At 38.5% G+C, this 247291-nt stretch overlaps 2 protein-coding genes across 4 annotated transcripts; one reads left to right on the top strand and one right to left on the bottom strand.

Moving 5' to 3' along the window:
* Positions 1–4567: 4567 nt before the first annotated feature.
* Positions 4568–53442, top strand: POLQ (DNA polymerase theta). The gene is made up of 29 exons (XM_059493923.1): positions 4568–4610; positions 5341–5471; positions 6863–7019; positions 10937–11045; positions 13706–13925; positions 15725–15869; positions 15971–16117; positions 17881–18093; positions 21828–21970; positions 23228–23432; positions 23984–24126; positions 26493–26686; positions 27007–27131; positions 28624–28867; positions 29652–32707; positions 33674–33817; positions 34422–34618; positions 36063–36303; positions 37411–37604; positions 39307–39444; positions 40760–40934; positions 41376–41511; positions 43933–44048; positions 44635–44819; positions 45166–45277; positions 46807–46931; positions 48406–48559; positions 50371–50486; positions 53286–53442. Exons 1-29 carry the CDS (start codon positions 4568–4570, stop codon positions 53397–53399), a joined length of 7422 nt encoding a protein of 2473 aa, XP_059349906.1. The 3' UTR covers positions 53400–53442.
* Positions 53443–58033: 4591 nt separating this feature from the next.
* On the bottom strand, positions 58034–242579 carry STXBP5L (syntaxin binding protein 5L). 3 transcript variants are annotated; one of them, XM_059493339.1, is made up of 28 exons: positions 241352–242579; positions 225368–225465; positions 174851–174932; positions 172745–172845; positions 152495–152629; positions 142195–142258; positions 135221–135304; positions 130384–130507; positions 128785–128863; positions 128457–128611; positions 126798–126870; positions 125409–125556; positions 123777–123844; positions 122565–122605; positions 119068–119285; positions 115686–115858; positions 111203–111328; positions 107238–107389; positions 105483–105554; positions 98809–98874; positions 91258–91308; positions 80057–80227; positions 68442–68681; positions 67185–67545; positions 66085–66250; positions 64180–64291; positions 63581–63801; positions 58034–62577 (listed from the first exon to the last, which is right to left on the bottom strand). In XM_059493339.1, the coding sequence occupies exons 1-28, from the start codon at positions 241538–241540 to the stop codon at positions 62536–62538; spliced, it is 3612 nt and encodes a 1203-aa protein (XP_059349322.1). In that variant the 5' UTR covers positions 241541–242579; the 3' UTR covers positions 58034–62535. The 3 variants fall into 3 exon arrangements, with proteins under 3 accessions (XP_059349322.1, XP_059349323.1, XP_059349324.1); XM_059493340.1 differs by lacking the exon at positions 91258–91308 and having other exon boundaries at positions 241352–242578; XM_059493341.1 differs by lacking the exons at positions 91258–91308; positions 105483–105554 and having other exon boundaries at positions 241352–242576.
* Between the last annotated feature and the right edge of the window lie 4712 nt (positions 242580–247291).

The raw sequence follows: 247291 nt of genomic DNA, 5'->3' as shown, positions 1-247291 counted from the left end.
AGCCTCCTAAGCGGTGGTCCATTTCTCTGAAGAGAGATACAGAACATGAAGAGCTTTTCTGAGTGGAGTGTGGGTGTGGGTGTATGTGTGTGTTACCCGAAACAAAGCAGCAGTGTCCGGAAGGAAATTACTGTGTGTGTTCATATTCCTGCTTTCAGTGTTCACCCTTTGCTGTCCTTATTTTTAGAAAGATCAGTATGCTTTCCTCAGTTGAAATGAAAAGCAACTTAGGAAAACCTTGGTTTGATACAATGCTTCTTAACACTTCTGTGGGTGATGGACAAAGACATGCATTCTTTGGGTACTGCAGAGTTTTCGTAGAACTGCTCCTCAGATTCACGTTGCTGAGGAGAGGTAAAACCAGTCCTACTCTTTTAGAATCTGAAACAGCTATTTTGGCGTCAGAGACATTAGAAACAGCAAACGAGGCTGTTTGTCCTTTGGACCCTCTCCTGCAAGGTAAGCCTTGTTTGGTTGAAGCAGACCCTTCATTGAATTATCTCAGCCTTTCACCGGTACAGCGCGCGTTACCGCACGCTCGGAGCGCTGCCTCGGCAGACGCCGGTGTTTTTACACAGGCCGCCCCTACTCTGCGGGGGCCGCACGCCTCGGGCCTGCCGGGCCGCTCGGTTCCCTGCTCCGTCCGTTCCCGGTTCCCGAGGCCGCCCTCCCGCCGGCCGGGGCGGGGCCGGGTTTGAATGGCGCGGCGGGAAGATGGCGGCGGCACCGTTATCCTCCCTCCGAGCGGTGCCGCCGCAGCCTCGGCCGCGGCGCTCGGCGGCCGCAGCTCCCGCACACCGGGGCGGGCCGTGCCGCCCGGCCCCGCCGCTCCCCGCCGCGCTGTGCTGAGCCCCCCGCCCGGCCTCGACCTCTCCCTGCGCCGCAGCGGCTCGGCAGGTACCGGCGCGGAGAGCGCTGCCCTTCTCTCCCCTTGCCCTTCTTTCCCTCGCCGCCTCCCCTCGGTCGTGCAGCGCGGCGAGTCGGGCCGTGCTGGGCAAGGCGAGCGGGGCTGCCCGGGGCTGCGGGGCGCTGCTGGAAGCGGCCCGGGACCCTCCGAGCCTCTCCGGGGCGGGCGCGGGCCCCCGGCCCTGAGGGCGGCGCTGCTCGGGCCGCGCTTCGGCCCTTGCTTTCCTCATGGAGGGCAGCGGCTCAGCCGAGGGACCGGCTTGTGTTAGCGGGGTGGTGGTGGAAGCGTCTCCTACACCCCTCGCGGTGCAGTCGAGGAAGAAAATAAGAAAATGTGTGTCCTGTGCACAGGTCTGAGATGGGGGCATGCTGTGTGTGGTGTAACAGTGCGCCTTATTCTGGGCTTGGCCTCTAGGTGCTGCCATAATACAGCAATCGGTATCGTCCCTTCTCCTTGGTATACCAGGCTAGGTTTGTTTACCTACGTTGAGAAATCGATCAAAGAACACATAGAGAATACAGAAGAAGTATATTTCTGTATGCAATATACAAGATTTTGTATAAACATCTTGTGGCAAGGTGTCGTATCAAGTGCTCCTGCTGCCAGCCAGAGCCGCTTAAAGTGATGCTTCTAGATGCCATACATACATTTTACCAGCTTATTGTGCTCTTGAATCAAGAGAGAAATCAAGATGTATACAGCATCGAGATTGTATACAACATCTTAAATCAAGATATTTATAAAGCGTCTTGCAGTTTCATCTCTTTTGTGATTTTTCTGTAACTTTTTAAAGCATTTACATATCTCGGTCTCTTCTCCAGTCATGTCACATCTTCTCACTGATTATACTCTGAAATATACAATTTTGTCGATTTCTGCAAATGGAACAGAGCAAGGAAATTTACACATTTCCACAGTCAGCTCCCCAAAGACAATTCAGTAAGCAGCACTCTTGTGTTTAACTGGCCCCACACTCTGGAATGATTTTCCTTCTGAGAAATCTAATACCTCATGCTTTTAACCAACAATTTGTATCTTCCTAATTTGATTGTTTCTTAGCATTGTTTTAATAAATAAAAAAAAAAGTTAATTTCACAGGTTTACTTCTGTACATAGATCGCTAAGCCACAAGTTTCCAAACACATCTTCTGTTCTAATCTAAAGATATTCTCCAAACAGCCGAATCACCTGATCCATTACTCATTCCATCTTTTACATAAAATTTGTTGGTTTGAACACTAGGGAAAAAGCTTGAGGTCCCATCACATGGGGTTTTTTATGTTTCTGAATCTTAACTCTTGCCTTATTAGTCACTGTATTTGATTTGCATAGCTTTCTGTGAGAAGCCACCAGAAATTTCCCCTATGCTGGACAGAGCCAATGCTGCCACTGGCCAAGGCCATCAGCAATGGCAGTAGCCTCTCTAGGATAATGTATTTAAGAAGAGGGAAAAAAGCCTGTGCAATGGCACCTTCAGCTGGAGGAGTGAGAATATGGGGTGGAAGCAGCCTGCAGACACCAAGGTCAGTGAGGACAGAGTGGGAGGAGGTCCTTCAGGTGCCAGAGCAGACATTTGCCTGCAGCCTGTGGTGAAGACCATGGTGAGGCAGGCTGTCACCCACCTGCAGCCCATGGTGGAGCAGAGATCCACCTGCAGCTCGTGGAGAACCCTGTGCTGGAGTGAGTGGATGCCCAAAGGAGGCTGTGGCCCTGTGGGAAGCCCACATTGAAGCAGGCTCCTGGCAGGACCTGTGGAGAGAGGAGCCCACGCTGGAGCAGGTTTGCTGGCAGGACTTGTGACCCCATGGGGGACATGAACTGGAGCAGTTCATGAAGAACTGTGGGAAGGACTCATGTTGGAGAAGTTAATGGAGACTGTCTCCTGTGGGAGGGAGCCCACACTGGAGCAGGAGTGTGGAGGAGTGTGAGGAGCTCCTCTTTGAGGAGGAAGGAGCAGCAGAGCCAATGTGTGATGAACTGACTGCAACTCCCATTCCCTGTCCCCTTGTGCTGCTGTGGGAAAGGAAGTAGAAAAAATTGTGAGTACAGCTGAGCCTGAAAAGAAGGGAGGAGTAGGGGGTAGGTGGTTTTAAGATTTTGCTTTATTTTTCATTATCCTACTCTGGTTTGATTAGTAATAAATTAATTCTCCCCGAGTCAAGTGTTTTGCCTGTGGTGGTAGTTGATGGGTGGTCTTTCCCTGTCCTTTTCTTCACTCATGAACCTTTCACTGTATTTTGTCTCTCCTGTCCTGTTGAGGAGGGGAATGACTTTGGGTAGCTTTGGGTAGCACCTGGTGTCCCGCCAGGGTCAACCCACCACAGTCACAGTTTAGGATGGACAATTCTGGTCTCCTCTGAATTCCCCTTGGGAAGTCTGCCCTGCTTTGTAGCATATTCTCTCACGATGGCGCATAAATTTTTGTTTAGAATTTTACGGTACTTTGATTACACAAAGTGAAGCAAAGCTGTGTAGAGGACACTGATCACGCAGCAGTGACAGCCTAGATTAGGGTTAACCTCAAGGCAGCAGTTGAAGTTTTTAGTGTGATGAGAGAAGAAATGCTGGCTGCTTATGCAGGCTGGTATTATTCATCTAGCCTGCCCTTATGCTGTCAACAATGGTGGGAAGTTTCTTTTAGAATTTTTTGAATGTACCAGTAGAAGAACGGGTGCAGTAGAGGCAGTACACACAATTACTTGGTTTTCATCTCAATTTGACAAGGTCTTTCACAAAATGCTTTTGCTGGAACTATATACATTTATGGGTGATAGGGGAGGCATTCCTGTGCCTCAGAAACCTGGATGGGACAAAAAGCTTGAGTTTTCTTAATGGCTTGGAAAAACAGAGGAGAAGGAGAGGGAGGAGGCAGTGTCTGTAGTCAGCACAAAATTGTTTAGGGTTACTAAGACAAGAAATAATCAGCAAGGAACTTAATTAAGCCAGAGGAACTGGCAGTATTGTGAAGATGCTATCAGTGTTAATAAACTGAAATATGACACACTGTACAGAGAATCTTGGGCTGCTTGTTTGCTTTAGGTTGTGGTTTTCATTCATCTGTAAAACAAAAAACCCTGGGCAGTTCTGTAATCAGTGAGAATTAATGAAATTTCAGTAGCAGTAACCTCTTGAAAAGGGAATGGTGTGGGTAAAGACAAGATGGCAAATACATTGCAGTGCCATTACATCAATCAGTGCTGAAACTCTCCCTGACTATGTATTTGGTAATGGCTGCTCTGTCTCAAAAGCAAATACCAGGGCAAGAGTTTGGTGAAGAAATTAATTGAATGTGGAAAATCTTACAGGGGGAAAAATTGAAAAAAAGATGTCAGAAGATAAGAAAAATGGTGAACCATCCACACCAAATATTGAAAAGTATAGGGCAGATAGTTTATTGCCTTTTATTGTAATACAGGAGTTTGTAGAGAAGTTTGACATTTGGGTGTATAACCTAAATGACCTCAGATGCAAAGATGATACTTGACTTTTTAAATTTTATTTTTATTTTCTCCTTCCAAAGGGCAATATCAGCAGGTAAATGTTCCTGAAGACCAAGCAGACAAGCTGCTCCTTGCAAGCTGGGATCTTCCCAAAGCAGTTCTGGAGAAATACCACAGCCTGGGAGTAGTGCAGATGTTTGAGTGGCAAGCAGAATGCCTGATGCTTGGACAAGTTCTGGAGGGAAAGAACCTCGTTTACTCAGGTATGCAAACACCTGACAAAACCAGTGCCCCCCTAACTTTTCCACTGCCATTTACAAGGACTTACTGGTGCTGGGACATTTGGATCTGACAGGTAGAAAGGTCAAGATTATCTTCTGGAGACATCTTAAGATCTGTCCCATTTCTGTACCTCAAACTTGACTTAATGATCTCCTTTCCAGATGTGAAGAGAGACTTTTTGCCTCATTTTCTCTTAAAGTTCCTTTAGAAATTGATAATTAGGAGTCAGCTAATGGTGACTCTTTTATTACAGACTGTCAGCTAGGAACTGAATGATACCAACAATTGAAGATATACATACTTCTGAGAATGTTATTTGCTATTAGCTTTTTTTCAGTCCATTTGTCATTTTTCATCACATATTGTGTGTGGGGTGTGTGTGCAGGAGGGGAAGTAATGCAAAAGGAGAAGGAGGAATGGTGGACTAGAAATCTGTAGGAAATGGCAGTTGGTTGTCCACCTTTCATGGGAAAAAGGTTCTAGAGCAGCACTGAGAGGATGAAGAACTTGGAGGAGAGGTGGGTGATTTTAGTCTTCCTGACTCTTTATAGGGATGACTGCAAATGTGGTTGTGGGTGAGAGACATCAACTGAAGAGTCCCACCCAAAGTTCTCCAGTAACTGCTTTCTATGCTAGATGTGTGATGCTTTTGGATTTACTTTTTAAACTTTAAAAATGAATTAATCCCCCCCCCCCCCTTTTCTTTTCAAGCTCCTACCAGTGCTGGAAAGACTCTGGTCGCAGAATTGCTGATTTTGAAGCGAGTCCTGGAGACTCGTAAGAAAGCTCTTCTCATCCTTCCCTTTGTCTCTGTGGCCAAGGAGAAGAAATGTTACCTGCAGGTAAGTAGCATTCAAGGAGGGTGAATTTATGGGTAGTAGTTGTTGGGTCACGTTTTTTAAACAGAAATGCAAAAGCATGGATTTTGGGGGGGAAAAAATTACTGAGTTTTTTCAAAAAGAAGTTGTAGATAATTTAAAATTTGCTGGAGATAAAAAAAGGAAATCTTTAGCCAAAAAGATAAACTTAGAAAAATTTTACGGGGTCAATTCAAACATTTTATTTCAGCTTTGACTTTTAAAACATTACTTGCATTTATTCAACAATTTGATAATAAACAAAATTTAAATGAAGTCTCTGATGAAAGATCATGTTAGGAAAAGTACAAAGGGAAGGTGTAAATGCTATCTTAGGGATAAAAGTATATTTTAGCTTTCCTTGGGATATTTCACCATAATTTTGTGCATTTGATTTCACTTTGACTTTGCTTTTTTTTTTTTTCTGCCAGAATATGGTTATGTCTTGGCTTCCTCATCCCAGCTATTTAACGAATGAAATTACAGTGGGAACACTCTTCAAGACATAAATATTTTTTCTTGAAAGATTTCCATATCAAACATTGTTGTCATTAGCTAATGACAATGACTAAAACCAAATCCAAACCCAGCAGACATTTTTGCATTTTTGTTATAGTTTCTAGCAGTTAAGACAGTTTGGTTGTTCATTAACTGAGATGGTATCTTAACTTTACAAATTGCTAGGAAATCCTACAAACAAAGTGCAAAAGCTACTTTGAAGTGCTTGATAATGGAGACACATTTTTGCTTTAATCTTGTAAAACTGGAAGACTATCAGTGCTCTGTTCTGCTACTCCTGGCATGAGGTTTGGCCACAGCTGCACGTGCTTGAACTCAAAGGGTGACCTACTTGTGAGGTGCAAATATTTGTTATCTTTTGTTAGTGCCATGTGGGATATGTCAAAGCTTTGGCACTGCAGTAAGGAGACCTGGAAGAGCAGAATTTACTGTTTCTTGGCTTTCAGTGTGAGATGTGTCATCACTGTGTTTGGAGTTCCATTTTGGCTTTTGCCCAGGATTTCTCAAGAGGAAGGTGTCTTTTTATATAAGCCACTGATATCATAAACTGTTGCACTGTGTATTCCCTAACATTTTTGATATTAGATCTTCTTATACATAGCAGGGGTCCTCATCTTTTACTCAGTTATGTACACTGTCTTGCAACGTGTGCTCTGTGGCTTCTGCTTTGGAAATAAAAAATGACAGTGGGGAGAAGTGTCACTAACTGGCTGGGATATGGCTTTAATCCAATTAGTTGGCATTAAAAGTACCAGAAATTGTAGCTGTAGAGTGCAGGCTTTTATGTGATTCCAGCAGGCAATGGTCAGAAGTTCAGAGTTGTAACCTTGGCATGATGTTCTTTCCTTGGAAAACAGGCCCTGTTTCAGGAGGTGGATGTGAGAGTTGAAGGCTACATGGGAAGCATGGCTCCTGCTGGACGTTTCTCTGCTCTGGATGTTGCTGTCTGCACCATTGAGAAAGCCAATGGACTAATCAATAGGCTCATAGAAGAAAACAAAATGGACTCACTGGGTAAAATACTACAGCTTGGCCATTGTGGGGTTTACATATTCTGAGTGCATGTGAAATCATGGGATGCTTCAAATTTTCTGAGTTCTGTAGGTGACAGACATACCATATAGGAATATGCAGTGATTTTCTTCTTCCAGAGAACCTTTTATTTGGATTTAGGAGGACAGGCAGCATTGTTCCATGTAGCTCAGCAGCTGGGATGAGTAGGTAGAAGCTGCAGGCTTTAGCTTGTCTCAAATGGATGGCAAGCTGCATTTAACAATGATTCCCATTGCTGGGAACTGTTCTCTAATTAATAAAACTGAATCAAAGTTCTGAGATATGTTTGAGTTCAGGAATATGTTATGTTCATTTGTTTTAGACAGAGATTGTGGAATCTAAGATCTGTCTTCATTTAGCTTGAGGAAGAGAAGGAATTACATTCTGTGCTCATCTGGATCCAGATAAGCAGAATGAATACACAGTGCTCTTCTGGGTAGGCATTTTAACTGTGGGAGGGCTGTGCCATTCATTTCTGTCTTGTTTGCTCCAAACCTCTCTGTCCTTGTAACATTGGCTCCTGGGTCTCTGTGGCCCTGATGGCCACTAGATAATGAAAGTATTCATTAAGTATTGGGGATAAGACAAAAGCTGAAGAAGCCCAGTGTTTCCATGTACACTCAAGAGAAATGTACTTTCCTGTTCTAATCAGAAGTTTGTTATTCTCATTTTTTCTCTGCTCCAGAAAGCTGTACCCAGTTATGTTTTACACAGTAATCCTTCCTTCACTCAGTCCTGTAACATAGCTGGGTGATATTTTAAGAATATAAAAATAGATGAGGATCAAACTGCTCTGAGACCTCCACCTTTGAAACTGCTGTTCTGTGTGCATCTGGTATCATCATATTCTGCTGCATTGTGTACCAGAAAAGCTTTTTAGAGAGAAAATGGGAAATAAAACCTTGTAGGTTTTTTCAGAGTGTGAGATCATGGGATAACACATTCACACCTGGATCTATAGGGGCTGAATCACCATGAATGCTTTAGAGACTGCCAGTGGGCTGGAAGATGAGTGCGTGACTGTTATGCAGCATTTTAAACTCATTCAAATGAAGGTTCCTGCAGTCCAGCTCAATTCTTGAATGTATATCTTCATCTCTTCACTTGGAAGAAAACCTGTTATTTATTTTAATATATGGCTACTTGGTTTAAGGTTTTTTGCTTGTTTAAGCTAGGGTTAGTGTGATCCTATGTCACCACACTGTGCAAGCTGTACTGCCACCACAAGGCAGACAGTGGGGTCAGGATAAGCAGCTTTCTGTTGGCTTGTGTGCCTTGGAAGCATACTCAGAATATTAAAATATATTGTTTAATGATATCATCTTTCAGAAGCTAGAAATACACCAAATCCCTCTGGTTGGAACCTCCATTTCATCCCTACATGTTGTTGCACTTTAAAAGATTAATGTGCTTGAAAAGACTAATTTAAATGTAAGCAGCCAAGTGACTACAAGATTTGAGTTTGAAGATGTGTTCTCAATACCAATTCCTCCTTAAAGCACCATGTTTTTCTTTCACCATTTGAAAATATCTCTGCTGCAAACCTCCATTTCCCTTATGCCCCATTATGGCCATGTAATACAAGTAAAGGTAAAACACTTATTTTTTCTTTATATACTTCTCTGACATTAATTTAAAAATTAAATTTGATTTTTAAAAGTTATCATTATGTAGGAAATGGACAAGTTTTCTGTTTGGAGGCAAATTTTCATAGAAGCTGTAAAATATGGGTATGAACTGAAAATGCCAGTTTAGCTGTCACCCAAAGGAAGCTTGTCTGAAACTGCAAGATTGTACCTTGTCTTCTAATTAATTCTAAATTTAGACCAGTTTGTAACAAGGGTGTTTTATCTTTTAAGATGAGTTATTGGGAGATGACTGCAATCCTGGCTGGATTCCATCTCAAGCTCGAGCTGTTCCTTTTACTGATGTCAACCCCATGCTGATAGCTCACGTTGCCTTTGGAAATTGTTGAGAGAAACTCAAATCCTCTGCCTGCCAGAGCTCTCTTTGCTGTATGAAGCAGTTAAAAGCAATGTTGTATTGCTAATTATTATATAAGGTGTCACTTTAGAACATCCCGGTACATGGGAGATGATATTCCTCTTGTTCAGCCTCTTGACACTGATGCTTAAGGAATTTTTAGGAAAATGATTAGAGAAGAATCTGCTGCTTTCTCAGTGTGTAATCTGGGAATGGATTTGTAATGTGCTGTTATGATATTTGTTTCTTAATTTAAACTTGAAATTAAAATGTTACTAGTTGAATTACATTTAAAAAAAATCAAGTCCTTCCTGCTTTTCATTCAAAACTTTTTAGTTTTATACAGGATGGGGAATTAAAACAACCTAGTTATTCTACAGTAAACATGTCCGGTAGCTCTCAGGTACTTTTTAGTAGGTTTTTTTCAGCTGTCTTCTAGGGATACATCTAATTTGCAGACAGAAATAGCAGACTGAGTGTAGCCTCATTTCAGTACCTCTATGGTATGATGATGGTTTGAAGTGACTTGCATGGATTTTACTTTGGTAGGTATCTGATTAAACTGTCCTGTCTCAGCTCTGGGAGAGTTCAGGTAGATTGTTGTATGGGGAAACAGGAAGAAGCCTTTTCTGGTAGCTGAACAAACATGAATTTGGTGACCAATGAATTGCCAATGAATTATTTACAAGCAAGCACAGAATAAAGGAAGTAGAGGAAGACAGTGGAGCTGGATGGGTGGGAGTTTGTAAAAGAGGCTGATGAAGCAGTGCAGCACTCTTTTTCTAACTTAAGTGGCTTGAAAGAGAAGGAGGGAGAAAACAGACGGAGAGAGAAGGAACATATGTAGGAAGGAGAGAAAAAAAAGAGAAGGAAAAATAGCATTGAGACAGATAATGTAAGGTCACATTTGCCCTTAAGCTCCTGCTATTTTAGCCGTACCAGAAAGATTACATAGCTGCACCAGGGAGGAAAAAAATTCCACAGCAGCAGAGCTAATGAAGTGTGCTGTCCTCTGTGCCCTGCTTTTTTTTGCTTTAACCTTCCTTTATCCTACTCCATCTCCCTGGGACCCTGTCAGCTGGCCAGAAAAGGTACATGCTGCTGCTGGGATGTGTGCAGGAGGTGCTCTGGGTGCCTGAGTGGTTGTGGCTCTGTGTTTTCTCCTCAGGGAACACTCTAGTCTGGTCTGTTGTCTCCAGCTGCTGACATTCAGAAGCCTTTTTAGACATTAGTGTTTTAGATATTTCTACACACCTTAAAAATTTGATGGAGGTGGTTAATAGATTAAAATGTCATTTGAAGGAGGTAGGAGGACAACAAAGCTGTCACATAGGATTTTTTTTCATTAGAAAGCCAAAGCTAAGTAGAAGAGCTCGTTCAGATTTGGTTAATGAAGAGCAATTTAATAGGAAGCAAACTCTGCCAGTGTAACTACATCTGCTCTTGTTTTTTTTTCTGACACAACTGCATTAGTAAAAAATGATGTTTTTAACTAAGACAGTGATGTCAACAAAATTTTTTGCTAACTCTTTTGAGTGCTGGAATTTTCCTTTCCAGATACTCTGAAGCCTGAGGGTTTTTGCTTGCAAGGAAGGTACAGTATAGATGCTGCAATACTGTTTTGTGTGGTGTCTAGACTAACAACTCAACCAATTTACTTTTATTTTTTAAAAGCTGATTGTGTCTATGTGTGGTTGTGGTGGGTATAAAACCTCATGGCATCAGTCATGATTTGTCTCTCTCAGTGGCAGAAGGAAGCCATCGTGGTGTTGGTAAGCATAGATGGATTTGTGAATTTAAATTTCTGTTCATCATGTGGAATGGGAAAGGATTGAGGCTATTTGCTCTTAGTTTGGAGGTTTTTCAGATATGACCTGAGTGCTCCTCTTTATCAGGAGTGGTTGTTGTGGACGAGTTGCACATGCTGGGAGACTCTCATCGAGGATATCTGCTGGAACTCCTCCTGACCAAAGTGAGATATGTTACAGAGAGGGTAGCAAAAAGGTGAGTAGACTGAGATATTTGTCTTTTATTGCTAAATAATTGATGACTCTTATTCTCTGTGTGAATGGAAACTTGGGTTAGCTGCAACGTTTTTATGAGAGCGATGACCTAGACTATTTTGTTTATTAAGATCTCATCACAGCACTTTTCAGGAACCTGCCATTGTAGTTAAACCCTCTTTTCCACATGGTTTTCAATTTGTGTGCTACCATGGGATTTATCCTCTCAAGAAAAGAAGTAAGGCTGAAGCTTTCATTTACTTCTTTAGCCTTTTTTTTTTTTAACTTTGGATTTTTTAAAAACAGTTTTGCTAGCAGATTTGCCCTGCCTAATTTTTCAGTGCTTCGTGGAGTGGTGTAATTATCCTACTGGAATGCTCTGGTGTGATGGAAGAGTGGGCAGGCTGTTAACTTGTGCATGGTGAATTGATCAGAAGGCTTAGAGGAAATGTCAGCAGTCTGCTTGGTTAGCACTGCTCAGGGTGAGCTCTGCTTTTGCTTATAACATGTGATAGCCTAGTGGTTGCATGTTTTCCTGCCTTTAGCAGAATTGATTTCACTCTTTAGGGGAATAGATAAGATGTTTGAGAAGACCTCTAGAAACTTTTAAGAATTCAGTATCTAGATCCTCAGCACCAAGCTGTCCAGCTGCTCCGTATTGCCCAAACACAGAAAAAAGGAAATGGAAGAGGTAGTGTAACCTTCTTAATCTTTATTGGTGGTGCTGAGAGAAGAGTCAAAATCAACTGTTTCTTTAGCACAAAAGGTCAAATTTTGTCAGTTTTCTCTGCTGCTTCTTGTTTTGTGTGTTGTACCAGTGCTGGCTAAGCAGAGACCATCTGTTTAGTGCTGGGGAGCTGCCATTTCTACACTGTCTCTCCACTGGACATTGCACCCAGTATTGCCCATCATGATTTCCAGGAGCCAGCAGTGTTCTTGGTCTAATCACACCTGACTTCTCACATTCTTCCCATAAGTCCTGGAAGTTATTAGACTTTGGAGCAGTATTAGTGACTTTGCCACTCTTTTTTTCTTGGTTTATCAAGTAGCTGCAGCACAGGTGCAGGCTCACCCTCTGCTTTACTCCCTTGCATTGAGGAAGCAGGAAGGAGAAAACACTGGCCAGGAGGAAAAAAGTACAGGTGCATCAAGGAATATTCCTGGGAAGACACTTTTTCATCCTTCACCATGCAGGCATGTTGGGACCCAGGTTCTCTGTCTCTCTGTCAGGATCAAGGTGACAGTGGTACCCTGTACCACTTCCTGACATGAAGGAAGTGGCAGCTAATTTTATTTTGGAATCCACTGGATTCCTGCAGCTGAAGACCACATTTTCTCTCAAAAGTCCTTCTAAGTCTGTGTTTTGGTTTGTTTTTTTTTCTCTGTTATTTAATGAGCTTATATAAAGTCTTTAAACACTGTCCAGTCTGGTCAGTTATCAGAATGATCAGTGCCTATCCCATTGAAGTACAAGTTGTGTCTTCACAGCAAGAAAATGTTCTCAGATGGCCACTGCCTGTGTGGGTGTCCATGCTTCTCCACAAGGCTTTTTGGCTGAGCAGACTCAGCCAAAGTTCTGCTGCAGATTTTTCTCCCCCTTAGTCACATAATATGCTGTAGAGCTAGAACTTTTTTAATCCTTGGAGGTCAATAGTTACCTTAGGGAGGAAAAGGTCCAGAGTTCCTGTAGGGACAAAAGTATGTAACCTTGATGGTGAAGCTGTACCAGCAAATGCTTAAAGATCTTGGATAACAGAGAGTCTGCCTCTCTTCAAATTCCTTATTTCTGTCTCATCAGTGACTGGCCTTTTATACTCAGCTTCTGGATAATCTTGTTTTCTTTGTCTTGTCTTTGCCAGGATTACCAGGGTCTTCTAAGAAGATTCAGGTTATTTCTGAGCTCAAAGTGATTTGTCAGATCTTTTTTATTTTTTAGAGTCTCGATTTGTGGCTCGGTGCAATGCAAATGAGTACTTTTAAAACACAAGCTTAGAAGCATAAAAAACCCTATTGTGTAGATGTAAAAGCCTGAATTAGAATCTAAATTTGGGTATCTAAATTAACAGTTTGTGTTGTCAGGTTTGTTCGGAGTCCATTACTTCTCACTGTCTTTAGTGAAAACTGCTGTTCAGCATTTTAGGAACAGAAGCTACTTGCTTCTTTGCTGTTCTCAGAGCTTTGGTTCCCATATCTAGGAAGACATTAGTCTAATATTATTTGTCCTGAAATGGAAGCAAATAGAAGTGTTTTAATTAAGGTATTTAAGCTTAGAAAGATTGCGGTGGAGATTGAGCCATTCCTTTATTTCCATGTTTTCCATGTTTATTTCCATGTTTTTGTTAGTGGCAAGGAACTAGTTGATCTTTGTATTTGTTTTCAGTCTCTCCAAATATGCAGTCAATTCATAGCTGTTGGCTACCTAAAGAAGGTAAAGGTTTAGGTTCAAATTGATTAAAAGCTGAATTATCTTGTAATCAGTGCATAACCTGACCTGTTTTCTAAGAGTAGCGTATGGCTTCTTTCTTTGTCAAGAAGTTGAAAAATTAGTTTTGCACTTGAGAGGCTGGAAGGAATTAGATTGAACTGTTTTTTCTGAATTCCATTTTCCAGAGCAGTAACCTGTGTTGTCACTAACTTCTATTTTCTTTTAACCACTTCCAGACACACAAAGAGCACCAGTCCTGGTTTTGGTGGGATACAGATAGTAGGCATGAGTGCTACGCTCCCTAACCTGGGGCTCCTGGCCTCGTGGTTAGATGCAGAGCTCTACTGTACAGATTTCCGCCCTGTGCCCCTCAAGGAGTGGGTGAAAATTGGCAGCAACATATATGACTCCTCCATGAATTTAGTGCGAGAATTCCAGCCCAAGCTGCAACTGAAGGTAACAAAACCTTGAGAAAGTGCCTTTGGTGGTGCTAAAGTTAAAGAGACAGCTCCTGGTATATTTTTTATTTATTTTTAAATAGATGACATTCACAACTTTGTTGTTTACTTCATGCTCAAACTGAGAATAAAATTGGTATTTTTGTCTTCTCCTGCCTTAAACAAAAAAACCCCAAAATACAGACTCATGAAGGTATTGAAGATTTTTGAATCTGACGTGAAGACAAATGCAGTTTGTCTTGTTATGTTGTTTCTGAGTACATAACAGATATAAAGAGCTTGAGTCTCCCTTTACCCACCGCTGTATCTTGTGTCTGGAAATCTACTTCCCTTTCATAAATGCAAGTAAATATTTCTTGCTTAGGCCAAGGAATTTGCACTCATAATTGGGAGAAAATATTTGTATTAAAATCTGGTATTGAACCTGCTTGTGTTAAACTGCTAAATGATCTAATTTTGACACTGATTAGAAGGCAGATGTCTATTCCAATTCTTCTGAATTTGTTTTCAGTAGTCAGTCCTTTTGCACACTTGAAAAGGATATGGAAAGTTAGGGGTAACCTACTATGATGATTTCAAAGAACCAGATGGATACAAGTGGGAAATTTGAGCTCTCTACTTGTAGGTCCTTTCCTGTGGAGTCTTTGAAGGGTAAATTCTCTCTCCAGTTGGTTTAACTGCTCTGTATAATACTAGTGTAGTAGTTGGGCAGTACGGGCTGAATGGCAGCAATATTTTGGAAAGTTTTGCATTCCATTCTTGCACAGACATTCTCTTGTCAGTAGCATGGTGGTACAGCAAAGAAAAATTATCCTGGAAACAAAAGGAAATGTTTTTCACTAGACCATTTGGAAGTTAGTTTTTATGCGGTCATATTGAGAAGGTGATGTTGCTTTTGGATATTTTTGAGGCAGTTGCTTTGGATAGATACTAAATTAAGCAAGAGAAAGAACTAAACTAGACTTATGACTCAATGGTTTAAAGGAGTTGGCTTATTTTATAAGACTGGGGGATCTTGGGCTTGAAATCTATCACTGGACCTTCCGACTTCTGTGCCTCAAACTGAACCAATAAAAGGGAACTTGATAACTTCACTTGCTCCCCTGTTTTCATTTGCATATTAGTGCTTTTTATTTCTTGCTCTACGCCTACATTTTTCTCTTCCTCCTTTGGCCTGCTTGCTACAAGAGAATCTGGCAGAGCCAAGGAAACCAGATCAATTGCAGGGACTCTCTTAAGATCTTAAAACCAAAAAAGCAAGCTGTAAACAGCATTTTTTTGCATGAACATCTATAGAAGTATCCCTAAAAGGCTTCCACTGTGCTCTGAACACCTGCAGTCTTTGGTCAGCAGGGCTTGCTGAGTGCCTCTTACTGGGGATGCTTAGACTGCTGCATGCCAGGCTTTTAGTTCAGACATCCAAGTTAACAAATGTTCCCTAGTTTAAGTAGAGGGGTTTTCCTTTGGGGCTCTTCCCCACTGCTGTTAGCCATGATGTGGAGGTTGCAGTGATTTATTTGTGCACTGTGTGGCCTTCATTCAGAAAATGATTTCTGAAAGCAAGATGTAAAGCATTACATGTATTCATGGGTAGGTCTAGAACTGCCCTCAACAACGTGATCATACTAGTGCTTGGACTTCATAAAGCAAGGCAGAAACTGAGATAACAGTCCTCCATGTTCTGATTACTTCTCTTTCTGCCTGGAAGTAGAAAATTCCTGCTGGGATACAGAAGGACAGCATTTACAGAACTCATTCAATCTGAGAGTGCACTGAAAATATTTTATCTCAATTCAGGGAGATGAAGACCATATTGTGAGCCTGTGTTATGAGACTGTTTGTGGTGGCCATTCAGTCCTGCTCTTCTGTCCCTCCAAGAACTGGTGTGAGAAGCTGGCAGACATCATTGCCAAGGAGTTCTACGGTTTGCAACAAACTGAGAGTAAGAGAAAAGTACTTAATAGAAGACTACAGTATGTGTGCACAGTGCCTTTAATGAAAATTAATTTTAGTAGGAACTATAAAAATACTTTCTTTCTCAAGGTTCTGCAAAAAACTCAGGCCTTGCCCCAGTTGTTGTGAACAGGGAAGGGATTGATGAGGTCCTGGATCAATTAAAGCGTTCGATTTCAGGCCTGGACTCTGTGCTCCAGCGTACTTTGCCATGGGGAGTGGCATTTCATCATGCAGGTATTCCTGAATATCTTGGTCTTGAATTAGTAATGGTTAAGTCATATGAGTTCTTTTTCTTGCAGGTATCAGCAATTTACCAGTTGCTTTTTAAAGCATTTTGTAGATTATGATTAAATAAGCTTTAAGAATCCCACAGTTACAGGCAAATTTGAAATTCATTTTTTATGGCTGAAGACTTTAATTCACAAATTGTTTTGCTGCATCTTTTCTGTGTTGTGTTGGTGTCTTAGGATGATGTTATGATGCTTGTATCCCCAGTCCTCTGTTCTATTTATGCTGGATGTTATATTCTGTGCCTTCAAGACTGGCTCTGAAAAGCGAAGTTTTGTTTTGTTTTCAGCCTGCTCACTCCCCCACAGTTGACAGGATGCAGACAGGGAAGTCCATAGTGCAGCTTTCACTTTTTGCTCTTGCTTTCACTTCTTGCTTTTGCTTTGGCTTTTTGCTCTTGCTTTCACTTTTTGCTCTTGCTTTCGCTTTTGCTCTTGCTCCTGCTTTGCTTTTGCTTTTGCTTTTGCTTGTTAGTTAGTTTAGCTAGGCAGTCTGAATTTTTCCCTGGACTGTCTTTCTTTCCCTTTTCTTGGAACTAGTCGAGCCTGCTCCGGACTGGGACCTGGGAAACATTGAGAATTTTCACTTTGTGGCCTGCAGCAGCCATTCCCAGCACCGGAGGGCTGATAACAGGAGAGACTTTCTGAATTTGTCATCTTTTTCAGAGCGGTAAAAGAGTTTCGTCATCTGGTATGGTTCATTTTGTGTGCTGGGGGGGTGCTGTGCCTGTTAAACAAACAGGTTCTTTCCACTTTTCTCTGAGGAGTCCTTCCCAAACCAGTTGGGGGGAGGGGCCGTGTGGGTTTGCTTTCTGGAGGGGCTGCCTTTTGGAGGTTTTCTCCCAAATTTGCCATAAACCAGGACAGTTGGACAACAGCAACTTCTGGAGTACAACTTGCCTGGTCCTTTCTTTGTGAAATGGCTGAAAACTTAACTGATTTGCAGCTCCAGGATTTTCAGGTTTTTCCTAAAGCTGCCAGAGTATTTCAGAGCAATTTTCCTCAGCTTAATATTGAAATATATGAGTGAATAGAGGCAGTATAACAATAAAAAAAAAATGAAAGGAGCATGTGTTGTGAACACTTTTGCTTGAATTTTTTAGTTCTTACTTAGGTAGGTAATAGAGCATGTCACCTGTTGATTCACTGAGAGAAAAGAGAGAAAACAGTAGCTATGGCATTGATTATGTAGGAGGAATAATTCCAAATGCTTGTAGAATCTGTATTTCTTATAAAATTGACCTGAAGCCCTGAAGGCAATGTAGAAAGGTACATACTAGATGTGTAATGGAAATAATGACGACTGAATCCAGGGTCAGGATGGCAGATGAGTAAATCCAATTTCCCTACTGTTTTCTCATTTTTTAATTTTATTTCTTTATATATTTACTTGCAGTGCTTGTAAATATAGTAAGTAGTAAGTAAGTACTACTAAGGAGTAAGTAGTTAATCTTGCCACCTTAGAAAAGCTAGTATATCACTGTCAGTTTCACCATCACTGTTTTTATTATTGAATAATAAAAATGTAATGGTGAAATTTCGCTTCACTTACTGGTCAGAAGTTAACTGAAGTAGTACTGCAAGTCTGGTTCCTAATGCTGCCTGGTGAACGTTCATTAAGTCTGCTCTTCCCTTGCTGGACAGCAATATTTTCAGCTCTTCCATCCAGCCTCACCATCACAAGGGTCACTAAAAGCCCTGTCTCCCCAGGGCTGACTTTTGACGAGCGGGACATCATTGAGGGAGCGTTCCGGCAGGGCCTGGTCCGGGTGCTGGCCGCCACGTCCACGCTGTCGTCGGGAGTGAACCTGCCCGCGCGCCGCGTCATCATCCGCACGCCCACCTTCGGGGGCAGGCTGCTGGACATCCTCACCTACAAACAGATGGCTGGAAGGGCTGGCAGGAAAGGGGTGGACACAGAGGGTGAGCAGAGCCTTTATTGGCATTCTGTCGGAGCGGTGTTAACCTGATTAAATCCAGGGCGGTGCTACGCAATTAGGGACTAATCATGATGAATTCCTTCGGTGTGCTGTATGATTAGGTTAATCAAGATGAGTTTGTTTGGTATTAATTTGTTTGGTATTAATGGAGTAAAAGTTGTAATTCCCAGGGGATTGTTTTCACTGCGTGAGACTGACTTTGGTATTTATATGTCAGTTACTTCAGGAGAGGGCTATTTTTGCCTTTGAATTTTTGTTAGCTTCTAAGGCTATGTTGTTCATTTGCCTTAATTCTGTGATCCATGGTCAGTTGACTAAAGTGTTTAGAGTTTTAGTGAGAAAATTTGCAGTAAGCTCTCATTGGATGGGCCTAAAATGTAAGAAATGCATGTCTACAAAGTCAAGTCTACAACCCTAATTTGACAAACTTCTGTTGTCTGAAATTATGATTTAGATTTAGTAAACTTAACCATCAATTTTATGGATTTTGAAAGTAGTAATGAGACAGACAAGGAAATATGATCAGTAGTTCACAGGTAATATGGCACCTTCTTGCATACAGTGGCACTGATTGATGTTCAACAAAAAAATCCTGCCTGTTATTTTAATTTGCAAAGAAAATTTATCTTTGTGGATGATTGCAAAAAGCCACATTATGCACGTATAAACACAGTAGAAAAGAAGAAGTTCAACAGATGCGGGAAGTGGGATTCGCCCTCCTGATTGTTTGATTGGTGCTTGCTGGAGCCCTATGTAAGCAGACTGTTCTTACATTTAGCTTTCTATTTTTGCCTGAGTAGCATAGCAACAGAGCATTTTGCGACCTATATCTCTGCGAGCTCTCCCTGTGCGTTCAAGGAAAGGGCAGCTGCAGGCTGGATTTTGAAATTTTCCAGACTTTCTCATTTGACTGCAGCAGGCAGGTGTAAAATTACATTATTCCTTGAAGTTTCTTCTTTTTCTCCTTCAAGTTACAATAATTAGTACCCTTTTTGACAGTTCTGATGTGTAAGCAGTTGATTTTATGCTGATGAGCTTCATGAATGTACCATTTTTTTCCACTCCACAGAGTCTTTTGGATGAGAACATAAAGCTATGTTGCCAGCTGCTACTCTGTCACGGAGTAGGGAGACTGGAGGACAGCAACTTCAGCTGGAAAAAGTGCCTTATGTGGATATGAAATTTAGCTGACAGACAAAAGATAAATGCTGTTGGGTTGAATTCCTCCTCCTCTCCCAACATTATAGTTTTGGATTGTCTTACATTTTGGTTTTTAAATTTATTTTTCTTGATTTGATAGAAACTTAAAAATATAATTTTGGAGAGTGAAATGTGTTTCTTTTAGTATCCATCAAAACTATGGTTTTACCAAGAGAAATAGGTAAAGCTGAACAAAATCTAGAATTTAGTAAGGCCTTTGTAGGTTTTAATGGAGTTTTATGCCTGGATATCCAGAGTTTGTCTAGTCTGATGCTAACCTGGACTTCCCCTAGTACTTGAAATGTTCAATAATGGATATTGGAACAGTTCAGTTCCTTTTTTAAAAAATTTATTGTTTACTAGATTGCAGTTAGTAGCTTTGAATTATCAGTGGCATCTTGGGAAAGAATATCCCCCAAGTCTTGCAAAACTGTCAGATACTGTAGAGCTAAGTGGATACCCATCTTCTGTTAGATTTTCTTTTAGGTACATCACTCTGAAAGAGTCAAAGGGAAGTTTTCAGAGGAAATTTCAGGTCACATCAGAACCCAAATAGAAAATGAATAGATGTTCTTTATTGCTAAAATAAAAATAAGCTTTTCTTTCACCAAACAATGCTTTACAGGCAGTTTATCTTACCTACTCTCCAGTTCTGTCAAAAGTACATGATCAACTGATATCAACATTTTCACCTGGCAGGATTAAAAAAATCAAAGACACATCCTCTGAACATCATTTCATTCTGTAGTTAATTTATGTAATTATGTTTAAGCTGTATTTCGTTACTTGCCTACACTGCATTTATTTATTCTGTTCATTAAATTTAAGTGCAGCTGTGTTTTCATTACCTCTGGATTTGCTAATTACTGTAGCATTTCCACAGCTACAGTTTTATCTTAAGTTAACATTCCTAGGGTCATACTCAGATACTCACTACCAAAATTACCTTGTGTCCAGACTACATGCCTTTAAATCTTAACAAGTTATCATAAATCTGCCATGATATTTAATGTACAGCTAATCCAAAACTAATGTTCTTCTCTTAGTCAAAGGCAAATGTGCCTGACCCATAATTCATTTATCCTGTACCAGTTGACAAAGCTTGCAACTACCTAAGGTCTTCAGTGATCCAGTTTCTCCCCAGTTGCTTTGTGGAAAAAATATCCTTTATGTGACCACTGTGTTTTCCATAGTTAAGCTGTACTGATACATGGAAAAACTCTACAACCTGTAAAAGTTGTGAAGTAGGTGTGTATTTATTCAGCAGGGATAACTCCTCCAAAGATGTGCGTGCTTTCTGAAGAACTTCACCCTCTTTTTATTCCCTGAGAGGTTCCATGTGCATCAGGTTTTGCAGTTCACCATGCATATTCATTTCCTAGCCCTGCCCAGCCCTGCTTGGCATTATGATTAATAATAAGTGCAGTGCTCTGGTGGTCATCTGGTGGTTGCATGGGAGGAAGCAAACAAGCTTTCCAATGTCTTCCTCAGGGTGGACTTGTCACCTTGTCTCCTTGTGCATGCTCCCCGCTCTCTTGGTGGCAGTTCAAACCACAAGGCTGGTCTAGGCTTTTCTGGGGGTCCGAGGAGCCTTGCTTATCTCAACAGCCTTGCAAGTCTGGTACTCTTTCCCTCCTGCTTTGGGAAGCAGTTCCTTATCAAAATATCTGTGCATTTTCTCATTTTGTCTTTGCAAGCACAGCAAAAGTTAAAAAATACACATGATTAAACAGCTGTCCTTAATCAATCACCTTTTAGTTTCTAACCCCCTTGCCTCATTATTATGATCTCATTAAAGGAATTTACCCATTATTTTAATTTTTCTTTTGTGGCTCTGGGATGGTTTTTGACTCCCACAGAGTTTCAGTAGTTGGAGATTAACTGAACAATGTCTGACAGAGAATTTTAAGGTAGGATATATTGAGATGTACTTTCAGTGGAAACCATGCAGGTTACTTATGTGTATGTGTATATAAAAGCATATATGAAAGTTTAGAGGATGCATAGTTACTTAGATTGGTAATTTTGGATTTCTGAATTAGTTATTTCTGGAATGAAAGCTGGTTGACTTAATACAAACTGTCAAAATACTGCACAGCTTTTATGTTTTCTTATTACTTTTGAAAATTTTTTCAGTTTATTAATGTAATGAAAAAGTCAAATTAATGCCACTTTATATTATAGTTCCAGTCAACTCCAGAACAAGAAGCAAGAGTGATTCAACAGCAAAGCAGATGCACAGAGAGGCTTTGGATAACTTGGCAAGACCTAAACTAGCCTAATGTAACTTTGAAGCTGGCTCTGCCTTAGTTCTGATGTACTAGCTGTTCTTACATAGCAATGCATATGCATTGTGCACATTTTTTCTCTTCTTTTGTTACTCAACTTTTTTGAAAATACTTACAGTTTTCCATTCCAATAATATGTCCTTGGTGAGCTGTGTGCAGCTGTTATAGTGCTAAGATGCAGTACTAAAGTAATTGGTTTTGTATTTGTTTTGTTTTTCTTCTCCAATAGGTGAGAGCATTTTAGTCTGCAAGCCCTCAGAGAGATCAAAAGGTGCTGCTCTACTTCAGGGATCTCTCAAGCCTGTTTGCAGCTGTTTGCTTAGAAGAGAAGGGGAAGGTGTTGCTTCTAGCATGAAAAGAGCAATACTTGAGGTATGGGACACAGGGATTAGAATTGTGCTTGGACCCTTGCAGGGTGGCTTCTTCTGTGACACCACCAAATTTTTTTTGTGCACTTCTTTTTCATGTGTTTCCTCCTTTGTCAGGCCAATCATTTATTTGGCTCTGCCAGCTTGCTTCAGTATTCAGCATTTTGTCTAGGATGTTTCTCTGCTTGCTGCAGATTGGGACACTCAAAGAAGCTTTGCTGTTGTGTCTAGATGTACTTGGGCAGGCAGAACTAAGTGTGATTCTTAAACTTTAGGTGCGACCTGACACTGTTAACTGGAGGATGTTTGTAAATTACTGATCCTAGAGGCTTTGTAGACTGAATTGGGCCATAATGACATTTGTGGAACCTTATAGGGTGTCTTATTTACCCCCTCAATTTACCTACCTCTTCTGCACAGGAATGATTGAAATTTTGGGAATACATTTTGGGTGAGCAAACATGGATGGTACCCAATTTGCTCCCTCCTCTGTAGGGTTCCTATAGGAGTAAAAAGGACTAAAAGGGTTTCATTTCATGTAGGTGAGCTTATGTCCTTTTCCAAAGCTGCTTTTGGGTTTGAACTTGGATTAGATACAAGATTCTTTAAATAGAATCTGTTTGCTATACTTTTACTGTCTTTTGAAAGCTTTTGTGAGGCTTAGAACTGAGTTGTACTTCCATAGATTTTGAATTTTAGCAGACCAATGGAATTTCCAAATGTATTTTTCTGCATAAGAGCTATCTAAAAGAAGGGGGTTCCTTTAAGGCAAAACCAAAATCCAAGGTGAACAAAATCACTCTCAATCAGGAAAACAATGGTGGTGTATAGCATTCATATTTATTAAGAGAAACCTTCAGTATGCTGAATAGCCTTACAAGAACTTCACTTTCATGGTTGGCTTTTTGTATTCACAAAATTGCAGTTTGTATTCTAACATACTTTAATATTTCACAGTGTTGGCTAAGAAAAATGCCTCAGGCTAGTCTGAAATCTGAATTGCTGCTATGTCTACGTTCACTTTCAAAATAAGATTTTGTTAATCATTCTTTTCCATAGCTTAGTCCTCTTACTTCTGCCCAAGATGACTGACTTCTTGCCAAGAACATCTTTAAAAGTTACCTGTTGCTTTGCCTCATATTCCTGTCTCTAGGAAAACGGTTCTTTAAAATTGAGATGATGGATCACTCTTTGATTCTCTGATCTGATGTTCTGTCCTGCTGCATCTCTGGCAATATGAAGAGGTATTTTTCTTCAACAGATCATAGTGGGGGGAGTAGCCAACACTCCAGAGGATGTGCAGACCTATGCCTCTTGCACTCTGCTTGCATCCAGCTTGAAGGAAAGAGAGTGGGAAAATGGGAAAGAGCAAGACAAAGCACATGCTGGACCTATCGAGGCTTGTGTGACATGGCTGCTGGAAAATGAATTCATTCAGATTGTGGACTCTGGCAATGATGTGAAAGGTAAAGCTAGTGTTCCTCCCAGTGATTGCAGTTTTGATTTGCTAACTGAGTAGATGTTCAATGTAAATTAACAGTAAGGACTTCTCTGCATTTTTATTGTATTTTAAAGAATTGTTTATCAAGAATTTTCTGTCTTTCTGGAAGGTATCTTTACACCTCTTTTATCATATTTTGCATGTACATGTTCTTGGAAGGCACATCACATCACCTACATATCACTTGCACATCAACTCTAAGACTGATGCATCTTAGTCTAAAAATTCCCAAAATATTTAAAGAAAGCAAACTTTTACCACAGGATTGGTGCATATTAGCTGCAGACTGCGATTATTGTCTTTCTAAAGAGAAAAAGGCTAGTTTAGACATAGGCAAGGCTAAACCTGTTATTGTTTCCATTTTTCTGTCTTCAGAATGGAGACATACACTATTTCTTATTGAAAAAGCAGCTGTGAAAAGTTAAAAATCTCTCAAATGCAGCACAACCTGAAAATTATTATAAACTTGCACCTAAATGTTTCTCTATGTAATATATATATTTTTTTTTTTAACAGCAAAGGTTTATCACCCAACACATCTTGGTTCAGCTACTCTTTCCTCTTCTCTTTCACCAATTGAAGCCATGGAAATCTTTGCTGACCTGCAGCGAGCTATGAAGAGCTTTGTTCTGGAGAATGATCTGCATATTGTCTATTTGGTAGGTTCCTATTCTGTGTCTTGTATTTTCCACTACCAAAACTAAGGGGAGACAGCACAGTGCGAAGCTCTTGGCAGCTCCATGAACACAGGTTTGGGTTTTTCTGTGCTTTGCTTAGCTTATCCTTCATGAAGAAAAGTTTCTAAATGGAAGGTTCTTCAGAATGAGTGTGTTACCATAGTGTGTATTGTGCAGACAGGTGCTGGGTGCCATTTAACCCCTTCTTGTCACCCTTGACTTCCTAAGATTTCAGAACTTAAAAACTTTTGAGCATAAAATAATTGTAGATTTTCTGAGGCACTTGAAATTGATGAAACAAATTGTTTTTTTGTTTATGTATGTTTTGGATCAGCAGGCTTAATTTCATATTACTTTTGGAGGCACAGAAAAATGTTGGGCTTTTAGTATCCACTTTGCTTCCAAAAAGCCTCAGAGAGCCAGACCACTTCCTTTCTATGGGTGGGCCTTTCTTTGATTCAGTTACAGTGAAATTCATCCCTGATTTAGTTTACTTGCCTGGTGATGCTGCCAGAGCTGAAGGAAGGAGTGTGATAAATCTTATAAGGGAAAAGTGTCCCAGAGTGTGTCAAGATTTATGAACACATAGACCTGAAAAGCTAAGCACTGCTATTTAAGACTCTGGGAGAGGAAGCCATGAACTTGTGAAGATTACTGAAGAAACCAGATGGATTTGCACTGAGCTGCTTGGGATTCATGGCTGCCAGAGGCCCATCATGCAGTCATCAGCTGAAGTCTGTCAGTCAGCTTTAGCCTTTTTTAGGAGTAAGGTTTATTCTCTTTACCTGGATGATAAATCAAAGGCAGAGCTTGGGAGTCTTGTCTGGTAAGAAAGTTCACTTCAAGAGGAATGTGCTTGTAGTTACAAAGCTTGTTGGGCTGGGAGGCAGGGGCAGGCAGGAATCTGAGGGTACCTGTACCTGCTTGGTGAATTCAATAACCCACTAATGGGCTAAAACAGATTTTTTTTTGCATCTACTGCTGTCCCATATGTACTCATATCTCTGTTTTAGGGGACCGCATTATATTTTGTTCTATTTCTGCCAGATAAAATGAACTCCTTTGTGTTATGCACCAGTGAATTTTTTCCCTGTTTGCATGTCCAAAGCAGAAAAAAAAGGGTGAAATTTGTTCCTGTTCTGGGGTAGAGGCAGCAATGGCATAATGTTTTTATGCTGTACTTTTTAATTGCAGCAGCTTGTCTAAGGTTATTTTAAATCATACACTGTTGAACAAAATGTTCTTGAGATTCTCTTTTGTTAAGCTACTCTAAAACACTTTCTTGAAAGTCTGTTCATTTTCAAGGCCAAAGGTTTATTTCATTTTGTTGCTTTTTTAGTTTTTTTAGGTATTGTTCTTCATGTGTTCCTTATGAGCTACAGGGAGTTTATCTGCTAAAATACTGTTTAATTCTTTTATGCTTGCATCTTTTACATGTACAAATATGAGACTGAATTCCAAGCCCTTGTATTTTAGGAAAGTTGATTAAAACAAATAAGGATTTGCTAGACAGGAAAATAGTTTTTTTTAAAGACAAAAAACAAATCACAACAGAATTCCAATAAACAACAAAAGATAAACCCCCATCTTAATAACTTTTGTTCTTCTCAGCAGATGAAGAAGCATGGATGATTTACAACCACATAGGCATCTAGTATTCTGTGCCATTTAACATTTGTGCCAAGCAACTCTTAGTTCTTTCAAAATAATTAATCTTGCTTTATATCGATAAAGGTATGAAGACATTTTGTCTCCTCATAGAGGAACTGACTCTGTGCTGACTAAACATTAACAGAATTGGTTTTATGTCTAAAAAACATTAAAAAAAAGTTCTGGAGGGCTTTTTGTTAGTGTTAATAAAAGTGGAGATTTTTTTGTACTCCAGGTAAATGAAAGCTTCAGCAAGTTCTGGCAAGTTCTGTGTTGTTCCTGCTTTATCAGAGGCTGTGGGAGTGGTTAGTGTGATTAGTCGTGGTTTAAAAAAGTTGATAGATGTCTGTAAATTATGTTAAAAAAAGAATAAAATTTTGTTTTCTTAAAGGACATTGAAGACACAGCTTAAAAATAGTTTAGTGGCTTGGATTTAAAGAATAATCTGACAAAGATTTTAAATTGTTTAATCATTGGAGGACCCATATGAGTCAGATCTCATCAGTACAAGTATTACAGAAACTGGATTAGAAGAGCTTTTACTTTCTTCATGGTCCGCGCCTGTGACTCAGTGCCTTTACGTCGTGCGTAGGATGCTCTAACCACATTCCCTAGGCTGTAGTTTTGTTTACCCAAAACTCTGTTTAGTTCTGTTTATTTCTCTGAAACAGTTTTTTGCATTGTGTTATTTTCTTTAGGTCACCCCAGTGTATGAGGAGTGGACCACCATTGATTGGTACCAGTTCTTCTGCCTATGGGAGAAGCTGCCTGCCTCAATGAAACGTGTGGCTGAGCTGGTGGGGATTGAAGAAGGCTTTCTAGCTCGCTCTGTTAAGGGCAAAATCACTGCTAAAACAGAGAAACAGCACAGACAAATGGCCATCCACAAAAGGTAGCCACAGAATGTGTGTGTGAAAGTGCAGAGATCAGGGGCTATAATATTTGTAATGCTCAGGCTCTGTGACTGTTTTCAGGAACTTGCTCTTTTTCTGAGTGAGCTGATAGGTCAGAGAACCTGGACCTGGTCTGCTGTGGTCTGAGAACACTGGTGGCACAAAATGTTTGTGCTGATGTGTTTGGAAGCCATCCTCTCTGTTTCTTTTGTGTGCTGTACTGTAGTACTGTTCTGTACTATGTATCACAGCACATTTTGGCATGTACAGTAATGTGCCCCAGATGACAATTTCATTTCTTCTTTTACTTTGTCAACAGGTTTTTCACCAGCCTTGCCCTTCTGGATTTAATCAGCGAGGTTCCTTTACAAGATATGACCAAGAAATATGGCTGTAGTCGTGGTCAGCTTCAATCCTTGCAGCAATCTGCTGCCACTTATGCAGGCAAGTTGTCTGAGCAAAATACCCCAGTCTGCTATTAGACTAGTCTTAGGCTAGTCTGGTTTTTTTTTTGTCCTTCCAGATTTGGGGCAAAGATAGCCACAGTGTGGTACTGACAGCAAACAGCCTTATGAAACCACTTATGGATTTATAGCTTAACCAGTGTTTTCCCCTGCTGTGGAACCACAGTGTGCAGTGGGAAAGGGGCCAGCTGAGGGGAATCAAGCAGTGTGCAGCATGCTGAGCTCTGTGGAAATCAGCTGTGTGCTGTGCAGGAATGTAGCTGGTTCAATACTAAGTATGGAAATTAGTGCAAGTCCCTTCTAAAGCTTTGCTCTATGAGGAAAGAATACCTTTCAGCATTGAGTAAAGTTTGGAGCCTCTAAGATGGGACATGGCTTTCTTCTGAATGCAAAATTAATTGGCCAGGAGGTATAAGGTTACAGTTGTCAGAACAGAGTGAGTGGCTTCTGGGTCATTTATCAGCAGATCACAGGAGGTCAAACAGCTGCTACCTTTAACTTCCCTAAGAAAGCTGTGTGGGTGTGGAAGTAACAGCCCACCAGTGACCAAGATATTTTTTTTCTGTTGCCTAAATATTTCATTACTCCATAAGTGGGTTTTCAGTTTTTAGGACAGTTTTAGCTCAACTTGCGAAACCCTCTGTGTGGGCTGCAGCATGAGTCAAAGCCCCAAAATGAAAAGGTCACGCCAACTGATGCAGAGTAGTTTAATTTAATTCTGGTAGTATAAATAACTTATTTTTTTTTAACTTTTTAGTATAAATAACTTTGTAGCAGTTTCATGATTCTGTATTTCCAGTGTTAATAGTTTTCACAGTAGTAATCTGGGAAGTAAAATGAACTATCGATATGACATAGAGTTAAGAGACATGATAAAAATTGTATTCTATAATCACTGCAAAATTAGTGAGGAATGCCATGTCTTTCAGTGGTTTTCATTGTCTGTAGATGCAATCTGTGAATAAGAAACTGTTTTTTCTGTGCTCTTTTCCTTCTCCCATGCACTGGAGACTGCAGTTGTAACCTGTATCATGGGATTTGCTACCTCCTATGATGCTCTCAGTAACTGAAATCCTGCAGATCAAGGTCTACTTTTATGGATGTCAGTGCTGGGTTTCTTCAAAGATTCCCTTAATGACTCTCATCACTACTTTTTCCTTTGCCTTTTTTTCCCAGTGATTCTTTCATAGGACTCCTGTTTCAGGATATGCATGTGCTTCAAATATTAGCATCTTTGAAAAAAACAGTGTCATTCAGAATTTCTGCCTCACTGATTAACTACTTAATTGCAGATTGTGTTCTGCAAGACTAGCTCTTACTCATAGCTGTGATAAACACGAGTTAGTTTTTGTAAATAATGGAAGGTGAGAAATGTAAAGTGAGTGCTGAATCAGATTGGGAGGTGGAGTGTGAATCCAGCTTAGAAGAACTGGAGCTGGAGTTCAGACATTAATGTCACTTTTGTGTTCCAGGAATGATAACAGTTTTCTGTAATCGATTGGGCTGGCACAACATGGAGATGTTGCTGTCTCAGTTCCAGAGCAGGCTCACTTTTGGGGTGCAGAGGGAGCTGTGTGACCTGGTGCGGGTGTCTCTGCTCAATGCCCAGCGTGCCAGGGCACTTTACAGCGCTGGCTTTGTCACCGTGGCTGACCTCGCTAAAGCCAGTCCTGATGAGGTGGCAGCTGCTCTGAAGAGCTCAGTACCATTTAAAAGGTGAGAAATCACTAAGTCTGAAGTCAAGTAAAGGACTTTGTAAGGTGAAGGGTTACAAGATGAAACCTGCAATAAAATGTGGCAACCCTTTGGAACTTTGTGTCAAATATTAAGTTAGAAATAACTTGTAGGTCTCTCCAACTGATCACAGTCGTTACATGATTTTTCTGAAATTAATAGAAGAACCTTGTATTTACAGGATAAGTTTTTGTCACTGAAATTTTCTTCTTATTCTTCTTTTCAATGCACTGTTTAGTCCTGGGTAAATTGTCAGTGCTTTCTGGGGAGTTTTTGCTGCCTCTAAAAGGCAGCTTCACCATATGTTCAACGATTTATTACTGATTATCTTTTGGGATTCTCTTGTGATTTATATGTTAGTGCAGTAACAAGTTTCCTTGATCAAGTACTTGTTGGACTGTGCCATGATACTTGTCGGGTTCATGCTTTTGAAGTTTTCTTAATTTAGAAAACAGTACATAGAGGGTGATTCATTGAGACCTGCCCTGGCAGGGAATTGGGACTTGTCTGGGGTATGTTAGAACACAGAAATCTGGAAATGCTTTTGGGGTATGCAGCCAGCAATATCTTTCATCAACATCTATTCATATTTAAAAATAGTTATTTCCAATTGAATTATTTCCCATCAAGTGCGTTATATTTTAGATAGAGTGCTTCTGTAAAGGAAGCTGTGAAGAGAGTTGACATGGGAGCAGAAGAGTTCCAGCTCCTTGTGTTTGTTGCATTCTGCATGGATGTTTACATGTGCCTGTTACCTTCCCCACAGTGTTCGCAGGGCTGTGGATGAGGATGAAGAGGCAGCAGAGGAGCGCCGGGCTGTGCGCAGCATCTGGATGGCTGGAATGAAGGGCTTCACTGAAAGAGAAGCAGCCTCTGTCATTGTGGAGGAAGCCAGGAGACTTCTGCAGCAGGATTTGGCACTGCTGGGGGTGCAGTGGAACCCAGAGTCTTCTCTCAAGACTGATACATCCTCTGTGATCAGCAGTGAGTCAGAACTGGAGGACAGACTGCATAGATCAGATGGAGAGGAGTCTGCTGAGTCTTCAAGGGTGTTAAACAAAAAAGGCTGCAGAGTTCAACACTGTAATGGCCTTGGTTCTCAGAGTGGAAACTTATCAAATATTAAAAAGGGATGTAAAAGGCACCTGAGCAGTAGCACAGAAAGCTCTGTATTTGAGAGTGAAGTCCTGGGCAGGAAACAGGCTCGAGCAGGGGAAGGCAAGGGTGATCTTGTGTACAGTGCTAGAAAACGGCCAAATGTGTGCAGAGGAAATGAAAACATAGAAGATATTTCTCTGGTCAAAACCAAGATTAATTCCAGAACAGCAGTCCCAGAGCACCTTACTGAACACGGAAAAATGCCAACATTGAGACAAGATTCTTCAGCTTCTAGATTGATTAAAAGCACAGATACACGTTTAAATTGGACTAGGAAAAAAAATACCTCTTCAAAACTGCAGAGGTCACTTCTTGAAGATTCAAATAAGCTTAGCATAGATATACAAAAGCTGCCTGTTTCCCACACCACCATCTCTACAGATAATTCTGTTTCAAACCAAAATAATAAGGAATTTATGGAAGCAGATTCTGTAACTCATGAAGTCTCAAGTTCTGTACAGATGGGGAGTGTTAATATTGGGAAGAAAGATAAAATGGAAGGATTATTTACAGAGCCTAACACCACTAATGAAGGCATGCCTAAGGGGAGAGCAGGTTTTCAGGTACCCGTTATGCTGAAGGGTACTCCACACACCAGTGTGGAGACGCACAGTATTGTAGGAAGTAGAGGGATGCCTGGTAGTGCTAGGACACAGAGAACTGACAAAACTGATGTTAAGCAGAATAAAAGGAATAAAACTCAAACAGATGGGAGCTGTGCTGAGGCAAGGATTGATAAGAATTTTTGTCCTGGTGAAGAGAAAACCTGCAATATTCACATTCAGAATGCTGGCAAAAATGGGAATGAAAGGCCCAGTGGAATATTGTTGCAAGCTGGAGCCATGCAGAATGGCGACAGTCATCCTAAAGATTTTCTGAAAGGGTCTTTAGTAAAATCCAGAGGTGTTTGCAATGCAGATGGTGTTCAGAATGATCCAGCCTCTCATCTGTTTTCTGACTCCAGAGACTTTGAAGACAGCATCCAGTTGGATACTCAAACTGAGATGATAATAAAACAGGAGGGAGCAGCTGGAATCACAGGACAGCAGGGGATACAAGGTTCAGACCTGGCAACAATACCACAGCCGGAAATATCAGAAAAACGAAGCAGTTTATGGACTGAGAATGATACTGATAAAAGGCTGGCTGCAACAGTTAGGACACTGAGCTTCCCAAGTCTTATCACAACAAATGACATTACAAAAAACACAACTCAGCGCTGTAGTAATAAAGTTTTGGAATCTGGAGGCCTTAATTTACAGCCTGTAGTGAAGAACATAGAACCTGCACCTTGCCTTAAAGAGAGCGATTTCTCAATGACTGACTCACAGCTACACAGTTTTCTACAAGATTACCAGACCCAAAATTCAGTGGAAGGGGAGAGTGTGTCTAAAGACCTGAATAAAGCAGGCTCCCATTTTGGTAGGGAACACATTGTACAAGTAGAATGCCATCCTGTCCCTGAAACAAGCCTAAATATCAGCGATAACTTGCTGTTTGATGAGAGCTTCAGTAATGTCAGTGACCTTTCAGCTGTTCACATCATGGAAGCTGATGGAAAGGACCCTGTGGCTTTGCTTCCTCCAGATGGTGTTTTGCAGAATCCAGGGCCTGTTGAGAATAAATTTGACGTCGGTGACAATCAGAAAGAACATGAGAATCCTGCACAGTGTAACAATGTGTCTCTAGCTTCCTCAGATGTAATAGCAGAAGTTTTAGACCATGGAAATTCCCCGTCTTTTCTGAAAGACATTCCTTCTACTTTTCAAGGTCAGTCAGGATTAAGAAACTCGGCCATTTGTAACAGTGACCCCAGACCAAAGGATTTACTAGGAGATCAAGGTGAAAAGCTCCAGAGAAGCCACCAAGCTTTTGAGAAGAACCCCCATCCAGTGGTGTGGACTGAATGCTCGTTTGAACTAAGCCCAGGATTGCAGGATGTGTTGGACAAATGGCCTAGCCTCTCAGGCATTGAAACAGCTTCAGCAAGTTCCAGTATGAAAGGAGAGTTAGTTGCTCCTATTGTTAGTCAAGAGCCAGATCCAGTTTTTCAATCTGACTGTTCTGAGCAAAAGCCTTTGCCCACTTGTCACAATTTAAAAAGCTCTTTCAAGGTTAAAGAAAACAAAATGGAAAACTTGGATCTTCAGGAAACACATGGCATAACACTTCAGCTTGAGGGAAGCAAGAGAACATCCTGTCCTGCAGCAGATAGTAATAATGGGTTTATTCCTCCAACACCTCCCAAAGAGCCATTTCCAAAATGTTCTGTTTCTCTCCCATCTGCAAGAAAGGGCCAAGTCACCTGCAAGAAGGAAGGGCGGACAATTCAGCTACAGCAGAATAGTGAGGGCAATGCAGAGCAGCAGGTAAAAACATTCCAGGACAATCTTGAGTGTCTAGACCCAGCTGAGGCAGATGAGATAAAAGATAATTCCATTGTAGACCAAGGCTTTTCACTGCAGCTATCTCAGGATGTTTTTCCATTTGTTCCCTTAAGTGCTGAAAGTTTCACTATTATTGATGTAGCAAGCGACAGAGCGCTTTTCCAGACTTTTGTTGCAGAATGGAAGGAGAAAAGCAGATTCTCCATCTCAGTGGCATGTGAAAGAGCAAAGTGCTTTTTGTCTCCCAAATCAACGATTGGTGGCAAATTCAAAAAAGGTCAGTTTCCTGTTCCAGTGCATTATTTTGTGAACAGCATGTGATATCTTCAGCTTAAAGAAGCCTAGGGAAGGAAAGGATATGCAAAAAAGGAGGAGAATCACTGATATAACAGAATCATGGAGTGTTTGGGGTTGGAAGGGTGCTCGGGAGATTATCCAGTCCAACCCCCCTGCTATAGCTGGATCACGTAGAGCAGGGTGCACCGGATCATGCGCAGGCAGCTTTTGAATATCTCTAGGGAAGGAGATTCCACAACCTCTCTGGCCAATCTGCTCCAGTGTTCTGTCACCCTCAAAGTAAATAAGGTTTTCCTCCTGTTCAGATTAAGCCACCCATAAAGCATCCCTTCCAAATTCTGGCATTTTCTAGCAACCTCTTCAAGAGTTGAGATAGAAGTGTGTTCCTTCCTTCCACTCTAAAAAGCATTTCATATTTGCCTGTCAGAAATCTATTTTGATAGTTAAGAAATGTTGCTGTTGTTGTTATGGTGATGTGACAGCAAAGAATCTAACTGCTTAGTCTTGTCATTTTAAAGGAAGAATATGTTTTAAAAGCAGCAGCAAACTGCAGCATATGAGTACTTCTGCGGGGGAAAAAAAGAAGCAAAATTGCAACAACCCAGAGACTGATCTGAATTTCGCACGTGCTTATATTGAACCAAGTTTACATTTTGAAAATATTTGAAAATATGTAACCTTGGTTCAGAGGCAGTCACAGAAGAATATTCAGATGCTCTCACATACCAACTAGCTGCTAACACTTCATTACTATCACCAGAGGCCTATCAAGGAAATGCTTGACACTAACTCTCCATCCTCCACTAACATGCTGCTCCTTTGCTTTACTAAGACATGATAATATTCAATCTTAGGCTCAACTGTACATATTTGCATTTTCAGGATCCCAAATCCTCTGTATTTATGGATGCCATTTTATAATAGTAACTTCAAATTATTTCTTTAGTGAGTTCTCCTCAGCGGACACAAGTTAAAGATGAAGGATTTCCTGTCCAGGGATGCGAAGACATCTTGGTAGTTGGACTGGCAGTGTGTTGGGGTGGAAAAGATGCTTATTATATCTCTTTGCAGCAGATCCAAGACCAGAGTGGTAAGTGAGCAGACTGGCTCTGCTGGGTTATTTGACACTGCATCTGAAGAAAGTTCCTTCAGCAGAGAGGGTTCTTGGAAGTGCTGATTGTCCCGACCCCAGCTCACTTGTGTGGTGGAGTAGTTGAGCAGTCTTGGGCGGTAAACACCCTTGGACAGGTTGCTGTGGATACATCTCTAGCACTGTGTAACAAGGGCAGCTAATTGGCTTGGACACTGGAGTGTGAGCATGCATATGGCTAAAATATTTGCTCAGTCCCAAGTTCTCTTTATCTGACTTGCTTTTTCCTTTAAATCTCTTCCAATTTTTGCTCTCCAGAATATATCTAGCACTCATATGATGAAGAAAGCCCAATCTGTGCTAAGTGACCTTGTGACTAGGGTTTGATTCCTGGCTATCCTTTGTTTGTTAGTACAGACACAGCATATTGCTTTTGGGAGCCTAGTCTGGTTTGATAAAACATGTAATAGTGCTACAGATGTATTGTTCGTTCACTTCAACTGAAGCTTTTGTGCTCTAGGTGGTTGCATTCAAAATTTTTCTCTTGCTGTTTTTATCATGTAATAGGATAAAAGATGATTTTTGCTTGTATTTCCTGCCTTAGAAATCAGTCTGAGTTTGGCACCCCCACCTTTGGATCAAAGCCTACCTGTGACAGAGAGACTGAACCATCTGCAGCTGTACCTGCAGAAGAAGACCAAGAAGGAGCGCTCACTTATCATGTATGACTTCATCCAGCACTACAAAACTCTGCTGATGGCTTGTGGCATCTCCTTGGAAGGAACTTTTGAGGACCCAAAGGTTTGCAGGATTAAGAAATTTCTCTTGCATGAAACTACTAGTTTAAAAACAACAGTGGAAAGACAGGAGTGCCTTCTGGTACTTCTGTTAATTCAGTATGAATCTGTCAGGAAGTTTAGTGAAATTTTTTTTCAGTGGGCAATCTAGAAGAATATTTTGAGGACATTTGCTTTGCTATGGTTGTTCTTGGTGCCTGCAAGAGAAACAAAGAGTTTCAGAGGTTAGGACATTATTATTTCATGCCTTACTTGGCAGGGGAAATGAAGATAAATCTCTCCCCAGTCCCAGTGGACAGGACTTAACTTCTGTTTTTGCAGTAAGAAGCCTGGGACTGTAATGTCACAGGTGCTTCTGGTCAGGTTATTCCTTCTGAGAGTAGAAGACTCTATAAGCAAAAGATTTACCCACTATGAATACAGACCACTTTGCTACCCCTGTTTTCTCAAAACAAAACAAAGTTTACATGGAATTTCAAAAGGTTTGAATACCAGTTGCAACTCAAATGAAACTTTAGCTTGAGGTAAAAGCACCTTGTTGCTCATGTTACAAAAAGCTCTGGGTGCACAGAAAATGCTGTTGTTTTTTAAAGCTGGTTTTGCATATGGGCTGAACAGCTTCATTGCAATACTCAGCTCTGCAGGAAAGTAGCTAAGGTGTTCAACACAAGGACAAACACAGATTTTTTCATACCAAGACATAGTTTTAGGATGAAATTGAAGAGCAGTAAAAGCATCTTTCCCTTCACTGTTCCATGTAATAGTCATACACTCATGTTGGTTCATTTTAGTGACACAATGAATATATACATACCTCCCCAACCCCATGTATATACATATGATTTTTTACTTCTGCTTGCATGGCAGAAGCAATGTAGAAATCTGTGCTTCATCCTGTTTTGACACAAGAAATTGAAATGTACATATAAATTAATTTGCTTTGAAGACAGGGGTTTAAGCTCTACGAGGAGTAAAATATCCCATGCAGAATTCTTGGCATTAGTCCTGTTCTGCAAAAGATAGGAGAGCTCAGCTTGGCTAATATTCCAGATCAATAGCAAGTTCTGATCTCCAGAAAGTAATTTTTCAGATTAAACATGTTTTGATCCTGATTTCTGTGTTTATTCCCTTTGAGTCAAATTTTAATAAGTGAAAAGACATTTCAAGATGTGTTTATTTGACAGAGGATATAGTTTTCAAAAGTACAGAAATAACTTTTCTTTTAGAAAGAAATAGCTTTTCATTCTCACTCAAGAATTAAGCTCTTCAGTGACTTAGGCCCTCCTGAAGGATTTTACTGAAATGACCCAACAAATTATTGCAGTTTACCTGCCAAATGAAGAAAGAAAACATCCACTATAATATTGAATTAACTCCTGGCTAAATATTTGCATTTTATTATCACTAAAAGGTAAAAAAAATGTCTCATGGAGGCCTCCCTTTTTAAGGTTGCATGTTGGCTGCTGGATTCTGGCTCCAAGGAGCACAACCTTCACAGCATGGTGACCAACTTTCTCCCCAGTGAGCTGCCCCTCCTGGAAGGAGTGGGCACGGGCCAAGGGGTGCAGAGCCTGGGGTTGAGTGCCAGCACTGACCAGTCTGGGCGGTACAGAGCAGCCATAGAGTCTGTGCTTGTCTTCAATGTCATGGACCAGCTCCACAAGGAGCTCCACAAGGAAAATCTGACAGGTAGGGAGACATCCTCCACTTGGGGGCAAAGATGGAGGGTAAATACAGCTGTGCTGCCAACAGGCTGAATGATGCGTGCAGAAGAGAGGTGCTTTGGAAGATCTTATTTAAATGTGTTCTGTCAAAATGCTTCATTTGTTAAATGCTTTAATTTGTTAAAAGAAAAGAAGGAAATTCCCTTGGAAGCATTTTTATTCTGAAAGAAAAATTAAAATATAATTCTTATATCCTCAATCTCCACCAGTTCCAGTGGTTAAGGCTGTAGCAGAGTCTATTCTAAGTCTCTAAATCAAGCAGATTTGTACCTCCCAGGTGAGTGCCTTGGCCATTCTGAGGGACTTGTGGGTCTGTCTATGATTCCTCATGAAGATTTTCAAAAGTTTTGGGGTTTTCTTGTAAGAAGTAATTCCTAAAATCCTCAAATGTTTTCTGAAGGAATTCCTTGCTCTTTGGCCTGCCCATACAGCATGATTTGTCATGTATGCATTGTGTCCATGAAACTCTTGTGGTTCCATAGTGAATGATCCCGTGCGTTTGCACTGATAATTGCTGAGTGCTTGTGCTGTTTTAAAGCAAGCCATCCAAAAAAAACCCCCAACACTATACTATTGGTGGTCATTATAATAGCTTCCCCTAAATTATATCCAGGGCTGACGATTGTGGTATAATCCTGCTGAAGCATTTTATTGCAAGTTTACCACATCATTTATGATTGTTACAGTTGAACCTTAGAACATTTTAAAAAGATGTGGGTGGTGGAATTAATGTGTATCAAGTTAGAAAGCCTTACATTAAGTAAGGCTTAAATGTCTGCAGTTTATAAAATGTTGATATATGGAGAGATGTATTTTTTAGAAAAAAAATTGACAGAAGCTGTTTTCTTTAATACCTTTGTGATAGGATGGTCTGGAACACTGCACATTATGAAATATTTCTTATTCTAGAAACAAAAGTATTTAAATGAAATCTACAGTAAAAGATTTCAGTGTGTCAGAACATTTCAGTATTTTCAAAATTGAGGATTCTTTTTTTATTTTTTAAATGAATGTGTTTATCTGCAGTTGATCTGTTTTATAAAAGATTTTCTTTGGTTTGTACTTACTACAGATGTATTTTCTAAAGTGGAGATGCCCACCCACTATTGCTTGGCTCTGCTGGAGCTGAATGGCATTGGTTTCAGCACAACAGCCTACGAAACGCAGAAACAGGTCATGCAGGCTAAACTGAGCCAGATTGAGACCAAGGCATATCAGCTGGCAGGGCACAGCTTCTCCTTGACCAGCCCTGATGACATTGCAGAGGTACATGAGGGTTGGGGTGGGAGGGGGAGAACTTCCCCAGAAGTTATCATCAAGAGCCTTTGGCTAAAATAAGAAAAAAAAATTCTTAATGGGAAAACAGCGTGAAGACAATCCAAGGTGCAAACCCAGCTCTGCTGAGAGTTCATTTATCCTTACACTCATTATGAGTTTGCTGCCTGCAAGAGGCTGGGTGTCTCCTGCTTGTTACTGATCATTCTGGCTTCTGCCAACTTTAGCAGAGATAAAGAAGGTAGAAGTGGAAATATGTATGATGGAAATAAAAAGCAAGTGAAAATAAGGATGTGGTTTGTATAGGACCGTGGCCTCTCAGGGTGCATGAGAAGGTCTGCCAGTTAATCAGCTTTTAGAGTATTCTGGATGAGTGGTACAGGACTGGAGAAGCTGTTTTGCAATGCCAGTGTCCCACACACGAGATGTGGTTTGGTGTCATGTAGTCTTGGATCTAAGAAGAATTGTACTGAAAAAGTTGCATTGCTACCCTTGCCCCTGTACAGGCATGAAGGAGGAGGAAAAACTGCTTTAAAAGTTTTCTGCTTTTAAGAACCTTTTAAGAACCGATATATTTTAAAGTCTAAGAAACAAATTTCTATGTAAAATAGCAAAGCTTTCATTCCTGAAGAATTTCACTTTTATTTTTTAATGCACATTACATGGAATAATTGAAATCTATTAAAATTGCTGTGCATGTTTTTCTCCTCCTCTTTTTTTTTTCTCCATATACTATTTTCTCGCTGAGGGGCTGTACTTTATATGAAAGTAGTCAAAATCTGCAAGCAGCTATCAGTAAAAGAAATTCCATTGAAATACTCCTTCTTTGTTGCAAATGTAGAAGTCTTGCTCAGTAACAGTAGTCTAAGTTAGAACTCCTGAAATAATGCTTGACTTCAGTTTCACTCTGCTTCATGGAAAAGGGAAGTAAAGTTTTGTCTGAAATGCTGTTTTCTGAACTACAGAAGCTTGTTCCTCGTGTGGAAATTCATTGCCAGTCATGCAAAGTACCTTGTATAAGTTAATGGAACTTTACCCTTCTAGTTTTGTGTCAGTAAAACTTCTGTGCCATAAATGGGCAGGAGAAAAGCTTTCTGTTCCCTTCTGCCAGCTGTGAAATCAAAGACAATAGCTGCTAAGTACTGTATCATGCTGCATGGAAACATAAAGTGAAAAATTAGGAGCTGTATTCTGTCTGTCACCAAATGAGCATATACTTAATTTTCTGCTTTTTGGCAGTTTGTTTGAAAAACTAATATTCTGGCTATTCTCTAAAAGTATTTGTAACCACCTCTTTCTGTGCCATTCATATTGTTCTGAAGCCTGCTCCCTGCTAACACTTCTGTTTTTCACCAATGTTCTTCCCACTTTCAGTCATCTGAACATTACATTTTATTACAGCTGAATGTCAGTAATAATCTCACTTATTGGATGGAGTTAATTACCTTTTCTAAAAACATACCTCTGAACTTAAACTTAGAGTGTTCAGAAAATGAGATTTTAAATTGCATTTCGTAGTTAATTAAAATGAGGAGGAATGACTTTGATAGCTGGGATCTTTAATCAGCTTTTTAATTACCTGAAGCATTTGTACTATCCTTTGGCTGGAACAAGCTGTTTAAGTGCGCAGTTGCTTTTGTTTTCTCCTGGGAGCAGCATGCAGAAACAGATTTGAAATGCTGGCCTCTTTCAGGTGTTATTCCTGGAGCTGAAGTTGCCACAAAATGGAGATGTGAAAGTCCAAGGGAACAAGAAAACCCTGGGTTACACCAGAAGAGCAACTGCTAAAGGAAACAGGGTCAGGCTAAGCAAGCAGTTCAGTACAACCAAGGTACAGTAAAATCTGTTTCTAGTCTGAAAGGAAGTTTTAATTGCCATTTGCTCCTTCAGTTACCAGTGCAAATTCAAACTGGGTTCTACTTTCTCTGTTAGCAGAATTAGTGACTCCTACTCTCCTAAAGCTTGAGTGCAGTGAGGACATGCCTGTAAATAGCAGGCTTCAGTAAGAGTCAATCAGGCAGAATCTGATTTCCCAAATCACGTGTAAGACCAAAATAGCACAATAATTTTGTAAAGCCAATAGCAGAAGAATTTTTCCACATCAGCTTGAAAGATACTTAAATACCATGTCGACTAAATACAATATTTTCTCTTCCTGCTACAATCAAATCTGTATTTTTTGCTTCAGAGAATTTGTCTTCAGAATGGCTAATCTGATGGCTTATCAAATTTAGTATATCAGAAGCTTGTATAATGTGAAGGCTATTGACATTCTTGCCAGTTGATAAATATTGTGGACCTGCATTAATACCAGCTGCTGCAGGCTAATGGGTGCTCTTGCCAGACAAGTGGAATTAGCAGATACATATGTTCCTGTTTTCAGGACTCATTAATCTGTGTTGTTTTCTTAGTTTCCCCTTGTTCAGTGTAGTCTGTACTCAGAAGACAAGTATTGATTTCTGGAACTCAAGTGGCAGTGAAGACTTTGGGTGCAGTGGTGGTGGCAGAGCAGGGAGCAAGAAGCAAAGGGAGGATTTCCTCCTTTTGTGATGTGGAGGGATGAGGCTGCAGCTGTCTGCAGCACACACAAAAAAAAGTTATTTTGAGAAATGTTTGCATGCCACTGTCTTTTGAAATTCTTGTTAGTCCCTTCACATTTCTGATTAAACTGAAAGGATTTGATTGCTAGTGACCAGCTTTGTCTACCAGGAGCGTGGTCAAGGGCTTCACTTGGTGTTCCTAGTGTACAGATAGGAGAGAGCAGGGAGAAAAATATGCAAGAAGATGGAGGAGAAGCATTAACGCTGGACAAGAGGAGACAACGTAGGGGACCTATGGCAAGTGATGCTTTATTTCATTTCAGGTGGTTTATTGGTTGGTGCAGATTAAGAGTGATGATGAGGGTGCAGAAGTCCAGAGAGAAGTGATTGTCTTCTCGTGGGTAATAAAACTGCAGCTGTGTCAGGTGGTGCTTTGATTACCCAGGTGTAGGTGGTGTAAATGGAGAGGATATGGATTTAATTTTAAGGCAGTGACACTGGAACCCACTGTGGGTGAAGGAGTCACTTTTTCCTGCAGAGCAGCAAAAACTTTATTTATAAAGTTTTAAAGGCCATTGATTAGTTGTGTCCTTTTCTTCCCACAAGGATGTTTTGGAGAAATTAAAGACACTTCACCCATTGCCAGGGCTGATACTAGAATGGAGGAGGATCAACAATGCCATTACTAAAGTGGTGTTTCCACTGCAGAGGGAGAAACGATTGAATTCTGCACTGGGAATGGAAAGGATATATCCAATTTCACAGACTCACACAGCTACAGGTGAACAAATGTGTGCAAGTACCTCAGTTCTTACTGGCTTTTTGTCTTTTTGTATTGTGTGCAGCTTTTCTAAGAGGAAAAGATAGGAAATCAAGCCTGTGCTCTGCTTCAACCAAGCAGAGATACTGGTACATCTATTTGACATATGTCTGCCTTAAAAACCCAGATGTATTTAAAATAGCTTTTGTGTTCACTGAGCAGTATTATTCATTTCTTACACATATTACCATGTGTCCAGAACAGGTTATTAGTGATACAGAAATGGGGAACCATCACAAGCCCATTAAACACAAATTACTTTTCCTTTTTTAAACTTTTTTTCAGTGGTTGTGCCCTCTCACTCTCCTGGCCATTGTATTTTGGAGATGCAGTGTGTGCAGCTGTACTGAGTTAGAGACTCCAGTTGGACCCTTCCTTAGTTGTGCCCTATCTTCCTTTCAGGTCGAGTGAGCTTCACAGAGCCAAATATCCAGAATGTGCCAAGAGATTTTGAGATTGAAATGCCAACTGTGGTTGAAGAAAGCCCCCCCTCCCAAGCCCATGGAAATGTTAATTCTCATGCTGCACTGGGGGGCAGGTAGGAGGATCTTGACAAAGCTTCTGTCTAAATGTGGTCGGGTTGTCAAATTTCTTTTTTCTGCCTTCACCTGTGGCTGCTGTCGTGTCAGTGTGACTTGTTCTTCAGTGTCTCTCTTACAGGGAAATAAATACCTAAAAATCAGTGATACATGAAAGACATAATGATACTAACAGCATGTGGTTTCATGTAGCTATTTGCTTTCTTTTTGACGGTCTTTATGAAACCCTTCAGTGAGATTAGCATTACGTTCCCAGCTGTTGGATGGAAAGCCTGAGGCTGAAAATAACCAAACTGAAGTTAGGATCTGGTTTGACTTGCTAAGAACTACTCTGAAAGAGCATTGAATATTGTGGAAGAAGCAGAAGAAAATTCATTTGTTTTATGCTGTTCCTTTTTAAGGCAACTGGGGTGAACATATTTTTCATTCTTTGTTAATAATTTCATTTGTGATAGTGACCTGCAGTAACTACCAGATAGCAGAGGAAGATTTCTAAATTTGATTTCTCTTAACCAAATACCCTGTTTTCTATGATTCTACAGTTCTACTTTGATAGCATTACATGCCAATGCCTTAACAGTTGTATGGAAGTCTAGTGAAACACCAATCTTTTAGCATCTACCTTGTGAGCTTTGAGGCTTCCTACTTGGTGGTGCTTTTCTGCCCTTTCAATTTCTCTTTCCATTCAGGTTCTTGTCCCAGTTGTGTCACTTGAGTGACTTTTCTAAACTTTTTTCCCCACAGCAAGATGTGAGAAATTTGAGAAGGTTTTTGCTTCTTCTGTCTGGTGCCTCCTACCACAATGCATTTAACTTCCTTGGGAAAGTAGTGAGAAAAGAACCCAGGAGTAGAAGGATCTTGTTCATCTCAGCAGAACCAGGCATAGCCATGGAGGCAGGAATGTCATTCTGAGATGAAGCTGTGGCAGTGCTCAGGCTTGCAGCAGCTTTTCAGGATGGCTGGGGAGTGTGCTGGTTTCTTGAGAGTCTTCCCTGTAGAGAAGAGCCCATCAAAGAACTGGAGTGCCTGCCAGACTCTGAGAGGTCTCTCAGACTGACTTTCCCTACACTTTCCTACATTCCTTAGTTAAGCAGCCACTGTGTTAGGAAGATGGGCCATCCTAAAGGCACAGAAATGACTGCTGGCACAAAAGAAATTGCCATCCAGCCAAGTCTGATCAGCCTTCCAGACTTTGGTCTAAACTGTCTATTATCTTCCTAACCACTATTGCTACTCTTTCCTCCTGTTGTAAGAAGCTTCTGACCAAAGGAGTGTAGCTAAATTAGGTCATGGCATAAAGCCCTTACACTAAACTGAGAACCTATGCTGAACAGTGTGATTTTCTGCAGTAGCCAGACATGCAATTGTTCCTCACCTTTATCTCTCTTGAACATTTATTTCTGTGATTTTTCTGCATTCATCTCATTGATCCCTACCATGCCTGAAAAGCCAATATTTAAGAAGAAAAGGAAGTGCACAAGGGAGAGAGAGCATGATGGTTTTTTTTCTGCGCTCTGCTGAAACTAGTCTTGATCTCAGAGACAGCTTTTCATTTTGATAAAGAATTTCCTCAGATCCCTGATCCAGACATCAAGGATTTAAAAAGGCTTTTTGCCTTCCAGTGAAGAGCCCATTGGACTGTCTGGTAGACTGGTGCTGATGGGAGGCTGTGATATGAATGGTGCCAGAGCTGTGCACTGTTCAGTGGATGTGCTCATGGATACAATTCCATCTGCACCTACAAATGGCTTGGTGGGACAGGAGACCTGAGCAGCCCTGAGAGGGTGCAGAGCATGTGGGTGACACTGTAAACTTTTGGCCTCTCAGAAAAGAAAATTGAGCGGCTTTGGGGCACTCTTTCTCTCAGTCTTTAGGGAGGAAACCTGCAGTGTGTTATGAGCACCTTTTCTGCAACTTCTGCTCTGTTTTTACAGGCTTACTTGTGAATGTGTGTGCATGTGCAGTAATGAGGGTGATGTTGAGGGGGGATTTTTCTGCCTCTGTGCTGGTGTATGCATTCTGCAGAGGAGAATGATGTTGAGAGACTTGGCACACAAGGTGAAGTGTTGAATTTTTAGGATTTCTGTGACTCCATTGCCTTTCTGGAGTAAGCTCATCACAGATCTAGGGCCATTCATCTTACCTGTTTTAGAACAGAATGATCCAATTTCTGAACTGAATCCTGAATGTACTAGGAAGATTTATCCCAAAGTATTTTTGGAATCTATAAATCCCTTTCAGATGTTTATGTGGTCTCTGTCCAGTTCCTCCATGGTCAAATTTGGTTATGGATTGTCCAGAAAAATGGAATAGATGCCAGTGTCTCACTTGTTTTCAGTGATCCTTTGTGGTAAAAATGATTATGCATCTCTTAGTATTTTAGAAATTGGTGAAGGGGCAGTAATTTTTTTTCTCCACAGATGCAGAAAGCGTTATATTTTGCCTAATGGGCTAAAGGTTCAAGCTGCAAACAGATCAGAAGAAAGAGGATTACCATTTTCAGTTAGCATGAGGCATGCTTTTGTTCCTTTCCCAGGTAATGCCCAGATCCTGCTCTGTAATTGTAAAATATATGGTTAGCAAAAAATACTAGATATAATGAAGGTTTAAGGATTGACAACAGTATATATGGTCTGAGCAGCCTACTTGGAAAACTAGTGCAGTAGTTAGTGTGCCTTCAAAATTATTCACAGGACTATAAAAGAGAGAGTTTCATTTGGGCAAAGTATTAAAATTGTACCATTCACATGTTCACACTTTCATTTCTTCTTAAAGAATACCTGTTTTTTAAAGAGGTAGCTAAGGCAGCTCTTAATACACAAAGTGCACTCTACCTAGTGTTCTTTCTATCCAAATGTCTGTTCTCACATTGCCTGCTCTGTCTTAGACACCTGGACAGACACTTGTTCATATGGTTTTGATGGATTCTAAATGTGACTAGATGTGAAGCATGCAGGCCCGAGCATTGGGGAAACAGGCAAGAATTTGTCTTGGTAGAAATTGCTGTGAAAAACTCCCAGAGCAGGAGATAAAGGACGGGTTCAGTCCTTCTTGCTGGCAAGTTGGATGGAATATTGGAGTAATTTATGAAATAATGCTTTCTGATAACTTCTGGACTTCAGGTGGTGTAATCTTGGCTGCTGATTACTCTCAGCTGGAGCTGAGGATCCTGGCTCACTTGTCTGGCGACTGCCGCCTCATTCAAGCCCTGAATGGCGGTACCGACGTCTTTAAGAGCATCGCAGCAGAATGGAAAATGATCGACCCCGAAGCTGTGGGGGACAGGACCAGGCAACAAGCAAAGCAGGTAATTTTAGGAAAAAAATTCAACAGTAGCTTTCTGGGCAGGAAGGTTCAGTGTTCCACACATTGTAGATGTTTTTCTGTTTGAGTTTGGCCATGATTGTTCAGCAGTTGCTTTGTCCGTCCTCCCACTCTCAGTACATTGTAAGTGGAGCTGTCGGGGTTTTTTTGGGGGATGAGGGTGGAGAAAAGCAGCATGAATGGCTTGGACTCAGAAGGGGTCTCTCTTCTTGAATACTTGCCCTTGTTTTCATACCCTTGCCTTCCAGTGGATCACATTTTGTTTTGGCTCTGCTTTCTCTGCGTGGCTGACCAAACGCTTGTTGATTCTTCACCCTTTCCTCTGGCAGATCTGCTATGGAATCATCTATGGAATAGGAGCAAAATCTTTAGGAGAGCAGATGGGGATTGATGAAAATGAAGCTGCCAGTTATATTGAATCCTTCAAATCAAGATACACAGGTTTGGATATGGCTGTTTGGAAGCTGGGTGGTGGTAGTTGTTGTTTTTAATCCCTTCTCTCCATGGCCCTTCAAATCCTAAATTTGTCTCAACCTACTGCTCGTATCTCTTGAAAATGCTTTTTATTTTGAAAATGTCCAGTCATGAATGCAGCAGTTTGATACTCTGTAATATTTTACTCTCTCTGGTTTTATTTACCTTTAGGACTTTGTTCTTTACTTATTACAATAATTTTTTTTTGTTATTTTAATTAATTAATAAGCCCTGAGGAGTCATTTTAAAGCTCTTTGGTTTCTGAATGAGAAATATGTTTTTCCTTATTAAAACACACAGCTTCGAATGATATGCTGTGAAAACTTTAGAACCATGCTTCTTATAATTTTTAAATATAACCATTTCTTTCTTCTGCTTTTGTCTTCTGCTTTCATGGAGTTTAAACTATTTTACATATTACCCTTTAATTTTTATCCAGCTGTTCAGAGTAGCTCTCCTCTGTTTTGTAAAAAGACATGGTTGTTTTTCTAAGAAGCATGTTAATTTTTAGGAAAGATGTAGAGACAATAGAGCTGCAATCAGAAAAAGAATGGAGGGCAAATGGGACGAGAGGCAGCTAGCTCTAATCATAGGACTTGAAAATGAGCTGGAAAATTATTTTCTGAAGATTTAGAGTTTGTTTCTTTAGGAAACAGATGCGGAAAAATGGTTTTCTGTTTAGTCTCCATTAATTTCTGAATAGTATCCCCTTCATGACCATTAGGAATGACTTCCTGCTTCTTCTCTCTTGGTATGTGTGTGTGCTTACAAACTGCAGTGTACCTTATTTTTAAAGTTCACTTCTTGTGGGTTTTCACTTGCTAGGTGTTGCCAGGCTGACTGCTAAATGACATACCTAGTGAATTGACTTAGGCTGTCAGTCCTGATTTTGAATATTTCCTTTTACATTTTATATTTTGTAAACATGGAAACTGTCTCAAGTTAACTTTTCCCATTTTAGTACAGTTGTTACCTGAACTTGCAGTGCAAGTTCACTCTTCCCTGTCTCACCTTTCTTTGACCTAAGTTTCTTTTCAACACTCTAGGTGGATTTGCTTCTTCCCTTGCAAAGTGCAGGGGGGTGATTTTCTTTCATCCTAGAATCTGAAGGGACACAGCCTGAAGTCAGGCAGCCTGAGGCATCAAGGGCTCTGGCTTCTGCTTTCAGTTTACTCCCTCCCTACTACTTGTGTTTCCAGTGCTGGTCCAGGTTCTGACCTCTCCATTATCAACAATAATGTGTGACCCTGTGCCTGGGCACTGGGCAGGATGGACGTCCCACCTCCTTGTGCACTGCCAGATATCCTGACACTGTGCACTCTCTTCCACCTCAAAAGTCTGAACCGGTTTTGCAGCAGAGCTGAATGAGTGATGGTGTGCCTTTGTCCACTGATGGGGTCTGGGAAACTGAAAGGATTTCCCCTGTGCTGCTTTCAGTGAGAGGTCAGTACAGAGCATCAGCTGTGTGACAGAAAACTTTCCCTCTCCTTTCACAGGGGTTCAGAGGTTCCTGAGGGAGACGGTGCGGAGCTGCAGGAGGGACGGGTTTGTGCAGACCATCCTGGGGAGACGCCGCTACCTGCCAGCTATCAAAGACCCAAACCCCTACAGCAAAGCTCATGTATGTTGAATGCTGTGCCTTTCTTAAACTGTCTTTTAGTTTTTATTTTCAAAATGCCAGATTTCTTTGTATAGCCATGTCTGCAGTTTAACAAGGTTTGTGAGCCATCTTAGTCATGACCTTCCACTTCTTGCTTAACTCATTGTTCCCTCAGTCACTCTTTGAACAACAGAGCTTTTGTCATGGCCTGTTTGACGTCAGCCTTATGTGGCTGGGTGTGCAGCTGTCATCACTGTGCTCACCTCACTTCAGAACTCCCACGCTGGAGCTGCAGTGAGTAATTGATTGAAATTGATGGACATGGTTTTAAAAAGCCTCCACACAGGGGTACACTTAACTCTTCAGGCTGAGCTGCTCCAACTCAGCAGTCTTTGTATGTTACATGCTGTCACCACTTGAAGAAGAAAGGGCATTTAAGACCTATATTTTTGGGTATTTGTTCCTTTTCTTATTTTCCCTGAAAGGAAAATTGCTCTAACTTCTTAGATAAATATTTACTTAGTATACACCTTTGCACTACCATAATTTTTTTTCCCAGGTAATTTTGGACACTTCTGCCATAGATTTACTTCAGGAAGAGTAAATTGACTCCCTAGGAAGGTGTTTCTCTGGGGAGAAAGCATTATACTTCTCAGTAGGAAGCTATGGAATTAAAGACTAGAGTAGAAGAGGGAGGAAGTGGGGGAGTTTGTACTCCAAAGAGCTGACAGGGAAACAAGGAGGCTTTCAAAAAACTTTTGAAAATAATGGACAATTTTATCTGAAAAACACTTCAACAGGAAGCTTTCTAGATGCATCTTCTGTCCAGATTTGATTTAGTCTTTAAAATCATATTAAAGACCAGTTAATGAATTATCTTCACTTTCATTTCAGCATCCTTGTAGTTCTTTGCAGATATTTCAGCTCTAAACAAAGAAAGAAGAAACTTAATACAGTTTTCTTGTCTGACTTTCTGTCTCTGATTAGTAGAGAAGTTGCTTGTGTAAAAAAAAATTGTGGTCTGCTGTGTTTTTGCACAGCTGTAATGCTCTGGCAGTCAGGATTTAGGGTGGCAGACCACATTGTCAGTCCATGAAGTCCAGTTTCTTGCCTTTGGTTGTCCATCTCTTATGGCTTTGCAGATAGGCAGAAGTGTCTTGTGGTGCTTGCATTAACTGAGATTTTTCCTCTCCCCTTGAAACTCTTACCATGAGTATAGGCTTCTCCTTCTTGTGGATGGTGACTCTTGCAGGTTATCACTCTTGATATTCATTAATTTTAAATTGGTGGAATTTTGTCAGGTGCCTGTAGAAATTTTGTGTCTGAAGCTAGTCTATAATGTTTCTTTCTCTCAGGCAGATAGGACAAACTCTTTATTTGGAATTTTTACTCTGTGTATATTTGGCCATGTATTTATTATTTTTAATTAACTAGATGTGACATGTTGGATTTGATTTTTTGGGGGTGAGTTTTGAGAACAACTCTCTGTGTTCAGGCGGAGCGCCAGGCTGTGAATACAACTGTCCAGGGATCTGCTGCAGATATTGTCAAAACAGCCACAGTGAATATTCAGAGATGTCTGGAAGCCTTCTCCTCTCTGTTCAAGTCCCATGGACATCTGGAGAGCTCCTTCCAGAGGGATAAAACTGGTATGGTTGCCTCTTCTTTGCACACTGGAGCAAGATTTTCAGTGTCACTAATAATAATTTAAAAAAACCAAACAACAAAACAACAACAAAAGCAAACAAACAAGAAACGCCACCAAAACAAACAAAAAAACGTGAAAAAAATTAGTGTTTCTGGGCCTAGAGGTGGGAGAAGTTTTATTTCCTGACTGTGCTAAGTGTGTGTATAATGAGCAAAAAAGTCATCAGTAAGGAGGAAAAATGTCTGCTCAACAAACTGAAGCAAATGTGACCAGAACAGAGACTCTGGTTACCTCAGAGCAGGTCTTGCAAAGGTTGGCAGTGAGAGTTCATGTGTGATGTGGTCTGTGATGCCACCACAGAATTGTTCAGAAGGAGGAAGGAGGCGCTGAGCAGACACTCTGGCTTCAGAGGCAGTGAAAAAATTGAGTGGGATCACTTCTGGTTCCAAAAATACATATTTTTGTTAGAATTAAATTTGGAATTTGTTGGCTGGAATTTGATGTACGGAGACTTCCCAGTAGTATTATGTGAAGCACTTATCACCATAAGTTTTTTCAGCATTAGTTTTTTTCTGCAGGTAGCAAAGCTGTGCTGGGGTGCTCATTCCCAGAGGAATGCCACAAATACTTTTTTTAGCTTATTGTAGATGATGTTTTGTTCATCAGGTGTATTTTAGAAAGACTACTGAAGAGATGGAGAGCTGTATTTCTTTGATAGTTCTTATGCTTCAATTGAAACATGAAGCTGTCTTAATATGAAGAGTCTGATTTGGAAACTAAATAATTAATGGCCAAACATCTAAAAATGTGTCAGGGGGTTTATTTTGGAGAGACCAGGTTCAGAGGTCAGGTAGGAGTAGGAGACACGAGCTTGGCAGAGCTTCTCACCCCTCCTAGGAGCAGCAGAAGCTCCTGACCTTTGGCCAGTGTAACTGTAGGGAGGTGAGCAGATGCATTTGTGACAGTTTCCCCCTGCTCTGAGTGTTTCAAAAAATGGAAGGAATTATTTTTTCAGCAAATTAGAGATGCCATCAGAGGAGCATCCTGCATCATGTGGCTGCTTCAACATTGCTGCTTCAGTGTGAGGCTTGCGTGAGCAGCTGATGATGGCTTGAAACCCTCTTGTGAACTGAAGTCCTCCTGTTAGCTAACCTGAGAAATAAATAACTTTTGAGTCTCTGTGTGTGAGGTGGTGTTTGTTTATTTTAAAACACCAACAGCTTTTGCCATGGAAGGGTTTGTTTCATTTTTTTTTGTCAGGGAAGGCCCACCAGGATCTTTGTTTTGTCAGCTGCTTACTTGTTTATTCAATAACTGCTCTTTTCTTCCTTCCTCAGTTCTACTCAGGAGCTACAGTTTCAGAAACTGCATTTTGCAGGAGGCTCACTGCTTTCTTAAACTAGCCATTAAAATGGTTGTGGAAGAAAAGCAGAATCCCAATTCATTGCCAGAGAGAATGTTGTAAACCAGCTTCTGATTAAACTTTGCATGATTTTGTTTAAAATTTACTTTCAGAACAGATGGTTCAGGAGACACAACTGTCTCTTGCTTCTGTTCTGATTCATGTCTTTATAATGTAATGCTGAAATGTGTATATCTAAAATACTTTTCATTAACATATTTTCCCTCAATAGCTGTACAAATATTGATAGAATAGCCATGATTTGTGGTTCTGTCTGTAGGCTTGGGCTTTTTCATTTTCAAGGTGCTCACGTTCTTTTTCTCAGCATTAGGAATGTGCAAAGGTTTCTGATACAAGAAACACAGTTTTGTGTGACGGTGCCTAACAAACTCTGCTCTTCACCTGTGTAGGAAGGCATCTGAGGAGGAGGAACACAGGGATGCTACATCCCATCAGAGGAGGCTTCTTCATCCTCCAGCTGCACGATGAGCTCCTCTATGAAGTGGCAGAGGACGATGTCATCCAGGTACAGCCCTGCAGCTCCTCTTTCAGCTCTGCTGTGTTGCTGTATTTCTAACAAGCCTTCCTTCTAGGAGCCCACATTGTCTTCCCTGGATCCCCCCTCCATGGGTGCTGAAAGGGCTGTGAAAACAAGGTTCAGCTGGATGAAAAAAGCATGTTTGCATGCTTGATCCCTTGATTTTTGGATTCAAGCCATCCCCATGGCTGAAGTTCATTTTCATTTTGTGCTTTGTTGCTTGTAACAGCAGCTCATGCAACCTCTCTGTGAGGCTTGATGAGTGAAGTGGCTTAGTGTTGTTGACAGCTGTGGGGGGAAGTGTTTCCTCATCTAGAGGTATTTTTGCCTTCCTCTTAATGCTCTGGTGCCTAACTCAGAACATGCATTATAGCAGCTGTGGTTTGTGCAGGGAAAGGAGGATTTTAGTGCTCATTTCCTCATTCCCTACCTGCTTGTCCTCCTGGTAGGAGCACTGTGGTGCTGCTTGGCAGCAGGGTAGGTACCAGGAATGTGCTCTGTGGTTTTTAAGTGCCCTTAAAATGTCTCTGTGTGTGTGCTCCTCCCTGAGGGCACTCTTGGGCACAGGGGAGTCTCTGTGCCAGTTTCCAGGGGCAGGTGTGGGAGCTGGATGTTGGCACCTCAGTGTTTCCCAAGTCCTGAGCATGGACACAGGGAGGCTCCCAGGCTGTGCTTCCATACCTTGGGGTTCCTTTATTCCCCTTCTGCACAGGCACTTTGCTGATGGCAAAAGGTCATCTCCTGATGGGAAGCAGCAACTCCTGGTCTGACAGAGCTTTCAGCAGGGCTGAGTGGCCTGACCATGCATGTGTATATTAATAAATATGTGAAGGATATAAGTGAGTATATTTATTAATAATATCGATACGTTCATGTAAATAAAAACAAAAGGTTTGCTATTTTTGTCTTGAATCTCAGCTTGAGCTTTTTCTCATTTTGCCAACTTTGTTCAGACATCTGCTGCCTCAATCTAGGCAGGCTGTTTTTGAGACTGAAAGGCTCCTAATATTCTTCCTGTAGAAGACTGAAATCTCCTGAGTATAGGCTTTAACATCTTTAGATACTGACTCCAGTTTATCATGGTGTTCTCAGGAGAACTGGAGACAAGTGAATGGATTTGCTTATTATCTATTGTATTTTATTTATTTCATTAACTACCTCAACCTCAAGAGCAATTATTACCAGCTTTTCTAGCTCCCTTCAGATGTATTTCTCCATAGCTTTTTCTGGGCAGTTGCTTAAACCAGCAGGTTTTCCTGCCTGCCCTGCAGCACAGCTGCTGTACCTGGTTCTGGGTGCAACAGCCCAAATCAGACATTCTTTGCTGGTGCCATGTGCTGGACTTGTGACCATTTTCAGAGAATCTCCTGTATGGTTCATGTTTCTTTTGATCTGCTGGGCCCCAAACTTGATCAAAGCTGGAGTGGTTTGAATAGAGTGGAAAATTGATTTGTGTGTCATGTAAGCAACATTTTCTATGTTCCAGAATTTCATTTCCTTGTTTTCTCACAGCAGTGTGCCTTGCTTAGGCCCTGTTCAGTTTCTAATCTCTGATAACCCCATTTTTTCCTGCCCAGGCAGTTATTTTTCATCCTATTTTTGAGCAGTAGATTATTTCTGTCCTAATTCTCTACCCTGCTTCTTTCCACTCTGTACTTGTCTGTGCTGAATTACATCTTATTTCAAAGCACTTTTCTAGGTTATCAAGATTATTTTGAAATGCAGTATGTAGGGGCATAGGGGTTTGGAAGACAGATCTTCCCCTAGTTCTTCATGCTGATGTGAAGTCTTGTGCTCTGATCTCCTCAAATCCCCTCCTCCATTCCCCAGCAAAAACTATGGAGGAATTTCTGTGGTGGTGGGGCTACTTGTCAGCAAATTATGAAAACACATGGAAGGGTCAGACAGCTTGAATAGTTCCTCTGCTGCCAGGGTGAGTAATCACCATAACTTCAAAGCCTCTTTTCACTCTGCTGTGGAAAGGTTCATGGGATGGGTGTGGATTGAGAGATTCATTCAAATAAGCAATCCAGGACAGGCTGGATTCTGCACAGGGACCCAAAAAGGGGTACCTTTGTCCAGGACAGGTTTTTACAGTCAGGAGGAAAAAAATCCAGTCTCTTGTAATCCAAACTGCTGCAGAAAGAAATAATTTCTGGCCTCCTAACTGTGTGTTGAAATGAGTGTTTTCTTAGGAATACCTTTGGAGAGCAGAGAACAGTTACCTCATCTGTTTACTAGAGGGCAGGAGTTGCCTAAACTAAATAGTGAGGGGGAAGCTGGGCAGTATTTGTAGCACCCACATGGAATGTGACCTGCTTTCCCAGAGGTTTATAATTTGTGTTTCACAGAGTGCTTTTCAAGCTGGCACAACACGGACGAGCCACCGTTCTTTGCTTCTGGCAAATTTGTTTTGTGTCTTGCTTTCAGTAGCTTGAAGTTTTCAGAACAGACTCCATGAAACACTTCAGAGCTGTGCAGCTGAGTGAAAGATGAGACTCTTCAGGACTCTCAGGTGTTTAACAGAAAGTTAATCTTGGCCCCTTTTTTGAGTAATCCCAAACACTGCAGAACCAGTCACAGCTCTGTGCTGCATAAAATCTCACTGGCTTTATACAGTTTCTCCATTCATAAGCACTAATCAGGATTTGGTTGCATTCCCACTGGTGGTAAGTCAGTGCAAATAAATGCAGGATAGGATTCTAGGTGCTTGTCTGCCCCAGCTATTGACAGAAACCCAGAGCACTGAGGCTGTGTCTGTGTCTGATGCCTGATGTTTTCTTCCAGGTTGCTCAGATCGTGAAACATGAGATGGAAAACGCCATCAAACTCTCAGTGAAGCTGAATGTTAAAGTGAAGATTGGCCCCAGCTGGGGAGACCTGCAGGAGCTGGAGCTGTGACAGTGCTGTGTGCCTGTGCCATGGGGCTGTGACAGTGACAGTGCTGTGTGCCTGTGCCATGGGGCTGTGACAGTGCTGTGTGCCTGTGCCACGCGGCTGTGACAGTGCTGTGTGCCTGTGCCACGCAGCTGTGACAGTGCTGTGTGCCTGTGCCATGGGGCTGTGACAGTGACAGTGCTGTGTGCCTGTGCCATGGGGCTGTGACAGTGCTGTGTGCCTGTGCCGTGGGGCTGTGACAGTGACAGTGCTGTGTGCCTGTGCCTTGGGGCTGTGACAGTGACAGTGCTGTGTGCCTGTGCCATGGGGCTGTGACAGTGCTGTGTGCCTGTGCCATGGGGCTGTGACAGTGACAGTGCTGTGTGCCTGTGCCATGGGGCTGTGACAGTGCTGTGTGCCTGTGCCGTGGGGCTGTGACAGTGACAGTGCTGTGTGCCTGTGCCATGGGGCTGTGACAGTGACAGTGCTGTGTGCCTGTGCCATGGGGCTGTGACAGTGCTGTGTGCCTGTGCCACGCAGCTGTGACAGTGACAGTGCTGTGTGCCTGTGCCATGGGGCTGTGACAGTGCTGTGTGCCTGTGCCGTGGGGCTGTGACAGTGACAGTGCTGTGTGCCTGTGCCATGGGGCTGTGACAGTGCTGTGTGCCTGTGCCATGGGGCTGTGACAGTGACAGTGCTGTGTGCCTGTGCCATGGGGCTGTGACAGTGCTGTGTGCCTGTGCCACGCAGCTGTGACAGTGCTGTGTGCCTGTGCCGTGGGGCTGTGACAGTGACAGTGCTGTGTGCCTGTGCCATGGGGCTGTGACAGTGACAGTGCTGTGTGCCTGTGCCATGGGGCTGTGACAGTGCTGTGTGCCTGTGCCGTGGGGCTGTGACAGTGACAGTGCTGTGTGCCTGTGCCATGGGGCTGTGACAGTGCTGTGTGCCTGTGCCACGCAGCCAAGGGCAGGTGCAGGCACTGGGCAGGTGCAGCCTGGGGTCACTGCGGGCGGTGTGATCCCCTGGGCTGTGCCCCTGCTGGCAGGGCACCCAGCTGCCTTCTGAAACCTGGGGGGGGAGCTGGCCTGAACTCACCATGCCAAACCATCCAGAGCTGTCAGAGCACTGAAGCATGTTTAAACTGTGAAATTATTAATTGTTAAAAGAAGGATATTTAAATGAATTCTGTCAAGGGTGCTTGATTTTGTATAAACCCCCAAAGCCTAATGAATTTATTACATATGAAATGAGCTGGATTACCTTATTAAAACAAGGTGCAAACATAATTTGGCAGTGCCTGTGTATAATTGTCTAGGGCAAAAGGAGTCATTGTGATTGCACTTGATGTAGAATTTTGCAGGCCTTTGCCAGGATTATCTTGTACTGGATTCTGCTGATGACACTCATGTGCTGAAGTGGCTTTACAGTTGGCTGGATTTCTCACTGAGCAGCTGTGCAGCCTTCACAGTGAATGGCACCTGTGCTTGGTTGACCTCTGACTTTTAAGGAAGCATTTTGGTGACTGACTGCTGTAATTCATCCTACTGCTACCTTGCAAAGTGGCCTCAAGAGGAATATTGTTTGGGATCTCTTAGACTTAATACAAAGTCACCAGCAGAAACATTTTAAAGAATGAAGCTCTACAAATTGGTTAAAAACTTCATGGCTATGTATATTTTTCTGAAGAAGAAAACGATCTCAGTCTGGCCAGCTGACATGGCAGCCTTGCTGGTGCTTGAGGTCTGGTGTGTTTGAGGGGAGTTGTTACACGGTGGTGGTGACTGTGGCTCTTCCTTCAGAGACCATTCTCCTCAGGAAGCCTCACATCTGCCTGTTGGCAGCCCCCCTAAAACCTGCTCAGATTTCCCCTACTCTGCCTCAGTGTCTTTGGCTCTGACCCTGTGATGAGGCAGAAAGGTTTCCTGGGACTTTGGCCTTGTCAAGCTGAGCTGGGATCAGATCCTTCAAAAGAAGGGGCAAGGAAGGAGCTTGCAGGGAATTAATCTGCCACTATTTGGCATCACTCTCCTCACTAATACCTTCTGGTCTGGCTAAATCTCACATCACAAGTTTTCATTTCCCTTCCAGACAGCTGTGATGGTTACACAAGTTCAGCTGCTTTTGTTAACTTCACACAATGCCTGACCTTGAATTCTGTAATTTTCATCGTCTAGCCCTTGTATCTCACAAGAAAGGGAGGACAAGTGCCTCCCCTCATCTTCCTTATGCCTCTAATTATTGTATCCTGTCTTTTTCTGTGGTTCCTCCCTAATGCAATCAATCTCCATCTTTCCATTCTTGCCTCCTGTGAGAAGTTTTCAAGCCCCTAATTATCCTTTCATTTCTGAACTTCTGCTGGGTCCTTTTTAAGCCGTGTACTTTTGAAGTTGCTGTTTCAGCCTGATCTGAGAGGATGCACGCTTGGCTTTGAGCAGCCGGAGAGGGGCTCGGCATCGTTAACTTCAAAGGGCGCTTTGGCAGGGCCCTTATCCCGGCATCACCGAGGGCTGGAGAGCACAGGGAGAGCTCAGAGGTGTTCATGGAGCCTCCTCCTCACAAAGGCTGCTTCCCGGGCTCTGATCCACCACCTCCTGCCTCTTGTGCAGCAAAGCAGACACTGAGCCAGAGCCCCAGGTGAGGCTGCCTTGGCCTTCTTTCCTGTTCTCTATTCCAGCTTACATTGAGATTTTTTTGTTTTCTTCCTGCCTGCTCTATGCCATGGCTTTCTACACCTGTCACCTGATGGCTGAGCTCTTTATCCACAGCATTGTCTTTTTTCTTACTGTATTAAAGCTTTTGTTACTAACAGATCCCAGCCTCGGCCCCCTGGTGCCTGACCATTTGTGTGCTCTGCCTGTGAAGATGCTGCCTTGAGCTCATTATCAATTCTCATGGCCTAAAGATTTCCTGTCCTGGGTGTCCTGCAGTGACACACCTGTGCTGCGTTCCAGGCCTCGCTGGGGCTGCTGTCATTTGGGCTGCTTGTTCCTTGGCACATTACAGTATTTCCCTCCCACACGCTGCCTTCAGAGCTTCCCAAGGATGGATCTCACACGGATTTCTCAGCAAGCTCTCTAGAAGGGGGTGATGCTAATCAGTAAGGGGATTAACATGTACCCAAACTTATTTTGACTAACAAACTCGATGGGCTCATTTTAATTAAGCAGTAATTGGGAGCAAATGAGAAGATAAGAGGTAGCCACTGTGGCATTTGAGTTGTGTTACAGGGACTGGCTCTTGAGTTGTTTTCTGATTGCTGCTATTTGCATTCCTCAATTCTGATTAGACTTTAACTCTTAGCGAGACTGAGCAGTGGAAGCAGAAGAGGGCAAAGTCAGGTAAGCAGAGGCACTGTCCAGAACTGCAGAAAAGGGTTTATGTTGTTTTCTGAAGGTGGTAAGAAGGAGCCTGGCTGCTCACATTACTTATCTGGTTTTGTCTGTGGGCTCCTTTTCCTCCACCTCTGATTGGCTGAGGGCATTTTATTACTTCAGGACCTGATAACCAGGGTGCAGGTGAGTCTCAGTCTGTGTGTAGTCAGGATGGGATGCATCTGGTAGTGTTTGTTCCTCAGCTTGTTTGTGTGTTTCTCCCTTCACAGCCCATGCCAGCCTCCTGTCAGCTGGCACAGCCTGGCACAAGGACAGATGGATGCTGCAGGAGGGGTAAGAGTTCTGTTTGTTACAACTTGTTCACAGCCTTGTCCCTTGGTGCACACAGAATTCCTACTAGTGCCCTTGCCTGGCTGCTGCCCCAGCAGGGATGTGCCTGCCTGCCAAAAGAAATCCAGCTGGGATGCAGTCCTGGCAAACAGCTCTTGTCACTGGGAGTGCCTTGTGTTCCTGTGATGGGAACCTGCAGGACCCAGCTCCTCACAGGGACAGGTGGGTTCCCATCTGGTCTGGTGGCTTCCCATCTCCTTTCTGCTCAGAATGACTCAAATGTGCATTAATGGCTACTGGTCCGGGGCAGGACTCGCCCGGCCTTGGTAGCAGGAACTCACGCCTTTGATGTTTGCTGCAGCCTCTCAGTGCCTTTCCTCACATGCAGACCACAAGCTTGTCTTGCCTTGGTTTTCTGCTGCAGCTTTCCTTTTCTAAAACCCTGGATACTGGAAGTGGTGACAGGTGACACATAATGGCACTGGTAATCTGATCTGATTGGGTCCTTTTGGCTTTCCTCTGTGCTGCTTGCATTTGATGGAGAGAGCTGTACGTGGCTGAAAGAGGGAGAGGGGAGCTCAGCACCTGTGGCTGACACTTGGAGCTTCTCCCGGCACAGCAATTCCGAGGTGCTGCTGGAAGGAGCCCTTACACTGAACCCGTCCTGCCCTTCCCAGAGCTCACCCTGAGTGGGAGGGACAGGAAGGGCCCTGGTCCAGGCTGGTGACATTCCCTGCATGGCTGTCAGGAGCTCCTTGTGAGCTCCCTGCCATGGAGCATGGGAACATCAGCTGGGCAAGGGTTCTGTCCTGGCAGGAGCTGCTGGAGGAAGGGAGGTGGCCATCCCCACCCCAGCATCAACCACGACTGCAATTTTTGTATTCCTGAATGAGAAGTGAAAACTCCAACCAAAGGTTTTACACAAACCATGCACCTTTGAAACACTATAAAGAATGCAGAAGTTGGAAAAAAAGAGATTACACCAACTAGTATCAATTATTTTCTTTATTTTCTTTCCCTCTGTTTTTTTTTTTTTAATTTATTTTTTGGTTGTTAATGGGGGCTTGAGACAGCCTCACTTTCAGATGCCTTAGCTTTGTGATACTGATTTAGGATACCTGTGGAAACAGGACATGGTTAGCACAGGAGTGTGTGGCTCACTCCAGATCAGCCTTCATTCTGAGACAGGTAATGACTCGTCAACAAACCACACACATACTCAGCCCACATTTCCTTGACACTGAATCTGAATATTTGCTGCTATTTAAAAAAGTACAATGTTTGATTTGTTGATTTAATCACAAAACAAAACACATGAATGGAAACACTCATTTACGTGACTATTGCTTATACACCTAAGAGGAAGAGTTGGCTACGAAGGTCCACAGCAGTTCCTGCATGAGAGAGAGAGAGAGTGTGCTCCTACCAGAGCCTGCCAAGGCAGAGGAACATCCAAGACTGAAATATGCTGTGCTTGGACTCACCTTTGGGCTATGGGAAAAGGTGCATGGGGCTTTTTGAGGGGCAAAATTAACCAAAAGCTGTGGCTTTGCCTGTGCTGCAGCACACGCAGTTTGTACCTGAAGGAGGGCTGAGGCTGGATGCAGCTCTGAAGTGATTTCTATTGAAAAAGTAAAACCTTTCTATGCCCACCTGCATTATGCACGCACTGTGGTGTGAAAGGCATTCTGGAAAAGGAGTAGAAATTGTTTTAGAGAAGGATTTATGTGATAATTTTATACAATACATGTAGTAAATAGAGTATTTTTTGTTACACATTTTTGTAACAATCCTGGTGCTGTGGGGAATGACTAATTGATGTAGACAGTTGAACTGCAGAACTGTAAAAAAAACTTAAACCCCCTTCCCCCAGGTAATTACAGAAAACAAAACCTGATTCTCAAAATTTCAATTGTCATGTCTTTTAATTCAAGGTTTGCAACTGAGGTTAAAGCTCTAGGAATAGATTTAATTTTTTTATTAATAAATAAAGTAGCTTGTACTTCATTGAAGACTTGCCAACTCTGCAGACTTATAAATAATCTAATTTAATGCATTTTTTCTCTCTATCTACAGCACTAGACATAAGATTACAAACATCTGGTCAAACCCAAAGGTGTGTGTGCTGTTGGAAGTTCTGTGTAACTAGTTTTGGATCTGATTGTGACAGAGCTCCTGGAGAGAAGAATGTGAGAGAACAAAGTATCTAAATGAACAAACAGCATTTTAAACTGAACTAATACTTCCAGCCAGTCTGGCCTGGTGTAGCTGAGGATTGCGAGGCTGAAGAGACATCTAAGCTTGGGATTTTGCTTGAGGTGCTGCTGTCTGAGTGGGAAAGGTGAAAGCACAGAAAGATTTCAACATCCAGTGACAGCCAATGTCCTTGATTTTCCTCCAGCCAGTCCCAGTGCTGCAGTCAGATGCTGTTCTCCTCGCTGGGAATGCTGCAGCTCCTTTGTGCCTGTCACTGACAGCCTTGAGCAGCGTGCAGGGCAAGCCTGGCAAAAATCCCACACTCCCCCTCATTTCACAATAAATCACCCAGGCAAGAGTTTTCCTCCCTCATTGAACTTTTTAAGTGATGGGTTTTTTCCACATACATGGTAAATCTTGATAGAAAGCATTTAACAGTGTGCACTAACAAACTTATACAACATATACATTACATATATATATTATATATATAGAATGTTCTATATACAAACATATACAACTTTTTAGATCTCTACAGACTACAAGAAAATTGATCATTATAGTCACAAGTGGTGAACTTAACAGAAATTGTAATTGGTAACTGTCTGGAAATATGTAAAATATATAAGAGTGGAAAGCTGTGACCTGATGGAGAGTACTAAAGAAAAGTTGCTTAAAAGTTTAGCATTAAAAACTTTAAGTTTGAGGGCTGCTAAATTCTCATTTCTCTGCTGCATAAAAATGCAAATGGAAACCTACTGGCAGGTTTTTTTTTTTCACCCTGGTGTTAAAGACTGTTGGCAGCCAGAGACAGTTGGGCCTTGTGTAAAGACTTGTTGAGGACACTTTTCTCTCTGGGTGAGCTGCAGTGATCAGCAGTCAGAAGTTGCTCTTAAATTTTCTTCAGGGATCCCATGATTCCAATCAGCCTCTGGAGCTGCTTCTGAGTGCCACACAGCAGGGCAGAATGGAAAATAAGCTGGCTGCTGGACATTTTGAATGCTGCCCTAAATGATTTTGTTGCCCAGAGACAGTGGGTTTGGATTCCAGGCCGGAGCAGAGCCCCAGTGAACACAGGTTTGGACTGAAGACCAAATTGCCACAATGCCCTCCTTTATTCATTCTCAAGCCTGCTTAGAGCAGTGCTTCCTCACAGGCACAAGTGGTTACTTCTGTGACCCAGCCCCTGGAAGGAATTCCCCAACCCAGTTCCTACTGGCATCAGATTGGCAAATTTGGCTTTTCCTTACACACAGAGAAATCCTCCTGGGTCATGGACAACTCCAATTCCTGAGCTCTCAGCACAAGCCCAGGCATTGCTCAGGCTTTGTCCTTTTTCCCTGCAAGTTTCTACAGTTCTGACCACATAGAGCAGTTTCCCCTGTGCCAGGGAAACTTGTGGAGTCTCATTCCCAGCTGAGCTGGACCTGTCAGGGCCATCATTTTGGTTTCAGCTACAGCAAAATGTAAAAATCCTGTAAATCATGAAATTCTGTTCTGCTGCAATGGGAATTTAAAACTTAACACCTCAAATCTCTCCCAACCCTTTAACTTGTGCAGTGGGCCAGTTGTGAGGCCAGACTTGTGGATGGTACAGCTTCCTGGGCTGTATTTTATTGTAGGCAAAGGAAGAAGAAGGAAAAGATGTCTTTGAGAGGGATCATCTGGACACTGTGATGATACAAACACCAGTGAAATTAAGGTCTAGGTGGGAGTGGGATGGTGCCTGTCTCCATCAGTGTCCATCAGGATTCCTTTAAGAGACAGATGTTACATTTCTTCAAAAGAAACATTTTAAAGGATGTTTTTCCAGCTTTTCCTCACTTTCTTTTTGCTAATTTGAAATTATGTCCAGACACATGAGAACAAGCCTTCAGTGCCTTGTTTCCAAGCCAATCTTGGAAACATTTCTAACCTAAGAGTTGACCAGTGTGGCAGTGAGTCTTGTAGGACAGGGTGGAGCACTCCACCAGGATAGGCAATAAATCCAGCTTACTGTTCTCCTCTGTGGCTGCAGTTTCCTGCAGCATTCACTGCAAAAACCCAACAAGCCACTCTGGAGCAGAAGCAAATTACTTTTAGCAGTGTGAGCAGAGTACAAATTGCCACTCACCCACGGTGTCACTCTATATCTGTGTTCCATATATATGTTGGCAATGGTTTTCCATGCTCCTCCCTGGCCCACTGTGTAGGGTTCCTGCTCTAATCTCTCTTTCTGTCACAGGTTTTGGGGGGTTTCTGTGCAGGCCTCCTCTCATAATTTCAGCTGAGCACTTAGGCTGCTCTGCAAGCTGCTAAGCAGCCTCTGAGCAGTGTTTGATGGGACTCTGGGTTCCCATCTTGCCTTTCCAAACTTGAAGAAATGCTTTCCAAAGCTGGTTTTCTATTCCTGTTACTGGGAAATAAGGCAACCAAGTGATACAGACTCCACGGGGATGAAAAGTGCCACAGGCCCCCTTCAAGGACAACAGATGAATCTAGAGCACATTTTAAAGAATATAGATTAGGATGATGTTTCAGGTGCTCTGCATTGCAAATAAACCATCTATGCACATTTCTTAATGATCATTTTAGATAGTGCCTGTCCAGCTACCTGCAAAATCATTAGATTTTGGGGATAGGATTTTAAATTTATTTATTTTTCTGGTAGGAGTTAAAGAGCACTGCCTCAAGCAAGGCTTTTCAAGGGTAATAAATAGCAGATAAGAAAATGCAGCTCAACTCTTTTTTATGTGGAGACCAGTAGCAAACATGCTTGAAATGTCCTGGCTTTTCATAATGTAACTTTTAAAAAATAAAGATTTTTGTCATTTAGGTGTTTTTTCTTTTTTTTTTTCTTTTTTTTTTTTTTTTTTTTTTTTTTGCTCAGAATAGAAATAAATCCCATTTTTCTTCGGTCACAACATGCTTCCTTTTTCTCTTTTTTTTTTTAAGTTGGCAATTAGTCATGCAAAGTTTTATAAGTGCATTAACATTCGAGTTTGTACAGAATATTTTTAACCAGACGCACTCCCCACAGTTCATACCTAAAGCTCCTGAAAAACTACATGCCACAGTGATGGTTGAGTTCCTTTTGGGAAAAAATTGGCCCCCCAAGAGTCAGCTTTTGGAAAGACCCTCATGATTCCAGCTTCCATCCCACGGTCTGTAAATTTCTCCTTGACGTCCACTGTGATGATCCAATAACAGTAACAGGAAAACATCTTCTAGGAGAAAAAACTGTCTCTGGCCAGTGACTGGGAATAAAGGCTGCTTCCCTGAACAGTGTTCTTAATAAAGCCACAAGCAGCTTCTTTGAAAGTCTAAAACTGGTACCACTTTTTGTCCTTGTATTTGAGCATCACCTACAGAGATGGGGAGAAAACCAAACAAATGGCAATCAAACACCACCCTGCATGTGAGAGACCACACATGACCCAGGCCCATTAACTGTCAAACTTCAGAATTAATAAATGCAGAACAATGCAATACTTCACTAACAATGTCAGCAGGTCTTGGGTCCACTGAGATCTCATATTTAATTTCATAGTTAGTACATTTAAAAAGCGTTACCTGCTATTGCTGGTTTTAGAAGATTTTCCCTGAGGAACTTTAACTACTTTTCTTCTTCAAAAATTAAAGGAACTTGCTTTCTATAGGAATAAAAAGACACTTCTCTATGGAGCATAGTAGATATGCCCTGACTATATAAACTTCTTGCAATTCAGGGCACATTCTTTCTGCCTCACACTAACAAAAGCCAATAAAAATGTAAAGGTCTTGTCTGGAGATGTGATGCACATGAAATGAATAACGTGCATTTTGGGAAGTATGCTTTGATGTTGTTTTATCTTCAAGAAAAATCATTTTAGTTTTCCCAGTCTTAACAGCGTGGGATGGAAAAGCTTTCCATTTCCAGCTCCAAGCACAGAAGCTATTCCCATTCCTGGCAAGGCCTATTCTACATAACAGTACCACAGGGCTGTACTAGTAATGTTCTCCTTTTCCCAGTAAGATCTGTAAAGGTTCCTCTGCACTCATCCACCTACCTCCTTTCTGCCCTACTGCATGGATGTGCTGCATTAAGTGGCTTAAAAAAACAAACCATAACGAATTAGTGAGAAAGGCAAGATGAGAAGTGCCATGTTCTAAATTCAGAGGCTAACAATGGATGCTCATTTCTGGAAACGTGAAAGGAAGGGCTGTGTTTATTTTTGGCACTCTGATAGTTTGGGAGCAGGAACAATGCCATGCTGACATGAGCACACCGTGACTGGGTGAAGGGAGAGAAGGGCACTTGGCTTTCCCAAATGGAAGCACACCGGATTGGCAGTTCCCATCGCAGGGTGTGGGTGCCAGGGCTCCTACCTCGTGTGCATGTTTGGAAAAGGCCTCTGCGCTGGCCATCATGCTGGCAGTCCTTTCATCCAGCTCGCCCAGCTTCTGCCCCCTCTCGTCCAGGGCGATGCGCGCCCGGGTCAGGTCCCCGATGACCCCGCCCGCCGCTCCTCGCACGCCCTCGATCCCGCCCGAGCCGGGGATGTGCTGGGCCAGGCTGCGGGAGGCTTTTCCTGCTGTGGCCTCGCCGACTGCACAGGAGAAACGGACAGACAGAGAGACAGGGATGAGCGCCTGGCCTGGCTCTGTCAGTGCTGCCCAGTCTCCAGCTGCCTCCTTGCAGCAGTGGCGCCATTCCAGGGGCGGGTAGCACATCTGGAAGGTTTTGCTCTGCCGCCACCACATCTGCAGGGCAGTCGTGTGCCCCACACTCAGCTGATCAAAAGAAGCTGCCAAGGTGAAGGAGTTATGGAATGGCAGACAAGAACCCTCCCCTTCCTCCACCAGGTCAGCTTTCTCTTTTCATCAGTCATCTAAATCATGTGCACTGCTCCATTCCTAGATGACAAGGGCAGGAGATCTCAAGAATAAATTTCTGCCCAAAAAACCCCAAGCAATAAATTACTCACAAAGCTCCTCTCTGTCAAAAGCTTGTCCGCTTCCTCCAAAAAGTCCTTTGAGGAAGCCTCTGTTTTGGGCTTCTGGTGTTTCCACAGGAGTAAACAAATCCCCAAGCATGTCCTAGTAAAGCCAGAAAAACGTCCATGTAAAAGGTTAGTGGGGTGAAAGTGATTCTAGGTGTTTTCTTGCTTTTCATTAACAAGCCACATGCACTGGACCTTATCAACTAGTTTTAAAAGAGTCTGTTGTGTGACCAGTATGCTGCAGGTGATATTTGTGTATTCTGACAAATGCTTGGGCAAACTAGACTCACTCATGCTTTCAAAGGGACTTGGTTTGTCACTGCTCAGCCCCATGTTTGTTACCAGAGAATAAAACCTGCAGCTAATACGAATAAAAATACCAGTGATAAGGTCGCATTTTGCTTAGAAACAGCAGAGGTGACACTATAATTGAATAAACAATTTGCTGTGTATTATCTATTTTGCTTTAGTGATTGCCCAGCCAGGCTGGGCAGTCACTCTGCTTTCCTTTTATAGCACACCTGAGTTCAACGCTTGCCAGCAATTCAGAGTTTGGTGGTTTGTAGTTTAGTTGGTTTTTTCCTTTCTAAACAAAATTCATTACCTTCCTACAACCTTCCCCCACCCCATTAGTGTGCCATCAGCATTGCTAAATAAGCACATCTGCTGAAGGCACTGCTCTGGTGCCACATCTTGGAACAGTCACTCCCAACAAATGTCAGGCTCAGATTTATTTGCAGCAGTATTAGGAAAAGCAGGCTCTCTGGAAAACTGATGGGAAAAGTGTGCAGCGCCATTAGTGTTTGAAACCAGGGGGCTGTGTGTGCTGAGAACAGTTTCTGCCCTGTTGCTCAGCTCTGTGTTTGCTCAGCCAAGCCTCAGCAGGCAGACCCAGCTGCTGTGCTGCACACAGCAGGCAGATCCTGGGGGCGAGGGCAGCGCTGTGACTCACAGCCACTGCTGCTCTGCACTGTCACCTGCTCTGGGGAGAAAAATTACTGCAGCCCTTGGAGCCCAAGTGGAGCTCTCATGCAGCCCAGCTTTGTTTTCCCAAGTAACAGGTGACACTGGGTCATCTGCTTTCTGTACACACATAATGACCATGCAAACCTTTTTTGCCTAAAAGCCAAGATAAAAGCAGCCATAGTCCAGCAGTACAGAGAAGCAAGGGCTGTATTTCCCTTTTCTTGGTAGTTACAGGGTGCTGTTAAGGCTGGTAAAAAACCCAATTTAGCTTGTAACAGCCTCTTGTTGGTCCACAGTCTAAGATGCATCGGTCAAACCTTTAGATTATTTTAAAATTGGCTCCTTGCAAAATAATCTCCTCTCTGGTGCACAAAAGCTGGTGTGCAATGCCTGCTCCTCAAAGTGCCTTTTCAGACTTGAGACAGACAGTGCTATGATGTGAGTTGAGCAGCTCAGCACATGTTATTCCTTAGGGCATAATGAGTGCTGGCAGGACCATTTCTTTTATACTTCCATTCTGGTTCACTGCTAATTATATAACCCAGAACTTATTCCCCCTCTTTTTTTTTTTTTTTTCCTTTTATTGCTCATGTTTCTCCCTGTTACCTCTCACAATTCCCTTCTCCTCAGTAAGTGACATTTTTATTTGCATTTTCATTGTAAAACAACCAAACCAAAGCAGCCCATCTCTGACATTGTAAAGACTTTTTGCACAGGTGCAGGTCAGAGTGCATGAAAAAGCCCAAGGAACAACAGAGCTGCTGACCTCTCCCTGTCGCTTTGGCATCATTCACTCAGGGCAAGTGGAGAGGAACAGATCTGTCCTGCCCCTGCAGCACTGTGCTTATCAGGGCCAGTTTGGCCCTGAGGAATGAGGGCACTGTCCCTGCCACACAGGGGCACAGGGTGAGGTGTGAGCCCTACCTGCAGGTTGTCACACATCTCCTGGCTGTAGGTCAGGCGCTGGATCTCTGTGGGAGAGCTCAGGTACAAAGCCTGCCCCTCGTTAGTGAAACAGAAGGTCCGTGCTATCCTCATGTCTGTCACAGGCAAATAGTTCATGTCCAGCAGCGGGCGGAGGCTGGGCAAGCTGAGGAGAAGCACATTCCCAGGTTAGCATGGAACACCTGCTCTGTGCCTGCATTTTCAACCAACACTTCACTTTATGCTCTTCATAACTGCAATATTTAAAGTACAGCTCTAAGCTGAAAAATCCTGCCATAAAAATGCTGCATTCCCATCGGATTTTGTTTGCTTGCATGGAGGGGTTTCAGCTGCCTTGCCTCCATGGCCCTAAGGCTTCTGCTTCTGTCTGGACATGGGATGTGCATGTGGCACAGTATGGCTTGTGCCACATGGCCGGGTCGTTTGCAGGGCAAGGCCTGCAGGGACATCTGTAGGAAAGGGCCTGGCAGGGCCCTGCTCCCACCCTGTGGACAGAGGCTCCAGCATCACCTTTGCTGTCCTCCAGCTTCCCATGGTTTCTGAGCAGTATTTTTTCCAAATTTAAATGGCCTGGCCAGGGAAACAGGGAGCAGCAAGGTGAAGGTACAACCACAGGGCTACTGCACAGTGAGCTCCTGGGAGGAAGGGACAAGGAAGGGGAACCAAGTGCTCTGAACAGAAAAGCTACAGAAGTGCCAAGAATGGGACCTGGTACTTCACAAAGGATAAACAGAACCCTTTCTGTGGCTGAGTTTTATACTTCTCTATACCTGACCCACCATAACTGGGCAAAATTATAAGGGCTTTCTTTTATTACAGTTAAAAATCACCAGCCACCAACTGTCACAGGTAGGGGACTACTGGAAAACATCAGGAGCTTGCTTTACTGTGTACTTGCCTGCTTTAACTCCCCAGGCGGAGACAGCCCAAGGTATGGCTGCATCAAGGCAGGGAATTAAACACACCCACCAGGGAGTTAATGCAGAGCACCAGGCACTCTGGAGCAAACACAAGTGGAATATGACAGCACTGTGCCACCTCTTTGCTTAGTTTTGCCACAAGATTAGTTAGATAAGTACCTCAGTGTCATGATGTGCCCATTAGCACAAAAGCACGCCAGACAGACGCTGTTACAGAGGGTGACCACATCTGCTCGCAATAAAAAGGACGTTTCGGTGATGTTGTGGACATAAAGACATGTTTGGGAAGGCAATGAGAAGACTTTGGCTTGTTTTTCTGAACAAATGACTGCAAATTGATGATCACCCATATCCTGGGAGGAGGAAGGGGAATGCATGACAAGTTTCCTTTTCCTTGTTTTGTCACCGTCATCAGCACTGTGTGGGTCCCTCCATACTTCATAGGGCTGGTGTGTCAGTGTCCCCATGCAGTCCAAGCACGCGAAGGTCAGCACGGCTCCCTTCAGCGTCAGCACGGTGCCTGCAGAACAGAACTCCCTGAATTTCCTCTCACTGGCACTGCCACCACAGCCAGGCTGCCTGTCAGCACAGCACAGCTGACACCAGCTTTGGTAAACACAGCACACACATTAATCCAGCCAAGGTGACAAGGGGTGCTTGCTCAGTTCTTCCTGAGCACAGGAGAAGGTGAACAAACAGCCTGCCAGTACTGGAAAGGTCTCAGGCAGCTGATATCTATAATGATGGATGGAATACATGCTGTTAAAGATGGCCTGTTGTTTATCTCTACATTATACTAGCAGAATATGTATTCCCCAGCAGTAAAATTGCTCCAAGTCTGGTGACCTTCCAGCATTGTTTTTCTAAACAAACTGGGGGTGGGAAACCTCTGCTTCTGTGGATTCTCCATTTTTTGTCCATTTTTAAAGCACATGCTGCCTCTCCTCAGACCTGACCTCTCAGCCCTCTGTTCTCTCTGCTACACCATCTGTCACTCACTCAGCCAAGGATGTCTCCTGGTACAGCAACCTGCCAACATTTTTGTTTCCTTTCCTGAACTCCCTTCTGCTTCTCTGCAGCTTTCTGATACTGAGACAGCCAAACTGCTTGCAGAATCCCAGACAGAATTGTAAACAGGACTGTAATTTCACAATATGAAGGAGCTCTGGTTCTCACAAGAAACATGTAACTTTGCCTGCTACACAAGGCAGTATTTGGAGCTAACACAACCAAAGGGTCTCAGTCCATGAAGCTGTTGGTCCCTCATGAGCATCTTTACCTGTGTGCCCTCCACTCAGTGAGTGACCACTGCTTGATTTTTTGAGACACTTCTGCCCAGAAGGCCCTACAAAATCATGCACTTATTGCCCCATAGTACCCAGACAGATAAAAGCAGGAAAAGAGCAGCACTCTCACCACTTGGAGACACCATGACTGGCTCTGAGTGCCGTAAGTCATCGCTGGCAGGCAGATTGAGGGACAGGATTATGACCATCCCGAGGCCTGTCCCAACCCAGAGGCAGGAGGAAACAGCAGAGTCGTTCTTTCGGGCAAAGGACTCCATGAAGAACAAAGCTGTGATTGCCTCCTTGGAGTCCCTGTCAATGCTGGACACGCTGGAGCTTCGGGAACGGCTGAAGGAGTTTTCCCTATTTTCTGCACAAACAGATACAAGCAAACAGGCATAAATCAGTACCCCTGGAACAGGCACAAGCCTGCAGCAAATACAAACTCCCTGCAGAGTACAGAAAATAAAAGTTTTCTTAACCTGAGCAAACATTGTGACCCTAGCATGATACCAGCTTGCTGCCAGTGTATAAATAAGTGTGGAAAATGCTGTTAGACATCATCAGCTAGATCTGCATTAGAAATAACTGCCTATTATGGAGATTAGCATGAACTAATTAGAATTTACAACAGCCTTAGCTCAAAGGACTTGTTCTAAATAGCACAAAACAATTTTGGACCCATATGTTACCAATGCATTTAGAATTAATCCATGTATCCCATTGCTGCAGGACATGAAGGGAGATGCCATTACCAGCTTCAGAGCATGTGTCCCCTGCTCTGATCCTGTTGCCATCACCAGGACATTCAAGCACTGTGTTCACAGCCATCATTTATTGTGAAGGCATTAATAACTGCTCCCTGGGGAAAAGATACCCATTGCTGAACTGAGCCCAGTCTCTAAAACATCTCAGGGTACACATCCATTCTGGCTTCCCAGGGAGTGAAGTGAGAAACCTGCTCTGTGCCCTTGGCAACAACTGCAGGGTGAGCTGGCACTGCCTGAGCCTTAGCAGGCAGCATCGAGAGCCAGCTGGAGACAGAGCTGTGCTCTCCCCACTGCAAGTGCCCAGGTACAGAGACTCCCTCTGAGCTTTTCAGAGAGAGGTAACCATGAACTGGCTGAGGACCTCTGCTTTGCTTTGCCTAGTGCCAGGCAGGAAGCACAAAGCTGTGTGAGGTGGCTCCTGGCATTAGCAGGAACATCAGAGGCTATAAAGCACAGAGAGCTAAAAAGTTCCTGAAGAGCCAAGGAGCCAGAGGGAAGATGGGAGTAGGGCTGGCTGCTGCACAGTCCAGTGCTGCCAGTGCTGCTGTTTACCAACCTGTAGTTAAACATGGGATCAGACCCCTGGAAATCCCACATGCTCTTTTGCAACATAATGACTGGAGGTGGAGAAATAGTTGAAGGTACTGGATCTGAGATAAAGGTCTTGGTCCTGAACCTATCATTATGAAGCAGCTCTGTATCTGGTACAAAACTGTCCTTTTTATAGCTCAGAAGAGTCACCTCCTCAGAGCCAATAGAAGTGTCTAAAAAGAGGAATAGTTTCTGCCATGGCTGAAGAATAAATTTAGAAAATTACTTTCTCACATACTCCAGCTTAAAGCTAAGCTAATCCCCACACTATACACGGTTCCTGTGCTCCACCAGAGCAGCAGCTTTGCCAGTGAATCTCTTCCTCAGACAACAAACTGCAGCACTGTGTTCCCCTGCCCAGCTGCCTCAGTGCAAAGTCATCCCTACACTGCAGCTCCCTGGGGAAGGCTGGAGAGAACCAGGGTGAAGCACTGCTGGAACCACACCAAGTATTTCTGCGCGTGCTTCTGCTTAAGTGCTGGCACACAGGCTTGGGGCAGATTCTCCTGCACTCTTTCACACTTGGGCCACCTCCTGTCCTTTGAGGGCATCTGTAGCATGTCAAAGAGGAGTTTTACAGGACAGCTGTTCCTGGCACTTCAGTTCCACTCTCATGGGAGAGAATCTTATGCCTACTTGAACTTCCAAGCACTGCCCTCACCCCATTTCCACATTCATGTAGGCACTGTTGTAGCTCTCTAACTGTGTCTCAGCACTGCTCCATGCAGCTGCATAAACTGGGATTGTTGGCACATCTACAGACACAGCTGCTAACACCTTGAGAATTAGTGTCTCCCATAACCCCAAAAACTTTGTGCTGCTCCTGCAGGGAACGAGTTGGCCCAGCTCCTTCCTGAGCACTGACAGCTGCCAGGTAAAGAAAGGAAGACAGTAATTTCATGGCAGAAATCATCAGGGCTATATATATATATATGTATATATATATATATATTCTCCCAAAGGGTACCTAATCCTTAATAAAAATGCCATTATATAATTAATCTTCTCTTTAACAGGCGTATTAATATCACAGTCACATAAAATTCAAAACTGGTAGTGCTCAAGCTAAGAAAGATGTTGAAAGGACAAATGCAGTTCATGTAGGCGACTTACACATTACTTTAAATATATGATGTGCCATTTGCATGTGTCATCAAGCTTTCTCCCTCCCTAAATTAACAAGAAATGTTCCTCACTCCTGTGCAGTACAGTTAACTAATACATCTCTGCAAAATTGACACTAACAGATATAATCTTTAGGACACTTTTGGGAACATACTGTGCCATTTTCTATTAAATACACTACTCAAACTGAAATTCTAAAGATCAGCAAGACATATGCCAAAATTTGATGTCATTAAACATATCTCAACAGCAAAGTCTGCAACTGCTATGTGACTTTACTGGCTGGCTCTAAAGCAAGGTAGAAATCTCTGCTCTTTCTAGATTTCAGGATTAAATTAAGTCTTGTTCCCTGGGACTCTTTTCTCAAAAAGATTCTACCCCAAATTCGTCATCTAGAAAACATTCAGTTGTATCCTGGAGAAACACAAAAGTACTTTCCTTGGGAAGTTTTAAAAATTTGCCAAATTATTTGCTAGTATGTTTTCTATGTCGTAAAATGACATCTTGTCATCTCAAAGTTGACTTGCCAGTCTGTAGCAATCCTTAACCCAACCACCATATTCCAGGTTTTCTGTTCTATTTCCCTTTTCTTGCTCTGCATGATGGGTTTAGCCAGAATGTCAGCTGCATTTTTCTGCAGGAATCTGAGCTAGGACCACTTCCTTGTGACAGAGGTCAAAGTTGATTTGGATTCTGGGCTGCAGGGAGGGGACAGGACATTGACCTATGAAAAGCTCCTCAGAAGTTTCTGTTTTCTCCTCCTGTGGAGACCATCCTGCTACATAGCACTGTCTCATAAATGTGCTCCTGTCTCTAGATTGCTTCCTGCTTTGAGGAAGCCCAGCATTCCCTTTTCTCTGAGAGGCACATATCCAGCTCCCAGGATCCATTAGGTCCCACACAGCCCCTCAGATCACCGCATCCTTGCTCCTCCTCCTCTTGCACACCCAGATTTCTTGGCTTTTCTCCTGTATAGGTCTCCAGGCTCCAGAGAGCACCATCAGAGGGACCCCAGTGGCCCCTGAGTGCTAAGCACTGACTGGAATTTGGGAGATGCTGCTGTTGGGTGATGAACAGCTCTGAGCTAAACATCACTGCCTGCAGTCAGTGCATTCCATGGGTCAAGGCCACACAGGATAAACACCACTGCTGTCCTAAGAGTAGCCTTGCTTACTTCAAAATGTTTTCATTCAGCCCCATCCTATGCACAGTTTGGGTTAATGAGCTGCAGATGGAAACTCAGGAACCAACTTCCTTTGTGACACTGGACTGGTTGTTAAATTTGGGTGATGAGCCAGCAGCATACAAACAGAAGCTTTATAACTTAAATGCAACCAGAACCTCTCTAAGTTGCTTCCCACCTCATGGAAAAACACACAGGACACTTCAATGCACAGGCAGGTTAGAAAGGAAGCCGCTGCTTTCGAGTCCTCTGTTCATCATCTGTGCAGTGCAGTGTGAGGATGTCCTGATTCCATGGAAGTACTGGAGCACTGGGAATGCCACCCACTGCCACAAAGGCACATGCATTGCAAAAGGACAGGAATGACTGAGCCAAACATCATCATGACATTTATACAAAAGCAGCCCTGAGCAGTGATTTTCTTTATGAAGTTAGGAATCAGGAAAATAGAAGCATCACTTGTTAAGAGGAATGAAAAAAAATCAACCTACCAGTAACAAAGACCAACATTTTCATAGCAAATATTTACATTCATTACTGAAGAGTTTTGCAATTGATTGCCAATGTCTTGGATGCTATTTATAGGTCCTTTGCTGATTTTGAAGTAATGAGTAATTGATCTGTTTATGAAATACATACAAAAGTTGACCTTTTTGACATGAAAATCAATATATTCTGGAAAAAAAGAAAGTGGAATCGTTTATATTCTCCTCACTTGGAGAATTCTAAAAGTTTTAACCTCAAACACCAAACCTAACAGAGGACAATGGAACTATTTAAAACATTTTCCAGTTTAAGCCCATCATCTTATATTTTAAGACAAATCTGTTCAAAATTATGTAGTCAGGAAAGCCCTGAATGTGAAGGGGAAATATATGGTAAAGGAAATATACTTACAGCATGAATTTGTACACAGTAACATCACAAGAGACCAAACATGGTGCTGATGGGAATGCTTCAGCAACACCAAGGAGAAAGGGGCAGGACAGAACACACATTGAGGGGCATTTGCTTGGCTATAAAACCAACATTTTAACAGCACCACTGCAAAGCTGCATTCCACATAACACAACTCACTAGAAAGCAGCAGAAGTTGTCCTAAGCACAAATAATGTACTGGAATTTTACTGCCAATGATTTCCTACCAATTATAAGTTACAATTTAGATAAGTTACCCCAAAACTATGCTGTGGATATGCAGCTTGCAGAGCATTCCAACCACTGGAATGTGGCTGTGCTCTCATGGAGCTCACAGCTGTGGGATGCTTGACCCTCCCTGGAGAAACTTCTGAAATGTATTGCCCTGAAGTTGCTACAATTAAGGCAGTGTAACCTGAAACGTTTCATGGAATTCCCACTGACACAACACTGACAGAATGGATGGCAAATAAAGGCTTGAAACAGAAAACAGATTCAAGAGAGTAGACCTGGATCTTTGGTATTTCCAGAATATTGTAAACTTAAGGCTTATGTTTTAGTTCAGCAAGTTTTAAAAACAGAAGGGAACTGTCAGGGCAAAATTATTCTTCATGTTGAAAAAGTAGAAATAATTTCTACAAAAATGCAAAAGATCTTTGCAGTAAGAATCTATCAAACTTCCACATTTAATTGTATGAATCACTTCCCTTGACTTACACAAGCAAACTGTCTTTACATTAACATAAAAACTCAATTTGGACTGAGTTTATGAGCTTGGACATATGTTCTTTAATTAAAGATATTACAATTCTCTAGAACTGAAACCCCAACCTGAACTATTCATTCTACTGAAGCATCTTTCATAGCACTGAGGGTTCAGGAAAGAATAACTTGTATACCTTTTATCCATGGAAGTATCCAAGGGTAAGGTGGACACCAAAGGCATCATGGAAGGTGATGAAGCCATGGCATGGCAACACCCCTGCCTCCACACCTTTCTCACCTGGGCCACCCATGGTGCTGGGGGCATCAGCCTCATCCCCAGGCGGTCACTGGGGTGAAAGTTCAGAGATCCAAAAAACCTGAACCTCCAGGGGCACTGGAAGAGGCAGGCCAAGGGAAGTGACCATGGATATAGCAAAACACTTTGTGTTGATCTGAAGTGAGGGCTAGCAAGGAAAAAAACCTAAATTTCAGTACTCAGGGCATAACCCACCCTCAAACTCAACATGGCTAGAGTACAGTGTGAAATTAGCTTCACCTGGAATCAAATAATTATTTAAATTAAAACTGACTAAACTGACTAGATATTCAGTGACTGTAAGAACAACATTTTCATTGAGTTGGTTGTTTTAAAAACAAGAAAAATTTGCAGACTCTCATAAGAAATCAAGTCCATCCTAGCAGAACCTAACAGAAAACACACTCCAAGGAAAGTAAGAAACACACTTTCTAGATCTAGAACAGGTCTTCTCTGCAACATTTTCATCTGCTCCTCTGCACAGACAAGAAATATGGTGACAAACAGAAATGTTAGTGGGGACTGTGGTTTACCATAGTGTCTCTAAGTTTTTTCCTGGTGTACAAGTCTTACTAATTAAACTGATGGCAAAGTAACTTCAAACACTAGCAGAATTCAAATGATTTATAGGAAGAATCAACACCATCAGCCCCTCCCTGAGAAATTAACTAATTAATTAATCAAGCTAAGGGCTTTTCCACATGCTGTCAAAGTCCAGCTGTGACAAGCCATGGCACTCAGGGGCCTGGTGAAGCGTGGCCCCAGGATTGCTGTGCCAGGGGATCAGGTGAGTGTCAGTCTGGCTTGGCTGCTTGGGCAAGGAAGTTTACCAGCAATGATCCTCTCTGTATTGGCAAAGGGAATGTGCTGGAGAACATGAGCTGCTCTGAAAACCTGCCAGAGAAGCAATAACCTCCTCAGAGAATTAATTTCTGCAGTTAACTACCCTTGTGATCAAAATGAATCCCCAACCGTCTTCCTTAAGTCAGGCTTCTGCCTTGGTAATTTATGTCCTGTCCTTTTCTCAAGAGACACAGACAGCTGACTGTTCCCTTCCTCCCTGCAGTACCCAGCCATGCATTTGAATAATTTTGGGCTTTTTTCCCCAATATTTTTCTAGATCTAGCAACCAGGTTCTTTTTCAGTTTCCTTGGAGGCCTAGGAAGCAGTGCCTTAAAAACTACACCAACCATCCATCATTACGTACCTCACATCCACATGTGGGCTTCAGAGACTCAAGAGAAAGAGGAGCCAGTGATAAAAATAGAAACCCCCCCTCTTCTACCCCCACCTTGCCACATGGGAGGGAAACCTCATGGCCACATTTACTCATCCAGTGCAAAAAAATCCAATGTGTTATGGATCCAGCACTGCTGGAGACAGCTTAACAGCACAGTCATAACTGACAGGAGAAAAATTATATAAATTTTATATAAATTACACAGCAAACACTGCAATGCTCAGCACGACACCAGGTGAATTTGCTTCCTCAGGCAGTGGCCTTTTTCCTAAGATAACTACTCAATATCATGTTTCTAAATCCCAACTACAGCACACTGAACTTACCTGGAAGTTTCCATCAGGCTACCTAAAGGCTTTTTTTTTAATGGTAATTTTCACAAATACTTTTAATGAATAAAAAAAGTTTAAATTATATAGTATATACCAAATACTGTGTATTTTCCAAAACAAATTGGGCAGAATCATGTAGATGAGAGAACAACTTATCCCTGAATAACTGTAGTCATCCTATGCATAATCAGACACAAAAGAAAAACTTCAGGTAGAAAAGTACCCTGGATCAGTTAAAACGGAAATTGTGTTGTACTTGCCATAGAATTTTGATAAGGTTATTAAAAATAATAACTACTTGAATGGTTTGCTTTGCCAGCTCACAGTGACATTTCAATTCAAGTGCTCTGTATCAAATTTTAACTACATATAATCAAAAGAGTTAATCCAAAAGCTAAGTACTGAAACTGAATTGTTTTAAAGGAAAGTGAAAGCAAATTCCAAGTCTTTCTTCTTAGCATTCCTATAAAATTACAATGCACAGCAAAACCTTCCTTATTCAGAGGCAATTTTGTAACACCAATATGTAACTGGCCTTTATAGAACAAGGTGATTAGGCTGGACTAATTACAAACTACATAATGGGGAATACAAATAATAGTAAAAAAAGGAAGACAGTTTTCTATCACTGCTGCTGGAAATAAATGAATTTCCAAACACAACACTTCAAAGGGAAAACTCCACTCTCTCTTTACTTTCTCCCCATGATGTATGATGGAACCACAGGTGGACATGTGTATGCAAAATGCCCAGATTCCTGTATGGATGCAGACAAGGAGGAAAAAAATTGCAGACTCAGCCAACACAAGCCAGAGAGAAACGTTTGGAGAATGCAAAATAGCTTTAAAAAGCAGTGTTTGAAAAAAACCCAAACCAATAACCAAGAAGTATCAAATCTGAAAGGGTTCTCATAAAACACAAAAGAGAAATGTGTGCCAGCATGTGGATCTGTGCACACATCCATGTACCCACGAGCTACACAAGTACAACCACAATGAGCTCCCTCCCACAGCAATTTTAGTTTTATTCTTTAATGCCACTGTTTTCTTTAATTCAGGGTTTTCTTTAATCTAAATTTGCAATTAAAATTTTTTTAAAACCCAATTTTTTTGTTTTCCTGTGCAAAAAAGAAGCAGATGTTTGGGATCTATTAATCTACACTGCAATTCTTTATCAGGTAGGGATTTCTGCAGATTTAAAAACTGTGATGTTAGCTCTTAGGCTGAGATGAACAATTTTGGGTCTGTGCCACAGTACAGAAGGTAAACCAGTCGAGCCACACATTTTCCCCAGGAAGCTAAACAAAAATTGAATCCCTATTTCAGTGTTTCTCTGAAGACCTGCAGAAAAAAAAGGGGTGCTAGTCAGAACCCAGAGCTGGAACAGACTGAAACATGAGCAGTGCAAATGGCTACAGCCCTCAAAGAAATCCACTAAGCTTGGACACAAAACACATTCCCATTCTACAGAATGTTATCGTGGGTCAGAATCCCTGTAAGGATTTTATTGGCTAAGAATAATTTGCATTCATGGGTATTTTTTATTACTGTTTAAGAGCACAATGTTAAATTGATAATAAAAAAAATGTAGTTTATACTCTGTGCAAGAAAGACTTATCAAAGAAATATAATCACTAATTCCTGAAATTTCAAGAACTTCTTTTCAAAAGGGGCTTGAAGCTCAGCAATGGAATTTCCTGTATTTGTAGATTTGTTTACAATGCCTATAAATTCTTATATCTCAAGAAATATACTGCTTAATCACAAGTATGTGAAAACAAAATTGTTTAGAATCAGTGATCATGGGATCATAGAACACTTTGGGCCGGAAGGAACCTTTAGAGGTCATCTGGTTCCAACCCACATGCAACAAACAGGGACAACTTCCACTAGGTCAGGTTGCTCTGAGCCCTGAAACCTTGAATGTTTCATGTTTCCAGGGATCACCTCTGTGGGCAACCTGTTCCAGTGTTTCACATTAAAAAATCTCTTCCTTATAAATAATAATATGCTATTGAGAATTTACAAGGTTCTAATTTTTTGCTAAGATTAGATATAGAATACTGAGGAACTACAGATATTTTTACTACAGCCATGAGAGTGGTGCATTTCTGAAAGCAGAAGATACTGAGACAACATACAACATTTCAAAAAGCATAAAAGAAGATGATGAAGAGACTGGGAAAAACATAGGTTTAGGGAGCAGCACTAATGATGCACCACTCCTCTGCCACTGCTACTTGGCTTTTGAATAATTCTGCTATTAAAGTAGGAGAAATATCAGCACTGTATGAATCTGAGCAGTTTGCAATATTTCAACCAGCGGACAACAAGACAACTACCCTGCCCTTCCCTCCCCCCCTCCATTTCCTTCCTATGATTCATCATTGCAAAGACATTCTTCAAAAATGTTTGTCTCTATTAGGAATCCTTGTGCAGAAGTAAAGAGGTGAGAGTCAGCAAAATCTTGACAATCAGCTCACTGGAACAGTCAGAAGAATTTATTGTGTGAAAGTTTGTTGAAAATAGACTTGATGAAAATGCTGGAAATACAGTTCCTAATGTACCAGGAGGTCAGATTTAAGTAAGTAGAGTTTGAAATCCAATGCAAGGGAAGAAGATTCATCTATTATTCTAATATATGTCTTATGATTACTTACCAAAATGTATTATCTTTTTAATCAAATCATATAGAAGAGGTTGTAAAGAACAGGAACTGGAAGCATTATTAAAAAAATCTCCAAGTATTATCAGTGCCTTGGAGACAGGCTTAAAAAAGGTAAGAACCATTTACCCACACACAAAGGCTTTTTTTTTAATGTCTGACAAGTCCTTCTGAGATAGCAAACTAATCAAAATTCTACTGTGGTAGAATAATAAAATCCTACCAAATTCTAACCTGAAATGCTACCTTTCTAGAAAGGATATAAAACATGTATCTTGACTCACCTCAGGAGAGTACAAAAATAAAGGAAATAATTTCTTGGGAATACATCTATTTTTTGTTGCACCATATGCTCCTAAGTAGTCAATAAATTCTTAGCAAAGAGGATAATTTTTTCATTTTATTTTGGAACAGCTCAACCAGAAGGTTTTGATCAAAACCACTTTCACATTAGAGAGAGAATTCTTATTCTCAGCATATTCTTTCTCAAATCTTTTAACTTCCCTTCTTCCTTTTCCCTCACCCAGACTAAGAATCTTTCAAGCATCATACCACCTTCCACCATATTATTTAGCAGAAAAACCTTTAGAAACACATCAAACCACTTGACAAAGCAGTGTGTTTAGAAATTCAAGATACATGAAGAACAGTGGAATGTCAGTCATTCCAGGCAGTAGAGCTAGAACTCAAAAAAGTAATACTGCCATCTGAAAAATAATTTAGCTGGACAGAAAGCTTTGCTTTACTGAGAGACTACAGGTAAATCAGAAAACTATTTTAGTCAACAAACCTGCTAAAAGGTGACTTGTACACAAATCCACACAGCCTGCAACCATGGCCCATCACATTATATGCTGGTATAAATGACTCTGGAGATTGTCTGGCTTGCTCCTGTAACAGTCGTTTCACTGACTTTACTGAAAGTTGTAACACTATTTAAGTGATACCTTCAAAAAGGAATTAATGCAATTTAATTTTAATGTCAATTAATGCAATTTACTTCTCAAACCTGAAAGCAAGTTAGATTATTATCCCCAAAAGAGGTACACTTTTATATTATGACATGAAGTGAATCTTTCATGACACAGGTATGCAGAAAGCAACATGATGCCATTGAAAGTATCACTGTATTGCTAAATGTTTCCTACACAAGAGCCAGTGGGACCTTAGGGGGCTGTGGGCTCTGCCTGCGAGTGACCCTATTTACTGTGGGAGCATGGAAGAAATAAAAAGGATAAAAGGATTAGATAATACTGTGGCCTTGGCAGGTACAGTAGTGCTGATATTGCACCAATATCAGCATACAAGAATTCCACAAGAGTTTGGTACTACATAGGATGAAGACAAACACTCAGCAACAGAAACTACTGTGGCAGTGGTGTATTTTCCATCAGGAGCTGTTATATGACAGTGTAACTTACCATTTTTGTGTGGCAAATAAAGAGAGCTTTATGAAAGGGTTATGTTATGTTGATAATCAGTCATTAATGTGGAGGAAAAATTTTGCTATTTTATGTTACCATAACAATTAAAAAATCAAATCTTCTAGCCATGTGCCCCTAATAACAGGTATTTGAAACAATTTGCATTTAAAAATACAAAGGTAGACAATCTGAGTGATACAATTCCCCTTGCTCTGTCTTCATTATCAGGTGTGGAAATCAGGGGGCACTGGTTCCAGCTGTAACTGTGATGCAGATACCCTGGCAGGTGGGTGGCTTAGGATACAAATGCTCCTCACAAGAACAGGATTAGGATCATAGTGTTGCTGACAGCCTATCATAGTTTAAAGTGTTAGTTAGCTCAAGGCAATAACCCAGACATGAATCCTGCTGAACTTTTCCCTTTCACACCTGGTGAGAAATTCACAAATAGCTGGCAAAAGAGTCATTGCCACCCACCTTCTGTGGTGACTGGGAGAGAAATCTCCATGCAGGCTGCAGACTGCGCTTTCCTGAAGGGGGGCCTGCCGGGCCCTCGGCGGTTTGCTCGCGACACATCTGCACTGGAAAGGCGTTTGCCCGAGCTGCAGCTCTGGGAGGTTGGGCTGGTACAGTGACCATTCACGTGATCTGGAAAGTGAATGCAACAAATGCTAGGTAAAGTGGCAGCTCCCAAGATTCAGAATGGAGGAGAGATGTGTGTTCTGATACTTGGGAATGGGTTAAACCAAATCTTCTGTGAGTAACTGCTGATTTGTTTTATCAACTCATCACATGTATGTAGAAAATAACTCACCATCTCTTTAAGGTATAATTTGAAAAAACCCAAGGGCCACAGAACTGGTACGTGTTTTTAGAGCTGCAGATCCCACAGCACTTTGCTGACTTATGCACACAGGCATTTACCAAGGTACTGCAGGTAACAATGGCACCCTGCTGTTGTGTCTCCTAAGTCAATTTGAGTATTTTCTTTCCTTTTTGCTCTCATAAGAACTGCAAGTATAATTTACTCCAGGGTAGAATTCAGAGCTAGACATCTTCCCTACCTGACTCAAAGCTGCAGGAAACAGGCCACTATTTGAGATAATTACAAAAACAGCCATAATATTGCTAAGTATTTTATTCTTTGTATATCACATAGATTTATTTCACTTCTAAGGAAACTGACTGCTGAACAATTGATTTGTCTGCAACAGCTCTATAGAATTGAGGCCATGGTCAATCAGCACAGCCCATGTTGCTGTCTCATGGGGTGGGAAACAAAACATGCCTGCTTCCAACTCTTACTGCATTCATTCATCTGTTCTTGGTCAACAGGTCTTTAAAACACAACATCCATTGATCAGGGTTTGGATCAGAGTTCAGAACTGGACTGGACCGTAAAATATTCATGTTGTATTTTTCTTCCTCTCATGCCGGGCAAGACAACATAAGGAGAGTTACTGAGCACAATTTCCCCTTCAACATGTGAAAGGATCCACACCCAGGTATTAGTGAATTATTTTTGGTCAGCAGGTTATTTTAAGTAAACAGCAGGTAATAAGCAAAACAAAAGTTCAGGTTCATGCAAGCACACTGAGGATTTTGTTCAAAACTGTAAAACCTCAACACTATAGGTGGGGACAATCTTGGGGTTTCTGCCTTAATTTTAAATGTTGGGTTATTTATAGCTGAGAATTATCTTAGTCCTCAAGAGTCTGCATTTAAGTATCATATTCAGTCAACTCTGTTTGATTTGTATTGTATCCAAGGAAAAGATGAATGTTCACATGCCAAGATAAATTTATTTCTTGGTTACCATGCCACAATAACACTAGGGTACATTATGAAAAGCTATTTCTATATTCACTCAATATTCTGGTCCTATACTGAACACAGTGTACAGAGTGGTACATGTGGCCTTTGAATGTGCAAGTCACGTCCTTTCCATGTGAAAAAAGTTCACTCTTAATGAACAAAAGTGGAAAAAAAAATGTTCAGAATTATAGATTAGAAAGCAATTTAGTATCTGTACTGTGTAACAAAATAGCTCTGTAGGTGACACAACTTCCATGATTCTTGTCATTTTTCCTTAATACATGGCTATTAACTGAGCTAACAGCATATATAAAACTGATGTGGATGACTCATTCAATTTTTACTTAGGAAATTTTCCAAAATTTGCTGGAACTGTTTGTATATTTCAGCAGAAAGTCCTTTGGGATCGGGGACTTTGTTCAAGGACACAGGCTGAGTGTTCAATCTCAGCAACAGACACATCCTCATCCAGCTGCTTCCTTTCTTCAAAATTCAGTTTGTGGGAAGGTGTTTCAGCATAATATCTAATTATCTCCAGGGAGAATCCTAGGAAGTGGTGAGGAACATAAGAGAGTGAAAAAAATCATATTCTATAGAAAAATTAACATCATTTGTGAGTCCTCTCCCCTGAGCATTGTACAGAATTGCCACAACACATCCAAAGCCCTGCTCACTATGCCTCAGCATAAGAGAAATGCTGCTATGTTTCTCTAAGTATGCTGGCTTGTCTCAGTTACCTTCAGAGGCCCACATGAAATCATCATTAGGATCTGGGCACCTAAATCCCTTTAGCTGTTTTGACAATGCTTTTTTGAATAAGCAAAGACAGTTCCTGGGTAGAAAAACAAAAATCAGGCCTCATCCTAGAAGCTGCAGGGATATCCTTTCAAGTACTGAAATTGATGAAATATTAGTGGGTGCTGTAACAATGACCAGAAGAGGGATTTTAGTGATCAGCTACAAACTTGTCTGTATTTTAACACTGTTCTGTTCTTCTGATTAGATACAACTTTTAAAAATGTATACAAGAAGAAATGCAGTTCTTCAAGCCTTAATAAAAACACAGGTATTGTACAAAGAGTAAGATAATTATAGGAAACATGGCTGCAATTTTTTAAATGGAGAAACTGAAAAGAATCCAGCAGATAAAGACCCCTCAAATTTATGAGAAAATTCTATGTGTGTATTTAAAAATTTTCACATTTTTTTAATGCTCTAAGGCCTGTGATACAAAACAATTCTAAAGAAAGGTTATGTACTGTTTAAGAAAAGGTTCCTTGCTGCATTGTCTGAAGAAAGATGAAGTGCCCAAGAAAAGTGACAAGAAAAAGAAATGTACTACTTTCTACAGTGTACTTTCTAAGGGAGAATGAGAATGTTCAAGCTCTCAGCCTTTCAGAATGACTGCAATGATTAACTACCCCTCTGAGGCCTGAGTCACCTGATTCTCCTTTGCCATGACAGATGTCTCCCAACCACCCCAAAGAACACGTACAGGAGGCTTGTAAAAACATGGCTTTTTTTCCAGCTTTGTTTGATTTGTAGGAAAAGCATCATTTTCACTTTTGTCCTTGCTGGATTACTGCTTTTGTCACATGGCCACTGGGGCTCTTCTCGGCTCAGAAATATTAATTGATATGGAGCGTTGTTGACATCAGGGACATTAATGTTGGACTTAAACAGCAATGCACAGATTGCTCTGTGCTATTGACATAACAGTGCAGCAGCTCCTCACTCTCTCTTCCTCTGGAGGAGGCAAAAAGTTGTTGCTGAAGAAAACACTGCACAAAATATCCCTTTTCTACCACTGCATTTGCCATCACCTCCTACCCCCTGGGTGGCTCTACACCTCCTACACCCATGGCTGCTGCTGCCTGTGAGGTGAAGGGAATTAGAATGATCCTCTCCAGTGCTCCTGGATCCCTTCAGCCAGTCCCACACTAATGCAATATATTTGGGCACCAGGGTTTAGTGGAGCTTATCCTTGAAGCAGTCTCCAAACTGTGTAAGAACCACCCCACTATGCCAGGAGAACAGCCTTGTCTGCACTCTGTGGATAGAGAACTAAATGGCCAGGGCTCAGTTTATAGCCATTCTGAGCATTAATTTAAAAAATTTAGGGCTTATGCAAGCCATTGGAAGTAATCATAGGTAATTACCCCTTTAGTCCATTTATACTAATTTAACTGTATTGGTTTAACACGGCAGTAAATCATGGGATGTATATATGATGTATTAAAATACATAACAGCTCATGACATAAAATTCTGTAAGGCTCTCCACGTGCTGCTTCTACAATGCAGTTCATGGTTGTATGCCTTTGTCTGGGCCCACAGAATTAAAATTGCTTACCCATATGAATTAAAAATGCTTTATTTGTCCCTGCTACCACATACTAGCACCATTCAGTGCCCTGTGCACCCCACAAACTGCTTTAAAAAAGAAAGAGAACTGTGCTAGATGGGAGGCAAGAGTGTCACACAAAATACCAGCAGGATGATGAGATCAAGAGGAACTGAAGAAGTAACAACAGTTTCTGTGAACCTGATGGAACTACTGAGAGACGTGATGTGCAACACGACAGCAGCAAACCCACAGGGCAGCCTCAAATTAAGCCAATTTTTTTTGAGGCATGTCGTGCAGGGATATTCTATATACACATGTGGATTTTAATTTACACACAGTAACATGCATATCCTACACAACCTGCCTGATTAAAAACATAAAACTTCTAAACAACTTGGGGACCTCTGCAAAAAAGCAAAAGAGACCATCAATTTAGCAGTAAAAAGATGAATACTTGTTAAAGGGAAATGTAATGAAAATGTCAGAAATAAAGAAGCACTCACTTGCAGTTAGTACCTAGCAATTTTTTATACTTGACACAAAAAAATCAGGAAAGAAAATGAGCAACCAATTCTTTCAATTCTAACAACAGGATAAATTCAAACAGAAAAACTAGCTGAAAACCTTCTTACTAATGATTTGAGAGAGGCTGAGACAAAAAAAAAAAAAAAAATCCATAATTAGAAGCATTATAATACCATTTTAAGTTGTAAGGAAGTAATCAATAAAAGAGAAGATGAGAACCAGAAGAGAACCAGAGAAATGCTTTAATGTGGAGCAGAAAGAAACTGAGAAATAAGTCTCAGAGAATATTTTCAACAACAGTTGAAGAATACAATCTTTACTGTTAAAGTTAAGAAAAACCCATCTGTTTCCACTGGGGGATTTTCTGTGTATTACCAATAAATTAGATTTTGAGTAATGATTATGATGGTGACGAACCTTTATTTTTACACAGCAAAGAGATACACATTTGAATTAAGAAAAAAAAATGTAATCTTAAAACCGTACAAATGGCCCCAAGAGCTGTCTCAGGTTTGTCTGTAAATAATCAAAATAAGTGTAATAGTGTGAATATTCATTAGTGAGAACACAGGCTGATACCATAACATATAAGAATTTAAAGGAATGTATTAAAAAGAAATTTCCTTAAAAAGTCAGAAACCCAAATTTCCTTTGGTGCAGTTCTGTCAGCCAGGCAGGAGGGAAGGTGAAAGCCCTGGCAGAAGAGGTTACGACAGATGCATTGCCAACAAAAATGTACATTTAACATCACGTCTTCATCAGTTTGAAGAAGAAGGAAGAGTTGCCCTAATGACATGCTGGTAGAATATCTAGGTCAATTCTAATACTATAATATGCTGTCATTGTAACATTCTGCCTCTATAATGTAATGGTATTCTGCCTATGGTAACAAAATCTTATCATACACTTGGTTCTAAATCCACTAGGCTTTTTGAAAGCAGGATGAACAGATGTATTTTTCAGAGAATCAAATTACTGTGAAGTGGCTGAAAACATTAAGTGCATTGTCAGATCACTAACAGAATCTCTCAAAAACTACTAATTTTTGCCTGAAATTATGAAAAAAATGAAATGAAAATAAAAAATAAACACTCTCCAAATGAAAAACATTGAGAATACATTATTGTATGTCATAACATCACCTCTACGTTATCATATCTGAAACATCAAAACTTTGCAGTGCAAACCTAAAAACAAATCTAACTTTCCTCCCACAGAATAGTGGAAAATTTTTGGACTACTTTGATCTAACTCTGCTCCTCAGATTCATCTGCTGAATTTCTAGTGATCACACCACACTGCTGGACTGTCTCAAAAAGTACACAGCACTCTGTGTGCCTCCACAGAATAATCCAACATAAATGGTTGCTATGCTTTGTGCAATAAACAGGAAAACATAAGACAGAAAACCTGACTTAATTCTGAAACATAAGCACGAAACATGATAAATCTTGGGCTGCACAGAAGACAACACTGGAACATGCAATCATGCAATCAGAGTGGACAGACCACAAGACCACCTGGATATCAACAACTTGTCCTGAGCAACCCTTTGTGTAGCATTGCACCTGCATTTTCACCATGGAAAAAACTGGTATTCGTTCTCTGGTTTTAAAAGTGAAAAATGTTACAACCTGAGAGGTGAACAGAGACTCCAGAACAGAAGAATACCCTGTATATATTTGCAGTGCTTGAAAGGAGTGGAAAATGACTTACCTTTGAAGGCCTCAGTAAGGAACTCTTCTTTATTTGAACCAAAGAACTTGGGAACAGTGAGTACCTGTGCCACTGGAGCCTAGCCAGTTGCATGTCATTTTGTTATTACCAGCTCCTAAATGATCTTCACTGCTTGTTTTGTTTTTCCAGCTACCAAATTGCACTGCCTTTCCTTTGTGATGAAATGTAACTGTATTACTTATAATCATTTTAATTAGGGTATTTTTGTATCGTTTAAGGCACTTACCTTTCCTTTTAACTACTTGCTTGTAAAATTCCCAAGTAGATCAGCTTGTTGTATTTTTTTTCTCATCTGGAAACATTAGAAGTTAGAACACAGCCCCTTTCTGCTGTGAAATAGAACCACAGAGTATATGTGTATTCTGCTATAGTAACTGAATTATCTTGTTGCTTTCTCAAAATTCTGGTCATTCGGACTGGTAGAGTGCTAATATATCCATTAGATATATAGGTTCTCTTTAAAAAATGTTTGACTATAAACATTCTCCTACTTAAATAAGGAAAAAACTGGTGCTGTCATACACCTGACCTGCAGAAGATTAAGAGACTTTTGTCTAGTAAGGTCCTCAATACAGAATATCAAAATTCAAGCCTCAAGATGTGAAATAGCCAAGACTAAAGTTTTAAAACCATTTCGTAAAAGTGAAAGACTTTAGTCCCTTTCACGATGTTTTGCACCTTCATAGTGATCAGACTTGAAGCAGAAAAGGCAAAGCTCATCTGCCATAGACTCAACAAGAGCATAAGCAGCTGTTTGAGGGCTGAAATCCTTCCCCTGTATTTGGCATTTTCCAGACTGCAGATCAAGTGCTGTGAGACTTCACTGGACACAGTCCTGACCTACCTGGTGTAGCCTGACCTGCTGTGAGCAGGATGAGGGTCTAGACAACCTAGACCTGTGGGGTCTAGAGATCCCCTCCAAACTAGATTGTGCTGTGATTCTACCTAGAAGCAGAGTTGAGATGATTCCTCAATTCAGGTGGTACTTTCAGACTGAGGAAGGAACAGAAAGTTCCTCTACCCTTCTGGAAGGAGACATACACTGGACAGTCCCCAAAATCCTTATCATGCAAAAATACAAATAATTTCCAATGTATACTGCCAAGCATTTAAAGAAAATCATTGGTACAGCTGGATGTCTGGGCTGCCTTTTCTACGATGTCATACCAAGGAGGAAAGCAACTCATAAAGTTTCAAAATTTCTGAAATGTTCTTTAGCTTTGTAAACAGAACTATAGATCCAGATGAATCAATACAGAATGTTCCATCTAAAATCTACCAGTTTGTCCAATGCAGTAGTAAGCAAAAACAGATTATAAGCTTCAAAATTGTGTGAGTGCCTAGTGTCTGCTGTAAATACTTTGAAAAATTAAAGCAAGAACTGCTATAACCCCACTGCTCATTCTTAAAATGGAAATGAGGTTTCATTTATTCAGGTACTGTTTTATAAGCTTGGGAGCATCCAAGAAGTGCTACTTCCCTGTCAATGAAATGCAAAGGCATCAAATGCTGGATATTTTCATATTATAACTCTATTACCATATCCATAAATCAAACAGGTTCCACAAACCTCATCCAAAATGGACAAAATGAAGTACAAACCCATAAACCCAGGTCCTTAATTGGATCCTTACAATTATGTTTTATGAACCCAACTTTCAGAATTAAAGTTTTTGGGCTGTGATCTTACTGCTTGTAAGTATCTGCAAAAAGCATAGGAAAACATATTACAATTTTGAAGATCACAGCTTAGCAAGAAGAAAAAAAGACCTCTATTTATATTTGCATTTCCTTTTGTTCTTTCACTAATAAAGTCTAGGTGATGGCATAATTCTTTACAGTCAAACCATCTGTTCATAGTAATTCTAGAAAAGTCAGCAGTTACTGACTCTCCCCCATCTTTAGCTACGGCTTCTGTCTGGCTCCCTGTGATCAGCTGGAACCTTTAAAAGCTTTTAGTGAAATGAGCAGAAATATTTTCTAAAAGGAAAATACAAGGTGATGCTTGAAGTGGCTGGTGAAGCAACATTAGAAAGCTCTCATACCAAAGCAGTTCTACGTGTCTGGATATATCTCAGACTCTCCACTTGATTCAATAAAGTTAGGATTATCCCCATAATTCATCTCTGTGAACACTACAAGGAAATGAAGATGATCTGTTCAGAAGACTTTGGGAAACATTATTAGGTTTAAAAATAAAGACCCTATCATTCAGAGCTGCCTCTGAAGGATAATAGAGAAGCTGTACAGTCCATGCAGCAGCATTGTCACATCTCCCTTCTGGTTAACTGAAATAAACATTGGGTTGCTGTGACCTGCAGTAGCTAAAACAATCAAGAAGCTTCAATGTATCGCTTCATGTGCCACATCACTCATTTCCATGTGGAGATACAACATCCACAGGTGACAAGTGCTTCAGCAAGGAGAGATAATAATCACCACATCAAAATAAAAAGAAGCTGAGATCAACTTCATCAGTCATATAAAGGTCAAAGTGGAGTCCCAGAGCACCTTTAGGTCATGAAAATCCTATTGAAGTTTAACAAGTACACCCTGAGTCATCAGATCACACATTATTCCCCTAAATGATAGCAAACTACTCCCCAGACAATTTCCAGTACAGGCAACACCTCCACCTGAAATAGATTTAACTTCTACTTAACCTCAACTATTTACAATTCAAAGCAAAGTGAAAGCAAGGACATTCCACGAGGCAGATCACAAGAAGTGAGAGAACTGTAAGCTGCCAAATGCTAATGTGTGTCCCAATTAGCTGCAGCCGCTGCTGAGAGTGGGCGATGCATCAGCACTCTCTAAAGAGCCACGAGCCAGAGCCAAGGGGATGCATGGACAATATTTTATCATCTCAAAGTGGTGACCTGAATATCTTTACAAGAAGTGTGGGCCAAAAACTATTGTTAGCCCTTGAATATTCAGACTATGGGGACAGTCTCAGGCAAGAGCCAAACAGTGGATAAATAATATCTGACAGTGTGGCCAGGACATTTTGGAGCAGAAGTAACGGAAATGCAGTCATCACCTTTTCCAGGACCTCTTGTTTAAATCTAGCTCCTTATACTGAGAAAGAGAGACTCTTCCCAGCCTGTTGTAAGCTGAGCAATCTATAATTCAGCACAGTTTTAATGGCTAGAATAATTAACAGGAATATTTTGCCCTTCTAAGACAGTCATGAATGAGAGCTGAAAGTTTGGGGTTTTTTCAGTCCATCCAAACAGGATGCTTTAGTGACAATTTGATCACTCCTTTCAGTGCTTATGAACCTTTCGGAACCAATGGCATTCCACTGTTTTCTGCAAGACATTGAACTGGACCTTCTTAGGCTTATTCTAGTTTATACTTAGCTTGTTCTATACTATTAAAAAAAGAATGAATACAAGCAAATAAAGGAATGGTAGAAACATGACTACTCTGAAATCAGAACTACAGGCAACATTATGCATTCCATTAATCTTCAAAGTTCCTTACATATGTCATACATTTAAAATGGATCATTATGCTTCCAACCCTTTCAGGTTGAATTTGTTTAACTTCTGGAGCTTTTTACTCTGCTCCCCTGTCCTTGGGGTTTCCTGGGGATTTTTTTTTGGTGCTTGCTTGGGGTAGTTAAAATATAAACCTGCCTGCAATTTTTTGATATATTCTAGGAAAGGCTTACAATGTCCCGCTCCCAACATGATTACAGGAATATGATAAGGTAGCTTTTTCTCTGATACGCAACATTTTATATTACACAATAAAGCTCTCACCAATTCTAATTACAATGGTATGCTTTCTTTTTCAAAATCCTCTAATACAGTCTTCTGTCCATTAAGTTTATCTTTTGCTTGTCTTATGCTTCAGGGTTTAAAGTTATTTAATGCTATGTGTCCTTCAGGACAATGTACCTTTAATAATACTAACAAAAAGAAGTTGATCTGTAGAATATGGCTTAGTGTTAAGTCCTATCCTATGGCTATTTTGATACTCTAAGTATTCACCTTCCCTCCTAATAGCTACCCATTATTTTAGTGATAAATATTAATTTTACAGGTTTATAGGTACCTACTTCTTTCACCTTTTTTTTAGTATTAGGAACATTACAATTTTCCATTCCAAATTTTATTTGGGTGTATTTCTCCATTCCTATTTTCTCAAACTTATTTCAACTGAATCACTTCATACTCTGAAGCCTGCACAGTTTGGATTGAACTTTCCCAGCAATTTTTCAATGTTTATTTACTTAATCTTTACCAGGAGCAATTGACAGTTTTCCAAGTTTCTCAGTCATTTATAAGGTGAAAGACATATTTATATTCCTGACTTTTGCCTTGTGGAACAAGTGCTACCTTGGTTAACAGGTGCACATGATTCCCAGTGACAGAAATGGAATACAGCTGTCTTATCCAAGGAACATGATCCAACTTTAATTTTATCTCTTAAAGGATGCTAAGTAATGAGGCATGGCTACTTGGCTTTTTCAGTCATCTTATAAAGGAAACTTCCCAAGAGAGCAAAACTAGAAAGAACTCCTTGAGACTGAGAATATTTAAAGACCGCTTATAAGAATTTTTTGTGTGAACTGTACATTCCAATCCAAATACCAGGAGCAGTACCCTTTATGTGGATATGGTGTTGCATGATCTGCTCCCAACAGTTTTAGCTAATTCAAGATATAGAAATTTTCATTTTAGCTTTTTTGAGGTGAAATTTGTACTCTCATTATGCTCTTCCACTGAAATATTAAAGCACAATTGAGAAAAAGATTAGAGCAAACTATGTATTTAACAGCTGGCTGAGGTAAGTCTCAAGGAGAGGACTGAGACAAATGACTGATTTCCAGCCTGACTTCTCAGACATTCAAAGACACCATAACATACAGATGTTCAATTGTCTTATCACTGTGGTGGCACAACTCATACACCAAATAAAGAAAATAGACCAGCGCATGCATTGGGTATTATAGGCAGAGTTCACCAACAACCAGCTTGGAAAAACTTCTGGAGTTTTTTCAGAATAAAGTATTACACACACAGTGTGTAATGATTGGCAATATACGTCTACATGAACTAAATGAATATTAAACAAGCAAAATGCTGAGAGCTGCCAACAGAACTGTATGGGTTAATAGGTGGTTTTTAGAAAGCCTTTTCAGACAAAGCCTCTGAGGTTATTGTGTTATCTCATGAATCAGTTGGTAAAATGTTTTGCCAATGAATGTAAGGAAGTTTAAAGCTGTTGGCTTTCGCCTACCGTACCAAGATCAGTCTTAAGATCTGTTGGCAGACTTAACTTTCTTGATCCTTTAACTGAAACAACAGAAAAAGGAGAAAGGCAGTTGTTAATAAGTAAGAAAGAAAAAGGAGCGAGGGAAGACAACATGCCATCTTCTTGTTAAAACCATGTTGCAGATTTGTAGCACTTTTCTTTTAATCAGCATATAAAGGCAGAATAATGGTTTAAATATTTTCATTTACACCATTCAGCAAAATAAATGCAATTGAACAAAGAAGCACTGGGAAAAAAAAATTACTCCAGCTGTCAAGGAGTGAATGATGTTTTACACAGCTTTGGCTGTGGGCTGCAGTATCTTACCTTGTGGTGACAGGAATGATAAAAAAAGAAACCACAAATGAGATTAAGGCAAATATTGCAAATGCTGGCTATGCAGCATATCACAAATATTTAAACACCTGCAAACCAATTTAATAAGAGGGTGCAATGAAATTATGAGATCTGATGAAATCATACCTCAAGATAGCATTTGAAAAAGAGAGGGCATATTGTAGAGGTTATGGGCACAGAACATACTGTTGTAATATTATGGAAAGGAAGACAGATTGCACAGAAACGAAATACGGCAGCTTCAGGACATAATGTGGTGTTATCTAGTCATCAAAATTTGCACTCAATTTAGTGAAGGTTTAATTATTTGTTGTGTTCCAATTATGCAAGAAACTGGTAATTTTGCTTCTGTTCAAAAATGTTTTCATTTCCTCACACACAAGCACATTTTCAAACAATGAACACCAGAGAACTGAAATAAAGCATGTCTTGTAGCAGTCAAAATGGCATTAAATTTATCAGAAGAACGCCTTAAGACATCTTTTATTAATTATTCAGAAGATTTGATTTCCAATTTGGTTATTTCATTTTGTATTCATTATTGTTTTCACATGGTTTTATGGCTTTTACCCCTTACCCATGCTGTCTGTTACTAGAAGGGAACAATCAAATATTTGTCAACTAATTGTTATATTACTATTATTTTACTTCTAAAGAAAGTCCCACATGATAAGTACCACAGTGACAGGAACATATGAATATAAGAAACAAATTCTTTGCTATTTGGATTTAGTAAGCTTTTAGGTCAGAAGGATGCCCAGAACAGACACTCACTCTTTTAAGTCACAAAATCCCTGAAATAAGAAATTTCTGTTTTATTATTTTGCAAAGCCTGCAATGTGGCAGAATTAAATATCAGCCAGCACCTATGTTAGATGGTTTTCTTCTTCTCTTCAGGGATGAGTAGGGGAACCCAGGAGGCTCTTGAACAATATTTTGTTATCAGTAGAACCAGCACAGCCCTCCCAGTAATCCATCTGTAGCCATAACTTTAAATCAGGACATGGCGAAGAGGTCTCTCCACATCAGCCCGACATCAAAAATACACACCCCTAACACCACTACATAAAAATTCTCTAATTTGGATACCAAGTGTTAGGCACCAATGTCCATTTAAGGCACTCACACAAAGGGTAGTTTGATTTTCAGAACAGCCTTTAAAGCCCATTCCATTTATCTGAGCAGCTGTCAAATACTCTTTCAGACTGTGAATGGGTGGCTAGAGCTCCAGAAAAATTAGTGCTCTGCTATAAAGAAGCATCACTTGTGATATAATCTCCTTTTAGTGGAAGGACAACATCTGGCTTAACCAGCCCTCTGAAAAAGGATAAGCAATTCATAAGAAAAACGGTAGGACGCTTCACTAAAAGATTAGGACTTAGAGTAGCTAAATTAGTGCTGTCATCATGCAGCTTTGAGCTTTGAAAATTGGTAGTCTAACCTCTTCTATTTCTAGGTTACAGGTGTTTGTGTACAGCAGGAATTATGTGTCTTGTGCCACAGCTGTGTCCCAAATGGTGATACATGCCTGAACCCAATAGCTCCCAGCTGTTTGTGTGCAGACTCATAGAGCACATGCAAAGTTTGGACTTGCTGATTGCTCTGAAGGAGTCTGCACAGGCTTGGTTTGGGAGCTGCCACGTGACACTTGCACACCCTTCACGTGGCTATCACACAGCTGGACATTGATGCACTAGGACACAGCATGGATCACTGATGATAGACCCCATATCTGAGGGTAAAAACAACAGAAGAAGCTAGTTGTTTCCATGCTTTACTGTGATTAAAGCTGTTTATATTAATTTTTTAAACTAACTTTTAACTATTAATAAAATCCATATTCTGATCAGTTTATGTGACCCATTTTTAGTACCTAAATCATGCATGTTTTACTATCTTTACATTTATTGTAAAGAAGGATCATGCACATGAGCCTATCTTGCTGACAGAGAGCTTTTGAAATCCAGTTTTATTTGAGAATGGAGTATAAATGCTAGAGAGGCCAGCAGAGTTGTCTGCTATCATCATTTGTTTACGTTTGTGCTGGAGGCAGCCAGCAGAAATTGTGATGCTACAGCATAAGGCAAGACAGCCCATACCCAAAAGAGCTTCAAGTGTTAAGAGTCAAATTATTCAACTGTGGGATGAGGAAGAGTTCCTAGGTACAGTCTAGCAGCCGGCTAAGCTGAGCATGCAGGTCTCCTGACCTGACAACATCCTGCTCTGCAGCCATATGGTTCCTCTCAGTCTTTCAAGGAAAACACCAAGGCACAACCAACAAACAAATGTATGCTCACAGCTCTGGCACTCAATGCTGAGTTTCCCTCAGCTATTACAGCAGCACTGTGGTCACAGATTTTTGTATTATTCAAAATGAAGGTGACTTCATGCAGGATTTTTTCTACTAAAGAGCTTCTACCTGGCTAACACTCAGAAATATCAGTCCCAGTTACTGCTCAAGCCCCCTTGAACCCTGAGCCACGCACCAGGGGCTGCACAAAGGCCCAAACCCAGTTCCCCAGCTCACACTGCTCCCTGTTCCTTGCCAATCCCTACATACAAGTCCCTTCTCAAAAACTTAAGCATGAATTCACCTGTTCAGAAACTCCCTTGCTTATGGGAAATAGTGATAAAATGCACCTTGTATCCACACTGCTGAAGCTAATCTCTAATTACTGTCCTCTGACTAGTTAACAACCTTCTTAATTTAACATGGATAAGCAGAAATGGTTTTGCAGTGTTATCAGTAACTAAGTTTCAAAATAAATTACAATCCATGTTTTACAGACACATTAAATGTTTTGAAACGTTTACTTTCTAGCTTGTTTTCCAGGAGAATACAATTTTCAAATGGAGTCAAATCTCTTCAGTTGCTCTGAAGTCACCCACATATTAAGAAAGAGAATGATTGTTAAGAAACTTAATAATACTCTTCTTGAAAGAAAGCTATTAAAAAAAAAAAAAACTTCACATAGGAAAGTGGGAGACTGGCACGGCAAAGGCCTAATCCCGGCAGATTTAATAGGTGAAATGAATAAGGATAGCAATGCTTGGAAATCATAGTATGTATAAAAATGTGTGGTCTTGCCATTAGGGACCTGTCTCAGAGCCCATGGGAATTAGTTGTGGGAATCTTTACACAGCCTTCTCTAAGCTTCAAAGTCTTAAAAGCATTTTGGATGCAAGCCCCCAAAATGAAGGTATTTCTTAAGAAAAAACACAAATCCTTTTTCATTTTAGAACAAACATTTGAGAAGTAACTCTTCTATACAGAGACTGAAGAAATTCTTTCCTTCTGGTCTTTGAAAGAAGTCTAAAGTGTCCTATTGCATCTCACACAACAAATGACCTATCCAAAGTTGCATTTTCCTGTGCTCACAGTGTATTCCCATTAATACACTTCAATATGAAGCTCCATATCAATGTTTAAAACAGTAATGGACACACATAATTATATATTATGCATTATATTCCTAAGAGCCTCTGAATAAATTTACCTAATGAGATGATAAAGACAAAATTTACTGGAATGGGTACTGTTCTGTAATACATTACACAGTAATTAACTCAAGCATTTGATACAGCACCACTTACATGATGAGGCACACTGAGCTCTCATGTGCCACTGCAGAATGGAAGTAATACAGAGCCCTTCTGACCCCCAAATCACAAACAAAAATGAAAATGCAGTTTGAAAGAACAAGGCATGCAGGAATAAGAATAGGATGTTCTGAGGCTTTTGATTTTAAGCCACCAGATACCATGATATGGCATGCCTTGCTGCATTTTTGCACTCATGAAACATGCCTTAGATAGGTAAGAGTTTGGGGGGTTTTAAAGTTCTTTTGTTCCACAATTTTTACCAGTGTTATTCCATACATATTACTACATCCAGAATATATTTACAGTGGAAATTTCCACCTCTCAGATATTCAAAAATAAGCAGAGTCTTTCAAATGGTTTTACTAACTTCTTCTTTTCCTTTATAGTGTTGTAAATGCATCACTATAGCATTTAAATACTAGTTTAATAAACAAGATACCAGTGATTAAGGAAGATTATTCCTCTGCCTACCACTCTTAAAAAGCAAGGTTTCTATTTCTTCCCTTGCTGCTAACCTCTGTGTGGCACTGTGCATTTCAGAAAACTTTTAATCAAATGGTTTAATTTTATGTTCTATTCTGAACAGTGTTCAGAACGGGAATCTGATTTTTCAATTATATCATCTGCAAAGTCATGTTTTAGTAAGTAGCACAGGAGGAACATCTGAGAAGACAGTCTTGTGAACCAAGTTAAATATTACTTAATGAAGAAGTAGGATTTGTACTGAATTATGTACTAGCCCTGCATGTGAAATAAGAAGTACTCCTCAGTCCTGAATCTCTTGCTCAGTGCTCCATCACTCATATCAATGACAGAACACACAAATGCCTAATTCTGCTTTGAGGCAGGAAGAAGAAAAACAACACAGCCAAATTACTGAGTTGACCTAGGCTGTCTGCAGAAATTTAGTCATAGGTTAAAACATTGCCAAGCACTAGACTGTTACAGGCATAATCAATTTTTCATGGAAACATACAGTTCAGGCAGTCTAAGCAATGTTCAACATCAGACCAAGAGATGAGGAGGCAGGAGACTTTTCAAGTTCCCCAAGAAGCCTTTACCAACACTGTTCTTATGGCCTGACTGGAATGGAAATCTGACTAAGCTCCTAATGGCTCACTCAGATCTAGAACTACTCAATGTCTACACTGGCAATCAGTGTGCCCTGGGGATTCTTCCTAGGCATTGCCTTGGGAATCTCAAAGTACACAAGTGAGCACAGCAATGCTGTTCCTCAAATCATTGCCCTTCTGATGGAGCTAAGGATGAAGATGCTCACCACTGTGCCATCCATCACGTGTGCAGTGTTTGTCACCTAGACTCATGCCCTCCAGCAGTTTGCACTTTGTGTATGTATTGAGCACACTCAGGGCCAGCACCTGGGATGGCCTTCCCTGCTGGGTGAAGAACTGATGTTGATGTGCTCTGGCAACCAGAATGAAGAGCTACAAAACAAACTCTGTTCTGTCTGTCTTTGCAACCTCATGTAGTCATACCCAGCAGGCCCTCCTCCACTGGGCAGCAACTTGAATCGCTCCACAGAGCAGTTCAAGTGTTCTTTCTGGTTTTGCTAAATTTCTGAAGAGCAAGTCTTGGTCTGTTTTCAGCAGAGGAATGAGGTCAGTGGTTTTACAAACACAAAGATCACGGGGCTCTTTCGGAACACAGCACACTTCCACTGCAGAGCTCGTGTGCCATGGGCTTTAAACAGATAAAGGCAAGGCTGGAAGTGGAAGGATCCTGCCTGACACATCCGTAAGTATGGAGCTGTGCTCCATGAGCAAGAAACATTAGTCAGTGAGAAGGCTGGTGTGGGTGTGAGGCTCTGCTGGTTAAGCACAGGATTAGTTCCTCTCCCAAGTTTTTGAGGTCACTTATTCCAAGTGACTAGGTTGGATTCTGCCCTGTTTTACAGCAAGTATGCAGAAGCAATATTAATTAAATTTTGCAATAATTAAATAAAAATAATTAGTATCAGTCACAGTAAAAGAAACTTGTTTTAAAAAGTAGTTCTAATAATAGTTACTTCCTACAAAACTGCAGCTGATTTCACATTTTAAAAATATAAATATAGCTTGGAAAACAACATGAAAGTGCTAAAATAGGAAACACCCATAAATATGCCATGTTTTTCCTGCTGTATATCTCCAAAACAGAAATAAGCAGAATAAATTTTGGAGCAAATTATCTCAGATTTATCTAAGAAAGCTATTTTTGAGCACTAGAAGAATGAAAAATTGAAGTTAACTGCAGAAAAAGTAAAGTGTTATAGGAGACACTCATCATTATAAAACTAAGAATATGCACATATGGTTACCAAGTCAGTCATCTCAGATTTCAGTGAAAAGAAAAGGTTTTAGCTCATTTCTGAAGAGAAAAGTGAAAAGTTGAATCCCAGTGAGCCTCACAACAAATAATCTAATTATAACTGAGCTATCAAAAGTTTTATTTTAAAGCCTATATCATGAGTTTCTGAGGCCCTGCTCAAGAGTTTGAGCTCCTAGTTTTAGACCAATATTATTGTAGCCCATTTCACTTGAATATCTCCATATCTAGAGATTTTGGGTTGCAAATAGTACAAGGAAATACATATTTCAAAGCAGCTGTTTTGTTTCAGCTCTTACTATGTCAGGGAAACATTTTTATTAGTTTCAGCTTTTTATAATTACTAATTAGTGGCTTTCATTCAAGATTAATGTATCCTGTTATTATGACATAAAATATGTGAAACAATAACAGAGAATTTGAACAGCATACTATTCATACTATGGGTATTTGTTACCATAACTAAGGGGGGAAAAATCTATCAATACTTACCAAACTACAAGGAAAAGAATTGTGATATGCATACCACAAGCAAAACGAATGTATCACAGCCACACCTCCTTATTTTCCATAACATTTAAAAGCCAGCTACTAGAAAACAGCTCTTAGCAACCATCTTTAAGACAGTGAACTCACATTAAAGAGATCAATGTAGACTAGGCACTTGCTGAAAAGGTCTCTAGGAATGGACAAATTCCACCTTCTGAAGGACTATGGGTAAAATGGGAAACATTTATACATTTTTGTGTGGCCAAGATTTCCCTGCTCTGGCCCATAAGCAAATATTTTTATCTGAGGTTTTGCTTTCATTACAAATTATGTAAATCAGGCACTGGGGTTCTAATGGCTAAAATTTACCATCTCCATATTGCTGATTTCAAATAATTTCTTCATGTACACGTACGCATAATATATACATACAGAATTACAAGGACTCCCTACTGTAAAAAAAACTTTAAAAGCCTTTTAAGAAAACAGAGAAACAAGCTTCTTATAGGAGGTTATAGGAATATACCTGCATGATCCTGTTACTTCAAATGTTTTCACACTGTTCACCTCAAGATGCACCACGTACATTTAAGTTTTTCCTTAAGCAAACAGACTTAGGATTTTACTGTGCTATGAAAAAAGCGCTCCTCCAGTAATTTCTTCTCTTTGGAACTATGCACTTCACTTCTTAGGGATTAATGAAACACAGTGATGCATGACATGAATGGCTTATACAGACTGCAGGAAGAGAAGCCAATCACCTTTACCTGAAGTGGGAGACTTGCAACGCTCAAGCTCCAGGGAAACTGGACTGTCACTGAGTTCAGTCAGGCCTGAAAAAATGGAGTTAAAGAGTTAAGTTACAATCTAACAGGGCATGCTTCAACTTTCTTGGTTGATGATATTCTGCACTTTAAAGTCAATTTGGAGAAAGGAATGGTGTGAAATGAGAGGGAAATAATCTATTTCAGATAAGTGCAGTTATCAGGCTGTCACTGCAGCAATTTAGGCTTGGTTAAAAAAAAAAAAAAATCACACCTCTTGTTAACTCAGATTTGTTTTCCGAGTGCCTCGGGATAGAAAAGAGTGACTGTACCTAACAAAAGAAAACAAGTAAGTATAGTTTAAAATTTAAAAGTCTGTGATATGACTCAAACTCATTCATCCCTGTCAATCTGATGTGGAATCAACTCTGTGCTCTCAACTGCTGCATAATGCAGGGAGGAAATCTTAAAAGAGGGGAAGAAAAAAAGTAAGATTACCACTACTGAGCAATATCAGAATTTTCATGAATTCACACAAGACAGGTCATTTTAAAGGACACAGAAGCATTGATAATGCTGGCTGTGACACTGAATTTTCTGACAAAATACTTTATATATGGTGTATATATATATATATATATATACACACACACATATTTGTCAGAACTCCACCTACATGGAAGACAGCACCCAGGAAAGCAATCCTAGCCTGTACTGCAAAAACTCGAGCTTGTTTCTGTGAGCAAACTAAGATCCATCTTTGCCACAGGTTGAATGTTCCAGGCTCAAATATGCCTTTGGCATGGCGGGGAGGGAAAGTCTGAGCTCACTCTGTCTTTTACCATGGGCTAACTGGGCATGGCCACAGCTATTCAAATGCACCCTTTGTATGTATCTGTAATGCCCTGTGGCTCACCCTTGTTACAGGAGCTCTGGCACTCCATACCATTGGCTGCCTGGCACTGACAGGCAGCCCTGCCCAGACATTCCCAGGCCAGCTAGGTGGACCCACAGCACTCAGGTCAGGGGTACATTACTGTCATCCTGATACTGGATTGACACACACACTGCTTGTGCTGCATCCTGAGAATCAAACATCCTACAAGAACCTTTCAGTATGCTTTAAACGGGTACCATGGCTTCTGTAAGAGAACATGTTATAATTTTTATTGCTTCTGGACCCTCAGAGGTGAGGCCCAGAGACCCTCACGACTAAAATTCATATACACTCTTGTTTTGGAAAATTCTGCCACTCAGTCACCAGTTCTGCTTTCTTAGAATTAAATCCAGTGGAATCTTAATGTAGGTAGTGACACTTTATTACAATGTATTTCTGAACTGCTATAAGAACTGGATAGGAACCAGTGCCCCAGCCAGCAAAACAAAAAAACCTCCTACCATTAATGAAGCTGCAGGAGTGCAAGAATAATGATGAGAGCCCTTTGGAAAACCAGCAGTATTGATTTACTCTGTTAAGTCAGTATTAACAACATACTTGTTCCTGATTTAAGAAACAAGATCTGACAAACCAGACACTATTGTTGAAAAACAAGTATTTTTTATTTTGAAAAATGTACTTGAGTCTTTATTTCATTTCACTTAGAATCTGTGAGAAAAAAAATTGTATTTCAATCAATTGCAAGTTCAGTCCCTTTTGATGTTCTGAGAATATTCAGAAACTGTAATAATTTGGGAAGCCTCTCAAGTACAGCAGATCTTACTTCCACTTGAACCCAAGATTTCTGTATGTACCTAGAGATTTGGGTTTTTGCTGCAGAACTGTCTGCAAGGTGCAGCAGGAGCAATTTTGCATAGGCCTTGAAAAATAAAACTGATACTGTTTCTTTTGTAAATGTATTCTTTGAGATAGGTAAGTTTTAGCACCTTGCCTAAGATCTTCTACACATCTTATAATTAGCACTGGTGTTGGATACAATACCAAATCCCAGGTCAGACTTTGCTTCTAAATAGTTTGGGTTTTTCTTCTATGGAGTTCATAAAAACAATATTCCATCTCAATATAAATTATGCTTCTATAGACTTAAACAATAAAATCACCAAACTGCACCACCCAAGAGCAACCACAGTAAGAAAACCATGACTTCTTCATGATTGGCACAATTTGCAACATGAAACATTAAAGATACATTTCATGTTATGGTATTTAAGAATATCAAACACATAAACTTCTCCACAAACCTTGACTTGCTGTCAAGCCACGGTCACCTCTAGCAATGACCACCTACAGATGCCTTTAAAGAAGTGCAATATATCCCCATGTGAAGTGTAAGTGGTACCATGTGCCCTGCACAAGAGTATTGGCTTAATCTCACTTAGATTTGCTTAAGCACTCCCACTTGCAAATTTTCTCCTGCCATAAATCGTTATTCCTTTGAAATATTTTAATGAGTTCTGCTCATTACACTCCCATTTATCCAAAGTCTCTTTTAATCTTGCTAAATTCTAAATTCTGAAGATGTTGTAAGGCCATGAATTCCTCAATCATCATTCACGGAAAAGGATAAACACATATTCGTCAAATTTTTTGTGTTACCGTTAATTCCACTAAATGTTTCCCTTTGAGATAAGAAAGTGAGCTCTCAAGCTTTTCCTTGTACTACTGCTCATTTTTTACTCTCATTTCCTTTTTAAGGAAACTAAACTAAATATTCTCAATAATTAACCATGTATAAATATTTCCACGAACCTCAGCTTCCCTCAAATGTCTGAGAGACTACAACAGCTATTGAAATTCGATTAAAAACTATTTTCACTTTCTATTTTGAATTCTATAGGCAGCTTGTGCCCCAAGATATTTTAGCTATTTTTAGTCCCCCCCAAACCACCACCCCAGCAAATTTTAAGCCCACCTAGAGCAAGAGGAATATAGCAGTAAAAATAACGGCAAAAACCCAAGACTGGCAATGTGAACAACCACCTGAGAGAAGATATACCCATTATTGGTTTTAGTCTGAGCAAATTATAAATGTGTAAATAGTGCAAAAAGGTATATGTATCACATAAGACATTAAAATACTTTTAAAGACTTGTCCTATGGATACTTTTCTAAGTTTAGTGTGATTTTAATTTCCTTTTTATTCAAGGATCAAAACTAGTATGAGGTAACAACTTTAATGAACCCATAATTTAAAATTATGTTTGAAATTTGAAATTTCTATCGGTATGTTTGAATGATTCAGACCGATCATTTACTCTAAAGCCCCAAAAGCCATCACATTTTTGCTTATAAATAAATTGTCATAAATATTCACAAGCCAATAAAATACGTAAACTCAGTGTTATCTTAATACTGAATTATCATACCATATTTTCTTTATGTTTATATACCTATATATATCTATGCATGCATTCTTTGGAAATTAGTTAGCTCAGAATATAGCTATTGACTTAAACTCGACCTATATTAGCATCTTAGGTGTGAATTAAAGTGCCAATTACTGATATACAATGACTCATAGCACACAGTTTTCTGTATCCTCCTGTCAGACCAACCATACTTCTGCTCACCCCCCCTCTCAAGGGATTGGCCTGAAGGAGGAACAAGAACTTCTCACTGGAAAGTCTTCATTATGAAAATTATTTTGCAATGTATCAACATCCTTTGGATTTGACAACACTTTGGATGCTTCATAAAGACTATTTTCTTGTTCTACCAACAGATGGTATGAATTTCTAGTAGGAGATGCAAATTCATTTGCATCATTTTGGTATTTTAATGTTCTGCTGCAGACATTATCCCTTCTAGATGCAATAAATGTACTTGTTTTAATATTTGAATGCATGTTACTCAAAAACCAGGTAATAACACGCACAACTTGATTTCAACTGAAGAAGCAAACCAACCAAACAACAACCAAGCAACCTCATAATTCTGCAGTACAGCACAGAGAGTTCATTTTGTTTAGCTTGTGATATAGCCTTGCTACAAAGGGAGGTGGCTGTAGATGTTACAGCAAATGGAACCAGTCATCAACACCTGGCAGTTATCCCCAGCTCTGCACTTATGCTCATTTTAGCTTCTTCTTTTCCTCAGATTATTTCCCTGATTGGACAATTACATTCCAGTCTCTTCCACTGTGTACTCCTAGAACTGGTGACATTTCTCCCCTCCTTGCTTCCCTTTCCCACTTTCACCTCCCAAACCAGAGAATGTGCTGCCTTAATGCTCCAAGTCCACTCTGGGTGCATTTGAGTCCACTTTACATATGTAACCAGCATCAAGCTATCTATAGATTTATTGGTTAAAATTGAGAACATTTATTCCACCACAGTGCTTTGCATATTGGATGTCCTTGACATTATCTATTATGTCTTTCCTCTTCTCCAACATATTGCCTCTTTCCTCTTACATGTTCATTCTTTTTTGCCCTTTCCCTGTTCAGTTGCAGGACATCTCAGACTGAAATATCAACACTTTCTTTCTCTGACCCAGTATTTGAAGAGGTTATTTTGTATAAACATGGCAATAATGTTTTTAATATATATATATATCCATAGTGATTCATAAATACACATCTTCAACTTGGATTTCTTCCATCCAAGTTAGAGTAGTAATTCTGTCTTTCTAAAATCTATTCAGGCTTTTCCAAATAGGAAATAGTTCCAAATAGGAATTTAACATTGCCAAGATCAACTCAACGTATTTTTGTGCTGAAATCTCCTCTTTACTACATGAACAGAGCTATCATCATGACTGTCTTCTCTTATACTCTAATACATAATATTGCTTACATCTTTGAATGTCACACTTTAACCTCATAATTAGGCTGGACACTAGATTACACTGTCTTTTCCTGCAAATCACCTCTAAAATGACCAACAAAAATGTATTTTCCTCATCCATAATCTCTTCTTTGGCTTCAATACCTTAAGTCTTATTTTCTCATACAGATCCGCATGAAATTATCTTCCTGCTTCACTACTTTATTGAATCAACTACTCATATATCTTCCCATTAACTTCCATTTTCATTGATATAACCCTTAAAAGTTTAGACCTAATGCTTCTGTTATCACATGAATGTTCCTGCTTTTGTCATAATAATATTGGCTTTGACTGCACGATTCCCAAAAATAATTTACTTTTCCCATCATCATGCCTTATGAGAGAAGATAAACTTGTAAGCAAAATCCAAAATTCACTCTTAATACCCGTTTTAAAATTAATCTCAGATAAGGGATATAACAAAGCACAACTTGAGAATGACTTTGCAAGATATTTCAGTCTGTGACAGATTCTAGTCCTGTTTTTGATCTTACTGCGTCTTTCAGATCATACAATATATACTCCTGTATAAGTATCAAATGACAAAAGCAAGAACCAAACTATTTTTGAGGAAAGAAGTTAAAAAATGATCGTGCCTAGAACTCAGACTAATACTTCACAAGGAAGGTTTTGCAGACTTTTCTGACTATGGGGATGAAGACAGAAATAAGATAATACATTTTCAGCTAGGAAAGATTCTGTGGTCTATGTTTGTAATTCTGAATGAGAACACTAGTAATTTTTGCCCTTAGAATTTATTAATTTTTAGAGGGGGCAAAAAACCCCCCAAACATTTGGCTGCTGTCTGTCACTCAGGTTCTCTATTACAGACTTGAAATTAGCAAGATCAGACTAATAGACTTTAAGATACCATACACCAAACCTTTTAATGGACTGCTGAATTGGTAACTGGACTTTTAACTAAACAGACCACCTTTTATGAACTATTATAAAATAAAGTCATAGAAATCAGCCTAGAGGGATGGAACAGAATGTGATGTGCAAGTGTACAAATGTATTTCAATAGCTACATAACTTTATATTTATGAGAGATGATAAAACAACTGCCACTCTTTTATCCTGCTCATACTGAATATTTAATATAAAATTGGCTATCCTGTTGTTCTGTGAAAAATACTTTAAAAAGAGGCATCCTAGAGACCTAATTACATATAAGCACTGCAGTTAATTAAGATATGTATTGCTCATCTGTTGAACAGTCATTTTTGCAAAATTAATTACAGATTTGTTCACTGTATTCTGCAGTGATTAATACTAATATTTAAATTTCATATCAGTATAACTCAAAATTTAAAGATATTAAGAACATGAATTTTCATAGCCCTCTTTGATGTATGTATTTTTATGCCCACTTTACGTTCCCCATCAAAGAACAGAGGCATGGGATGGCTCCCCAAAGCCAAATATTTAAGTACCAAACCAAGATTAAAATTTTAAATTTCACAGCATCCAATTCAATGGGTACTCTTTTAAGCCACCTTGTTCTTCTGAAAAAAGGGAAGAATTAATTGGTAACTACAGATAGTGCCATTGCAAAACAAGAAATGCTTCATATTAGTAAATGTACATGGAAACGAATATAAAACGAATATGTCACCAAGAACATAACGTTGCTGAAAAGTAATTTCTAAGGCCCAATCTGTCCCATATAACACTAAGGTTTTCTCTTTGACTTTCTTTTTAAAGAAAAGAATTTCTGTATAATAAAGGTAATTGTCAAAAATAAGCATGGTTGACATCACAAAATGTAGTAAGTTTGCATGCATGCTGAATGTGTTTAAAAAACACATTACAAAGCACAAACACATGGGTTTAAGTCAGGCATAGTCCAATCATGATAAAGCTTTTTGCCTAACCTTTATAGAACTTACTCTGATAGGAAGTACGGATCCGTTTCGTTAAATCTGGATAAAAGTTAGACAGGCCACGCATGCAAAAGTTGTCTTTGGAACATGCCAGTACACCAGCATCAGCAGCAGGCAGAGGAAAGAGAGAAAAAACAGTCTAAAGTGAAAGGAAGTGATATCATAACCAGCATCTAGAACAGCCAAGGTGAAGAAATTTCAGCAGATGCTTACCTTCCAATTGGGAGATATAACAAGAAAAATAATCAAAAAAGTAAAGGATGTGGGATGGATGGTGAGAAAGCAGCTGAGGCTTTTTTTAGATGCATAGTTTCTATGAGCAATCTAGAAGTTGCAATCCTTCTCAGCGGTCATTTATCCACAGTGGGCTCCATTCTGGCAGCACTGGATAGCTGGAATGATGCCTTAAAGGATTGGCCCAGACTGCCAGTGACAGAGAAAATCCCTCTGTGATACAGTGCTTATAACAGCTTTTTCTACATGAGCAATCCTCCACCTTTTGTACAGAGTTCTGAAGCATGTTGTTTGTGGCTAGCTGCTCACATTTCTTAGGGAGCTGCTGTGAGGCTGGCTGAAACCAGACAGAGAAGCTGAAGGTAACTTGAAGCTGCTCATCTCTTCTCTCCTCAGCTGTGCCAAATTTACATATTTAACACTTGGCACAAATGGGAACTAAGCTTGCCATGATTAAATGCATAGAAAGTGAGATAAGTGGTCTTTCAGGAGCAGAAGTAGGCCTGAAGACTTGTATTTTATTCTAAAAATTTTCCTCTAGATTTTATTTCCTTTTTGGAGTGTAAACACATTCCCAATTGAAAAAAAAATTCCTATAATTCCATGGAGAAGTAGGACTTGATTCAGTGCAGGGCCTGCTGATGAAAATGCTGATGGCATAAACCCACTATAATCTGTTGCTTCTATAATTTTAGGGTTAGATTTAAAATTCCACATTTTCAAAGATATTTTAAAATCTAATTCTAAAACTTCACAGCTATGAAAAACACATTTCATAATTGTGTCTAACTCTTGGATGTTACTATGGAATATGTCAAGTGGAAAGACTTGAAACAGATGATCTGACTTTTTCTCATACAAATAAATGTTTATACAAGGAAATGTTTAGATAACCAACAAAGTATGGTAAAATTTAGCTCTACTGAAGTATTAATATTTCTAGTACACAACACATAACAACAGTTATGACTTACTTGATCCTCTTAGCATCAAATTTTAAAAGGGGTTGTTAGGTTTATATTAAGAACTTCACTAATGAAGCACTAATGAAGTGCTTAATTTGAGCTCCTTGCGTTACCTACATAACATGCCTCCCAGGTGTTACATCTCTACACACAGCTGACTATTCAAATGAATAGCTCCTGGCAGAAAACACATTTAAGCTTAAATTGAAGTCTTACTTATTGGTATGAACTTATTGAAACCAGAAAGAAAATAGCATACAAACTACACATCAAGTGACTGCCAGAAAAACAATTTATTGCTCTGCTCATTTTGATTTTTTACAGACTCAGCTAAGGGAATTACTTGCTGACCTCCATCCCAAAAGGAAAAAAAACAACCTCACAAAACATTTTATTTCTGAGAAAATGCCCGCATCTAGAGCATGTCAAGTTTCTTTTGCCAAGTTATAGAAACTCCGTTGGCCGGCAAATAGTCATGCATTCCAAAAGCACTAGAAAAAGCCACAGGCAAAAAAACCAAAGAAACATATCAGGCTCATAAGCACAGTGATTTATTTCCTACCTGCAGCAAACTGCCTGCTCTTGCGGGGTGAGCGGGGCTGCCGCTGGTACGGATCACTGGACCCATAGAGGTCGAGGGTGCCCATGCTCAGCAGGACTGTCTTCTGCATGAAATCCACTACTGCCAAACCACTGCAGTTCCCAAAAGCCACTCTACAAAGAGAAATGTCCCTCAAAAGTGTTAGCAATGTGTAATTAAATCCTGAAAACAATAATAATTATTATTATGAATAGTGCACAAACCTTTTCTTCAGGAACTACTCAAGCTCAGGTTTTTTGTTTCTTACAGATTTGTAATCCTAAATTTTAAAAACTGTTTTCTAAATTAATTTTCCAGAAAGCAGTTACAACTTCTACCATCTTTCTGAATCAAACATATTGCAGTAATGTCTAAATGTTGCTTTATTGAACAATATAATTCTAATTATAATGATATCAATTAAGAATAAAAATTGGGACACAGATATTAAAAAGTGGTTATGCATTTATAAAATACAAATTAAAATATAAATATAAATACATTTAAAAAATTCATTCAAAACTAAATGTTAATGAAAAATGAAATATATCAGGCTGTATTGTGGAGATACCCAAATCTGAAAAGCATTTATAAAATTTCCTTCCAACTCTGTCAGCTTAGCTACAGCAGAGATTTCTGTTAAAACAGTCTCCACACCCCACTGAAATACTTCTGCAAATGCATTTTGATGGTGGTTTGATTTATGGGCAAGATCTCTCCCCTTCTGCATCAGACTGCAATTTTAAATTCCAGACAGAAAGGATTGCAGGTACAGCCACAAAGAAACTCAAAAACCCAAACTATCTTCAATCATATTCAGAATCACTTGCTATCAGGTTCTGTAATTTTCTGCACAGAAGCATAAAAGCACTTAATTCACACTAAAAGTGAGCTGTGCACTCACCTCCACCTGACTCTTCTTAATGTATCTCCAAAATATCTGAAAGGAATTTGTGTGTGGAAAAACAACAATGCAAAAGGAAAGTAATGAGGTGCAGGGAAAGCAGGGTAGCTAGAAAATTCTCCTCTGTCCTACCTTTTCTTACACTGCTTCTATTATAAAAAAGAGGGTTCCATATAGCAAATAAAAATAATACATAAAGAAAAATGAAATTATTTTCCCTCAATTGTCAAACTAGCAAATTAAGGCACCATGTGCAACAGTGGCTTGAATTCTACTGGTTGTTAGTACACTGTGTTTAGTCTCAACACTGACTGCAGTACAGCATCTATGGAAATACTATGGATGCACTTTGACTTTTCTCCATTGGTATTTTTTCCCCGATTTGTGTCCCTCAGGGGCCCATACTGGGACCAGTACAGCTAAATGTCTTTGCTAGTGACAGAGACAATGGAATGGAGGGCATCCTCAGTAAATCTGCAGACAGCACCGAGCTGAGATGTGCCTGAGGGACAAGAACCATCCAGAAGGACCTGGACAAGCTTGAGAAAATGGCTCATGTGAATGGGGGCAATGGTTTTAGACTAAGGATTAATTCTATGTGTTCATAAGTTATTGCATTCTGGGAGGAGAAAAAAAAAGACAAGTGTCAATCTCATTTATTAGTATTTTAGGGAAAAAAGGTCATTTGCACTTTGAAAATTATTAACCTGAGATTAAATAATTTTCGAAAACATGAGTCACCAGAATAGCTTGTGAACATTCACACCCCTGGTCAGCAAATTAACAAAATGTATAATTTCCTGGTCTGTATTTTTCTAAACTCCTCTAATTTCACACATAAGCATTGATCTGATATTTCTTATACCCAAACAAATGAGTTTAAAAAAGAATCTGAAGTTGCTCATTAATAACACTTCTGAGGATGGATAAAAAAACTCTAGACAGCCATTACTATTAGCAAGGCTTAAGATAAATTGCTAACAACCAAGTCCTTATGAAATCAAAAACAAAATGAATTTCTCAGTTTTGAGCAATCAACAGAATTAGTTGCTAGGCGATGTCCTGTTCTGTTGGTATCTTTCACAGAAATGTCATAAAACCCTCATCAGACATTTCTGGACAATTAATATGCAGATTAGCTGAAAACTGTTACCCCATGAGCCAGTAATAAATTTTCAGTCACCGCTTTCAGTACAACAGAACCTACTTCAAAACAAATTTATTATTTTTATTTAACCTTGTTCCTCAAGGTTAACCTAATTCTTCAATTGTAATTGAAGCATTTTGCAAGACAACATGAAGAAGTTTTTGATGATTCATTTCAACATAAATAAAACAGGTGTTAATACTTTTAATTTGTAGCCTTGGTACTGTTATAAGTAAACCAATTACATTAAATAAAATTTTGCAGTGTCTGAAATCTTTCATCTTTACTGGGAATAAAGGTTTTTTTGCATCATACTTTATTCCTGTTTCATGGCTGCAGTATAACAGTTCCAGAAATCATAGTAATTTAATTAAAAGAATACTGGAAACAGACTCTCCAGAACACACACCATTTTATGCCTTTGACCTAGTTAAACTGATTGGTGTATGAAGAAAAATTAGGCAAAAGATGACCCAAATAATTCTACGATTAGCATGGCAAAAACTACATGCTCTCAGGCTTCATGCTGAAGTGGAATAGGTTTCTCCACATGGTGAAGACAGATAACAGGTGACAAAGTAGTAAACAAAAATTCTGATGAAAGAAAGGCCTTGTCATAGGCCTGAGGAAAAAGTTAAGAGTGACAAGACAAAGAAAGAGAGAAGAGAGTCTGCAGAAAAAAATGTAAGGAAAATGATCTTTATTGGGTAGATTTTGTAGGAAAGTTAAATTCAGATTATCAGCCTACTTTATTCGTACATGCGTTTATTTCTGAAACACTCTTGTAGTTAGCTTATGGTGCTTTAAAGGAGACTGTCCCATAATCTATTATTGCTCTTAGCAAATGAAACTATTTAAAGCTCTTGCTTGAATCAATCAGTGGTTTAGCAAACCACAATGACCATTAGGAGAACCACAACTTATCAGAGTAGTTTACAAGTGATAGAATGGTGTGATCATTCAGATGCTGCCTTGAGGTCTGAGACCTGGAAGGGAGAAAAACCTAACAATTTGCACAAGTGACAAATGTATCAGGGTATGGTAAAGAAAAGAAACTCCTAGAATTCATTAATAGGAAATGGTCTAGAAATTCAGGCTGAAAACTTGAAAAAACAGGCCCCAGAAGACAGTATTTTTGCAGAAATGTAAAAACTCTGCATTAAATGGCCTAAGTTTCTGAAAAGAGTCCAGTGACTTACTGAAAATCAGCAGGAGTCAGCACCTAACACCAATTACAGCCAATAGTTTTACTGGAGTAACACCTACAGGGAAAACCATTTTAATGTATCAGGGTGACTCTCAGTAAGGGAAAACATTAAAAATTTGCAAATAAACTGAACCTGAGGAAACAATTACACACACTCATTTGCATCGCCATCCAGAATACAGCATTTAAATGCTCCTTTTTCAATTCTCAATTTCAGGTCACCAATTCTTGTGCAAGCAGACATTAGCACAGACATAAAAATGCTGCTCTCAGAAGACAATTTCCAACTAAAATATGATGTAATGAAAAATGGTATTTAACAGTTAATCACTTCACCATTTTCCATTAAATGCATTTCACCTTGGTGAACCTTTCAAAATAACTTTGAAAATTACAGATTTGAAATGCAATTAGATCTTATTTGAAAGGATGGAAAGAATTATGTGAAAAGATTCAGTCTTTTAAATAGGATTAGTAAAAATATTGGCAAGAATGGCAGTTTAACATCCCATATTACAATCTCTGTGTCAGTTCAAATAACTTTCCCCCAAGAATCTGATTTACAGCATCTTTTGAATACTTTGCTTTGACCTTAATTGTCGGTGGGAAATTTCAAAGTATAGTTGGAAAACATGTGATTCAGGGCAATAAACAATAAATCAATGCAACCTTAATTCTGAGTTACTTACAGTCCATAAGCAGAGTTTACAGCAAGACTGGTAATCTGTTGTGGAGGCTCACCATCCACCCACACCAACTGGATAACCAGATCTGCCTGGTAGCCAGGAGGCATCCGCACAGGTCGAGCCTTAACGCTAAGAAGAAGAGGTACAAAATAAGAACAAACAAACAAACACTGGGCCATGAAAAACAACTGATTTGCATCATTATGAATTGTCAACTTGAACAGAAAACCTAAAGTACTTTATTTTGAGACTTTGAAAAAGGGCATTTCTGTGTATTTGGAACTTTTGCCTTATGAAGCAAAGCATGACAGAAAAATGTAAAGAGGCAAGTGAAGATGAGAAGATACACCTTTCTGCAGTGGTCCCCACCAGAGCATATTAAAATTTATGGACTTGATAAATCTATTTGTCCATGTAGTGCAAACAAGTCCTGTTTTACTTCTAAGAGCATAATCACCTATTATGTGAATGAATGGTTCCTACACCAAATCTGATGTAACTATTAACACCTGTTCCTACTGCATTATGGCAAGTTCAGTGACTTGCAAAGCAGGTAGTGAAGGTGTACATTTTAAGAGGAAATCTAAGAGCTGAACACCTCTGTATGACTGCTTTATGTGCTTTTTTGAGTGGTACAACCATGTGGGATACGCTGGAAGAAATCATTATGCAATAACAGCAATATTTTGAGGTATTCATGTTAGTCATTAGTACATTCATGCTGTAGTAGTAATTTACAGGAAAAACCCACTAGTCAGTGCATTTTCACTGTACCTGTTACTGGTGAGAGTGTTTGTGTTGCATCCCTTTGCACATAGGCATAAAATAGGGCAGTATACTTTATGAGAAAGTCATTCCTCATCTATCCTCTAAATGCATTTCCTTAACAGCAGCTTGGCACACTCTCTGTTCTATTTCTTTTCCCTGCAGTACTCTTCAGACCTTACATGTGTATTTGTCTGGAGCAGTAATCAGGCACTTGGCTTGGATATTGTTGTAGGAAAGACATGAAAGTGCAGTTCAGCAAGTGCTCAACCCACTACAGTTGGCAATAGCTTTGTATTGTTGTTTTCTATCAACAGCAAACCTCTGCTCAGAGTTCTGCAATTTCTGACCTGTTCTGCTGGCACTAAAGCTTTGCCATTTTCTTTGTTCATATGATACATAGCCACGAGCATTTTTGAAGTGATGCTATTCATAACCTTAAAGAAGCAAGCCCTGGATTACCCAGGAGTATTCGTGCTGAGAACAAAGGTGTGAAAATCTGTGAACTCAAGCTGCCAAGGGAGAGGGGTCCTTGGAGACCAGGATAAACTGAAACTACAGGTAGGAGTTGTATACAGTAAAGATGTATCATTTTCAAAGAAACTTCACAGCAAGCAGAAGCTAAATATTTTACAAACAATCTTTCAGAGTATCTTTGTGATGGAGCCCTTCAACTCTTAATGTCTGTGGATAAGCCTTTAAGAGGCATAAAAGTGGTGGTCTTTCCATCTTGTACCTCATTTGCAGCTTTCAGCTCCTGCCCTTTAAAATGTTAGAAAAATATAGACCAGGTAAATGAAATCCAAGAACCAGGACTTAGTCTAATGCCCTTTCAGTTGAGCTTTCCATCCATATTTTCTAATGGATAACTGATGGTGTGGCAGAACACAAGAGGAAAGCATGCTGCTCCAACAAGTATCTGTCAAAGCAAGAATCCATTTCCTTCCTCTAAACAAGCTACCATGAGACTGACAATGGCTGCAGAAGTAATTCTGATCTTCTAAAACATGTTTTTTAATGTGGTACTACTTTTCCAATGTGTTTTTAATGGCATCCTGAAAAAATTCGAGAACTGCAAGTACCTTCTAAGTTTTCTATTGGATTGCTGTCACTTCAGGGGAAAAAGCAAACACATTTCCCTCTAAATATTTTTCACTATAAATTTGAGGATCTGCTTTGATAAAAATGGATATTGTTTTACAAGGATTTTCTCTAAGCATATAATAAACTGTAGGTGCTGAAAGACTATAATAATGGAGTAAAATAATTTCAGATTTAATGATTTAGGTTGTCATTCCCATGTTTCTGTGACATCTTCCTCCTTAAGAATCTTTGAGCTGTTTCTCTTGTCTCCCCGACCGTCCTGCTTAAATAGTAATGCAGATATTCAGTTCTGCACCTTGTTTTGGATGGCTTTTTATCTGAAGTGTTTATAATAAAAGCCTAAAGAGACTGCAGGAGTATGAGCAGAAGGAATGTAGACATTTCAGTGATTTCCTTGACACATTCTTGTTATGCTACACTGAATTTCATTGTTGCAAAGTTTTGGTTTTTAGTTGTTTTCACAAGATATTCACAGTTCCTTATCACTTTGGAGTTACTTGAAGCTACTGTCAAAACCCTTGACTGACCTAATTTTGGGATACTAGAAGTCTGGGAACAAAGACTGACATTCTGGGTTCAGCTTTATGATAACAGCATTTACATCAGAAGTATTTATCTGCATAATCACAAACCCATTGGTTTCTTAGGTTTTTACCGCTGCCTATTTCACTGCAAAATCTTCTGAAAGAAGCAAAACCAATATTTATTCCATACTGCTGCCTGCCTCTCTTGGTAACAGTTACTTTTGATTTGAGAAAAGTGCCAAGTTTTCATTACTTCAGTCCCTTCAATTACTTTCTTCCTAGTAGCTATTCACAGACACAAACACATTCAGTCATTCTGACTTCTGGCTAGAAAAAATTGTGTAGTGTGGACTGCCATTCATTTGCTGTAAAAACGTTGAGAAGCAGATATGAAAATAAACATAATGGAGCCAGTTAGGTATATGTGCAAGATTTTATGTGCATTATCAATATAGCTCAAGCTGTTCACTCACCCTCCATGTGCAGCTGCTGGCAGCTTTACATTAATGTTGTTCTATTTTAGATTCTATCCTGCTGCCCACCTGAATGACTTGCATATAAAGTCAACACCCTGGTCTTTTCTGGCTTTTTCCAGTGTTTTCAGCACTACTTTCATTTTACCACCATAATTCTGTTTAGATCAGAAGCTCTTAGACAGACAAGGCCTGTGGACCCAGCTAAGGTCTGGGGGAAAAGTGAAGATATTTGTATGTCTTTCCTGAGAAGGATAATAGCATTCATAAGTATATTTTTAGATAAATGTAGGAGTATGCCAGCAGTTCTAGTGGTATAATTACTCTGACTTTGAAAAATCACTTCTCAGTCAAAATAAGACTACGGTTCCCTTGTCTAAAATTTGACAAAAATCTATTGGCCAGCTTAATCTGAGATTATTGGAGATAAGAAAACTTCTAAAAAGTAACAGGCTGAACCTCTGTGGGTTCATTACAACTTTTCTGCCTCCAACATCAACAATTCCTCTCTTTCACAGACAAAATCAAGTAAGAATCTCTTAAGCAAAACTCTTAGCCAGTGAAAGGATTAAATGATTGCATTCTTCCTGATATCAATGTCATAAATAGAGTTCACATTTGGATTTTTTAAATAACTAATCTCTGCCTCTTCTGTTGATTTTCATACTTCAAATTAATGATTAAACTGAGGTCTGAAGTTCAACTGCCTGACTGAATGAGATGGACAAATGAACAGAATGCCAAAAAATACTGTTAATTTTACAAAGACAATATCACAATATTGCTTTTAAATGCTAATGCCACTTTCAGGAGACAAGCAGCCCAAAGTAGCAAATCAGGAAATGTTCATTTTAACTGCTTCTGAAATAATTGAGGCATTTAAAAGATTTAATAATAATTGGACCAAAATAATAACGAATTCACCAAAACGAGAGCAATCCTTGTCAGCAATGCACTCTAATTGCTGGAAAATTACAGTTTTTATAGAGTTTTGTACAGAATTACTGTTTTAAGCTATTCAAATCCATAATTATCTGCCTTAATAATAAGAACATATTAATCTACTCCAAAACAGTGACAATGTATTTTAGCAGAAAACAATTTGCTTTTTTCCCAAAGATTAAACAAATATACACTTCCATACAATGCGATTGTTTTATGATTATACATTTTAAAGAATGTTTCATAAGTATGAACACAGTTTCCATGCCTTACACACCATAAAATGCATACAGTTCTTTAATTAAAAAAAATCCAGTAGTATATTAATTAATCAAGGAGAGAAAGCTTTGCACATGCTGGCTTTTACAGAAGTTTCTTCATGAACTACCCTCAGAAATTCCTTGAAGATGTACTCCTAGATCACACTGGAAAATGACAGTCAAACCTTCACTATAACAGTTTATATTCTTCACAATTACTTCTATCCTTTTAAAAATCCTTTGTTGATAATTTTGCCTTAATTATTTTGTTTGTTTTGTTATTTTGCTTGTTGTTTCTTCTCATTTTGTGCCACATACATACAAGAAATCTCTTTTTCTTGGGAGTTGAGGGATTGACTAACAGATAATAAGAATGCTTTTTAGAAAGATCAATATTTAAACAATGGCATAAACTTACCTAAGACATGGGATACTGTCCTTCATTGTTCCTTCACATGCTACAGTGTTGGTACTGCCTGAAAGGCTCTTTAAAGAAGGAAGCTGGGAGGAGGCATCTGGGAATGGAGGATTTGTTTCTGGTTCAGGAGTGATGATGTCTTCTACTTCAGACTGAAGTCGTACCTCTAATGACTTAAATAAATAAAAAGCTAAGTTTTCATTTTATAAGGAAAGCTGCTGAAAGTTCTGTTACTTTCAAATAAATATCAATATGCTTTTTTTTTCTTTAAATAACCCCCATTTACCATTATAATTTGCAGGCAAAGACTACTATCATTTATTATTTATACAGAGTAACAGCATCAGATAGGACTAGAAGGATCACCAACTCTGCCCACTGATTACTTGTACAGCAGAGTCTCTAAGAGACAAGTTTTACCCAGGATGGATAAGCCTGACAGTGTGAATAGTACATAAACTTCATTTGTCCATAGGTGGGGCCAGGAAATCAAAGATTACAGCACAGACAGCCCTGTATTCCTTAGAATGAACACGAGTTTGGTGGATTTTAGAAAGAAAAATTCAAACTAGTTACTTTTTGCTCTCCTTCTGGCCTCTCTAGAAACGGAAAAAGAGGCCAAACCGCCCTACAATTCTCTCCACTAATTTAGGAAATAATAACTGAGGACTCCAGGGAGGAACTGGACAGGAAGTTCAAATCTAGGTAAGTAAATACTGAACAATTCTTTCTATCTCATGAATTGCCCAAGGAAATCTGCATTTTGAAAGAATAAAAACCAAGGTACAGCTCTCAAAGAGACAAGGTCTGGGGGTTACTAGCTGAACAGTAATTTCAGTGCTTCTACCTTCAAAGGAATAGAAGTAATTGCAGAGGTAGACACTGCAAGCTCAATCTTAGTGATCTTTCACTGAGACATCATCTGTACCAGAATGAAGATTAACAAAATAGCTAAATTTCATGAGAACTGGGAGATAAAGGTGAGTAGTACTGAAGGGTCACGTGTTTCTCAACCATTGTGCTAAAACACACAAGATTTCAGAAAGAAGAGACTGTTAAACCAGGAGAGAGAGTCCTTTCTCAAAATTTTCCTTTTGTTTTCTCCTTTCAAAATCCATGGATATTTTGTGCCTGAATCAGTTAAAGAAACCTACAAACAACATTTGCCTTCAAAGACAAATGAGTGAAATATTGAGTTCAGGAAAATCTAATCTGGAAGTAATTGCAGCTGACTGAAACAATTTATAATGCTGTTTAATCTTTATGCAGGACTGGAGTAACTCTTGAAGAGTATGTTCTTCTGCTTACCATGTCAGAAGTGCATCACTCTTCTTTGAATGTTTTTCTGCATGTATTCCTTTTTCTACTAAAGTTAATTTTGCGAAGTTCTAGCTGTTGTGCATTTGAAGAGAGAAGGAAAAATTCAGGCCAAAAACATGACTATAAATTTGTCTTCTGTTTTTGTCCCTGCTTTGGTTGGACCTTAGGAGGATTATAGAAATCATGAACTGATTTATTTTGATACAGAGTAAAGATATTTTTGGGGGATCTCATCACTGGGCTTATTGATTCCCCTTTCCACATTCAAATGAGTGTAAACTTTTTTCCTGTATTTCTTCTCAAGAGATTTGAAGAGGAGCTTCACTGAGGAAAGACTGCTCACTGAGAAAGTGATCATGTTTAATTAATAGATCCTTTTGAGACAGGATGGAGTGGATTCAGATAAGAAAACAAAAATAACAGCAGTAAATGTTCTTTATATAACTGCATGGCAATGACTCCAATGTTGGATATGAAGCAGAATTTGTCACATGCACACTCCTTGCCTCCAGAATCTGGTATGAAATGATGCAAATAATACTTCTGTTGAGGAAATTCCAGGCATAGCCTATGCCCCTGAGGCATATTCAGCTGCAGACTTCCCTACTACACAGAGCAACCTTTGAGTAGCCCCCAACTTCCCATTTGCCACAGCAAAAACATTACAACACTGACATCAGGGCAGTCCAACCAATGTGGCGGCCTTAAAATGCTGGATTTGGAGATTGAACTCAAGGTAAATTCAGCCTGACTGATAAGGAAGGGAGGACACAAAGTGCTTTGTGCCTCAGGCAGCAAAGAAATCCCGAGATTGGCTAGCTCAGTCTCAATACAGACAAAAACACACAGCCTAAAGTCAGGTACAGATTCCTGTATAAAGAATTCCATACTTTTGATTAAAAATCCCTCCCATCATTTAGAGTGAAGACTTGAATGCAAGCAGTAAAAATGCAGAAAGAAAAGAGAAGGCCATTTCAGAGATGCAGAAAACCCAGGGGAATTCTGTGAGTATGCCACCAAGACTGCATAATTTAATATTCAGGGAAAAATGCTTATTAATTACAGAAGAAATCTAAGAAACTGTTAAATTGCACCTATTATAACACTTCGGAAAATACCAGAAATGATGCAATTCAGTCAGAGAAGTGAAGAACAGGGAAAAAAGACATTAAATTATAGATAATAAAAGATAAGGTGCTTTTTCTGTAGAACAATGTAAAAATACTGAAATGGAGTAATTTTAGCAGCATTATACATGAGCTGGTCAGTAATGTGAAATTACTGTTCATCAGTTTTAAACCTTTCCTGAAATGATACATTCAGGCAGCTTAATGATTGCCTTGGGGGGGGGGGGGGGGGGGGGAGAGGAGAAAAGAGTGGAAAACAAGAGAACTACAGTTAATGAATATCATAACTACAGTTATGAATAAGCCATACAGAATGGCACATGGTTAGAGGCCAAAAATAACACAGTAACAGGTTTTTTGCCACAGTAGAACTTTCTAAAGAGCATTAAAATAGTGTGAAAAGGAAAAGAACTATAATCAGGGAAGGTGACAAATAATCTGGCGTTTCATATAGTTTCCATCTTTAGGGAAACAACGTCAGCATAAGCCAGAAAAAGATCAAGTCTTTGTTTTGTTAAACCCACTGATAATGTTCAGTCTCCTTATGAACAGATTAAAGAGATTAACTACTTGAGTTAAAAAGAGCATTGTGCACATACACAATGTACATTAACTGATAAAAATACAGAGCAGACAGTAATTTTAGACCAGGTAAATACAATAGAGATTTCTGTATCATAAAGTCTTAAAAGCAAACTGTATGTGCAGTATGTATTTTACTAAAGCAAAAAGAAAGTGGAGAGTCGGTTCCCAAACCCTCAGATTTTGTCAGTAACTGAAGTAGGATCAAGATTTCCCTGGAAAGGTTTAAAATGGAATGTCCCTAAACCTGTATTTATACTGGTTGCTATTTTTATTTAAGTACTTAGCACAGATGAAGAAAGGCAAATTTTTTAGAAATTGTTCTCTTATTAGAGAGTGAAATGAGTACTTACTGCAATTTCAGTATTTACTTCATGTTTGCTGAACCTGTAAACAATCACATAGGCAGAAACTCCTGCCACACAGAAAATTCGGCTTTCAGGACACCAGTACATCATCTGAACAGCAAAAGGATCTTCTTCCACAATCTCAGCTGTTGCTTTTCCTTCTCCCACTTTCTGTTTTTCAAAGACCTTTGATGTTTTTAGTTTGTACAACATCTGTAGAGTAACTGGAATATATTAAAACATATAAAAATACTAACATGAAGCAAATCAGTTATAAAATTCCTCAGTTCCCACTTTCTTCTCAGTTGTGGCATAACAAGGAATCTTAGGAAAGCCTAAGAGGAGAAGATGTGTATTATACAATTGTCCAAACCAGGACAATACTACAGATACTGTTCTGGTACACTTTACTGGCAGGATATGTATTTAATACTTCTCAGAAGGGTGTTTGTCTGTGAAATACTTCTTAGTACTTTCTGGGGAAGGGTGTCAAAAGTGTAAATCATTGTGTCCATAATTAGGCTTATAATCAGTGCTATAGAGAGGCTCTGATCATATTGATACTTTCCTAAAGAGATGTGAAACTAAGATTTCATTTGTCTGAGGTTATGGTCTTGATAGAACATAAAGAGTGTATGGCAATCAAGAAAAAACATTAGGAAAGCATGCTGGTGGCCTGGTCAACACAAAATTATTCAGAATTAATGGGAGTTCAAAAGTGTTTTGAATTTCTTGACTAATATGTAGATCTCTATTTATACCTGTATATAAAATCCTAGTATCCAGAAGCTTTTGTCGAGATTAGAAATCTAGTGCAGCAAATTCCAGAAGTAAAAGAGGGGTGACAATTCACCCCATTATGTTTTACATTCTTCCCTGATTTTACTACTTTTACATTGGTTTCTCAGTGTCATTAATCAGTAACTGCATAATATCAGAAAAAGCCAGTGAGGCTCAGCACCTATAAAAGTGTGCACATCTACAAAGGCAAAGCTGCTGCCTACATCAGTGTAATTGTGGTAGCTCAGCCTGGCCAGCTTGTGTAACAAGAGCAACAGGAAGATGAAAGGACAGTCTTTTAGTTATGTAACCAGATGGTGAACACAGCAAAATTACAGTTTTGTTTGGTAGTGCAGATATATTCCAGGAGGTTTAGCATATACAGTTTTTTTTTTAACATTTTAAAAAGTTTTAGCACATAAAGCACTTCTGAATTTCACAAATTACAGCAAGTGCTTCTGTAATAAATACATAATTCTTCCTGCCCTCAGTGGCAAATAAAGAGGATTCAGGTTGCCAGTTAGTGTCAGTAGCAAATCTAGAGTGGCACTCCAAATCAGGCATCATGGGTCCATGCACATTATGTCTGCAAGAATTACAGAGTCATAGGGTGCAGAGTACAAGACAAGACTCTCTATGCTCTATTACTGGGTGCCATCTGCACAAGTAAATGAAAAACCAGAAATATCTTTTGAATAAAGATGCATGTTGGAAACAGCTCCAGTGGCCTAGCAAGTCCCTGTCTCTCACAGATCTGTGCTTTCAGACACAAGACTATACAATTAAAATATGTCTAAAAGCAAAGCATTTTGCGCCTTCAAATACTGGTAGGATATTATGTTCGCTAGGGAATCTCAAATCAAGTCTGAACTCTATTAAAAAGCTTAACACCTTGTAAATAAAATAAACAACAAAACTTTGTAATAATCAAAACCTTGTAAATAAAGACTACCAAGTATGATAAGAGTAACATTGTGCATGCCCTGAAAATCAGGACTAGGACCAGGACATCAGAGATGCACTGAAAATACCAGCACTGTTGAAGAGATTGTGAATATTCATGATCATCTAAGCTTTTAATGTTAAGAAAAATTCCTACTGCAGGATGTATTGGTTATGATTAGGTTATGCTTATATTCCCTATGAGAGGTTTTCTTCTTTCCCCATTTCTGCCAGAGCTCTAGAAGGAATAACTAGCACAGTGCTTCCTATGCAGTACATACACTAAATGCCTTGGGGTCTTCCCACAGTCTGTATTGTTTCATCTTAACTTTAGAACCTGTATTTGTAATTCTTCTTAAAATTGAAATATTCACATATTTCATATTTGAATAAGACAAAGTCTAATGTCTCACCATACTTCTCTAAATAAAACTAATTATCCTACTTTTGTTCATATCAAAGCTCTCAAAAACTTCTGTTTCAGCAAATAAACTGTTGACCTCATCTGATGATTGGTGTTCACCATAAATTCAAGACAGAGGAAGATGTAAATTCTGAGCACAATGTTTCTGTTCTCCCACCATTTCCAAACAGACAAATTAAATAATAAAAAACCAACCCATGGCCATGTTCAGTTCCTTGCCTACTTAATACATGAAATATATTTTGTGAAATGAGGCTTTGGAAATCCTCATTTTCTCCTTGTCCATCCTGAGTGAAAATATTTGGTATTATGCAAAAAGGCAACTACCTCACAAAGTCATCAGGTTTAGCTGACATTAAAAACTTGTCAGCATTTCCCATGCTTGGCTGGTAATGGTAGCAACATAATAATTTCAATTCTGCGGCACCACGTGGAATTAGCAGGTATTTTAAGTACCCCATACTCCATGATCTTGGCACTCATTACAGACTGGTTAAAAGGGTCATATTAAATATCTCTACGCCTAACATTTCATCCAGAATTTTCTCTCAGACTCTTTCTTCTTTAACACACTAATACCTCATAAAAGAGAGATATTACCCAGACATCCCTGTACCATCAAAGAGACAAGAGTACAAGGCAACTCTATAGAAACTTTGGTGAAGCACTGTCAATTATTTGAAGCAAAATATTTTCAATTTCCATCAAAATGTATGTGTATTTTAATAAATATATTTTACTAATGAATACCATTTGTATTTTCTGTAGGGGAAAATACTGGTTGCTGATATGTGCAGTTATAGCTAGATTATATGGAACAAGTATTTTCTGAAGCTTTTTCCTGCTAGGATGAATGGAAATGCTTCCCAATTATTTCCTGGGATTTGAGACTGGACAAGAAAAGGTTATGGTATTTTCCACCCTCACCAGATTAAATGTTTTGAAATATATGAATGTATTTTAATATTTTATTTTTACTTAGCTATAAAGAAGACTTTGCTGTACTCAGTATAGAAGTGACACGACAACTGGAACTGAATGTAAGACCTAACTGAGCCCTCTCCTCTATACACACAAGAAGAATGTGCTCTAAGGATTTTTTTACCAATACTTCATCCTTCATAGATTTTGGTATGCTGCATCTTGAGTTATTATTCCTCACTCTTTTCTGCCTGACATATCTCATTAGCAGCATTTTTTCACTTAACTTATGAAACATTTTCTGAATTTCACCCCTTTGTATTAATTATATCAGCCCAACCATTAGTACTCAACCGGTTAAATTTCCTGTTTTATATATAAATGTGTGTTTGTGCGATTTATCAGCATTATGTAAAAGTGAACTTTAGAAACTTACTGGCAGAAGCATCCCAAAATTTCACTGATCCATCTGCATGGCTTAAAAAAAATATAAAAATTAAATGTGTTAAAACAAGATGCAAGTCTAAAACATTATCTACTTTCAGTGAGAAATAAATACAATCAGAAAAAATTAATTTTGTTTCTGTAAATCTCTATAACTTACTGACAATATATTAAAAGACATACATACAAACTAGAAGAAAATATTTTGTTATTTGGTTTCATTTAGTAACAAAATATTTTTATTCATTTCCTGCAGAGAACTAAGCCCCCAATAAATTTTAAGATTGCAACAAGAAGAAATTAATTCCCATACTAATAACAAGTTTAAGTCACAGTACTTGTGGCTTTGCAGTGGGCCAGCATCAAACCTATGCACTCTAAAATTGGCATGTACAGTGAACTTTGAAAGGACAGAAAGGAACTTCATTCTGCTTGATACTTCACAACTGTGCTCCTTTTATTAATATACAATTGCTGAAGCAAAGCTGGAAAAAGGAGAGACTTCTGTTTATAATGAGAATGATCCCTTCATCACGTTCTTGTACTACTGCATACATCATAACTTTATTTTTAAAATCATGTCTTCAGTATCATTGATAACAACAATTCATCAAATACATGACTGAGACTAGAGAAAAACTCATTGTGCATCTTAGCTCAACGAATAGTGTCTGTTTTACAGGATGATCCCTTGGGAATCCACCAATCACTGCTCATGAGGCCCCTACTGCAGTCTGAGCCTTTCTAGGCCTTTTTGCTCTGTTTCTGTGCCCACAAGGTAAAATTCATCCCAGTGCACCACACCCTCACTAATGCAGAGTATTAAAATGAATTTCCTAACTGTCCCTAGACAGAGAGTCCAGAAGGCCAGGGGAAAACAGCTGCACTCCTTTTTGAAGCTATTCTCTGTGACCTTCAAGGCCAAAATATTCTCTTGCAATAGATTTTTTTTTCCAAAGACCCCTCCTTCACAAGCATTGCTATCTAACACTGGGGCCTCAAATGGTCATTCTTAATTGTACTCAACCCTGGGTACCAAGCTCTGCTTTCTAGAGCAAAAGAGAATTTCTGTGGTGACATTACTCAAGTGAAGAGCCAGGAAATGCATATGTGGTGAAGTCTCAACTCTTACCTATAGGTAACCCACAATCAAAAGAAGTAGACACAATAGTTTATAAGTACCAATTCACAGTTTCATTCTCACCCTGTAATAATGATTTCAGGATATGTCTGAGCTCCAAGGTTCCACGCTCCACCACTGATAGGCCACTCCTAAACAAACAAAAGTGCAGAGATCACAACTTATTCTGAAGAAACCTTGCTTGCCTAATTTTTGAATTCAGGAGTAGGCAACATCTTCCCCCAAAAAGCAATAAAACTTGTAAAAGAACAAAAATATGTAAAATTCAAGTCTTTTACAGTTTATTAACATTTCTGGACCCTTTTATATAATCAACTAATGTTTTGTGCTTTAAAAATATTTCCACACAGCTAACATTCAACAACCTAAAGCAGGAATGAGAAGGAGGAGTAACAAACAATTCTGCTGGTCTTTTGGGATGGCTTTTCTCTTGGAGATTCTATAGAACACTGAATAGACCGAGAATTTGTTTTGAATACGAAGACCACTGAAGAAGCTGGCCCAGAAACAAGTATCAGAGCATGATGCCATGAGATAAGAGAATGTAACTTTAATACAACATATGAGATCATCATCTCTTCCTTGCCTTTTGCTTCCTAATGGTCTAGAATGCTGCCCTGTGCCTAAAGCCCTGACATGTATGGATCCAGGATGCAGAGGGTGACACATGTGCAGAGTGGGTCAGGATGTGTGCAGAGTATGAGTGGGTAGAGAAAAACCAGGAGCACAAACTGTTTGTGTGGATACACGGAGTGGATGCTTGCGGCTACGGAAATGGATGTCTGGCACATGAGTGACCACCTACTTTCAGAGTGCATTTGTACATGCACAAAAAAAGCAAGGGGGCAAAGAGGTTGCAGGAAATACAGGCAGGTGTGCAAAGTGTATGAGGTAAGGGTAGATCCAAACAGGAGAAATAAAAATATTTTCTGAAGTACTTTTGTGAACCAAGATGTAAAAGAAGTAGAGGGGGCTTATTCCGTGAGTTAATGGAAAACAACCCAGCTCCGAGGAGAATACGTCCATTGATTTGAATAGAAAATTGATAATGTCTGATTTGTTTACCCAGTATTTTTTTCTAGTTTATTTATTAAAATGCATTCATTGTAGCCAGAATACAAACCAGTTAAAAGCTTGAAATTTAGAAATTAATTGCATTTCTTATTTTACAGCCTGAAGCTTGTCCTATTTCTACAGCATTATGGCAAGATTTTGGTAGCTCAGTAAAATCATTATTATTGTTATTATTATTATCCCTATTTAATAACAAATCTCACAGATGATGTTGTCAGCTCTCACTGAACATCTGCTCAAGTCTTTCAGTTATAATGATTACACTTTTTTCTTTGATAGAGAGAACCTATCCATACAAATTTGAATTGTACACTGCTGGCTTGCCTTTAACACAATCTGATCTGGAATAACTCCAGCATCTTAATGATTAGGTCCTATGTAATGATAATTAATGGTTGTGCTTAAGTGGTCATGTTTCTGAGGGACAAATACTGGGGGGGTCATATTTCTGAGTGGTCATGTTTCTGAGGGACTGTAATCAGGCTGCTGAGCTGCTGGTTGGACTAACCTTAAAGTGAGTATTAAAGGAGTAAAACAAAAATAATATGGTAAGAGGTTATAAAAACATAGGTTACACATCTACTTCCTTTGCTTAAAAACAAGAATATTGGTTTTGTTTACCTTATTGCTGTATCCTTGCTTTTTATGTTTTGCTCCTACAGAATAGAGTACAGGGATCAAATCTGGAGGACAGTCCGCAAAATATTCTGTGCAGGTAACAGGTGACTCATGAATGTCAATAGGATATGGATTTTCAAAGATTGGAAAACTAGTTAAGGAAGACAATTTATTAGAAGCACTGTGACACACTGAGCCATAGAATAAAACATATTCTTATATTAAAATATATAACATAATCTAAGTAAAATCACTACTCATTAAATATATTTTCCCTTATTTATTCAAACTTATGTATTGTTTTTAATATCAGTAATAATGTGTAGTTACTAAAATAAAGACATAAAAATTCAACAAGACAAGAATCCTACATAAATAGTCCCTAAGGCTAAAAGGGCTGCCTTTATGAATGAACATGAACTAATTTTTTTCTGACATCTCAAAATCTTATTATATAGAAGTGACAAATTTTCCGGAAGTTTCAGGTTCATGGATATGATATGTACTAAGAACTACAAACTACTTTTACAAGCGTGGATTTTACCCTGAAGATCTTAGCTTATTGGGTTGGTAGACTTCTGATTATACAATGAAAAATTGCAATAACAGATGAGTAGATCTCAGTTTATTTCTCACTTCCATCAGTTTGAACAGCCTGATAAGGAGGAAATCCTCACTTTTCATACATTATACAATGCTATTCACAATTGAAAAACATAGGAAATTGGGTACTGATTTCAATTATGCCCATTTTACACTGCTGAGATGATCTGAATTATTCTTTAAAGTAAATGAGATCTGAATATGATTCACTTAACATTTTCCAATACATTGACAGCAAAATCTGTTCCCTGCTGCACCATGTGAATGTGGATGGCCTTTACTGGTAGTGTTAGAGGCAGAACAAAATAAATAATTGGATTATGCTTTAGATGATGTAGAGTTCCTCTTTGATAGGAAAATTGATTCTGATATGAAAGAACTATTTGTCATTTAAACCAGCAACTGGATCATGAAGTAATTCTGTAGTTCCATATAAAACAATGACATTATTTATTAAGATACTGAGGCTAGACATGCATAAAAGTAGTTGTTGAATCTTATTTCCAATTCACATATGTGTTCAAATATCATTTAACTTTGGTATTGAATGAATGTTTGAGGGCTGTGCTGAAAGGACTGCAGATTTAGATTTATTCCAAACTTCAAGAACAACTATTATCATAAGTTCCTGTTCATTAGATGAACTTAGCTCTTAAACTGGAAGTAAATACTTAGCAAGAGTTATTTCCAAGAGTGAATGTTTTTGGATAGTTAACTGATTTTGAATTTTATGGTAATTTACTGGACAATTAAACACACAAATAACTTAATCTAAACATTTATACTTACTTTGTTTGTGTCAGGTCAACGACAATGAGATCTTTTTCCAAAAGCACAACTACAGCATAGGGCTCTTGAAATTCTGTAAGCAAGGAATATAAAAGACATGGAGTTCTATCAGCCATTTGAAGCAAGCAAGCCAGCAATATATATGTTCTTTAAATTTTCACAGTATATTAGAAGCTTTGAGGTATAAACCCCTGACATATGCACAAACCAGCCAGAGCTGGAAACTAGGGCCAGAGAGGAAGTAGGAAATTACTTTTGGATAGTACTGCTGGCAAACATACAAAGCAGAAGAATTGGAGTATTATAGCCTGCCAGCATGATGCTATGTTGAAAGTAAAGAAGTAGAATATGAATAAGTTGTGTGTATCATTGCATTATTGAATCCAATTGTTACACAGAAAAAGTATTTTTGCTGTCCAAAAGTAATACTTCTACTATGTACAACTGCTCTTCAGAAACAGATTGTGCAGGACATTTCCTGATACACAATGCCCCCAATTCTGAGGTGACTCAAGGAGAATATTCCCTAGGAATCCTGTTAGTCTGCTGTTTTCAATTCAGGTAATAACATGCCCCTTCCTCCTCCACATTCTTAGGGGATTATATGGCTTGGTTTTTTTATACAATTCTCTTTATTTATCAAAACTAAAAAATTAAGATGACAAATAAATGCTTCCCCTGATGCATAGAATATATTCATTTACATACTTTTTATAATCTACATTTTTTTATAAAAAAAAAATAAATGTGAAATTATGACTTTCTTTTCAACAGCAGCAAATCATTCCAGCATGTGCAAGCTCAGAATAAACTGTTCAGATGGGTGATGCCAAAAGGACGAGTAAATGAGACCAACTGATTCATCTTCCTTTCAGTCCTGCTATGAATGCACATTATTTTTTGCCTGTTTTTATACTTGGCTATGAATAACACAAGTTAAACCAAAATGTATAAATATTAGTCTGTGAGCGGGGGAAGATGCTACAAAACCTAAGTACTGGGAAGTATCTGACACAGTTAAATGAAGGCCCAAAGGAACTCTGATTATGGAAAATTAAATTTCTGCATTATACTGAAGCACATATACACTTTACTAAATGTTTTTAATGTGTACTTGGTTTAGCTATGTATATAAGATTTATTTTACTTTTCTGCTTGAGGGCTTAAAATGCTAAAGTTAGTTTCTTTTTGATTTACAGCTTTTCTTAATTTATTTTCTGGAACTTTCTGACAACACATTTCAGAACTTGGCAGCCCCACACTGTAGAGCAAACATAATACTTTTAAACAGTTAATTTCATGCTGAAGTGCAAGAACTTTTTTGCAGGTAAGTGATAGTTAATTTTTCATAATTTAGTGAGCTGTAAATGATGAAAAATTTCAGAAATATAAGCACCTATCTTTGATTAACAGCAATGTTTTCTCACAGTAGCCCATGGGTTTAAATCCTATACTTGGAGATTTATGCTTGCTTTATTGTCCATTCACTACTCACTTCCTACAATGAGAAAGCAAACAACTTCCAGGTACTTTCAGTTATGTAGTGTTCTTGAGATGAAGACAAATATTAGGATGGAAGTCCCTGGGATGGGATTAATGTATGAGAAAAGATCGCTTTGTTTACATTTTCCATAATTGTATTTTTCCCAAAAAACTCACCATTTGGATATGGGGTTTCACAAAGAGTTAAAAAATCAACTATAGGATGATCCATTTCAAGAACTGTAATTGCTTTCCCATGCATGATTGTTAAACTTGGTCTTCGGCAAGGCTTATCATATGACAGTCCACCAGAAAATACCACAAATGGTTCACTGCATTAAAAATATATATATATAAGTCTACATAGTACATACAAGTTTACACTATAGGTTTAGTATCTGCAAATATTAACAAATAGGTTTGTTAAAAGAAAGCAGGAAAAGATTCTAAAAGGACTTACACTCCAGAATGTAACATTGAGTTAATTACAGAATTAAAAACAAACCTGTTTTTACAGGTCTTGTACTCTACTTTAAGAATTGGTTTACAAGATTCAGGTTTTTTTCCATCTCTTTGAACTTTTCCTAAGGAAAGAAAGAACATGGAAACTATTAAAACATGGAATTGAATGATCAAACTGAAATATGTATATTGAAACAACTGTGTAAGAAACAAAAGAAGGAACTTTAAAGCTATGAAAGATTAGAAGTATTAGCTCCTATTTCCACAAAATACGCATTTTTCTAAATTAATTACATTTATTATGTCTTTGTGTTTTTACTGCCACATCTAAAGAACCACAGAACACACTTCAAAGACATCTATAAACCATGCAGATTTCTGAGTATGAAACTTAACTAATAATGAATTAACCAGACTAATTATAAGCCTTTTTTTCTGAACACATAATGACCATAAACAGCTTCATTTTTTCCTAAGACGTTCTTAGATTTACTTAATTCCTGTTGTTGGCAAAACATTACATGCTTTGGAGTGTACCTAGTTGAGTGATAAAATTAAATGAACAACTGAACAACTGAAACCCATTAGTTCTTAGTTAATTATGGCTCAGTACTTTCTTCCAATCAGAGAAAAGTCACTTGCAATTAAAAAAAAAGCCATTTTGAGTTTGTTGCTTTGGAAAGTCTATGCTTGCTTTTGACAACAGCCTGACTGGAGGATACAGTGTAGATGGATCCAGAGTTTTCTCAGAGGTGCACAGTGCTATCATGGGAGATAAAGGACATAAGCTGTGTCATGGAAAATTCTGGTTAGATATTAACCAAAAACTTGTGCCACATGGGTCATTAAATACCAAAAGATATTGCCCAAAGAGGTTGTGCAATTTTTTGCTGGAAGTGTTCAAGTGCCCAATGTCCAGAGTTTACTCATCAAATCAGGACTGTTTTGATCTGGTCATCTCACTGGCTAAGAGTTCCCTTCTGACATTATAGAATTCTATGACTAAAAATTATAAAGCAGAGGTAAATTAGGAAAATGCTAAATCCTTTTGGGCCTGCTAAGATCTTGACTTCTTCCTCCCTCTCTCCCCAGTCAGTTTTCTCAGTAAAGGAATGTACTCATTTACAATGGTGTCAGTACTTTTGAACCAAATTTTTAGGAAGCAATTTCATATAAAGTCCCACACATAAAGGTAAAGCCATGTCCTACTATGGCTCCTTTAAATTCTTCATTGCAGTTCTTTGGGAAGCCTTGTACCATCCCCATGAAAAACACTACAGTACCTTTTACAAAACATTTTAATCTGTTGTGAAAATTGCTCATAAAAGCCTGTAAGTACAAACCATGAAAGAAAGAAAGAGCCTGAGGGTCTCACAGACCATCAGTAGACTCTTAAAAGGAATTGGGTAAGACATTAGAGTAATATAAATCAGAAAGAGGTATTTATGACACCAATTACAATAAAAAGTTTGATCTAAGTTACTGATTTTACAATAATTTGCAGCTACTTTTCAGATCAAAATATTTATGCAAGAAGCAACATCTGGACTACAAGGAAAAATTAAATAAACATACATATTAGCAAGCAGCATTGAGAACACTGTTTTGCTTCTTAGTTACACATTTTAACTATTAGAATTACCATGTGGAATTGTGGTCTGGAATGGTCTGTTAGGGCTTTTCAGATTCCATAGGGTCAAGCTGCCATCAGAATGACTACACATGAACTGCTTCCCTTCATGATGCCAAGCAACAGAATGAATAGCCTACAGAAAAGAAAGAAGTTGAGACTGGAATGGAATACAGTGTTTACATCAATGGTATTTTCATGTATGACTTCAGGTTATATTTTTCTAATGGTATACCAAGAGTTGGACAGTTCCTGTTTGTCTGAAGTCTATTACCATCACTTTTTAGCCAACAGATGGCTGTAATCCACATTTCATCATAAAGGCTAATGTAACACAGTAATATAAGAAAGCCTGTACTGAATCAGGCCAAAATGGAAGGAAAAGCGTACTAAGGTAAAAATGTAAGAACAAGGGCCATACAATGTAGTTGTAATATGTCTGATAGCTCTCCTTAGAAGTATTTAATCTGGTAAATTTACAGGTAATTCTGTGTAAAAATCTTTACTGGTACCACACACAGATTCTTCCCCTGAGGAAGTAAAACACTGTTCTTGGATAATTTCCACATGCATTCTCACATACTTCAGCTGCAGAGCAAGTCCACAGAAATCTGGGATGTTTAATGTCAAAACCAAAACACTAAAAAATCCAGGGCTGTTTCACTGGTATAGAAAATTACCAAAACAATAATGTAAGATAGTTTTGGAAGAGATAGTGAGTCAGAGGAGAGGAATATCACACTCCTTTGCGCATGCTACAAGAACCACATGATGAATGTTACTTACACCATTCTTAGTATTTTGTACATAATTAGTGGAACTAATTAGTAGAAAATATCCATTGTTAAATCAAACTATTGGAAAGGATAATGGGGTAAGTCCTTCAATTTCCCTGATATGTGCTAGAAACTAACAAAAGCCATATTGTGACAAAACATTCATTCTGTACTACAGTTCCTCACACACTCCTCACAGAAGCACAAACTCACAGAATTATCCCTTGAATCCATATCCCTTCCAGAAATGTTCACTGCTAAATAGCAAAAACCACAATATAATTTTATGTAAATGTAAATAAAAGAGATCTATTTTTGAATGCAACTTAATAAACTTTCAGGGATTTTTTCTACCTAGGAAATACTAAGGCCTTGCACACACTTAAAATTGCATATAGACATTTACCTGATTTATTCAAATGACTTAACATCATGCCTGGGTATTCATAAGTCAGCATTGCAGCTGTTCATATTAATTTTGCTTAAGTGCTACTGGTCAGTATTTAAAACTCCCTGTCGGTTTTCCTCTTTTAATCACTATATTGATTGTTATGTTGGTTACAGCTCATGGTCTGGAGAGAGTATCAGAAGAAATCAACCAAAGGGCCACGACCCTTTACCAAAGCTTTACTCAGCTCCTGGGTCTGGACAGCAGAGCCACAAATGAGTTTGCATTAAGATGACCCAGATGTTTTAACAGGAATCTGACACCCTTGTATATGAATGCTTGATTAACACTAAACTACTAAAATAGTAGTGCCAAAAAGGAAGGAAAAAATGGAGCTGAAGAAAACTGAACTCTAGGTATTTATTTTTGGTGACAAATGGGTATCACCCAAACTTCTACCTTCCAGAGAGGGAGCTGGTATATAATACCTCTTAAATAACCAGAAGAAAACGAACTATGACTGAAGTAACAAAAGACAATTCAGAAAGATGGTTCATGCAGAGTCCAGTGTTGTTGCCCTCAGGTAGAATAACCTTAGTTCTGTGGGGAGCACTGCTTCACTTACACTGAAGGCATGTCTATCCTCATGCAGATTAATTCTGACATGAGCTCATTCATGCTTGCTATCATGCCAGATTTTAATCTGGTTTTGATGTGTTGTCACACTTAGAACATTTCACATGGTTACAGTCACTGACTGTGTCTGAGCAGAAGCTCAGACTAGCTAAAAACTGTACTGAGCTGCTTGTTAAACTGCCTCTCTGTGACCAGGTACCACCTGCCAGCCTAAACCTCTCGTGGAGGGCAGTTGAGGTGGGATGATCCTGGCACAGCCAGCTGGCATAGCAGCAACTCAAACTGACCTGTTAGACTTTGCCACAAAATGGGCAAGAAAATCAGAAATGTTTTTGGAGGTCTCAGCTGCAAGTCACAAGTAATTCTGAAAGATGGTCCTGAACAAGTCCCAAATTTTCTCTCTGCTAGATTATGTCTAGCATTCAGATCCACTTTAGCATCCACACACAAAAGGAGCAGTTATTTCCTTAGAACAGGAGTTCCTCGTGGTGGGTGGCTCATGTGAATGTTCACACAGTGTAAGCACACAAAGCATCTCACTCCAGAATAGGTATGTTTCTCCTTCTGCAATACCCACAGCGGTTGCATACACATTCCATATTCTCTCTCATACTCAGCATGTACTAAAATTAAGCATGCCTAACACCATTTCAGTTCCTTCCCAACCACAAACCTTCACCACTGAGGGTCTTTAGTACCAGTTTTAACCATATTTTGGAATAAGCAAGGCTTGTCTCATCTTGCTATTTGAATGCTAAAAGTCCTTTGTGTTCGTAGTACTGCAGGACCATTACAGCAAGGGCCACATCCAATTTGATACTTCCACAGTGGCACAGTGCTAGACAAAGGTAGGGAGTTGTCATTTGGCAAATGCCTCTAAGAACTCTGCATCTTCATTTTGGGATGAGCTCCAGTGAAAATGACAACTGCTTCAGACAGCTCTGAATGGGGGTTGATGCAAACTTCTAAAGCCTGCAGAGGAAGATGGCTGGATTGTGGGTTTGCCAACTATCAGTAACAACTTGAGATTCATTTGAAAGATCTGTCTTGTTTATATGCTGTCTTTTTATATCACTTTATGGAAAAAAAACTTTTACAGGAAATTATAAAAGAGCTTGGAAGGAAAGCCTTTTATAGAAGGCATTGTGTAGGAGCATTGATTGGAAGGACCTCAATATCTCATGCATATCACCATTGAGAAGAAGAAAATCATATTGATAGTAAGAAAAGTGAGGGTGAATTAATTTAATTCAGAACTCATGCAAAGAGGCACTTTTGTACTCAATGAAGATACAGAACACTTACAGGAATTTATCTGAGACTTAACAGAAAGCCTGCAACTGGAACCATTCTGGCTCAGTGCCAGAACAATACTGAGAGATTGGTCAGACATCATGGGGCACAGAGGCCTCCCATCAGTCCAGAGAGCATGGTGAAGGGGAGCAGGAACAATGACTTCTGGACTGTGATCTTTGGTGGCCAACCCATAACATGAGGCTTAGGCTTGATAATTTGGACTGCTGCAAAATACCAAATGGCACATGTAACCCAGGATTTCAAAAAGATCCCTTTTTAGTGGCTCCCTAAGGGTAGTGGCTTCCCTGAGGGAATTCTAGCAGGTCTGGAACATTATGAACATGGAGCCTGAAAGTCTGGAGTAAAGTAAAATGCCTAGTCACACAATCCTTTTAAAAACAGAATAAGAATCTTGCAATTATTTCAGTATGTTAGAAGTAGAACAAGTTGCACAAAGTGGAGTACTGATATAGCAAATAACTACTGAGGAAGAAAGCATGGGACTGATAAGAAGGCAAAAAAAGTTCCTGAGAACAGTATTGAAAAATGTGGAACAACTAAATCTAAATTGTATGTGGAATTTTCAACATCCACCCACTCTGTGTCAAAATGAAGAAAAAAGAGGAACCAGCATTAAGAAGATCTGCTTCATGTAGTCTCATTCTGAGTACAAGAGAGGACAGTAGCAAACACACATCCCCATCCCCACCCTTCCTGAAGAGACCTGTGAAAGGAAGAAGTTGTTCAGCCTTAAGTAATAGAAGGGGTGTAATTTCACAAGTGTTTGCACAAGCAGACTGTCACTGGGAGACAATTCAGTGGGCATGTCTTGAGGCTTAAGTGCTGGCCTCTCAAACTTGTCCTTTGAAACATTTGCTATGTTGATGCTCAGAAACTGAACCTTGAAGCTCAGAGTAGCTTTAATGTGTCTCTGACAGCACGTCTGAAAGAGTACAGGATCCATATGTATTTAGATTGCTTTTTAGAGGGGAAATAAATGGGTATACACTCCTTATACATAGCAAGATGACAAGATGAAGAAGGAAAGAGAACTACAGGAAACCAATTATTGCCAGGATCACTTTAAAGAAAATGTCCTTTTCTACCTTCAGCTGTAGTAGCATTCACATTCATCCATGGTGAACTTTACAGGACTGGCAGAACAAAGAATATTCTTTCCTAGGGCTAGTGCTAAAATTATAGTAACTAGGAATATATCTATTTCTCAAGCAGCTTGATTATTGATAAAGAACTGCATCTGTGGTTAACACAGGCTGCTTACAAATGAAAAGAGACAATTGTGTGATAACTATGACAATAGAATTTTGAAAACTGTTTAATCAGATCTTAAATACTAGGCAATATCAACAGCTGTACAAGGCAATTCATCTTCCAGTATAATGAATGTTCTAGATATACCCAGTAGAGATTATTATGTAATTCCTATTGTAGCTATATCTCAGGTCAGCTCATTGCTAAACTCTGTTCAACTGAGGATCCCCACAGAGAAGTTGATGAACTTGTCAGGATCAAGGGGAGGACATTCTGTGTCACAGTACACTCATGAGAGCTTAAAGCATCAGAACTAGAGATTTCAGACCTTGATTTCTATTGTCAGTAATTTTCCCAAAAAGCATAGCACAAACAGTATTTCCAGAACCAGCAATGCCTTTAGATAAACATCCATCTGCTTGGTAAGACATATGGCAAACTGCTGAATAATGGCTTTGCTGAATTAATGGAAATTGCTTACCTCATCATAATAAGCTCTCAGATCGGCTCTTTTAGATCGTAAGTCCCAGAACACGATGGTCCCATTTTCATAGCCTATCAACAGCTGCACGAGGGAAAAAAACCACAATTACATTTCCTGATTCAAAAGGTACATATAAATATTGAATAATATAAAAAGAAATAACAAAGTGATGGCCAAGATTGTAATTTGCCCGAAACATAATACCTTGCTTTCAAATTATCTTTCAGTATAAATTACTTCACATTGCTGACAATTTAAGATCTGATGGAAAAAAAAAGGGCTTTAAACACCTTTTTTCCCCCTGGATGATTATGCACCTGGACAGTCTTCTCAATTGCATATCTGCTGAAAACCAAAGATAGTAGCATGTTCCTACCAGGTCTTACTTTCCCTCCCCTTGTTGGAGAAAAAAATGTTTGACACCTAAGATACCACCTAAATAACTTCAAACCAAGAGAATCACCAGATTAAACTTTCATTCAGCTTCTTATATTCCTTTTATTTATGTTTGCTATTGCTTCAAAACAGTCTCAAGGACTCCTACAGCAGAGATTAAATTGCTTGCATTCCAATAATTACAATAAATTAATTGATATGTCAATTTTTACTTCTTATAGAACTGGGACTTCATATCATCATGCACACCAGAGAAATACCAGCAAAGATTTCTGAAAATAAGAAAGAGAATAGAAACAATAGTCAGGAGAAAAATAAGAATGAACACAATCATATCTCCTTGTCTCCACTGAGAAGAAGTGAAATATTGATCTGGTACTGTAGAGTTACTCTTCATTTGAACAGAATTAATTTCAGATGTTATGGACAAGATCACGTCTAGCTTATTTAGGTGACCTGGAAACTGTTTCCCATAGAATCTGTCTTCTTAAGAACCTGTTCTGGACATAAAGACTGAAAATGGCTAAACTGGCAGACTCACATTTCTGTGATAGAATATTTTATAAAACTGTCAATGATAGTTGCAGTTATTCATCATCTGTAAACAGATACATCACAAAATGCAGGCAAGGATTTATAGTTTCTATATAAAGAATTTGTGAAGAATAATGACAAGACAATCTCTTAGCTGGAGAAACCTTAACAGCATCTTTGCTATCACTCACTTTAGCTTGCAGGAGTCCTAAAAATGAAATTTGGCTGGGCTGCTAAACAAAACATCACTTTCTTTCCAAGTATAACTGATATATCAATACTGCTACAAAAGAGCCTGGGAATACTCTCAGTTCTACTGGATGTGGTTCTTTTCATTGACAGGAGAGTATTCCTTTTGTGGAATCTCCTAGCTAATCTGGAAATTATTTATAGTTAATATATTTAATAACGTGAATACAAACAATAATTACTTAGGCTCCTGAATAATTATTCTCCTGAAAAAAAAATCAAACTGCCCTGGAAAAATTCCAGAATATTTAGCATTTTTGCTCTGGATGGCTCCATCTGGGATTCTGTGTCAGAGTCAGAAAGCATGCAGCTAACTGGATAGCTCTTGTGTCAGGATGCCATATGGTATTCTGGGATAATGGGCTGCCATTGACACAGTGAACAAGGAGGGTCTCACTGCAGCTGCTTGCTCTGTTGGTATAGCAATCCCCAATGGAAGCTATTTGTATATCCAGGAGTTAGTGATGCTCATAGCAGTTCACTTGAGTAGGTGCAGGTCTGGGCTGTGCTGTGCTGCACACAGCACTTGGTTTTCAGGCCTGCTCATATCTCTTGGCCACAGGGTAAAAACTTAGCTGCTATTTCTAAAGGACCTTGTAGGCCTCTCCCACTTGATAAAGGTAAGGGCAGCACCTTTGTGCCCTCATCTTAATGTAAGGCAGCATGTCTCATGTGAACATCCTTTTGCTTGACAGTAGAAATGGATATGGCGCTTTAAAAAAAATATATTTTGGGATCTCCAAAGACCAAAATGCTGGCAAGAGCCTCTTCACAGAGGATGGTGCCATGCCCTTATTGGAGGTTCATCCCATGCTACACAGCTTGGGATTCCCACCCTCCTTTTTGTACTCACTCCAATAAACAGTATTTTAGTAAGTTATGGAGTCTGAGTGCCCTCCTTACTGTCATCACAAGAAGGACTTGCACCTGGGCATTACGCTGGGTACCAAACCAGTCACATTCAGTTTATATCTACCAATATTCTTTTCACCTCAGCTTTTGTACAAATATATTCAGAAAAGGGAAGGAATTGAAAAGCATTTAGTATGTGGCCCTGTTTCTTAATATGCCTTTCTTCCCTGGGGAAGCAGGCTTGCCTTTTGATTTTTATCCCTCTATTTTGCAAAGATATCATGCTCCAGGTAATTACTAAAAGGTTAAATACCTTTTATCAGAGGCCGCATTTCACTTGCACTATTGCTGAAATGTTTAATGCACAACTGCACTAAAGAATTCCAAGTTACAAAGTATAATTTCAGGGAAGAAATTGAAAGGCAAAGACATTTGCTGCATAGTCAGGAATCTCTCTTTTTGTTCAGACAGTAGTCATGCTGCTTTAGTACTAACACTGTGGTACAGCACTAAAGCCACAACTCCAGCTTGGATGAATGGGATTAATCTCATTGCCAGGATATTTGTGATGGTCTGGATTCTGATCTGTCTGAACCATAGGAAACTCAAACATTCCCACTCCTCTTGGTCATAGTGATCACTTGGGAGATCTATAAGACAGGCTCTATTTCTGTAATAGAAGTAAAAAGCAAACCATCCATAAATGAAGTTGGAGAGGAAAACCTAGAGAAAGAAAAGCAGTATTTGTAAAAGGAGTCAAGGATGGAGAAAACTCCAAAGATTTATCTTGCCTTTCACAGCATTTCATTTAATTACTCATGCTTAATTAGGTTACAAAAAAGGGAGAACATAGGACAGAATTTGGAGAGAGAAGTCCTGGCAAGATCTTCCTTGTTTAGAGGAGTTGTTTCACATTTTGACTTAAATCATTCTTCATCAAATGCTTTTGATGATGGGAGGAAATTTCTTTTTCACAGTCAGCTAATTACATTCTAGTACATGACAGCAAGCCCCTTCCTTTTCCTGGTAACACAAAACAGCTGGAGAAAAAATCCCAAGCAAGCAAGCCTGCCAAACAGGCTTGTTGTTTTAGGTATTATTAGATCTCAGAACTCAGACTCAGAGATAGGAAGTTTAGCCCACCAGCTAATTGTAAATAACATTAAACCTTTTCCTATTAAGCTTTCTCCATTTGCTGGGAAACTGCAGATCATTGCAGTTAATGTCTTTTCCTTTGTCAGCAAGAAAAATCATGTTTGCTACAGATCTGCCACTTATAAATATCTGTGCACTCCAGTCTCTCCCTAATGTACACTTATTAATTGATTTGGCAGACACAGTTTTATTTCATGAACTTAATCACTTGGTCCCCGAATTGTTCTTCAGTGACACATTAAATGCCTAAATTCTCTTTGATGTTTGTCTTCCAGCCATAGCTTGTTAGATTCATAAAAGAGACTTGTCTCCAAAGCCTACCTAGATAGCTTGCCTGGAAGCCACTCTGGAGAAGTTTTGAATGGCATAAGTCATCCTGAATTGCATTCACTCTTTTGGCACAAGGAACCCCACCACCAGTCAATGAAATAAACTGGAACTTTTAGGAATTCAAAGGATCTTAATGAAAAAGGTGAAGATACTGCCAGAGAACAAACCTCCCTGGCTTTCAAATAGAGCTCTTATGATTGTCCTAGACTTTGAAAGGTCTGACTATGTTTCAGGACTCGGAACCACTCAGTGTTCATAGAAGAAATACTTATTTACTTCAGCAAAACAGTCCCAGGTCTGTAACCAACTTTGTAATACCCCAGGGAAGGCTATACCACTGGACTCTTGGCAAAGCACTTCTAGAATAGTAGTCTTGTAGAGTACAAGAACTTTGAGTAATGATTATGACTGATTTGTACCTAGTATTAAAAAATTCCTGAAACATATGCAAAGAACACTTCTATCTGCTGCCTATAATGATGTGATGTGTGGAGTGTGACTTCTGCCTCCAATATATTTTGGTGGTCTTTGGTTAGCTTGGAGCTGTGGAGATTAGCAAAGTATGTGGAACTACTATCAAACAGCTATTTTATCTAAGAATAACTCTGCTAAATTAGATAAAAGTCTACCTCTGACAGTACCTTGTACTGAAATGGCCAAGAGCAAATACTAAATAATATGGGAAGAAGACGAGTGTTTGCAACATTCGCACATATTCTCTCAGTCTAAGTAATTTTCTCATTCAAGTATAGCCATCTCCTCAACTATACATGGTCCTGTTTAACCTCATCTTTAAGAACCTTTTAGGAGAATTCAGCAAATCTCATCAGTTACCTTCCCATGGATTTCTTCTGTGTTAACTTTTCTAGTCTTCCTTGTGATCAGTACATTTTCAGCACACACAATAGCATTTGGAAAAAGTTTCATAGGTTCTACCCATTGCACATTTGAAAAAGTACTTAATTGTCTTGTTTGGAATCTGACCTGTCAGCTTAATTTGGTATGCTTTTAGTTTTTGTATTGAAAGAGACTATGAGCTGTTTCCATCCTCTTAATATCAACTGTGATTTTTTCAAACTTGGAATCACAATCAGGTGTTTTCCATAGAGAATCTCCCTGTCTCACTAAGTTGTCTCTCATATAGAAAATGCAGTCCCTTCTCTGAATTTCTTTTAGCATTATGTTAATTTTAGACATAGAAGGACAAGTATGATACTCAGTAATCAGCAGGCAGGTCAACAATGCATTTCTTTAATAGCTTTGTTTTGTTTTCTATTCTTCTCTGCATAATGCCTAATTTTGATTTTCGTTATTGTTCACTACTGAGCATTGAGCTGATTGACATTTCCATTGAACTATCAACCATCACTCAAAGCTCTTGATACCAAACAGGAATCATCAGCTCACACCCATTGTTTTATATGTAAAGCCAGAAATATTTTGCCCTACATGTACCACTTGCCATCATTTACACTGAAATACTTAAAAAGACAGTATTTAACCTGCCATTTTACTGCTGAGTTTCCCAGCCTCCTAAAGTCCAGCAAACCAGGTGACATCAGTACTTAGTCTATCTTCTAGGCTGTATATGACCATGTTAAACAGTAAAAGTCCCAGGAGCTGCTTTTCCCCCCATTTTTTCCTCATTCTGAATAATGATTGATTTATTCTGCATTCTTAACTAAAGTTTAATGAGACTAAGTTGAAAAATGTAGTTTAATTTATTTTTCCACTGTTGAATTTTTTAAACTTAGAATTGTCTATTGATTTAATGCTTGGATCTTCTCCTACACCTGTGTACCTTTTACTGATATCTTCTTGTAAACACAATCAATTCTACATTCTGCAAAACTGCAAGTATTTTGATAGTACCAATTCATTCTTTACACCACTCTCAACCTATCAATGATATAAAGAGCTGGATTGAGATGGTTTTAGTATACCTTACATTTTCTACTACTGCTCCCCATAAATATTCAATGTTTGTTTTTCATAGGCATTTGTCTGAATTTGCTATTGTTCTTTGAATGCTAGTACTTCATCCGTGCCCAGATGTCTCCCATGTGCCCTCTGAGCAACAAGCATTTGTATTCCCAAGCCAGTTCTCTTTTAACTCTCTTGCCTGGGTCCTTTTCGTCTTCTCCCTCTCTGCTGAAAAATATTTTTAGGTTTCTGTTTGGACACAGTGCATGGCATTCCTGTAAAAAATCTTCACTGACAAGACCATTTTTTAAAAAATCTTCACTGACACGACCTTTTTTCCTACACTATGTGCCTTAGGTAGCTCAGCAGCAGCTTCTGTTGTGGCCAGCAAACAAGAATGATGTCTCATCAATAAACCTTTATTCTCACCAGGTATTTTGTCAGAGATAATTAAACAGGATTTCTTGATGGCTTCTCGTTTGAGGCTGCAACACTACATTTCAATATGCTTAATTACTTTATTTGACAGTATTCTAAATTGCTTGACCTATTCTGATTCTTCCAGAAAGGCTCAGAGAGGCCATGGAAGTCGTTGGAGGGTTGGTTCACAGTTCCCTTCACAATATGGGTAAGTCCAAGGACAAATGACGCAAATGAAAATCAGATGCAGTCATCAGTGCTTTTCTAGGTACACATAATTCCCCCATATCAGTATCAGAAATTCAAACTGCTGCCAGTTTCTAACAACTATTACCTGTTATGTGAGGCACACTGTCAAACAGATACACCATTTGGAAAATGCAGTACTTTATAAATACACACTGAAATGCAGTCAATAAAAATGATCAAAACCAATGAGAGAATTAAATACCCTTTCCACACAGGCAAAATGCTCAAATATCAGTAGCAACACATTAAAAAAAAAAAAAAAGCTGTAATAGAACCAGAATTCTGTCAATCATATTTCATCTTTGAAAAGCTGCCATACAAAGGAAGCCAGCTCTGATTTTGCCTCCTGGTGGTATCAGTAACAACCCCAATGCTCTGACTGTATGTTTGGTTTCCACTTGTGCACAGTGAACAGAGTTGAGAATTGCAAACAGCAGCAAGTTCCAAACTTGGGTTATTATCATGATAATTCTTCTATAAGAAAAGATTTCCTATCCTATAAAAACTTATTATAATGCCTTCATAAGTGCATGTTCATCCAAGTTCAAAGTCATGATACAGCTTTTAGTCAAACCTTACTTAGTCAAGCTTTTTTAAACAGAACCATTTAGATATACATTTCAAGGTACATTGTCTTTGGCATATATTTCAAAGTACAGTATGTTGTCTGCATCACAACTCTTTACTCATTTAATTTGTACAAAGATAATTTTTTTTCTTAAGAACAGTAAGATAGTTAAAATTCCTTGCAAACATACAAAGAAAGCAGATGATAAAATCAGTGAGTAAGCAAAAGGAAAGAGTAGCAAGGCAAATAAAGGCTATGAAATGCTGCAAAATTTTATACCATTGGTTGTACTCACTTTTCCCTCATCTCTTGGGCTGTCACTTAAATGTACAACTGGGCCAGGGTGAGTCTTGGTGGATCTGCAATACAAAAATCAATTAAAATCTCTGAATGTTTTTTTTGTAAGAAGAGCTAGATACTTCAGCTTCTAGGTGTGCTAACATGTACCTCCAAAGGTTTAAAAAGAATTGTAAAAAGCCTGACAGGGTAGTCATAGGTATCTTTTAACGTTCTCCTCTATTTCCTTTTTGCCATTAAAGGCAAAGATTCTCTTTTCTTTATGAATCCTTCCTTCATTTTTTTCAAATCTCAGTATTCTTCCTATTACAGTAATTTTCCTCCTCTCTCATTCTTACAGCTTTTTTGCCTTTTCTGTTCTCTATTTCATCTCTTTCTGACCCTCTCTCCTTACTTGCTCCATTTGAAGGCTAATTTGCCAAGGATTTACAAAGTCTGCACTGGATTCATTTCAGATACTGATAGCATGACTCACCAAGTTCCAATGTCACTAAAGAAAGGGTTTCAGTAACCTCACCTACACTGCCCTGTCAGGAAGTGGTTTAGCATTACTTCAGCAGGGTTTCAGAAATGGAGCAACTTGCCTCTGTCTGGTCTGTAAAGCCTTACCTCATCTTCAGACCAACTAACACAGTTACACCCACAATGTTCAGTGGGGCTCCTCAGCCACAACACCCATCCTATGAGTCTTTGTAAACCTATAGAGAAATTAATTACTATCCTTGGCATCCCCTCCCTTTTTGCAACATGTATGAACCACATCATATGCAACTTAGTATTGAATTGTTAATGTCCAGCACCTGACAGGAAATGCAAATCATAGGAAACTGATTGGACAGATGGAGACTTTTCATCTTTTCTGACTGACCTTCAGGCCCTGGCAGTCATAGAGAGCAAGAAGAAGAGCACCAGTCCACACTGAATGCCTGCACAGAGGAGGCCATTTCTCCCATCTACGTTCTGCGGTCAGAGTACATGTCCCTTGGAGTTCAGCTTAGGATCTGAACTTGCATGACTGGTCTTGGTTCACCAAATGTCATCAGGAAAAAAAATATGGCAGAGAATGGCAGAGCCCATAAAGTGAAGAGTTTATCTGGAAAGCATCCGTAAAATGACCTAGGCTCCAAGTTTTAAAACAATTTGCAAGAGAATTACAGAAACAAACCAAAACAAGCTTCTCCAGCTGAACTACTCAAAGGATTTTTCTAAAATAATGGCCTCTTCCTTTGGCTGAATACTGCACTGTAGCAAAACTGGCCTCTCTTCTACAGGTCAGACTCCAAATCAAGACTGAGAATGGTCACAAAAATTCTCAGACAACTCAAGTATTAAGACATTGTGGACTGATCCATAGCCTCATAAGCTTCTCCTTCCCAGAAGAGTATGCTCCAACTCTCTTAAAAGCATGCACACTCTTCTCTGGCCTCTATACTTTGCCCACATTATGTTTTAAATATTTTAACTATGTAGTCAATGCACCAAAGCTGAGTCAAAGCAGAGAGGGAAAGATCTGAGCTGAGGACAATGAAAAATTACTCCAGACATCCTGAACATGCAGCATGTTATTCTCCTACATGAGGTCTCCACCAGCAAGGATTCTGCAAGAGCATTTTGCAGCATATCCCATCACAGAAATGAGATCAGCAGGAAAGCAGTGGACAGACAGTTTATACAGTGACATTCTATACAGACTGTCTTTGATGGTGCCAGCAACAAGCACCCATTTCTCCTGAGACATGGAGCAAAACCATTTTTACAGAGATACAGATAGCAGGAGATTTGGCTGTCATTCCTATACAACAGAGGGGACCCCTCTGGCTGAGCTTCTGTTTCTGAGTAACCTGTACTGAAATAAAAATATAATTTGCACAACACCAGGCCTTGGAGCAGGCAGGGCAGGTAGGCAGTGACAGGGAACTGGGGGGCCAGATGAGGTTGTTGGCAAGCAGTGCTTAGACCTACACATATCTTATACATCTGTCCTGAGGGAGTACATGTGACAGTTTGGGACAGTTTCAAGTGCTGTTTCTGACATAGATTCACCCGTCTGAACTGGTCAGAGTATTTTGACGGAAAGAACTATGTCTGTTTGGAGTATATGCTGCCTATGCAGTGATGGGCAAAGGAGGAAGGGTGAGAACAAGAGGAAAAAACAAGATGAGAACACACAGAATAAGAATTTTCACTTTTTAGCCCAATCACAGACAGACAACATTAGAGAGAGCAGAGGCAAGCAAACATCAGATATGTTTCCCCAGAAGGCTGGGGACAAACAAAATGGTAGCAGAAGCACATGGAGGCTGAAAAAGCACAATGGGTTGGGCAGCTATCCCAAGCCATTGAACCAACCAGGATGCACGGTTGGATGCTTGGCCATTCCACTCTTGGTACATGACCAGGAAAATTGGCAAAATCATGACAAATGGAGGGAGAAAGGTAAAAAGCATAGTGTCTTTCTAAGGTAAAGATTGATTCCATTTAGTCAGCTATTTGTACCTACTAATTTTAAAAGTCAGGAACAGTTTAGATAAATCTGTGCAACCAGTTTCTTTGAAGGATACATATGACATTGCTTACCAAAGAATGCATCAATTTCTCTTTGGGTAGAAGCAAACTGTTACATGAGTTGTCCTCTACTCTTTAGGCTAAGTATACTTTCATAGTATATGAAAGCTTGTTGTTCCTCTGTAAATGGTATAAAACCCCTGTCTTTTACAACCAGTCTTATTTTTATCTTATATTCCTGCAGGGTTTAGCCTCAAATTTCCATAGTAAAAGCTCAGCTGAAAGGGGAAACCTTCACTAAATACAATACATTTTCCAATCTCCTCCATTTTCCTCTTGAATTCATTGTAGTTGGGGGATCCTGGGATTTATTGCACTGTATTAATATTGTAGGGTTTGGGTATTTTTTTCTTAGGCACTTTTTGTTTCTTTTAGGAATATTGTAGTTTTAATAATTATGCACCTAGTTACTTCTTTAGTTTGTTGAATAACAGCTTTATAAACACTATCAGCAAAGTTGATACCAAACACAGCAGTCTGTGCACTGAATGTATGAGATTTTATTTTTCGCCATTGTTTTTCCTCTATATTTGATATAAGTATGTTATTAGTATTCACAATACCTTACTTCTTGTTATTTTAATAATTTAGTTGTTTTGTATAACACCTGGCTTGCTGTGGCTTCTTCCTTTTTCTTTTACTTCTATTACATTTAAGACTGTCAGGTATGCCACTCCATCAAAAGACTCAACAAACCATTCTTTAGTTTTCATACATACATCATTGGTTTAGGAAAAATAAGGATTCAGGGGAAGGGGGCTTTAGTTTTTGTCTTGGTTTCTCACCATTCTATTCTATTTTAACTGACAATAAATTAAATTAATTTTTTCTAAGTCAAGTCTGGTTTCTCCATTGACAGTAGCTGGTAAGTGATCTTCCTGATTTTCCCTTTATTAGTGAACTTTCCCATCTTATTTTCTTTGCCTGTCCTGTTGAGGATGGGAAGTGAGAGAGCAGCTGGGTGGAGGTTTCCCAACCAGCCAGGATCCAACCTCCACAACTTCCTTGATTGCTTAACAAGGCCAGCTTTGTTTATACATAGGTAAGAGTAAGTAGAGAGTCTATTAAGTCTGGCAGTCATAACATGGCTTCTGTCAGGAAAGCAGAAAGGATCCTTTTCAAATAGTTGTATGTGATAGATAAGATCACACACAGGTGACAACAGATGTTCCTAAAGCTTTTTGGAGTGTAGAGCCTATTCCCTGGCAGTCCTCCTGCACTGCCTTTCCAGGGCTCCAAGAAACATTGATTTTTTTCTATACACAGCAAGTAAAGTATTTGCATCAAAACTGATTCCTCTTTGGACTACATAACGAGGAATATTCACAAGATGCAGCAAGCATAAAGTTTGGTTTTGGATGAACATGCACAGTCCTATCTTGGGGGAGATGTTTGTGGGAGGATAAAGCAAACAAAATAATCCCAGTGCAGGTGGAGCAAGAAAGAAAGCATTGCTGTGTGTGAAAGCATTGCAACTTCCTCAGTTCTGCAAGACCTTTTTCTCATTGATCTGAGCCTGCCTGATGGCTCAATACAGAAGGAGAGACACAGTAAATCTTCTCTGGTTTGCTTCTCCTGAAGTGATGTTATGTCCCTCTGGACACAGGACTGTGGCAAGGAACCCAAACCTTGTCCTTTGTGCCACACTAAGACCAGGAACTATCTGCCAAAGGCAGATCAGTGCCTCACTTCTTGCATCTCCTTGTCTCCTCAAGGAAGGTATGTATAAATAGAAAGAACAACAATATCTTTTGGAGCCCTAGGAAAGTGCTGCTTGTAAAAGAAGAGCAAGGCATTAGGCTGTATCCTCAATTTCACTTGAGGATAGACATCATGACTGCACTACATGCCGGATTAAACAAAGCAATTATTTAGTTAACTATATTATATCAATAACAATATTTTATAGAACCCATGAAAAACAATCAGAGCTACAGATAACAGTAATTACTGCTTTCATACAGTAAATTATACTGCATGGGGAAATGTCTACACACAAACTCCATTTTGCCTCAAGTTGTTTTCATGTACATAAAATGTTCTGTTTCCCCTCATTGCTATTACAGTAAAGTTGCCAAGAAGGTTGGAGAGTTGGACACTGCCATTGTGGAACTGCTTACAAAGAAAAAAACCCCTGCCATTGAATTATATTAAATGCAAAAGCAGAGATCTGACAGCTCCTGGAAAGGACAAAGAGGTGCTGGAAAACCAACCAGATTTGAAGCTATTGTGAATAAAGCACTCTACTGTTGATGACAGATACTTGTGTACAGGCATTCCTTCAAGCTGCATAAAAACTAACTAGATCCTATTCCTTGAGAAAGGGAAAAATAAAGAAGAATCAACAGGTGAAAATAAGGCATAAGTGAAATAGTTGAGCAGGGCATTTTTCATTTCCAAATAGCAGTCAGGGTACAGCTGAGAATGACTGAGAAAATAAAAGCACAAAAAGGATAAAACACAAATCCAAGTCAATACTCAGCAGAAAGAAAAAAAAGAAGGTCAAGTCTGAAAACTATCAGCTATGATTTGCAGTAAAAAATTTCTGAAATGAAAGCTAACTTCAACAGAGCAAGAAAAAAGTATGAGCTAATGATACAAAACTTTCAATGTTTCATAGTCTTCGTTGACCTTTAAGCACAAAAAAACAGATTGCAGAATTGAAAAATGGAACCAAAGATTCCCATGACAGCTGTACAGAGCTAAAACTAGGCATTTGCTAAGAAGATACTGATACTTTTGAGTTGTTTTACACTTCATCAGAAGTTGTTCCTGACAGCAGCAGGTATTAATTTACTTGGTGTGTATTCATTTGGGGAAATGAAAGAGTGGTTATGATGTTAGACATGACTCTTACTCAGAACGCCACTGAAATTAAGGCAGCAGTCACCATAAAACAGTTTTCAAAAGACTTGTAAGGATGGAAGCTTTTATTTGATTATTTTATCCTACAGTTAGAAAGCTCAAAAAGAAGACTTCAGCAATGGTAGAATCTGAACACAACAAAATGTGGAAAACACACAGATTATGTATTCCTCAATCATCCTGGAATGCTTTATGCACTCTAAGAAATTAAGTGACTTAAATACTGTCATAAGAACTTCAAATACCAAGACAATCTTTAAAGCAGGTAAAAGTATGCTATGACAAAATAGAATCAAATCAAAACCATTTTCCTTTTGAAAGAAAAAATAGCCTGCAAAATTGGAGTACTGTAATGATTTCTGAGAAGGATAAAAATCTGGTGTTATGAAGTGATAGAAGCAGTTAGGAGAGGGGGAAAAGAAAGAAAACATCCACTGCTTTCCCTCACTGCTGTGGATCTACTGACTCTGAGTTTCCATTTTAGGAAATGGGGATGGGCAAACAAAGGGCTAAGAAAGGAGATACCAAGTTATGGCTCTATCATAGTTCAGTTCCAGTCTGCCCAATTCTTTGACCTCTCAAATCCCATAAATTTTGGCAAGTTTCATTCATTAGATAGTGGGGTGTTAAAACAGTGGAATCTTACTGGGGGCTTATAATGCATATTTTTCATTTTTGGAGTTCAGAGGAGACATATAAAGATCTTCTTTTCCTTTCCAACACTAGATGACTTTCCCAAATGTATGATCATGCTGTGAAAATTGATCAAATTGTAGTTGGAGTAAATGGAGACATGCTGGGCTCATTGACTATTTTTCTCTTCCAAAGCTGTTTCCAAACATTTGGAAGGAAAAGAGATAAACTGTTTGCTTATTAGAGAGTAGAAAACCAAACAGTATCATGAGCCTCAAACCCCTCTGGCAAAGGACTATCTCTGCTATATGACAGAGAAATGACAAGTGAAAAAGTTTTGATTTATTCATTCTTAGCTGAGAAGATTGCTTTATTGTGGCCTGAAGTATTGATGATGCATGAGATGATAGAAATGGCTGAGACAAGAATTGCTATCCATATGCTTGTGGTTTTTCTTAGCTCTGTTCAAGGACAGGTCCACTGAGACACAGACAGTGCAGATAATTTAAGAAGGAAATTTTTCCTGTAACTTCCAGAATTGGTTACGACTCAGTTCTGAAAACAATCTAAAAAAGAAAAGAATGAAAAAATAAAAGAAAAAAAATCTCTTTCCTTTGCATTATTATCTGTTCAGGCCTTAATTTCTAACTAACACTAGGTTCTGTTTAAACTCACTGAATGTTCTCTCCTAAGAGAAGCCAATAGTCACTTATGATGAAATATATATTGCAATCATCTTTTTCACATGTATCTCCACTAGATGCTTCTGAATATGGCATAAAACCACTATCACTCAAAAAAATAGTGCTCCAGAGATCTTTCAGATACAAAAGTAGACAAGAAAATCACAAAAAAGCCCTCTGCACCAAATGTCAACTTTGTAAGTAAGAGTAGCTGTGCAGGACAAGATGATCAGATTTCTTGCATCATATGCAAAGTCTAAAAATGTTGCATCTAAACCAATTTCCCCTTCAAGTCTTCAAACTACCAAGCCTTTTCACCTCAGTCTTTCACTGCAACAGAATCATTGTTACAAAAAAAAATTCTTGCAGGCATTTGATAGGCCTCACTGACAAACTATTTGGTTGTTTCTGAGGATGAGGGTTACATGGAGGCTTCATTAGAAGTACATACAAATTAGTGAAAAGTAAGAGGGGGCAATTAAAAGGAAGAGAAGTTATGTTGGTAGACCTTCAGTTTTAGAAACTGGATGAGAATTGCATGAAGAGGGATGAACTCCTTAAGGCTTGTTAGAGCAGATGATACACAAGCTTGACACGCTTAAAATTTTAATTATAAACCCTCAATCTAAGCTGAGGACTTGAATACAGCAGCAGAGCAATGGCTTTTACTGGTCTTTCCTTGCCAATAAGCTTGAAAGACATATGATTGCACCAAAGGTAATCCCTTTCCTTCCAAGCTTTATAGAGAATTGTAACATCTTCAAGCTAACCTCAGACTCTGAAATGCTATCATTGTCTCAGAATTTAACATAATGTTCTGAGCATCATTGCCCTTTACATTGTTCTTGGTAAGGTTGAAGATTTTCCTGAATTTCACATACATATATTTTTCTATTTTCTTTTGTCTTTGAAAGCACCTAACATCAACAGACCCTGTGAACTCATACAACCCAGGACAACCTGATTTTACTGTAAGCAGGAAGTTGGTCTTGGAAATTCTAGAGAAGCCTTACAACATGAATTATTTTATTATTCTATAATACTAAAATGTGAAAAATATGCAAAAATTATATGAAAATAATGTGGAGATTAAAAATATAATCGAATCAGAACATACCCATGGCCCAAAATAAAAGTGTTCTTTCAAACATTTTTCTCAGTACTATTCTAAAGGAAAGTCTACAGTCATAAGTTCATCCCCATGAAGTACATTTAAAGGCAATAACATTTCCTCTAAAAGCTAATCTACATTCCATTTTACGTGCAGGAAAGCAACAGTTCTGGAAGAGACATCAGAATTTATTACCAGAGAGCATTCAAATTACTTTACTGAGTCACCCAATTTCAACTTCAGAGGGACTGTAGCATTTATAAAAGTGGCTGCTGTGGCAAACATCACAATTATTCCCACCAGCCTCCTCCTCTAATACAGAGAAACTAATCTGGAGACACATGGGATCCCCTGTCCACCTGCAAAAGATTGACAAAGACAACTTCCTCCACTCCATATCAAGGAGTACATGGTAAGATTGGATGGAAAGGATGGAGCTTTAGAGAAGCACATGGCTTACATGGATCAATTTATCCTTGTAAGACTGGCAGAACTAGAAGCAGTAATGAATGAATACTTCATTCAATACCTCTGTGCTCACCTTTCAACAAAACAGTACATGGCAAACTTGCTGTTTAGAAGAACCACCCAATTTGGTAACCATGCAGCACCTCCAAGTACTTGAGGCGACAAAGTCTATGTTTATTATGTTGTCATTACCTTTTACAACTTATGGAAAGAGAAAATTTTGAAATTCTAGATATTTCCCTGCATAGAAAATACAAAGAAGATAGTTAGGAGGGGTTGCTTGCTTTCTTGAAGGTTCTAGAGAGGGAGCATATTGCACAGCATCTAGCCTATGTCAAAAAATCAGTTGTGAAGCTTGTAAGAAAGCAACCCTTATTTTCCACATAGAAAGGGGGGCATCATTCTACTCTACTTTCATGAAAAATGTTTGTTGTGGCCACTAAAATAATTTTAAAACATTTATCCAGAAGAATTTTAAAATAATTAGAAAGGGAAACTTGGTGGAAGGCTTCCAGTCCATAAAAAAACTTTTGGATCTCTTTCCCTATAGAATTGAAACATCATCATTTCTGGAGGAAAGAAAATTACAAGTGCACACAAAATGAAAACATGTTGTTCCCAAAAACTTAAAGACATTATTTACTCAATGCAGTAAATGTAGGCATTCTAAAATAGAGGACTTTAAAAGCCCTCCAATATGTCAATGTCACCAAAACAAAGTGAGAAACAGAAAAAAATAGGATACTTTCCACCTGAATAACTCATCAAAATTATCATACTCTGGTGGAAACCATGTTTTCCAGCAGTACTTTTTTTGCAGCCAAAACTACTAACCAGAGCCAAGCAGTCCCACGGGGGCAGAACAAGCAAACATTCCAAAACTGAGATCTGGATGAAAGATTTACCAGCAGACTGAATCCTGATTACTATGTGAATCCTTGGTTTTATGCCCTTTGAAGGTAAACCTAGATTTTTACAACTGTGCCTATGAAGTTTGGTAAGGGCAGAGAGGGAGAAAGAAAATGACGCATCAGCTCAACCTGGGGGACAGAGTGATTAATATAATAATAATAATAGAGAGAAAAGAAAGGAAGGAATTTTTGAGAACTGGGGTTACACTGCAGGCCTGTAACCCTGTTCTTACTGACTGTTCTCTTGGTTCACTGAGATCAGTGTATTTCAGTTTACTATCAGAGGTTACAGGTCCCTCACAACACGAAGCAAATGTCTCAGAAACTGCAAGAAGTACTCTGAGCTTTCCCATAAAAGTTCCTCTGGCTGGAACTTCACAGAGGGACCAGCAGAGAAAGAATTTTTCATTTCTGTCAAGGCTTTTACTTGCAGGAAGCATAAATGTATCCCAGATTTTTGTATGTCTCTTTCCATTTCATACCCAAAACACAGGCACCTTGCTTAGCTTGTTAGAGAACTATCATTTAATAGGCACTCATTATATTTCCTATCACTTAATCAGGTTTTGATCTGTTTGAATTAACCTTCAAATTCTCACTGTGTTGAGCAGGAGGCTTGGTCTAGAGACCTCCTACTGTCCCTTCTCATCTAAATGATTTCACAGCTCAATGAAGAAAAGTTCTCTGTAGAATCTTAGGGCAAATATCCTCCATTATTCTCTTCACAGGATGGAGGAGATGGAGATCAAGCTTTCCTCATAAAAATAGCAAAATCTGAATTTTAGTGATTAAAGACTGTATTTCATGGAACTTCATAGTTAAACAGTACACCATTATTTTTTTTTATATGAAATATAATTATGGTCTCCAACATAAATCTGATTCCTAATGTCCTGTTAAAAAACCACTTAATACTGGAAATGCATTCACTGAAATTAAAGGCTTCAAAAGATCCGGACATATTCGAAAAACCAAATAATTCTTAAAAATTAAATTTAAGACAGCTGACAGCTATGAAAGTGACCACATATACAAATGAAAAAAAAATTTATCTGCACTTACAGCTCTATTGCCTTGTTCCACATGATAACATATCCAGAAAGAATGAAGGACTCAATATTTACAATGTGTGTATTTCCTCTCTCTGTTCCAACATAAAGCCATTTACTCTGGAAAGGTAGATGGCAGTAAGTAATCCTGGAAAAGAAAAAAAAACACAAAACAACAAAATAAAAGTGACTGAATACCACATCAACAATATTTTTTAACACTTTTGCAGCTGAAAGAATTATTCTTCCCATTTTATAACTTGAGAAAAACGTGCCCAGAAGGCATTCTGAGGAATGTGCAGGTTTTGGGGGGTCACCTCCAGGAAAATGATAAAAAAGAACATGAAACAAAACAGGGCCATCCTGCCTGCTGATATCAAGGCCAGGACAAAAGAGAAGCATCACCTGAGCATTGAATTAAGTCTATCTATCTCCATGAGTATGTAAATTGCACTTTATAGTATTCAAGACTCTGAAAGAAGGCTTTCTTATATCCTTTCTCAGAATAAGCAGATTATCCAGTCAAACAGACTTTTGTGGACATCAGTGGAATTCATGTTTTGCACAACAGAAGAATAATACCACAATTCACACAAGAAAACATTCATTTATTTGCCATCTGGAAGAGCAGGGCCTTAGATAAGAGCATTTATCAAAACTGAACTACCACAGACACATTGAACCCTACACTCATTACAAGGTGATGAAAAAGTGCTACATTAGCTTGGAAAGATGTCATGACAATTCCTCATGATAATACATAAAAGTTTCCACAGATGACAAATGAGTTCAGGTTACTTTTATATCATATAGATATTACACACACTAAAACAAAACTAAATCTATGAGATGAGAAAACATTTGCTATTAAAATGTAAGTGAATGCATGCTACCTACAGAGACTGAAACTTAATCCAACCTTATGGTACAGACTTGTAAATGTTGACAAAAAACCCAGGTATTTTGCTTGGTATGTCTCATGTTATTATATTTATCACTCAGTTCCACAAACAGACTATTTCTGGCTTTTATATACAAACTTATTTTTTTTTCCTTAGCACCTTCAACCACCACAAAAGTACATGCAGTATTTAAAAACATGCATATTAAAAAATTAATTTTTATAGTATAGCAATTTTTTGAGTTTATTATAAAGGAGTGAGGGGGTGTTGGCAATCTTTCAGTAATTTGGCTCTCTCAGTCAAGTAAAGTCCTCTGCGTAGAGCATTTGCCACTCTTTAAGGAATTGAGCAATAGTTATACAAATTAAATATACTTTATGTCATGATTCCCTGTAAAGTACTCTCAATAAACAAAAAGGTTCCAAACAGATTATACTCAGTATTTGCATAGTTCATAGTTTTCCAAGTATCTAAAACCTGCCAGTACATTTAATGCTAGATTCATTCAAGTGAGGAATATTACTTTTTTTGTACTTATGCATCACACTGGATTGAATACAGTTGAAATATGGAGTCGTCACATTTGTAATTTATGGAGAAAATTATTGTGGAATCATGGAATAAGGCTTACCCTTCACAGAAAAATTGTTTTGTTGATTAAAGTGAGACCTAAATATGAGATAGCCTTTGTTGTACAGGGCTAAATTTTACCATCAGTTGTCTAATTTTGGCAATAATTCCAGAGCTTTCAGTGGAAAGAGCACCAGCATTTTCAAGAGAATTGCTTTGAGAATGGGAGCTATATTTTAGAAGGCATAACTGAAAATGCCTTCAAGCAGCAAGATAATACTGATATTGTGAATACAGTCAGACCAACAAAGATCCAACAGAAACAACTGCAGTAGGTATATGCCACCTACATAATTCTTGATGGAGCTCAAGCTATGAGCTTTATTCCTCTGCTCATAACAGGTGCCAGGAACCATTTGCCCTTTTGGCTTTATGGTTTCAAATGGGACTTTTGTTCACATCTTTCCTGATCCTTTTCCTTTAAACAACTCTCTTTCTTTTGCTTTCTCTTCTGCTGCACCATTTCCTTCACTTCTGGTTAAATTCTTGTTTAGTCCATTTTTTTGGTTGTTGTTGTTTCATTTCTTGCATTTCTGTGCTACCTCTACTCTCCTTTCTTGCACTGCAAAGCATATGGATGCTTTGCTAGGTCCCATAAAAAACTTCTCTGGCTAATAAACCCTCTTAATCCCTTCATGTTGAAGATCACCCAACACTTGTTTGCAGTAGACTGTTAAATTACAGGAAGAGGAGACAATCTTGGCTTGAAAGTGTTGAAAATGTAGCTGTCTAGTCACTAACAAAAGAATCCTAAATTCCAAAGTGAGCCCTACTTGACTTGAATGCTGCTACTCCAAATTCTTGCAGTAGTGTCATCAGACTAAGCAGGTTCAAGTCCACCTAGGAAAAGCAATTTTTCAGTCCTCTGTTAAACCCAAGGACAAGCCACTACAGGGTACTGCAGAAAACTTGATCTCCCATGTGCAAGAATGAATTCAATATTTTTATTATGAATAAAGTTTCAACATCACCTCACACACTGTTTGAGGCTGCCTTGGGCTGCTTTTCATCCTTTTTGAGATTTGCTTCCATGTCATAATTTCTAGGACCCACTGCCACAACAACCAACAGAAAAAGTGGGGGTCTGCATTCCCAGATGTTGCATGTCCTCAGTTTGCCTGCCTTAGGTTTAAAATTTCAAGAACATAATGCTTTAAAAACAAGGTCCTATAGCAAGAGAAAAATCAGACTAATGTAGTAACTACCAAAACGTAGTTAGGCCATAAGTTACTAGACTTAATACCTTGCTGACCTATCTGAAGTCCCAGACACCAGTCACTACTAAGTCTGCATGCACAATATGAAGGATCAAAAGAGATTTAGGTATTGCTAAAGGCTAGAAAGAAACGCACCACAGCCATGCCTGTTTTCTTAAGCCTAACTATTTCCTCTTAAATGATATCATTTTGCTCTGCCAAATGTATAGGACAGCCAGGTAAGAAAGTATCCTGCATGCTCTTTCTTTCACAATGAAAACTACCCTATGAATCTTTATTGTCTACCCAAACTGTTATTAAACATTATGAAATGCATAAATGTCATTATGAAACCTTTTAGAATATGTGAGCTTATAAGAAAATAGCACTCCCTTAAAGACAATCCAGGTATGTAACAAACCTATTAGAGTTTGGGAATTACTAGGCATTTTAATACAATATATTGTTAGGCTTCACCAAACAAACCCATATAATCTTCATATTCTCCTAAAACTCTGCACTTCTCTAAAGTAGCTTTATTTTACATTATGTAAATGAAATTCAAGCTGCTTTATATATTATAGTCTTTTCACTTCTACAGAAAATATTAACTTGACTTGAGGCTTGGAAGCTTTGAAGCAAGACTCAGATTTTTAATGAACATCTTCCATCTCAGTAAGTACTGAAACTGCATAACGATTTCTTCAAGAGAAAACAATGAAGTCTCATACTGTAGTTTTCATTGGGGATGAAAGGTATTCTATTATATGACTCTATTAGTCATATATCCCACAAGCAAATTAAGATGTCTTTTGATGCCATTACAAAAACGAGTCAATAAGCCAGAAAGAAAGAAAGAAAGGCTATTTTTCTTTTTAAGAAGTTAGGGGTTGTACTGAATTATGTCAGTATGAAGTGCTTCTGACAAAGTTTAATCAGATTGTCAATCTGATTCAGATAATATGCAACAAAATTAAATGAAAACTTGAGGATTTTCTCATTGTTGATCACTTTACAGAGAGTCAGCCAGAAATGTGGATGTTGTACATTCTTAGCAGCAAACAACAACATAAATCTTATGGATCATTACAAAGAATAGCGAAAAATTGATGAATTGATACAAAAAAAAGGTGTTTCTACTCAGCCAGAAAAGTCTGAAACATCTTATATTTTTTTCCAAATGACAAATCAGGATATAGAATATTCTGTAGGATATAGTAATTTTTAAAAAAATCAGACGTACTAACTAAAATGCTTAAATTGGAATTTAGTAAGGAAAACTATTTTGCTACGGCCCGAAAAAAACCCCATATTATTTACATAAATTATGTAAGTAAAAAAGAGATATAATGGAATAACAGAAAGAGGCATTGTCAAAACACTGAACTTTATTTTAGAAAGGAATATATTCTGACTAGCAAATCTTGAAAAGGTATGTTTTTCAGAAAATTTCAGCACTGTAAAGTCTAACAACCATGGCCAAAAATTCACTGCATATTAGTAGAATACTAAAATGCTAAAATAATTTAGAATGCTATAGCCTCTAAAGTATTAGTAAAAACTCTCAGATTACTTAAAATAATCTTTATTGTGTTAATTGTATTCCTCTAGGAAAAAGAAAATATAATTTTGAGAGCACTTCATTCTGCCTCTGCTTTGTTATTTTTGTTTTTTCTATTTTTAGCATGAAAAGTTTCCTGGAACACTATTGCTGGTGGTGAGTGGGAAGACCTGCTGAAGGGTGGAAAGTAAATTGCATTTTTGTCAAAATGAGAAACAGTTATTCCAATTTAATTATTTAGTCGTGCATTCATAGACATCAAAAATGCAATTAAATTTACACTATGGCTTTTCCCTTTATACAGATAATCCTAAATATGAACAAGCATAGAGACTCTGTATTCCTTATGCCCAGCACTGACTCTCAGAGTTCTGTTTCTATAAGTTCCTACAGAAAAAACCCATTAGCTTGAGCTCCCTTTCAGAATCCTACCAAAATAATCTACAGAGTCCAGGTTCTCAGGAAACATGGAAATCTCACAAATTTACAGGAAAAGAGGGAGACAAAACATGAAGGAGCATTACCTTGGGAACATGAGTAGCTGACAGGAAGCAAGCCCAGTAGCTGCAGGACACGCCAGTCACAGTCCTGGCCCAGCCTTCTGCTCTCAGGGACTCCTAAGGGACTGCCACTGTCTTACACCCAATTTACAGTGAGTTGCTCCAGCATGGACGAATTCAGCTGCTGAGAAAGTTAATCACCTTCTGAAGAAGGTTATGGCTATCAGAAGTCTACCTTTTCACTGCAGTGATTATGGGTTTTTTCCTGACTCCAGGGATTTTCTGCAGCATCCTCTGGTGCTTTCAATGCTTCCCACTGATTCATGCTATTTCCTTCAGCTGGGCATTCCTAAGAGCTGTTCTCTTGGCACTGCCACCTGATAGACTGGGCAGCATCCCTGGTACTTGCCAATGTTATGTCAGGTCCTCTTTCAAAGCAGCTCTTTGAAAGGATTCTTCTAGAGAGGAAGAATCTCTGTGGCCTGTGTAACCTTCAGTGAATATTCACAACAGAGGAAAATCACTGCATAAGCCCTTGCCTTCCTTCTTGACTTCTGCAGGATTTCTTCACTCCAACAAAAAAACTACAGCTGCTGAGGGGGGTTCCTGACTTTGTATCAGTCCTCTTCTCCCTCCAGCAGCAAGCACAAATTATTTTCACATGATTTATTTTCTTCCCTCACACTCCCTTAATATTTTGGTAATTTTTAACAAAAGTGCTACAAAACAAAGCACACCAGACTCATCTAGTGCCCCCTCCTGCTCCAGGGGTTGAAAATGGACTGAGGTAGCTTCTGGCTACCCACTACTCTCAGAAAGTGTAAGGTTACTTTTCCATCAGTTTAGTAGAGGATATTCAAGTGAGATTATTGCTTTAAGTCACCAAATGGACACAGGAAGATTTGGCGAGATATTCAGGCAAAGTAATTTGTAGCTGACCTGAAGTGCCTAAACAGAAGCACAGGTTAAAGCTACTGACAATGATAGAAAGGAGTAGTTTCCAGCAGATCTAGCAAAGAAAGTAAATGATGAGCTATTTGGCCTCTGGAGGTATTTATTCTTCTTCCTGGTCTATATATAAATTTGGAGCTCATCAGCACTGTAAGACATGTAACAATAAACAATAGCAGCAATTCATGCAGTCTGCCATCCACATGATGCGATGTGTTTTCAGCAGATGGTTGTGCAGTTCCCCAGATAGATGTGAACTGGGTCTGTGCACAGTAATAACAACATTTTCTCTGCTACAGGGGGTGTTGTTATATACCAGGAAGCCCTAGGAAGGTAGAAACCCAAGATGAATTCCATTATTATGAGTTACAATGTTTAACTTCAACTCTCATTTTAACTTACTTGCAGAGTTTGCAAAGTCTGTGGGGCCAGTGTAAGAGCAGAGGAAATACTTTAAATTACTAACTGGCTGACTAAGAGCCAAATGAAATAGAGAGCAGTTCAACATATCTGGAGAGTTCCTTCCTTTCAGGGTCTTGGTGATACTAATCACAATATGAGTATTTCTCCTATTCACACTAGATTCCCAAAATACCATATAAGATAATTTCAAAAATTTCTACCAGTCCTGAACACACAGATCCTAGTGGAAAATGAATGAACCAAACATGCCTTTGAGATTGATACTTGTAGTCAACCTGTTTTTTTAATAATGTGGTTTAGTTTTAATTTAAAATAAGAAAAATCTCTTTCACATATATTTTCTGCTAGCAACAGTCAACCTTTAATTTGAATTAAAATCAGTTGATCTGTTTTATTTTATGTTTTAATTACTTACATAGAAGAAAGTGAAGTAGAGAGAAAAACACCCAGAACACAAACTGCATTGCATCCTGGTGACAGCATAACATGGGATAAACCCCATTGTTATTTAGGAATATCTGGACATAAGAGGAATATTAAGCCAAATTATATTCTCAAAATACTGCATTAACAATTCAGTCTCTGGATTTTTTCCAGAGTGTTATACAGACTGCACAAATATTTGTGGTTTTAAGGCTATAGTGCATCCACTGCAAATAAAGGTGATGACAGGACTGGGTAGATGAAGAGTATCTATCTAATGAGAAAGGTAAGAACTAAAACTTAATTGCATTTTTCCACCAAATTCAGAGCTGAATGTGACTATTCTGTTTATAAATACTCCATGAGTCATCTCTACCAATAAATTTTAACTTAATAATGAAAGTCACAAACTATTTACAATTGAAAACTGTGAAACAAGTCATCATTTAGCTCACATACCACTGTGCCTATTTCCTGACTGAACAACCAATACCTGCAGACAGTAGGATCACCTGAAGACATTACTTGAGCTTACACCTCTTATCTGTAGAGATCAATGTTTTAAAGTAAGACAGTAAAATAAAATGCTTTACATGAGGCAATCTAATACATGTTCCTTAAAAAGAAACATGAATGAAAAATGGAGTCAAGGCAGTGGTAACAGTTACTTTCTAGGCTTCTGCTTCTCAATGTTCCTTTCAAGTTTGGTACCTCAGACTATTCATCTTACCCAATCAGTCCAGAGAGCAGTTTTATTTGTCTTTGTTTTATACTGGTTTAGATACAAGTATTCATCACAGCCACTGCTGCTTGTACAACAGCAAAAATTTAATTTGTGGATTGGAATGTAGGAAATGAACCTCTAAGATTCCTCTCTTCTGTTTAATACTGATTTAATCTGATTTCTTCAAATTAACTACTACTTGAGCTAGAACAAATTACTGTAAGACACCTCTTGATTTAAAGAATTTCAGTGATAGGAGATTCTATACAAATGCTGAGTACAACAAATCAGGATTCCACCTCTAAACTATAATTTCAATACAAATTATCCTAAGCAAAGTATACTTCTAGCTATTTGTGAACATCTTACATATAATTAAGACATCCTCCTCTCCTCTCCCCCACCCCCACTTCAATTTCTGCAAATTCTATGTAGAAGAAATGTTAAGAAAACATTTTCACTTTAGAGTTTCATTTAAGGCCAATAGGCTTAAATAGTGCTGAGATATCTAACACATTTATTTTGACAAAACAAAAAAGCTTATGCAGCTATTTTCCATTCAATTATTTAGATATGTCATCTGGCTGGTGGTCCACTGCTGCTTTCAAAGTGTTTAAGATACAAGTATTTTTCATGGTGTTCCTTCTGAAATATTATACATAAGAAACTTACAAGAATAAGAAACAGGAACACAAGAAGCACAAAAAAACCCCAAAGAAACACCCATAAAGTTTTAAGAAATGCAGCTGGAATACAATTTCTTTCTCAAGATATTTTGGTTTTGTGTCTTTTTTTCATTGGATCTATTGGCACATTCTGAAGCATTCTGTTTTTTAGAAATTGGGACTGATCCTTTAAAGTGCTAAAAATGAAAATACAAAATTCAAGGTAAAGCACTATTAATAGTACATTGTGTTTCTTTTCCCCCTTCTTTTCTGTTAAAAAAATTGAGAATAAAAGTAGGCTGTTCCTACAAAAGCCAGAACTTTCTGTGTAAACATTCTGGACAGGGGAAATAACCCTAAAAGCCTGAACTTAGGCCCATTCTTGACTTGTGCACTTAGTATTTAAAACGACTTTGCAATTACAGCTGTAGTTAATAGATTACAGCATTTAAAAATACTTGTTTTAGGAAATGCTCATGTCAAAGGACATCAGTGTAGCAACTATACGAACATTTGCAATGGGTGTCAACATAAATTATTTACAAGCAGTTAACTTAAAAGAACCTAGAACAAATCAGAAAATGCATGTTCAGAAATACATTAGATGCATTGCATTTGATTAATTAGTAAACCCAGAGATTTCCCTTGAATGAAGAGTTAATCTATGTATTTAGATAAAATCTTATGAGGTCATTATGAACTCTTTACAAGGACAGTCAAAGTCTACAGCATGCCACAGGACCTTTGGTTTTTCCCAGTTTTATTTATTTTCTTTCGTTCCTTTATTTACAACTCCACAAAAGGTCACCCTGGTCTGTCCAACATGCCATAACACATATAGAAAGACAGCTGCACTAAAACTTCCTATGAGATACAGGCACTGAAATTCCCACCCTCAATAACTCCAAGCACTGCAGCAAGTTATGGGCATTATTGGAGTTCAAGAACAACTTAGAAGTCACTCTTGAAATCCTGGTGTGCAATAGGATGTACAGCTTTGGTAGCCTGTGCTACAGATAATTTGTTTCATTTTCAGAATGACAGAAAATTACTTTCCTTCCTCTTGGGCAAATGCACAGCAAAGAGACATGCTCTTTTGTCAACTCCCTTTTATGGTGTTGACTGCAAATTCATTGGAGGTCTTACCTGCAGGAGCAGGATCACTGACAGTGATACTTTCTCCCTGCCTAGATCTTTAGTATTACACAACAGCAATGCCATGGATTAAACAGGTGTAACATGAACACTTGGTCCCAAAAGAAAGAGATAAGGAAATGATATGGAAACACTTCCTTAAATAGAAAAAGAGGCTGGAAAAAACCAGCATACTTTTCATTGACTTTTAATTTGTTTCTGATGCTGACTCAAGGTCATTACACAACAAAAATGAGAATAAAAGTTCCACAAAATCAGTGAGGTGAGCAAATTAATGAAATAGGGTTGAAAAACAGACTCTTGCTCTCATCTTCAGGGGAAAGACAACGTACATGATTTTTCTCTTGTCTACTGGCTTGTGAAATCACTATTTCATATTTGTAATACTTCACTTGTCCTTCATAAATTTCTTTGAAGGTTAAGTAAAAATGAGGCAGTAATACCAAACACAGTGACAGTGATGGGCAATACAGAGCACAGTAAGAGCCACAGTAAGTTACTTAGCAATGAAAGAAAGCCAAATAACAAAGGCTGGAACAGGAGGATGATGTTCTCAAAAGAGAAAGTTTTTGATGTATTTATTTCATTGATTTTGTAGCATCTGCATTAAAAAACCCCAAACACCTAAGGGTAGAGTTTCTCTCATCCCTTCATCCAACATTGAATACATAAATCAAAAATGCAGTTTTTGGTTTCTAATCTCATAGTTACAAAAAGGTAAACTGGGACCTAGCTTAAAGATGAAAGGTTGAAACTTGTCTTTTGTTTAACAGCTTGACTTCACAGAGCTGTTAGAAAAGTAAACCAAAGATACGTTAGTATTTCCCCCTCTGCTAGCTGCAGCATACAGAAATCTGTGTTTATCATCCATTCTTACTAAAATAAGTTTAAACTCAATTTTATATCAATATCAATCAAGTTATTTTGAATGAACGCTAAAGTCAGGATAAGACTGAGATACTGAAATTGACTTCAAAGAAAAAATAATTTTACATGTGTATGCTTTTTCTTTGTATGCATGCTTTTCTCCTTAACAGCTTCCATCAATTAAAATCATGTAGACTTATTGGAGACCAGCTGTTCTCATTTGTTGCGCTTCAGTAGACAGGGACTCTGTGATTAATGGTCCTTGTTTTTCTGCAATCTGCAGTCTCTCTTCTCTTCCTGCTCATGTACTGTTTAATGATATAATCTCAACACTGACATTACTAGCTCTATTTCTGATTTACTGGAATAATGCCCAGAGTTTATTGTGACAGAAGGAAAAGTATCCTAAATCATTGCATTGGGTTCTTGCTCGAAGCTGACATGTGTCTGGGCAGGAAAGAGGTGGTGTGATTTCCAAGAACCAAATTACTTACTGCAACTGAATGGGTGACTGCTCTTCACTGCTCTAAGAAATGACTGGAAATCTAATCTAACAAAGGTCAAAGGAAAGATCTGAACAGAACTCTGAAAGATGTCTCAAAACTCTAATTTGAAAACTTCAAAAGAGAAAACCATGTAATTCCCAGATCTACATTATAACTGTAACAAGAAAATTCCGATTGACAGCGTAGACTGTTTATGCTGCTTGAACTTGCATATATTTTAAAATACTTTTTTTTTATGTTGTCTAATATGATGCATTTTTGTATTACAGTATTGGGCCTCTCATTTGTTATGACTGAAACCATGAAACAGCTGTTCAATGCATAGCTGTGAGCATGTATTTTAAATTTTGCTATCCAAACCTGGCCTCAGAGCAATTTGGCAACATAGCTGCTATGTGAAAACAACAGAACATGTTACCCTGTGTTTTCTCAAAAAAGCATAAATCCACTGACAAAAATGTTTTATTTTTTACAAAGCATTAGAAACAACTAGCACACTGCTCAGTATATGATGTAAGGTTTGACAGCATATAGCAACACTATGTCTCCTGCTAAGGAACCTTTTCCAGAAGGAAGAAACCCAGGCAAACAATCACATGTAGCCAGGCGACAAAATTTAAATAAACCAGGACATGTTTTTCTTCCTTATTGGAGGAACATTAAAACTTCACAAGAAAGTTTTTTTAAAATTCATTTTTTTAAAATTAATTTTGAAGAGATTATTTTTTTCTAAGAGAACTAATAGAAGAAACTACATCCAGAGAGACCCAAAGAAAGATGTAGATTGGAAAAGTGGGGTTTGTCAGGTCAGAGGGCCCTGTGCTGTTAAGTCCTCAGGTAACTGTGCCAGCTACACATTTTTCTCCAGCAGCTCTATGGGCCATGATGGTTTCATGTGTGCACGTGTTAAGTGATTGGTTTAAGTCATCTTTCAGGTTTTTTTTGCCCTTCTGCTATCTAAGACAGCTGCTAGCTCTAAGAGTTATTCAGATGTAGCATATTAGGCATTTTGCCCTCAGAAAATTTGTTTAACAAACACATACAAAAGCCGATACTGTGGCATAATGCATTTAAGGACTTTTTAAATTGAAATTAAACTGATGACAATAATATTGGCAGAATCCTGATGGACTAAAAGTTACTTTGGGGAAAGATTTCAAAAGCCACCATTTAGAAAGAATAGAGATTCTTGAATTCAAGTTTGGATCTGGATATAAACAGAGATCTTTCTAATATTCTAGAATGAAAAATATGACCAGGACTTCAGTGATCTTCATTTAGAGTAGATCATTCATTTACCCTTGTGTAATTTAAGCATAAAGAAACCAAACTAATTTTAGAATAGCCATCTTAAGCTCTTGCAGCACTTTTTGTGCAGTGGCACCAAGACTCAGCTGCATTACAAATCCCACCCAAGATGGTAATCACAAAAAACTAAATCTGATGAAATTAAGCCATGATGTTATTTCTGATGTTCTGACTGTAAAGTTGTTACTACTTTCTCACCTATACTTAAAAATACAGACTAACCAAGGTTTGGAGTCCTTCAAAATGTTTATCCTTCAAAAGGAAAAATTTCAATATAGCACTTGTAAAAAAAATCACTATAAAATTCTATTTTTAATGTCTAATTTACACTTGGTTTTACTGCAAAAGGAAATTTTTTGATTGGATATCTGAGAGATTCGTAAGAATTAGTTTTACAGCTGTTGTAATTTCACAAGTGATCTTGGTACTAATACTGATGAAACCTCTGAGGGACACAATATTAGAGAGGAAGGACCATCTGCATGAGTAAAGTACAAGAAATTGAATTAAATTTAAAATGTAAAGGGCATAGCCTCAAACTTCAAAGAACTTCCACTTTAGGGTTAGGGCTCATGATACAGAATTGATGGGAAAAGATAATTTCAATTTTGCCTGTCTTGCTTTGCTTCTACTATTAAGGACTTGCACTGAAAAGCAGCACATTCCCTGCCAGCTAGATATACATCAGGGAAGAAGTGTAATGGGTGCATTAGTCAATCACAGCAAGACCACAAACACTGGTAAGATGAAGCCACATGAAAGGAAGATGCCATTTTTGAATGCATCAGTAAACATATTCCTGCAGAGATTACAAATGAAAATGGTATTGTCAGTGGCCACAGCACAGATGGGACCCTATCTAGAATGTGCTTCCTTGATGAATCATCAGCTCAAAGAGAATTGATACGAGGAAAAAGGCCCAAAGAAAAGAAAAGGTAATGAAGACAAAAAAAAATACAAAGAAAACCAGAGAATCTTGATTTTTGTAGTGAAAATAAACCCCAAAAACCAAACCTGACATGGAACAATTTTCCTGCAGAGCAAACAGTGGATTTCAGCTTGAGTAGTTACATCCTGGCTGGGGACTGCTGCATGTGGAGGAGCTGGGGATCCACACACAGGTGACCCCAGGCAGGCACCAGGGGCCACATGAGCAGCACGGTCTCCAGGCTGTGTGGGGCTGCACGCACCCCTCCAAGCTGCACAGACACAGCCAGCCTGCTGTCCCTGGGAAGCCTGCAGGCAGCTCCCAAATGGTGGTTGCACCAACAGTGCAGAAGGAAGTTTTACTGTTTATGTCCTTTCTGTTTGATAGTAGGAATAATGCACACAGCTGTCTCCTTACAAGAAAATCCTGCAATAACTTGGATGACAAAAATGGGGTGTCACTTTCTATGAATGGGTTACCTGCTCACTGAAGGCCTGTGTGATGATGCCCAGCTCAGGGCTCCCAGCATCTACAGGGATGCAAGATTCCCTGTGACCTTCTGCCATTCTTTGTAGTGCTAGTTTTCAAAAATAGCATTTTGAAAAGCTAACTTCTAGGGCCTTAAGTGCCTTTCTTCCTGGGATCATAAAGGATCAGCAAACCTTAATGTAAAACATCATCAGCTTGCTCATTTAAGAAAGGAAGGTATTTGAGTTCTCTGGAGTGCAACTGAGGGATCCAGACTAAGGAGGTCCCTTCAGCTTTATTCCATTACAAGGCTCACATATCTATCAAAAAGAAAATTTTAAGGATCAATTGAATTTTCATTCTATTTCAGTAGATTGCACAGTCTCAAAAATCTATCAACTCAAACCTCTTGATTCTTGGTATCAATAAGCAAATCTAATTTTTGCATTTTTGCTCTTTGCTGACTGTTCAGCTAACCTGTGTTGAAGACAAAAACCCCCAAAATGTTTTTACTTGATTTTTTTTTATAACCAAGACAGTCTTCATTTCAGCTGGGCTGCATGACATTTTCCAGGATGAGCTTATGGCTCTCATTGATTCTACAGGTCAAGTGCACTATGAAATTTTCTATAACATGATATAAGATGTGAAAAAAGAATGGGTTTTTTTGTTTGTTTGTTTGATTTATTGTTTTTTGTTGTTATTGTTGGGGTTTTTTCTCTTTTTTGGGGGCTTTGTTTGTTTGTTTGGGGTTTTGTTTGTTTTGGCTTTTTGTTTGGTTGCTTGGTTGTTTTTTTTTAACAGAGGAACAGAGGCATGTGGTAAATAATTACATTAACAAGATTAGGGTCAGTCTCACTGAAGAATCTTTCCAGCCTTTTGTCTTTCAGGAATCTTTTCAAGCTCAAGAATTGCATGAACACATTGGGTTTTAAACCCTTGAGCACTACTCTTTCAAAAGTGACAAATGCTGATGCAAGACCACACTACACATATAAAACCAACCAACCAACCAACCAACCAACCAACCAACCAACCAACCAACCAACCTCTGCCAAAACCAACCACAACAACAAAAAGAACCTAAACAAAAACCCCCAGAAGAATGTTTTGTAAAATCTTCATCAAGATGTGGAAGCGAATGCCAACCGCATGGCTTCTTTTGGTTTCCTCATTTTTTTCCATCATCAATCTGAGAAAATTTACATCCTTTCCAGAAACTGGTATGTCTTTATGGTGAAATATTGCTTTATATTTGGGTTCTATGGCTCTTTGCAATAGTTGAATGCTAGACCACACCATGTAATCAGAATCTGTATTGTATAGCATGACCGTGAAACTGTACAGAACCTTGCTTGATGACAGCCTCTGACTCATTTGAAATTGCATAAATAGAGTTCGCAGCTATACACTTTTAACCAGGAGGTTCATTTATGAGCAGGCAAGCTATCACAGGAATCCAGTTCCTTGAACAGGCAGTGAGACAGAGAATCTACTTTAACTAGCCCACAAGTTCCCTAATACAAATGAGCAGACACCAGTACTGCTGTGACTGCACAGCCAGTCACCAGTGTTCACTCAATAGCCTCTTGCTGTCATTTTGATGAGGTTTATCTGAAAAGGAGAGAGAAAGTATTTAAAATGCTCTTAACACAGGACACAAAATCCTGCAAAGATACAGTAAGGCAAATAAGATTCCTACTGTCAGGAAAGAATATAGACTCAAGAAGTTACCTTATTTAAAAACACTCTCTTTCTTTTGTTGTTTCGGGTTTGGTTTGTTTTTATTTGTTCCAAGCATTTGGAGTAATACTCTCAATCATCTTGTTCAAATACTGCAAGACCTCAAATGTGGGAGTTGCGATCTTAAATTTCTAATTAATAGTGAGTTACAGTTAACAGAACTGCTCTAAAAGTCGCCCACTTAAGAGGCTCCTCTTGCTCTGTGCCAGCATACCTTAACACTGAAGAACGTGCTAAGAGTCCCTATAAAGCCAGTTATAGAGATTGTGTCACCTGGTGACTCCCCTCAGAAGGGCCTTGGTATGGAGTGAAAGCAGATGGATTTAAAGATGCAACAATCCCTGACACACTGTGCTCATGTGGGCTGCTCTAAACCCCTGGCTAAGCTGCTGCAGCACTGTTGGCTCTTTTGTCACACACCCGTCAGCAATGGCTAAAGAAGAAAGAGAGGAGGGCCGTCCCCCGTGTCAGCCAACACACCTGAACCAGCTCAGAGGAGATGAACTGTGCTCCTAAGTGAAACAAGCACCTGCTAGCTTATAGGACCTGGATTTCACCCTGCAATCCTTGCTGGTTTTCCTACCCCAGCTGCACTTATATTAAATGGGAATCTATTAGCTGTTGTATATTTAAACCTGTACCTGCTGAAGTCTGCTCTGATTATATTAAAAATAATGAAGACCTATAATAGTTTCCAGTGGTTTTGCTTAATCCTAATGTTCTTTGCAGCAGATAGAGACAGTGTCTAGTTCCAGTAGCTTGATGCCAAAAACTGATGCCTTGTGAAGGCTGACCTAGAACAGAGACTAGAAAGAGCTAAAGAATAAAGTAGGTATTTATTAAGAGGCCTCAATGGATGCACCTTGGGCAGCACAACCAAAATGCCTACAAAATGGACGACAGGTCCCAGGGTCTCACACTTTTTAAGTTTTGGGCCATTTGCATATTGGAGCTAATTGTCCAATTACAGCTTTAGCCCTTGAAGTCCCATCCTTGTTTTCTCTCTTTGGTCCACCATGGTTTATGCTCTTGGGCCTGAGATCTGGATCACCTGTCCTTGGGTCCCCAGCTAGACAAGGAATTGTTTTGTCTACCTGTTCTGTGGAGAGAGCTTACTATCCCCTAAGATGAAGCCTAGACTTACACACTAAAGAAGAATAGAATCTGAAAAATATAAAAGCTAAAACCTGAGGCTTCAGCTGAGTTATTTACTTTGCCTAAAATGCCGACTGAAGATCAATCTGGCATCTCCTATGACATCAAGAAAGGAAAAAGAGGTACTAACATATGGAAGGTGTCCACAATTTTGACCTTCAAAAACACCGAGGCAATTCTTACAGAATGTTTACAGAGTTTAAAATGTTTTACCTGTCTACCCTATTTGTAAAAGAAACCATAAATCATGTATTACCAACCATATGCTACTGTCAAACATGTCTTTGAGTAACTGTCTTATCATTACGGCTCTTGGTATGGAGCCAAGCACTGAGACACATTGCTTACAGTGGTATTTTCTTGAAAGTTCTTAATGCATTGTATTACATTCCAAATATAGCAATAGAAATCTAAGATGATTACTTCATAGAAAATAAATATATACTTTTTGGCAAAAATGTATCATTTTCTTAAGTCCAAAAAAGTCCAGAGCATTACACCATAAAACAGAAAATATCTGTTTGCCATTAAGTCTCTTTAGTGCTCCTTCTACACTTACTCCAAAGAGACACGTAGTAAAGGAACAGTGAATTATGAATTATTATTGCTAGTGCTGCATCATCATCAGTTTTACAGTAGGCCAGAAGTAGAAAAAACTAAATCTGGAGAAACTGCAAACTGATTTAACGGCTATAAAGGTGCACTTTGTTAGTGAATTATTATTCATAAACCGTTCAGTGTCTTAATACTGAATCTTACCTATTAAGTCAAAGACTACTGCTTTTAAGTGTTCTTTGCTCTCTACAATGATGTTTTTACCAACATCCAAAGAAAAGAACATTTTTACTTTTGTGGGAGGGAGAAAGGGGATATATGTACGTATGTACTTGCGGAAATTTGACTCAAGTAATTGCAGAAACCTATACACTAACACTGCTAAAGAGCAGCTTTTAGTCCATTATCCTGAAATCTTAAATGTCAAGAAGCAGAAGCAAATTGCAAATTAAACAATTCAACTACATGATGACTGATGCATTGTGAGTAACAGCCAAAAACTTAAGTAACATTCATCTGTCTAACAGAAACTACCAGCTCTATGGTTCATGCACCAAACACCATAAAACCTCAGAATAAACTGATTCTACATGAAGTTAATTAGTCAATGTCAAATAAAACAAGTATTTGGAATAATAAAATCACCTTCATCATCACAAACAGAAAAAATATTAGAATTTTAATAGCATTATATGGCATCACCTCATGAAGTAAATGTGCCATTTGTTAAAAAAAAAAACAATTAAACTAAACAGTGTAACAAGGAGACAAATATACTTGATGAATAAACCTAATTTTTTTTAAATCCTGAAGAGAGACATGCAAATGGAAAAATTAGAAGGATTCACATGTTCCATTTTCAAAGATGAAATGCACCTGAACAATTAAGTGGTTGGCCATGTGAAAGCTACCTAAATCTAAAATTAAGTTATATTATAAATAATCTTCTAAGAACTAGCCTTTGACTTTCTAAACTTTTCCCTTTTTGGCACCTTTCAATACCTTACTATTTTTTGAAGACATGCATCCATATTTTCAACCTATTTTCTGTCAACAAGCATTTTAAGAAACATTTAAAAACCATCTTGTTCACTGGTTCACAAACTTAAGACAAAAGAATCTCTATTCAATATGAATCTTGCTTTCTCTTAACCACCCCTCCCCCCCCAAGAGGAGAGGGGAGGATAAAAATAAAGTATTTTTATCTGTTCCTCCAGTGAAGAAAACATTACTTTTTGAAAGCCAGACCTCTGAATTTCTTGAAGAAAATAAATTCTGATCATATGACTTTATCAGCTTCTCAAGTTCCCCTTACATCCATTTAGTCATAGATTTCACATAGCTACAGCAACCATTATTTCATTCACTACATCTCTGACCATTCCATAATTTAGAGCTTCTGTTCTCTAATGCCAAAAATATATTCAGAAAAAAATGGAAGTTCTCTTTTAGACTTAGCTCTATTAGGCATATAAATGTTCCAAACTGAGAGGGTTAATTAGAGCTTTAGCCTTACTTTTTTGCTACTTGCCCAGAGAATTATGTTGAATTTTCCATGCTAAATGTGTAATTGAGCTTAGAAAATTGAAAGTTAAATGATTTAAAATAAATTTATTTGGATGTAAAAAGAAAATATAATAAAAATCAAGAGATCTCATTCTGAAGCCAAGTGCCTGAATAATATTAAAAAAAAAAAAAAAAACAGAAACTTAGAACAGTGCTAGAGAACCCTGAGATGGAATGAACTGCCGACAATGTTATTTCTTCATAAATTTAAAAAGAGTTTTCCATAAATAAGACTGGACTTACTTCTTTGACAATATTATATTGAAAGATATTTGCTTCACAGACTCTGATGTCCTAATAAAAATTATTTAAATGGCAGCAATTGAACCAGTTACAAAAAATATACATAAAAGAACTAATAATATTTTTTTGTACACAACTTACTAGATTTTGATAGAAGGCAGTATAGTTAGCTATGCATTTGTTACAAATAACTTACATTCTCAGATCCTACTTGCACCTCAATTAATAAAAAAGGCCCCAAAGAGAAAATTTGGTTTTAAGCAAATTTTGCAGTATTCTAAAGAACTTGCTTGCAAATATTTTGTTCAATGTTTTAGAGTGTCAGACAAAAAAGAAAATTAAGCAAGTGTGATGACAAATGTTTTCCTCTTAGCAAAGCACAAATGTGTGTGTGAGTTTCTCTTAGCAAGAAATGCTGATAAAATATTGACCAAGATAACAGGTTAATATCTCTAAAGAGAAGACAGAGATGAACAGAGGCTGCATTCTTATAAGCAATGATTGGTTAGGTTGTGTGTCAGATTACTGGCTGGGAGAGCTCAACCAAGATGTACTGGAATAACTTCTCTGATATTTAGATTTATCAATGACAAATTGTGAATAATGCACCTACCTGATGAGAATACCAAGATTCAAACATTTCACCATGAGTAAAATGATAACATACTGTCCAGAAGCAGCTAGAAATGCACACCTAATTTTTCATTTTCATCTTCTCTCACGCAGTCCCAAACCCCTTGATACACGTCTGCTATAGGTTATAAACTCATTGGAATCAGGCTATATATTTCCTAAATTATTACACAGTACTTCCTACTACAAATCATGCACCTCAGTGACATTTTTGTGCAAATATGATTTGTATCTGGATAATAAACAACAAATAAAAATGTATTTCCATAGTAATTTTCAGACTAGCTGCAGCTTAAGATTTGATGAGTGTTGCTCTGGTGAAGTACTGGGATCTTTTCCCACTCGACAAGCAAATATATAAATATCAAAAAAAGTTGCTGCACCTTAATAAACACTGAATGCACACGGTAAGAGAATGCAAATATGAGTTAAATTTCCAGTTAAAAACAACTGCTGCATTTATGTACTGCATCTTGGTCTCCTGACTACTGCCCTAATTCCTTAAGAGAAACTTGGAACTTTTTCTCACTCTTAATAGATGTGCAGCACTGAAGTTCCCTAACATCTTATAAGGTTTTACTTGAGTGACTAAATACAGATTGAAGTGCTCAGCTCCTGTTTGAGTTTGAAAATTACAACCACTCATTTAATCTATTTTTAGTAGGGTTACCTACAATTAGGTACTGATAAAATAAAATTAAGACAAACACTCTGACTCCCTTTATACTTACCAGAGTTTCCCAAATTCACAATCTATTCCTACTAAACTTCCAGTATTTTACAAAAATAAAATTATATCAAGGTAAAGAGAATAATTATTACCCTCATATAACCAGTTGAAGTACTCTTTGTCTATTACTGAACAACAGTTCAGCCAAAAGTGAATGCTTGTGTCCAGTCTGAAGAAAAAATGAATTACTGTTCACAGCAGTTCATACAAATAGAAGTAAAATTAAGAATATTTTGGCATAAAGAAGACCAAGTTTTTCTAGTTCTGAGAAAGCTGCAGAAAGTGAACTTTTTGTTCCATAGGTACAAACCTGAAAGAAAAATATTCAAGGCAAAACTATATCCACCTGTAGAAAGGCAAAATGCATTATAAGAAATCCAGGAAGTGTTGTTTTTGTAACGAGAACTCTATTTTGTGTCGCATAGCCTTACCTTTCTCTATTAAATTTCAGAGAATGTAGAATAGCTGGTCGTTTCTGCCGGAGGTTCCACAAATGAAGCGCATCATCTGCACATGCACTGACCAAAGCACCCTAGAGAAGACACAAAATACATCAACACATTATTTTTCTGCAGCCTTTGTATTATTCTTACATGATCCTCACTGCTAAAGATCTACCTGTCAAACTGACAGTTTATGAAAAATCATTGCTTTCTTCTACAACAAAAATGATCTACCACAAATAATACACAATTGAATCGATCTGGTAAATGTAAACATTTTAAATTAGTACAAGATCAGCCAAAGTTAAACTAAAACTCCATCAATTTAAAACTCAAATTGTGTAACCAAGCTTACACAAGCCAACTCTCAACTGTTTCCACATACGCAGAAAGACTAACAAAATGGAAAAGAGACAACACTTAAAAAGGTGAGTGTGAAAAATGTAACTGAAGAATAAAGGGATTAGTGCATGCATGGGCACACATATGACGGTGCCAAGCACAGCTTAGGAGTCATATCAAGGTAAGATGAAAATTCAAAACTGGAACTATGAAAAGAGGATGCAGATAAGAAAGTAGGGACAGGTAGCAAGAGGACAGGACATAGGAAGAACTAAGAGATGCAGATAGAAGGACAGAGTCTTCATGACAGATCAGAAATACTATGAAGACTGGTTCTGCTTGCAGTGTCCCAAAAATGGTCATCTTGCAAAGCCCAGGCCTCTATCTGACTGAGAAATGTGGAGTGAACTTATTCTATCCGCTTTTAACTGCCTTTCTCCTCACCACAGAATATTGATCACATGAGAAACTTAGCTACTGGAGAAGCTCCCTACTGCTCTGCACTGGTTTGTCACATTTACACCTCAGATCAGGCCAGACACAGATCTACCCTTGTGTATTACCATCACAGAGGGGAACAGATTGCCCCAAAAAAAGGCAATGCTTTATATTGAGGAAGGGCAAGCATGTAACTGGAAAGATTAATTCCTACAATCTATGACTGGCTAATAAACTTCTCTTATCCTAGTAAATGTTCTTTTCAACATTGACCTACGGAAATAAAATATATGGAGGTGAGACTTCTCTAATACAGTGTAATCCATGCTTTAATTCTCATCTCCCAAAGAGTGAGAAAGACTGTCCACCACTGAAATCAAATTAATTCTATGTATTAGGGGGTTTGCTGGTCACCCAATGAAAAGAAAGAATATTAATTCAAACTTTGCCCTTCCTGTTCTCATCCCTGCATTACTCTTAAGAATTACACTAGACTGTTTCACTTCCTCAGTATCTGTGGTTCAGTTACTTTCTTCAAATAAGTGTAAGAAAAAATTAAATATTTTTCAGGTTTAAAAAATCCATAAAACTAAAACTCTTCCCCTGAGAAGTTCTAAGATCTCCCCATTTACAAAGAGGACTTGCACCTGTCAAAAGTGCTTCCTTATGTCATGGGATAAAATTAAACAAAACTGAACTAAGACTTGGCCAACTTCTAAGGTCCTCAAAAAAACTCCCTCTGATTTGTATTCACCAGAAAGTCTTCTTGCCTATTCCCATCTTCAGAACCTTCTGCAAAGACCAAGCTATAATCTGGCACTGTTTCTTCATGTTGTCTAAGTTTGATTTTGACAAACCATTTACAAAGACTAAGCATGATGGTTTAATTTATGATCCCTGCAATTGCTTTTCATTGCTTCACGTAATAGCATATCTCCAACTATTGAGTTTTCAGCCTATAAACATCAATATATTTTGATAGAAAGATTTAGCTCATTTATTAATTTCTATTTGAACCAGAACTGTGCAGCATATTTAGGAACTTAATGGATTTTACATCATTTTACACACATTCATGTATCGACTGCCTTTTGTTCAGTGCTTTAAACTCATGTATAGGAAGGCAATACTTTTCTCTGAGTGCAGTTCCATAAATATTCTAAAAGGCTGTATGTTGAATGTTCTCTGGATGTACACCACTTATTTGTTGGCACAGTTTGTCAATGGGAGAAGTTATATCACTCAATTACAATAACATGAATTGACTTATTAAACTAAATTTATACAGAAGAATCTGAGTAAATATGTCCTTACCTCATTGATTAGGAACTGGAGCTGCAGAACTGCAGCACCACTTTCATGTTGGCAGTAGCAATCAACACCAGGCCTGCCCAATCTGTTGTCATCAAAGTCAAGGATTCTAACATTCCTGTTATCACCAGAAGTAAAGAGGGAAAGAAAGAACTACCAATTAAACTCTAATTAACCTTTAATTAACCTCAATTCTTCTTGCTTTCTGTAAAACAAAAGGATTCATGCTGACATTCCACTATTCTAATTAAAGTACCAACATCAGCAGCCTGAAAAATGTGCAATTGTGAATGATCTGTTCTAGCTTATTTTTTTTCCTGTGAGACAAAGTACATGAATTAACAGATAAATTCAGCAGGATGCATCTTAAATTTATTTTTATACATTATTGGTTTACATAACACATGAATGTATCAGATTTTTGTACTTATCAAGACTAGACATATAATGAATGTAGGATTTTATCTGTTCTCTTCAGGTCTTTTCCTGTGCATGCTAAATTGTCATCTCCCTAACTTAGAGGATAATGGCCTTTCTCATCTGAGTCAGAGACTTCAGCAAGAAACTGTTGTTCCTGAAAATGACTGAAGATCAAAAGTAAGGCAAAAGGAGAAATATGAAATATATTATTAGAAACCATATTGTGTGAAACATACGAAACACCATATTTTAAAAATATCAGGCTTATGATTAGAAACAATATTTTACAACACAGAGCTTGATCCACTTGTAATATACAATCATATTAGCATATTGTAAAACCCTGACCAAAAAAAGCCAACTGTCCGCTTATTTTAGCTGCAGGTAAATGTCAGAATCTTTACTTCCCTTTTCATAGGAGAAAGATGTACAGTAAGCCATTCTAATATTGGCCTCCAGAAAGTACAATCCGTTAATTAGCAAATTTGAGGTTTAGATGCTCCAAGTATGAAGCAATTGCTCTTCCAACTGTTAAACAAGCAGCTTAATGGATGCCACTAACCTTGAGACCTGAAATCTACTCTTGATTTTGTCACCTGGTCTAGTGGATAACCTCTGGGGGAAAGAAGTATATTTTCTTACCTGAGCCTTCATTTCTCTATTTGTAAGATGGAGATAGAGTTTTACAAAACTGGTGTTTATAGATGAAAAGTTGTGTATAAAACACCATAACTACATTACAGAACACTAAGGCAGAGAAAAAGAAGTAACTGCTGCTTGCTCCCAAGCTGTAGTCATGGATACAATCATAATTGATAAAATAATAAAAACCTGCATCTTTTAAACAACCTATTCAAAATGGACAATAAACATGTATTGTAGTCTAAGGCACTTTCTAAGTGTTGATGGTAATCTTCTGGTCCATTCTGAATGACTGTTCTGTGGCACTCTTTTTTAACATTTAACAACCACTTCTTGTAACATGAGAGAAAGCACCAAAACCAACCCAGCAAGTCACCAACCCACCTGGGATTTCAAGCTAACTGCAGTTTTTAAGAGATAAGTGCTTTCCTTTTAACCTGAGTTTAATACTCAGTACAGATACATGGCACTACTTAGTGATTGTCTTTAATGAAAATTACAGCTGCATTGCCCTGATTAAGCATCTGTCACCCTTCAGCATCAGTTCAGTATCATGCTAAGTCAGTTTTCTAGGAATCATCCTAACAAAGTAGATTATTTCACTCAGCATATCCCAAACAAACAAAGCACTCTCCAAAAATTCACATTTATATGCATCAGTGTTCACCCTGAAAAACAAATTACTAAAGTACTCACAAATTACTAAAATAACAGAGAAATTGTGCTGTCTGCTTCATTTTGGCCAGTTGCCCTGAAGTGAGAACTGATGCTTAAATAGCAGCATTAGCACTGACTGCTGGTGGTTTTCAAACATTCTGGGAGCTGCAGTGAGGTCCTTCCAGCAGAAGGAACTGAAGAGATATGATGACTTGGCACATGTTCTTGGCACTTGAGCCCATCTTCTGCAAATTCTGTGTTTTGCTGCCAAGCATGGACAAGTACAACCTTACCTCATCAAATCTTTTCATAGCAGTGTATTACAACAGGACATACAGCAGAAGTACCTATAGTTCAGGCTCTGGACTGACTTTATTCTTTTTACTTTTGCCCTTTCATTAAATGATGACTCTGCTATCAGGGAGAATGGAGTATCTCTGAGGATATTAAAAGAGGGGACCAATACATCTAAATACTGCAAAGTAGACACCATGGGTTTCAAGAATAAAAGCTAGTCACTATCTTCTCTCTTATCTGTATGTTGGATCTCCCAGGGGCCTTCAAAGCCATGCCAGATTATCCTAATTTATACATAAAAGGGAAAAAGATGAAAACTAAGTCTGGATGTCTTTTGGGATCTAGAGTGAAACAAGTAGAATTAGAATTATGTGCATCAAGCAGTGAAAGTGTGACAGCAATAACACTCTAAAAGAAAAGTGTTCTTTCTGAAAACTACATTTAATCCTGGCTTTAATATCTGTGAGAGTGAAACAGGATTTTTTGCTCTTCATTCACTTGTACTTTTGCTGAGTATTTCAACATCCCGATATTCCAAAGCTTGTAATTACTTGGGAAAAAAATCAGTTGCTAAGATGACTAATTTTAAATACTTGGATTCATCTTCCAAGATGCAGACTTCCATGACAGCATAATACATTAGTAACCAAGAATTTACATTCTCACATCTTGGAAATTAAAGTTGTCAGTGAATGATTACATTCATGATGAGAGGTAACAATGACCAAACCTTTTCATAGCATGATCTATGACCACTTTCCACAGTACCCCACAGCTTTTTTATTCCATGACTCATTTTTACTATGTGATACACACAGATCTGATGTGTCTCATTCTTCTCAGAGGTTAGTACTAATGGAATACAAGGACTTGCAAGTCCTTGGTGTTCACTGAGAACCAAAAGCGCACATACTTCAGAACTGACTCATAAAGTTGAGGCCAGTGTCACTTGCAGCAGATATTTAACTTCTTAGGATCAGAAAGGGATGAGGTAGGACATATTTTCCTTCATTAAGACAGTGACTCTTCAGTAGTGTGAGATTAAATCTTTTAGCAATAACAAGGCCTGCAGTGTGATTCATTCCTCTTTGCAGGGGCAAGGAAGTGAAAATGTGGTGTCATAAAGAACCTCCTTCCAAGGCAGATAGTGGATATCTCAAGTAAAAACTCCTAAATCACATATGGCAACTTTTTCAAAACCAAAACTCTTCCATAGAAGAAAATGACACCAAGCTATGTAAATAAGCAGCTCTAACTTTTTTTGGGTACTTAACCACCTTTTCCCATGACTAAGAACAATCTATGTACAGAAATTAACATAAGAGCAGAAACCACAATCTCACATCTACTATTTTATTAAAATGATGCATACAGAAATGGGAAATATCCATTTAAAGCTTCTCCTTTAAAACATTTGGGAATTGTGGGGTGCTGCAAAAGTAGCATTGCTGCTCTGAGTCCTTGTCATCTGATCTGCACTGACTGGTACATGTTTGAGTAGGACTATGCAGAACCCTAAGAGCAGATGCTTGTGGGCTGGTGTTACTCCATTACATAAACCAACTGCAGAACTGACTTGGGGTGTAACTTGAAAATAGGACAGCTTTTTCTTGCAGAAGACTTATGCCACTGAATTGAGTGATTTATCAGTTTAAAAAGCACCAATGGATTTATCTAAATAGTCAAGTACAAGAATGATCAAAGAATTCAACCACACCTCTGACCACCTAAACCAACCAGAATGTTTCTCAGTTGTATTTGTTTCAAGGGGTAGATCTTGTAAAAAGATAATTATGGAAACAGCACCTTTAGCACCTAGATTTGCAGTTCTGAAATTAGCTACTTGCAGTTCTTGGAATGCATATTTTTACAGTTCCCTCATGAAGTTTCTCCATTTCTCATACACAATTATTTTCTACTAAAGACAGTGCATATTCTGGTACAAATAAATGCCACATTCCTAAGCCCTAAATAAATGCCAAAGTCCTGAGTACAAAACTGAGGTTCAAACTGATTTTTTCTCTCTTTACATGAAACATTCTATATTTTTATTTCTGAAGTGTATTGCTCCAGTGTTTTGTTATTCTCACTATTAAGAATGTCATGCTATATGTGGAATCAATACATTTAGCTTTAGTTTCAAGCTTTTGCATATCATTACATCTTTTTATGCTAAATTAAATACCTTCATATTAGCAGGAATTTCCTGCTTTGAAAGCTTTATCTTATCTATCTTCTTCATAAATAAAAGAAAAAACTCTGAGCTCCTTTACTTTCATGTCATCAGCAATTTTCTTAGCCTTGAATAGTTCCTGTCTGTTTTCATACATAGTCTAGAATGTGCACTCAACTTCTTTCAAGTCTCAAAACCAAAGCCACACACATCATCTTGGTAATGGTTTCTTTAATACAATGTAAAAACATAAACTGCATTTCGTAATTTCTTATATTCAATATAATTTTTAATGCATGTGTGTACCACCTATTTATTACATTAACAAATTGGGAAATCATATTGGTTTTGGTTTTTGAGACTTTTCCATTGCTCTTCAAAAAATAAGCAGTCCCTAAGAAGTTCCATTCTGTCAACTGCTTGTAGCTGAGCTCACTGAATCCCTTACAAAGACACACAACCCCTTCCTACCTTTATGGCCTTCTATTGGCTGTAAATTCACTGGGGAGTGCTTCATTAAACAATATCTTTCTGGGTTTTGTTTTGAACGCAGCAGGATTCAGTTTTACAATGAGCTTCATTATGTCTGGAGTTCATTCAGCTGGTTAAATAAATAGCTCTTTTTTTCCTCTCCACTATGACAAGTGAAATACTGCTGCACTTGGCTGCTATCTTAGGATGCTACATGTGCAATCTTTCATAAATGCAAACTTTTTGGCACCAGTAAACATGAGATTTTGGTCTACAATGACCTTTATCTTGTTTATTTTTCTTGACATAGATTTCTCTGTTCATGCATACAAATTATGTAAGAGTTAATCTCAGGAACAGTTAAATATTCATTATTATCTTTACTGGCTGAAAAATTTGCTTTTGGAAAACCTTTGATTTCTTCCATGTTATAGTTTATAGATAGCTTGTATTTAATGGCAACTCTATACACTAGAAGCCATTTTATTTCCCAAAGTATATGCAGGCACTATGAGAATTAGCAAAACTCATAAGGCTACATATTTTGTTATCTTCTGGATAAGACTGCCTTTCAAAGTCTTTGTCATTCTGAGAATTATCTGTTCCAGAAACAGAATACAAATACAGTCAACATGGGACTGAACTCAATCCCCTAAATCTGAAGCAGTATATTGTGAAAAGCACTTACTCAGAAGTACTGACTCTAGCAACGTTTCACAAATAACACAAAATCATAGCATGGCTTGCGTTGGAAGGGGCCTTCAAGATTATCTAGTTCACATGTAGGGGAAGAATTTTATATTTAATTTGTGGAATATGAATAATTTTAAATAATTATTTATTTAATAATAAAATAATTATTATTTTAAATAATAATTTTGCCTATGCACACACACACACACACACTCACACAATGATTAACAGAAACTAGCTAGTGTTAAATTCACCTCCAAAGAGAAGCAATTTAGTTATTAATCTGTAAAAGCTCCATATTGCCGGGCATCTACACTGAAGGATCTGTATTTTGAGGCTGTAATTCATGCAGTAGTAAAAAAAAAAAAAAAAAATTAAAAGGTTGCATTCACAGTGGGCTTCCTCTTGTTTTCCCAGGTAGTCATAAACCTCAGCAAATTAACTGACACATACAGATAACACCAATAAAGGCAAAAGTGAATGAAAACTGGAATCCATGGAAGTAAGTGAACAGTATAATTAATTATATTCACAGGTGCCAGTGTTTCAGAGCCAGTGCAGACACCAGTTCAGTCAAAAGCATGACAAATATGGGGATAGCAGGAATGTATCTGTTTACAAACCCATCTGGTAAAAAGCTGCAGAGAGAATAAGCTGGGACAGAATAATACTCTTGCCCTAATGCACACTGGAGGTTATGGAAAACTAAACAGACATAAATGAGAGGGCTGTGTGTTCCAAAGCCAGAAAGTTACTTGAGCATAATCAAGATCCTGAGCAACAACCTGCACAGATATAGACAAAAAAAAAAAAAAATTGATAAGACCACAACATTTGATTCAGTTTACTGCCTTTTAAGAGGACTATGCAAATCATACCATTTGCTGCCCATCTGTTTGCAGTGGGCTCAGATGGTAGTCTAACACACTCTGTCTTACCAAAGACACCAAGCAGGTAGCCTTAACTCAGCCATTTTGATTTGCTTTCCTTCTCAGCCTTCAGGCATTAATATTTAACACAGTATTTGCTTCATGTGGGTCTCACACCAAGAACACACATTACAGATGCAGGTTATCACATGTGCAGTCACTGATGACAAATGCATCCATCTACAATGGTTTCACACTAAACCCAGTTGAATTTAAAACTTAAGCACCAATGATATGTTAGTATTTGTTTTCTCTGGTTTTGTATACTCTGCCACTGGATTTGCTGATAACAGATTTAGAGAAAGTTAAGGAATCTTTTTATGTGCTCTTCAAGCAAAAATGAAAGAATATATAAACTCTGCATAAGGTCAAAACTTAGTATTTTTCATATTGTTCTTCAACAGATTTTTTCTAACGTTTGTTGAATTTTTAGTGATTAGTAACAGTGATTACAAGGCACAGATTGTCTTCATAGCTGCCAGTTATGAAGAACAACAGAGGATAGAATGAAAAGTGATCTCATAACCAGTCTTTTGTAAAAAGGTCAAAAGATCTGTTAAAGTAAATGTAACTAAAAATAAAAATACATTTTCCCAAATATTAATTCCTCCCAGAGTTGCTATGGAAAAGTTAGACAAGTAAAAGAATACATTAAGCCTTCATCCATATATAGTGACAGAGCTTGAGATACACATTATACTTTCTCTGTTAAACAGAGACAGCACTTAGCTATTACTGTATATCTTAAAAGCAAGACTGCTTGTTTTCCCAAATGCTACTTCCAGCCCCAATAACCAGACTAGGAACAAGGTGATGAAGGTCCTATGGCAAATTATGCAGTCCACAGGAGATGTGAGCAAATGATGAGATAATGTTCCCTCTTACATGAAATTATTCCACTGTTTTGGCTGGTACACACAGGGGAAAGAAGAACTTCATTGTTCAAAGGTGATGGAATAATTAACAGTTGTTGCAATTACTTCTGGCTAATTCTCTGTGCCAGGTACATCACAGCAATGAGTCCCACACAACTCTAGTTCTGTGCTTCAGGAGCAATTAAGGAATTTTAAGGCTAACACTGCCTTGCACCCTGTTGTGTTACTCCTAAGGCAAAGCAGAAGCAATCAGGAGCACATGTATGACTGGTTTTCATGGGAAATTTTCTGCTCTGTCCTGCAATAAGAATGTCCTACAGTTTATCAGGTGCCAAGAACCTGCCAAAACTGCTTTTATCAACCAATCAACACTGAACTGAAGTAGTGAAAAGTTTCTACTGGAAAGATGAAAGAATTCTATACTTCACTGAAAAATTTCAAGCATCTTTATAAGCTATTCAAAAAAGTCAATACAAAATAAATGCTTTCTACAGGGAACTTACTTTCTTCAAAGTTAAATTTACAATTATCTGCTAAAATAGCAACAAAATAATCCCAGAATTACTTTTAAGAAATTTATTCCCTGAAAATCTCCAGACTACTAGCTATCAAGACAGTAAATGGGTTATGAAAGTGACCTGATTGTCCAATAATAGATGATGAGCAGAGCTTGTATACTGATTGACATGTTTCTTGTCTGAACTCAACTTTTCAAATAAAATTAAATAACCATTCTGTTAAAATTTCTGATTATACTGCAATATGAGTAAGGAATACTGTGCAAATATAACTCTGAGGCTCTAAAGTAAAAGTGCATGGCTTGAGGATACATTTTTTTGTCTTATTCAGTAATGTGTCAGAAAATTTCCATGCGTAACATCACGGATCACTTTTGTAAATGGAGAGATCTAAGGATACTTAGAGAGATATATTATGCAAGGGAATTTCAGTCAAAAAAAAGTGCACCAACACACATGTACCAATTGGGAAAGACAGCACCTGATCTTGACTTATGCTTTGGAAGTGGTAAGTGGTAGAGAGATTTGTTTGAGTGTTTGAACATTTCCACTGTTCCAAGGAATGTGCCCTTTAACATCAATATGCCTATAGAAATAATTTAATTTCATGTTTATCCAACCACAAGATAATACAGATGCTGAGGTCATACGCCATGTTCTTTTTAGGCAGAGCAGTGCTGCCTAAAATATTAAATAATTCCATTACTCCACAGGAAACTGCTCACAGCTTGTTAGTCAGCTGATGAGCAGTTCCTTAAATTCATCCACTGCTTCAGCTCTATTATCATCTGTTTAGTATTGGATGATTCCAGGAGGTCTCTGGTACAACACAGAAAAGTACTTCACATTCAAAAACTTATTAAAAGGAAGTTCAATATGTTACTAGGCAATAATTTCATTCCTGTCCTAGAAAAATAGACAAATGATATTGCTATAAATTTCATTTAGGCTATATTAATATTCAGCTCTTTTGCCACTCAATATATTTATTTTGGCTCTTAATAAAGGAAGATGTTAATCTAGAATTTCATTTGTTAAGCAAGAATGGTCATGTAAAGCACACAGGAACACGTGCTATCAATAAAAGCCAAAACTGACAATGAAGCTATTCAAATTTGAATTACTAAAATTAGAAAAATGTAAGAATTTAATTGAAGTAAATTTAGCATTTGACAAAATTTCAATGAATCATCTGGCAAGCTTTATTCTTAGGTTTAGTTCCATATAATTGACACTATAAATACGCCTGTGTTGAAAGGCATTTCAAATATCAATCAACTTAAAAAGTTTTATTTTCTAGTATCATAAAACTCATATCATTTTAAAGAAAATATTTCAGCAATGAGCTACATGGAAGAGGTGCTCTTTTTTCTAGTCCAAGATACAGGTTAAATAATATCTACATTCATCACTTTCATAACCCTCCTGAGCCACATAATTATTCCATCTGATATTGAAATAAAGTGCAATATAGACCACAGTTAATCAGCCCTTCCATTCAATATACATGATACAAATAACCAGCAGCTGGCTAAAATGTATTTCAGGAAGTCTTTTTGGTGTAAACGAGTATGAACTACCACTTTTCCACTTTAAACAGACCCTTGCAGATTGTGTTATACAAACTATGTTCATGTTTGACGAACATAGCTGTACAAAGCATTTATGTTTTATTTGAATTAAAATTTATAATCACATTAGTCAATATGGGTTAAAATATCAGTAAAGGTTTAAAATCGTAGTTAGTGAATACTGAATAAGTTCCAAAGAGCATTTGCATCTTAAGAATAGACTGACTACTGCTGGGAATAAAATAGGACATACCACAAATCTCCCAGGATCCCAGTTTTTTCATGCCAATTACTGAAAATCTGCATGTTTCAGTGAAGCAGGACACTGTTTCAGAACTTACCATGCTAATACAGCATTATTTCAGAATAACCCAATTCTTGTTGGACGAGAATCAAGAAGGATCAAAACGACTTCCACATTTCCTTGGCAATTCTAATTAAAAAGACTGAAAGCTCTGCCTCCCTTGGAGGGATTATTCTTTGCAGATTTGGAGAGAACTGAAGCACTGCTGCAGCTGAAGCAGATCTGGCTCCCCCAGGTAACTGACAGCATGGTGGTGCTGCTGGGGATGCTGGCTCCCAAAAAACCCAAATCCCTCTCTACAGAATGAGGAGATCTGGCAGAGACTGTAGAGGCTGGATGGTTCTCAGCTCAGTTTTCCCACTGCCATGATCTTTGGCAAGATCTGCTGGGTTTGTTATCTCACGTCAGGAAGAAGTCTGCAGTAACAGCTGCAGATCCAGCCCAGCACGACAGGACACACCACCAGGGCCCTGCTCTCTGCCCAAGACAATGAGAAAAATGCCTTAAGCTCCATCTGATTTGTGTTTCTGCAGTGTGATGTGAGGCAGGAAGCCTGCAGGGAAACAAACTGGGCAGGGGAAGCAAGATACAGCGTATGCAATCCATTCTGCCTCCTGGAGAAGTCCCCATTATAATTTTAATTATTAAGATAGGCTTCATCTAGGGACAGACAGCTCTTGCAGAGCAACCTATCATACATGTAGGATGAGCAAAAGAGAGGAGAAACCTGGAGCAAAACAGGGAGAAATCCAGCTTCACAATATACACACACATCAATTGCCTGAGCTTCTCCCCACATTGATTTTCAGCAGTGGAGATATTACTCATATGGCCATATTGAAGTTTAAGTATTTAAACTGTAGGTAGGATAAGAAAGGGAGACCACAAATTAGTTAAAGCCTTTAACTTTCACTAATGTGAAGGTAAAACCAGAAATATTTGGGAAGCTAAACATGGAGATGTAGTTAGCTTTGATTTTGTGAATCCCTAACAAACATTACTGAATATTTAGTAACATAAAAACTTTATCTATTCTTTTCATTCCACAAGCCATAGTCACAAAAGTCCCATTTCAGTTATCTTATATTGTCTGCAAGACTTGATATATAAAGATCACCTTTGCATGGCCACTATTCCTGCACTTCCATATTCCTGATATGCCTTTTTACTAAAGAAAATTTACTAATCTAAATGGGGGAAAAAGTTTTCCTTTTTCAAGCACTGTTCTTCCAAGTTCAGCATAGAAACTATCACCCAGAATTATTTTAAGATAGATAAAAGAATAAAAATTCAATAGGTTGATATGGATCAACTGGAGAAGAGTGTTATTTATCTCCATATGACTTCAGTGCACATAAACTGAAGTCACATTTCTTGGGATGTCTGTCTAGGAAAACAGTAGGGTAATTCAGAATTTGGAAACTGGACTGCCTACTTTCTGTTGTTGCAGATTTCCTTTTGACTTAATTTACCAAAACGAGCGGGAGCTTTCCAAGCTTGAAGGCTCAAGAGTCTATCAACTCTCCAAATGAACATACATTTATTAAGGGATGTTTTTTGTGACCACAATTTATTTGCTAAATAAGCCCAAAAAAATCAGACTGGAAAAGACAAATGCATGCACACAAACAAAAATACAGGGGTGGAGAGAAATGTCTAAAAGAAGGGGGAAATGTGAAGATAACAAGGCAAGAAAGATGTAATTGATTAATGCTTGCAAAAGGCAGAAAAATGAGATCATTCTTACCAGAAAGTCATAAGGAATGGCAGAGAAACAGAGTTTACTTTCTGACATTCTCCAGACAAAGTGAGGGGGAAAGGGGACACCAAAAAACCTTAAACAACCTCCCAATTTTTCTTCAACAGAGACTTCTGATGTTGAAATTTTAATACTTTAGAAGGATTCAGAATTTTCAAAGAGTAGGTAAACAGATTTAGAATTTAGGTTTGCCCAAGGAAATGCCAGTATCCGTACAGATAAAGCAGGAGCTGCACAAGGTCTTCTGAGAATACTGATTTATTAGAACAAGCATTGACAAGATATACTCACAGCTACTGACAATGCTTGGAGGCTTTCTTGTCCAAATTTACTGATGGATTTCTCTTAAATATGAGATATACTTGCATCCTAATATGTGATAAAAATATAAGGCTGTAGCTTGGGTAAAGTTACACAGTTTACACGTTTTACATTTTGGCACTCATTTGTAATTTGAAAACTGAACTGATTAGTAAGTAAATGGAAAGACAAGAAATGCCTATGAAAGGGATGATGTCAAATTAACCATGTTTAGAGGCAAATATTTATTCTTGCTGAGTGTCCCAGCTCCTCTCTGCCAAAGACAGACATCAGAACTTGAAACAGATACAACAGCTGCTTGTGTGCAACCTAAGCTAACATTATGTAGAACAAGATCTTGAATATCTTGTTATTTTTCCACAAGAACATGAAAATCTCACTAGAAGTCCTCTGCTGTTGCAGCCCACAGTGAAGCTTTCTTGCCAGGTTTGGCTTTGCCAAGAAGTCCAGCTCTATATACTCAAGAGGTTGATTCCTAAACCAACTTTTGCTATTCAATTTAGTGTTTCATTTTCTTGTGGTTTACTTTCAGTTTTGGCTAGTTTCAAGCAATCACTTTTGAGAGGGAGCTCTAGCTCTACCTTATCAAGAAACATTTTCCATACTGATCTTGCCAGGAATAAGAGAACTGCAAATTCAACACACCAAAGCTTTTTCAGGGACTGCATTTTCCTGACTACTAAGATGGCATTGGTTGCTCAATAGGATTTCTATGATCCCATAACAAAACTAAAATTTTTTGTTGGCTTTTTTTAAATTAAGCAATTTTAAATCCAAATCACCCAGGCATTTATATTTCCCACAGCCTATTCTAATATTTAGCATTCATATTCATTGCACACTAATCATTGGTCAGATTTATTATTAATGATACTATAAAATGATAGTGATAGTGTCAAACTTAAGTGGTCCTCCAACAATTAAAAAAAAGAATAGATTCAATAATATTTATCAAAAAGCAATTAAACTATGAGAATTCATTATCTACCCAATAACTCAACTATATACTTTAAATTTCATACATTTTTATTTTAAAAATCAGTAGCACATCTAAGTCAATACATTAAAGACAATAAAAGAGGTTGTGACCCAGTGTAATGAAGATTAACTTTTGTACTGATGATCCCACACCACATTAAAATCAAGGGTTACAAGTGAAAATGTTCTTTTCTTTTACTACCTCATGACAGTAAATACTTGCAATTTTCATTCATTTCTTCTAAGTTACATCTCTGCAACAAGGGTACAGACAATCTGTCTGCTGCTCCAGCTACTGCACTGATTTTATTTCATCTGGAAAGTACAAGACCTTCTTTTGTTCACTGAATATACACATTACACATTATTTCCATGCTATATTTGTTAATCCAGAAATAAAATGTGATAAGAAATTAATTTAAAATTCTAAATTTCATATTTCCTCTATTCTGGCTACTCTGCCCCATTATTACTATAGTCTCTGGCTGAAAGAGCAAAATAACTTTTTTGATACTTAGATATTCTGGGGAAAGAGGTTTTTTTTGATGTTGGCATATTTTGTGAGTTTGGGAGGAGATTGTTTTTAAGTAATACAAGTAATGCCCTAAATTTCTTTGAACTTCAAGCCATTCATACTTGTGGATGACCAATGGATTATGCATCCTGCTTTACCTAACAGAATCCTCACCAATGACAACAGCTTTAATGAACTCTATTACAATGTTTTTAAAACACTGATTCCTGTGACAAACACTATCTTCTGATACAGAATACTCAGATTCTGGCCATATTTCTTCTGCAGTGATATCCCCAAGAATACTGTTCCTTGAGAACAATGCAAATGCCACAGATGGACCCTCTAGAACAATGCAAATGCCACGGATGGCCCCTGGTTTTAATGCTCTGCTGAAGAGTGGAAATTCTTCAAATGAAGGAAATAGTGAAGAGCAAAGTGACTGCAATTGTTTACGTAGCAAAGACCTGATAGAAAAGCAGGTGGAGAATCCTAAATCAGGGCAGCTCCTTCTTTGTTTTAAGCCTTATTTGAATCAAATACCACAAACTCCAAGATCTGCACTAAGGCACTTTGCATATCAAAGCGTCCTGCATTAATTTAAGTATGTTTTGACATCTTTGCATGACAGATTATGAAACCTGAACCAGATTCATTCTTAATTTTCCAAGACTCTCATTTTTTCTGGTGCTTAATCTATTTCAGATCCCTTGTGTTGCTTATCATGGTATCTTCAATATACAAGAAGTCCACTATTGATGATCTAACCAAAACTCTTACTAGAACATCCTTTCAGAATTAGTCCTCTTCTATTGCCAGCTCCAATTTTACAAATATGCCAGAATTTCTGGATTAGCATTAAAATAAATAATAAGAATAAAAAACCCAGTAGACAAAATACTATAAAAGAAGATTCTTCTGTCTGAAATTAAATTTTTAGAACTAGAATTCTCTGATAGTTAATGGAAAGAAAGCAAATTTTCTTGGTTTTTGGAGCATGAAAATGTCTACTCCAACCTCTTGTATTAACTCAATGATCACAACACTCTAATAAAATCCTGTCTTCCAGAAAGACAATAAAGTTTAAAATTTCAAGAAATGAAGACCTTATGACTTTCCTTTGTAATTCATTTCAAAGATTAAAACATATATTGCTAAAAATATTAAGGCAGTTTGTCAGACTTTAATTTCAAGCCACTAATATATTTCTCTGTTACTTTAGAAAATCTCTTCCATAGCTACTTTATTCCTGTGGAAGGGCACGTAGAAAGCAGTTAAATCATCATTCCCTCTCCTTTTTCATAAACTAAGTCAGACTGAGATCCTCAAGTCTCTCATTATAACACACTTCTTCCAGCCAAGTAATTCTTGTTTCTCTCCTGTAAATCTATCAAGATTTCTAAAGTTGTCTTTTACATTCACAAAAACAAAAAGACAGGGCAAGCAAAAAAGAGAGAAAAAAGTGAAAGCTTCCCTAAAAAGCACTGCATTCTGGTTATTCAGACCTTATCTAAATTTCACACACTGGGAATTTATATCTCTGCTACAAAATAACTCAACCACCAGTGCAGAATTAAACTAGTAATGTAGCAGTCAACTGTTAAACTTCAGTACCATTAACACACACTCCTGTTTGTAAGGCAATTAACCAATTCTCTTAATAACCCTCACATTAAGGTACAGAATCAAAAATAGAGAAGCATAACATGTAATCACCTCTCTAGAAAATGAGACTGTAAAATGCATTCTGATTCTTCATGGGAGATAATTTCATTAATTTTCTCTTTATCTAAATTGCTACCTGCTTCATGAGAAGATACTTTGTCTCTGAAGACAAAGCAGTTTCCCAGTCTCCCAAATATTAACATCATTAAGTCCTGGGGCAGGGATGTGCCTCAGATAGGAAAAAGTAAATACAAAAGTAAATATTCCTTGCACCTTCTTTTCTGGTAAAGATTAGTCTGAGCCATGGAGTTGTATGGCAGCAATGAAGTCTAGCTGATGCTACCCACAGAAATAATGGAGCTTTGGGATGATTTGGGCTGCCACCTACCTCCACACTTGTGCACTTCCTAACTAGGAAGGCTGCCAGAACAACAGTGATCTGTAGCCAGTTGGTATGGTCAAAGTCTTTGTTATTGTGCAGCAGGAGAGAGAGACTGACAGATAAATTTTTAGGAGATTTTGGGGACAAAAACCTGTCCAAGCAATGGATTTTTCAATGTTAATTATTTTGCTGTCTCCTCCACCTCTCCCCAGCCCTGGTTTCTAAAATAACATGTTTAACATTGACTATAAAGTAAAGCATTAAGAAGAAATTGAGGAATGTTTTCCTCAACTCTAATAGAACCTCTTATGTGGAGGATTTAACTGAATGGAAATAAGCATGTGATTTTAGTTTAGTAATTCCCTTATTTTTCCTGATTACTGAGAAATAAATTGATGAAACACACAACTATTATTTTATCATTACAAAATTGCCTAATTTATTTGTTTCAAAGAAAGCAGCTAGAAATTTTAAAACATTTTGACTATACACAAAAAAAACCCCCAAAACATCACCCAAGCACAACAGTGTAATTTTTAAAGAAGTGAGGCATTAGTTACCAGTAACAACTGTGATCAATTTTTCATTAGATATGGAGTTCTCACATAGTGCTGCTAATTCCCTGGCTTTCACTAACAATTTAAGATAAATTATAAAATAAAAGAAAAATAATTTCTTGTGCTTTAGACAAAATGCTTTTGATTCTCTACATAAAAATCTAACTATACAAACTATCTAACCTATAAATCTAACTATATAAACTGCATTGGGAAAAAAAAAAAAAGGAGGAATGGAGGAAGATTCAGGTGGACAAACCCCACACAGACCATGTCAGGTAGGCAACAGCATGCAAGATTTCCTGGTATTTTTTTGTAATATGAATTATGATCACCTCTCATATAGCACGAAAGCATATTAGTATTCTGCAGGTTAATGTCATTTGGCTGTTGATCAGCACAAATACTTAGAAGAGACTGAAAGACATTTTTCACAGCATACCTTCCACAACATTGGCTGTTGTGTTTGGTTTTTTATGCAGAAAAGACTGTGTAATGAGGAAAAATCACTTTTTCAGACTAACACTCTTAATCCAATAACTAGCCTATTTAATAACTTATGAAAAAGTACATTTGAAATGACACAGATAGGAAAGCTTGTCATCTCATACTTAAATTAGTCTCCCAAGTTCTGATGTCTGATACAGAGTCTGATCCAGAATCTGTTCCACAAGTGCATAATAAAAAGGTCACTGAAGCAAAAATTGACACAATCTGTGAAGACTCTGCTTGGTGACAAAGACTGGGAGACTAAGACTAATTTGTTTAAAAGCCTGAAACTGTAGGGAACTCAGGGCAAGCCTGCAGAGAATTTTGTAATCATAAAAGATAAGGAAGAGCAGGAGTTCTTCCAATCCTTCAGGCCACATTTGCCTAAAGCAAGAAGATAAGGGAGCAAAAGGAGGTGGCCACTGAGTGGGAAGAGGAGATCTATTGAATTATGCAAAGCTACTCTAAGACAGCAGTAAAGAGAGGCTCACATTTGTGGAAAGCACAAAACACTGCTTCAGACATTTCCCCAGAGTGGAGGGAGAGAACACAACACAGCCTTGCCCCTGAGCTTCCTGCACATTTCCCATCCTGATCACAGAAGAAACACTACCCCTTGGCCCTGCCATGATCACACATTTCAGAAGAGCTACCTCCTTCTTTTCCCCCAAGTGGGCAGCCTCCAGAGTTCCCCAAGGGCTCGGGATCACTGACATGAGCTCTTGTCAGGACACAAACCAAAACACGGGGAAGGATAAAAACTCGGGCACGTTGGGAGTGAGGCTGCTCCAAAAACGAGTTAACAAGAAGAAACCTCCATGCTGCACACCTGCAAAGGGGCACATCACCCCTGGATGGTTCCTCTTTGGCACCTACAAAAGGTCTCATTTTTGTCTTCCCCCAGAGCTGCCTGCACACCAAGCTCCCAGGAGTGTTGTTTTCTACTCCTTACTCTTCCCTCCTCCACAACTGGAAACTTCCCATGGCTGAGAGGATTTGACAGCAAAGCAGGGATATCAGCTTTGCCCTAGAGATCCAGCCAGCCAGCAAGGAGTGGAGATGGAGCCACCATAAGGCACATGGAAGACCTCTCTTTCAACTGACCCAGATAATTCATCATTTTGTGATTTGGCATCTGAAAGAACTTGGGGAAGCATATGGGATATTTTTTTTATTTTCACTTATGTCATGCAATAAGTCTTTCCAACAGTTATTTTTGTTGTCACATGATATTTTTATGGCATTATTCCCATGATTAATAAGCTGTTTTTAAAAATATACAGATATATAGTCATTTATTCTTTTCCTTGGCTTTAACAAAAAGTGATGAAGTTCTACAGACAGCTTGATATAATTATAAAACTACAATATCTGGCATGCAAAAATATGCTTTAAAGCATGCTATACATAAATACTATACTATTTTGATATCTTTATTTCCTAGACTCAGAAAGACTCAGTTTAACTAAATATACTTATCCTCAAAGAGCACCCCAGATGCTTATTTTATATTACTAAAAACTAGGAATTTTTTCCTGACCTCCATGTTTTGAGGTTTTTTTTCAACTGGCTGAATTTTTTACAGAAAATTATCTTCCATTCTTCACAGATTATGTATCTGGAGGTAAACCAAGAGATTTCATCAGATTCTACAGATAACTATTTATTTTGAATTTTCTTTATATACATATAGCTTTCAATCTATCAAGCCATCTGTCTTACTCAATATGCAGAACACTCTTGGTCATTACAGCTTTTATATATATATATAGCTACACCCACAAATATAAATACAGTACATATGCATAAACAAAATACTATTACATACTAATGTGTATGTACCAAACATATATGTTAGAAACTCCAGTTTTCAGTGACGATTGTTTTGTGGCCAGATTCCCAGGAAAGACATATTCCCTTTGAGGAATCTGGAAGGTACCAACATCAGAAGAACAATGTCTGACATATGAAAATTATTTACAATATACATAGCATACACAATATGCTACATCAATAAGGCAGTAAAACCAGTAATATCATGAAAATTCAAGGCCATTTTAATAAAAGACATGTACATCTATAAAAGGAAAATACAGTGATTGTTTATTGCTGCATAAGAGCTGTAATCTTTTATAGTTCGGTCTACAGAAATAATTTATAAGTTAATTAGTTGCAAATTTTAAATGGTTGCTACTACTGCTATTTGTACTTTAAAATGTGGAATATCTTGTAATTTATATAATCAGAAAATCTTAATGTGGTTCTGTAACTGAATAAATACTTCTTATTAAAATAGCAAAGGGTGCAATTTATCTTTCACTATCAATATGCAGTTTCTCTTTATTTCACTTTTGGTAAAATAACTCACTGTGCTTATTTCTTCAGAATGAAAAAGAGATCATTTAACACAAGCTATTCTGACACTATGTGAAAACTTCCATGGATTCCTAAAAGGGAAGTGGGAATAATGGAGGAGAGAGAAGAGGAAAACAAGAATATTCAGACATTTGCACTCCGTAAGGCAAAGCAAGGTAACATACTTATATGTTCTTTCTGAGAAGCTACAGAAAATATTCTAGTTTCACTTTAGGCCTGGCCTCCCTGAAAACATAAGCCTGACTGACTATGCAAATGTCAAGCTGTAGTATTATTCTGCAGCTCTAGGCTGAAGTCTGAGGGAATATTGGTGATCATGATCCTTACCTAACCCAGATCTAAAAGTCATGTACTAATGTTTGTGAAGGGGGTTATCTTTTCAGTAGTGTTAGAACAGTACTATATATATAAACATAAACTGATTTTTGAATATATTTAAAATCTACAAACTACACATATCTCTGAGCTGTTAATGAAAAATGTCTTTCAATTTACACTATTTAAGGTCATTCATGTCCATTCGGGTCTGTACATCTGCCTCCAATCTGAAGAATGCTGCACTGACAACATAAATATGCAATACTTTTATTCTTTATGAGGCACATTCCAAAATTCTCCATTTAACAGTGAAAGATACCCCATCCTGACAGCCCTTCCTTTCTCCTAGCCAATTTATGAGCCTCAGCACCTGCATGCTCCATCCTTCAGCCATAAGCCCATGCACTTCTGCCAGAATTAGAGCCCTTCCTGCACACTCCCCACTTTCTCATCCTGCTTTGTCAGTCATGCACCATGACTCTCTCTAGGAGTCAAGTGTAAGCAGAGCTGTTGAGATCTCACAGAACTTGCTCCTCCAAAACAGGTAGCATCCTAGACCCTCCATCTCCCCATTTCAGTTTCTTATGGATTGCTGTTAGGAAGATGTTGTCTATAAAGTTCTAGGAAATAAAATTAAAGGCCACACAGCTTGGAAAAAAGTCTACAGGTAAGCAAACTTGTTCGCTGCTACCTTTGGCACATAGTCAATGTCTGCTCAGCGAGTGAAGACACAGTCTCAGTCACATTTATTCTTTTACAGAGGACAAATGAAGACCATGGAACATTTAAAACTTCCAGATAGCTTAAGTGAGGCTGCACAATGCATAATGCTTGTATAGGCAATCTCCAGAGACACAACGTTTACTCCGAAAAATGTCAATGTCACTCTCAATAATTGCAAAACTCTAGAAATCGCTATAATGTTCTTTCATTGTGTTTCATCTGACTCACCCTGCAGTAAGTTTTCAGTGCTGCTTCTCTGCAGATGCAACAGTCATTGGATTTTTCAGAGACCGCTCTCACAGCTCTGGAGACTCAGCTTTTAGCAGAATTGATACTATTAAACTGGCTCTACAGTGCTGATATGGTCACCTCTCACCCACAATGAACAAAGATCTCATAAACGTGAGGGAAAACCAATAATACAAATTCTGGCAAAAGGTGGACCTCAGAAAATACTGAAAAAATTCAAGGAACTTTTTTTTAAAAAAAGGCAAGCCAAAAATCTGAAAGGATGGGGGTAACATGAAAGTAACTAACTATATAGTCAGTGTGTGTGTGTTCTCCTGAACCAGCTAAAAGCAGAGTGACCAGAATGCTGATCAAAAATGAAAAGAAACCCAGTAAGAAATAAACAATATCTGGTCTATGAAATTATGTTTCTGAACTACTGACTCCCTATGTCAGACTGATATTTACATATATGTTGCTAGCATAAAGAAGAATTTTACAGTGAAAACTCTTCCATTTACATGCTTGAGACCTTAGAAACAACATGGAATTACAAAGACAAGACATCAGAAAATCCTAAAGGAGGACAAAGAAAGTTAAAAGACTTCAAGACTTCTAAGAAATTCAAGAATGCATAGTAGTTTATTTATCAAAAGATAGCAAGAATTGCCTAGTGCTTTTTTTTTCCCCCTTGCAACATGTGAAAATAATGAAAACCTGAACTGTGTAGACACCCTCAAGAAAACTGACAATGTCATTTCGTTTTCCTTGTTCTGGTTTTCAGATCCCACCCCATAACCTAACACAAGGTTTGAATGAAGCTTATCTCACTTTATACCTTCTTAATTCCTTTTCAAATGGTGCCAAACCCTTAATTAAAATTAAAAGCCAGCCTTTGGATTATATACATATATATATATATATATATGTGTGTGTGTATGTAGATAAATATACCTATATCTGCACACTTGCACTTAGACTTACATATAAACCATAGAGTCAACCCAAAAATGCCTTGGGTTGGAAGAGACCTTAAAGGTTATCTAGTTCCAAGACTCCTGTCATGGGCAGGGATACCTCTCACTAGAAAAGTTGCTCACAGCCATGCCCAACCTAGCCTTGAACACTTCCAGGGATGGGGCATCCACAACGTCTCTGGGCAACCTGTTTCATTGCCTCAACACCCTCAAAGTAAAGGACTTCTTCCTAGTATCTAATCTGAATCTCTTCTGGTTTAGTTTTAAATTATTCTTCCTTATTCTGCCACTGTCTTTCTACGTACAAACTCACTCTCCCTCTATTTTATAAGCCCCTTTACATACTGGAAAGTTGACATAAAGAAGGCTCCAGAGCCTTCTCTCCTCTAGGTTGAACAACCCCAGCTATCTCAGCCTCTCCTGATAAGAGAGCTACTCCAATCACCTGATCATCTTTGTGACTTCCTCTGGATCCATTTTAACCTCTACCAGAACCAACCCCCAGGTCTTTCTCAGCAGTGCTGCTCAATGAGTTCACGTCCCAGTCTGTGCTCAGGTCTAGGCTTGCCCTCACTGAGGTGGAGCACATTGCACTTGGACCTTTTAGACCTTCACAGGGTTCTCATGGGCCCACTTCCCAGGTCTGCTGGGATGGCATCCCTTCAATTGACAAAATATCCCTTCTATACTGGAATTCTGGACTTCTCCTAAAGCTTACATTATTACCATTGTTTGGTTCAGCACTCAGAATTGGCCTTTTGAACTCAGTGAAATAAAATAGAAACAACAATTTTTGCAGAAATGGCAGCTCAGCTTGCAGCTAAAAGGACAATATTTACTGAACCACCTCTACTAACAACCTCCCTCTAAGTCAGTGGTCTTTTGCTCAGCCACTTTCTCTTTTTAGCAGTCAGCATGACCTTTGGTCACAAGAGGAACCAGATCAATAGCATCAACACAAACTAATCCTTGTGGAAGCATTTATGTCTTTTTTGTCCTTTGTAAGACCAGAAAAAGCAAGAATTGCCCTAACTCTCAAATTATAAGCCTAAAATGCTACACTTCAAGTTATGTTCCTAGACAATTTAAAAAGCAATCTGATTTTTTAGAGTTAAGCAAGTTCAGTTTCCTTTGTCTACTGATCTAAGAATTTCTGTAGTCAGAAACAGTGTGAACTCAAGTGTTTGTAGTAATAATGGTTTATAGACCAAAAACCTCTAAATGACATACTGATATAACTCAGCTTGCAAAAAGTATGTATGATAAGAGGAATCCAAGTTCACTGAATTTAATCCTAATCCATATTTCTTATTGGTAATTTTACTGATGTACACAGAAAAACTGCATAAAATTCTTATCCAGGTAAAATGTCCACAGGTTAGCAAACAGAATGTTGTTGGGTTTTTTTAAGTTGGAAAGCAAAGCCATCATGAACAAAGCTGACTATACTTATGCTAGACATAAATCTATAATGTCTAATTGCATATGCCATGCACGTAGGAGAGAAGATCTGTTCACGTTTCATTTTCTCTCATTTTGAAGCAGTAAAAGAATAAAACTATTCAAAAGTGTCATCTTGATTTTCTAGACTTTCAAGGCTCCTTTTCCACGCTTTTTTCCAACACTACCAAATACCTGTTCTGTCCCACTACACTGCAGCATCTCAATTGTGTTGGGGAGAGTACCTGCTGTGTACTCACCATGGTGATGTGAACAAAAGGTATAAGGTATATAATTTGTAAACCCTTCTCTGTTGCTGGTGTGCAAAAGGATTCAACATTCCAACACAACTGTGGGCGGACATTTTAAGCCCCAACAATTCTACCTTTGAGAGAGGGTAATTAAATATGAACAGCAAGCCTAGGATTGACTGTGGAGTGTAGGAAAATGGTAATAACAAATCAAAGGAAGAAGAGAAATGAGAATTTGTGCCTTCTTGATTTCTAGTGTATTTATGAAAGCAGAAAAGGGCAGACCAATCCACAGATTTTTGGATTCTTGGAATGTTGCATTTTGAGAGCTCATTTTAATAATAACAATGAGATAACCTAAAAAGATGAAACAAATTATTACAAACTATGCATTTTTCCCTTAGAAAGAGCAGCAATTAAGGAAAAGGCAAACTCTGCATGCGATTTTTAAGATGCCTGCCAAAATACTGCTCATTTTCATTCCTCAGCTATTTAATAATTCAGGCAGTTTATTGCAGTCCAAAAATGCCCATTTGCCATTTCTGTATTTATATAAAGCATAAGTCAGTGGGTTTTAATCATCCTGCCTATCTTTGGAACCGTCATTGTCCTTTCTTATTTCACTTATTTGAGGAGAAAGATTGGGGATAACAATTTCCTGCTTTGAAAGGAAACATGAAATGCTATTATTTGTAAACTGTAAATATCCATTTTAAATTTCATCCATATACCTTTCCAAAATGAGTATCTAAATGTTAATGTCCCCCTTACACAGTAGTATACCAGGTTGCCTTTTGCACATGTAACTGTACACTTTGAAATTCAAATTGCAGAAGTCTGAATTTATGGTGTTTCTGCATGGAACACATTGGAGGATACACAGCACATGATGACACATATCATATCCTTACAAACGCTGCTCTTTGACGATGCTTGAGTCAAGAATATTAATTTATGTACAAATCTTGATAGTGCCTTCCTCTTAGCTCCTGGACAAGGCAGAGAGGAAGGAGTTGTGCTACCAGGGCTTCTAAGAGTATGCCTCAAACAAATACACAGTGATCAACTTTTTTTTTTCCTTCTATCTTTTTACATTAGAACATTAGTGTAATGTCCTGGCCAGAAACTTCTTATGAATGGGAGCAACATTCACTACTCACTGGAGGCGTCAGGGTGGTGAAGTGGCAAAGATATTTAAGCAAACAAAATCTATTGAATTAAAAAAGACAAATAGAACAGAATAAGAACTCAGAGATACCTGAGTAATTAAGATTACCACTCTCCCAAAAGTCTGGGTCAGGGTTTCTTTTATAGCTGTGCTTGGCTACTAGTCTGAATTACTGCTGCTGTGCTTCCCTGCATAAACCCTCTCCTCATTTTCTCTGCAGGCACCATGGAGTACAATTGCTTGGGAGATCAAACTGGGTCATGAATGGTATGCAAGTGAAGTGAGCAGCTTCCCTTGCTCCTAGGTGGGTAGGAGGCTACTGGCCAGAACACGCTGGTTTGAACATAGCTGATTGCTGCACTCTTTATTTCTCAACAGGTATCAGCAATGCCCCTCTTATCTCCTCTTTTAATATGTTCAAAGCTCATCCAGAACCTATTGCTAGTTAGGACTATTCAAACAGAAAACAGCAGTAACTCCTCCAAGATATTTTGGGCTGCAGCACAATATGGATGCCGGATGCATACCTTGGAATCCATTTGGCAGCACTACAGTAGCAGCAAGCTTGTTCTGACAGCAACAAACTGTTTAAAAAGAAATGTGAAAAAAAACCCTATGAGTGTATTCTTCACAACTGAGCACAGGACAGTAACTATGATAGAGGCAAGAACACAAGTGATATTTGTAGAACCACTGAATGGATAGCTTATCCCAAACAAATCCATTAGCTAAGTTTAATGGCATTAAGGATCCTGCAGAAAAAATACTGTGCATTCAGGCAATTAAAGACCACCTCTAGAGTACTTTCAAATGAAAGGGTTAAAATTACAGGGGCAGAGACAAGCATGACAATGTTTTATTTTAAATACATTGCTTCCTGAATTATGTTCTGTTCTTCCTATAAGAATAAAAACTATTCTGCCAGTCTCTCTAACTTAAATCCTTTACTGGATATAATATGGCCATTAGGTAACAGGTATATGAACAATGGTCAATTCATTGTACATAAACTCATTGAGAGAACCTTTAAATGTTCCCTTGAGTCAGGATAATTCTAAGCAATGCTCTGATTTATTGCAGCATGCCTACAAGTTTGCACTCAGCAATTGTGTGATAGCTTTCACTCTTAGAATCTAAGAACCTCGAGGAATGATACTAGTTTTAAGCTCTGAGCTACAGAAAAACAAAAGGTCTAAACAGAATCTCAAAAAGACACTCTGAAACCAGGAGCAAAAATAATCCAGCTTCAGTTTAAAGCATGGTAATTTTTATATATCAAGTTATGGAGCATATTTTTGGTGCTATTAAATTTGATAATATCTTGCTCGGAACCAGCAAAGAAAATAGTTTCACCTAATTAAATTACTTGCTAGTAGGACCTCTGGAGCATCTTCAAAAGCCATATGAACAAATTACTGGAAAATGCAATGGCCTTCCTAATTTTGTGTGATGATTTGTTAATGATTACATTAAGAAGAAACTGATCCAGATCAAGCTATTAAGGCAAAAGAGGGTACTTTTATCTTTCACATAACGCAGGTTACAGGTTTTTGTTATGTGGTTCTTGCATTATTGTGTTTCTGTTCCAACAGGCATTTGTAAGTTAGAAAGGGATGAATGCTGCTTTAAAGATGTCAACACTGTTCAACAGTGCAGACTGTACATCCTCCCTTTGTGCACTGAGCCACAAAACACTTATGATGCTACATTCACACGAGAGTCTTGCATGATGATGAAACCATGATGATGGATGCCCTTCCTTGGTTCAGAGAAAAACATTCCTACGAGGCTTTCTACTGCCTCATTCCAGTCCCCCAAAATTCCATGGTCATACAAAACACTGACAAGGAGGGCATGATTTGCTTATTGTCTATAAAAATAAAAAAAAACAAACTAAACTAAACAAACAAACAAACAAACCAACAAAAAACCCCAAAAAACAAAACCAAACCAAAACCAAAGCCAAACAAAAAGGAGCCCTAACAAACAAATAAAGCCTACCAAAGAGTTCTGTTATCTGAGAAAGCCATAATAATAGGCAATACCTGAAAGTTGAACTCAAAGAAAGAAGCAATTTTTTTTACAGATTTAAGAAATAAGTAAAAAAGGATGAATTGTGCACTTTATGTCTTCACATCAAGATTTATGTCTTACTTACAAGGTAATAAGAAATTAAGAAATATCACATATTCATTTATTACTATGATACTTCACTGAAAATGTGAGAAGACAGGAAGAGTAGCAAAGATCATTAAATATATGCGTAACAGATATCTTGCATAATATTTCATGTTACTGTATTGGTGTCTTTAGTGATTTAATGGTTGAAAAATAAAACATTCATGCTGGACAACAGCAGCTGGCTGACAAGCCATGAACACAGTTTTTAACTAAAATGCCTGGTTCCAGAAAAAGACCTCAGTGGCTTTGCCACAGTTGCCACAGCACCTGGTTAATTCAGTAGGTACCTTTAAGCAGCCAGACTGCCTCATTTGACAACTGTCATCAAATGCATTTCTGTCTGGTGTTTAAATCCAAGGGAATAGAAATGCAATAGATGAATGTGGAACTAGTCCAGACTGTAAGGAGCAGTTGGAAGGCAAACTACTGCATCTACTTTGCTAAGTAAAATAATCCCCAGGAGCAAAGCGAGGAGCAGATTCCATGATTATCCATGTGATGTAACTGTTACTCAGCTTCCAGGCTGCTTTGAAGAGATGCATTTAGCTCACTCTGGGACCTAACCAGGGAGTTGTGCAGAAGGAGGAATATTCCATGCAGCACTCTCCATATACAACGTGAAAATGTTGTGCCTGGTTTGGGTTCTTCTTCCCTATACGGTCTTCCAGCTCTATCCCCAAAGGTTTTTCATCCTCAAATATCACTGCACACATTCCTATCACACATTGGAGCTTGAAAGACACATCCTTTGTCATGTGCTACAAAAATACTGTGCTGTAGGGATGAGACACAGATCTTACATATTTAAGAGGTTTTGAAGCAACAAAGGAAAAGGAAAGAAAAGGATCAGAGTCCCTTAATGGACTCCAATCAAGTGCTATGCTGGGTGAGGTCTCAGAAAACAGAGACATGAGTAGTTTTGAAGCAAGATATGCCATCCCTGGGAGTTCAACAAGCATTTCCTCAGATGGACACCATTTTCATTTGCCCATACATCCTCTGAGTTACTCTACTCACACTTAAAGGTGAAAAAAATTAGTTAAAGAAAATTTAAACAGGTGAAGAGACTGTAATAAGTTGTGACCAGGGGGAAAAAAAAGGACAAGAAATAATCAGGTGCAAAATACGATCTTGTTCATAAAATCCTGAGCCAGAATTTAATTAGATTTTTAGTTAGTTCAGCTAACTAAAATCTTTGCTTTACTTAAATCCTGTAGAATGATGAAAAGCAAGATGAACTATAATAAAAAATGGCAAGATAAGAATGCTCTGCCTCCAGAGGTTAGAAAAAAATTCTGAAGGATTTGCTTGTATGAATGTTAAAAAGAATTGTTTAAGAACCTGAGGATGTGGAATCCTCTTCTGTCTGCAAAAGGTTAGTGGGGGAACTATGGAGCTTGCTCAAGCTTTTAAATAGAAGTATAGACTGCCAAAATTTGCACTGGCTCCAGGAAAATTCTGAAGTATGACAGATGTCTATCCTGAACAAGTCCTGATTCACCCCCATATATCTCTTCTATCTTTACAGACCAGAGGGCAACATACACCAAACAAATGGGCTGAGGTCCCTTCTGCTTGTGCAACACAAAAGTGCTCCCTTAGCTACACACATCCCATGTTCTGAGGATGCAAGGGCATGTACTCAGTGAGTTCCCTGGCACTGTCATTTGAAGCATAAAACATATGCATAACTTAGGTAATGTAATCCCTTTTGACTATTTGAGTTCAGGAACCTTTTAGTGCTTATGAAATAAAACTTGAATATTGCTTCAAGATATAGCATTTTTGAATTTAGGCCAATTCTGAAGTTAAAAGACTCATAGTACTTGCTCCATTCCATGTGTATTTTCCCATGTATATTGTTTTGCTTAGTTTACCTGTATATTGTACAGCTGTTAGATGCAATTTTATTTCTAATCTTTGTTAAACTAAAATTAGGTCTGATTGATCAAACATACTTTTCCATAAATTCAAAAAAGTACTTTGATTGAAATACAGACATACATATATGTAAAATATTTCCATCACCAATAATGACTGCAACATGGAAAAGAAAGGAACACACAATCAAAGGACATATTCTAAAATATTTTTAAACTCAGCCACTCAGCAACAGTTATAACATCATACTCAGAAAAGAGTTCACTTAGAGATGGAGTACAGTGAAAGAAAAGGGAAACAGAGCAAAGTCAGAGTCATAACACTGAGCTCTTCTATGACAAGCTATCAGTAATACAGTAAGATGTGACAAAATTAGCTAAACAGAATAAGGAAAAGGTTGACATGTGAAAAAACAGTTTGCTTGAATGCTATATATCATTATATTTCATTCTAAAGAGCATCTGTCTCAGACACTCATGGTCATTTTTTAGAAGAACTGCCCTTTATATTTTTAGCGAGGCTAAAGATCATGCAGCAGCCAAAAACCAACGCACTGTCAAAATTAAACAGCAAAATCTCTGCATGGCTTAATTCCCAGGACCATTTTTTCTCTGATTATTATCATCACTGACCACACAGAAGCTGTAAACAATTTGTACACATGCAATATTTGCCCTGTGGGAACCTGCTTTTAATGGATTCAGAAATGATGTCAACAGTACTTCACTTCTGGTAGCAGACTGCAAAATGTTCATGGTTCAACACCAACTCCTCAAAGCACTGGGAAATGAAGGGGTGAAAAGGTAAAGGATGCAAATCAGAAGATTGGGCAAATATTACAATTACAGGTTAAAAGTTATTTGGGAATTTTTGGACTATCTGTATTACCTGACAGTATTACGAAGCAAAAATGTGATTACAAGTATATATATAAATAACTTTCAAAGTTAGGAAATGCACAGTCACATTTTCCCAAAACATGAGAATGGGAAAGTGAAATCTTACAACTATAGTATCATTTTAAATGAATCAACTCATTAACTTCTGCAGACATCACCCCTTTGAAAATGATGGCAAAAAGCCATTTGGAATTCTGTGCTACTTGTACAGATAGCCTTTTGAAACAAGAAAAAAAATTGTTGAGACAAAGCCCTATATGAGGAAATTTTGATTAAAAATAGTCATTCTACAGTTTTCAGTGATGAACAGACATGTTGATAAAACCTAGACTGTTAGTTATGTAATTGCACTATACAATAACTTTTGAAACACGTCATTGTACCTGGAGCTCTGTGACCTCACTCAGTCCAGTTTGCTCATCTGATCTTTCTGCTCTGCCTCATCCATCTTTTTGATGTTTGCAAAGATGACTGACAAACTGAAAATCAATCTAGTTAATACCTTCAGATCACCCACAACATCAACTGTTAAACAGCAAAGGGGAAAATGCTGTGGTGTGGTTCCATGATTGGTCTAAACAAATTGAAGCCCATGGCACTGACCAAAGTGATCTCTGCCTTTGGCTGAGCAGTCTGATCTTCCTCGTGCTGACAGCGTGGCTCATTCCACTGCCACACAAGCACAACAGGGAGGCATTTGTGCTGAAAAGCAGCTACACAGAAAAAGACAAAACAACTCCTTCCCCCTAGACTGAATTTCCCAGCTCCCAGATCTGGCTCACCACGCAGCAAGAGAGAGAGATGGCAGTGCTGGCTGGTGGTGGATGGAACTGAATGGAAGCAGTCCTCAGAGCAAGAACACACAGAGATTAGTTTAAATCAGCTGAGCACCTGCACCTGTTGAGACAACCTTAAATAAATATTACAACTTTTTACAATTTTTAGTCCTTAACTCCTAAAATAAAGGAATGGATTTAAGAAAAAAGAGAGAAGGAGAAAATGGCTAATTTTCTCTGTGTGTTCATTATTTAAAAAAAAAGTTAAATTACCTTGAGTTTGTTAATTCAGAAAAACATATCAACCCATTCTTATCTGTCTAAATAGATCAGAAACCTAACACAAGGCATCCAGCCTCTAAAACATTGTTAGAGTCTACAATATTTCATTGGCTTTCCCCACTACTTTCTTTTGTATATTTAACATCCCTTTGGCAGTTTTGTTTCTAATTTAACTTTGTTTCTGGAGATCTTGAACCTACTGTAAGATTAAATTACTTTCTGACAATGGGAAGTGAAACTGTCATGCAAATCTCAGTGTATACTAAAACCAAAATGTCAGCAAGCAAAAGCAACCAGCAAATGATTCTATCTTAATTTTACTTCCTATTTCTAGTGTCATTTTACAAAAGAAAATACTGTAAATTAATACCTTGTCTAAAGGAAGTGTATGCAGACAGGGAAAATAGCCTTTCATTTTTTCTTATTTCTTGCACTGTTTGCATCAGCACAGAAAGAAAGGGTTTTTGGTGTTTCAACAATGGGACTTCCAGTCATTCACCCTACCAAGAGAGTAAAACTTCAAGCAAAGCTTTCACTGTGCTCATGGAAGATGGGGAGGAATCTGAAGCTCTAGGAAAATTTATAACCACTTGTATGAGTTTTAATGGGCGAATAACCTTAAAAGCAAAACATATTTTGAAGTGTTTAGTTCAAACCAAATTTTATTTAATGTGTGAGTTGGCTCTGCACACATTAAAGTAGCAAAGAGGAGAACACATCTTTTGCTGCAAGGTTTTGGTTTCTTCCACAAGTTTCAATTTAAGTAAAGTCATAAGCAACTGGAATTCCAAATTTGTATCAGGTTTATCAAGTAGATATCTAGAAGAATATTTTAGAATTTTAATAACCCTCAGTAGCATAGTATGTGCTGGACTATATTTCAAAATTGTTCAAGTTATTTTGATCCTGGATTATAAAATAGGTATTGTAAGGGGAATCCAATTACAGGATAAAAGAAGTGGATCTGCCTAAGTAGGAACCTACTAAAGTGAAAAAATTTCATTATTTTTATACTTTTTTCTGGCCTTCCCTGTAGAGCTGCAAGAAAGACACTTCTCCTAACCTTCCCCTCAAAGCAAAGGGGTAAGAAAAAGGATAAGAAGAAGCAAATAGAGAAATTTAAAGAGATAAAGTGGCAGTGAAAAGGTCCAGGACATGCAGCACTGCTCTTCCTTACCAGTTCAAGGGCATAGCACAGATCCATCATTTCCAGATACCCAGGTTATTCCTAGCCTGAGCAGGAGACATCCTGAAGGAAGGTCAAATAATCAACCTCACCTGCAACCCAAGAATTCATAAAGGCACAAATTCTCAAGATTTCTAGGAAGTATATCAAGCCCATATTATCCCATTCTGAGAGGGGAATGATTACGAATAAACATGTAATTTCCAACTTGATGTGAAAAAATGTGACATTTGTCCATGGTCACAAGTCAAAAAATCATTGCCTTAAATGGCTTTCTGATGTGGATTTCTAAAAACAAAACTGCATCAAAATCCTTCTAGTGTTGCTCCTAGTATTTTATCTTGGGAATGCTTTTCCTCTCCACAAACCACTTCAATCTGATAGGTCACGCACAAAGGAAGAATAAGAAACACACAATGGCGACATCTCTGAGGAGGAAAAGCCCCTAAACTGCTTGTAAAAAACCAGATTTTTAGTCCACCAGGTTTTTTCACATTTTTATAGCTGTAAAAAGTAATTTGTCTTTAAGCATTACGAAACAAATGGCATTCAAGTGTAAAGTCTCTTCATAAATAGGAAGCACTAGTGTGGGGACCCAGTGAGCCGCTAACCAAGGTAACTCACGTGTAAAGTACTTTTCATGATGCATTACATGTGTCAGCATATTTCCAGGCTAAGAATAGAGTAGAATAAGTAATTCGTTATTTTTTTCATGAAAATAGATTGGAATTCATATTGCACATTATTCATGCAACTAGAAAACTGCAATCTTACATGTTTTCAGTTTTGCTTCTTTTCTTTGCCAAACTGACTGAAATAAATTAAGGTGACACATTATGAAAATCATTGCACATAACAAATTCATAACTTCTAGAGCAGAAACAGCACTAATTGCTCAAAAGCTGTCTTAAACATTTATGAGTTACTGTAAAATATGAAAAGAGTACAGCCTCTAGTTAAAAAAAAACAACCATAAAGCCAGCAAAGATGTGACTACAGTTCAGGAAGGTAATTCCCAATGAGCTCACAAAGCCCCAGTACTGTAATAATGTGCAGCAGCAAAAAGGTCATTGTGGGCTGACCTCCCAGCATTTATGCACATTCCCAGGCACAATGTGAGCTCACCAGCTGAGTTCTCTCCTACCACAACTGTAATCCAGTCACTCAGCTTAGGCATGCCCACAGCTAGCAAAGCCTGCGGTGGTGCAACACCCCTAGAAGCTTTAAGCTTTAACAAAGACTGGAAAAAAAACATTCTTCAAAATGCAAGAGTATTTGAACAATCTCTGGAGACTTGCTGATGAATTCAGAGAATTGTCCAAGTCAGATGATATTTATTCTCCCTCTCCTTTCAACTGACCCAATTGCACTGAAAGAAGTTAAAAACCGTACTGATTTGGTTTAGTTTTTGTTTCTTTGTTTGGTTTTTTGCATTTTTTAAAAATTTTTTTGGGTTTTAGGGTGTTTGTTGTATGTTCCATTTTTAGCAATTGCTATGACTAGAATAGACTTCAACTGCAAGCAGGAGAAGAAACTTGCAAGTTCTTTCCATTCAGTTACAAATATTGGTATATATGGTCAATATATCCTGCAGCAAACAATAGCAACAGAAGACCAGAGCTCTGCAAAACCTGGAGGCTCTTACAGATGAACAAAAGGGGCAAAATGTCCTGGGTGTGCTGAGAGGCTGTGAGACACTGCCGAGGGAAAGGCAAATGCCAGACCTGAGAAATGTGCAGAGGAGTGCTAGGCAGGCTGGAGTGAAGGACTCCTGGGTTTGCTAAGACAGTTTAATGTGGGCATCTGCTGATACTGAGAGAATGCAGAAAGGTGCCTGCAGATTTCTGAAACAGCAGAAATACCACAGTATATGAAGACTAAGTGGTCTGAAGATACTGGAACTGAATACTGGAGTTTTCTGCAATAGCAGGACAGTATTCCACAGCAGAAGATTATGAAAAGACTGTGTCCTCTCCCTGAGATATGATTTCAGTTTCCCTCTCTCCTGTTCACCATCTCTTGTTACGATCTCAGTGAAATAGTCAGATGATGACACACAAGCTTCCAGTTCAGGATCTATGACAAATATATATGAAGATCAGGTTCCCCAAAGTTTTCCAGAACACAGGACTGCAGCAGAACAAAAGTATTTCTGGGTGCAAGATGTAGAGTACCTCACAGCTTTACAATTTAGTGGCAAGGGAGGTTGCCCAAGTGATTGAAATAAGTAACAAAACACAGTTGGAGACAAGGAAAAGGAATAGTACTTTCCTATTAATTTTTTTCCTTTAAGATGTGACTCACACCAAGGAGCTTGAGGACTGATTATGGCAGTAGAGGCAACGTGAAATTTTCATGTATGCACTCATTGTTTCAGTTCAATAGTTAACCTTGCCTCATCCTTCAGAGAGAAAAGACAGGGAAGAAGGGACAAAGGAGGATCTGGAAGTTTCCCAACCCCTCTTTGTGAGAAAGGTGGTAAGAGAAACCAAAAATAGAATTCTATATGAATTTATATTCATATATAACATATATATATATGGATTATATAGTTGGTAGTTGTTTGAATTCCTAAACAAGAGTGATTATCCTTTTGCCACTGTAACTGAAATTAAAGCAGTGTTAGTGAGATGGAAGAGAAATGTAAACAGAGGCTTTTAATATGCAGCCTTACAGAACCTAAAACCTAACATACACACACATTTCAAGAGCCAGTTCTGTCTGCCTGAGACTTTGATATTCTGATACACAGTACAAAGAATTTATTTGGCCTTTTATTATCTGGGTAATAAATAGTTTGTAACCCTGTTAAATAGATCAATCCATCAACTGTTTTCACTTATAGGGGTATCACTATTTATCTGTTCTGTTAATTTCATGAAGGACTAAAATCAAGATTAGAGACAGGTGGTAATTTTCCTGACAGGTGGCCACATTACGCAGCATTTTCCCAGCTCCCCCCCATAAAATACAAGTGCAATCTGGAAGCGTGCAGTTGCCAAAAGCATCTTCTAATCTCTTCTTTTTTGTGTATACTGTTTCATTTTTCATCACTTCAGATAGGGACTAAAATAACACATAGAGACACACATTTGGGTGACAAAATTTTTACTTCTTTTTACATTTGAGGAATGTGCACACTGAATCTATTTATTCCATGATTCTACATGGCATTTCTGTATGTGGCAATACATTAAACTAATGCCTGTGTATGCATCACAGTGCTCAAAACCTGACTGAAAGAACATGTTTGATATATATGCCATTCAATGATTGTAAAAGGCAATCCTAAACCTATTGATCAAGCCACAGCAACAGTAAAGTAAATGGGGAAAATAAGATAAAGGATGTAGTAACTTCTCCTTAATACATTACATCATTTGGTTGCTATTACAGCACCACAAAGCAAAAGGGTAAGGGAATCAAATTCTAATTCCTTATGACCTAGAAGACAACATGTAAGAGCACCATCAAAAACATGCACACATGCACACTAAATGCCATTTAATTGAACAGCTTGTGGTTGAAGTGCCAGCCTGAAAATCAAAGGGCCTATGCTCTTCAAGCATCTCATATTAAAGACTGGGTTAAATAATTTTAGTGCTTCAGTTTCCTCACATCAGAAAAACTGGGATAGCTCTGACAATATCCATTTTAATAATTTTGATACTTGGTGATTAAAGGTCACCCTAAAAAATACTGCTTTTTCCCCATTCTGCAGTGTTGCTTTTTGTAGTTTTAATTCATATGGGCATGGCTTTTAAAATACTGATCTAGAACTGTTTTATTTGCAGATCAGTTCAAACATGCAAATGTAAAACGGAAGTATTAAAACTGAATGCATTCTATCTTCCCACATATTAAATGTTTCTCAAGAGTGTTTAAACTTCCTTTTTAAAGAAACTGATTGAGATCCATCAGAACTATATAATTCCCTGCAGTTTTCTTGGTGTTACACCCATAGGCATTAGCTTATAAGAGGGATTATCTTGAAAATCTAAGAAACTAAACCCCAAAGCCTAAATGCATTTCAAGTAAAGGCTATGTTACTTATTAAATATGATGGAACCAAAATTGATGTAATTTTTCCTGAGAAAGGCAGAAGAAAGCTTTTACAATGGAAATTTTGTAAGAACAGTAGCTGGGCTAACTGTTCAAACTTCTTTATGTAAAACCAGTTTTTAGTACAACTCCTTGCCCATTATCAGAATCAGCAAATATATGTTCTTGCTCATCCATTTTATTTTATTTTATTTTAATAAGGAGAATAAAACCTGAGGGAAAGTGCTGCCAGGCCATGTGGAGGTGGAAAGTACAACATCCATCTGGAATAACCACATTCAGCTCAGAAGGGTTGCTCTAGATTTACACTATTGTACAGAGTATTAAGAGAGATAAAGGTAAAAAAAACCCTCAAATGTAATATGTTTGGATCACATTGGAAATGAGAAACTTAAAAAACAATAATAACTACAACAAAACCCGATTAATTTTTTGGGTTCCCCGGGCTACAGGAAGCAATCAAACAAGAATATTTAAAAAATTAACTATTTCTTTGATTCAGCTTTTAACAGAGTATACTGGCAAAGATTCCTTTATGCTGCTGCAGACTCCTTATTTGTGTGTGGGTTTGTGTGTCTGTTAAGTAAGATTATTAAAGATGTAGGTATCAGAAATGTAGGTTCAGAAACCAGCAGCTGAAGCCCCAAATAAACTACTAGTAAGTCTTAAAAATATTTATGTTATGCTCTGAAAGGAGCATAGGAATGAGGCAGAATGGATGCTAGCAATGCCCACTCCCAAACTGCATAGATAATACTTCTAAAAGACACTTGAGATTATCCAGAAAATTACAAGACAGGAAACCTTACACTGGAATCTTGCAAGCACCTTTAAATTAAAATAAGAAAATTTAAAAAAAAAATTAGTCTAAACATTATTTTCTAAAAACTACTAATAATTCCTCCCAAAATATGCATATGATACTGATCTCTTGATACTTCTTGGCCCTCTGAAAAGTCATGAACTTGGAAAAAACCTTTCTCTGGTATCAAAAGGCTGCAGAAAGTCTCCTTAAACAGAAAACAAACTAACTGAAGACACAAAACAAGAGAAAATACCTCCATTGATTAACAGTTATGGCAGAAAACAAGGATATGACATACCGCCAATAAAAACCTGAATTCTAATGGGCTTCAAAAATTTCCAGTAGGATCTTCCAGTAATTGAAGAGCATTTAAAAAATGAATGGGAGATAAGGGAGCACAGTCCACTTTTAGTAGTGATTTTGACATTCTGAAGATAGTCACCAAAAACAATGGCATTTTGATAAAGTCACAGTATCACAGTACACATGTGATAAATTTTCCTATATTTCTTAATCTGTTAAAGATCTAAAGAGTTAAACGTGTGACAAATCCATTGGGATTAGCAAGGTTAGCAAGAATCTTTAAACACACCAAAATAACTTGATGAAAGAGCTAAATGATGGTTATGTGCAAAATTGACAAATTCAGTATAATTTCCACTAGAAGAAAAAATCAGTTTAGTTGCTTATGCACACCAGGAGAATCTAAACTTACAGCAGGAATTCTAGGAAGGGATGTGTGATTCTCTACAACCAGCTCTGTATGCAGTGTTGATGAATAGAATTGTTGCAATAAAAAAGCCCCATGGAAGATCCTATATGATTACAAGCTTCAAGCTGACATGGAAGATTCACAGCTCAATTTCTCTTTAAAAGATAACTTTACAAGATTCTGTTGATAAAAATACCCTCCTAAATTTCCAGAATCATGTCTAAAGAATGACTACAATGAGCAGTGACAACAAGGCTCCAGGGCAGACATACTATGATTACATAACCATTAACTGACTAGAACTAAAAAAAAAAAAAGCACTGTTTCCATGGACAGCATAAAATTCTCACTTAAATAACATTTGCTAATTTTGTCACTGGTCTTGTCGTTGGTTGATAAACAAGAAGCTAAGTACACATTTAAGAAAGTTGATGAGACATTAATTTTCCTTTTTTTTTTTTTTTAATGAAAGAGATGCTTGCATGAGTCTGCTCCTCCCAAAAGCTGTTGCTGGTTTTTCAGGCAGTTTGAAAATACTTCCTATGAAATTCTCAAACTATCTAGTTGGGGGAGGTTCTTTTGCTCTCATCCAAGATACTTAACAAGGTCATAAGCAGCAACACAGGCAGATTTAACTTGATTTCTATGTCTCTGATACCTTCTATGTCTCTGAAGGCTTTATTTCATTCATAAAAGTCACTCACAGCCCCACAGAAGAGTGACAGACTACCCCTTATCATTGCTGGAACTATAGACAGTATTAGTTCTTTTCAATCTCTACTAAGGAAGAAGAGAAAGCAAAAATGAGAAATACTGAAGTGAAATTGGATTCTAAAGGTAAGTCTAGCAAGCAGGATGATAGTTTTGATTAGGAACACAAAGCTGCTAATTAAAAGGCAAATAAACCAATGGTTTTAATATATTTGGCTATTTCTAATTCAGATTTTGAAATAGTTTATACAATCTGGGGTCTTTTTTCTGAAATTCAACTGATTTATGTAATTATTAACTCAGTATTAGCATTGATGTTTTAAATACATTTCAATAGATTTACAAGAAAAGAAGTTGTGATTCCAACACTAGCGCAAAACAGACCCAAATCTTGAATAATTATTTACTATATGATCACACTGAAGCAATAAAGGAATGCTAAAGAATGTAAATTAAAGCCAAGAATTCAGAAATATGATCACCTGGAAGGGTTAAAGTTGCATGTGAAACCTTCATTTGTATTCCATTCTGTCTTAATTAAAATCCTGATGCCAACATCATATCAGAGTCCAGAAGTGCAACATATTTATCCTGAGATGAAGCCCCAAAACAAAAGGTAACAATCTGCCATTGCCTGTTTTTTGTCCATGCACAGACCTTGTAAAACCAGGAGCTGATGATCACACAGGTGATGTTCTAAATATGGGAAATATCAGATGCAAGGGCAGATAACCCTACTTAACTACTGGTTCCTTATCTTTGCAAACTCAGAGATCTATTTATACAGGTTGATAGCAGGAGCCTCATCTAGTGGTGCTTAGAGACAAACCAGTAGCCAGACAACCATCAGGCCTCAGTGGAATTTTTGTTTCTGGATAGCAAAGATAACACTGAGCACACAGATTGTGAACATTCTTCCTGACCATCTCCACCATTCACAAGTTTCACCTGTCTTGTGAGAAACTGCACCGCATTAGCAGAAATTGCTGGATTTTTCAGTTGCCAACATTCAGGATCCTGTTCTAAACTAGGGAAGTAGAAGAAATCTTTTAACTATTCAGTGGCAGCAGCTTTGGTGGCTTTTGCCCAGATGAATAAATTTGGCTGTACCTGATGCCCCTCTTGGGAGAACAGAAGAACTTTCAGTTCCTGTAGCCACTTTGAAACATGCCAGGGGAACCAGATCAGACACTTTGATTCCTGTACTTTGGGAGCAGTCAACCAACCAGACTGTTTCATGAAACCACCAAAATTTTCTCATTTTTCTCCTCATGACATAACAACAGTCTCACAGGAGATGAGACAGGAAACCAACAACAGAGAAATGCAGTAGTTCAAAAAAGCAGTATTTTATTCTTTCATCCTCATTTCCTCTAAGTGTAATGTTTGTGCTTCTTCCTTTCTCTACAACTCACAGTATGGCAAAGCAGACAAGGACCCTGACACAGCCCCAAAGCAAAAGGTTGGTGAAGAATCCTGACATTAGCAAAGCTGAAGAAGTGTGAGGACAGAAATGATAAAGGACTAATGAAAAATGAACTGAACCTGCAGACCTAATTGTAGCATATTTCTAAAGACTCTATGTTTGAGTTCCTTTGGTTAGGGTATCAATGTAGAAGTAAAAGAATTCACTTTAATATAATCTCTCTTAGTAGCTTTTCTGTGAAGACCTAAAAAGGGTTACAGCTAGCTAGAATAGGGAAGCCCTGGCAGTGTTTAGCTAAAATAGACAAGGAAGGTACAACATTCTACCTGCTTGCTCAGAATTACACTAATTAAGGAATTTCAAGTCAGAAAAGATCCATTCCTCTAAAGAAAGAAGTAAGGACTCAGCGTTCTTCTGCCCTCTCTTACAGCAGAAGATTTAGTCTACTTCTAGGAGAATGCAGCAGGAAGCATTATATAAATTCTTTTAAAAGCGTTAAACTTTTTTTTTTAACAACTGGAAAATATCTTGTCCTTAAGTTGCTCAGAAGCCATGAAAACAACAGTTTCCTTATTGCATTTATTATCTCCCAGTGATTTAATTTATGCTTTACAAACAGAAAGCTTCTTTGCTGTAGCAAAACTGCCAGCCTAATGAAGTGATTCTTGTACTCTGGAGTCCAAAATAGTGATCTATCAATTAAAACTGAGGGAACCTATAAAATGAACCAGTTTTTAATTAGTATTTCCTTTCATTTGAGAGTTGCAATGCTAGAGAGATCCTAAGGTACAAAATTCAGGAGCATAGAAGACATTCTTAGGGATGATTTTCACAGGAGAATTTGCTTCTCCTCTTGTTTCAGAAAAGACTGGGATTTCTCATATTGTTTTCTTATTAGCTGGGACATCCTACTTGAGGAAGTTGGCAGCTTGAAAAGCTTATGGTCTGGATGATGATGATGTTAATTTAGGTAAGTTATCTTTAATTTAAGGTCCATTTTACAGAAAATTTTTATTTTTATTGAGAAATACACACTCAAGAATGGTTATTCATTCATATTATTCAAAGCACACACTGTGGAAGCATAATTAAAGCACACCTGGTAATTCACAGATGCTTTTAACAGAGCTCATCACTCTGATGTCAATGTATTTATGGATTTTCTCTGTCTGTTGTTCTGGAAAATATAAATGTGGTATTTTTCATCTTAAAAGCCTTTAAAACCATGCATTACATTTATTAAATGTAATGACTTCTTGACACTGGTTGATACTTCACTATTTTACAGCCACAAACAGCAGGAATCAAGTTAAAGGCTCTTTTTATTAAAGGCCAAAGGACTTGAAAAGGCAAGTCTTGGCTCTTGCTGAAGATGAGAACTTTTCTCTCAAAAAAATCCATGTGACCAGTTCTAAATTTGCAGGTGTCTCCATCTACCAGACACCTTATTGTATGAATGAAAAGGTGTACTGACAAAGGATGAAAAAGCTTTCCCATTAACAGTGCAACATTATTTTTGTGCCCCAAAATAATAAGGTAGAAAAAAAGAACAGCTATTCTGCTTAAAATAAAAGTGCTATAAGCACAGTGTCCTGACCACACCCTACTTGGAACCACAGCAACTCTTGACTTGCTCAGCTCAGGAGGGCAGGATGTGGGAGTTTGAGACAGGAGGGAATACTCAATTAAGAGAGATGGAACAAGAATCATGGCTAGCAGGTTTTCACCTAGGATGTGGAGGTCTTAGGTTCCACCCCTATTACAACCTGTGGATGGTATCCAATGATCTGCTTATATAAAATAAATGAGTTTACCAAAGACAAGAGCAATGGGTACAGACAGGCAGCTCTGAATTTAAGTGCTACTTTGAAATCACCAAATCTACTGGGTACCATTTGATCTTCCACTACAAACTAATATTTTATGAACAGCTTCTGTGAAACAAACACACGAAGCTATTATGAAATAGATATTCCATCTGTCTTGCTAAGATAACATGATCTACAAAAATGAGAAGGACTTCACAGGTTATAACTATTGCATCTAGTCACTGTTCCAAGGAAAATTTATAATCTGCCCTTGAGCACAGACTGGAATGCAAGATCCCCCCTTTAAATTATGTGACTAAATCATTATCCTATAAACACTGGGTTGCACTTGCTTTTCCTATAAAGTGCAACACTTTAAGATAAAAAATACCTCACAGCTATATATGGTCTGGTAGGAAAAATGTTGTGTGCAACGGGATGTGTAGGTTTAAACATTCTGCTATGAAAATTGAACTGACAGTCCCACATCTCAACTCTGTACATCCACAGTACAAGGCAGTGGATGAGCACAAACCCTTCTGCTTCATTTTACATTCAGTCTGATCTGCTACACTTGCTCTGAGATGGTCTGCCAGATCCTAATCCTGTAACAGAGGCTGCTGAGAAGACTGATCAATCGTTTTAGTGTTCTATCATAAAACAATATTAACTTTTGACTTGATTTTTATATATGAGACTGTATTCTTGGGTTTCAAAATGATGCCACTCTCATGAATTTTGCCAGTTAGATAAAATATATTGGTATAAAAATGATGCAAATAATCTACTAAATAGAATGTAGGATGTTTGCAGAAATTTTAAATCCAGTTCTTCAACAGATAAAGTATTGATGCATTATATTAGTCTCTCCTTAGTTCTAAGCATATAAGTTAAGGTGGAATGTCTCAAAATCTACAAATTAAGATTAATAAAATTGCTGTGAAAAAGAAAGCCCTGTTGTTAAAATCTAATGGGAACTGGGGCACACACCTATCCACACCTGAAATGGAGAAATTATTTGCAAATGTGAACTTATATATTGCAAGTAACTAGAGAAAAAATATTAAGAAAAATATTTTAAAAGCCTAAGTTGGTATGTTCTGATCATAGTTTCCAAGAGAATATTGACTAAAGCCACTCGCTTGCCTACTATATGAATATACTCAAATGTATTCTTCTACCACACATCTCATATTGATTCATCTCATAATAAAAGCATGGTGCTTTTGAAATCAGTGTGTATCAGATCAGACCACATAATTCAGTCAATCCTTATTTATTTACTGAAGCAACTGAAATACATAAATATGTCACAGAGCTATCAATTCTGCATTGCAGAAAATACAGCTAAATAACAAAACAGAAAGTCAAACTCCTCTAAAAGTCACAGCATTTAAAATGCACTTCTTGTAGCTGTTTAAAATGTAGTGTATTCAGTGACTGGGGCCTTTTTGGAGCAGCCACTCAAAAAACCCAACCAGAAACCAACTATAGTACTAAAGAACCATATTCCAATATTTTTTTCTTATGCTATCTGTGAGCATTTTTTAGGGTTAATGTTGAATGTCAACATATAAATATACTATATAGGGTATATCTATTTTATACCATATAGATATATGCTACTATTTATTCAATAAAATGAAAAAAATCCAAAAACTGATTAGTGGAAAGCATAGTTATTGCCAGTAATTAGAGAGAAGATCTAGCCTTTTTCTGCTCAAATTATCAGTTTTACAATTAAAGCATGTTAAGAGCGCTGAATTTCCACTCACCATTGTCTGAAAACAACAACAGTTCAAACAAACAGTACTGCAGAATCTTTGAGAAGTGTGCTGTGTCTGGCTGAAATGGAGCTGATTTTCTTCATGGAGGCCTGCAGGGCGATGTGTTTTCATACAAGACTAAAACAGTGTTGATAAAACACCAGAATATCTCCATAACAGCACTAAAGAGGAGCAGACTCACAAAATTTCTGGGTCACTTCCCCTCCCTGCGCTCTCTCTGGACAAAGAGATTGATGCCACACTTACATTCTTTAATGCCCTCTAAGACTTGGCTACTTCAGCTATTCATTTTCTGATAGCTCTTGATCCACAATCTCTTTTGGACAAACTTGGCTTCTCCCATGATGGTCTTTTTTAATTCTTCTTTTTGTACTCAAGTGTGGCTTTGAATGTGGATCTGAAGCACCTGGTAAACATCTTGGTTCTTGACTTGAACAGTCTCCTTAGAAAAAGATGTAATTCAGAGACTGCTTTGCACAGGACAGGTGCAAGATGGAGATTGAAAGAATATTGCTTGCTTAATGCCACTAAGAAAAGACAGGTCAGGGGTGAGGAAGAGAAATCTAAGAGCTGTAAGAACTGGAGTGAAACTAGGTCAGTTAGGGAAAGAGGGCTGACCATGGATGAGGGAAGAGAACTTCTTCAAGAAAACCTTCCCCCCCTCACCCCTCTCCTGAATGAGATCATAGTCTCTGTTTTGCTCATCTCCCCATTTCTTGAACCTCAGGAAAAACTGTGCTTTTATCCTACACCTTTCCTTGAGATTTAGGCTGAAATAGTGTGTGACTGTGTCTGTCCCACTTCCTACTGAACCACTCATCACATGACATGGTTCATGTTTCTTGCTGTGCAAGATCCTCATGGGGGAACTCTTTGGCTTCAGAAACTTCTCCTTAGGTATTCCCAATGCAGAAACAATTATTCAGAGTCACTGAAGTCTTTCTACCTCATAATGGGCATTCAATCCTCCACAGCTCCCTTTCATCCCTGGTCTCCCTCCATTACATGTGCAAGAAAGGCACCTAACTTCAAGAAGTCATCAAGAATTTAAATTGAATGAGTGCCTGTAGAGTGCCTAGAAAAAAATAGGTCTCCTTTCACAACACTAAAATGCTCCTGCTGCATGTGTCTGTGTACTTTGGGTTTGTCTTTTACTAGATATTAGCTTTCCTAAGTTATTTGGAGAAGTATCAATTCCCTCTACCATCAAGAGTATCTGCCAGATAAAAGCAAAAGAAGAAAAGTGTCAAAATAACTAAGTGTGTAGTATGACTACAAATTTCTGTGGTTTAAGGATGTCTGCCAAATTTAGGTCATGGATATTTGTCTAAAAAAGATAATTAGCAGACTGGTAAGGAGGGCAAATTGATGTACTTTTTTTCCTATGCACATCAACACTTCTGTTGATGACAAAGTTTGGAACAAAGAAGGTAGGGAAAGCTCTAAAGCTGACACAAGGTCTAATTAAGACACATCACTTATTTGAAAGAGTTGACTATCACCAGTAGTCATAATTTCACTATGAGAGTAAGTTGAGGGTTTTTTTTATTATACTCAAAACCCCCCTTGTAACAGATATCCAGAAAGCATTTTTTCAGATATTGTTCATAAATGCAGTCATCAGCTCCACTTGAAATGCTGCCAGAGTCATCCACCTGTATGCCAGTTTTACATGCATCTCCAAATATATAAAAATCTACATTTTCTCAGTAGATTTGTTTGCAGATGTCAGATTCCATTTTTATCTCCTAGATAAACAGCAACTGAAAGTGAAGGAAGTCCAGTACATTTAACTGTAACATATTCAGTCTCCTTACTTAAAAAGCATGGAAGAGGCTTGGGAAACTAACAAACCCAGGACCCAAATTTATGCATGTGTGCAGAAACCTAATATATATCTATACCTATATGTTTATATATCTGTATATATTTATGTGTATATATATATGAATGCACACATAACCAAATGCATAGTAGTCTTAACATAGAAAAAATCTCCAAACTCTGGTTCTGTTGGATTTAGTAATAAAGGTAAATTTGATTATTTTGGTATCTTTTACAATATTTTTTATTCTTGTAGATTGACAATAAATTCATTTCTGTAATAAACTATTTAGCTATCTATACACACAAAAATAGACATTTGTATGTTGATTTCCAGGGGAATTTTTAAAAGAACTTATATTAGGAGTACTGACTCTCAGTGAAGTTTGCATTCCTGAATAGCTCAAGTTCTCTGCAAAAATCTCAAATACATTGTCCAATGAGACAAAAGATGAAATGTATCAATGATTCCTCCATTTCAAACAATAGAACTTTGGGTTTATGATCTTGTCTGTGCTACCCCCATTCCATCTGCCCAATAAATCACACAGAGTAAACAGCAGAGAACACAGTTGGCTTATTTTAAGGATAAGGAACTACTGAAACCTTGTTTAGATTAAAAGGCAGCAGTTCCAGGGAGAGTAAATCTGTCACAATTTATATTTAGCTTTTATGCCACCCTTCTCACAGACTAAAACCCCAAGTTACATTCTCCTCTTTTCTTTTAAAGTGCATCCAACCTGATGTCAAACATTCTTTACCACATTTCCTTTAGCTACTGTAAAATTCCATGCCTACTCAGAACTCTGCCAGCAATGATTTAATTAGCGCTATTTATCTTCTTTGCCAGATTTTCTTTTTTTTAGAGTGCACAAACAGCCTCAGTTCTACCTCCCAGGAATACAGTCTCTCTGTGTATATCAGCTGCTGAAGATCCATGACGTTCAACAGAGCTATCTTGGGTTTAGATTTCACCTTCCCCTTTACTTGGCACAGTTACTCTGGAATTGAAGATATGATTACTGGCTGTTTCACAAAAAGATAATGGTCTTATAAAATAACTTAGCTTGGAAAAGACTTCCAAGACCATTGAGTCTAACCACTAACCCAGCACTAAAAAGTCCACCACTAAACCATGTCCCTCAGTGCCACCTCTGCATGACTTTTGAACACTTCCAGAGCTGGTGATTCCACCACTTCCCAGAGCAGCCCGTTCCAGGGTTGGACAACCCTTTCAGCAAAGTAATTTTTCCTAAGATCCAATCTAAACTTCCCCTGCACAATCCAAGGCCATTTTCTTTTGTCCTTTCAAGTACTTGAGAGTGATAAGGTCCCCCCAAGCCTCCTTTTCACAAGGATAAACACCCCCAGCTCCCTCAGCAGTTCCTTATAGGACTTGTGCTCCAGATCCTTCCCCAGCTCTGTTTCCCTCCTCTGGACACACTCCAGCACCTCAATATCTTTCTTTTAGAAAGGGGCCTAGAACTGGACACAGGATTTGAGGTCTGGCCTCACCAGGGCTGAGTACCAGGGGACAATCAGTGCCCTGGTCCTGCTGGCCACACTATTGCTGACACAGGCCAGGATGCCATTGGCCTTTTTGAAGTCATGTTTGTTTCTTCATAAAACACACCTGTTAAAATAAGTGTTGCTGCACCTTATTTGACATTCAAAAATCACTCTTCCTATTAAAGCATTGGAAGAAGTACAGAAAACAGGCCAGAAAAAGTTATTCCAAATACGATTCTAAAGCAGAATCTCCCTTGAGCAGAACCTGTAGAATTCTTGTGATTTGCAAATGGCTTTACATGAAGATTTTTTTAACATAAGTAAAAGAGATGATATCTTCTATACCACTCAAAACTGAAAGACTATTTTGTAGCAAATTTCATAGATGGCTGCAATCTGCCATCCTTGAATTTATCAGATGCAATTTCATCCACTAAGACAAGTCAATTTAATGACCTGCTCCTTAGTGCCAAAATTTTCTTACTCCCCCATTTCCTTCTCTTATCCAGTCCCAACTGCACTCCTTCCACTTTCTTTATGCATCATTCTGACTAACATTGGAGGTAAGCACCAGATAAATCAGTTTGTTAATCTGGCAAAAAAAGTAGCACAGCAGAAGAACTGGTATTTTTTCAGGTTAGTGCATTGGATGGCTCACAGAAATAGATCTGACAAGCAGCAGAATTGGAGCAAAGGCAGGGTCAGGACTGGGCAGCTAAGCTAAAGGTGGGGATAGAGCAATGCTTCCACTGTCATGTGTCAGCTAGCCAGAATAATGTTTTGTTTGCCTAGATATAAAATGGCCACTGATAATGGCCATTATTTTCTGATAATGTGGCTAAAAAACAGCTGTGCCTACTGGAAAAGCCTTGCATGGGTTGCAGATGTCTTACAGCATTGCTCAAGCAACTAACAGTGAAAGTGAAGATCTGCATACCCCACAACCTGCATCCATGACAATATGGAGCCTAAAAGTCTAAAGAATATGTACCAAAACCAGCACCAGATCATACTAAAACCCATACAAAACCATATTACTAATGTAAACCTGTTTGATGGTGAATTTTCAGTTTTCTAGAGGCCATTCTGGACCCAGTAGGTTTTCTTTGCACTGGATTTAAGACAAACTTCCTCTCATTTCATGATAAGCAAAAATGGTAATAGCTAGAGAAGAGTGTCTTTCAGAATTTCTCACTGCAATTGACCACTAAATAATCAGCAGTTTGATTTTAAAAAAAAGAGTAGATACAGTATTCTGCATGTTTGAAGTAGAGAGCTGCAATGGCTAAACACAGCTCTGATGCAATAAAAGAACTCCAAAGGAAAGGACTCAGTGACTCCAGGAAGTACTTAGAATGAATTTTAACAAGAATTTGTCAGCTGAATAATTGACAATATAGAAATATGCATCCTAAAATCTGAGCCCAGCATGCTGCTCCTTCAGATCTGTTACTGGAATAATCACTGTTAACAATACTGACTTTAATCTATTTATTTAGACGGAGAATGCGAAAAATCCCCAGACTTCTCTTTTTCCTCTGAAATCAAGTAGAGACTTAAGTCTGACCAAGTATCTTAATTTCTCACCTCCTTATATGGTGATACAGAACCTTCTCTGACAGCAACCAGAGACTGCACAGTTGGTTTTATTGTGTCAGAAGGTTCTTCACACTGGGACTAGAGAAGATGGATATGGAGACAATAAGAAAAGGAATTCCATTTCATAGTCCCTCTTCATAGCATGTATTTTCCTGAAGCAAGGATATTCCACTTAGAGTGATGTCAAGCAATGATCTGAACAATGATCACAAGTATGGGAGCTGGGAACAGGCTTCCAACAGGAAGAAAATACCTCAAAGGAAAAATGAAATTTGCTGTCTTTAGGACAAAGGTAAAGAATGACCAGATGCCAGAGCAACTGTTTCAGGAGCAGGGTTTTGACCCTTTATTTGCAGACTTTGTTAGTTTGTGTTGGTAGTAGGGATACTACCATTGATGGTTTGCAGTGCTGGAGGTAGCCTGCAATTCTTTGAACTTCTTTGGGAAACCCACAGAGACTGGGAGGATCAGTAGAGCATAGCAACAACAATTCCCAGTGCAACAGAAGCTAGAGAGAGCAGTTGCATCTAAGCACCTTGAAAAGAAATCTAGGAGAAAAAAATTGACTGCCATACCAAAATGAACTTCCATCTCTGCACCCTAATGGCAGCTTATGAATATGCTCTACTTCTGGACAGTTTAACATGGTCAACTTCAGTACTGCTGCTGGATCACTCAAAATGATCACCTGAAGGCCTGATGTTGGACATTAATATTGAGACCCGTTAACTTGTGACCAGTAGAAATACCAATACCTTGTGAATCTTTCAGAAAGTCAAGGAGGCAATAATATAATCATGTGTCTTGGACTCATCACAGCAAAACTTGTTCTACATCATCACATGAATATTAAACATAAATTCAGTATTCCCATCCTTTTGTGTTCCCTTTGGCAACACCAGTAAGCAAACAAATAAAGAAGGAGGTAAATTTCTTTAATGGCAGCCAAGTAGTCTGTGCTTTCACTCCATCAACAGTACTGTTTAGAAACACCAGTCAAACACAATGTATGTATAGAAAGAGTTCCCTTTTTCTTATATGACCTACTCATAGCAGAATGAAATTGTACAGTTCTGTTAAAAAGTATTTTTACAGGATACTGTGCAAAACTCAGAGCCACAAAAACCTGTATTTTCCTTAGTTTGCTAAAAAAACCCCACATTATGAACTGTACTTTCAGATGTAATACTTAATCTGTTACATCATTACTTGAATTTTATTGCCTGATTTCAACAACTACAAACATCTGCAACAAGACTGGCTTAAATGAGTGGTGTTCTGGGGGTAGTCTTAGGGCCTCTTTCACTGCAAATTTATAAGTCCACAAGTAGGTTTTTTATGTAATATGTTCTGCAAAACTTACAGCCAAGTGGAGAAACCTCGGTTAAAATGAATAAATAAGTAATTCTTTTTATGGTACCCTCTGTCTTCAAAGCACAGTTTCCATTAACTCAGGGCTCAATTAAGCACACCAGGCTCTCTGTGACTAAGCTGAGAAGCATTTATCCTATGACATATCTTCCAAAAAACAAAAAAACAAAAAAAAAAACAAAAAAAAAAAAATCAAATTCCCTGGTAATCCTGCTGCGCTTGCTTGCTTAAGATACTAGCACTGGTAGAAATTTTTCCATGAATGAGGTAGGAGTTTGCTAGCAAACAGGAGAAGAAATGTTAAAAGGAAGGACACTTTGAAAAACATTCTTTTCCCTTCTGCTAACTCTTTATAATCTATTTTTATAGAAAATATATAGAGAATTTTATATAAGCTTAGGGATATAGCAATTTTTCCAATTCATGTTCCATTTCCTGTGTCAGGAGACATGCAGGTTTAAATTAATTCTACATGAACCTGGTTTAATTCAGGCTCTGTACCTGAATTTTCCTCAAAGGAGAGATTTGTAGAGATAAAGGATGCCTAGCCAGTGACAGCACTGCTCCTAGAAACGCCACACTGCTGAGATGGAAAGAAGAGGTGGGCACAGGAGTCAATCTTCTGCAAGGTCTTCCTCCTACTTCTACCATGAAATTCCCAATACCCTCACTCTGAAGATATCAGTGAAGCTTCCAAGGACAAAGCCCCAGATTTTTAACCTTGCATACCTCTAAAAAGAAGAAGAAACCATGACTACTAGACTTGTACTTCTCAAAGGTACACAAATCCATGGACATTTTCTTCTTTGCATTTGAACATAATATATTCAATCTACTTCACATAGGTAAGAAATAAAGAGTAGAACTATCAAAGCAAAGTTTGTGATATAACTTGAGGTTTAGTTGAGTCTTGTGAGAAATTCTGGGTCAGATAGAAACTGAGGCTTAGGAAAATGCAACTGTTCAGACCAAGAGTACCCAAAAATGGAAGAACCAAAGTTTTAGTAATATTACATGACACACAGGCTTGTTTTCCACAAGGAGATTTTTCTTTACTTTGTAACCTGCCTTGGGTTCATTGCATTTTCAGTTACCTTGGGAACAGGGATAGCAAAAGAACCAGAAAATATTATATTGCTGTTTCATACAGCATTGTCCCCTACTTTAAACCTATAATTTATTTGGCTACAAAAAGTCTGAAAAAAAAATTGGTTTATTAGTTCTGTACTCTGTAACTTCTAAACCTTCCTTTCTCCTTTCTTCCTTGTTTTATATGTATTTTCACTGAAGTGGAAAACATTGGAACCATGCCAAACTAAGAAAATTATGTAGAGAAACATTTTTAAATACATCACATTTAAATATTCTTAATTTTTTCTTTAATTTAAGTCTTCAAATTTTAATTACCTTGTAATTAAATTTATTCTGAATAGACTTCTAACTTCTAAATCCTACTGTATTAAAAACAGCACATAAATTGCTGGCACTGAAGTACCTTTATAATTAACAAAAAGAAATAGGCACTTTTATAGTGCTTCACCTTCTCCTCTGGGAAGAGATGAATTCTGTCCTAAAATCACTTATTTCCCACCATTCACTTGAAAGTACCTCAATAATTTCATACACAGCCATCTAACTGCAATTTAACACTGGCTAACTGCATTGCAGCAATGAATTTATTTATTGCTAGCACAACATTCACAATTTGCTCATTATCACTTTGCTGTCCACTTTAACTTGGGATGCTGAAAAAGATCAATTCTGTTTTATCTTAACCAATATATGCCAAAACCATATGCGAAGAATGCAATCAGAAATTGTTCTTTGAACCCCTTAGGGACCTGGTTGATTCCTCAACAGCACATCTTTTTCCAGTTTGTCTCATAAAGCAAAATGAAGTAGAACATAACAACTGTAGCCTTACCTGAGTGCTTGAGGAAGGTAATTCCCATCCCTGTATTACAAAGACACAGAAATGCTGCAAATTGTGAATGAGAAAGGATACATTCGAATGGCTCCTGTTCTTGTTCCGATTGCCAGGATTTTCTGCACTGGGTCAAACGCTAAGGCAGTGGGTAGGTAAGGAAAGCCATGGCGAACCGTCTGCAACAGAGCAAAGGAGCAAAGTGACTGAACTGCAACCACTGAGAGCAGCATGGATGCTTCGTGCTTATCTTCTTCTGTATGTTCTAATTTTCAATACATTTCTAGGGAAGTATATAAAAAGACACAGTATTTCAAATACAGAGGTGAATTTTGTTCATATGAATTTGTAGTTATGCTTTTCACTGAGTAATATTTTAAATAGTTTTATTGCAACAAAGTAGACTGCAAAGTGTATGCTATTATACAACTGGTATATATTGCTGAAGTGGTATACTGAAAGATAACCTTAATATGCAGGGCAGCTGAACTGTAAACTGAAAAAAAAAAGACACATAATATGCTTTCAAAACACTCAGCCTCAACAGAACAGCTCCAGCAGAAAGAAATGGAATATGTCCAGGGGAAAAGATCCAATAAACCAATAAACTGAATCGAGTCTATGAGGTAAAAACCTTAATATCAATTTAAAAAACTAAGACGCCAGAGAAGATGTTCTCAAAATGAGCAGCTGAACCACTCACCCTTTCTTAATCTTTATTTACAATACTGTGCTTTTAATTCTAATTTCTGCAGAGATACTTTGGGGAATAAATAAACTGAGCATGATACAACACATCCTTGAAGACTGTCTCAGTACTTTAAGTTATCTCAACCTGGAGATTATGACCAACATGACTTGCCCAATTCTTATGAGGAAGAACACTAATATAAGAACAAAAGTGAAAATAACAAGACACATAAAAAACCCAAGACACATAAAAAATACACATAAAAATGAACAGTAATTAAATTTTTCTGTGGGGCTGCTTTCCTAAAAATGGGCACAAAATGCTGGTTTTTAGTATAATATTAATAATGGTTTATATTATTTAACAAAATAAAACCTTGAACTCTAGGACTGACTCTTTTTTTAGCGGTTGGGATGGTGAGGAAGTGGTTGGGATTGGAGAGGAAGTACTTTGAACTGAATGAATTTTAAATTTTTAAGCTGTCTTCCTCTTCCTTGAAATTATCTAGTTCAAGAACTATGTCTGCTGAAGCATTCAGCAATCCCTATGGAACAATGTCAACAAAAGGGACTCCTTAATTGCAGACCTGTTGAGTAAAAGGCAGCTGATGATTCCACAGCTGTATCACTACAACTACTCCATTTCAGCTGGAAACACTTGAACTGATATTCACAAGCAGTTTGGGAACAACCAAATGTATGTTTTTCAGCAAATAACCCCTTCCTTAAAAGAGATCTTACTTGTCTCATATATTAATTACTGCTGATAAGGGAAGTTGTTTAAAGAATGTCTAATTATTAGTTTCTAGGCTGAAAAAACCCAGAAGCACATGCTACTTCAGTAAGCTGTAGAAAAGTAACTCACTTTTTATGTTAATGTAGGCATTTATCAAAGACCTCAATTCTGTATCTGGTTTGGTTTTGCTTTATGTTTTGGAGTTTTTTAACTTTCTTAATTATCAGGATTAGTCAAATATAAAGGTTTTTATATTTTGATATCTAAGCTGGGACCAGACTTACACCCCTAGAAGTGGTTTTACCTCTCATGTCACAAAATTAGAAGCAATCATGGATTGTAGTATTTTCTAGTGTGTTGAACATGTAGCATTACTAATCTGCTGTTATATTTGAAATTTCTGTATTCTGGTGAATAAATGTTCTTCCTTATCTGAAAAACCTTTATTTTCACCAATTATCCTTTTTCAATTATTGATTTTAGAAACATTGTCTAGAATAAAGTTTAATTTCCTATCAATTCCAGTCACAGTAAGCTTCTCTGATGTTTAGCCATGACTGGAGTTTTCAGTACTATTTTTAAGACCTAAGAATGCAAAGATAGATATTTTTAAAGAGCTATTTGCATCCTTGCCTACATATTTAGGATCTGCATTGTATTTTCACTATTTCTGCAATCTAGAGTCAGATTTCCCATTTGGAAATTTTAATTGGGTCCTTTATTTGACATAGAGCTATGTTTTAAAAGAACAGTGATGTACATCTTTTCAGGATCACAGCTCAGTACAATTTTTGAACTCTAGTATTGACTCAAAAGGGCTCTTTCTATTTTGCAGCCATTTTCCAATTTTGAGTATTTAGACTAATCCAAATTAGGAGGTTTCTGTGACTGCAAAATTCTGCCATTTGAAAAATATTTTTAATAATTTGTTGAATTCCATTGAACATCCAAGTAAATTACACCTTTCAAGTAAAAAGTTCATATTTATTAAGATTCCAAAAGAACAAAACCATTTTGGAAGAAAGCCAAGAAGTACAGTACAGAGTTAGGGCAGAAAATGATGTCTCTATAACTGAGGGTTTGGCCCAAATTCGTGCAGCCTCAGAAATTATTCTGAAAATTAAACCTATTACAAAAGAACAATGGAAAATCTTTAACACTCCAAACTCCCAGGTTCTTGTCCTCAGCTTTGGTCCAACAAAAGCTTTTTGGTCCTTTCTTTTTCAAAGGACTGTGAGAAAGATTGACATGAAAAGCCTGTGCTTGGAGTAGACTTTTCAGCTGTGCTTTGATACAGCTCAAGTGAACCTGAGTGTAAGGATGAGTAAGAGTTCCAGAACTGTGGCTGGGCTTCCTTGCAGCATTTACTAATACATATGAAAAAGAAAAGAAGACCACAAAATTAACTTCATCCTAGGGTGACAAAAAAAAAAAAAAAAGAGTACATTCCTTTCCTACTTTATCTGAGTTATGTCCAGTAGGAAAAACAGAGAACAAAACTATCAGTGGTGCTCAGAAATGCAAAACAAAGTAGTTGGGGTTAATAGCAGGCAAAAGCAGAAGTATGGCTAAAAGTCAGCCTGTGATCAAAGAAATATAGGAGGGCCTAACTACCCCAAATACCCCAAGAAAGAAGCTGCCAAGAAAATAAAAGGGAGAGAGAAAAACCAGACAGCAGATGGAGCCAGGACTGCTTTTCTCCACATTACCCAGCTTCCTTTAATGTCTCCTTTTTGGGCACGCTGTCTCTAGAGGCAGTCTGTGCTCCCTAGGACATACAGTTTCTGTGCAATATGCAAAACAATTTACTTGAAACAGAATAACTACAAATGCAGATACAATTTCAGCATAAATCTCTGTTCAGCTTAGTTATTTTCTCCTAAATTCTCTTCTAAATCATTTTAAGCAGTGAATTGCATGTATATATCATTAAAATAATCTTTACACAAACAATTTACCTAAATTAATATAGGAAATTGATTACTTGGGCTTGCTAGTAATCTACCAATGAACATTTTAATATCCTGTACAGAACATAATGGTCTTTTTCAGTCTAAAATACCATGATAGATTTCATTAGCTGAAAAAAAATTGCACTAGTACTAATACGCAATATCCAGTATAATTGTTCACAAGGTGCATAATGCAATTCTTCAGTATAAGAGTTTTCTTAACGTTTATTCTGTGGTAGTTTATATCAGATTTCAAAGACACCTTTTTATTACAAGTAATTATAACATTCTCTCGCTCCAGAAAAATCAGAACCAGATAAAATTTTCAACTGTATCAACTAATAAAGTTTATATAAAAAAATGTTTCTGAAAATTTGCATAAACTTAAAATTTTTAACTTTTCTATTAATATTTTTAGACACTTTGTTTCATTTAACATCTGACAGCAAAAGCGATCTACTTAGGCAAATAATTTCTGAGAATATGTACATTTGCTAAAATTTAACTATATAATCCAAACATGTGGCTCAGTATAGAGATTCTACTTCCAAATTGTCACCAACATGCCAAATGCAAAAATGTCATTGAAGAATAATTGAATGGTTTACAGAATAGAGGATGAAGTGTTGACTGAAACCTCTCCAGTCTCCATGTCGGAAATTAAAAAATGACAATGATTACAGCATTTTTTCCCACTTCAATACTATTTTTAGTACTGTGGTGCTCCAAGATGGTAGTGATAAAAATGAATCATTATACAAATGAGCTGCCATGTATTATATCACTACAAGACATGACATCCCTCATTTATGGATCACTGTGTCTGTAATCTCTGATTGGTAAGACTGATCTCTTCTCATTAAAAATGGAAAGAGGACAAGGTATCAGCAGGCTTCCAACCAAAGTAAACGACACAGGAGAGATAAATTTTTTATCAGTTAAATTTTCATTTTTTGAAGTAATGCTTTTTGTAAAAAAAATCACAGCTTAGCTGCAATTTTCCAACCCAAGTTATTGATTCCATCTAGTTCTCCAACCTCTAATAGGAACCACAGCTTCTGAGCATATTCACAGAATTTTCTAAAAAACTTCAGTTTGTTTTTTTTTTTTTTTCTTACATAAATATACCTACAGATAGCTCTTTTCCTTGGTGTAAAGCTAGAAACAGTCATCTGGAAAAAGCCATTTACAAAAAGGACTCTGGACCTGTAGACTGGGAAAGCTGATTGCTGTCCCTGACAAGATGATAAAATAAAGACTAACAGAGCACACAGATAAAGATTGTTGCAGAAGTCAGCAGAGTTTCTTCAATGGGAAATCATGTCTGACTAGTTCTCTCTAATTCTGTGAAGCTGTCAGCATGCAAGTAAATAAAGGGAATATGAATATACATAAGTTTTCCAAAAGCTTTCCAATAATATTCCACCGCAATGTTATTAGAGAAACAGAAGTGTCATGGGACTAAAGAAATTTCTTTGTGGACTGAAAGCTGGTTAGATCACAGAAAACAAAGGACAGAGTTTTATGGATTCTTACCATGAAGAAAATTCACAAGTAGAGTTCTCCATGCTTGGACCAATTTTATTCATTGTCTTTAATGACCTATAAAAGGTAATGAACCCTGAAGTCTCTGATCTCAGAGCTAATACTATGCTCCTTTGGATAGTGAATGTCAGAACCACCAGTGACCAGCTCCTGAAAGACTTCATTAGAGTGACTTAACCGGGCAAGAAGTTGATAAATGAGCTTCAGGGTGGATAGATGTAAGATATCTAGAAGAACAAAAAAAATCTTAACTAGAATTGCACAATGCTGAAATTGGAACTAGCATTTATAACTCAGCAAATTAATTTTTGGGCATGGTTGTCATTCCTCTGAAATATTTGGTTTAATGTTCAACAGCAACCCCAAAAAGCCAAGTAATATTGGACATCATGAGGAAGAGCATGAGGAATAACACAGAGGGCATCATTCTGCTGCTGCAGAAAACCTGTGTGAGCCCATTGCTTGAAAACTGTTTGTGTTTGTACTATGACTTTCATAAACAAGTGAGTGGGTAAGCTAAACATATTTGGCAAAGCCATGGAGGAATTCAAAAGAAATTAAAGATTAGTTTAAAATGGGGGGAAAAAATGGGACAAATTCATTGACATGATTGATAAATGGATTTTAAAAGGACCAGCTAAAGATACTCCCTCTGACATATCAAATCCAGTGATGGTGAATGATGGGAGATTGGAAAGAGAATGGACTGCACAAAATGATGTAATTTATAACCCTCCCTAAGTGACAATTCTGCTGCCACTGTCAGAGACCGACTGCTGGGAGATATGGACCATGGGTTTGTCTCAGCAGGCCATTTCTTATGAGCTTATTATCCTCACCAGTAGCAACGAAACAGAGAGGAAGAAAAAGGAGATCAGTATTGGTGGAGAAAAATACAGTAAAGAAAAAACATGGAAAATGCAGGCACAAAAGAGAAGTGTTACTGAAATAGGAATACTGGGGCAGGAAGAAAAGATATGTTTAAGAAACAAGCACAATTTCATAAAATTCCCCTACAAACACTTCTGGCATAGAAGAATAATATTTGTAGTAATGGGCAAATTTGGTTTGTTGTTTAATTTTTATAATATGGAACTTACTTTGTTATAAAATGTCACTTAATTAGCTATGGTAGAATTTTGAGAAAGTAGCTGTCCTGGACATAATAGACTTCAAATACAGCCTGAATTTTAAAAGTTTCATTTCACAAATATTACATACAGATAATTATATGAAAAATGAGAGAGATTTTAGAGTATTTGAAATTAACTGACTTAAATATTGTACATTTTTTGTACAATGAACATACAAAATTTTTTTTTCTGTAACAAAGATCTCTGCAGATACTTCAGAGATGTGTTTTTCCACTGTCATTTTCAGTTCTGCAAGCTAGATGTTAGGCTATTAAATAAGGATGGTCCTATTTAGATGTGATTCATATAGATACAAACAGCCAAGCTAAGCAAACCACAGGGGAAAAATAAGGCCTTCTGAATTTCAAAAAGCATTCTCTTCATGCTTGTCCTTTGAAATACACTGTAGCGCATCAAAAATACAAAATTAATATAATTTAAACAGGAAAATCCACAAACAAAGAAAATGACACTGATCCATAAGCTTCATTATCCCCAGCTCAGGTGAGGTTGGAAGGGAACTCTGTAGACTGTCTGGTCCAACCCCTCCTGCCAAAGCTAAAGGGGTTGAATTTTAATATCACTTTCTGGATCTATTTAAATCAGTGCAGCTATGGCCAAGCAACTGCTTGGCAGCTGCACCATCCTGCTACATCCACCACAGCACCGAGTTACAGCATAATAAGTTACAGGGTAATACATGAATATAACCATCCCAAGAGAGGCATTATGCACTTTGGAGACATCCCAAGTCCAAGGGAGAATGATGAAGGCAAAACTCTTTCACCTCTTTCCTTCCTATTCTGTCTAAAAGAACTCTCCCAAGTAAAACAAAAACAAACAAACAAACAAAGACAAAGAAATAAAATAAAATAAAAACACCACAACAAATCCCAGGCAAACATACAAAAAGGGAAGTAAATATGGTATCATGTACTTCCCACTATTGCCATGTAGACTGGCAAGAAGAAACAGGGCATCAGCATATGGAGAAATGTCTTGATTGTTCATAAAACTATATCTACCCTTGTCTTTAATGGAGAATTATAAAAAAATCCCAACCCTAAACTACTGATTGCAAAGTTCATTTTGGCCTACCTACTTAAGCAAGACTTTAGTCCACCAAATGGAAAACCTTTATAATCAAAGCAATTCAAACAGCAGCTCCACTGATTTTGTCATTGCATCCTTTAACCGTATCACTCTAGAACCTGAGACAGGCTGGTTCAGAGCATCATTTGCCTGATGGAGATCTGCTTCAGGGGCATGTACAAAAATTGCAAAATCATTCAACTTATCTGATGGCCCTGAAAGGAAAATATTTTGTCTTCACTGTGACTGTGGATACAGAGAATAAGATAATTCTGTAACTTTAATGAGAAATTAAACAAAAAGAAATCTGTTTTTATTAAGTTTACATCAGACCAACATAACAATAACACTAATTAATTTTGCATGACTTCCCATTTTTGGATTTTCTGAAACTTCACTACTTTAGACTAATTATGTTCTGTTATGGCTGATTGTGGTTTCTGCTCTGAAACAAATGCTTCAGTTGCCGCTTTCAAAATATTTTTGTTTAAAAAAAAACCCCAGCCATACTGGGGGATTTAAAAACCCTTACTGCTGTGATAAAGTTCTTGAAGGGTGGGGGGTTTGGTCTGGGGAATGGCAGGGGAGGAAGCTAGAGAAACAGAGTGTTAAAATCACTTAGATACAAAGATAATCTGTGTTATTGGTTTATTCCTGTGAAAATCTGTTTTGCAATGTAATTTGGCATTTTCATTACTAGCATTTACAATGCTGTTCACTATTTAATACTAATTCATAATTGATCTTCTCCCACCTTCTTTCTGTATACATGCTGTATTCAATTTGAATTTTTTTTCTGATGTTGAATTGAGAACTTAGTCTGAAAATAACAGCCAACATCTCACCTCACACAGGGTGAAGGTATATTCCAAAGAAATGCAGGTATTTTGTGGCAGGTTTTTACCCTCTCACAGCAGTGAAATCCAGCAGATCCTGCACATCACTGTCCCCCTCTGCACTGCCTATGGAGCTACCAAGGACACAGCTCAGGCACCAATGAAGGATCCTAAGAACCAGATCTCTGTTTACATAACCACAGGCCACTTCTCCTGCCCTTGCCTCATTCAGGGAGCATTTCAAAATAGATGTAGGGATAAACACGAATAAAGCAGGGATCTGTGGACTCAGTAAAATCAAGTTTCATCCACAGTTACATGGAATGTATGTGTAACACAAGTGATGATGGGCAGCTGTAACTGAGAGCACATCTCCACCCTGAAGGGATACAATAGATGGAACAGGATGAACAAAGCAGAGATGAGCATTCATTAATTTATTATTATTTACTATTTTTGTGATGTCCAGTGGATAACACAGAGATCTTCTCACAGGAACTGTTGCAAAGAACACAAACAGAATAGCATTCATCTTCCTCACATGTTGTATAATGTTCAAAACAAATGTGAGGGAGGACAGGAACAAAATATAAGCAAACACTTCAAGAAAATAAAAATATGCAATAAAGACTAGATTGCCTCACATCTAGACATAATTGGGTACTAGCTGAATAAGGGACTGACTTCTGAGTGTCTGACCTCACAGCATTCTTACATAACAGACTTTTAAATGAAATAGAAGCATTATTTTTAATTTGTTGGATTCAAATCCTGCAAAAAAGACGTGCTACCATACAGAAACATGCATCTACTTATACACACCACAGAATTCAGTAAGGCCCCTTCTGAGTCCATGCATTCACCAACTCAAAGCCTTGATTACTGAGGTTGGGGTTTTTTCAGTACTATAGGCAACTTAACTTCAAAGGAACCATAAAGAGTGCACCTCCTCAGACTTTGACCCTAGCTACAGGTGACAGATTGTGTCTAGTACTTTTTATTATTCATGGTCTTTGCTGGTGATCTGTTAGGAATGGACACAGCACTGCACAAAGATAACATCTTATTACATTTGAGCACACTTGCCAGCCATCTGTACCTAATAATATTGCTTTCTCTCCTCTCCACAGATGCACATTACTTGTATTTCTAATCCTACAGTCCTCTAATTTTCCCCTGTAATGACTCTAACGCACATTGTGACAAATTAATATACTCCACAAGCTACTTTCATAAGCACTTTTTCTGAGAATAGCCAACAGACTGCCATATCCATGTAGTTTAGGGGTGTTTTAGTTCACCCTCTACTGCTTCCTTTCCTCAGTTTATGAAGTGAATACACTAACTTTTCATAGCATTTTCACAGAGACTTCAAAAAGTGTTTTGGGCATAACTCATACACCAGGGAGTATCAGATGTCGCAGAATAGGAAGCAGATACGAGTGGATATTCATCTAAACAAAGTGAGAATGGGGTCTGTCTTGGATTTAGTCCAGCTCCACTGAGGACAGCTGCATGTTTTACACAGAATATGCATTTCTATCTGGAAAAAAAAAAACAACTTTATATTTTTAGCCAAAAAACTCTAAGTAATTTCTTTAAAAAATTAAGCGTAAGTATTTTTCTTCCAGAAGTAAGCTGGGGGGAAAGTGGCTTATGCAACCAACTTTTTATGTGACAGCTCCTCAATCAGAACACTGTGAGTCAAGGAGTCTGAATTTCTTCCATCCCTCCTACAAGAGATTAAAAATTGCTTTTCCCACTGCAATAGTGAGAAAAATTCTCATTAACTACCTGGTGACCCTCAGGTGAGAAACAATATAGCCAGTGTTCCCACTAGAGTTGGAGTTGTTCAGCCTGGAGAAGAGTACAGGGACACTTCAGAGCACCTTCCAGTATCTAAAAGGGGCTAAAATAAAGCTGGAGAGGGACTTTTTACCAGGGGAAACAACTTCAATTTGTGTCCCATTGTCCTAAAAGAGAGTAGATTCAAATTAGATATTGGGAAAAAATCCTTTACTGTGAGGGTGGTGAGGCACTGGCCCAGGCTGCCCAGAGAAATTGTGAATGCCCTATTCTTAACAGTGTTCAAGGCCAGGTTGGATGGTGCCTTGAGCAGCCTGGTCTGGTGCAAAGTGTCTGTGCCCATGGCAGTGGGGTTGGGACAGATGATCTTCCAATATCTATGATCCCATGGATTAAGAAAAAAAACTCCAAAAAACTACCAAACCAACAACCAATAAAAAAGCCACTTGAAATGGGACACAAAATTAGAGCAAATATCTTAACCTTTAGGTTTCCCTTTGTGAAATCAAGAGCTGAACTCAGTGATCCTCAAGGATCCCTTGCTACTCAGGTAATTCTTTGATTCTTATATTGTTAAAAATGCAAGGTCAACCATAAAAAGTAAAACAAATAAATACATGAAATAAGTTAATCTATGCAGTATGAATTTGTTCTCCTCTTGTAGGAATTAATTAAATTATCTTCTTCTGCCATTGTACAGTGGAGCCAGAAATCCATCTGCAGTCATTTGAGACAGAAAGGAAATTCAGAGTCATTCTGGCTATCTAAGGTGGGCATATAAAAAGAACAACTAACCCTAAGATGACTCTGCAACTGTGCAGAATATGTGCAACAGAATGTGAACACAATGGGAGGCCCAATGGGAAGATGTGGGCTAAGCTAAATATACTAAAAAGAAAAACAGATGCAAAGCAGTTCAAGCTGGAAACTCAAAACAGGGGACCCTGAACATTTTGGCTTTTCTGTGGCATCTACACTGCAGGGATAATATCATTTCCATCTCACAGAAATATTATGAAGGTCAATTCATTAATGTTTATAAAGCTTTCAGAACTACAGTGGTGAGCACTTCTGTTGGAAAAGTCCATGGGGAACTTAATATTCAGGCATGCTCTGAGTTTTAAGTATGCAAAGAAATATTGAAGTACTTTCCTATGAGCAAACACTATTTGTTCTGCTAAATTAAACCTATAGAAGAAATATGGGATCATGTAATTAAAAGTTGTCTGTGCAAACAAAGGTATTTAAGAAATGTGGAACTTTTTGAGTGCTTTATTCAACAACCTTAAAGGTCTGGAAATAATTTTGAAGATGTAATTGCATGTGCTGGCCATGAAGGGTGTGCATTACTTCATTTAGGATTAAAAATACAAAAATACAGACATTTGCACAAAAAAACCCAAACAAGCGAATCCAATTATACTACTTCAGGTACCTTAAAATCTTCAAAATTCTTTCAAAAGAAGCTTTTTATGTGCTATGCTCTTTCCCATGGGTAAGTCCTACTTCTAATTAATATAAACACTTAAAAAAGAAGAATAGATTATGCTCATCACAAATTTAATGAAATTACTATAATCGAATTTAGAGGTGTCATTTATGACTCTGTAGTTTTAAACAGAATAGGGTTCGGCACCTAACTTTAGATCTAAACACTGGTATAGAAGAAAAAAAAAATAATTCCCCACATTATTTTATTTACCCCTTAAATATTAAATGAACTCTGGGAACTTTCAAGTAAAAGCTCATACTAATTTTAAAATTGGATTTCACTAAAATGTACCACTTTGCAAACATTTTATTTTTTGCTCTCTCTGTATGACCTCAGCAAGGAAACAAGACAGATGAACCAAACAGCTTAAACTGACTAAAACACTGTAGATAGCTTATAACAAGGTTCTTTTCATTTTTAATACTTCATAATCAAAAATGTGCTCCTGCAGCATTGTGTTTAAATTGCCATTCCAAAATCCATCTTCTCTCTGTCATCACTGAACTACAGTGTCATGTAGCATTTGCAGCTAAAATACCTACTTGGCTATTGTCAGAAGGACTACATGTTTATCTTCATAGCTTGACAAAATAAAGCATTATAATCTATAAACTCTCAGAACTAAAATTTAAGACCACCTGATAGGAAATCCAGATAGTTAAGGTATTTAACTCATTGACTGTATCTGGAAGGCCTGTTTTTGCCAAACATAAGCAGGATTAGGAAGGCACAATTGCAATTGGCCATGGGATTCCATATCAGTTTTAACAAAAGCCTAAAACTGTTCTGGCCTCCATGGGTTTTGCATAAAGCCTGGGTAATGAACATACTGAAACTATGACTATACTGTCAATATAAATAATACAGCACGAGTTAAAGGAGGTTTATTGTGTTGCACTGCTACCCAGTAATAACACTGAAGACCAGTTTGGAAAAGAACAGAAATCTCATGCTTTGGGGTTTAAAGGTAGTCCATAACCATTTGGGAAGCAATTCTTTGAGAAGATTAAATTACCAGTTCCTGGACCTTTGCAAGGGTACTCAGTTGCTGCCCACAGCAAAAGAAACTGTGTTAGAGTAGATTAATTATATACCTGGTAAAGTACAAGTGTTACTGTGCTCTTAACTGAGGTCTTGATTTCAAAGTTATTAACCTCATGCTCTGCAAATTCAATTCAACCCTATGATTGTTCTCCAAGAAAACCCTGAGTGGTTCTACATGGGAGACCTATTTTCATGAGGAACAAGTACTTCACGTACCAAAAAAACGTACATCTTCATTCTTATTCAGTTCTTCCCAAATGTGTCATCCCCTAACAAGCAACCTTCTGAAAAAGTAATAAAATCACTGTTTTCTCCTTTTATGTTCCATCTGCTCAAAGTTCTACTTAAAAGATTTAAAACATCCTAACTGTGAGCTTCTCACTTCCTTTATTAATAGCAGATCTTTCCCCAGTGCCATATTTTAGTTTCTGGATGGTCTGAACAAACACAGGTGAGCCTATGCTTGCCAGAGAAAAAGAAACAACAAAAATACAGAGGGAAAATACAAAGAAGCAAACCCAAGGAAATTAGGTCTATCCCAATTAAAATTAACATAGACTTTAGTAGCTTATTCTACTGGATCATGCCTAGTTTTAGGATGATGCTGCCATCTCACATATTCAATTCAACTAATGTGAACTATAATCAATATTTTCATGATTTGCACTTGGACACCTAATCCCAAGAGCAGCCCCTAGATGCAGCTTAAACTGTACAGCTTCCTGCTGTCACAAAATAGGTAAGACAATATTTCACATTGCTTGAATACTTTGAAATTGGTGCCACTGATTCATTATTACAGCTACCAACATATAAATTTATCATGCTTAAAACAGGACATAGCTATTTCATACAGAATAGTTTCAAGAATATTACATTCTTTCAATATGGAAGATCACATTAATGATTTAAATATAAAGGCCAAAAGTAACTCATTGAGAGCATCTCAGTGTAAAATATTCAGTTTACTTCTGTTAAACTCTAATCTGTATCTCAAAAAGACACTGTGGTCATAACCAATCTAAAAATGCCACAAAATGGAGAGCTGGCTTTCAGGTGTGTTACAAATGAAATCAGGAGCGTTGCTGTTCAAAACAGCGTTATGCTAGAGGATTGGATCTGTGTTTTCAGTCAAGCAGACCTCCCACTAACTTCAGAAAGGCAACTTATTTACATAAAAAACTGCAGGGAAAGGCCCTTCAATTCTTAAGTATGATTCAGTTTTTATGTTTCCCTTCTAAATGAGGATTTTTATAACCAGCAAAGAAAGGAATACCACTCTGAGGTGCTACTTAGGCTGTTAGCCCACAGGCCTCGACCCTGCAGGTAACAAACCAAAACTGCCATTAGCTTTACCCAGTTCTACGTGCAGCAGGATCACAGATCCTTGAATATGCAGCCCTGTAACTTATGTAACTGAACATGCAAATACCCAACTGAAATACCAGAGGTGCTGCACAGCAGAAGCTCGGGGAGGGCAGAATTTGGGTTATGTGTGTGTGGTGTACTCCTAATCCCACGCAGACGGACCGAGGTACAAATTCCGGCAGGGCTGTGGCCCCTGGAGCAGGCAGGGGGAAGCTGTGCCCGCCTCAGGCCCCACTGTTCCCTCGCAGCAGCACAGGGCCCTCCCAGCTCCTGGTGCTCCTGAGGTGCGGCAGAGCTGCTGAGGTGCGGCCCGTGCAATAAACACTGCGGAGTGGCGGGAGCACACGAGCACCCGGTGGCTTGGAAGTTTGCTTTCGGCATACCTTTGTATCTTGGAAAAAGGGATCCGGTATTTTGTGTACCACAGACCTCTGCAGTGGCATACATTCAGAAGCAAGTGCTGCTGCAAGCAACCAAAAGGTTTCCTACGCAAATATTTACTTTGTTGAGAACATTTTAACCTGAGAGCTAAGACAGGCAAATATTAGCTACTGAAATCTGCTTCAAATAACATAGTCCTTTACACATATTCCAACTAGATCTATCAGGACATAACACTAACTGTCTTCAAGTAATATCAAAGTAAACAAGGGAAATAATGGAGATTAGGAAAAGAAAATTCATTTCACCTTATGTTGCTTACTTTCACAAATATGCCATACAAAATAAGAATATATATATCACTAAATACAGATCTTTCTCCTTATCACATGACTTAAACACAAAAAACCATGTTGATTTTTAGCCTTACCTAGAAATCTCTGAATTATGTACCTTGATTGTTCGTGTTATCTTTCTACTGATGTGACAAAAAAGGGAAATCACTGTACTGAACACCTGGAGTTTCATAAAATGCTAAATTACTGTGTACCTAAGCAAAAGTAGTCAAATCCAAGCCTGGCAAGCAGGTATGAATCTAATGCACTCATCACTGACACTCTATTAAACTACAGAATCATTTGAGTCAAAAGGCTGGAACCTGTTCAGAATGACAAAGAACTATAAGAAAAAAAGAAATAGTATTTTGTAGAACCTATCTAAAGGTCTCTGAGTCTTTAAGCCATAAGGGCTCATTCTTGTCCCCTTGAACTCTGCAAGAGTTTTGACACCAGCTGTAGCTGCAAGCCAAACAGAATTAGAAACATGGTATCTGAGATCAGGGAAGCTCTGTGTTTCACAAGGACCAGGTCTGCACACAAAATGGGTTTATCTTGGTTATTTATATTTCTTTTTTCTTTCCAAACACAAAAAAGAAATAATGATGTGCTGGAGTTGACTGTCATCTAAATTTCAGATCAATTTGTATCCGATTAATAAAAGCAAAGTATACTTTAATAGGTGAAGTCCATTTACTCCTAGTAATGCAAATTGCACTAATTAAAAATTCTGGTTTTGAAGCTTCAAATCAAAACAAATAAGCAAACAGAATTTCTAGTAAAGCCACCAGAATTCACATGAAACTAACAGGTAATAGTAAAAGACCATAATCTCCTTTTGTATTTTGTCTTCATTACAAAAGTATGATTTTCATATTCCAGAGCTCATCAGAAGTACCAAACAGTTTGTTTTCTTTTACAGGTGCAAGTATTTAAAAACACCACTAAAAGCTTTGTTGCAGAAAGCATACAAACCAAAATACATACAGGGATATCTTATACTTTCTACTTACAGAAAATTCCCACTTAGGGAAGTGATCAACACATTAAAAACCAGAACAGATTTGTCAACTTTTGGTATTTATGCTGTCCCACTAAGTTTGCTATCATGCAATCAGAAACTTCAGTACTAATGGTAAACAGGCACCATGAATCTACATCCAGCTCCTCACAAATAACTGAAGTCCTGGGCTCACGAGTCACTGCACTGTTTTGTATTTCTAACTTCTACCTTTTTCTTAAAACAGAGAAGGAAAAGCAGGGAGGATGAGAAGAGAGAGGAGGGGAAGTAGATGCATACAATCTTCAATTTCTAATGACTTGTAAATGTTATCGGTACTAGCACCAATTGATTTGCTTTCCTGTCCGCAATCCTGTCAGCCGTTTGGGGTCCAAGTGTGAACTTGGAATGCAGCCCTGAGTGCTGAAATCAAGATTTCTATGAATTTACTGAGCACCCCAACTCTGCAGCAGGAAGAAAAAAGCATCCACTGGATCTCTGTCTTTTCATTCCAAAGTCCTTATACAACCACTGCAGTTCTCAAGTAAAACGCTTATTGGTATCATATTACTACCCCCCCCCCCCCCCAACACACACACCCCCCATCCAGGGTAGATTTTATTATTTCCATAGAAAATAAAAATACTGTCTTTACCTTACAGATCTGAAAATAATCTGAAGTGAGCGTCTCCTGGATCTCCTCTCTGGGTGTCCCTGCAGCTCCCGCAGTCCCTCCTGGGTGCACGGAGCCACCAGCCCCACTTCCACTGCCACCGCCACTGCTTCCAACAGGGGATGCGGCAGTTAAACCATCCAAAACTTTGCGAAAATTAAATTTCTTCATTTTGGAAAAATCTTTAGGAGGATTTGAGGGGGGAGAAAGGATGTGTCGTAACACATTCAGCTACATGTAGCGACCGAGAAAGTCTTTAATGGTCCTCTGAGTGAGGCAGCACTTGAAGTCTCTTGTACCAAACAGAATGTCAATATTAGGTATAATTGATCGAAAAATACAAAGGCTTCATTTTGTCAGACGCAAAAGCTACCTGGAATGGTCCTTTCCAAAAATAAATAAATAAATAAATAAATAAAAAATCCACAAGCAGCAGGACTAAGATTTACGTTCAAACAAGGAACAATGGAACAACCGCCATCGGGTTCGCTCGCAAAATCCACATTTAGCAGTGGTCAAAACAGAAAAGTAAATAAAAAATTCAAGCTGGCATCCAAAACAGTGGGATCCATCCCTCTACCTCATCTGCCTAAGATCTGCCTTCGGCACTTGATTATTTCAGCAAAACTACCAAAATGCGTCTACATTCAATTGCCCCTTCCCCTCAGAACCCCTTGGAGCCAGGGGTATCTCTGCCCCCGAGGTTTCCGCGGAGCGGATTGCCCGCTCCCAGCCGCGGGTGCGACTCCTGCTCCTGGTTCCCTGCCCAGCCCAGCAAATGCCGGCAGCCGCTGCCGCACTCGGCGCTCCTGTCTCTCCCCTCGGGCTCCACGGCAGGGTGCGAGGTGCGGGCTGAGAGCCCCCTCGCTCTCCTCGCCGCCCCGGCCGCCGCTCCGTGAGGAGCGACGGCAGCGAGCGACCCCCTAAGGCGGTCCGGCCGTCCCGGGCTGACCACCCGTCCCGTCCCTGCGCTGACGGACCCCCGCCCGTCCCGATCACCGAGCCTGTGCCGCTGCCGTGCTCTCCCCCCAGAACCGCTCCGGCGGGACCGGGCTCCCTCGGGCGCCGGGGGAACGCGGGTCGGGGAGGGGCGGGTGAGGAGCGGAGCGGAGCGGGGCAGATGAGCGGGCAGCGGACGGCGGCGGCGGCTCCCGCCCGCCCGGCGCGCTCGCAGCCGTTCTCCGAGGTACTGAAAGCTCCGCCAGCGTCAGCCGCAGCTCCTCCTCCTCGCCCTTCCTCCTCCTCCTCTCTTTCCCTGCCTCCCGCCCCCGTCCGCCAGGGCCCGCCTGCCGCAGCTGAGCGCAGCCCGCGCCCCGCCCCCGCTGCCGGCTCGGCTGTGGGCGGTGGGGAGGGCGGGGAGACGTTACTGATTGACAGGCACGCGCGCGTTCCTATCCCCTGCTGCGGGCTGGCCGCTGGAACGTGACTGGCGGGCAGGGCAGAAGGGGCGGCTCCAGACAGGGAACAAGCGGTGTTTGACGGCCCCCGCGATCCGCAGCCTCTGATTGGAGCGCTGTGAGGATGGGCACCGACTCACCAATAGAAGCGCAGTTCTGCGACACCCCGCCCCCAGCCCGGCGCGATGGGCGGGGCCAGGGGAGCTCCCGCCCCACTGCGGCGAGAGCGGCAGCGGCCGCGGAGCTGCTGAGGGGGAGCAGCCTCGGGGCAGCGGGGCTGGAAGGGGACAGGGTTTATGGCGGTGGGGGAACTGAAAGTTGGTGTCGCAGCTTCAGCTGCGTGCGGCACGTCGAACAGACCCAAAATTCGGCATAAAGTTGTGTCAGGGGAGACTTTGGTTGGATATTAGGAAAAGGTTCTTTCACCCCCAGGGTGGCTGAGCACTGGAACAGGCTCCCCAGGGAAGTGATCATAGCACCCAGCCTGACAGAGTTAAAGCAGGGTTTGGAAATTCCCTCAAGCACATGGTGTGACTCTTGGGGATGGTCCTGTGCAGGACAAGAAGGACAAGAGATGGACCCAGCGATCCTTGCGGGTCGCTGCCATCCCAGGATATTCTGTGGCTCTGTGCAAATGCCACGGGAGGTGACGCTCTCGGCGGTGGCAGGAGCGGCCCTGAGAGGAGCCCCCATTGCTCGGAGGGGTCTGTGCGGGTCCGTGCTCAGCCCTCACACTGACATTGCCTCCTCGGGGGCAAATGCCTTTTTCCTTCCCGGGAGGAATACAAAGGACCCGGGGCTGCCCTTCCCGAGGCTCGCTCCGAAGCCGTGCAAATCGCTGGGGACAGCTCTGTGGCCTCTGAAGCGCGATCCGGCAAAGGAGGTGTTACACTGCACACAAGCCTCTATGAAAAGGTTATTCAGGTCAGGAACAAATGAGGCAGCGATTAAAAGTGACTCATGGCAGAGCGCTGTCAACGTGGTTGGAAGCCGAGAACTGAATAAAATGGTGTAAGGAATAAGCACATAGCACCTCTCCTGTGTAGGAATTAATCTTTAACACCTCACCTAAGTGTTGTACTTTCTTCACACTTGAGGTGACCAATGAGTGCACACTGGTCACCTAATTTTTCACATGTTTTAGGGGTGCTTAGTGTAGTTCTGATACCCACTCTAACCCCAAGTTTGGTTTTTATGAATCCTACAGTTCTATGAATCCTAGTTTTTATTTCAGCATCTTACACTGAGATTTATGCTTTTTTTTTTTATGCTTTAGCTCATCCCTTTGTGTTCACAGGTACTCCCCATCTGCATGATAAAAAGATTGCAGTAAAGTTCAAAGAATAAGCGTAGCTTCACTTAATGCCCTCATGAAAAATAAAGGGTACATTGCTGATGAAACTGGAAAGGTTGATAGGTTTCTGTAGCCAGGAAAAAAGGGACAAAACTTTGTATGGGAAACAAAATATATGAGGACTATGGCAAGGAGACAGAAATTAAAAAGGGAATGGAACTGAGTAAGCAAATCTGTAAAGATAAAAGTACAGAGTTTTGAAGAATGAGGAAAAGTCAAAACCCAGTTGAAGCTATTTGAAGAATGTCATGTCCTACTAATACTATGTTCACCAGAGGCAATGCAAGTTTAAAAAAAAAAGAAAGGCTAACAAAACCCAAAAGAAAGATAACTACATGAATTGTAAATAGGAAAGGGAAAGATAAGGTTAAATATGAAATAATTAAGATGAAGAAAATATCAGAGAGACTTGCAAAAAGTCTCTCTGGGAGTCAGAGGGTACTAGAGGAAGAAAATCTGATAACATAATAGTTTTACAGTTCTAGGGAGGACAGAGATAAGACAGTTTGTTTTAAGTCAAGAAAAGGATGAAAATTAGAAGAATGAATTATAATTTTGGAGGTGGAATAAGGTGCAGACAGTTTTTGAATACCAACAACATTTCCCTTCCAGAGAATCACTATGGAGAGCTGGATATTGATGATTAGATACTACCTCAGAGTGTCCAAAAAGGCGAGCAAGGATCCTTACACTGCCAGTGTGCTGTTAGCAAAACTGACTGGTAGGGAAAAAAACCAGAACAAAAACAAACTGACCAATAAAATACAATCAGTCCTGTTTATAAACAAGTGAGAGAAAAACTTGGTCTCACTACTGGTGCATGTAAGGCATGTATGTTCCTTTTGAAAGTTTTTCTCTAAGCTGGACACAAATGCAGAAGCAGAGAGGGAGTGATGGAAATGAGAGCTGTGGGATGGTGCTGAGGCAGAGAGGACAGTGCAGTACATAGGCAAACTCAGTTTTGACAGGCACGGAAAGAAGCCCCATTGAATGACCACATTGCTGAGAAGTTTTATTGTATAACAAAAACAAAAAAGGGAACAATTTGGTTTTGACACGGTAAAAAATCCTATTGCTTCTTTTTTTTTCAGTGGAGAAACAAGCAGTAGACATGAGGCATTCTGTTGCTGGCTTGTACTGGTTTAGATGATATTGGTGTTTCATAGGATACTTGTGAGATTGCCACCACAATCTCACAGTTGTAATAAAAGTTGATAAAATTAGGAAAATTTGGAAAGATTTTAGATATTAAATTGATACATAAAAGAAATTAAATAATACATGCCAGTGCATTGTGGGAAATATGTATCTGGATCTGTATTTTAGATAGTAATGAGAGGGTATTCTCCTCAGTGTTTTTATTTTTTTAATAGTATCTTTTACATTTAGTAGTCATCTTGTTCTGCAAGGTCAAACAGAAACCAAATATTAAAAGGATAACAGTTTACTACAAAGATTTTGCTGAGAAAGAGGATCTTTAACAGCCCACACCATCAAAATTCATATGAACTTTCATTCTGATTTTTGCTTAAGGAAGCTTGTGATTATGCACAGTAATATAAAAAGATTAGTCAGAATAAAACGTGGCAGAGGACAGTGATATTAATTCAATATTCTCTCAATCTGATTCGAGAACTGACCAAGAAAATGAAGAATCAGGAAAGATGTGCTAGATCAGCTGACCAGAAAGTGATAATATTAGAGACTGGATATGTTTTGATCACTAATGTTCTGCTTAGTTCTCTGGCTTTCTTATTTAATTTTTTTTAATAGCAAATCCTGCTTTAGACTGTGGACTAGAGTTTCCTGACTTCAAAGCTGCAAACATATTTTAATCTCAGGTTATATTTTTGGTAGTTTAAAAAAAAATACATGCAGAAGTGTGCAATAAGCGATGATTTCATGGTTGACACTTTTTAAGTGGTTCATGTGAGTCCCTTTGATAATCCATGTGTCAGCAGTTAAGAGCAATGACCCTTGAGAGAAATCACTGTATGCCCACCAGCAGCGGACTGGACCACAGCCTTGCAACTACACCCTGGCAAAGAACTTCTGTGCTTCTAGACAAACTAAGGAAAAAGATGTAATCAAATCCCAGAAGCACATCCATGCCAGTGCAGGCAAAACTGTGACTTTGCACAGCTACCTATTCCTCATTGCACTGTGGGACATTTGCCAGTGCTGCCCGTGTTTCTGTGTAATTCCAGAACATCGAATGGCAGCAAGCATAGTGTTCCTGCCTGCAGAGCTCCACTAAAAATATCCCCAGTCAGTGCTGAATATCTGGTTAGAACAGCTTGCTGAACTCTATCAATTAGCTAGATCTTAATCTATTTAATGTGTTTTATTAAGGCCATATAATGCTAATGTTTTAATCAAAATGTCAAGCAGTACTAAATCAGATTCATTAGGAAGGTCCAAGTCTATCACATCCATGTGGTTACCTTGATCAAACAAACCTGTAATCACATCAAAAATTGAAGTCAGGCCTGCTTGTCAAGTCTTGTTTCCATAAAGCCATGTGGACTTGTTTCATTACATTCCTACCTTTAACTCTTTATTGATTGAATCACGCATAGCATGACTGCTTTAATTCACATAACATCACTGTTTTGTCTAGGATTACCAAGGATGCCAGGTCTGTTATTACCTTGGCCATTCTGCTTGATTCTTGGAATAACATGAGCTTTCCTTTTGCTCTTTGAATATTAGCTGTAAAGAGAGCTGTTAAAAATTAACATAAAAAGGCTGGAAGTCTCCTACTCTTTAAGGATCTTTGGAAAGTCAGGTGCCATAGAGACTGCTGATTGAAAAACAGCAGTGCCATTCTCATCCTACAGAGGTGTCAATGGATAGAAAGATAATTCATCATCCTCATGTAATATTAATACATTACCATTTTTCTTTCTTCTCACAAGAACAGGATGGAAATATTTACCATAAAAGTGAGATCTTTTATGCATGCTCTGAAACTAGATTTCTTAATGAAGAAGCTGTGGAATGTGTCTGTACAAAACTGAGAATGTAATTTTGTAACAAGGACTCCATTTTGTGCAGTAGGCAAAGAACAGGTGTAAATTAGCCCATGGGTAGAGTTCCCCATGGATAAATCACCTCAGCTTGGGGTGATTTGTAATCATTGCTGTTGAAAAGGAAGGTCCTGCATCCATT

Source organism: Ammospiza nelsoni, chromosome 2 (genome assembly GCF_027579445.1).
Source record: "Ammospiza nelsoni isolate bAmmNel1 chromosome 2, bAmmNel1.pri, whole genome shotgun sequence".
Taxonomy (NCBI): Eukaryota; Metazoa; Chordata; class Aves; order Passeriformes; family Passerellidae; genus Ammospiza; species Ammospiza nelsoni.
This window is presented reverse-complemented; position numbering and strand designations above follow the sequence as displayed.

Coding starts and splice junctions, on each gene's coding strand:
- POLQ (XM_059493923.1), top strand. CDS start 4,568: ATGCTTGGACAAGTTCTGGAGGGAAAGAACCTCGTTTACTCAG. Junction 36,304..37,410: donor CCACAAGGAAAATCTGACAG/GTAGGGAGACAT, acceptor TACTTACTACAG/ATGTATTTTCTAAAGTGGAG. Junction 39,445..40,759: donor AGCAGTTCAGTACAACCAAG/GTACAGTAAAAT, acceptor TCTTCCCACAAG/GATGTTTTGGAGAAATTAAA.
- STXBP5L (XM_059493339.1), bottom strand. CDS start 241,540: ATGAAGAAATTTAATTTTCGCAAAGTTTTGGATGGTTTAACTGCCGCA. Junction 122,606..123,776: donor CCTGAAATCATTATTACAGG/GTGAGAATGAAA, acceptor ATTTTTTTTAAG/CCATGCAGATGGATCAGTGA. Junction 98,875..105,482: donor GATCCGTACTTCCTATCAGA/GTAAGTTCTATA, acceptor CCATTTTTTCAG/GCCTGACTGAACTCAGTGAC.